At 40.9% G+C, this 288,358-nt stretch overlaps 11 protein-coding genes and 3 non-coding genes across 23 annotated transcripts; 9 read left to right on the forward strand and 5 right to left on the reverse strand.

Annotated features, from left to right (window-relative positions):
- The first annotated feature begins 8,680 nt into the window (after positions 1 to 8,680).
- On the forward strand, positions 8,681 to 28,850 carry LOC119742971 (mediator of RNA polymerase II transcription subunit 15-like). Its single transcript, XM_038219260.1, has 14 exons — positions 8,681 to 8,889; positions 10,134 to 10,196; positions 11,172 to 11,334; positions 12,950 to 13,261; positions 13,559 to 14,654; positions 15,345 to 15,546; positions 16,637 to 16,789; positions 17,751 to 17,912; positions 19,636 to 19,786; positions 22,281 to 22,440; positions 22,772 to 22,879; positions 23,963 to 24,146; positions 25,050 to 25,259; positions 27,684 to 28,850. Exons 1-14 carry the CDS (start codon positions 8,825 to 8,827, stop codon positions 27,835 to 27,837), a joined length of 3,183 nt encoding a protein of 1,060 aa, XP_038075188.1. The 5' UTR covers positions 8,681 to 8,824; the 3' UTR covers positions 27,838 to 28,850.
- A 4,285-nt stretch (positions 28,851 to 33,135) lies between these two features.
- LOC119743210 (MAP3K12-binding inhibitory protein 1-like) lies at positions 33,136 to 44,141 on the reverse strand. 2 transcript variants are annotated; one of them, XM_038219594.1, is made up of 7 exons: positions 44,102 to 44,141; positions 40,430 to 40,537; positions 38,425 to 38,574; positions 36,166 to 36,343; positions 35,058 to 35,237; positions 34,448 to 34,548; positions 33,136 to 33,444 (listed from the first exon to the last, which is right to left on the reverse strand). In XM_038219594.1, exons 3-7 carry the CDS (start codon positions 38,554 to 38,556, stop codon positions 33,274 to 33,276), a joined length of 762 nt encoding a protein of 253 aa, XP_038075522.1. In that variant the 5' UTR covers positions 38,557 to 38,574; positions 40,430 to 40,537; positions 44,102 to 44,141; the 3' UTR covers positions 33,136 to 33,273. The 2 variants fall into 2 exon arrangements, with proteins under 2 accessions (XP_038075522.1, XP_038075521.1); XM_038219593.1 differs by lacking the exon at positions 44,102 to 44,141 and adding an exon at positions 43,952 to 44,095 and having other exon boundaries at positions 33,137 to 33,444.
- Positions 44,142 to 45,100: 959 nt separating this feature from the next.
- Positions 45,101 to 79,964, forward strand: LOC119742410 (thyroid receptor-interacting protein 11-like). 2 transcript variants are annotated; one of them, XM_038218329.1, is made up of 22 exons: positions 45,101 to 45,438; positions 48,171 to 48,247; positions 49,589 to 49,699; positions 50,238 to 50,525; positions 51,328 to 51,411; positions 51,890 to 52,138; positions 52,778 to 52,930; positions 54,117 to 54,336; positions 57,065 to 57,168; positions 59,366 to 59,500; positions 60,131 to 60,759; positions 61,460 to 61,622; positions 62,565 to 62,699; positions 63,180 to 67,211; positions 69,468 to 69,661; positions 70,127 to 70,290; positions 71,659 to 71,762; positions 72,855 to 72,954; positions 73,406 to 73,487; positions 74,996 to 75,110; positions 76,351 to 76,455; positions 78,135 to 79,964. In XM_038218329.1, the coding sequence occupies exons 1-22, from the start codon at positions 45,315 to 45,317 to the stop codon at positions 78,483 to 78,485; spliced, it is 7,719 nt and encodes a 2,572-aa protein (XP_038074257.1). In that variant the 5' UTR covers positions 45,101 to 45,314; the 3' UTR covers positions 78,486 to 79,964. The 2 variants fall into 2 exon arrangements, with proteins under 2 accessions (XP_038074257.1, XP_038074258.1); XM_038218330.1 differs by having other exon boundaries at positions 45,103 to 45,438; positions 57,065 to 57,108.
- A 1,625-nt stretch (positions 79,965 to 81,589) lies between these two features.
- LOC119742525 (heterogeneous nuclear ribonucleoprotein L-like) lies at positions 81,590 to 112,485 on the forward strand. 3 transcript variants are annotated; one of them, XM_038218486.1, is made up of 16 exons: positions 81,590 to 81,713; positions 87,584 to 87,702; positions 90,049 to 90,136; positions 90,303 to 90,385; positions 91,533 to 91,617; positions 92,812 to 92,897; positions 93,964 to 94,060; positions 95,555 to 95,627; positions 102,698 to 102,802; positions 103,264 to 103,601; positions 105,127 to 105,248; positions 106,483 to 106,613; positions 107,613 to 107,686; positions 108,387 to 108,444; positions 109,194 to 109,289; positions 110,328 to 112,485. In XM_038218486.1, the coding sequence occupies exons 1-16, from the start codon at positions 81,606 to 81,608 to the stop codon at positions 110,384 to 110,386; spliced, it is 1,722 nt and encodes a 573-aa protein (XP_038074414.1). In that variant the 5' UTR covers positions 81,590 to 81,605; the 3' UTR covers positions 110,387 to 112,485. The 3 variants fall into 3 exon arrangements, with proteins under 3 accessions (XP_038074414.1, XP_038074415.1, XP_038074416.1); XM_038218487.1 differs by lacking the exon at positions 81,590 to 81,713 and adding an exon at positions 86,492 to 86,611 and having other exon boundaries at positions 110,328 to 110,386; XM_038218488.1 differs by lacking the exon at positions 81,590 to 81,713 and adding an exon at positions 86,816 to 87,026 and having other exon boundaries at positions 110,328 to 110,386.
- On the forward strand, positions 108,031 to 108,103 carry Trnaa-agc. The gene has a single exon. It is a non-coding gene; the product is annotated as a tRNA-Ala (tRNA).
- A 7,424-nt stretch (positions 112,486 to 119,909) lies between the features above and the next one.
- On the reverse strand, positions 119,910 to 131,379 carry LOC119743038. Its single transcript, XM_038219360.1, has 3 exons — positions 130,058 to 131,379; positions 121,463 to 121,654; positions 119,910 to 120,335 (listed from the first exon to the last, which is right to left on the reverse strand). The coding sequence occupies exons 1-3, from the start codon at positions 130,779 to 130,781 to the stop codon at positions 120,256 to 120,258; spliced, it is 996 nt and encodes a 331-aa protein (XP_038075288.1). The 5' UTR covers positions 130,782 to 131,379; the 3' UTR covers positions 119,910 to 120,255.
- Positions 131,380 to 136,043: 4,664 nt separating this feature from the next.
- Positions 136,044 to 175,424, reverse strand: LOC119743169. 3 transcript variants are annotated; one of them, XM_038219540.1, is made up of 19 exons: positions 175,179 to 175,424; positions 159,417 to 160,807; positions 153,529 to 153,697; positions 152,919 to 153,072; positions 151,222 to 151,430; positions 148,739 to 149,234; positions 147,662 to 147,811; positions 146,732 to 146,913; positions 146,077 to 146,419; positions 145,389 to 145,589; positions 144,432 to 144,599; positions 143,706 to 143,868; positions 143,125 to 143,477; positions 142,515 to 142,719; positions 141,296 to 141,466; positions 140,658 to 140,923; positions 139,560 to 139,733; positions 136,947 to 137,040; positions 136,044 to 136,326 (listed from the first exon to the last, which is right to left on the reverse strand). In XM_038219540.1, exons 2-19 carry the CDS (start codon positions 160,790 to 160,792, stop codon positions 136,230 to 136,232), a joined length of 4,971 nt encoding a protein of 1,656 aa, XP_038075468.1. In that variant the 5' UTR covers positions 160,793 to 160,807; positions 175,179 to 175,424; the 3' UTR covers positions 136,044 to 136,229. The 3 variants fall into 3 exon arrangements, with proteins under 3 accessions (XP_038075468.1, XP_038075465.1, XP_038075466.1); XM_038219537.1 differs by lacking the exon at positions 139,560 to 139,733 and adding an exon at positions 139,761 to 139,922 and having other exon boundaries at positions 175,179 to 175,423; XM_038219538.1 differs by lacking the exons at positions 139,560 to 139,733; positions 175,179 to 175,424 and adding exons at positions 139,761 to 139,922; positions 164,118 to 164,334.
- A 5,986-nt stretch (positions 175,425 to 181,410) lies between these two features.
- Trnap-ugg lies at positions 181,411 to 181,483 on the forward strand. The gene has a single exon. It is a non-coding gene; the product is annotated as a tRNA-Pro (tRNA).
- Positions 181,484 to 181,662: 179 nt separating this feature from the next.
- On the forward strand, positions 181,663 to 181,735 carry Trnap-ugg. The gene has a single exon. It is a non-coding gene; the product is annotated as a tRNA-Pro (tRNA).
- A 4,095-nt stretch (positions 181,736 to 185,830) lies between these two features.
- Positions 185,831 to 199,261, forward strand: LOC119743621 (bile acid-CoA:amino acid N-acyltransferase-like). Its single transcript, XM_038220033.1, has 8 exons — positions 185,831 to 186,228; positions 194,090 to 194,350; positions 195,594 to 195,763; positions 196,113 to 196,226; positions 196,607 to 196,696; positions 196,994 to 197,092; positions 197,495 to 197,699; positions 198,437 to 199,261. Exons 1-8 carry the CDS (start codon positions 185,937 to 185,939, stop codon positions 198,589 to 198,591), a joined length of 1,386 nt encoding a protein of 461 aa, XP_038075961.1. The 5' UTR covers positions 185,831 to 185,936; the 3' UTR covers positions 198,592 to 199,261.
- Positions 199,262 to 203,808: 4,547 nt separating this feature from the next.
- On the forward strand, positions 203,809 to 215,360 carry LOC119743430 (acyl-coenzyme A amino acid N-acyltransferase 1-like). 2 transcript variants are annotated; one of them, XM_038219829.1, is made up of 8 exons: positions 203,809 to 204,208; positions 208,117 to 208,377; positions 209,301 to 209,470; positions 211,537 to 211,650; positions 212,581 to 212,673; positions 213,402 to 213,500; positions 213,851 to 214,055; positions 214,539 to 215,360. In XM_038219829.1, the coding sequence occupies exons 1-8, from the start codon at positions 203,890 to 203,892 to the stop codon at positions 214,643 to 214,645; spliced, it is 1,368 nt and encodes a 455-aa protein (XP_038075757.1). In that variant the 5' UTR covers positions 203,809 to 203,889; the 3' UTR covers positions 214,646 to 215,360. The 2 variants fall into 2 exon arrangements, with proteins under 2 accessions (XP_038075757.1, XP_038075758.1); XM_038219830.1 differs by lacking the exon at positions 208,117 to 208,377.
- A 7,164-nt stretch (positions 215,361 to 222,524) lies between these two features.
- LOC119742414 (acyl-coenzyme A amino acid N-acyltransferase 2-like) lies at positions 222,525 to 229,092 on the reverse strand. Of its 2 annotated transcripts, XM_038218332.1 has the most exons (8): positions 228,696 to 229,082; positions 227,539 to 227,799; positions 226,126 to 226,295; positions 225,664 to 225,777; positions 225,195 to 225,284; positions 224,784 to 224,882; positions 224,190 to 224,394; positions 223,087 to 223,457 (listed from the first exon to the last, which is right to left on the reverse strand). In XM_038218332.1, exons 1-8 carry the CDS (start codon positions 228,985 to 228,987, stop codon positions 223,303 to 223,305), a joined length of 1,386 nt encoding a protein of 461 aa, XP_038074260.1. In that variant the 5' UTR covers positions 228,988 to 229,082; the 3' UTR covers positions 223,087 to 223,302. The 2 variants fall into 2 exon arrangements, with proteins under 2 accessions (XP_038074261.1, XP_038074260.1); XM_038218333.1 differs by lacking the exon at positions 227,539 to 227,799 and having other exon boundaries at positions 222,525 to 223,457; positions 228,696 to 229,092.
- A 31,004-nt stretch (positions 229,093 to 260,096) lies between these two features.
- On the reverse strand, positions 260,097 to 267,338 carry LOC119742666 (homeobox protein goosecoid-like). Its single transcript, XM_038218816.1, has 3 exons — positions 266,925 to 267,338; positions 264,068 to 264,264; positions 260,097 to 260,489 (listed from the first exon to the last, which is right to left on the reverse strand). The coding sequence occupies exons 1-3, from the start codon at positions 267,169 to 267,171 to the stop codon at positions 260,109 to 260,111; spliced, it is 825 nt and encodes a 274-aa protein (XP_038074744.1). The 5' UTR covers positions 267,172 to 267,338; the 3' UTR covers positions 260,097 to 260,108.
- Positions 267,339 to 273,802: 6,464 nt separating this feature from the next.
- Positions 273,803 to 286,328, forward strand: LOC119742667. 2 transcript variants are annotated; one of them, XM_038218818.1, is made up of 3 exons: positions 273,803 to 274,137; positions 281,958 to 282,103; positions 284,442 to 286,328. In XM_038218818.1, the coding sequence occupies exons 1-3, from the start codon at positions 273,931 to 273,933 to the stop codon at positions 284,464 to 284,466; spliced, it is 378 nt and encodes a 125-aa protein (XP_038074746.1). In that variant the 5' UTR covers positions 273,803 to 273,930; the 3' UTR covers positions 284,467 to 286,328. The 2 variants fall into 2 exon arrangements, with proteins under 2 accessions (XP_038074746.1, XP_038074745.1); XM_038218817.1 differs by lacking the exon at positions 284,442 to 286,328 and having other exon boundaries at positions 281,958 to 282,211.
- The last annotated feature ends 2,030 nt before the right edge of the window (positions 286,329 to 288,358 follow it).

Here is a 288,358-nt window from a genome sequence, read left to right on the forward strand (position 1 = left end):
CATCAATGTGATGTCTCACGTATGGATTTCGATAACTCTCTGCAAAATTAGAATTAAAAGCTGAAATTTTGGTGATGCAATGCTCACAACAGCAACCTCGCTAATCAGAAGTTTCAGGGATTATTGAAGAAACTGTAGTGAGTAAGAAGCTTGCAAATTTGATTCACACTGGTTTTATCATGCAGCACAAAGTTTTGCATGATATGGATACCTTAAGTTTTGGGACTCTCATACACAGTATTGAGAGTCCCAAATTTTCGGACTACAGCTGCGCTTGGCAAGTCTAGCTGCATCCTCGTTCACTGACTCTTTAACAATTATTATGTTGCACCGCAAGGTCGCTTACCTACCGTAGGAAAAGATTTAACGATGAAAAGTAGAGTGGATATGAAAGTATACACGTATTCGGAGGACCGGGAAAAAATAGAGACATAATAATAGTGTAGTGGAAAGAATTCTGATTTTTGGGATAACAAAAGGGGGGGGGGGGGTGTATAAAGAATGAAAAATGTGAAGAATGAGAATGAATACTGTGACATCCCATAGCGCTAATGCTATTTGCCACTTAAATTGCTATTGTTCACACCCCAACCATATACGCCGCAGAGCTGGATTGTATCTAGTCAAACGAGAAATTTTGGCAGCTTATGGACATGATGGACATCGTTTTTTTCTTGACATGCATATGATGCATACATGGACATTGTAACTTGTCTAGCCTAAACAAAGCACTTCCCAGACTAGTTCCCAGTCCTCCGTTATTACAAAACTTCCTATAGTGGGCAGAAAAAAGCAATAATAACAGGTTTAATTTGATTCAAATTATCGTAGTTTAATAGGCGAGTACAGAAGCATAGATCATTTTCTTTCCTCGTTATATGAATTATTTCCCCTTTAACCGCTATTACATTTCAATTTTCATTTAACATAATTATGCCGTGCAATGTTTGTTAAGATTGCGCAAAATTCATAAATTGCGCACGTGATATTCCCACGCAATCTTAAGAATGAGCGCTCATTCTTCAGATTGCGTGCTCATTCTTAAGAATGCGCGCTCGTTCTTAAGAATGCGCGCTCATTCTTAAGATTGCGTGATTTGCAAGAAGCGCACAACGCCGCCAGTTCATGCAGTTTCTCCATGGTTGACGCTTGTTCGCATTCTGCATGCTCATGATGTGGGAGGATCATCGTCAGAGTGCGATCATTCTTCTTCAGTATGATTTTATCAAATACGAACTCCTCTCTCTATATATATTTCCCTTTGTGATGAACTTGTTCGTTTCGTAAACAGTGCTACAAAATCACTCACCAATCACCAATATTCGAACGAAATTTGGTTACAATCTCTGGCTCTCCGATGACGGAAGTAGGCTAGCACACAACACACTTGCGACAGAAATGAGATCGATCACGTGGTTTCCAGTCAACTCGGTCCCAAACCAACTCGGTCACAGGTGAACTCGGTTTCAGGTTTTAAATATAACTCTATGGTCCCAAGTAAACTCGGTCCGAATCCAACTCGGTCCCAATTCGATCTCGGTCCCGCCGTCTGACGTCCAATTAGTTGCTAGTCTTAGGTCAAGACCTGTTGTTGTTCTGTAGATAACGCCGCGGTAAGCCGCTGCAGTACGTGTTGCCAAACCGCTTTGTTGACAAATATTACATTCCGATTCAGTTAAATACTGGTACGTTTAATTTAATAATGCTTGTTGTTAAACCCTCGTGGACAATATCAGTGTCATGAAAATTCAGTCCGAAATTCAAATACAAGTACAAAATTCAACTTGAATTGGCCGACGATCAGAAGTTCCCAAAAAGTGGCGCGCTTGACCATTGAATCTCCTTTCACTATACAAGTTTGTCAGAAAAACATTTGTCTTACCTTTGGGTGCAAGTTAAAAGTAGTCAAGGCCCTGATGGAGGGACATCACAAATGTTTGCGATGTCCATTCATCAGTATATAGGGCCATTATGCCACCATTTAAAAGGGCTTATGTGCTGAAAATCACGCCAAAATAATTTGTAACGGGTATAGTAGCCTTAGTTAATCCAAAAAAAAAAAATATTCGGTCTCTGGTCAGACCAAAGTTCCGGAATTGACGCGGCCACGCGGCTTTTTTTTTTTTTCTTCTTCTTTTTTTCTTTTTTTTCTTCAAGCTTGGATTGTACAGACAAGGTGGGTACTATTTTGCTTTTTTGGTGTCCTCATGTACATTGGTGTCCTCCATAATTTGCCTTGGTGCTTTCGATCATTTGCCTTGGTGCAATTTCCCATTCCTTGGTGCTCTTTAGTAAAAAAAAATTGAGGAGGTGCAGAAATAGAGGGCGCTGTTGGAGCTACCGCGGAACATTTTGGAAAAAAAAAGATCGACGCACATGATTATAATCGACGCGCGCGCTGACCAGAGACCGACTTGTTTTTTTTTTTTGGCCTTAGGTAGGGTAATCTCAAGATTTATGAACGGGAATAAGTGGTAAGAGCTTGATAACAGTTCGCTTCGGAAACAGGTCAACTCGTACGCGAACCAACTCGTACGCGAGACAACTCGTACGCGGATTGGTCAACTCGTACGCGAGACAACTCGTACGCGAACCAACTCGTACGCGTGCCAACTCGTACGCGAGCTAACTCGTACGCGAGCCAACTCGTACGCGAACCAACTCGTACGCGGGCCGAAATAGGAGTGGTTTCGAGGATTGGGTTGGCATGGTTGGGAAGAATTTGGGAATAGTGTGACGGAAGAATCGGGTAGTCCCGGCGTAGTTCAGTGTGTGACCGTTGTGTGTGATTGGGAGTGAACCTGTGAATGATGCTAATAAAGTAACTGATTTTTGTAGTTAGACGAGTGTTGTATCGTTTTGTGCATACCTGTCTGTATCCCTGTTCACCTCCCCATTGTTTTATTTTGCAAAATATAATTTGGATACATAAGGCCAAAAAAAAAAAGTCTCCGGTTTCTGGTATGGAGCTTGACCAAAAGTGGTGCGGCGACACGTCTTTTTTTTTTTTTTTACCCGACTTTTTTGCTTCAAATGTCGGCTGATGACTGCAAATGGTGCCCGACTAAACTTAGTACAAATAGGCCTATATGGGATTGGGAGTCCAGAGAGGCCACATAAAGCTTATTCTCGAACATAACTCCATCTAAATACACGTTAAAAATGTGCAGCAGCAGGATTCCAGTCAAACCAGTGAGTTTGGCGGTTTTGAGACATCATATTTTATTGAAAAAAAACACTTTTTCATTTTGCCGACGCGCATGGCTACGTACGAGTTGACTCGCGTACGAGTTGGTCCGCGTACGAGTCGGTCCGCGTACGAGTCGGTCCGCGTACGAGTTGGTTTGCGTACGAATTGTCCCGCGTACGAGTTGGTCCGCGTACGAGTCGGTCCGCGTACGAGTCGGTCCGCGTACGAGTTGGTTTGCGTACGAATTGTCCCGCGTACGAGTTGGTTCGCGTACGAGTTGACCTGTATTCTTCGCTTCCTGTGTCATCCAGCTCTAAATGTTGTGAAATTTGAGATTTTTGGGGGGCGAGTTGATTTGGGACCGAGTTGACTCAGACCGTGTTTGTTTAGGACCGAGTTGATCTGCACCCGATCAGCTGCAGGTGGGTCATACAGAAGGAAGGCCGATGCATAGCGCATGCACGTAATACGTGGCCGCGTACTTTATCAGTTATTCATTCCTCTGGGAACGAGGATGGTTTTCCTGCTTTTGTTGAAGTTCAAATAAAAAAGTCATAAAATGTATTTTATGATAAGTCAATGTCCGCGGCAGACTGAGTTAGTGGGGTGAAAATGGGGGAGGGGAGTCGCCAGTGGCCACCTCTCCGCCTTTAAATCTAGGTCCGTGTATGCCACCTTTTTAGTCTGAGTATCACCCGTTCTGCACGCACTGCCCATCAGTCGGCTTCGGGCATGCAGCTAGGAACACAGGGCTAGGGTCTGTACCTTTGAGCTCCCGCTCAGCATTTGAAAAGGTTAAAAAGGGCTTGTTTTGTTTGAAAACCATTACATCACCCACCCAACCCCTCCCTGCACCTTGGACAACTTATATACTGCTACAGGGTTGCTCTCCTATCCTATTTTCCACTGTGTCGTTGTAATGTATTAAAAGCGTAAAGGTCGTCAGATTACAAATTGTAGGGCCGAGAAATCATGATCGGCTGAGGGGCTTCTCCCTACAATATTTAACAGTATTATAAATTCAAATACGCAATAATGACGTCATCATGCATCACGTATACGTGACTCACAATGAAGGCGCATTTTTTTTTTATTGAAGGTCTAAAATTTAGAGAACTAACAAGCCGATCGGGTTGGAACTATTCTGTAAAATTAAAGTAATGCAATGATGACGTCATCATGTAATTTTTAATAGATTTTTTAGGGCTTTTAAATATTTTTTTAACGTATATATATATATCTACGGAACAAAACACTCAAACTTCAAATCTTTGGAAGGTCTTTAAAAAACATGTGGCGTCATCATGATGTCATAAAAATGATGCGAGTTTTAACATACATATAAGTCATCAGATTTTTTTTAACAAAAATTTACATAACACCTCTAAAACTGTCGAAGCCAGATTACTTGTTTTTTGTAAATATTTTATATGACATGTACATAAGGAAGTTCACAAAGTTGTGAAAAAAAACCCAAATCATTATGCAGTTTGTTTGGATGAAGTAAGCTTGCAATTAATCTGCAAATTTGAGATCCATATTAAGAGGGCAGTGAAAAAAAAGAATATATTTCGCCGAATATTAGAATTGTATCATCTGGGAAATTAAAAGGAATGATTTGTGTATAGAATGTATGTATATTACAGGCTTCTATAATGATATGATTTTGTTTTCAACCAAGTCTTTCTCAGCGTTCTAATCGTGGTTGTCAAGATTATCCAGGTTTTAAAGCCGTAACTATTATGCTCTATTCACGCGAAAAGTTCACATCGAAAATCGATGATCGATCCTTCCCGAAAGAGATATTCGTTCCAAACAGATGATTGTCTGTAAAACTTGCAGAAAAAAACGGTCTATAAGAAAAGAGGGGTTGCTTTTCAGATAGGAAAAGAGACCGTCAGTTACAAACTTCAAATCGACAAATTGATCCAAACTTCAAAAGCCATAGTCGGTATATATAACCAATCTGATGAAAATCCGAGTTTGTATTAATTCATTAATGTGTACACGCGCACACAGGTGAAAACGAAGCAATCAAAGGACAACACATGGGAATGATATAGTCTTTGCTGGATTTATTATATATCTATTTATTTTTTTATTAAATTTAGATTTGATCGAATAATGAGGGATGGTTGTGACAGACTTGTGGGTGTCGTGTAGGCTTTCTGGTAAGCATAACTTTTACCGTTATGTTGTAATTGATCAAGCCGGGCCCAAGTTTACATAAACAGTTTGGTATAAGGTTTGATTTCAAGAGGTTTTGATCCGATCATATTATTACGGAAAGGCCTTTCTGTTCTTCTGTATTTATGTACGGATTAGACACAAATCTACAACTCATTATTACTAATCAAAATTGAATTTGCACTGATGTAATGTTTGTTTTAGTGAACAAATAGGTTTCTAAAAAAAAAACATTAAAAAACCTAGATAATTATCACTGTTTGATAACGTCCACAGCACGCACGCCTGATAAACCATCGACATGTTATTATTTTCGTATTTCACACAGAGCGATTTTTCCCTTTATAGTTCTAAGTAATCCCCAGCCTTATTCCATTGGCGGTGAACAGGCTGAACCGGCTACATTTATTGTGTAAAGTTTCAAGATCGAGGCTCTGCATGGTCATGGCAGAAGTGTGAAAAGAGCGAAGTGCCTTGGAGTTGTTTCTGGCTGCCTCACAGTGTTGGCTGACGAGGAAGCAGTGAAACTCGCGAAGAGGAGACGCGAAGACTCAGATGAGGACGAAGATCGCCACTGGCGCGGCGCACCTGGCCCCCGGCACTGCACTCTGCGGCCGGCAACGGCGGCGATATCGGCAAACGAGCCGCTCATGCAGTTATATAGCAGCCCATACGGGCCGAGGGGTTATCTGTGTCCCGAGTCCCAGCAACTCCAAGAGACGAAGAAGCGGTCCGACCACCTTGAAGACAACCGGTCCGGGCCGGTACGATCAGCGATGACAATCGGGAGCAGCGGGCGTAGCCAGGCTTCTCATCCCGGGCGCGCATCTAGTCTGCTCGTGACGTCAAACAACAGAATCAATGAAGAGACTTCTTGTCGATTAGGCGGAACCTAGGGGGAGCAGTCAGTGCGCAGGGTTCGGAAAAGTGCTTGCGTTTATTTGCAGTGTATGCATAACTCGCTTGGTAAAATGAATATTCATGAGATCGGGGGACCACATTTGGAAATGTATTCTGCAAATAAAATCTCGCTGTGTGGCTCATTATCGAGCAGGCTGCGCACTGACTGGGAGGGAGGCATAAGCATGTCAAAGGGGTCACCAAGGGCGGATCTGCGACAAAATATGCTTACAAATATTCACCGGTTCGATAGGCCATCGACCGATTAAAGCAATTTCGAGAGAAAAAAAGGGGGGGGGGGTGGTGATTTGGAGGGGGGGGGGATCGCCATCATAGGGCGTTCTGCATCTGAAGCCGGGGAATGCATAAAAGTTGCCAACGTTCAGGCCTGATATCGACCTCAGATATTTTTTCTTAGTTGGTTGATGATAACCTCAGATATTTAGTTCTTTGACAAAATATGAGTTATATGGATCCTACTCATGCTGTAAAAGTGGTTGGGGGGGGGGGGAACAAATTTTGTGAATATTAAAGGGTACACCCCAGTTAATAGGCCAAAAATCCGTCCGTCGAGCTCATGAATAAAAGTTAAGAACTCAAATAATTCTATGTTAGTGAGAGCCATGGAATTTGGGATTTGAACACGTATGGCACTGCACCTCTGGACTACATGCCGGGGTTCCCATTTTGAGCATGCAATTGGGTCCAAAAGTGGCGCAGTTTAAAACGGTTGTGGAGAGATCCTTTTTCAAAATGGCTAGTTTGAGAAACATCGTTCGTTTTTAGGGGTGGTCTGCTTTGGGTGAGAATTTCTCAGACTTGTATGACTCGTGATTATCGACTCGGACTCGAGTCCGACCCGCCGTCCCACTCGGGACTTGGACTCGAGTCACGATGACTCGGACTCGGACTCGACCTGCGTGACTGGGGACTCGACCAAAATTCCTACAAATTATTTATTTTCTTTCACCAAATTAAATATCATTGCAAATTATTTTGAAGAAGATCCTCTCCTGAGCAAGCGATACAGTTAGTGCTGTGCAGTAGAAACTATGGCTTACTCCGATAATTAATTACAAAGATTTGGGAAATGTATCGAAACAATCATGAACCCCAGCGTACACACTTGATATTGCGTAAATGCAAGCTTTGTAGTGTTCCGTACCAGATTATTCTTTCCAGACACATGGTGCCTTAATTGTCTTATTTTACATGTATATATGTACGTAGTTCCAGTTATTTATAGAGAAAAACTCTGAAAATGGAAAAATATACACTGTGAGGATTCAGCAAATTAAGGCTACCTCAAGTTTATTTCCAATATATATATTAATAATAATAATAACAATAATAAAGCGGTTCTTATATAGCGCATTACACAATGTCTCAATGCGCTTTACTAACACAAAATAATTAAATGTTAAATAGGTATGTCTTAAGTGCAATTTTGAACTCAGTTTCAGTTCTTGTCCAGAGAGTAGCGGATGAGTGTGTGAAGGACCGATGTCCATACGTTTTGGTGTGAATGGCGGGAGTCTTCAGCAACAGTGCTGAGCCAGAGCGAAGGGTGCGCGGTGGTTGATAGGGTTCAATGAGCTCGCGAAGGTATGATGGTGACGAACCGTCGATGCATTTATAAGTAAAGAGTAGAGGTTTGAAGATGATGCGCTTACTGACAGGTAACCAGTGACTGGTGACTCAGACTCAACCTTTGTGAGGCTCGTGACTCGGACTCGATGTTTGGTGACTCGAATCATGGAGAAATAAGAACTATAACACTTCGAATACAAGTCAGGAATTTCCCCAAAAAGTCGGTCAACCCACCAAAAATTGAAAAGAAAATGAAAGATGACATGATGACCATCATTTTTCTGTGCATCCTGAATACCTGTGAGAGTCCTGAGTATTTTAAAAAGAATTTTGAAGTATGGGGATTAATCACTGGTGTCTGTGGGACGTTTTATATTGGCGTCGGCACCCTAATGGGTACGACCCATAGAGCACCCACTCTCAAATTTGTATCCTTGTGGAGACATTCCTTTGTTCTCGTGTAGTAAAGTGTTCAATTTTGAAAGTGAAGTTTCAAAATGCTCTTATTTTAACCAGAATTAGTTTCCTTGGCTGAAATTTGGACTTAATATCCCTTTTCTAAAACTCTTCCATTTGCGACAAATCAACCCACCTTGGAAATTCCTATTTTTTGAGTAAAACCCATATATCTATTTCGTGAAAACCTTGTGGAGACCTATTCATCTATAGAAAGTGCCCTGTGGAGACCTTTACAATGTTTTGTTCCCTATTGTGTGTGGGTCTCCACAAGGATACAAATTTGTAGTCTGTGGTACGACCACTAGACAAACACACAGTGACCGTATATCTGCAAGGGCGCCCTCAATAGTTAGACCGTTTTGAAATGTGCTGCAAGAGACAGTGCGAGTCGCGAGTGCCGTGCTGATGTACCACAATATTAATCTATTTACATTCTAATATCCTAAGTCCTAGTTCAACTGTTTTCAACAACCAAGTACCATTATTCAACATTGATAGATGGCTTCAGATAATGTTGAATTTTATGAACGCATGCAAAAACTACAGGCAATCCAACAACAGAGGTTTGTTGTTACCACTTACTGTTAGTTACTCATAAATTTGGAAATTGGAGTAGGCCTGCCGAGGTCCGTGGACATGGTGGAATAAAACTATAGTGGTCAGGTAGCTGGAGTTACCCAGCCCTGAGTTTTATCATTGGGTTGCTAATAGACAACCCAATGATAAAACTCAGGGCTGGGTAACTCCAGCTAGTGGTCAGGTAAATCTTAGGACTTCTTTATTATACAGCTCTATGGACTTGACAGGTGCTAGGTGTGCCTTTTCTACCATAGCCCCACTAGTGTGGCTCGAATATTGCTGCAGGGTACAGCGCAGCAATATCCGAGCAGTAGCCTAGTAGTATCAATCATTTTTGAATCTTCGACTTCGTAACAATATTTGTTTGGTTGGGTCCCTTGAGCTTGATCAAAATGTTGATGATAGACCATGGAGGAAGGTACTCCTACTAAGTACTATGTGCCTACTTAATCCTGGAACTATGATGCTCCGCTACTATGCAGGGCATCATAGTTCTAGGAGTAGGACATGTAGGAGGAAGGAGCATAGACGAATTACCTATCCTCGAACCTCCATAATCTGTGCAGGTAAATGCTTGCAACATGCATGCGTTGAACTTGAAGGTGAGTGCATAAAAATAGGATCGCATAGCTTTAGGGGGTCTAGTGTAGACCCACTAACTGGGGCGCTAGAACTCCTTTTTTGAGTTCTAGCGCCCCAGTTAGTCATGTTAGTGGGTCTAGGTCTTGTGATACGTCTAAAACTGTAGAAAGTAAAATTCCACTTTCTCAAACAGAAATTTCCCCAAAAAATCTTCCCTGGTTGATCCATCTTTAAAATTTGTGAAAAATGTGGGTTTTTTTTAGGACCTAGGCTCAGACCGACAATTTTTTTTTGGGAGAAACTTTGTACTCGCCAGCGTCTATCTTTGTGACATCGCGCACGTTGGGCACACACTTGATGTGACGATCGGCTACAAAACTGGTAACCCGTCAGTGTACATGCAAACCAAGCCATTTTACATTTACCAGTGTAACTGGTAGGCCTAGGTGGTAGACGTAAAACGGCTTTGCTGTGTGGACATTTATAATCTACTTTTAAATGCTCTTTCCAATTAATATTTTGTTTAAAACATGCAGGATCGCTTTTTATCGAATTGGGTGCATTCCAGGCTGTAATGTCCCTTTAAAGTTTGACTCAAACGTTGGGCACAAAAATTCCTAATGTTTTTTTTCTCTCTCTCTTTTAGAGAAAAACAGAGAATGAGTCTTGAGCAAGAATTCAACACGTACCTCAAGTCAGACAAGAGATTGTGAGTAAATCAAATAACCTGACTGTTGATTTTTCTCTTTCCATGCAGCAAGCTGTGCACATCCTTCAACTGAACCGAGCAAGCTGCTGTGATGAGTAATTTTATTAGTACATGTCCAACTTTTAGCAAATATTGACCCTTTAGTAGTCTGGTGGCATGACTATGGAGAGAATGTAGAAATAGAGACTAGGTACCAGATCGTCGTGTCAGTGCAACAAGGTCGTATCTCCTAAAATGGCATAAACGCAAAACGCGAGTTTTAGAATGTCAAAAGGTCGTATCTCACTTAAAATAACCCGGATGTGCACGCAAAGTTAATGGACGTGGAGATACGAACTTGTTGCACGGAGCGTATTCACGCGAGATACGACTTTGTTGCAGAATCAAGTTATGACCTTGTTGCACTGATGCGACGAGATGTTTCTTTTTTGACACGCTTGATTAATGCAGTAAAAGGGTGTTGGACTGGTTGTTTCATGTGCCATTACTGGCTGACCGGCTGCAGAAAGCCAGTGCTTGTGGCTTATGGCTTGCAGCTGTGCTGCAAAATACCTTGCATTTTTATCCCACTTGTACTAACTGACTGGCTGCCAGCTTGTGGCTTATGGCTTATGGCTTATAATGGCTTGCAGATTACCACAGCAAAATACCTTGCATTTTTTCCCCATTGTTAACTAGCTGACCGGCTGCCCAAAGCCACTGCTTGTGGCTTGCGGCTTTTGGCTTGCAGCTTACCGCAGTAAAACGTGTTGCATTTTAATCCCGTTTTTATACCTTGTGTTTGCGTGGTGTTGACAAAACGACTCATTTTGCATTGAAAATGTAAAGCAGCTAGTCAATAAAAAGCAGTATGCTATTACTAAATGTCTTTAGTTTTTTAACCATTTACCGAATAAAATGCCTCATTGTGATCTGTGAGATATGATGGAAAAAAAATTGAAAGTCTGAATCTTTCCAACCAACCCTTCCAAACAGAAACAAAGTGCGTGCCAGCAAACTGCAGAGTTACTGGACCAAAATCTGTGAGGATGAACGTCGAAGCCGTGCTCGCAACGAACAGCTCTTGCGGGAATATGACCGTGTGGAGGCTCACGTGGCTGCTCTGTCTGCCAGAACTGATAGGCTGAGATTGCTGAAGGTATGTCATTTTGCATAGCTCTATATACTCTGATTTGTAAAACAAAATTAGGGAGCAAGTTAACCCTAACTCCCTAGGCCTTTTTGCTAAGATGTAGCCTCAATCCTGCAAAATCCTGCAAATGGCCTCATGGAAAATGGCATATATACATGTAGCTTCAATCCTGCAAATTCTTCCATTATTTCTTGAATATGGTCCGTGGAGGGGTGACCACTGCCTGAATCCCGCAAAATCCTGCGGCAGTGAATGTCAATATACTGAGGCTTGGCCAGTGACATCCTGGAGCAGTACAGAGGATTTCAAGCATAATCCAGACCTATGTTTTTGCATGGCTGAGCAAAAACAACACGTGGTTCGGCCCAAGACCTTGACAAAGTGCATCCTACGAAATCAGTAACGCACTTTTGCCATGTAACCTCAATCCTCCAAATTCCTCCACTTTGGCAAAGAGGATTTTGATGGATTCAGGGCGGTTAGGTTTTACAATTCTAGGATCACTCTGCAAGAAACGTTGCCCATGATAATTTTTATTTATATATATATTTTTTTCGGTGGGGGGGGGGGGGGGGGGGGGTTAAAAACACTATGGTTAAAAGTATTATGATTTTATTAGGTCTTTTCACACTAGAGCCTCTCAACCTGGGTTGAACTCAACCCTGGGGGAACCCAGTGCCGCTTTGGGTTAAGTTTTATATTTTTCAACCCAGCGTTCAACCCCTTATCATTTCACAGTAGTTTTGTGCAAACCAAGCGTCTTTCGCTCGGTTACTACTATTTTGAACCCTGGCGAGACTTTCAACCCGGGTTGAAAATCTCAACCCTGGTCTGGAGCAGGGTTGAGTTCAACCTGGGGCGAAATCAATCTCAGGATTGATGCAGGGCATGGCGTAGGGTTGAACATTTTCAAGTGTGAAATGCAGCATGTTTTCAACCCTGCGTCAAGCCCGTGTCATCCCCAAGATCTAGTGTGAAAAGGCCTATAGAAACCCAACTTACTAAATAGCCTTAAAGCTATAGTCCATCATTTGTAATTAGTGCATTTTGTTCGTTTGAAGCAACAAAAGTGTTCAAAATCTAATGAAGGATACTGAACAACTTACTTGATGAAGTTTCAGCTCAGCTTCAGCTTTATATTCCGAGAAAAACAGCATTCTAGGATCTCAATTTCAAATCAAAAGCTGCTAAATCATGTTTCGAATTGTTTTGAATTGCAGCTTTACGCGATGTCGCGCACTGATCCGACGAATTATAGCAACCGCGCGTGCCTGTGCGTCGTTCCAATGCTTGTGCGCGCTGCGCCGAATAACAAAACAAACTACTAATTTAAATTTTCCTACGGTGCTTCTTAAGACGCACCGTTGGAAATGCCTTCTTTCGTTGATTACTTCAAAATGAGAGCTTGCCAGAAAGGATAATTTCACAGGGAGTTTAGTCCCCTTACTATCTTTCAACCAGTATGTTTTTCAACAATAATTACGCCAGTTACTTTTTTGGATAGCTGCAAATGATTGACTCGGGCTTTAAATTGATGGATATACTGCTCTTGCAGGCCTTCTTCCCGCACCCAAAATATATGGTCTCAGATCCAGTTAGCTCATTGTTTTGTGTTTTCAAGGATCAGTATGAGAAGCAGATGGAAATGATGTTCCCGCAGTGGCAGGAGCAAGTGGAGCTCAGGCGGCGACAGCAACTGCTGCAGCAACAGAAGGAGCAACAGCAACTTGCCCAGCAACTTCAGCATCTGCAGCAAGCACAAGGACGGCCACAGCAGCAGCAGCACTATCAGCCCCCAAATCAGCTGCCCGCACAGCAACAACGGCCAGCGCGATCCATACCACAACAGCAACTGGGTCATATGACGTTTTCTGGGTACCAGCAGCAGCAGCAGCAGTTGCAGCCACCAGTGCAACAGCACCCGTCTTTACAGGTAAAACCATGGCACATGTTTCACTCTTAACTGAAAATTGATTGGAATTTCACCCTTTTCCCGAAGTTTTTCCCTATAGTTATTTCTTTGCTGCATATTGCCGGTGTGTTATCAGGGCTCAGATTCATCATTGAAGTCACAGTAGCGCCAAAAACTTGCTTTGTGGAAGTTGCAAGGCGTAATGAGCTAAAATATAATCACAAACAATACCTTTGATTAGTAACCTGCTTTTGCAAAGATTAACTTTTTTTCTTTGCTGTGACTATGAAACTGTGCCTTGTTTTCTCGCCAATCTAGCCCATGGATTTGAACGGCGATTACCATCGCCTGCGACGTACCAGTCCACTTGTGCCTAACCTCCACGTCCAGCCAAACACACCACCCATTGGCACATCAGAAGATCCTCGCTATGCTAGCATCCGGTTTAGCACCCAACCACTGAGTAGTTTGGCATATGGGACCCCCACGATGGGACACGGGCAGCCAGCAAACACTCAAGCAGGCAACGAGTTTGATAACTATGAAGTGCCAAGCACGTTTGGAATGAGTCAACCTGTACTGCAGAATGGATCCTTAGGTAGCCAGGATCAGGCAAGCGGTATTGCATCATCAGGACAGGTTGGCTTAAGTGGGAAGGGTTCCAGTTTACAAGCACTGCCACCAAACACTGATGCAGGATACACGAAGCTCCGACCTGAAAGCCAAAGTCTCAAGTCTTTACCTGCAGCTGCACAGTCGAGTGGCGCATCTGTGTATACGGAAGTCCGGCATGGGGGATTCGCTGGAGTCACCCCGCAGATTGAAGCAACCCCCGAGCCAGAGCCTCATGGGATCGCACACAGTTCTGAGTCCCCAGGAACACACACGGCATCTGCAGGCGTTTCTGGTGGAGAGACCAGAGTGGAACTGCAACAAGATTTGAAGCATCAGCAACTAGCAGCAGCGGCCCAAGGCAGCATCAGCATGCAGGGCAGACAAGCACCACAGGTCCTGTTAGCTGATGATGACGACAGTATTGTGACTCCTCTAGATGAGGAGGATCTGTATCTCGAGCCATCGGCTACCGAGTCGGGTGGGGAGAAGCTCCAGCCCAAATCTAGTGAACTGCTGAAACCTGCAGAGCGTGCAAGCTCAGCCGTGAGTGCAAAGGCAATATCAACTGCCCGCACTGATCTTTTTACCTCAGAAGATGATGATGATGATGATGATGAATACGAAGGTGAAGATAGAGATGACAGCACAGAAAAGGAGGCCTTGCGAGATGCTCTGCAAAAACAGCTTAATCTCGGAGATGCTGCATCCGAAAGAAGACAAGCTGATGGAGTACAGAACAGAAAAGAGCCACAAGAACAAGCTAACTTGCCGAAAGAGGACATGTTAGGGAAGCATAATGGTAAGAAACCTTCACGTTTGCACTGCAGGGCTTAACTTCCTATTTATTTCTTAACACTTATTTCATCACGGCAAAGTAATCGAATGTCGATTTCAGCAAATTCAATGCATCGTGTTCAGCAATGCAGATAAAAATGAAGACAAATGACCAATCAGGTCGCAGAAGTGTCCTATACAAAAAAATTAAAATTTTAATCAGAATATGTATGATGGTATACTGAGTACATGTACATGATTGACCCTTCACTGTGTAAATTACTTGTTTAAGGGTGTGATCTAGCACAACCAGTGCATCTAATGCTTTGTGAATTGAATAGTTTTACAGAAAATGTTGATCCTTTGTAAAAAAAAAAAGACTGATGGGCAGATTGCTTAAAAACAAGGTCCCACTTTTAAAATTTACTAACAGATACTGAATTTGTTTCCTTTAAATCTTAAAACATGTAATTGTTGCACCCTTCGTTTGATAGTAGTTACTAGAAAAGAAGGGAAACTCGGACAATTTTAACAGTTCAATTATTTAAAATTTTTTTTTTTTTTTTTTATAGTTTTAAGCAAATGATTCCTGCCATTATTGTCATTTTGTTGTTTTCAAAGAGATGGATAATATAGCCCTCTTGCACTGATAGGATGAGATGACTATACATGCTCTCTTGCTGTCTCTAATGGTTTTCTCCTCTGTCACCGTTAGGTGGGAATCAACCACAACGGCTCCAGGAATCGAGTGCCCACGATGAGAAGAGTCAAGATGAAATCTCTGGGAGTGACGACAGTGAGATCGGCAGCGATATCAGCCTACCGCTGAGTGATACAGCTGAGGGAGCTGGTCCAGCGAACGGTCAGAAACCTTTGGGGAAGGACCAAGCGGCCAGCAAGTCGGATCAAGATGTCAGGTTAGTAGCACCTGGTATAGAGATTATTTTCGTTGAGGATATTCTTTTTCCCACGGTATGGCTGATGGGGTGATTTGTTGTCAATAAATAAGCGCATGATTAGTACTAGTTGAAACAGTTAGTATATTTTTGACTGATTCCTGATAGTAAAATTTGCAGATAAATGTTGACGATGTTTTTCGATTCCAAAGCGATTCTTCTCAGAACCACACAAAGTCCAAAAGTGATATATCTAAATGATGCAACTGCAAACTTAACATCAACAATTGTCCCAGACAGTTATGGAAGAGCTAGTGGTTTAACTGCCAAGTTAAGCCAGGGGTGTGAAATCTCAGCTTTAAAACTGATTTCAGCTTTTTTTGTTTTGGATTTTAACTTTTTCCCTCACTTGCTGTGTACAAAAGTATAGGAGATTTCCAAAGTTCAGTTTTTTTTACACCTTTTTCAGCTGTTTTCAGCTATTTTTATCAGTGGTCACTCACACCCCTGTTAAGCGCCATTGACTGTGTTCAGTAGTTGGATGAGAGACCATTCCATGTATTGTCCTGGTTGGTGGCTTGTCTGGGACATGATAGGGCTCCTTCAAGCCCACGTCTTTCGGATGGGACGTAAAACTGTAGGTCCTGTGCATATGTAATGCACATCAAACACCCAGGACACTTATCCAATTATTCTGGATCGGCTGCATAATGCGCCCTCTCTGAGCATGTCTGAGTAAAGTTGATGTGATGCGTGCAGTTGAACATGTTCATATGGAATTTGCGCAATATAAATGAATAAATTATTAATTTATGATTAATTATTATAACATCTATTGTTTTCAGTTTCATTGGTAACCAGTAGCTATTTTTCTTTCAAAAATTACAAAATATATGCATCCAAATTTCAGATGGATATATTGGTGCATTGGAAAAGCCTTTTAGAGGATTTACAGATGCCCAAAATAGAAGGAAAAAAGAGAGTAGTTTTTCGTTTTTATTTTTAATATCACTTTCAAATTGGGAAATTGTCAGGAGAAGAAAAACAAAATTTGTTTAAGAGTACAGAAGATCAATTATTCTAGTTTCCTGTTAATCATGCTTCGCAACAGGCCACAACCACAGGTTGCCATGGAAACAGTGACTGAGCAAGGCTTCTGGCGACTGGTGTCAGCGGTGGAACAGGAGATCGAGGAATCGGACAATATTGAGAAGATTTACAATTTCCCAGAGTGCACCACAGCCATCAAAACAGAAATTGTCAGGTATGGCGTGAACAATCCTAGTCTTTGGTGAAGTAATTTTTTTCAAACCTTGATATTGTCTAGTGTTTCACAGAAAAGTTTTGCCATTTTCAGTTTTTTACTCTGTAGAAGTTCTAATGCTGGTATTAACACCTCCTCTGTAGGTCAGGCTCATTCCTCAAAAACAGTTCACAAATAACCTCCTAATAGTTTCCCAGGAATACCTACTAAATTCAACTGAGTCCGACTGTTACCGACAATCCAACATGCCAAGTTGTTGGTACCTGAAAATATGAAATGACTGGCCTGCTCAATCCAACAGATTCCAACTGAGCGTTATTTTTCTGTTGCCTGCTGAATCCAACAGAATGTAACAGAATCCAACTGTCCATGTTATTGGTTTCCTGCTGGATCCAACAGAGTCCAACTTGGCGTTATTTATAATAATAATTGTGCTTATATAGGGCTTTCCATCGTTACTCAACAATCTCAAAGCGCCTTACAATTATTACCCCGTTCATCAGGCCATGGGACCACGCGGCAGCCGATATCAGCGCTCAATCGGTCCTCGACCCTCACAGGTACCCATTTATACTCCTGGGTGGAGAGAGGGAACTGTAGTTAAGTGTCTTGCCCAAGGGCACAAACACCATGTTCCTGGCACGGTTTGAATCCACGCACCTTCGTACATGAGTCCAACACCATAACCACTGGACCATGGCGTTTTACAGTTGCCTGCTGAATCCAACAGAATCTGACTATGTTCCCTTTTAGTTTCCTGCTGAATCCAACAGATTTCAACAGGAATATATACAAGGGGTTTACTGCCCAACAGGATTCAATGGAAATGTAAAATAGTTGGATCCTGTTGGATTGAGCAGGGTTAACCCTTTAAGTATCAAACTAATGTACAGATTACGTGCTATGGACTGTGCTACCAAGATTGTTCATTTCAAAACTTCTCTTCTTTTTGGAATGACAGGACTGCCAATAATAATGGCAGCTTGGATCATCTAGACCCCAATGCCATCAGTATGGTAGTCTTGGAACAGCTACAACAGATTGCACATGCTATGCCAGGAGAATGCCTGCTGTCTGATAAGCTACTGGACACCAAACGCACCATTACGGAGGTCACCATCAGGTAGAAATATTGAGGGGTGATAATGTAGTAACCAACGGATAACGTATCACTAACCGAAAACATCACACAGATTGACTGATATTGTATCACTAACCGATAATGTAACAAAAATTGATGTTACTACACGATCAGTCAATTTTTGTAACATTATCGGTTACGACCGATGATGTAACAACAATTGACTACAGTATCAGTTGTAACAGGGGGTCTTAGAAAGTCTCTTAAAAATGTTACTATTCTTTTTAGAAACAAGACATGTTGCTAGTCAGAACAATCAATCAAATAGGCATTTTCTGTGATACACAGTAAACTGGCGATAACTCAAAGTTGAATAACTCTAATCTCCGTTTATCGCTGTCAAGCGAATAGGATATTATGTACATGGATACCCCGTAACTCGAAATGCCCACTCCGGTACCTCCGTTTAGGTCAAACTTTTGTTTGGACAGTCCAAAAGAAAGCGCTGCCAAAACAGTCCCAAAGAAGAGTAAAAAGAGCCTTAAACGTTTTTCATGAGTCATATCTGCCCAACGCACTTCGTCGACTGCCGGCGTGCGGGCTACAATTGGGCCAGCGGTAGTGATCAGGCTAAGTCAAAAGCCAGGATTTGTTGTGGTTATGGGCTGGTTATTGAGACTAGTCTGATCACATTGGCAGCCTGACGTGGGGATGCTGCATGCATGCATACATGATGAGGCCTCTTGTTTTGCTACTGGGTACAATGTACTCGTGGTTTACCGGGTACCCGGTTCCCGTACAGTCAGTGCATTGGTGATTATGACGTTATGGAGCTTACCAAAACCTTGACCTAAAAGCCTTTCAAGAATTAATTTTTCAAATAAACTACAAAGGGAAACTGACTAGGTGCATTATAATAATTTTTAAAAGAAATTGACTGGAGCGGGGTAAAAGTAATGTGTATTTATAAAGCGCACATATCCACCAATATTGGTGCTCAAGGCCCTACAACATTATTACCCTGTTCATTGGGCTAATGAAACATTCCAATGCCATCTCAGCTCCCTGGGGAGTATACAGCTCCATGCTGCCATTTCAGAGCAAAGCAGCTAAAATCAACCACAATAACCATGTCTGCCCTCACACCTACCATTCACTCCTGGGTGGGGAGAAGCAATGAGTGACAAAGTGCCTTAACCAAGGGCACAGGCACCATAGCCGCAGGCTGGACTCGAACCCACAACCTACAGAATTACCCGCAGACCACATTTTCAATGCTCCAGACCACTAGCCACTGCACTATACCCGGGGTTTGAACCTGTGACCTCTGAATTGCTGTTCCGGTGCTCTTCCAACTGAGCTATCCAGCCCTACAATGTATGTTGGCGGTTCCCCAACTTGTCAATGGCTTAGTTCAAGGGGCACTAGTCAGAAGCCATAGACCCGTGTATGCCTTGTTTGCCATGTAGCCAGGGTTCACGCCGAAAGTCATGATGCTAGCAACATTAGCAATGTTGCAAACCTTGGAAAATGCAAATTGGGATCACTCGGAAAGGATATGGCTTTTTTTTTCAACTAAAAAAAAAAGTTATAATATTTTTTGCGTAAAACGTAATTACCACACACTTTTTCTGCCAATATGTAAACGTTACAGCTGAGCAAAATACCAAATTTTGTTTCCACTTATCCATCACCGTACTTCTGTGTAAATGGGCCCTTATATTTTCCTCATCCATTAGATATTGTCCATCTTTTCTTCCACCAGGTCCTTCTTGTACTCCTCGGCCCTAGCGTTCTGGGATAAACTCCTTCAGCACCTGGTCCTGCTCATCAGAAAGGGTGTGATGGATGCGGAGGAGGTGGCCAGCCTAGTGGCCCCTCGTCTCATCGGCAAAGACTCCACCATGGCTACCAAGGTTGGCTTAGTGCTGGAAACATAATAAAATGGATGTCTGTTGTAGGGGTGTAAATCCGAACCGGGTACCCAAGTACCCGACTGCTGATGTCAGGAACCGGTTCCAGATTATGGGATCAGATACCTGTAACCAACTTTACAAATTACTTAAAGGGAATATACATCATTTACTTTTGCTGTAATTTTCAGAAATGGATGGAACTGGGGGGTTGGAAATATATAGCAAATATAGTTACACTGACTTTTTGAGGTTTTGGGTTCGAAAATGGTATAAAAACCAAGAAAAACAATCATTTTCCTGTAGTCTGGTTCCCTGACTCCATATAAGAAGAAACAGAGCAGTTTACATACATTAGGGAATTGTAAGGTCAGGGAACCAGTCTAGCTTGCTCGTACCCGTTCATAGGTTTGTAATCGATTGCAAACAAGTGCGATGGTCAATTGGGGCCAGTATTTGAAAAAAAGCCAGTTGTTTCCAACGCTGATCGGCCGATCAGCGGTGGAAATTGATACAAAAATACCACTTTTCTTGAAAATGACAGTATATCAGGTGCCATGATTTTACAGGATGCTTTACACTGTCATTCACTAACAGTCCAGCAAGGTATTTCAAAATGATTTGGTAGTTTTATTTTTTGATGTTTGCAAATGTTGTATTTTCCCTTTAATAGTAACTTCCCAAACAATGAAAAAGAAAGATTTTTGATGCCATTTGCGTGGAATTTTAAAAATGAAAACCAGGATGCACGGAAAACCACAACAGATTTCACATTTATGTGCATTTAAACACGCAACAGATGATGCTTGCAAAAATCGCAGTTCAAGCTATGAAACCCCTTTAGACAACTTAACCCTAAAGGGGCCGGGTTATTTTGACCATCTCTCAGCCGGGGGGGGGGGGGGGGGGGGGGGGGGGGATTCCGCCCCCCCTAAGATCTCGGCCATCGAGTGACGAAAAATTTTGAAACTCAGCACATGCATAGAGCACCTCTTCCTAAACATGCCCAAGAAATTTCATGACTATAGGTCAAAGGGTTTAGGAATTATGGCTAATTAAATATTCATATGAGTGAATGGCAATTCTGCTCGGTGTACACGACGTATATGCGAAAATTCAGTTTTCACAGCGCGTAGCGCCGGAAAATTTTTCGCTACGTGCCAACCCGTGGTCCGATTTTTAAGTTTTTGGTATCAAAAGATGCGCAAAGCTCGAGGCTAAAAAGTCATAACAGCTCGGGTCGCGAAAAAAATTTTTTTAGAAGCTATCGCGGAAAAAGTTGAGGGGGGGGGGGGCGGATTCCACCCCCCCCCCCCCCCCCGGCCCCTTTAGGGTTAAGGGATTTGAATTTTGGGGTTGGGCTTCTTGGGATACCCGTGTTTTACTTCAATAGGGTTCCCAGTTACCGTACCACCTGTAAATGCACACCGCTAGTCTGTTGTGGTGCAGTCATTGGCAATTTGGACACCGAAGGGATGGGAGTGGCACATGAGGCAAAACACTTGGATTGTTTTACAACAGACAACAATTGTTATGCTATCCATTTATTATTTTCATAATTTTTGATAACAGTTTTTGGTCTCTATAGATGTGTTCCCCTTGCTATGTTTGAGTTTCATCCCGAATAAACGAAAACAGTTTTTTATCAGTTGCTATTTGCCTATCAATATGCAAGTTATTCAGTTTTGAATGAGACATCAAATGAAAAACCCACCGACGTTTAGTTGTTTAATTATTTCTTCCCAAAATTCAAATAATTGGTTGCCAGACAGTAATTTTGCTCTGGCAATGCAGGTTCAGTTGTGCGCAAAATGAAAGCCCTTCTCAGAGGGTTGCAGATACCCAAAATTGGAATAAGTAGTTAAAAAAAAACCCATTCAAGTTGAAAAGTCATTTGGATATGCAACTTTAGCTAAAATACACCCATCACGGAACCGAAAGTACTAGAAGTGTCTTCATCTTCAAGCAAACTTGAATCCTCGATCCTGATTGGTCAATCAATCCATGGCAACAACAGTGTGATATACTGTATTGCAAGGTCCATATCGCACACTGTGTATTGCGCTGTACCAAGATGCAAGCGACATCATTCCAGCTGCATGCACTAAACTGCTAAAACATGTTACTTCCAACTTTACTATGCCTCATGTTTGCTTGAAGATACATTTCTTATCGCGCTCGCTCTTGTGGAACACGGAAAACGTAGTGTGTGGAAGAAATATAGTCAATCCAAATAGATCTTGATTTCAGACAAACCGCATGTATATGTATTCAGTTTCCACTGACTAAACTGTGGAGTACTTTCAAACAGCTACAACAGTTGATCTTTCGTCAGCAAGTGGGTACAGTTGCTCCTAACCGTTTCAATGTTGATCTTTAATACAAATTTTAGGAATAATTCGTTTTGGCATGACGCTGGAGTTCAAGTCCAAGACAGGTTTCAAGTTTGTCATAATGATATCTGTCCTGATCTATCCCTTCCCACATGTCCCATCAGGCCTTTGATGTCATGTCAAGCATCTTAGAAAGACTTCATGAGCAGGAGGAGGACAGTCAGTTGGACGATACTTACTCCACCCTGCCCTCTGCTTCGGCCACACCCTCTCATCTGGACACGCCCCATGAGACAAGGGATCGACATCAGGCCCCTCCCGAAGGTCAGTTAATGTGGAAAAGTGTGCCTGCTGGCCCACTTTTTTTTATACTTGGATTGTATTCGTTCAATTCTTAAATGCTGGGACTTCAACATCACATTTTGTTACTACAAAAGGAAAAAAAATGGGACAAAATATTAAATGGTCCTATGTACCTTTTTTTTTCTGTCATATCTGTGTCCTTCACCATTGGAGGCTTGTGTGGATGCAGTGGCATTGCAGTGTTGCCTGTTTTCCTGGTCTGTGTAAGTAATCCCTTGTGGAAACTACCGCTGAAATAGTCAAGCAATTTTTACAAAGTTTTACGTTGCTGTCTGTTTCTTATTTTTTTCAGTGCCACCTCTGGACCTGGGCGATACCGGCGATCATGCAACGCCAGACCTAGAGACCGACCGAGTCAGCCATGACAGTTTCTTTGATGAACCTGCAGTGCCCCTCACAGGTACAAACAACATTTTCGTGTCTCTCTTCGTGAAATGTAAACTTTGTCATTCGATCAAATCTGAAAGTTAACCCATGCATAAAACTAAATCATTATTTTGATGCCTGGTAAAATACCTGTATGATTGCACTGATAAGAAATGAAATTAGAGATTATCAGAAAGTTTTATCTTTTGAAATTTCTCCATGTCGTATATGACACCTGAGGGAAACTGTTACTGTAATGTCACTTTAGGCATAAACTGTACCTGTACATTGTATACATTTTCTGTACAAGTTATGAACCTAAATTCTTCCTCATTGAAACAAGTAGGAAAGCATTTGCTCATTTCACGCAGATTTAATAATAGACGAAACCACTCCTGCAAACTTTTACTGTCTTTTTATCCCCATGGCTTTTCAGCCAGAAAGGGGGATATTGCGATAATGTATTCCTTCTTTGTGTCTGTGTGTATGTGCGTCTGGCGTTTGTTTATGGTGTAAATCGAGGACACACTCGTGCAACATCATCGATGAATCGAGGACAGAAACCAAATCGAGGACTCCTCGGTTGGAAAACATGTACAAAACCAATGAGAGCTGTTGCGAAAAAGTTAGAGTACAAACAAAGGAAAAGGGAAGAGGAACAAAAGAAAATCCTCGATTTACACCATAAACAAACTGGTATTGGTGTACATGTATGGCTTTAGAGGACAGACACAAAAAGGGAGAACAAAATATCCTTTCAGTCCTTGAGCTTTGGGTCTTTTGTTCAAAACGGTCCTCGATCGTACAGTTTTGTACTTAGTCTATGGGAGAGTGTTATATTAAAGGGACAAAGGGAAACACAAAGCATTGTCCTCGGGCGTATAGAAATTTGCCCTGCCTATTCTGCCTGTAACGCCCGAGACTGCCCAAGCACGCAATAGTTGTACGCAATCCTTGTGAATAAACACAATGAATTCATTATGAATATACACAGTGTAATACAATGTATTATACATGTAGCACCCTTAGAAATGGCATCTAGGAGAATGAAAAAAATATACACAGATAAATCCATGAAAAATGTACCGAACGAGGATTGTATCTGTTGTTATGACAGAGACCAAGGCTTACCAGCAGTTGATGCAGAGCTCCCAGGGTCACCCGGTAACCAGCCAGGACGGGAACCAGGGAAACAGTGATGTTGAGGAGGGAGTGGAGGGATTGTCAGACGATGATGAAGACGATGAAATAGAGAGAGCAACCAGACTAACTCCAGAGACGCCACCATCGTCCAGAAACAAGTAGGTTGGGTTAAGGGTTTCACTTTCAATGGCAGATCCAGGATTTTATAAAGGGGTAAGTCACAGCGATATTTGGGCCCTCTGTTGCTTGAACCATCCTGCTCATTAGTCAAGCAGTGACTGATACAGTTTCCTTGTTCGACTCCCAAATTTACCTTCTAACAAAATGAACCCTATCAGGGACATTTTTCTGCAAGATTTACAGGATTATTATTGAGATGAATCCTCAGCAGCTCTAAGCACCGTCGATATCAGAATTTCAATCATCAATATATATCGAAAATCCAATATCGGAAATCCAATATCGAGAATATTCGATATATCAATTATCCCATGTAAAAGTTAAAGACCTTAAAGATGACACTTATCCCCAACAAAGGCCCACATATCCACAGCTTTCTCTGGAGCATATTGCTCAAACTTTTAAAAACAATCTCAGCACTGACAGTTTGTCCAGAACGGGCGGTTTCTTTTGAGGTTTTACATTTGGGGAGACCGCGAATTTCAGTGAAGGCAGAGCACAAAGCGACGCCACTTGGCATTTTGCGATGTTTCTATTTTGAGTCACAAGCACAAGTTGCCGCCGACTTTTATTTTATTATACAGCAAATGTTAAACACAAAGGAAAAACAAAAACGGGAGGTTTATTTTGACAATAATCTTACGCATTTTCGATATTTTCGATATCATTCCTCAATATTGCAAATTTTGATATTTCGATATGATCAAAAAATTGCTATCGGCGATATCAATATCAAAATAATCTCGACTAATCGAGTAATATCGATATATCGATGATGCTTCAGCAGCTTCATGAAATTAAGCCTGGATCAAACAGTTTACTAATTTTTCACTATCTAGTGATGATATATAAAGCTTCCTGAACATCTTTCCACTCCACAGAAAGAGGAGAAACGTCTTGTCGTCTTTTGGAGGCAGCGGAAGCTTAGGCATCAGCTATGGGGATGATGACGAAGATAAGGATACAAGGGGCAACGCTGGCGCTGACGGTGGAGCGACCAAGCGATCCGAGGTGTCAGATCTTGTCAGCTCACCGTCCCCATCACCCAGCCCTAAAGGCTCTGGATATGTCCCGTCCGCCATGGAACAAAGGTTAGGGGTCAGGGGTCAGGGGTCAGACTAGGGGCGTGTCTGAATTACTTTGCCGCAGCTGGCAGTAACACACACATGTCTATGGGAAGTGGAGTAGGCAGTTTCAATGGGCTTAGTTGTCAGTTATTGCCGACCTATAGCCGAGCCATTCGGATGTGGTTTAAAGGGGAAATACAACATTTGCAAACATCAAAAAATAAAACTACCAAATCATTTTGAAATACCTTGCTGGACTGTTAGTGAATGACAGTGTAAAGCATCCTGTAAAATCATGGCACCTGGTGTACTGTCATTTTCAAGAAAAGTGGTATTTTTGTATCAATTTCCAACGCTGGTCGGCCGACCAGCGTTGGAAAAAAACTGTTTTTTTTTTCAAATACTGGCCCCAACTGACCATCGCACTTGTTTGCAATGGATTACACACTTATGAACGGGTACAAGCCAGCTAGACTGGTTCCCTGACCTTACAATCCCCAATGTATGTAAACTGCTCTGTTTCTTCTCATATGGAGTCAGGGAACCAGACTACAGGGAAATGATTGTTTTTCTTGGTTTTTATAGCATTTTCGAACCCAAAACCTCAAAAAAGTCAGTGTAACTATATTTGCTATATATATTTCCAACCCCCCAATTCCATCCATTTCTGAAAATTACAGCAAAAGCAAATGATGTATATTCCCTTTAAAGCTACAGTCCATCATTTGTAATTTGTGCATTTTGTTCGTTTGAAGCAACAAAAGAGTTCAAAATCTAATGAAGGATACTGAGCAACTAACCTGATGAAGTTTCAGCTAAGCTTCAGCTGTACATTCCGAGAAAAACAGCATTCTAATATCTCAATTTCAAATCAAAAGTTACTGAATCATGTTTTGAATTGTTTTGAATTGCAGCTATACGCGACGTCGCGCACTGATCCGACGAATTACAACAGCCGCGCGCGCGTGTGCGTCGTTCCAATACTTGTGCGCGCTGCGCTGAATAACAAAACGAACTACTAATTTAAATTTTCCTACGGTGCTTCTTAAGAATCACCGTTGGAAATGCCTTCTTTCGTTGATTACTTCAAAATGACAGCTTGCCAGAAAGAATAATTTCACAGGGAGTTTAGTTCCCTTACTATCTTTCAACCAAGTTTGTTTTTCAACAACAATTACGCCAGTTACTTTTCGGATGGCTGCAAAGGATGGACTCTAGCTTTAAGTGAATGCCTTATGGGCTTTGTGCACAAGTACTCCCTCACTGGTAAAAAAGGGAGAGTTTGGATGGGCCCTTTGGAAGAGACATTCAAACTCACAGCCAACGATGCCTGTCGCTCACATGAAGACGCTATGGCTATGTGCACATTTTAGGATAAAGAAAAAGTTGTGGGTGCTTTGCTTTATACCCTTCCGAACTAGCATGCACATGCATTGTGTCTGTCCACGGAGCTCTCAAATATGGTTAGAAAGCGCCCTTTTTTGTTGGCGCATGGAGCCCATTGTCTTGTCTCTCTAATAAGGACCAATCAAACTACCGCTGAATATACAACATTTGCTTTAGCTGTAATTTTCAGAAATTGATGGATTTGGGGGTTAGTATTTTATAGCAAATATTGTTAAACTGACTTGTTTGATGTTTTGGGTAAGTAGATGCTGGAAAATCAAGAAAAACAATCATTTTCTTGTAGTCTGGTTCCCTGATGCCACTTAACTTGAAATGCAGCAATTTATAGATGTTTATCAGGGAATCAGTCTAGCTGGCTTGTACCTTTTCACAGATGTGTAATCGATTGCAAGGAAAATGCAAACTAACTAAATATGATAAATTGGGAGCGGTATTTGAAAAAAAACACCAGTTTTTTTGTTGGCCGACCAGCATCGGAAATCGACACAAAACTACCACTGTTCTTGAAAATGACAGCACACCAGGTACCATGATTTCATAGGATGCTTTTGACTGTCATTCACTAACAGTCCAGTAAGGTATTTCATGGTAATTTGGTAGTTTTGTTTTTTGATGTTTGCAAATGTTGTATATTCCCTTCTTTCATTTACATGCACTTTTATATTAACCCATCATCTTTTTGGGGCATGAATTTTTAAAAGTTCATTTTAAATACGCTCTGTGCACACTTGTCACTTGTCAGGCATGAGATTTTTCAGACTTTTGTCTGAAATCAGACTTTTTAATCTGAGAGATTAGTATAGAAAGATATGCATCTTTCAGACATTTCATCAAGTTTCAGATTTTTTTCAAAATCGACAATCTCAATCCCTGACTTCATGCGTCGCATACACTGAGCCAATGGAAAATCTTATACAGTTTTTTATGTCAACAGGCATATGCTCTATATGCTGTTTTTAATTCATTGTGTGAAAGAACTTTTTATCCTGCCAATGTTTGGGTTACGTGTTGCTGGATATTTTCCCTATGCTTGCTTTATAGCTTGAAGTCTACCGGGCGGAGTGACCCCATGCAAAGGTCAGCTGCTTTCTGGGGTGAGGAGTCGGACATGGAGGAATCGGAGATGAGCGTTCCCATGGGAACGGGAACCCTGAAGTCAGACGATCTCAAGGATGATTTTGATTTCTATGACTGATCACTGAGACATTCATATATGCAAATATCTATCATTACCATTCCGAATTTATCCTTAACATTCCTTTCATAAAAAAAAATTAAATTGCTTTGAGTAAAGTACTTGATCATCTTGCGTATGACCCATGCAGCTGCCTTAAGAGAATATCCGACTCCATGAAATATGGACTCATTGGTAGTATTGCGCATGCGTAAGTACGATAATATGCTATTGTTAGGATCATATGGGAGAGTGACCTGTCACGTGCGAGGGATTAACCAATAATGGGGAAAAGAAGTCCGATTTTCATAGGAGTCGGATTTTCATATGACAACGGGTCTAAGTTGGTGAGCCAGGTCAGAGCATGATCCGTCATTAGGTGGCTTTCCTTGATGCCCCCTGAGAACCTCCTCAGCATGCAATCATACACAATATATGGGATGGTCTGGTCTGGGTGGTCACAATCGCATGCCAAGTTGTCCTGGAACTACCACTTGAAGAGATGATGTGCAGTCCTGGCTTGCAGGGTGCCAATCCTGTTTTACAGGCATGCAACTTTTCCTCAGATCCACTGATTTCCTCGTTTTTCACTTCTCATCAATTGAAAAACACTGTACAAAGTCTGGTGTGGTTTGGAGTGTCCTCATTTTTTTCCAAATTCCCAGTTGCATGCCTGGTTCTATGGTGGTCCACTGTCGCCTGCCAAGGCTGACACCTGGAGGCCCCACGGTAGGATCCTGTAAGAGGTCCTTCTTGGCAAATTCCCCGTTGTCCCAGAGACTGCGGCAGGCCTCCTTTGCAAATACATTGTCATTCAGTGACTGCAGAGACCCAGAAGGGTTTGCGATATTTTAGTCGCAGCTTGGGTTGATTATCTAGGTCCTTATGGATAGGTACCGGTAGGTCTGGGCTGGCTTCAATGCAGTCATATTTCTTCAGGGTCCTTGCCTTTCACTGTACATCAGGAGGTGTGATATTGGACAATACAGGGCGCCACTGGTAGGCACATTAGGTGATTTTTATTACTTCCAAGATGTCAGGCTGGCTTTCTGAAATTGAAAACTTTTTAAATATTGAAATAGGATGACCAGAAGTGGAGGTATTTCAGTTTTTTTAAGACAATACTGGTGCCTTTTTTATGTACAAAAATGCAGTACGTAATGGCGGTGGCACACTGTCCATGTTCAACCGACCAATAAGTGAATGCTGCATGACGCCACGCGTCACTGACACAGTGCGGCACGATTTGTTCCGCTCTAACATGCTGCGCTTCACTTGCGTTGGATTTGCAAAACGATCTTTTCAGTACTCAAAACATTGATCCGAAACAATATATTTTTGTTGGCTCAATGTCATGAATTTTTCTAAAATGAAGCTCAAATGTCTAAGTTTGCTTGTTACCGACAAGCAGTTGGATGCACAATCTCTTTTGCCCGTATTTTCATCACATTTTCATTGTGTACATTTACAAAACGGCTGATCGATGTGGATACTCACAAATGAAGTTTATCAGAGATTCCCGAATGAATATAATTTGACGCAGTAGGCTTTTAACCCATCAGAATGCACAGAAACAGGAAAAAATTAGTCGGTACTTTCTGTCAGAGTCGAGAAAAGTCCACGAAATCGGGCCGAAGTGCACTGACCCGATTGTCCGTGGATTGGCATACAAAGGTGTATGCACAGTGAATAGAGCACCTTGGGCATTGCGTTGCATTTTTAGTGATATCTTCAGAACTGGTTCGATTTCATTGATTTTTGGGTGGTATAACCCGAAAATCTCAGGAATTATGACGGGTAATAACTTTGGCCGTTATGTCCAGCTCCATTGGTTTTTGTCCACGGGGAAGTCGCTTGACGAATGATGCAAGTAGATAACTTTGTGGCGTTGAACTATGGCGTACTGTTGTGATATGTCTCAAGATTGAGAAAATTTGTCTGTTTTTTGATGTGGAAAAAAATGGACGATATGTACATAGTATTTTTAAACTTTTGACTTTTGTGTGTGTGCATTCAGTAACCTGTGTGTGATCAAGCTTGGCAGAAATCTTTATATTTCAATCAGAGACTTGTAAATTTTTGTTTTTCAAAATAGATGTTCTGTATAAAATGCGATTGTATTACCCTGCTTAAAGCCTTGCAAAATAAATGAAAACTGCACTCAAATAAAATAACTGAACACCATTCTTAAATTTATCACTGTTGTGTATTTTCTTTCAGTTTCGTACATTGTAAGAATACTGTTTCTCTGTAGAGTACGTACACTAGTCTGCTATCGTTTAAAACATTTATTTGACTTTGGAAAAAATGTTGCAACCCGACGCCACTTTTTTCTTCATATATCATCTCAATGAAGGTCAGTCATTGCAAAAACGATAAGACATGAATCTGTCGCTGAAAAACATTACCAATTTTGTTAGGAATACTTGGAAAATGTTCTTGCCTCTCCATAGACTTTGTACAAGTACACTACCGCTGAAGTGGCGTCAGGTTGCAACATTTTTTCCTTGACTTTTGTTAACGGGTGCGGGATATGAACCTGTTAACAATGATGCTAGTTTTGCTGAATGCATAACATTAACCGACTGGGAAACTGCCGTGGGGCTGACAAGCTCAATCGTTTAAAGGAGAAGACTATTGCATCCTGACGCCACTTTTTCCATCATCTCAATGAAGGTCAGTCTTTGCAAAAACGTTGAAAAGACATGAATCTGGGACGACTGAAACATTTCCAATTTTCTTGGAAAATACTTTGAAAATGCACTTGACTCTCCCATAGACTTCGTACACAACCAAAGAAGTGGCGTCTGGATGCTACATTCTTTCCACTTAAAGGCATATAAGATCATATGCTGTTCATGCATTTTGATCGTTGCCAATAATAACACCACTCACAATCTATAGAAGAATGTTCAAAACATATAAGATTTGAGGCTTTGCATGGTGGGGTATCGGTATCGTTTCGGTTTGCGGTAACACCATGTGGTAATAACTACTGCTTAGAAGATATTAGTTCTGAAAAGAACTTGTCCTGCTAATTATCAACTTTGCTAAGTAGGTTTTTTGTTCTGATAAGAACAGTCCTGCTGTAAGTTCGTATCAGAGAAGCTATTGAGATCCACAAACATGACACTGTCCCACAAGATATCGGCTATTTCATAAGCAACATTATGGCATTCAGTTATTCCAAGTTGCAACTTCCGTGGCTCACAGCCAACTGACACACCTGAGCGAGCAGGACGCTCAGCGGGCATCCCTCAACACAATGCCCAAGGCTCGCAGCCAACTGACACACCCGAGCGAGCAGGACGCTCAGCGGGCATCCCTCAACACAATGCCCATGTCTCACAACCAACTGACACACCCGAGCGAGCAGGGCATGCCCAGCAAGCACTCCCAATCCTAACAAATCCTACTTAAGGAGTAGCATCTCCAACTATCTTCAGTCTACTGACGATGACTAGAGCAGGCTAGTCGAAACGTTGAGACCAAAGACAAGTTCGTTTAGAACTTACAGCAGGACTGTTCTTATCAGAACAAAAAACTACTTAGCAAAGTTGATAATAAGCAGGACAAGTTCTTTTCAGAACTAATATCTTCTAAGCAGTAGTTATTACCACATGGTGTTACCGCAAACCGGAATGTTCAAAACCTTAAACCTGAGCGAGCAGGACGCTCAGCGGGCATCCCTCAACACAATGCCCAAGGCTCGCAGCCAACTGACACACCCGAGCGAGCAGGACGCTCAGCGGGCATCCCTCAACACAATGCCCATGTCTCACAACCAACTGACACACCCGAGCGAGCAGGGCATGCCCAGCAAGCACTCCCAATCCTAACAAATCCTACTTAAGGAGTAGCATCTCCAACTATCTTCAGTCTACTGACGATGACTAGAGCAGGCTAGTCGAAACGTTGAGACCAAAGACAAGTTCGTTTAGAACTTACAGCAGGACTGTTCTTATCAGAACAAAAAACTACTTAGCAAAGTTGATAATAAGCAGGACAAGTTCTTTTCAGAACTAATATCTTCTAAGCAGTAGTTATTACCACATGGTGTTACCGCAAACCGGAATGTTCAAAACCTTAAACCTGTTGAAGTTTCAGCTCGGTGAATCACATTTTTTTTAGGAAACAGTGAAAAACCATGCACAACCTTTTGATCACGAAACACAATTTCGTTTGTAGAACTCTATTTCCAAAAATCAGTCAATTGACTGATCGTTGGAATTGGAAATCACCTACATTTTCTTGATTTCATCTAAAAGACGGCAAGCCAGACAGGGTGTTTACCACTACAATCTTAAATTCAAGAAGTTTTTTGATAATTCGGTAGGTTACTTTTGGCATAAATGCAAATGATCCTATGTAGGCCTTTAAGCACTGGTATAATTGTTCAGCATGCTGCGTGGCCGTAGGGCGGGGCATGGCACAACAACCCTGGTCAGGGTGAGCCCATATGGAACTAAATAAGACAAATAATAAGGTAGTCACTAAATGACAAGTTGCACAAACATACACCAAGACTTGCAATAATGGACTCAAGCAAGCAGATTTTGGAAGATGCCTCCCAAATTATTAAAACAACACCAATGGAAATATTAACCAAAATAAGTATATGGAGCATTTGAACAAATAATTTAATGAGATAACCAACACAGGTAAGAATACAGGTGCAGGGGTGAGGCTGGAATATATATAGTTTTGCTGTCTCCAAAACAAAAAGAAACTTCTCCAATGTAGACGGGGGAAAAAAAGCCTAACACCACAATGTCTGCACTGGCCTTGCATACCAGGGTGCATCCAAGCAGAAAAATGGGGATCAAGATTTTTTGTTACAGTATGCCGAAGGATGCAGGTTCAAATTCTAATCCAGTCAATTTCTTTGTTCGACCCCAATGATGCTTAAAAGTGAGCCTAATCTGTGTCCCTTTGTAGTTAATTTAATGATGGAAAAATAATAATTCTCAAAGGAGCTTTGTTGTTTGTAGGACCACTGACGTTTTGGAGGAATATACCGGTACATATAGCTATTACTACAGTGTACATATACTACACGCAGCCAAACTACAACACAGTCAACACACGACATGCAAAGGGAAATGCAGGTACATGTTTAGACAATACAAAAAAAGTCAGCGTTTATCTCCAATTTCAGTGGCATGAAACGACTGTAACTATTCCCCCTGGGTGGGATGCTAGTCCATCGCAGGTTACTCCCCAGCTAATCGCGGTACCCATTTGTACTCCTGGATTGAGAGAGGCAAGTAGGGGTAAAGTGGCTTGCCCAAGGACACAGCACATGGCCAGCAGTTGGATTCGAACCCCCGACCCTCTGATAATGATGAGTCACGAACCCTAACCACTAGGCCAAACTCCCCCTGTTTAGAAAAATCCATCCCTAAATAAGTAAAGCCATTGTAAATTCTTGACAATCGCGAGCAGCCAACAAAGTCTTTATGTTCTCTGCAGCACTGCTCCACTGGTACCCTGCAGGTGGCCGGTCTGAGAACTCTTTCTTCGTAGAGAGTCTTGTAGCTGTTTGATGCGGCTGTCTATCTCATGGATACCTATGTCTGATGAATCTGAGCTGTGACTCTCGGTTCGCTGACGCTTCAGCATAGATTGCTGATTAAAAAAGGGGGAAAAAGAGGTGTTTTTTCCAGGTTTTTTTGAAAATTTAATAACTTTTCTTGCCAGGCCCGAGGAGCCAGTTTTTTTTACCCGAGTCAAAGTGTATAAATAATGCCCTTAACTTAAAGTTTCAAACACAGCTAGGCAAGGCTAGTTATATTTTTTTTAAACATAGGAGTTAACCAATAATGACCTGACAAACAATTGACCAAATCAATAAAAGAAAAAGGTATGATTGGCCATGCAACCCATGTTTGGTATTGTGAATAGAACGTCAAGAAGTACCAGATGTAGTCTTGGGGTAAAATGTACAGTGGCCACACCAAAATCGAATATCTTTTTTTCTCGGTCGTTGCCTGTATATTGTTGATATGGTATAGTGGACATGTATGTTCACATCGATATGCTTACATATGGTGCTCCACTTACGTGGAGCACCATGGGCCTTATTCACCAGTTAACCATTTTTGTCGAGTTCCCTGAATGTATTTCATGAATTGTTAACAGTTGAATGTGATGGCGCCAGACTATTTATGCAGGCACAATGCAGCCTTATATTACTGTCATTTTCTTTAAAAAATATGGCTTTAAACATTAGGGAATGTTTAATTACAAATTTTAAATTATTCATTGAAGCAGACTGGAATTTATTATCAATGAACTTGCTTTCATTTCTCTTCGCAAGTTCCAAAAATTAAGATTTTACCTCACTTTCAATTCAATATGGTCGACTCATGAATAAGGCCCATAGTTCTAGGGGTAATGATCAAGCTAAACCCGAAAAAAGGATAATTTGAGTGCAACTCCCGGTGATTACAAAATAATTCCCTTTCGTTAACGTACACGTACATACGAAGCGTGTCGTGCCTGGGTTAATGGCCGTATCATACGCAGGGACAAAATTGCATCCGACAATCAGTCAGAACAGCCAATCACAGGGCGCCTCTATTACTTATGCTGATTGCTAACAAGTGTATGTACATGTTTGTGTACTTACTGTAGCTGCATCAAAGTACTCTGGTGACAAACCCTCCAGGTGTAGTATTCTACTCTCCAGTTCTTTTAGCCTCTGGTACACATCTGACCGAGGAATCTCACCTGGTACAAATTCAATGCAATATCAGTGTTATTTTCACACTTCTATTAAAGATACAACCGTGCTCAATAAAGGGAAATAAAGTAAATTTGATGTATAATCGGAATACATAAAAAAAAAATATGCGGAATATTTACTAAATTGTATTGAGACGAAAATGGGGCTGTTTGGGGCTGTAAAGTATGGGTCGGCTTGAGTAAGCAGAGATTGATGAAAACACCCTATGACAACACAAAAAGATGAGCACAGAAGCTGTAATGGATGGCAAAAAACTGTGAGAAAAATAGGATTATGACAACCGTACATGGCACAGGTAGTGACCACAACGCCAATTGATAAAGAATTCAGTTATTTGACGTGAAAATAAGCCCTACTGTCTAGTTTACAACGCACTACGTGGTTGCTAACAACACCCTAGCCTACTGCAATGGTGGATGATTGCCAGGAAACGTGGTACTTTGGCGTCATACAATCGGAAACTAAGCGGAATGAACAAATGGCACAGCCCTACCTGTCCTCATCTTGAGATGAGATTCCATATTGTGCAGTCTTTCCTCTATGCCTTGTTGAGAGCTCAGACGAGACAAACACCGTCTGGCCTTGGAGACCGGCGAGCGTCCTGATGACAGTGGACGATAGGAAACCATGGTTGGTCTGGTCTGTGGCCCGTGCACATTCACAACCCTGGAGACTGTGAATAAATAAGCAATCGGGATACACATACTTTAATGAATTAAGATGGAGAGCTGCATGGGAGCATGTTTGACCGATAGTGGCAGATGCGGGATTTATCAAAGGCAGACGATTGAGGTGTTAAGTCCAGAAGTTTGGCTGACATACGGTACATGCTAAGACCAGTTTTCTTGGCTGTTGTGTTGAGTCCAGGATTATTTGAAGGGGGAGGGGGAGGCCATAAGCAATGAATTCAAATTTGCATTAATTAAAACCTACTTTTGATCAGTCACAGACAGTCAAAAATTGAATCCTGTTCCCCTGCCATGCATTTTACACAGGTTAGTCACCAACAGTCAGATCACATTTCTTGTAAGTTGTAGGCACGGTGACAGTGAAATTCTATCAACAGACAAAAGCAGGTAGCTGATAGGCACAGCTGGCTTATCAATCTCCCACAGTCAAAGCATAGCTGTATCAGGTTTCATAACAACCACAGCGAGTCAAGCCTGCTTTATGAAGGCAGGGAGCACTCAACTTTTACAAACAGTCACTTGATTGTTTTGACTGCTGGGCTGGCCTTGTTGGAATTACAAGCCAGAGAGGGAGGGTTTATGTACATGACGCTATTTCTGGAGAGGATATTTGGGATTGTTTCCAGTCATGATTAATCAAAAATATTTGAAATGGGGGAAGGATGCAAATTTTTGCCTTGACAGCGCCAGTCTGAAGCCAACAAACTTGGCTCATAATTTGATTGATGGTTCTAATCGCCGATGAAAATATGTATAAGAAAAGGGGAAAACCAGCTGCTAGGCCAGATGTAAACAAATGGGATTTTTCAACATTCTCTCCATAAGTCATTTTGTTGATTTCCTGTAACCTAGATCTTAGAAAATGGTTATTAAAAAAAACCCCTCAATATTTTGGAAATCTGTACAATGTACCTTTAACATGGCTCTTGCAGCCACTCCTTGGTCTGAAGACTGCATCTGTGCGGGCACAGCTATGGTGATGATGCTGGTGATGTCTGGAGGATGCAGGGACCGTGTAGAACTCTCTCCTGTTGATGTCATCCACTTCCAGTTGCTTCTTCTCCATGAAGGCACGGATTCGTCTCTCAATCTTCACAATGAAAACGCACACAAGGGATGTACACTACAAGTCTACATTTACATGTACATGATGCAAATAATGTTTGTCACTACGGAAAGACAAATCAACAGACCAAATACACCATGGTTCCAGAGTCTAGACCTTGATACAACTTGACCATGCTCATATTTGCCATTAACGCTAACCGCCCTGAATCCTTCAACATCCTCTTTGCCAAAGTGGAGGAATTTGGAGGATTGAGGTTACATGGCAAAAATGCGTTACTGGTTTCGTAGGATGCACTTTAATTTGTCAAGGTCTTGGGCCGGACCTTGTTGTTTTTGCTCAGCCATGCATAAATATAGGCCTGGATTATGCTTGAAATCCTCCATACTGCTCCAGGATGTCACTGGCCAAGCCTCAACACAATGACAGTCACTGCCACAGGATTTTGCAGAATTCAGGCAGTGGTCACCCCTCCAAGGATCAATACTCAGGAAATAATGGAGGAATTTGCAGGATTGAGGCAATATGCTATTTTTCCATGAGGCCAATTGGTGGATTTTGCAGGATTGAGGCTACATCTTAGCAAAAAGGCTTGGGGAGTTAGGGTTAGAACTTTGAACATTATCTTCAAGCAAACTTGAATCCTCGATCCTGATTGGTCGATCCATGGCAACAAGCCATGCTACATATAACCATACCGCACGGCCACGGTCCATACCGCACTCTGCGTATTGCGCTATTCCAAGATGTGAGCGACATTCCAGCTGCATACGCTAAGCTGCCGAATGTCCGTGTAAAGCGTGCTAGTTCCAACTGTACTGCGCGTCAAGTTTGCTTGAAGATAAATTCGTTATCGCGCTCGTGGAACATGGAAAATGTAGTGCGTCTGTGTCCCACATAAGACAGACGCACTACATTATTCCGTGTTCCACTCGCGCTCGCAAGATAACTAATATTGTCTCATCGCAGTGGTTGCATTCCAGATTCAGACCAAGCCAAGAAATGATCATGCTTGTGTTCTTGGGCTGGACAATTTTCTCCTACAGCTTCTCTTCATCCAGGAACCAGTGACTCACTGTGGGGGTATAGCATAGAGCTATATTAAATTACTAGAGCGCTAACTCATGTACAAAGTAATGCCTGCTGGGCGCATCCATGTTTGTACACAAACCTTGTGTATGTCTATTTGCATATTGCGTTTGTATTCCATACCGGTGTGTCATCGAAGTCGTTACGCCAAAAACCGAAACGCACGATCAGCAAATGAACATGTCATTTTGCTCTACGCAAACAGTGCAACGCGTGTGCGTATCCGCTGCAGCCTTGATTAAGTGTGTTTTTTTTTTTAACCGTAACACGCGTAAGAAGTTTGCGTACGTTCTACTTGCGCGTTGCATTTAGAGTACACTTTCAAAATTCAATCCATCTAATTTCATCATGTTCTACAAACACATATATGAATTCAAAATGTCTGCGCCCAGGACGGCTTCAAAGCGTCTCCGCACGCAAGAATGAGGAGTTAGCGCTCTAGTAATTTAATATAGCTCTATGGGGTATAGTCACTTCTTGTAATTAAGTTGATCAGTACAGCCCAAAAGTGGTTTCAACGGTTTCATGCAACCACTCTAGTCACAGGCAACTATGTATGTAAGTTGCGCAGTGTATTTCTTATATCCATTGATCACTACAGTGACTGGATAGCATGTTGAGAACACAAACTGAAGTTTCTTGTGGGCCATCTTGAAACATACAGTAATGTACTATGCACCAAACCCTCATACGGCATACTGCGTGCACTGAGTGTACATGTACAAAGCATATGGCAAGTCATGCTGGACAGAAAGGAACATAGATTTTTTGGCTGTACTCCCCACATCAAACAAAGTAATGTCTTCATATATTTCAGCCAACCAGCGGTTGTCTTTCAATATTCACACCAATTTGATTTAGTGTAAAAATTTGTCTCTCTCTCTGTCAAGCACAGCTTTCCATAAGTGGCAGCCATGGAGGTCTAAGAAGTGATCTCTTATTTAGTCGGTTTCCCTTCTTTGTGCCTGGTGATGAGTGCATTGGAAATCCCAGTAAACATAGATCAGTGATCATACCTCTGCATTTGATGCACTGATCTGAACAACTGATGGGTCTGATGGTATGGTTGGTTTCTGATCCTCATCCTTGATCTGAGATGCTGTAGACCCCATTGGGCATGGGGTGGTTTCGTCTTCATCCTCAGTCATCTGGTCATGGACCAATGCCTGTACATTATGTGAAATAAATGGTATATGTGACCGGCTCTACAAAAAATTAAGTCGCCCTTTAATAGCATTATTGTGTAATGGCCTGCTCAACATTGAGAGGGTGAAATTTTGTCAAAATGTAATTTTCATTTTTATGTCATGAATGTCATCTTTAATACCTACAGTTTCAGGTTTCTTTCACAGAAATGTTGATTTTGATGAACAAAGTGGAAAAAACAACCATTTTGTGTGCATCACTCTAATGTTCTACAACAAAGCCAGCTATTTCAAAGCCTGTTTTCTCAGTTGTGCAATTTGAACTCCAAGGAAGTAATTTATATATATCTCCAGAACGGGAGGGACTATGGAGCTCTATTATATACCAAATGAAAGCTTACGTTGTGGGCTTTCCAACCATATAAATAACTCCATTTCACTTTTTTGCAACATAATACCTTTTTTTGTGGAGCTGGTCACATATAGCAAAGTACATTTGTCAAAGTGACGAACAAGAGGGTAGCTACATGTAGTTTAATCTTTGCACATTCTGCAGTTGGCATTTTAACTGTAACCATGAGTAGGGACGCGGCAAGCCATTTCAGGCCAACAGTCTGAGATGAGCATTAAGATTGACAGGTTATGATTTCTCATGATTATTTGCACAAAGTAGACCTACAACAGATGTGTTCACCAGATCTCCATCTTCTTTGCTTGTGCACAGCATTTTCTGTTCACTTTTTAAACAATTTTTTTTAACCACTTCACGACGGGATTATTTTGCCGAAATTTCGATTTTGGCAAAAAGACAATATTTTCCAGCCAACTTCTGATATACAGCCAAATGCCTCGAATTCTGATTCACAAGAGTCATTTCAACAGTATTTGTACGATATTTCTTGCCGAATCCTCATATGTTTCAATACTCTGGGGTGTGCACTGTAAATTGTACAATAGGCCGTGCACAATGGCCAATTCAAGATCAACACACGGTCCGCCTCCAGACTTCACAGGTTTTGTGTGTGAGTACCAAAGGCATGAGGGATTAGCTTGTTTAGACGTCACCCGGATGCTAGTCGAGGCAATCTTGAGGTCTTAACCCGTCAGCTGTGGCTGTATAAAAACAACCAGTGCGTGTTGTCACTCCGAAGCGAACGGTTAATACCCTGTCTTTTGACTGATCTTGGGCATGGTTGCATATATGCCAAAGATTAAATAACTGTAGGTTTAGTCAGAGTTGGAAAAAATTCCATACCCGATCACCACTTTTTTCAATTAATTTTCTAGCGCCAAAAGTTACATCTTTTATGGTTATTCCCTCCACTTTCCCTCCTCTACTCTCACCCTCTCCTTTCCTTAATTTCTATTTATCAATCAGTCACTTACTTCATTGAGATTCGAACCTCGGACGCTTGCTTGATACACGAGACTCTTAACCGCTAGGCCGCGCACGATCGCTGTTGCAATGATCAATCTTTGGACGTATTTGAAGTATCCATTGAAATAAACTAAATATTCATGAGAAAATAAATATTCATAATGACGTATTGCACTATCATTGGCCGGCTCATGCGACGTCATGGTTATCGATGTCATGCGTATAACGTACCGCTGTTCCAGACACTTCAATCAGTTTTGACCGGCTCCTTCAACTCAGATCTGCACTACATGTGCATCCAGAATGTGCTCTAAAAACTAATTTTTACTAATTTTTTTTCGCATGTCCGCTGTTTCCTGGATTCCTCTTGGTTGAAATCACAAGGTGAGGTGAAAATGTATTTGTTTGGCGGCAGGTAAGTGGTGATCGGGTGTGGATTTTTTCCCGTCAGAGTTTATAAAGAATTTGAAATTTAAATCTACACACTAAGCATCTGACCTGCAGCGAAGACACAAGTTTCTTCAAATGGGTGTGGAGCTGTGATGCATTGATGGTGCATATGGCTGAAGGGTCCACAGTAAGTGACACACTGCAGGAAAGGTTTGTCTGGAGAATAAAATCATACAGCGCAAATCAAAATGGGTAAATGCCAAAAAGTAAATGGAAAAAAAAAAAATTCATCCGTCTACTTTTGGTGATTTTGTGTTAACACTTGCCAGCATTTTTCCCACCTATGTTGAACTTAAGCAAAACTTACAGCAGCATAGGGACAGGGGCCAGTTTCATAGAGCTGTTTAAGCACAAAATTTGCTTAAGCACAAAAAAAACTTTGCTTAATATAATCAGGTTACTCACCAAAACTCCATGCCATTGTTATGCTACAGTAAGTAAGCAACAGCTAAATACCAGTAACCGATATGGAGTTTTGGCCGTTAACCTGATTATATTATTAAAGCAAGGTTTTTTGTGCTTAAGCAAATTTTGTGCTTAATCAGCTCTACGAAATTGGCCTGAACTCAACCCAGATGAATTTACCCAAACCGGCCGAGTTTAGCTTGGACAGGTTTTAAGCTAAACTCCTATTGGTGGAGTGAAAATCAGATCAAGTAGCCAAATTTAACCAAGTACAGCCGGTCTAAGTTAAATAGCTCAGCTAGCTACACTTGACAAAGTGCAGCCAAGTTCACCTCAAACCAAATGAGCTGAATTTGGACTGGCTGAGGTGGGAAAGGCTAAGCTCCATGTAAACTTGGACTGTTGAGTAAGACTCAGCATAGCAGATCTCAGACAGGCAAAGCTGAACACTAACATTGTCTATTAATAAGGGAATAAATGTGTGCTCCAGAGGTTTTTATCACTCTGTTTAAGACCACTTAGAGTCTGGGTGCTGATAATTACCCGAGCCGGAGGCGAGGGTAATTATCAGCACCCAGACTCTAAGTGGTCTTAAACAGAGTGATAAATACCAACGGAGCACATATTTATTCCCATTCATAAATACCTTTTCGGTAAAAAAAAATCATATAATTCGTTCAAAACATCCCGATTTTGTTCAACAAATTCACTTTATGCTTTTTGAAACATCCCTCTTGCAAAATAATGGAGTGTTCAGCCGGCGAGTAAGATGTAAACAACCCTTTTATGGAGATTGACGCGCGCGTATCATGTTCTGCGCGATGTCGCGCAGAACGCACCTGGCGCGTTGCGTTTTGAATTTAGAACTATAAAATTCTGACTCCCTGGTAGTGTTGCCCATGCCTACGTGAGGATTGTGAACGTTCAACCAATGAAACGATAAGAGGCACTGGATTTTTAGGAGTCCACATTTTATTGTGACACTGGAAAAGTGTTTAAGACCAGCTAGCCATGTCTTTATCATCCGATTTAAGACCGGCCACTTGACGGGCTCTCGACCAATAGGAATAGCTAAACTGTCTGAGGTATTTATGAATATTAATTTAATTAGGAGTTGAACTCAAACTGAGTGGGCTGATCTGAGCTAACGTGGAAATGATTCAGCTAAAAATTGTTCCAGGATGTGGAGTGGCTACTTGAGCAGGACTCAGACCACCTGGGCCCAATTTCATGGCTCTGCTTCCCGTTAGCGAAAAATCCCTGCTTAATGTAGCAGAAAATCCTGTGCTTACAATCAGTGTGTTTCACGGGTTAGCAAGGAATTTTGGCATCTGCGCATGCATACATCCCATAACTAAGGGTTAGCACAGAATTTTTCTGGTACAGATAGCAGGGATCATAAGCTCAGAATTCTGTGGTTAGCAGAGCCATGAAATTGGGCCCAGAGCTTAAGTCCACTTATGAAGGGAGTTCTAATTTGCACCGTTCTGGTGTCGAGATACTGGACTTCCTCCGCAAACACGGCAGAGAGTCCAATTTATCTTGGTACCTACTTCTGAAAGTTAACTTTGGACTGACCACAAGCTTAACTCAGAGAACTTGGACTGAGACAGCCGTTCACAAACATGATAAATTATTTTGCTTCACACACTAACACTGTATTATTCTACATACCTAAATTTGTAAGGCAAATCAAGTCAGACAATCAACATGTATTACTTCAACCTTTTTGACATTCGCATTGCATTATTCCTGGGTATGGATGACGAACAAGCATTATGCAGTTTATGCACAAACCTATGAGGGGGAGTGAACCAGTTAACTGTCGGAAAGAATGCGGCCTGACGGCTAGTGACACCACTTCTTTCTTTGGTTGAGTGCAAAGGGTATGGTCAGTTGAAAGCATTTTCAAAGCATTTTTTAACAAAATTGGAAATGTTTTCTCAGTCCCAGATTCACATCTTTTCAACATGTTTGCAATGCCTGACCTATGGTGGCCCTGAAGGGACATCGCATATCGCAAACGTGTGCGCATACGTATGCGATGTCGCGAAATTTATCGCGAATGTGTACGCACACGTATGCAATGTCGTGAAACAATACGCGAATATATGCGCACACGTATGCGATGTCGTGAAATTAATCGCGAATATGTGCGCACACGTATGCGAATTTGTTTGAAATGTCGTGAATTTTATTGCATACCTTGTCGCATACCTTTCAGTAAAATTCCTAATGAACTGGGGAGTTGTAGCAGCTAGTCTGGAATCTAGACGTACTGTTAGATATAAATAGGGTCTGACTAATAAACCTTCGCGCGCACGCTGTTCCTCGTGCAATCGTTACTACTAGTACTGTCGAGCGCAAACTTGCTACTTGCGCAACTTTGAAATTTGCGCGCGCAAGTTTCAAACTGTCGAGCGCAAGTTTGCGCTCGACAGTACTAGTAGTAACGATTGCACGAGGAACAGCGTGCGCGCGAAGGTTTATTACAATATTAGTCAGACCCTATTTATATCTAACAGTACGTCTAGATTCCAGACTAGCTGCTACAACTCCCCAGTTCATTAGGAATTTTACTGAAAGGTATGCGACAAGGTATGCAATAAAATTCACGACATTGCAAACAAATTCGCATACGTGTGCGCATATATTCGCGATAAATTTCGCGACTTCGCATACGTGTGCGCACATATTCGCGATAAATTTCGCAACATCGCATACGTATGCGCACACGTTTGCAATATGCGATGTCCCTTCAGGGCCACCATACTGACCTTCATTGAGATAATTAATAGGACCTTTATGATGAAGAAAGTCGCGCCAGGATGCAACATTCTTTCCTAACTCAGCCTATTTTAATGTTTTAAGTTACTACTTACTATACTAGGGCCTACTTTTTTCTTCAGAATGTTTGCAACATTAACTGATCATTATCTTTGAACTGAATGTACAATTTATAAATACATTTCTTTCTTTTTTAAACTGTAGGGGGAAAAAAGGAAATTTATTGAAATTTCTGTCAAGATTCACAGCCGGCCCATAGCCTAGGTTTGTATACAAATTGCCTGGTTGGTTTGTAGTTTGTAAATACGCGCGATTCCATACGCGCCAGATACACATGTATGCATTGCGAATATCGAAAAGGTTTTGTCGTGCACTCACTTCGGATAGGAAAGTTTGCAAGCATGTTAAAATGCTTCTAACATTATCATCAAGGTCCATGTCTGATACCAGCTAGTCTATGCCTACGACACTACAATCCTAGATTGAAACAAGTGTTCACTCCGGTCTGTGTGAATGAGTCGATCTAACTTTCCCGGCCTGTTTTTGTTACACACACGGAACTTCGCTGTCACTAGCATGCACTGCACTACTACTACTAGACTGCTTCTGCAGTGCATATGTGCGCATATGCACAGGGTAACAGTAAGGTCATGACCGAATTCTGCTAAATGGACTTCAAAAATCTGTCAGATTGGTAAAAAAACTGCCAATTTCCCAAGAAGTACTCGAAATACACCATAAACTCTTAAAATCACATGCAGATGTTGTAGTATTGCATTAATTAAAGTTCAAATTAATTATAAACAATCTATAGGCACATAAATATGTTATGAAATTGCGTAAATTTTTAGACAAAACACTGTTGCCTCGATCACGACAAAGTCCGGTTCCCAGTGAACCTTGGCACCTAGACCAGCCAAGCTGTCCCATTATGCAAGGGTTTGTTTGAAAAGATTTAAGCTTTATTAAACAAATGTACCATTTTTATGGTACATTAGATTTGCTATGTTTTTCTGTCAAATAATCATTTTTGCAGAATTCTGCCAGAAATCTGGCCAACTTAAAATCCATTCTGTCAAATTTTCTGTCAAACTCGTTTTTTTACAAAAAAATCTGTCAAAGTTAGCCGAAAATCGGCTAAAACGGTCACCATACATGTGCATGCAGTTGCCCCATTGCCATACTGTACCTGTAGACTTAATTGTACTTGGGAATTGGACAGCATACCATACGAAACAGAAACTAGACCACAAGAGTGTGGTACCAGACTGAAATCACAGATGACCTCGGTGTATTTCTAAACCTCGATTTCGTCATCAGCATCGGCTTCATCGCTGGCATCAGAGGTTCTGAATAATTCATTTAGAAACTTCTTTTGTCTAATGGTATTATGAATAAGATGTTTCTAAAAATAAATCAAAAACACTAACCTATATCGCGGCGGAGTCCACCAAGTCCGAGGCTTTGAAAGAAAATAAAAACTCGTGAACCCGTATCTGAAAACGAAGCCGTGACATAAAAACGCCTTGTTTTTACCTAGCTAGTCGGGTAGACTTTATCTATCCACAGCACAACCTATTACACCGTCCAGGAACCACTCTTATTTCGTGTTGGAAAAATCATGAGAGTCTACGTGGAGGCGGATTACGTGTCATTTTTTGTAATCATTTTTAAACTGAAATCATGTTGGAAACATCTGCATTGAAGAGTGATATTTGAAGTATAATTAAATGCCCGAATTATGGCCTGGTTTGGAGAAATAAAGAATTTGACAGGGAATTTGACGGGGCAATTATCGAACGTTGCGAACACAGCTGCGAGCTTCACCCGTGATGTACTGGCGGAGGGTACAGAGGAAGTCAGTGGTGAGTGGTTAATGGGGGCCGGCCCGGGCCGGCCGGGGGAGTGTAGGGCCGAGTTCGGTCTGAGTCTGAGTTGCACTTTGATGTTAACGTTTTTACAGATAGCATCTGGAGATACTGAGATAAACGCTGATCTGTTTTGGTCATTGCACACTTTCTTGAAGAATTTATAAAGCCAGTGTTTAGTGTTTTATTAAGGGAATAAATGTGTGCTCCGGAGGTTTTTATCACTCTGTTTAATACCACTTAGAGTCTGGGTGCTGATAATTACCCGAGCCGGAGGCGAGGGTAATTATCAGCACCCAGACTCTAAGTGGTATTAAACAGAGTGATAAATACCGACGGAGTACATATTTATTCCCATTCATAAATACCTTTTCGGTAAAAAAAAATCATATAATTCGTTCAAAACATCCCGATTTTGTTCAACAAATTCACTTTATGCTTTTTGAATCATCCCTCCTGCAAAATAATGGAGTGTTCAGCTGGCGAGTAAGATGAAAACAACCCTTTTATGGAGATTGACGCGCGCGTATCTATGCGATGTCGCGCAGAACGCACCTGGCGCGTTGTGTTTTGAATTTAGAACTATAAAATTCTAACTCCCTGGTAGTGTTGCGCATGCCTACGTGAGGATTGTGAACGTTCAACCAATGAAACGATAAGAGGCACTGGATTTTTAGGAGTCCACATTTTATTGTGACACTGGAAAAGTGTTTAAGACCAGCTAGCCATGTCTTTATCATCCGTTTAATACCGGCCACGTGACGGGCTCTCGACCAATAGGAATGGCTAAACTGTCTGAGGTATTTATGAATTTGTTTTTAGGGTATTTTGGCGTTGTTTTGTGAATATTTTAATTTAAATTTTTACTTTTTATTTTTAGTTATTTAAAAAAGAATTATTCATTTAGGCCCTATGATTAAATTTTTCTTTTTTGGGGGGGAGAGTATTTTCCTTTGTAATGTTTGTTTCTGACTAGTCCGAGTAGTCATGGTAGTCATGGTAGTCATGGTAGTAGGACTCTACGGATCGCTTTTTTAACATTTGGGCATGGTCGGGTAATACTATCGCCCGACTCGGACTAGTTTCTGACTATGTTGAGCTTCTCATGCAAAGGTTTCATTGCTTTTTTATGATTTTGTATTGTCTCTTTTCATCAGTTTGTATAACGTGTTGTTAGTTTTTAGAACAATTCGTACGCGAGCCAACTCGTACGCGAGCCAACTCATGCGCGATGTGTAAATCGAATCACTGTATGTCTTGACAAATTCTCCATAGTCATGTGGTTTGATGTGCTTAGTGACCAACTCTGACATCAGCACCAACTAGACTATCTAGTATCTAGTTGTTCAGTCAGTGAAGTACATGTACGCATGGCATGTGTCATTGGTTCTGCAGTCTGGGAACGAACGGATGTTCTCTTAAGTTGGAATTCCAAAAACACATTTAAAGGGAATACAACATTTGCAAACATCGAAAAATAAAACTACCAAGTTTTTAAGAAATACCTTAATAGGATGTTGGTAAATGACAGTCTAAAGCATCCTGTAAAATCATGGCACCTGGTGTGAAGTCATTTTCAAGACAATGGTATTTTTGTAAAAATTTCCAGCGCTGGTCGGCCGACCACCGTTGGAAAAACCTAACTATTTTTCAACTACTGCTCCAAATTTACCATTTATTCAGTCCAAATTTTGTTTGCTATTGTTACATGTTCATGAACGGGTGCAGGCCAGCTAGGCTGGTGCCCTTGCCTTACAATTTTCCAGCATCTGTAAATTGATCTATTTTATATTTAGTCAAGCCAGGGAACCAGACTACTTGAACAGTTTTGTTTTTCTTGGTTTTTCCAGCATTTTTGAACACAAAACTTCAAACATGTCAGTGTAACAATGTTTGATCTATTATACTAACCCCGCCAAATAGTTCATTTCTAAAAATCACAGCACAAGCAAATGATGTAGGCCTATATTCCCTTTAACTGGCCACAAAATGCCGATAATTATGATCAGGAAACGTTATCCTACAGGTACAATTTATTTTTTCCCCTCACCTAATAAAATTGGCTTAGGAAAAACAATGTTGCAACCTGACGCCACTTCAGCGGTTGTGTACAAAGTCTATGGAGAGTCAAGAAAAGTATTTCCTAACAAAATTGGAAATGTTTCTAAGTCCCACATTCATGTCTTATCATCATTTTTGCAATGACTGACCTTAATTGAGATGATATATAAAGAAAAAAGTGACGTCAGGTCGCAAATTTTTTTCCTTGGCTTATTTCAATACGCGTACGAGTAGCGGCATGTGTGTGAGTTGGAACGCGTGTGTACGAGTTGGCACGTGTATGAGTTGGAACGCATATGAGTTGGAACACGTACAAGTTGACACACGTACGAGTTAGCCAATCTGCGCACGAGTTGGCATGCTTACGAGTTGACCTGTTTCCTTTCATTGAGCCTATAATCTTGTTAATTAGTAACAGTTAGACAATAAGACAATTAGCTGGGCTACAGTACCTTAATTGTATAAAATCCAACTTTACACAAAATTGTATCATTATATTTGCGTCATACATATTTAAATTCTAAATGTAAATGTAGCATATTCCCTTCACTGACACCACTGAAAAGGACAATTTTCAATTGCAAAATTAGTACCTGCATGATTAAGATTTTCATAATGAAGAACCAAGCAGTTAAAAATAAATTTCATTGATTTTGTTTAAATTTCAGATCAAGGTACTGAACTGAAGATTGCACAGGACAAAATAAGGGAACTAGAGGGACTTGTTATTGCACAACGATCAGAGGTAATATTACCACCATGACTAAATGGTTAAAATGTTATATTTGATGGCTTTAGAAGTTTTATTAAATGACAACAAAGTAAACATTTGAAATTTGAAATCAGACTTAACCCTAACGATCACCATCCAGTCAAACTCCAACACCAGGGATTTTTGGAATCTGTTCAGATGAGTACATTGTAAATATTTAGCACCGTTGATATCAGAATTTTCAATAATCGATACATTGTATATCGGAAATCCAATATCGAGGAATATTCGATATATCGATTATCCCATGTAAAAGTTCAAGACCTTAGAGATGACACTTTGATCAAAAAAAAAAATTTAAGTCCCAATTTTCCACGGCTTTCTTTGGAGCATATCGCTCAAACTTTTTGAAACAAATCTCAGTAGTGACAGTTTGTCCAGAATGGGCGTTTTTTGGTTAGGTTTTACATTGGAGAGACCGCGAATTCTAGCGAATGCAGAGCACAAAGCAATGCCGCATGGCATTTTGCAATGTTTTTATTTTGAATCACAAGCACAAGTTGCCGCCAAGTTTTATTTCACTATACAGCAAACGATAAACACTATTTTTGACGATAGTCTGACGCATTATCGATATTTTCGATATGATTTCTCAATATCGAAATTTCAATATTTCCATAATGATTAAAAAATTGCTATGGGCGATATCGATATTTAAAATAATATGGAATAATTGAGTAATATCGATATATCAGTGGTGTTTACTGGTAAACGGATAATGCTTTACATGGGGTTAGGCATACCACAAATAAACAACTGTAGAACGTACAGTTTACCATATGGTGTTGGGATTTGCAAGGATGAGGAAGGTTCCTAGTAAATCACCCTAGGGGGTTAGGGTTAAGGGAACCTACATGTAGTTTTTTCCCTCAGACATGTCAGATTTTCTTAATGTTATTCAACTTGTGAGGTATCTGAACTCTCAGATTGATTGTTTTTCAAACATCTCAAATCTTTTTCTCTCAACTTTCAGTTCTAAAACTCCAAAGCTTTTATTTTATAGTGTGTGACAAAGAACTGATTCCTGAAAATGAAATTGTTCATCTTTTGAAAATTACAACATAGTTTGTGTTTTTTTAAATAGCAACAAGAATTATTTGAATAACAATTTGTATAAAATAAAACAGTTCTTGTTAATTAATTCACGTTGTTTGTGTAGTTCCTTAAAAGTTGCACAAAAAATTCTGCAGTGAACCTCATTTTTTATAAGAATATTGTGTGGAGATAATATTGATTAGCTTAAATCTTTAGAAAATTTAGAAATTAACCAAGATCTCACATGGGGTTGCCAATTTTTCCTTCCATTTTAATCAGAATGAACGTCTGAAGATCTTAAACCATGAATTATCTGACAAAGCGGAGGCATCCGAGTTGCAGATCAACACCATCTCTCAGCAGTACCGGGGTGTGCTTCAAGAAAAACATGTAAGATTTGACGAGCAGTTGTCAGGGTTCCTTTTATGCAGCCGTGCAATATATCAATGCACCCACTGAAACTGAACTGGCCAGACTGAACACTCTCTGAGTGAAAATACGTACACTAGTATGTACTTTTTCTGGAGTTTTGGGAACAACACACCAGTTGTATGATAAAAAAATTATGGGTGTGGGAAAAGGGTTTGGCACTTAGAAGAACCCAAACTGATTTCAATTTTAGAATAGAAAAATTAATCAAGAATAGAAAAATTTATCCTAAATGCGGTCCCAACCTTGTGATGACACACAAATGCATACTGTGTTCCACTTGAACTTTTGGGATATTTAGTAGTGTTTAATGAAATTTGTCATCTGTGTTGTAGGACGTGGGAGAACCCAAAACTCAGTTCAAGTATTCCTACAAATTAGAAAAAAATTCATCCTAAATGTGGTCCCAACCTTGTGATGAAACACTAATGCACTCTGTGTTCCACTTGAACTTTTGGGATATTTAATAGTATTTCAATTGTTGTCATCTGCGTGGCAGGACGAGTTAACAGCGCTGAAGCAGCAGCAACATGCCTTAGAGGACATGCAGCAGAGCATGCTGGTAGCCAACACCACAGCCGGTCCCCCGTCAGCCTCCATCACCCACAGCACCTCCACCTCATCCCTAACTGGTTCCCTGGTGTCGGCCGACCAGCATGACTTTGGAGACGTTATCTCGTCCCAGCATGAGATCAACCGGCTGTCCAATGAGGTATCGCGGCTTCGCTCAGAGTGTGAGCACTGGCGGCAGATGGCCAGCCTCACCACTCAGGGGGAGAAGGCAGGGGTGAGTTGGCAACATACATGTAGCCGCATTTCAACTCCTTCAATAAAGCTGGCACTAACAACTTTAGTCTTTTGGAAGAGGATTCTGCCGCTTTCGTATAGTGAAATAAAATCTGTCACTAGCCAGTATGGCCCATCAGGCCGGCATTTATCTCCGGTTTCAGTAGCATGAAACAACTGAGAATATTTCTACTCCCCCTGGATGGGATGCCAGTCCATCGCAGGTTACTCCCCAGCTTATGCAGGTACCCAATTTTCTCCTGGATGGAGAGAGGCAAGTGGGGGTAAAGCAGCTTGCCAAAGGAAACAACATATGGCCAGCAGCTGGATTCGAACCCCTGACCCTCTGATCACGAGTCACGAACCCTAACCACTAGACCACACTCCCTGCTTTCATAGGCCCCTGTTTAGTACCCAGCTGTAGCCAAATAGTTCAGACATGCCTTCAGTCTCAAAAGTGCGTAGGATTCTTTTACGGGAGTGCACAAGAACAAATTGTCCCTGAAAATGTGTCGTTTTAACTTCATAGTCAAATTCCGGCATGTACTGCCCTAACATTCATGGTTTAGCTGTGATACACAAAGAGAAATGACAAACCGTTATTACAGAAAAGGTATAGAGAAAAATCGAATGCTTGCCACAACTGTGGGATTGTGATGTAAGAGAGTGTACATACTCATAAAATTCCTCAGTATTCTCTCTCTTCTTCATCCTGAAGTGTGCAAAATTCAATATCTTTGTATCAATTGGCCTAGATCTTATGTTGTGTTGTTTTGAAAATATTATTTGTTTTCCTGTTGCAGCCAATGTTTGAAATTGGCCTTGATAAAGATAGTGCTAGCTCCCCGAGTGCTGAGGAAATTCTCCAGCTGAAGACAAGAATTAAGGTACAGACTACTCATCATGTTGTTCATTTCTGAAATTCAGTGTAGACTGCATGGCTACATGCAGCAAAAACCATACCATTATTCTATACAAAACGTATGAAAAATACTTCCAATATACAACATTTTGAAATATTGCAGTGTCTTTTTTGATGACCATAATAAAATGAAAAGTTTGATATCAAGTTTGGATTAATCTATCATGCACATCACTATGGAGTACCGAAGTGTGACGTCATTTAGAACCAGAAAGTGTAGTACAAACAAATGGAGTACGCGTGCATGTTGCTTCATGGGCTGAATCACGCGCTAATGTCTTTCACACACATTCTGTGCGTGTGACGTATTCACTTCGGTACTCCATACTATGTAAACACAAATAATGAAGTCTGTGACTAGACTAGTCAGTGTTTTGTTCCAAGATGTCCGCCAAAATGTGAACGGACACACTCTATTCTTATTTTGTTTCTTATCTGTATAGGAGCTGGAGCACGATCTGAGCCACGAGATTGACGAGTCCCAGCGGGAACTCTCGGCCCTCCAGGACGCCCACTCCCAGAAGCAGGCCACCATCAGCCGCCGACACAAGCAAGAAATTGAGGACTACACACGCCGCATTGAGCAGCTGGAGCAAGTGCTGCAATCCGGTGAAACCTCCCCGACGTCACCGCCCACTACGCCGGTTCACACACCTGCAACGCCACCTTCAAAAGAAGCAGGGGATCTGCAGGTAATTGCTTCCCGGGGAATGGGGTGAAAGGGGACAGGAGGGGGCATCAGCTATCAGTAATTGTTTGAGGGATAGTAAAGGTACTATAATAGCAACATCTGTTCTGATCACCTCATCCTTGACCAAGTGGTTCTTCATTGAACAGGCTCTGTTATTAGTCACATGCTTTCAAATTAGATCATGTTTAACACGTACCTCTACCGCGCCTCTCAGGTTTGGGATATAGGAACAGGCAACTCTTCTTTTGTTCTTCATTAACCCTAATGTACCTGAATCAATCAAAATCCATACCCCTGTTTTAGAGTATTTTGACGGATTCAGGATACCTCCATATTCAAAACGGGGATTTTGATGGATTCAGGATTGTAAGCCTAGCGGTGCTGCAGGATTTTGATGGATTCAGGATCCCTCCATACTGAGCAGTCACCAACACCAACAATTTTGGTGCATGACACAACAGGTGGATTTTGGCGGATTCAGGATACTTTCTTGTAAAAGTGCTCAAGGGGTTAGGGTTAATATCATGTTGTGTCTTGTAATTGTCAGCACTGTGGAAATAAATGTACGAATGAATGAATGAATGAATGCATCTGGCAGGGTGATTGTTCAACGATGCATTTTTGTTTGGTTTTGCAATAGAATAAGGTGAAGGAGCTCCAAGAGGCACTGAAGAAGTCCCAGCGTAATTTCAACCACCTTGATGAATCCTGCAAGCGCTTGAGAGTGGAGCTGGAGCAAGTCAAGCAGGTGGAGAAAGAGAAGAGTAAAACGGCAGAGATCCTCAAGAAACAGGTCAGGAATCAATTGTGGGAAAAAATGGGCCTCTTCCTTCGTTTTCCTCCCTTTACATTTTGTTATTTCACTATCGTAGAATGTAGAATGTTTTACTGACATCTTTCATTTTTAGGCGGACTAGTCATTACGGTAAATGATTGGAACAATGACTGACCTTAATTTTACTGCAGCTACATGACGTGCAACCTTACTGTCTGTCAGAAGATATGAGACTCGGGTCACGATGCTGTCAGTTTTCTTTGTCCAACTATAAATTTTATAAATTTAGTAAGATATTTGCCACCTGAGGCTCATTATGTGACACCCGTTTGACTATACAAAGCCTATTTCACCCTGTTTGGTAAGAAAAACACACACCTTAATAGCTTTTCCCAAAAGAAATTTTTTCTATGCAATGCTTGAAATGCATCTTTACATCACATTTAACTTTACTTTTAACATGTTTAATCACATAATATCCATGTTTAAGGGTGTAGGTTTTGAGGCTTTTGATCGTTGGAATGAGCGTTGGATATTTTAAACGTTGGAAAAAACAGAGCACTTCATGAAAATGTTTAGCTAAAAGGGGTGTACTATGCTTTCATATTTTTCATTGGAATGGATATTTGCACAAAATATGTTCCAGCAGAAAATTCACGCCATGGAGTCTTTAAAGGGAAGGTACAACATTTGCAAACATCAAAAAAGGAAATGATCACATTATCATGAAATACCTTACTGGATTGTTGGGGAATGACAGTCTAAAGCATCCTGTAAAATCGTAGCTCCTGGTGTGCTCACATTTTCAAGAAAATTTGTATTTTTCCAACGCTGATCAGCCGACTAGCATTGGAGAAAACTGTGTTTTTTTTCTTCAAAAACTGCTCTTAATTTTTCAAATTTAGTTATTCCGCATCTTCTTTACAATTGATCAGACACCTGTGAAGGAGTACAAGCCAGCTAGACTGATTATCTGACTTTACAATTCCCCAAAGTCTATAAATTGCTCTGTTTCATCGTAAGTGGGGTCAGGGAACCAGACTACAAGAACATGATTGGTTTTCTTGGTTTTTCCAGCAGCTACCAGGCCAAAACGTGAAACAAGCCCGTTCAACAATATTTGCTATAACATACTTATCTTCCAAATCCATTTATTTCTGAAAATTGCAGCAAAAGCAAATGTTGTACATTCCCTTTAACACAGGTGGAGGCGCTGAAAGCCGAGAAGGAGAAAGGCATGCAGGAGAACGAGACCCTACGATGGGTCAAGAGAGACCTGGCTAGCAAGCTGGATACAGAGAGACAGGAGAACGCTCGGCTGCTAGAGGAATATGACAAGGCCAAGGGGAAGACAGAGGACGGGAGGCAAGAAATTGAGAAGATTAGGAAAGAAGAAATAGTCCCACTTCAAGAACAACTGTCAAGTGAGTTCTGTAATAAATAATAATAATAATAACAACGGGTTCTTATATACATTGTAGTGCTTTAACTAAGATCAAAGTGCTTTACATTATTATTACCCCTGATCATTGGGCCAATTAAACATTCCATATACCATCTCAGCTCCCTGGGGAGTATACAGCTCGATGCTGCCAGTTAGGCGTAATGAAGCCAATTCAATCACAGTAACCATCTCTGCCCTCACAGGTACCCATTTACTCCTGGGTGGAGAGAAGCAATGAGTGGCAAAGTGCCTTGCCCAAGGGCACACGCACCATGACCCCGGGCTGGACTCGAACCCACAACCTGCAGCTTTACCCGCACACCACGAATCCAATGCCCTTAACCACGAGGCCACAGCACTCCACAAACTTTAATAATAGACAAAAGAATGTGAAATATGTTGTCATATGTGTGCTCAAGTACCCCTTCAACAGCAAGTAAGGGAGACCACTGCCGATGACACTTGATGCTATGGCTTTGTACACTTTCAGAATAAAATAAGTCGTGCACAGTTCGTGCGTTCTTGGAGCCCATTGGCAATATACTACAACCTATTGACCCTTGTTCTTAAAACACCGTACAAAATGGAGCACATCCTGTGACACATCACAGGATAGAGATAAACCTTTATTGAACCTTACGTTGTACCTTTCAAAATCCTTCAAAATTTGATTGGGAGATTTTTGAAGGTTTTGCAGGATTGAGATTGAGGGAAGGTAGGGTTCAGCCACGTTTACCTTTGCTGCACCTTGACAGTTTCAGTACAGAAAATGTGCCATGGGTTTCCTTAATAGTGGTCAGTTTTGGAGCATGGTTTCTGTAAAATAAGACTTGGGAGTTAATTGAAATTGAAATTTGTTGATGGTAGAGACTGTGGAAAGTTCAACTCCCTGGGATCATAAAACCTGTAAGTACGTGTAAAAACAGTCACCAAATTTAACCTCATTCCAGTCATTTGCTTAGTCTGATCAAAAAGTTGAATAAAGAGATTGACTGGGATGGATTTTGAACCTGTGACCTGCGGAAAACAGGACTAGCGTTCTACCAACTGAGCTAACTAATTTGTCTCCGTATTTGTAGACTGCCAACACGGGGCTGGATAGCTCAGTTGGTAGGGTGCTGGTGTGGTGCACCAGAGGTCAAAGGTTCAAATCCCACTGGTCAGTTTCTTTGTTCTACACAATGTCAGTTACTCTTTGATGATTTGCGTATTCTGTTACCAAAAGGATTTCAATGTTGAAAATATATGACAATATTGAAAACTGAAGCCGACAATTACATATCAACAATAATTCATAAATACCCGAGATAGTTTTCCCGTTCCTATTGGTCTAGAGTCTGTCATGTGGGTGGTCTTAAACTGATGTTTAATACCGGTGTTTAAAGCTGCGCTCCGTGGAACATGTGTTCAGTACGCTACCTGTACGCGTGCCTTTGCTACTGCCAGATGCTTGAGAAACACTGATCTGATCTCCTTGTATATATAAAGCACATCACGCACACGCATTGCACACCATTGACGTGGCCTGATCCACATGTAAGCATGGAATAAAATGATAGAACACAATCATTGAAATTGTGTCAACTTTTTGACTTTTTATGGCTTTTGATCGAAAATGTATTTATGAATGTGGATAATAGTGTGATTGAGCAGTTATAAACGTGATGTTTAAACTTGCCGATAATAACCCCCACCTTCAACTCGGGCCATTATCGGCAACCAGACCCCTATACCCGGTTTGAAACCAGACGTTTATAAAGCGTTCCATCACACCATTATCCCCTTAAAAATTATACATAACCAATATGAGACAACAAATTGGATTCTTTGGAATTTGAGGTAAAAATCACTTAAACAAACAGCAGTAAACACAACAATCCTGACAATCAAACGTCAACTCACTGCATGTCGCGTGCTCGAAACAGCTGATTGTCTGCTAGTTCGCAGCTCCCACTCGTATGTGAAAACATGGTGAAAATAGCATGGGTACCAACGATACAAGCATTTCACACTGTCGTACCATACCACAGGGAGTGTGCTATGACTTGATCATTGCAGGCCAATCGAACGTCGCTATAACGAACATCGTAAGATCCACAGAAATTGTTCGTAATAGCGATCGTTCGGTATAGCGATTTTCACGTATTAGCTTGTGTAGAATGTAGATATGTTTGCAGGTCGGGACCCTTATTGCGAATGCTACGGGAATTGGCAAGGAGACATGATAAATTGTGTTGTGGCACTGGATCAGAACATGGGCCAGGGTTGGGGTTGACATCACCACATACGAGTAGGGGAATTGATATATGTAATTGTTATTGTGTAGTTGCATTTACAAACCACGCGCAAAGTCGCCGAACGTGTCCATTAATATTTTTCAATTCCGTAGCTGAACTTCACCAAATACGTACTGGTAGGACTTCGAAGACGTGCGACTATTGAATCATGTAATTACACATATTTTGAGTGTACATGGGTGGTTTTTTCGTACCATTCATCAAGGAAATAATAGCCATTTGTCACTGTTCTGTTGACATTTCCAACAACAATGTATGGTACGTTTTGTACACAAAAATTGGGAGCCAAGGCTGATGCTCGGTAAAGCCGAATGTTCGGTATAGCGGTGTTCGGTATAGCGACGTTCCACTGTATTCAAGACAGGTATAATAATACTTTTTATCAATTTTTGTTTTGGTATTGTTTGGCAGAGATGGAGAAGGAGTTGGAGGACATGCGAGGTGAACGAGATCAGGTCAGATCCGCGTTGTTTGCCACTAAGCACAGACTCCTTGCCGAGTTGGATGCTAGCCATGTACAGTTCATCTTCGCTTTGTCTCTACTCTAGCTAGCCCTCTGCTGTCGCGGCCGATGCAGCGGCACCGTTCTGTTACAATGCAGCGTTCCTTATCCTTTTGTTTATATAACACGACTAAAACAAAACACCCCAAATAATCCTCCAAATTTTCCCTTGTTACTAATTTGCACCTTGACGTTCATTCATGCATGCACATTTGGCATGACCTCTGTTGGGTGGACAGGATATTTTTATGTCCCTTCATTCTCATCTGTATGCATACTCTCTGATAATTTGAGTAACGGTTTGCTTGCTGTACTGGCATTTTGAGTTTATATAATTTTACCTGATTGTTCACATTGATTTCTTGAATAAAAACAGTATTACTTATAACAATTTTTTTTTTAGCTCTTTATCAAACACTAACAGAGACCTGATTGTGATTGAGTGGTGATGTCTTTTTTTACTAACAATTGCTGTTATCCCAATCAGTGCTAAATTTTCATCTTCAGTAAATTTAAATTTGTATTTGACATTTCAGTTGGCTATTCGTTTGGATCCTAGCCTTCTCAGTGACTTTCCTTCATTTACTTTATACTTTGTTGTGTAACAGATGCTAAGGGGAAGTGATGAAATTGCCAAGTTTGTATTTTGCTAGGTCTGATTACAGACTGATGCTACTTAAGTATTTTTGGTAGGGGGTTGAGGCAAAATATCTCAATCTGAAAAAAAATAGGACAGAAAAAGTTCAATTAAACCTAACTTCCTACTGAGTTTTACTAAGTACTGGACCAAGTCCGGCAAAATCCACCACTGACCCTGCTTCACATAATGCTTCAGGACCAAATCCGCTGAAATCCACCACAAGACCACCACTTCTATAGTGGATTTTGACGGACTTGGAACAGATGGCGTGTCTGCCAAAATCCCCCCAAAGGGGTGATGGATTTTGATGGAGTTGGGAAGGTTAGGATTAAAGCCCCAGAATCTTGTACATGCATCTAATCCTCTTGTGTTTAACACTCACTCAATCACAATCTTGTCATCAAGTTTGAGAAAGAAAGTCATTATGTCTTTAACTGGAAATGTAACTCATGTTGATTTGACTATACACTGGATCTTTTGCAGAATGAAATGCCATCGTGGAATATATCTGACTTCAAGAAACTTTCAAGTGACAAGCAGCTAACTTGTACTCTTACCACTAACTTCAAATTGTAGTCAGAGAGTTGCAATTTCTACCACCCACTTAACCCACAATCATTGCATGATGCAGTAATCCGCAAGCATTGTAACTGAACTGTGCTGCTGCTAGCCGTATGCAAGGCCAATAATGTAACTAGAAGACTTTCATGGTCTTAAATTTAAGATGCCTTTAAATAAAACATTCTCTTTTTCCCTGTTTGAAATGGGCTTTTTTAACCTTGTATTCAATGAAAATTAAGTGTTTTTCTTTTTTTTTTGAATAAAAGTCCAATTGTTTGATTCTTTATCAATGTTTGGCCAAAGAGAAGAGAGTTTCCCTTTTTTGAACCTATGAAGAACCCTTAGTCTTTGAACTCTGTGATTTAAACTGTGAAACTCGGTAGATTTTAGTAGCTCAGGTTAAAGTTTGACATAAGTGTCATGGCCGTGGCGTCTTTATTTCAGGAAATATCAAAAATTAGTATCTCAATGGTGTGTTTTCAGTGTTGCTTGATCTTTATTTTTTTGTAGATTTAGACTATGCTGAATGTGTTTTGCTGTGTCTCTCTTGCTTGAATGCAATGATCAACATATTCTAGAATAAAGTCAGTTTCGATTTTGGAAGTTTCGTACCACAAATGACTCAAAATAGATTTTGCAAACTACTCTCCCTTCTTATTCCCATCCTGATTTCCAAAGAAAACATTTGTGAAAAAATTTGAAATATGGGATGTGAAAATGGAACACTGTTCTGTTTTCTAAGTGGTGAAAAATCACCTCTTGCAATTTGTGTCCACAACTATGAGTAAGACAAGGTCACACAAGGAGAGAAGTCAGCATTTGTTTTCCTATTTTGTGACACCCAATGCAGAAGTAAAGACAATTCTCAGTACAGAGTGGTTCTCTTGATCACAGCCTTTGATAAATTTGTAGCAAATATGATCAATGAACTTATAGAAATGAACAGAATAGTAACCTGTGTATCAGTTGATATGTGTTTTTCCCTTTTTTTGTTGTTGACTTTTTCTAGGCAAGTACGAGCACCACGCGGCAAGAACTCCACGAGGCGAGGAAGAAGTTCTCCTCGGGGGCGATGCAGAGACGCACTCAACTGTTGAAGGAGAAGCAAGCACTTGTCAACCAGATGATTGATGTTGGAGAGCAGGTATGTTCACTGCACCGTAGAAAATGTGCTGTGTAGCATTTGTAAAGCTGAGTCAAGACAATGTATTTTTCCCTTAAAGCTATAGTCCATCATTTGTAATTTGTGCATTTTGTTCATTTGAAGCAACAAAAGAGTTCAAAATCTAATGAAGGATGCTGAGCAACTAACCTGATGAAGTTTCAGCTAAGCTTCAGCTGTACATTCCGAGAAAAACAGCATTCTAAGATCTCAATTTCAAATCAAAAGTTACTGAATCATGTTTTGAATTGTTTTGAATTGCAGCTATACGCGACGTCGCGCACTGATCCGACCAATTATAACAACCGCGCGCGCGTGTGCGTCGTTCCAATACTTGTGCGCGCTGCGCTGAATAACAAAACGAACTACTAATTTAAATTTTCCTACGGTGCTTCTTAAGAATCACCGTTGGAAATGCCCTCTTTCGTTAATTACTTCAAAATGAAAGCTTCCCAGAAAGAATAATTTCACAGGGAGTTTAGTTCCCTTACTATCTTTCAACCAAGTTTGTTTTTCAACAATAATTACGCCAGTTACTTTTCGGATGGCTGCAAATGATGGACTATAGCTTTAATTATTGTTTGATTTTTTCTGCAACTGACATACACTCAGGTATCAGAAGGAAAGACCTCAGTCGCCCTCCTGAAGGCGGCCAGCAACCAAGTGGGCGACGAGGCAGAAGACCTCATCACAGACCTGGGTGGAAGCCAGGACGCCGGAGAGGACCAGGACATCACCCCAGATCTGCTCCAAGCCCTGGAAGAGGAGAACCAGCATCTCCGACAGAAAGTGGAGAACCTTGAAATGGAAGTCCGTCAGCTGAACGTGTCCTGTGCCTCCCTGGCTGAGGATAAGGAGAGCTGTGAGAGCCTGATCGTCAGGCTAAACAAAGACCTGGAAGTGATGCGGCACTCTAAGTCGGACTCCAGTAGCTCCAAGAAGACCCCAGAGTGCTCAGGCGACAGCGAGACTGAGAGCAACTCCAGGCTTCCCCTTACCGAGGCAGACTTGAACAGGCAGGAGGAAGTCAGACGCATCGCATTCAAGCGTCCTGACTCCCCATCTGGTACCAGCACCGATTCAGACAGGACTGCCGGCTCAAGCCGTGCTACCATGCAGAGGTACACCACCAGTGAGAGCGAGGTACCAGACAGTCAGGCGAGTGCCTTGGAAAGCTCCGACAATATCAGCTTTGACGGAGAGTATGATGACTCCATCATGTTTTCTGGAATGAAACAGAGGTGAGATTATCTAACACCGGTTATTTAAAATCTAATGCGGGATTTTGAAATATTAATCTGTAAAAGTTTCAGCATGATCTAAAATAGCGAACATTTTTAACGAGTTTTTTTTGTGTGTATTAAGTATTTATATTCAGCCATCAATCAAAATATATTCCCAACCATAAGTTCACATTCACGCTTTGGACCTGTGTTCAAAAAGTGAGTCCAGTTTAACTCCGCTAAAATAATTGTCACAACCAAGCAAATACTTTCAAATGCATCCCAATCGTTGGAAATGGTTGGCAACTGTACTAAGTATTCCTTGGACATGAAAACCTTTATGTTAATAGTTATTGGCAACTTTAATTGTGTCCACCCATCTGTGGGGAGTCAGGTCTCCGCCCAGATCAGTGGGGTGATTTTTGATGGCATGAAGAAATATTTGATCAAGAAAAAAATTGTGCTTCTCTTTCCTGTGTTTTTGTGTCGGAATCTACAATGCAGGTTTCGATATTAAAACTGAATGGTAGCTTTAGCTCAGGTTGAACATTCCAACCACGGCCTAATGCTCTGATACGCAAATGAGGAGGGCATTGGTGTAGCCAGCTGACTGGCCAAAAGTTATACTCGTAGAGCAAGGGTTAAGAAAAGAAGTATGGGAGCAGAAAAGTCAATTAATTGTGAATTCATTCAAGTACCGATGTAATTTCTTTGGCAGGTTTCCTGAGGCAGCCCACGTCCTCCAGGAACAGATTGAGCATTTTGAGCTGATCCGAGCCGACTGGGACATGGAGAAGCAAGCCCTGGAAGAGGTGGTGGTTAGAATGAGGGAACAGCTGAAGGAGAAGGACATTGAGTTACAGAGCCTGACAGCCAAACAGGTACACCTGTCTAGGGCTACAGGCTCAGAGGGGGTTCAGTCTAACTCCTTTTTGGAACCCTCTCGAGTCCTCTCAATTCCCCCACTTGATGTTTTACATGTGAAGGTCCAGAAATGGATTGTGCTGATTCGTTTTGTCAGATTTTGTGTGTCATTTCACAAGGAAGGACTGATGCAAAGAATACAATACAGTTTCAAGCATTACTTTATTAACTTAAAGGTAGCGTCCATCATTTGTGATTTGTGCATTATGTTCGTTTGAAGCAACAAAAGTGCTCAAGATCTAAAGAAGGGTGCTTAACAACTAACCTGATGAAGTTTCAGCTCCGTGATATGCTGTATATTCTAAGAAAACAATATTCTAGGATCTCGATTTCAAATCGAAAGTTGCTGAGGCATGTTTTGGATTTGGCCTGAATTCAGCGTCCGAGACATGTTCTCACTGAGCCGATTGCAGCTATGCGATGTCGTGCACTGAGCCTGATGAATTACAGCAACCGCACGCATGCGCGTGTGTCGTGTCAATGCTTGCGCCCGCTTCGTCAAATAAAATAAAAAACTATTAACGGAAATTTCCAACAATGCGTCTTTAGACGCATCGTCAGAAAGGCCGTTCTTCATTGATTTCTTCAAAATGACAAGAAAGAACAATTTCACAGGGAGTTTAGTCCCGTTACTATCTTTAAACCAAGTATGCTTTTCAACAATAATTATGTCAGTTACTTTTTGGATAGCTGCAAATGATGGACTGTACCTTTAATGAAGTGTATCAAGAGTGAATCCAGTCAATGTTGTAAGAGAAGGTATTGACATAAATGCGTCTGCATTCATTTCGTCTCCTATTCCTCCTCATTTCCCTTCCTCATGTCCCACAACAACTTGGCTGCTTTGCACCCTTTGACCAACTGTGACCGATTGGCCGTTTTCTCTTGTCTTGTTCCAGGGATTGAGGGAGATTGAGACTCAGCAGATGGATCAGTTAGAGGAAGACATTGAGACCTTACAAGACACTGTGGACAAGATGGAGGAAGAGCATAGCCAGATGGAGCAGGAGAGGAATTCACTCACACAAGAAAAGGTGCGGCCGTCAGGATATATTTGTAAAATAAAGTGTGGTTTTTTTACAGTGTAAATACAGGGTTTTTGGGGTGTTTTTTTTTTTACATCTGCGTTAAATAGCATGAGAATGACTTACAGTAAAAAGGTACCGGTATGCTTTTCTGGGCGCTTGCAAAATCCAAAATTGCACTTCAAGTATTTTGTTTTGGTTCACCAGAATTTTTGAGACACAACAGACCCAAAAATGAATAGACAGATGCTCACATCAAATGCGTAGAAGTCAGGGTTCCCACAGTAATGGAAAAACCTGGAGAAATCCTAGAATTTAAAGCTATCATGGAAAGTCGTAGAAAAGTAATAGGACATTTGTTATTTAACAAGAAGTCATAGAAAGTTGATATAATCCATTTTCAGATTTCTGTGGGAACCCGGTACAAGGATATTTTGTTGAAGTCATTTCTTGTGTGTTCCTCTTTTTTCTCTTGTTCTGTAATTCCAGGAAGCCGTACAGAAAGAATTAGACAGTCTCCGAAAAGAAAACAAGACCCAGCAAGAAGCTTCCGAGACCTTGCTCCTAGAAGTGCTGGCACTGAAGAACCAGTTACATGAGGCAGAGGCCACAGTAGAGCACCTCAATCAGCAGGCAGAGGAGTTGCATCACCAGAAGGAGGCATCGTCCCAAGAAGTGGAATCCTTGAGGAGCGACTTGAACCGGTCACGGGATGCATCCGAGCGTTACGCCAGGCAAGCCCAGGAGCACCTGGAGGTTTTGAATCTCCAGAAGGAGGAATCCTTGAAGGATGATGGTGACCGAGATCGGCTGGAAGCTGACCTGCTGCTCCTTAATCAGCAGCATCAGCAGGCTCTGGAGCAGATCGTACAGTCCAGAGATGAGATCAGAAAGAAAGCCGAGAGCTTGGAAGCTGAGAAGATGGAACTACTGAGTAGCCTAGGTGAGAGCCAAGCAGGTCTGACAGAGCTTGGTGCCTTGAGGACTAAATATGATGAGGACGTAAAGGAACTGAGAGCAGAACTCGATAAAAGGACAGCTGAGTTGTCAGAACTGTCCAAACAAAAAGCAGAGGAAGAGGACCAGATCTTAAATCTCAGGGATGAGCTCGACGATACAGAGGAAATCAAGAAGAAATTAGAAGACACCAACATGGAGCTTGTTTTACAGGCAAATGACTCAAAAGCACAAGTGGAAAGCCTTGGAAAGGAACTGCTACAGCTGAAAAAGCAAAGTGAAAGGATGGTCAGTCTCGATGTCAAAGAAAAGTTGGATAACAGTGTTGCTGAACTCGAAAGTCAGTTACAACTGGCAGCAGCATCAAGCGGGGAAAGCAAATCAGCGGTAAAACCTCTAACAATCCGTATCGGTGAATTAGAGGCTGCTGTTGAAAATTTAACAGACAGCAGAAAGAAGCTGGATAAGGCTCTTGAAGATAGCAAGGAAACGTTGGAGATGGAGGTTGCTTCATCAGAACAAACAGCGCAGCTCCTTACAAATTATGAGGATAAAATCGACAGCTTGAAGAGGGAGAATGACAGTCTCCTGCAACAACTCCAGCAAAACAAGCTGCAACATGAAAAGACATTGCAAGAGCTTTCACATTCCAGAGAATTAGACACCAGCACGCTACAAGCAGAACACGAGAAACTCATCCAGTTAAAAAATGCCAAGGAAACTGAGGTGATGAAACTCAGGAGTGAGTATGAGGAATTGCAAGCTGACATGTCTGGAACCAAAGACATGCTGAACTCCACTCTGGAGGGTCACCAACAGCTGGCAGATATACTGAAAAACAAAGATGAAGACATCAAGAACCTTGCTGAGGAGAACTCCTACTTTTTCAAGGCATTGGAGGAAAGCAAAAATAAAGGGAAACAGTTTGAACAGATGCAAGAGAAACTGCAGGAAACAGAGGTCCAATTGGAAGAAGTTAAAGCCAAAAATGTGACCCTTTCAAGGGAAGTTCAGAAGCTACATTTGGACTTGAAGGATCAACTGGAACGCAGTGATGTTGAGACCAAGACCCTTGAGGTCATCACAGAGCTGGAGGGTGAAGTGCGTGACCTCCGGGACATGTTGGAGAGGAAAGAGGAAGAAGCTTTGGACCTCCAGAGAGTTGTCGAGGAAAAGCAGTCAGCCCTGCTGAATCTTGAAGAAAAATCTGAAAATCAGAGGAGGGAGTTTGAGCAATCACAGACAAAGATTTCAGACTTAGAGTCAGAAATTGCTTCTCTCAAACAGGAACAAGTTACAACTGCCAAAAAGCTTGATAGTGTCAACAATGACCTACAGGAGACACAAGAAAAGCATGCTCATGAACAGGCTGAGAGAGAATCTGCATCAAATTCTCAGAGTGCGTGGATAATAGAAAGAGACAATAAAATCCTTCAGCTGAGTGAGAGGCTCTTTAGTATTGAAGATCAGATTAAAGACCAGGAAGCACATCATGCAAAGGCACTTGATGAAAAGAACACTGAGGTTTCTCTGTTAAAGGATAAACTTGAGAAACTAAGACAAGAGCTTGACTTCAGGCAAAGGAATGTCAGTGAACTGAAAGCTGAACACACCTTTGTGATGAGCCAGAAGGATGCTGAAGTCACTCAGCTGACTGCGAAGCTTGAGCAGCTAACAAGAGACTCCAACTTGCAGAAAGGTGCTCCACAAGAGGACAGAGAAAATGGCATCATCCACGAGGAAGTGACAGTTAAAAAAGTGCCTGGTCTTCATAATGCTAACATGGAACCACCGCCGTCCACGCGTCTCCGTCAGATGTCTGATACAATTGTTGAGTCTTCTCTGAGTGACAACGAAAAACACCTGGAAAATGTCTTGCAGGAGAAGGAGAAGGAAATTAATCTTTTGAAAGAAAGCAATCGGTCATTGACCAACCTCCTGGAGGATAAGTCACGCACAGCAATGGGCAACACAATACTGGTAGACCTCCATAAGCTGCAGATGCAAGTGCGAACGTACGATTCTGAGCGCAACCAAATGATGACTGTCCTGAACGAGAAAACAAGGGAATGCAGCAACCTCAAGAACGAAGTCCATCGGCTGGTCAAGGTTGTCTCAGCCCAGAAAACAGCCCTTGAGAAGGCGCAGGAGGATAACAAGGAAATCCAACGCCACCTTGATGAACCGCAGAATGACATGCAAAAGCAAGCCCTCCAGAATCTGTCCCGCCTCATCCAGGACAAAGACCTGGAAATTGAGGCTCTGAAACAGAAGAATGACTCACTGCTACAGGTGCTGCACTCGGCGGAGCCAAACAGCAGCTCGGACATCTCCAGGGTGCTTGGCGACAACGAGCAGCTGCAGAAAGAGAACACGATGCTGAAGGAAGAACGGGACCAACTTGTCGTGAGCATCCACCAGAAGCATCATGAGAGCCTGACTTACTATGAGGAAGTGCAGAGGCTGGTTGGTGTAGTCAATGAAGAGACTCACAAACAAGCAGCGATCCAGCAGCAGTACAACACAGTCTATGCAGACTTGGATGACAAGGAGAGATCCTTGAGCCAGCTTGTGCTAGACATCGAACACAGAGACTCATCCCTTGCCAACCTTCAAGAGCAGCTGGAAGAAAAGAACCAGTCTGTGTTAGATCTAGAAAGCCAGTTGTCTGAATTGAATGAAAGCATAGCTAAGCAAAATGAAGAACCTCATGAATCAACAAATATATCGCAGCTACAGCAGGAGAATGACCATCTAAGTGCCTTATTAAGAACCAAAGAGGAAGAAATTTCAGACCTCTGGTCCAAAATTCAGGTGCAGGAGGAGAGGCTCCAGCTTCCTGATATTTCACCTGGCAATGAAAGCCTCATTAGGGCAGAAATAGCCCCCGTCCAATCCGCACCACCTCCCAACGAAGAACCTCTTGCCCGGAAAGAAGCTGAGATTGTTCAACTCAGGGAACAGCTGGATCATCAAGCCAAGACCTTGTCCAAAAGAGACAGTGTAATCAAGACAAAGCAGGATGAACTGCAGCACAAACTGGAGGAGCTTGCTGCCCTCAGGCAGGAGGTGGACCTCCAAAACCAGGCTCTTCTGGAGCGGGACGCTGCCTTGCAGCTCAAGAACCACCAGCTTCAGACCCTCACCAATGACTCCAAATCCAAGGACATAGAACTTCACAGTCTCCAGAGCCAGAACCAGACGTTGAGCGTGCAACTCCAGGGCTTCCAGTCGGAAAACGAGAACCTGAAGAGAGACAATCAGGCCCTGCAGCACGCTGTGCACAACAAGGACGGGGAAGGAAGAGCCCTGCAGGACATGAGCAATCGCCTGGCTGCCCAGATCCGAGAGAAGGACTTTGAGATCGGAGCGCTGAAAGAGAAGAATCAGACGCTGACTACGCTGGTGCAGCAGAGAGAAGAAGGGACATCGGGGGAGCTGCAGAGGTTACTAGGAGAGACAGAGGCAATGCAAAAGCAGGCTCAGATGTTTCAGCAGGAGAGAGACCAGGCCTTACTGGCATTACAGCGACATCAAAATGATCAACAGGCTCTGCAAACTGAGGTATGGAAATTATACAAGACAAACTTGCTTTGATCAGAGATGCCACTTTTCCGGTTTTAACCGGAATTCCGGTTTTTAAAAAAATCTCACAAAATTCCGGTTTTTCCGGCCGTCAAATTAACCAGAAAAAGAGAAGAAAAACTGTGGAAATGCGTTGATTTTTACCTCGATTTAGTACATTTAGGCACACGCATGGCACAACGTTGTTCGTTGAAGTAGTCTTAAAAACAGTCTTTGTGTATGTTGTTGCCGAGCCTGCATGCGATACAAGCGGCCAATGTACTTGCACGCAGTATACAACGGCGCCTCGCGCGTGTTTCACCGCGTGCGGGCGTGTTGTGTGCTAAGCACACGTAGCATTCAGCCTGGAAATCAAGTCTATCATTTCAGCTATCGGTGGTTTCCGATCGCAGTGATATATGTGAATACAAAATGTGCGGGTACCAACCATGTTTTCGTTGAGCGCATCGCGTAGTGCAAGGATCATGTACACCGACAGCAGTGTTGTGGAATCGTGCATGTTTCGTGTCGAATATTACGTTGGAAATTCGGGTAGGCAGAATAAATATTAGGAATATGGAAAAAGTCAAAGTGATTGAACGAACCGACAGCTTTAAAGGCCATAGAAGCAAAATTAAAAAATAAACAGAACTTGGCTTGGCTACAAGATAAAGATGACAACGGGGACTTTGTGTCGGACACGGAGTGGCTTTTTCACACACACAAAAAGTTCCGTTTTTTCCAAGCAGCCGTTCCGGTTTTTTTTCAAGCAGACCCAGTTCTGTTTTTTTCAAGCAAACCCTGTGGCATCTCTGTTTGATGAAAAAGTTTTCATTTCCCCTAAATCTCCTCATCCTAATGTTTGGACTCGTGATTTTTCAGAGGAAACAATTTTATGTTTCATAAAACTGTCATGGGTAATCGAGTACTGTAATTTGAGTACTGTAATAGAGATTGTGTAGACTACTTGTGTGACATCCATTTTGTGAGGTGGAACCAGGCTTACAGCTTACGCTCAGGTAGTACGCACACATTACGGGCTCTTACTAACAATAGGGTTGCCAAAACGCACCAGCGGCTTGTCTTTAAGTACGCGTGCGGCCTGCGCACGAGCATAGCACCAACTCAAAAACAGCGTCTAATATGTTCGCCAAATAAATCTGTATAGTCTGTCCTATTTCGTTTTCAGAGAAAAATGTATTGCTGAATAATTACTAATCGATAAGCAGAATCTTAATTTTTGGAGGATAACAAAGGAAAAGCATTAAAGTTAAGTTGTGATAAACCACAAAGTTGCATTACTTCTGTTACTCTGACCCTAATATTTTAACCAAATTGAACCTATTTGTGTATTCTACAAACCTTTTCTTTTGAAAATGATGTTTGAAGTAAAAAAAATGTGTTTTTAAAGTAGCCATAGCCTTGGTCAATGCTCTCGTCGTTATTCGTCCCGTATGCGGTCAATCGTCGGCATATATCCTCAGGCGCTATGCACATGCATGTAAAAATACAGCGCGAACAGCGACCTCACGCGGCTACTATTTTTATATGCAAATCAGTTGGGGACGATGGAGAGCCTTGGTTCAATCGTCCATGTGAGGTTTTTGGGGTGGTGCTCATTATGTTAGCTGACCTTAAATGTCGTTTTCTTATTGGTCGATCGTTGCGTGGAAACTTGCATAGTGAAACGTGGCACCGTACATAATCCATACACGTGCACGTTGTGTGTCTCTGCACACGGCACCAATGCACAAAAACTGTGGTTCCTGTCACGTCCGCAAAAGGCGAATAGCTGCAAATAATTTGATGACGTCCGGATTTACCAAGGTGTGATTGGACACTCCACATATTAGCCCCGCCTACACTTATCTGTATTCGCATACGAGGTCGTGCGCTAGAAATCCAGCGCAAAATAAAGATAAACATAAGCTTTTGCCGACGATTGAACCAAGGCTCTCGATCGTCCCCAACTGATTTGCATAAAAAAATAGTGGCCGCATGAGGCCGCTGTTCGCGCTGTATTTTTACATGCATGTGCATATATAGCGCGTGAGGATTATGCCGACGATTGACCGCGTACGGGACGAATAACGACGAGAGCATTGACCACGGCTAAAGTAGCCAAAGCAAATATTTCCTCAGTTTTACCCTTTATGGGAAACCAGTTCTCGTATTTGAACCTTTTTTTTTTTTTTATTTTTTCCAATGATTTGAATGACTTTTCATTCTATAACATTTTATCTGTGGCTACTTCAGGTGCATAATATTCGGGAGAGGGAGCAGAGACTAGTCGGGGAGTTGGACCGGCTGCGGGGCCACCTGCTACAAGTGGAGGAAGGGTACACAAGGGAAGCCTTGCAGGGGGAAGAGAGAGAGAAAGACTTGAGGAATAGGCTGGCCGTGGCAGAGGAGGCTGTACGCACCAGCTCATCTGCTGTGCACAGTGCAAGGTGGGTACACTGGACTCCTCACACAAGTAATAATAATAATAATAATAACGGAGTCTTATATAGCGTACGTGTTACCAACAATAAGGTTCTCAAGGCGCCAATGAATTTGTTTTAAAGACAAGTAAATGAAGTATTTGAAATATGAGACCCATTTTATGTAGCACCTTCTAAGGGTATACAAGGTGCATGGGGCAAACCCCTTCTCTTAGCGATAAGTGTTTCTGGGGTCTTTTATGTGCATTTCACAACACACGGGACCTACGACTTTACGTCCCATCCGAAGGACGAAGCAATAATAGTTAAGTGTCTTGCTTAAGGACACAAGTGTCAAGACCGGGACTCGAACCCACACTGTGCTGATCAGAAACACCCTGGAGCTTGAGTCTGGTGCTCTTAACCGCTCGGCCATGACACTCCACTCACTAGAGTAGAAAACTATTCTTTTTCCAAAATGTTGGTTGACAGCAAGGAAGCTAGCAGTCAGATAGAGAGTCTACTAGACCAGCTTCACGCGGTCACAAGCCAGAAGGACCAGGCCTTGTTGCAGCTGGGTGAGGCACAGGAGCAGGTGCAGCAGTACAGCACCTCACTGGCCAACCTGCAGATGGTCCTGGAGCAGTTCACCCAAGGTATGTCATCCGCAATTATGGGACCTTTCTCCAAATCTCGGTTTCATTAACCCTCACCACCCCAACTCCATCAAAATCTATCCCCTCATTTTGATGTGTATTTTGGGGGACTTGGTCCAGAAGGCCTGGCGTGACTAAATATTGATGGAGTTTGATGGTCTTGGGCCTAATGGCCTGAAGCAGTGCTAGGGGTGTCCGATTGATTTTGCCTAGCTTACTGTACTGCTACCGATATTGTGATAAAAGCCATGTTTAGCAAGTCCATGAATGTCAACCAGTCTGTCAGTGGTGGATTCCATTATGTTATGTACAGTTTTGTATTGGACGCACAGTGATTGATGGATTTTGATGGACTTGGTCCAGTTCCTAGTAAAAAACGCTAGGGAGTTAGGGTTAATGTTTTTGGCTCTGTCCCAATTCCATGAGTCATTTTGGAAGGTTAATTACTGAAACCAAATGAAAACATTCCAGAATTTCAACATCACAATAGACGATTTGATGTTTCTGATAAAGAATGTGGAACTACAGTTAGCCAGAGGGTCTCAACTCTGGGGACATACATGTACGTCATGAAGTTGAAGCCTGAAGTTGAAGCCGGGTATCAACTCAAGGTTTGGGAATACGCTACTAGCCAAGGGACATGCGAAAAGATGGGCATAGTCTTCATTCAGGCTGTTTCTGTTGCATTGTGCGAGAAGTAGTTAGGTTTCACAAGGATCCACATTTCTTTGTTTTTGTTTACTCTCCTAAACCACAGTCGATCGTCCCAAGTCGATGCCCCATGGGTTTGTAAGCTATAGCCATTTGTGACTGTTTGCAAAGGGTGTCCTTTTTTCTGAGGCCCCTCCTTTGTATCCCCTGGCCTTTATAAAGCCAGAAAGGGGATATTGCGATAGTGTGGTCCTTCTGTGTCTGTGTCCTTCAGATTATTTCAGACATTTGAGGTCAAAGGTCATCTAGGGGTCAAATGAGTTCATTGTTGATTTTGGTTAGGTAAACTGGAAAGTACTGTCATATTAAAAGTCTGACTTCACCACTCTCAACCAAACTTGATGACAATAATCTTTGGGTAGGGGGACTTTAGATGACTTTAGACATTTGAGGTCAAAGGTCATCTAGGGGTCAAATGAGGTCATTGTTGATTTTGGTTAGGTACACTGAACAGTGTGCTTACTAACTGACTATAAATACTGCCAGCCTGCCAGTATTACCTGATTACTTGCAGTATTTTTTTGTAAAGATATGGAGACATTGAGTTGGTCCAGGCATACATGTACAAAATGACTGTCATTTTGCCTTTGACAAAGGTTCAGCTAAAGACCCATACCGTTAGGCCTCTGCATTATTGTTTTATGTTTGAACCAACAGAGAAAGAAGCAGCTATTGCGGCTGATGTGGAGAGATACAAAGTGAGGGCAGAAGAGAAGAATAAGATTGCAGAACAGCTCTTCAAACAAACGGTGGAGCTACAAGTAAGATCCTTTCAGATATTATTCTAGTTAGTGAGAGTTTATAAGCGATCATGTTAATTAGTGATTGCACGTCAGAGGCACTCACACTGCAGTGCTGTAGTCGAATCCATCACAGGCCTTGACACAAGTAAATCACAACTTCTTTCACAAGTCCAGTCACAAGCAACAGGAGATTAACCATACCAAGGGAATGCTTTTGTCATAGTTTTGTCAATTTGGATATCTTATGACTTGACTTTCGATGGACTTGATTGCAAAACTGCCGGAGTATTTTGGAGCTGGGTCCAATATCAGAGCTCTGCTCACCACAGAAGTTGGCGCTTATGGTCACCAATTTGTGCCAACATTGCTACCACAGAAATATTTGTGCTGACCCTGTAAGCACAGCATCTTTGCTTATGGGACGTATGAGTGGCCACAAGCCAAAGTGCCATGCTAACCAATGATATACCTGCTCAGAATTTTCTATTGTTAGCAGAGCCAATGCAATTGGGCATTGTTAGCAGAGCCATGCAATTGGGCATACAATGGGGATATCTGGTCTTTGTGTGAGTGTACAATAATGTTAACCTCATATTGTAAGATTTGATTTAGCAAATGTTTAACCCTAACCCACCTCACTCCTCCAAAATCCTCCTGGCGGTTTTGGAGGATTCTAGAGGATTGAGGATGAATGGTGATTGAATCAAATGAGGATTCTGGAGGATTGAGGATGAATGGTGATTGAAGCACAAGAGGATTTTGGAGGATTGAGGATGAATGCACTTTGAGGCAGGACTGTCTGATGATTTTGAAGGATTTGGCGTTGGTTATCCTTCATTTAAACACGAGTGCAAAGTTTTGGGATGAAGAGGATTTTGGAGGATTGAGGATGAATGCATTTTGAGGCAGGACTGTCTGACAATTTTGAAAAATTTAGGCGGAGTTGCAAAATTTTGGAGGATTTTGGAGGATTGAGGATGGTTGTAAGCAACAAGGGCCTAGGGGGTTAGGGTTAAAACCCCCTAAACCCAAGAAACTCGCAGAGTGGGGAGAGCCTTCGGTTCTGCAGTGCAAAATTTCAAATGTCATCTTCAAAATTGTCTGATTCAGGAGCGTTTAGCAGCAACCATGGAGGCATTGGAAGCTGCTTCTAGGCTAAACGAACAGCTGGACAGGAAAGAAGAAGTAGCAGTCCATCTCAGGGAAGAACGTAAGAGTATTGCTCATTTTACAAGTTGTTTTCAGCTGCACCATGTTTTCAATTCTGTTTTTTTTTTCATATGGTCTATGAATGGAAGCAAAATGCTGATCTTATAACACGTACCACAAAACTAGCTGCTTTAAAGTGGGATTTCATGGTCTGAAGTTCTTACCTTTCTGTCAGATCTGGCAACCTATATTATGATGCAAGATTAAATCGACAAACCAATTGAAATAAATGTGACTCTACTTAAAGATGTAACGTCCTGCAAAAGAGTCTGCAAAAGAAGATTGAGGTCACATGTCTGATGTTTCAGACTGCAAGCTTCGATAGCCATGCTGTTAATTTCATGTATTATGAAGTGTGTAATGTTTTTTAAGAACCATCAAATTTTGGTTACATTCGCTAGTTGTCTTGACTTATTAAGGCCTGATGATCTAATTCTAACTTTACCTTTCAGTGGCCAGGAAAGAGGAGCTCCTTCACGAGTACGAGACCCGGTTTGACGAGTTGGGGAATGCCAGTGAGGGCAAAGTGGACAAGTAAGCCTTTGTTAGTTGCTGGACTCCTATATGGTTCATTTCTATAAATTTGGGGTCCACTCTTTGTCCTGTCCCTGTTACCTCTGACTTGATGATTTCATAATTCTGATGTCAGTCCTTAATGCAGTTGTCATCCGAGATTCATAAATACCTAAGACAGTTTACGCATTCCTATTGGTCGAGAGCCCGTCACGTGGCCGGTCTTAAACGGATGATGAAGACATGGCTAGCTGGTCTTAAACACTTTTCCAGTGTCACAATAAAATGTGGACTACTAAAAATCCAGTGCCTCTTATCGTTTCATTGGTTGAACGTTCACAATCCTCACGTAGGCATGCGCAACACTACCAGGGAGTCAGAATTTTAAAGTTCTAAATTCAAAACGCAACGCGCCAGGTGCGTTCTGCGCGACATCGCGCAGAGCATGATACGCGCGTGTCAATCTCCATAAAAGGGTTGTTTACATCTTACTCGCCAGCTGAACACTCCATTATTTTGCAAGAGGGATGTTTCAAAAAGCATAAAGTGAATTTGTTGAACAAAATCGGGATGTTTTGAACGAATTATATGATTTTTTCTTACCGAAAAGGTATTTATGAATGGGAATAAATATGTGCTCCTTCGGTATTTATCACTCTGTTTAAGACCACTTAGAGTCTGGGTGCTGATAATTACCCTCGCCTCCGGCTCGGGTAATTATCAGCACCCAGACTCTAAGTGGTCTTAAACAGAGTGATGAAAACCTCCGAAGCACACATTTATTCCCTTAGTAATAATGAATAGCAAGCTACCTACCCAACAAACACAAATATCTTTTGAATTCCTTCTTAATGATACTTGAATGGCAAATTACAAAGTACCAAGGTAACAGGGACAGGAAAAATGTCACACTTTGGACCATAAATTTATAGAATGACCCATATGGATTCGATGCATGAACAGTAGATTGCACTCCATCATTACTCACAGGAGCTTCATTTGGAAGGTCACACTACGTGGGCATTCTGCTTTACGTGGCTATGTCACGAAACACACATTTTTATCGGAATGAACGCAATCCCTCAGTGTCTTCATGTGAGCATCATTCGCCATCAGAAATGTGTTCAAAAGTCCCTGTCACTGGTTCCTCCCAACTTTGTCTTTGTAACAATTGAAGGGATACCTGTGCACAGAGTATATTAACCTATTATTTTTTTTAACTTGCTGTTGAGGACTTAGATGTGGCATAAACTTGTCTGACCAGTCTCTTATCTGTCTGCTTAAGGTTTTTGTGTGTGGAGTTTTCAGTCTCTTGGAAGTGTAGCCCCAACACTTTACTTGGCAGAAGTGTGGCCACAGGCGTCACTAGAGGAGGGGTTGTGGGTGTGACACCCACCTCCTCCCCCCCCCCCCCACCATTAATCGTTTTTGTCAGCAGAATCATTGGAAGACTCCATTGATTAAGGATCCTTCCCTTAAGATATCCAAATCTAAATGAAGTCAACTTGTCTGTTTGTCCATCCCCGCAGGCCCTTGATGAAGAACCTGCTCCTAGGTTACTTCCATGCTCCGCAGAAGAAACGGCCCGAGGTACTCAAGCTTCTTGGCAATGTCCTCAACTTCAGTTTTGAGGAGCTACAACAGGTGAGGACTTTTTTTTTTTTACCTCCCTTTGCATTGACACGTGTGTGTGTGTATATCCAACTTTCTGTTCATATTCCTGTATATTAACCCTAACAGTACTCGACCCATCAAACCCCAACGGCATGTTTTGATGGAATCTGTCAGGATGGGTACAGTACCCCTAAACTGACAGTCTTTTACATTGGGTTGGCACACCTCCAGAAACAAAGTCAGAAATACATGTGTGCAGTTTCCCATATGGTGTTGGAATTTGCCAGGATGGGTATGGCTCCTAGTAAATCATGCTAGGGAGTTAGGGTTAATGTACCTCATAATCTTCATTGTTCCAGTCCGTTTTCTGGCCTGTGGGTATGTTCTTTTTTCTGTCTTTCCCAGGAAGTAATTTTTATATGTATTGCAACAATTTTCTCAACATGGAAGAGGGTTGGCTGTGAATGTACCATGATCACATTCTGTCCTCCTAAAAACACCAGATGGTCCATGATGATTTTCCCATGTTTTATGGGAAAAAGAGAAGAATGATCCGCTTAGCAATTTTAAAGGGAATGTACATCATTGGCTTTTGCTGTAATTTTCAGAAATGAACTATTTGAGGAGTTAGTTTTATAGATCGAATATTGTTACACTGACATTTTTGAAGTTTTGAGTTCGAAAAGGTTGGAAAAACCAAGAAAAACAAAAATGTTCAAGTAGTCTGGTTCCCTGACTCCACAAAAGATAAAATGGATCAATTTATAGATGGCGGAAAATTGTAAGGCAAGGGAACCAGTCTAGCTGGTCTGCACCCGTTCATGAACATGTAACCAATAGCAAACAAAATTTGGACTGAAAAAATGGTAAATTTGGAGCAGTAGTTGAAAAATGGTTAGGTTTTTCCAACACTGATCGGCCGACCACCGTTGGAAATGTGTACAAAAATACAATTTTCTTGAAAATGACTTCACACCAGGTGCCATAATTTTACAAGATGCTTGAGACTGTCATTTACCAACATCCTAGTAAGGTATTTCGTAAACTTGGTAGTTTTATTTTTCAATGTTTGCAAATGTTGTATATTCCCTTTAAGCTTTATGCAGTGGAGTCCAAGCAAAAACAAGACAATCAGATAAAAAAAGTCAAATTTCCCATTGAAAATCATGCATGAAGGCTTGACAACAACAAATTGTCACCAGACAAAATTGGAAAGCATAAATATGGGTTTAATAAGTTACCTGTAATATTTCCCTTTTTTGTCCTTCAGATTGGAGCCGAGGGAAGCCAAGGGGGCTGGATGTCCAGTCTGTGGGGGAGGGGAACACCCAGTAGCACCCCACCCTCTACCCCACGTAAAACAGCATTGGAAAACGTGAGTAGAAGGGTTGATGAGTCGCAAAAGATGAGACCCTAAGGGTAGTCTGAGTATCACCCTTTTTCCACGGAGCCCTATTTCCGGTGGAACGTCTGATATATCTAGGAATGCGAATTTATGCGGCACTGCGCGCCAGCCAATCGGAGTCGACGTTACTAAATCGTGACGTCATTTCATTCCCAAATCTGGACTAGGATTGTGATTGGTCGATTCGGATGCAGTGTTTTTGAACTACAACGGCCGGGCGCGCATAGATCTACAAAAACCTCGACACGAACGTGATTGGCCAGCTTGGCGTATCGGGTAACATATTGTTACAGAGCACGTGACCGCAGACTTTTTTGCTCAATTTACAGTGTAAAAAAGAATAATAGATGTCGTGTCTAGGTTTTATTTATAGATATCTGTGACAAGACCCGATATGGAAAGCGCAGTCTAAATGGTCAGAATGTCGAGGTCAAGATGCAGTGTTTGTGCATAATTAATGATTACAATTTTTGCTTTGCACGGGTCTTTTACATAGACTACCCTAAGGGCAGGTTCATACTCGTGAAAGCAAATGTGAAAAAGCAGATTTTTAAAGTCCAGCAAGAACTCATGCTCAGAAAAAGTTGAAGCCCATTTTAGCTCTGGCAAGTTTTGCTGCCAGTGTTTTGCGTCTACAATTCGCTTGCAAAGTCTTTCAAGCTTTATAGGAGAGAAAAAAATAATAAAAATAATATGTGCTTGTTATAATAACCGTCAAAGTAGTGTAGTATAATATACACCACCATGAACAATTAGGGAAGGGTCTTCTAGTGATGCTGTAACACAAACTCAATTATTATCAAAAAGCTTACTTGAATTAAAGATCGTACTGGCACTAAACACCACATGAAATGATCCCATCTGGCTTGCTGTCATGTTAAAAAAAATCAAGAAATGTAGGTGATTTCCAACGATTAGTCACTGGACAGATTTTGGAAATGAAGAGTGCTATTAATGAGATCCTGATTCGTGATCAAAAGGTTGTGCATGGTTTTTCACTGGTTTTGTTTTAAAAGTGTAATATCCACTGAGCTGAAACTTCAACAGGTTAGGTTTCAGACATTTGTCTTTCAGTGGTGGTTTTAGTGGAAGCAAACAAAATGCATGAAAAGCAAATTAACCTATATGCCTTTAACCCTTCGAGCAGTGGCCCCGTGATAAAATTCTCAATGTTTTCCAAATAATAATGGTCATAATTTTTTTCAATGGGCCAATAAAGCCAATCTTCTATGTAATCCTCACCCCTACTATACACCACAAGCCTGTAGACTCCCATTGGCCAGACCCTAGCCACTCCGGAGTAAGGAGTGTTGAAAGACAGAAGCCATGATGGCGGCTAATGCCTTTGTGCAGTAATTGGAGATCTTAGTGGCCAACCCCTAAGTGCTGCCGATCCCTCCCTTTGTGTCAACCCCTCGTGCCGCCCAGAGCTCAGAAAGGTTGTAAACAATCCCTGGCCATATGAATGACCTATATCTTGTGTATGTACAGGCATGCCAGGGTTATTGACCTAGAAACACGTATGTGATAACATTCTCAAGGTGGTTCCACCACGTAAATGTTTTGGGCAAGCTGCTCGAAGGGTTAAAGTGTGTTTCTGACAGTTGTCATAAATAAAGTTTGTACTTCTTTTGGTCTTTTTCCTGTAGTCTTTTTCAGAGCAGTTTGTCAAGTTCTTGGAGCACGAGTCCACCCCAACACCCAAGGTGCGCCTGCCGTTGGAAGAGATGACCCAGGAGAAGCCTCACAGTCCCCGTGGCCAGGCCTTCAACCCCTTCTCCGCCCCTGTACCCCAGTTCTCACCATTCATCCAGCAGCACCCAGAGAGCCCCCGGGGCTCAGGGAAACCCCCCAAGCTCGCCGGGCCCATGCTAGCCCCTAAATCTGTCATTCCAGCTGTCCCGCGGATAGCTCCAGTGGTCCTTCCTGATGTGTCAGGCAGAAGCTCTCCTGGCAGTAAGGGAGCATCAGCCGGGTTAATAGACATATTGCAGTCATAATAAGGCCCAGCCCCAGTGCATGTGGTCCTCAGCAACACGTGTGCCTCCCCTGTCCGGCATGTATGTTCTAGACACGCGTGTCATACGCAATTGCATGCATGTCAAACTTTTGCTGGACACGAATAACATCTATGATTGGACCAAACAGCAGTGGATCCATAGTGGGGCTTAATGGAGTGATCTGTAACCGTGAGGCTTCAGGGAATTTATATATGTTTATCCAAATAAATGTCACAGTATTTGCCAAATTAAAGATTATCATAATTTAGTGGGAGTAGCTAGGTAGAGGAAAATATCTCCTTAGCCAATTTACGTGCTAAGCATGAGTCAGCTAAGCCCCAGTTTCATGTAATGTACATTGCGTGAACGTGTGGCTGGTAACCAGTTTTGGCCAAGGGAATTCATTTCTCTGCTAAGCAAAATATCAGTGCTTAGTTGGAATCCAAAACCGGTTTTCCTGGCCAAGAGGTTTTTTTTGTCAGTGACAACCTTGGTTTGTATCCACAGTGCCTTATATCCAGAGTACGACACCAAATATTCTCTTGAAATGTTAAATTTGTTCCTCACCGTGTAGTTTCAGACACTGCAGTGGCGGATCCAGGGGGGTGTGGAGGCTGGGGGGGGGGGGGGGCCTCCCCGGCAGTGACTGAAATTGTTTTCAAATAAAGCCACTTTTCACTTGAGAGATCCCATGGCACCAACTTCTCTGGATCCGCCCTTGCACTCTGGTGCCAAGTTGAAAGATTTTGATTTATCATACATTCCAGTAATTAGGGTCATCATCTCCATTGCGTTTGACTATCAAGTCCCTGCATAAAGGGTTTTTGGTGCTGTCAGTTGTGTGGGCTTTTTTTTTAATTCAAAATTTCCTCTTTGCGTGAAGAATTGTTAAAGGTATTAGAGGGTTTACGAAACCCGGTCTTCAGCTTTGGCTTTATCTTCAGCCTGAGATTCATAAAAATCCTGCCATTTTCAAACCAAATGAACACACAACCACCATCAGTGTTGTAGTCGAGTTTGAGTACGAGTAATTTACCATGAATGTGAGTTCGAGTACATGTACCAAAAAATGCACTCGAGTACGAGTATGAGTGTAAGTACGAGTACTCACTACAACTAGGAGCAAATGTCAATGGGTTTACGTGTTACTAAGGGCTTTTAGCTGTCAAACTAGGCATTAAACAAATGCAGAAGCCTCCCAAGCAGTGGGAAATTGGTTCTTTTCCTACATGTAGTTATTAAACATTTTAAAAGTCTTGCAGGAGAACATTTTGCAAGAATGAAGGGGGGGGGGAGGAGGACCAGTGTAGAGTGAAGAACTGTGCACAGACACTTTCGTCAAACATAAATGATTTGATAATCACCACATGCCAGAGAAGTGTACAATATTTAACCAGTTCGTGCCGGATGACGTATATGCATGCAAAGGTTTTGCGGTATTCGGTACGGATGACAGATAAACACGAGGGTGATGGCTCCAACCCGCCTGGCTTGAGGTCGAGTGAAAATTAATCCTGCGCCTCACTCCGTTCTTGTCAAAATAATCCTGGCGCAAACTGGTTAAAGGCACATAGGATCGCTTGAATTTATCCCAGAGTAACCTACCAAATGATTATATACAAAGTTTTCTGTGATTAAATATCGCACTGGCACTAAGCAACCTGTCATTTAGAAGAAATCAAGAAATTTAGGTGATTTGTTTTGTGACCAAAAGGTTGTGCATGTTTTCACTTTTTTCCCTGGAAAAGTGCAATATATTCACTGAGCTGAAACTTCAACAGGTTAAGTTTTGAACACTCTTCTTTGCATTTTGACCGGTGTTTTTATTGAAAACAAACAAAACGCATTAAAAGCAAATGTGCTACATGCTTTGATTTGTTTTGTGTGTTGGGGTGGAAGAGGCCTACTAGTGCACAGAGCTCAACAAAGAAACCTGTCGTTCAGCGGGATGACCACTCATGTCAACTTTTGACATTGTTAGCTTCGGCACCCCCTTGCCTCTCCTTCTCACACTACATGTAAGTGAATTAGACCAGATGTGACTACTTTTGACAAGTCACTCTACAAGGCATGACTAAAGTTAGCTTTGGCTGTTTAAAACTTCATTCTTTACAGTGCTAAGATCACTAGATTTATAAAAGGAAACAAAGGAATATTCATTTCGGGACAAAATTACAGCAATCAACCAAGTATCAGACTTAAAAGTATTCAGATTTTTCATTCTGGAAATCCTTTATCTTCAGGGGAATATTCATATGCTGTGAAGAAGTAATACAGTGGCAATGTGTTTTCAACAAAAAAATGAACGATTTGGAGGATTGCCAATTTTTTTCGGAATAATTCCTTTTGGAAATTCCTTATCAGGTGGACTTTCTCATGATTATCATGCAAGAGCCATACAATTTTTAATTGATTTTAAAGTAAAGAGAAAACCTGGATACATGTAAATGTGTGCTTTGAACAACAGGCTATATTTAAATAAAAAAGAAAAGAAAAAGGAGTATGATTGATATGACAGATATGGAATGCTTGGGAATGTGTAACTGCCCAGATACGATGGATCCATTTAGTTTATGTTGCAAACAATTGCTATTTTTTGTTGTTTAATTCTAATGGACATGTTTTACTATTTTCAGTTGTAGATGGCATGACTTTTATTTTATGGTGAGTGGATTTGCATGAAAATTAGTTATCGGAAATCAGATTTGGGGTAAAGGGGCAAGATCATTTTTTCCCCTCTCACAAGGGTAGTGAATACAAGTTAAAGTTAAGTCTATAAAATGCAGCATTCACTTCAATGTAATTTTGCAAATGTGTATTATACAATGTATATTTCAAGACTGTACATATAAAAATAAATTTAACCGTTCAACTGAAAAAAAATATTTATCTTTGTCTGTAATTACTTTGTAATAATCCTCTTTTTTAAAATGATACATGTTCAGTTGAAGGCAATGAAATGTATTGATTATATGCAAATCTTCCCATTTTGCTGTTTGGCCCTTGCGCTGAACCCCCCCCCCCCCAATTTCCCCTCCCACAATTGCTGATAAACTTTTTCCCAAAAGGCAGTTAGAGGGCGGTATACCATCGCCGTACGTCACGATTTACACGCTGCGCATGCGCAGCTATCGTGATATGACATGCAAGATGGCGACTTTCGAGGGACACGCTACAAAACGTCAAAGAACTGAAGTCGGCGGGCGCGGTGTGCAGTCTGGAACCAGGGTAATTTGCGTCATTTTCATGTTCGATGTCTGGAGAACAATGTCATATTTTTGACTGTGTAAATGGACCTCGATAGTTATGTTTTCTTGTCGAACATCTGTCGGCACTTGCAAATGCAAACGACGCGACATTGCCCGCATCATTTCTAGGAGTCACTTGTCCTTTGCCCGTAGAGGGCGCTTTCACTGTACGATTCTTCATGTCCTCCGTGACCAACAACAGTCATTGATTTTTGGTTGTCATCCTATTTGGGGTTCTCATATTAACTTTGTTATTTTGTATAGGCCTAGGCCTAGTCCGAGTAACTTGGACCCAACTTATCGCCTTTTTAAAAATTTGGACATGGTCTGGCGATAGTAGGGTCCAAGCCCATTCCGAGACCTAGACAACACAGTCACTGACAGTCCCAAAAACCAACATTTTCCAACAAAAAACATCAGATTTCACCTTCAAAACGGCCTCCAAATTACTAGATATGCCACCTGAGGTACAAGTAGACATCGATAATTAAGATGGTTGTACTGAAGTTTACTTACGATCCGGAAAAAAAGTGAAATTTTCCGTTCATTTCGGAGAGCTCCCCTCGCGATCTTGAACACGTTAAATTTGCGATCGTGTTTAAAGTTTGAACGACGCGATTTCTTCTACATGCCCAGCGTACATTGGATGGTCCCCGTATCCCGAGTGCGATTCCGTTACCGAGCGCGCGCGATGCATCGATTATGATAATGAGTAGACTGGATCACGTTTGTAAACACATGTGCATTTCAAACGATAATAGGGAGTCGGGAACTAGCGCAGCTTTTATAGCGGGTACCAGTTCAAGCTGGTTCCCGATTCCCTTTTACAGTTCGAAATGCACATGTATGTGTTTACAAACGTGATCATTATCATAATCGATGCATCGCGCGCGCTCGGTAACGGAATCGCACTCGGGATACGGGGACCATCCAATGTACGCTGGGCATGTAGAAGAAATCGCGTCGTTCAAACTTTAAACACGATCGCAAATTTAACGTGTTCAAGATCGCGAGGGGAGCTCTCCGAAATGAACGGAAAATTTCACTTTTTTTCCGGATCGTAAGTAAACTTCAGTACAACCATCTTAATTATCGATGTCTACTTGTACCTCAGGTGACATATCTAGTAATTTGGAGGCCGTTTTGAAGGTGAAATCTGATGTTTTTTGTTGGAAAATGTTGGTTTTTGGGACTGTCAGTGACTGTGTTGTCTAGGTCTCGGAATGGACTTGGACCCTACTATCGCCAGACCATGTCCAAATTTTTAAAAAGGCGATAAGTTGGGTCCAAGTTACTCGGACTAGCCTAGGCCCTAGTAAATTTCAAATGTTGCATAGCATTGACGGTTTGACCTTCATGACCTGATGACCTTGTTGACTGAATTAGCCTACATTATATTTACTCCTAGAACTATGTATGAGGCTCCGCGTGAGCGGAGCCTCGTAGATCTAGAACCCCGCAAAATTGTCTGCAGCACAAAACACTAATAAAGTACAAAAACGTCCATCAAAATGCAGACATTTCACACAGAACCGCTGCACAGTTTGCCCCTATACTCCGTACTTTACCTCTTGACATACTCACGTATCATGGGCAGAACTAACATAGGTGGATTCTGTCGGTTTTTAGGCCAAAATGATGAAAAATATGCCCTTTCCGCACTGAGCCAACCGAACACTTGAAACGTGCACGCATTATGATCGAGCGATGATTTTCGCGGGGGGTACGGTACATGCACTTGTACGCATGCTCATACTATCATTTCGTCTGTACCGTACTCCCCGCGGCGCGCTCCGAGCGAACCAAAAATCATCGCTCGATCATATGCATGCACGTTTCAAGTGTTCGGTTGGCTCAGTGCGGAAAGGGCATATTTTTCATCATTTTGGCCTAAAAACCGACAGAATCCACCTATGTTAGTTCTGCCCATGATACGTGAGTATGTCAAGAGGTAAAGTACGGAGTATAGGGGCAAACTGTGCAGCGGTTCTGTGTGAAATGTCTGCATTTTGATGGACGTTTTTGTACTTTATTAGTGTTTTGTGCTGCAGACAATTTTGCGGGCTTCTAGATCTATGAGGCTCTGCTCACGCGGAGCCTCATAGTTCTAGGAGTACATTATATTAATAAGCCTGCCACTCGAAAATCACCCCATAAATTTAATTTCAAAATCAGGAAAGAATGTTGCAACCTGACGCTGTTTTTTTTCTATATCGTCAGACCCCCTTAAATGACGAGGATATGTTTTGACGCACTCGCATTAAATTTGCGTCAGACAACGCGCGCGCCTTGCAAGTGTTATCTGCGTCAATTATGGTGACTCGAGGATATAAACATCTCATTGCAAAAATTTGCAGTCATTGCTAAAATGGTGATAAGACCTGAATCTGGGACTGAGAAATATTTCCAATTTTGTTAGGAAATACCTAGAAAATGTTCTTGACTCTCCATAGACTTTGTATACAAGTTACAACCACTGAAGTGGCGTCAGGTTGTAACATTCTTTCCAAAAATCAGTGGCTACACAGTGGAACATGTCAAAGCAGTGTAGAAAAAGTCTTACTCATTTTATAGGCCTACATGTACATTTTGAAATGAGTGTTATATTTAATGTAACTACACGCTTACATCAGTTCGTCGAGGACCACACCAATGTCAGTGGAAGTGATATAACACGGGAGGCCTAAACCGCCTTCGAACTGGCGTGGGGCGCGCTTCAGAGCCAACATGGCTGGGTGGGGCCTCGCGGACATTGCCACCTGCCAATGTGGGACTACAGACCAAACTGCAGACCATTTTCTTATCCGATTGCCCAATCTACCAATCTCCATATGGAACAGACAGTCTAACTAACTTGGACCAGGAGACCAAATTATGGTTGACCCAACTGCAAGTTGATATCTGAACTGTTTTCCCAACAAACGAAAGAAGAAGATTGTAACGGTGTGCTATTACAATTTTTTTTCCTGGTTATATTAGAGCCCCGGTTTAAACGTTATCATACATGATGTGAAGTACGAGTAACTTTGACCCTACAAATGTTTTAACATTAGGAATAACTAACCACCCAACCAACTGCCATCAAAAACATCAGATTTCACCCTCAAAACGGCCACAGAATTACTAAATACACCAACTGAGATACGATGATTAAGATAGAGATACAATGGTTTACTTACAATCTGGATGGAAAGTGAAAACCGTTTATCGGCGAGGTTTCCGTCGCGAATACCGCATGATGCCAGTTCTAACTCTATGGGCAAAGGTGGTTTTCAAATATTAAAGGGTTATAAAGTGCAGAGAAATTAGCGGGTTTATTTATTATTTTTGTTTTTGTTTGGATATTAGTTTGATACCATGTCTCACCTGCCCAACCTTCAAATCTTTATTTAAAAGATTGTAGTTTGTGAAGGAAAACAATGATGAAAATCGTGATGATTTAAATTTCATTCAAGCTTTCATGAAAAAAAAATTACACAATTACAATTATGGACATAAATCCTACAGTAATCCTCTCCCCAACAGCCTGTTCCCCTTCCACATTACAAGGCCACTTAAAAAATATGTTTAGTTTGATATCATGTCTCACCCGCCCAACCTTCTTTATTTAAAATATTGTAGTTTGTGAAGGAAAACAGTGACGAAAATCGAGACGATTTAAATTTCATTCAAGGTCTCATGAAAAAAATTACAGAATTACAATTATGGACCATGGCTACACAGTCGAACATGTTAAAGCAGCGAAGTAAAAGTCTTACTCATTTTATACGTGTACATTTTGAAATGAGTATTATATTTTATGTAACTACACGCTTACTTTTTTTGTTTATTTCAAAACAACCGGCCAGGCTATTTTTCAAGATGGCCGTCAGCTTTTTTTTTTAAATGGCCACCACTTGGACTCGGGAAATGACATACCAGCTTTATATGGGCTACATGCGAGGTCAAAATGATGTCACTGTTTAAAATTTATTTTTTGTTTGTTAAAACAAAAAGAGGCCGCCTCCAAAAAGGAAGCGGGCGGGAACGCTAAACATGTTTTTTAAATTTTATTTGGCTCAATATGTAGCATGATATGTGACAGAGGGAAACCCCCCCTCGTTTGTGGGGGGGGGGGTATGTGTTAGGTAACAATAGTCCAGGGGTGTGTATAGGGTGTAGGGAGATTGGGGGGGGGGGGGGGGGTGCCACATATCCTGCTGGGTTAACAAAGTTCTTCACTGTCTTTGTGTTGGCAAGCATGTGGGCTTTCTGCCACACTTCACCACATTCCACACAGCAAGACTCATTGTCTCTTTGTATTCAAGATTTCAAAACTTCACATCCACACAGCACAGCTAATTGTTACTCAAATCCATCACTTCAATGAATATTCTGAATTCTGATTCTACTGTGGTAGGGTAAAATGAGATCCATTCATGCACACTACTCTAGCTTTTAATCGCGTACTGTGCTTGTTGAGTGATTAAACGTTCAATGTTTTTTTATTTCCACCCTAGGCTTGATTGGTTGCGCTGTGCCTTTGACACTGACAGACAATAGATTATAGAGTACAATGCATTCTCTGCCTACTTCACATATATGTTGAACAAAAAAAAAGGCTCAGAGGTGTATTAACTGAATGAAAGTGAGGAATGTACATAAAAGTCAGTTAGCATTTTGTGGTTACATGTACAATGTAGTTCCTTTAGTGCTGCCTAGTGCCTACAGGTATTGCACAACTCCAGTAAACTCCTTTTCTTAGGCATGGGGTGACTTGAATTTTGAATCAACATGGAATGGACACATCATGAGTGTCGTATGTTGCACATGCATTGCAATCAGTGCTGCTCATCTACATGTACATGTAGTGAGGCTTTGTATGACTACATGTACAGGGTGAGTAAAATTATTCCAGCCTAGGCTTTATTGGTTGCGCTGTGCCTTTGACAGACAATAGATTATAGAGTACAAATTACAATGCATTCTTTGCCTACTTCACATATGTGTTGAACAGAAAAAGAGGCTCAGGGGTGTAGCCTATTAACTGAATGAAAGTGAGGAATGCACATAAAAGTCAGTTAGCATTTAACATGGGTGGTTACATGTACAATGTAGTTCCTTTAGTGCTACCTAGTGCCTACAGGTATTGCACAGCTCCAGCAGACTTCTTTTCCTATGCATGGAGTGACTTGAATTTTGAAACAATATGGAATGGACACATTATGAGTGTCGTATGTTGCACATGCATTGCAATCAGTGGTGCTCATCTACATGTACATGTAGTGAGGCTTTGTATGACTACATGTACAGGGTGAGTAAAAAAAAAAAACGAAGCCCAAATGTCGGGACTATTGTTTTAGTGAAGTTTGGTATGTAGCTCTTTCAAAATCCAGGATATGTAAGCCCAATTCATAAGCTTTCTTTTAGTATAAGAATCATTCAAATCACTCAGGTACTTTTCCAGTTACGGAATTTTAAACACAACCACCGTTTTAAAGTTCTGTCCACGGATCACCAAAAAAAGTGTGCGTTCTTTCAGCAAAACAATTCACAAACACACATCCCTATGTGAAATTTTTCGTTTTGCTGAAACAACACTTACCTTTTTTTTTCAATTCCATTTTTTCAGTGGCAAGTTTTAGTGTTGCACATAACGTACTGGGGTGGTATGGGGAATTGTGGTTTTTAAGCACATGGCACAATCCTACTGTCAACATTCTGCTCGATTCTAAAAAAAAAAAAGTGATGTGTTTCATTTCAATAGAATGCTGCCAACAGGTAGTTTCATGGAAGTTTACCGTTTCAACCAACCCATACGTTCTAATTTAGAATATTGATTTTCTTTTCTTAATTCCCACTGTTTTTCAGGACCGTTTTGATGATGACCACAAACTCATGACCTCCAAGGTAGTACATGTCCGTGGTCTCAGCGAGCGGGTCACTGATGGTGACTTAGTGGAGGCGCTGCAGTTCTTTGGTCCCATCAGGTAAAGTTGGATGATATTAGGACAACAAAAAAAATTATTCGGTCTCTGGTCAGACCAAAGTTCCGGAATTGATGCGGCCACGCGGCTTTTTTTTTTGCTTTTTTTTTCTTTCTTGAAGCTAGGATTGTACAGACAAGGTGGGTACTATTTTGCTTTTTTGGTGTCCTCATGTACATTAGTGTCCTCCATAATTTGCCTTGGTGCTTTCGATCATTTGCCTTGGTGCAATTTCCCATTCCTTGGTGCTCTTTGGTAAAAAAAAATGAGGAGGTGCGGAAATAGAGGGCGCTGTTGGAGCTACCGCGGAACATTTTGAAAAAAAAAAAGATCGACGCGCATGATTAAAATCGACGCGCGCGCTGACCAGAGACCGACTTTTTTGGGGGGGGGCCTTAACTCTAACTCCTAGGCCTTTTTACTAGGATGTAGCCTCAATCCTGCAAAATCCTCCAATTGGCCTCATGGAAAAATGGCATATACAAATGTAGCCTCAATCCTGCAAATTCCTCCGTTATTTCTTGAATATGGTCCATGGAGGGGTGACCACTGCCTGAATCCTGCAAAATCTTCGGCTACCGGTATGACTGTCAATAGGCTGAGGCAGAGGCAGTGACATCCTGGAGCAGTGTGGAGGATGTCAAGTATAATCAAGGACTAAATTTATGCACGGCTAAGCATAAACAACACAAGGTCCGGCCTAAGACCTTGACACAGTGCTAATCCGAAATCAGCAACGCACTTTTGCCATGTAATCTCAATCCTGCAAATTCCTTCAATTTGCAAAAGGATTTTGGAGGATTTAGGGCGGTTAGAGTTAAAATATAATAAATAACGATGAATATCATACTCAGGGTTGGTCAATACTGAAAGTGAAAGGGGAAGAGAATTCATAACATCAACATTTGCAGTAATAACAGTAAGTTTGCAGTTGCACTATGTTGCAAGAAATCTGTGTGTTGTAATTTAAATTAAATTAATTAATTAATTCATTGGGGGGGGGGGGTTCACTACTCGACAAGCCGTGCTTTTTAGAGACCCCATCCACATTATTGTGATCTTATGATTTTCTTGGTATACTTTTGCATTGTTATGTGAAAAATAAAGTAAGATTGATTGATTGATTGTGTGTGTGTGTTTCAGTGGTTCTAAAAATAACTGGGGGAAACTCAACGATTCAGACAGTATGCTCTCACCAGCCTCCATCACATCACCACAGCTTCAAATCTTAACCCTAACCCTCCAGGGTATTTTGGCTAGAAACCCTGCCAAACGCAGCAACATGCAACACTTGTCTAAGTGACAAGCCTGCCCAGTGTAGCAAGATCCATCAGGTCAAAAGTCTCAAGGCCAAACTGCCTCAGAGTCTGTGGTCCCCCAACGCAGCAGGATACAACTCGGGCATTGTTCTATGGGACTAGCCCTCAGTGTCTCAGAAGTGGCCGGTTTTTGCACTGGTGTTGGTAGCATTTTCCATCAAAGTGCACCAGACTTTTCCACCTGATGCACTGTGCTGCGTCTGGCAGGGTTAGGGTTAATGTAGTTTCATTGTGACTTGTGCCATAACCTTAACCCTAACCCCCTAGGCCCTTGTTGCTTACAACCATCCTCAATCCTCCAAAATCCTCCAAAATTTTGCAACTCCGCCTAAATTTTTCAAAATTGTCAGACAGTCCTGCCTCAAAATGCATTCATCCTCAATCCTCCAAAATCCTCCTCATCCCAAAATTTTGCACTCGTGTTTAAATGAAGGATAAACCAACGCCAAATCCTTCAAAATCATCAGACAGTCCTGCCTCAAAATGCATTCATCCTCAATCCTCCAAAATCCTCTTGTGCTTCAATCACCATTCATCCTCAATCCTCCAGAATCCTCATTTGATTCAATCACCATTCATCCTCAATCCTCTGGAATCCTCCAAAACCGCCAGGAGGATTTTGGAGGAGTGAGGTGGGTTAGGGTTAACGTTCCCTTTGCTTGAAAATTCAGTGGCTTTTAGGAGATCAGTCAATAATATTTCACAGCATTACGCATGTAAATGGTAAATGCACAAATGCAATTGATCTCAAAATTGGTAATGAGCCATGCCGTTACAACTCTTAAATTCCTCTCAGTTTTTGCAATGAGTCCAGCATAATTCTTGCAGTGCTTCAGGTGGATCAGCCAAGCACATGCAAAAAGCCCAGTTGCCAGTCCTGGATGTACATGTACCTGCAGGTACATGTCATATTTCTGTGATTAGTGTCCAACCTTGAAATGTGATGAAGCTGCCAGACATGGTTAAATTAGTTCTGTTTTTTTTCCACAACCCGGAATGCTCACCATTGCTTTTGTAAACTCTCCCACAGCTATGTCTACATGATGACAGGGAAAGGCCAGTCTCTGGTGGAGTTTGAGGACATTGAGGCAGCCACAGCTTGTGTTGATTACACCCAGGTATGCCACTTTAAGAAGAAACAATAATGATACGAAATAATAAAGTGCGAAAATGTTCCAGTCCTTATTTGAATAAAGGCTGCGATATGCCAACAGTCTTCAAATTCAATTGTTAGTGTAACAATCTATGAATTGGTTATAACAATCCGTCTTGACTCTTTGACAGAATCACTCTGAGAATGTGATCAATGTAGCTGGCTCTCCCGCCGTCATCAATTTTTCCACCAGCAAGCGCATCAAGAGACCAGGGTAAGTAGTAACGACACTTGAAATATGTGCAGGTGTCTCCAAAAAAAATGTAGCAGTCAAACAAAAAAAAATCTGAGGAAACTAAATCGTTAAATTTTTAATATTCTTTTTGCCATGATATGATTGAGTGTTTCTTTACCCTTCACATGAAAATTGTTCTCTGTGATTTGGACCTTTTGATAAAAGTTACGGCAGAGCTTGGAAAGACTGTCAAAATCTGTTAGGGCCACTTTCTTGACCTTCTTGGTATGTGAATGTCTTCCATTAGATACAAAGTGGCCCAACTTGGAATTCAAGTCTTTTTATTTAATTAGTTGTATCTCTGGACGGGGGTGTTCAAATGAGATGGGATAGAGGCCATTGTGTAGAGTATTTAGTGCACCTTCAGACTCTATAGATGAGTTTTGCAAAAAGAGAGTGCTGATATTTTTAATATTTATGGATTGACTGCTAATTTTTTTTGAGACACCCTGTATGTGTTGGGATTTGGAGAAAAAAAAATTGCAGTATTTCAGGAAATTGGATTTAGATGAATTAGTAGAATTATAATCTGAAATGCAATGATATTTGGCATGCTAGTAGACAGAGTCAAGATTAGATTGAGGTATAGCTCAATCGGAAACAGTGTTTGGTAATTATGATAATTAATATTTGGTGATAGCATCTTTGAATGCATTTTCCTCTACACAGTCAATGGAAAACAAGTGATTTTTTTAATGCCCAGTGTTGACAATTTGACATTTTTCAGAAACCGTGTGTTCGATTTTTATAACAGTTTGGGTCGTAAGGTCTTCAAGACATCAGTTATAAATGCTTAGGCCAAAAAAAATAGTTCCTCTTCTGGTTTCCCTACTTAACCTATTCTGACAGCCCCTACCCTAATTTTTTTTTATGGGAAAAATGAGGGAAAAAAACCACAAAACCATCAATTTCTAATTTTTACCATTGACTACACGCAGATCTTCCATATGATTGTACACAACAAAATTGGCAAAAAAAAAAATTCCCTACCTACCTACCCTGTTTCAGAATGCCATGTAATCAGAAGCAGAACTATTTTTTTGTTGGCCTTATAGTCCCTGTCATATCTTTGACTTGCTTCATTTAAAAGTTGAAATGTAATGGTTGGTGTGTTTCCGTTTGACAGTGAGAACGCACCGGACATGCCTGAAGAGATACCCAATGCAGTCATCTTATTGACTGTGCACAACCCCTTCTATACCATCAACACCGTAAGTAGATTGTAAGAATAGTGACTGCTTCAAGTGGTGTAGTAAAACTAGCCTCTCAAGGTGATCTATGGAGCGTAAAGCTGAGGGAAAATAGAACGCTTCCTGGATTCTGTGGGAGACTAGTTTTACTGTAAAACAAGTTAAAGCAGTCAATATTAGTCAAGTATAACATGGTTTGAGGGTAGATAGTCGATATTAGCTCCCCGTATTGGAAGTTGACAAACTACAATGTAGTTTGTCAACTTCCAATACCGAGGGAGCTAATAGCGGCTATCCACTCAAAATAAACCATATTGTATTTGTTTTATTATACCTCATACATACTCAGTTGCACTATAACAATAAAATAGCGGCTGGAACGTGATGGTGAATAGATCAGTGGGAATTCGGCTCTTGATCATGAATATGTATGGGGTATAGTAATTGTTTTATATTTCCCTCACCCACAAGACTCTTTTTTTCCTTTTTTTGGTTTTAGAGATGTCTGATTAATTCAAAGTGAACAGAAATCCAATACAGAGCTTTATTTAAATTTTAAACAGTCTGTCTGATTTGAAAATCACACGTATGTGGAAAAACACACACCTGGATTTTTCTAGGTGTGTGATTTTTCTAGGCGTATGATTTTTCTAGGCATATGATTTTTCTAGGTGTGTGATTTTTCTAGGCGTGTGATTTTTCTAGGCGTGTGATTCTGTGGTCCAAGCTGGGACTGAACAATCTGGTATTGTTTTTCAAAATATTGATCTTGGTTTACAATAAAGCCATATTCTCTTCACCGACGTTCTTTATTTTTCACAAATTGTAAAGTATAATTATTTCGTAAATGTATGCCGAGGCGTGCGGTACTGAGGGATTCAGGCGTGTGATTATTCGCACTTCTCAGGAAGCATTTAGGCGTGTGATGGCGTGGGGGTGTGATCGCACGCCTCAAAACAGAAGGATGCACGTGGAGACAAATGTACAATGCACACACCCTAATGTTCGCAAATTTTGCATTGAATTTTAGTCATTATAATCTGATATATTTATAACATGCAAGTGATTCCACTTGCATATATACCATTGAAGGCATAAATGCTATATTGGATAAACCCCATTCACCATAAAATTTAACGTTGCCATGATATGTGTGAGTTGTGTGCCTTTACATGCATAATATTGACCCCCATTTATTGGTATTCACACCTGCAGGACGTGATCCACACTATCTGCAAGGGCTTTGGTGAGGTCCTACGTATTGTCATCTTCCGGAAGAATGGCATCCAGTCCATGGTGGAATATCCTTTTGCCCCCCCCCTACAAATTCCTAACATGTTTTTTTTATTTATCAGTATTTGTACATCTGTAGCTTTTGTCATCATTTCACTAGTTCAGCAGCAGTTATACCAGTTTGGCCTCGTTGAGAAATATATTTATGTCAGCTTATTAAAAGGTACAGTCCATCAGTTGCAGCTGTCCAAAATCAACTGACAAAATTATTGTTGAAAAGCATACTTTGTTAAAAGATAGTAATGGCAGTAAACTCCCAGTGAAATTATTCTTTCTGGCAAGCTGTCATTTTTAAGAAAGCAATGAAAGAAGGCCCTTTCCAACGATGCATCTAAAGACGCATTTTTGGAAATTTCTGTTAATAGTTCATTTTTAATTTGGCGAAGCACGCACAAATGTTGACAGGACGTGCGCGCGCCCTCTATAATTCCTCGGTTCAGTGCTCGACATCGCGTAGCTGCAATCAGCTGAATGAGAACGTGTCCCGGATGCTGAATTTGGGCACAATTCAAAACATGACTCTGCAACTTTGGATTTGAAATCGAGATCCTAGAATATTGTTTTCTCGGAATATACAGCATTCACTGAGCTGAAACTTCATCAGATTTAGTTGTTCAGCACCCTTCTTTAGATTTTGAGCAGTTTTGTTGATTCAAACAAATATATAATGCACAAACTACAAATGATGTACTCTACCTTTTGCGAGAAAAATATTCTGACAACCAGGACAAACAGGATGTACATTGGGGAAAATGTTGCAAAAGTCGTTCTGGCGTTCCTCTTCACTGCAGTTAGATTGTAGCTAAAACTCCACCCAGAAATTCCATTTCATGTCATGGAATTTTTATATCAGTTGAACTTGGATCCAATTTGATTTAGAAATAAAAGCAGTTTTTTTCCCTAGGCTTGGAATTCATACATTTGGAAGTTTACAATAATTGGCAGCCATAAGGTAATTTCCTGTTTTTTGTATCAGAAATTGCGATTGCAATTAATGTTAGCTCCTAGTCTTATTTCCAGTCACAATTGACATTTCTGGGTGTACTGCATGTCTAACCTTAACTTGTTGACCACGTTTGAATCTATCGAGTCTGCCACCAAGGCTAAGAAGGGCCTCCAGGGCTGTGACATCTACTCTGGTTGCTGCACGCTGAGAGTTGAATTTGCCAGGGTGAGTTCTTGTGTGACCATTATAAACCAAAATGTCTTGGGGATTATCAAGGATCTGATGGGTATGATTTAAAGAAACATTTCCCATGCTATCTTTGAGTTTCATCCTGAAAAATAGATTCCTTTTCTAAATTGCTCTTTTTCTAGCAATACAGAAGTTATTCACTTTTGAATGAGACATCGGTTGAAAAAAATCAGCGTATGTTTAGTTATTGAATTATTACTTCACAAGTTCAGTTTTTTGTTTTTGGCTGCCAGACAATAATTCCCTTTCTCTTGGATCTGTTTGTGCCAAACACAAAACTCTTCTTTTCAGAAGTTTGCAGACATCCAAGGAATAAGAAATTCTTTTTTGTTGGAATAAAACGTACAATTTGAAATTTATTACTAGAAAAAAAAATTGAATGTGTTGAAGAGAACGGGGAATGTAAATTCAAAACAACTCCTGCATGTACTTTGAAGTATTGTGAGAATCAAGAGAAAATTGATACTTTTCGTTAAACGGAATTGATTCCATGGCAAAGCCTGTCTTCGGAAAATTGGCTTCATCTGTGATACAACCTTAGTTTTATATAAAAATTGAAAAGGCAGTAATAGATTGAAATACTTTGGAAAACACCCAAAGAGAAATTAGTCTCATTGTCAATTTGCTCATTGCCAATCAATTTGTTTGCAACCTGAACCCCCTCGTGGAGGTAAACAAACCCTTGGAGGTAGACAACCCTTGGAGATGGCAATCTGATGCAGCTACTCAAACGCTATGGACTCCATACACGAGTTACCCCCTTAATTAACCCTAACCCTGTCAGACGCAACACAGTGCATCAGGTGGAACAGAACTGATGCACTTTGATGCATTCAGCTACCAACACCAGTGCATGAATGGCCAGCTCTGAAACAACGAGAGCTATTGATACCACAGTTGTATCCTGCTGCGTGCAGTGACCACAGACTCTGGCAGGATTAACAGTTGCAACAGTACAAGGGGGGGGGTTTGGGAAACCACTGGAAGTGACATTTGAATGCACTGCTGATGACGTCACAAGATGCTACAATGTATGGGTTTATGCACATTTAAAATAAGGCCAAATAAAACTACTTTTGTTCTCCAAAATGGCGGCCCTACCAGGCTATTTTTTAAGATGGCCACCAGGTTTTTTTATTGGCCGCCATTGGACTCAGGAAATGACATACCAGCTTTATATGGGCTAGATGCAATAGACAAAGAGGCCAAAATGATGTCACTGTTTAAACATTTATCATTTTTTCGGTTTAAAAAAAACAAAACAGGAGGCGGCCTCCAAAAAGTGGGCGGGGACGCTAAACATTTGTTTTTTTTTAATATTTGGCCCAAGTCGTGCATACTTCGTGCCACACTCGCACAAACCAGTACACACACGCGAATGTGTCCTGCCCACTGTAGCTGAGCCTCATTTTAATTCGGTCTAATAAAGCTGTGATTTCGTTACTCAAATTTGGAATCTCCTCCATGCAGACCCAGACCCTGACGGTGTACAAGAATGATCATGAGACCTGGGACTACACCAACGCCAGTCTGGCGCCCCCAAGTAAGTCTGTACATTCAGTTTATTTCTTGCCAAATTTTTGAAGGATGAGTGAAGGATGGTTGTTAAACCTTGCTCCAAACCATTTTGTCGAGTCGTCATTAAGAATTTGCCCTATTTCTATCGCATGGACTTTCTATAACCTGCCACATGTAACAGTGGTAAGCTTGCTGTTCCAGAAATGCCAAAATTGTACATTGTATAAGCAATTTTTCGTAAGACCTCTAATGCTATCATGTGATGGTCTTTTTGCTGATAAGCGTATGTCTATTCCATTGCGCAAACATGGGAAAGGAACTAGCATGTCCAGCGGACTGAAAAAAAAGCAAAGATTGAAAGAGCAAGGATTTAGGAATTTTCAAGTTGAGTTAAGATGTTTGTGGGATATATGATTTTGTAGCATCATATATTCCTGACCTTTCTTACGGTCGATTTTACTCTTTTTTGTGCATTGTTGAATGAATGTACAAAATACTATTTTCTGATTTGATTAATTTGCTGTGAAGTTTTTTAATAATTTAAATATTCCCGCATTTAACACAAATTGTACTTTCTTTGTCCTTGTATCTTTCCCCCTGCTATCACTACTATTGAAACAAGTGATATTATGTCATGATTGTCTCCCTCCCCCTAAAAAAAAAAGCTCGTAACATGCAACTTTTACAAATCCATGCACACAAAATTGAGACTTGTGTTTGGAATACAATTTATTCTGCTCAATCACTGAATGTAAGTTTTAGTCTGGTGTTCAGAACACACACACAAGTGTTGAATTACATCTGCCATCTATATTAATATTTATTGATATGTAATATATTCACATGATATATTTTCATTCAAATATAAACCAGGGAGTTTCCATCACATCTGTGTACATTTACACTTAAAAAAAAAATTAAGCATTTCTTTTCTTCTTATACGTTTAATGCAACTCTATGAGTATGTATTACAGAATTTACAACGTACGTTACATTTTTGACGTTGCAACGTCTTTTTCAGTTCTTCGTTGATATTGTTAAAGGTAATATACGGCATTTGCAAACATCAAAAAACAAACTACCTAATTATTATGAAATACCTTACTTGACTGTGAGTGAATAATAGTCTCAAGCATCCTCTGAAATCATGGCGCCAGAGTGCTGTGAGTTTCAAGAAAAGTAGAATGTTTGTATCAATTTTCAACAATGGTCGGCTGACCATCGGGAAAAAAATTCAGGTAGTCCACATTTTGTTTGCAATCAGTTACACATCCATGAACATGTGCAAGCCAGCTAGTCGGTTCCTTTACCTGACAATTCCCTGACATCTATTATTAATTGCTCCATTATGTCTGAAGTACGGTCAGGGAACTAGACTACAAGAACAACATTTTTTCCTTGGGTTTTTCCAGCATCTATGAACATAAAACTTTAAACATGTCAGTGTAACAATATTTGCTACAAAAGACTAGCCCTAAATCCATCCATTTCTGAAAATTACAGCAAAAGCAAATGTTAGATATTACCTTTCAGTCTCTTAAAAACAAAACCAATGTCAAATACGTGTTACAATATACTACGCCAGATACCCACATTTGACATTAAAGGGAACAAATACAGTATAGTCAGTAGTTCATAATTTACATTGACATGGTAGCATTGTTATATTTTCTGACAAAAACACATTTATACCTTTTACATTTGTATAATTGTATCTACATGCAGGGATGTATGTCCTGCACTTGCCTGATATCAGGCTTCCTTTTTCAAATGGTAAATAATAATTTGAACCATACATGTGTGTGTGTATATACTTTTCCTTTATACATATGTACCTCAAATTTTAGGCAAAAATACCAGAGTCCACTTGTATCCCTGCAACAGTACATGATTGTACAATGGAGCCTGGGGTCAAATTGTTTCTACAGACATTTGTACCTGTGTCTTTTTCAGCATGATCATAACAAGCACATTTGCAATGTGTTTTCAATTGTTCAGCAAACAGTGTACACAACATGTGAAAAGGACAACGGAAACTACACAAACAAATGTGAATGTTATCTCTACATTGTACAAGTTTTGAAGTTGTTTTTTCATTGAGTAAACTCATTTGCACACAGCTGTACTTGCACAAAGTTACTGTCAGTGAACCAGGTATTCTGTAAATGAAGATGTTTTAATGCATTTTCTGTGAACATAACAAATAGGCCTACATGTATAATTTGCACAGTTTACCATGTACTTACAATGCAACAATGTTACATGCAGTACGAGTTTTGATTGTAAAGTCACATTAGCCAGTGCTGATTTGTGTGATTTGGAATGGTAAAGACTGACCCGCAATTATTTACCCAATGTTTATCATTTAATGGCCCTACGTAAATAAATACCTTCATCTGTCAATATTTAAATATGAATAGACAAATAAAAAAAAAAAGAGAGAAAAAGGAATTTAGGATCTGAACACAAATCCGTCCACCAAGATTTAACATGTGTATAAAGGCACGATTTACAGTCGTCTTGGGCCAAGACGTTGTGCACGGGTTCACGATAACCTGCCACCGCGAGAAGGCATTATCACAATGAATGGTGCATTCCAAGCCTTTCATAATTACTCTGATCCAAACTCTTAGATTTCATCCAGATGCATTAAATTAAGATGCAGCAATATTTTCTTTTTTGGAAATTCACGGCAGCTCTTTTGTGGTATTTGCTGCGCTTGCGCACTACAATCCCGGCCAAAATGGTTGGGACACTTCCTGAGCCTGCCACGGTCACCCACTCCCCCGCTCCCCCGGTCAATGTTGTTCTCTCCAGCTGATGGAGCACACACCGCGCAATGAGAGACAACATTGAACGGGGGCCGGGGCTTGGGGGCCCAGCGAGATTTGGCCAGGATTGTAGTTGCCCCCATTTTCCGGGGTGGGGGGGGGGGGGGGAGTTTACGATATTCCCAAGACGTTGCTAGCAGTTCATGGGTGATACAGGTAGTGGTTCGTTGTGATAACGCCCTCTCAGGTTGTCACAAATCCAATGTACACAACGACCTCTTGGCCCAGGAGTAGATCACAGTAAACACTGGGCACAACTCCACCAAACAATATGGGTTCAGCAACTCACTTGTGTCACGCAAGACTTGAAACATTGATTCAAGCAAAGTGAAATGAAGGAATGTGACAATGTTATAATTGACACTCATCAAATACTCTTTCTTGTTGGCCAGTCAGTAGCCGTGTCACGCACACAGCCCTGTTTGACCTCAGTTTCTCGTCCCGAGGTCAAGCACGCATGGCCCCAAAGCGTACACGAGATTTTACTAGATTTATTCGAGACTACAGAAAAACACAAAAAGTGCCTCGATTACATGCACTATTTGGCCAAGATGGCTAAATAAGTGAAAAGTTGAAATCGTGTGCTTTATTTTGATAACAGGCCTGAAAACATTGTGAATAGCACGCGCTATTCGCGCAATGAATGACTTATGAATATTAAGCAGGCCATACTTTGAGCGCGAGCTCGACCAATCAGTGGGCGTATGGGTCACAAGGTCACACCGAGTTTGGGTTCCTCGCTCTATGCTTTACAATGGCGACGATCTTTTTGCGTTGTGAAAAATGGAAGTTGTTGGAAACATTAGGTGTACATCGAATTCTTAAAATATTAACGACATCACGTTCACAAGATTTTTTGCAGATGAAGGTTCACTCTTTCGTTTGATTACCTCAACATTTGAGAGACTTTCGTCATTTTCGAAAAAAACCCAGAAATTTCATGACCTAATTTTTAGTCGATTTGTCCGTGAAATAATATCGTCAAAATGCATCGAAATCTTTTTTTTGAGAAAAAAATACTTTGATAGATGTATGAAGTAGGTCTTTAACTACCTAAAACAACTTTGTTAGTTTGGATCGGTTGTGGTTTGCCATGAAAATTGCCAATTTTCTGAAGCCCTTTTTACGGCCATCGTTCGCTGGCGTCGCGTTGCTATCAGTTGTGTGGACGAAAAAATAGAGCGGCTATGCGTGACACGGCAACTGACTGTTGGCCATAAATTCAGATAAAGATTCTGACCAACTTCACCTGTATGATTTGTCTGTTGCATAGTTTGTAATGATAATAAACAACAGTACATTTTTAATGTGATATAATGTGTATATCATCACCGAATACAAGACTACTTTATGTAAGTCATATTTGTATTGTGAATTCTTTCGAATTAAACATGTACATGTACGTGTAAACTGAGCTTGTTAAAAAAAGACGATACACCATAATCAAACTAAGACATGGAATTTAAAACATTAAACAAGGCAAGGCAACGCCTGCCATTTTTACTGATGTGGTATGGTACAAACATGTCAACATACATGGAAGCTCAGGTATACTTACGTACATAGTTGTATTATCCCTGTTACATGTATTTTAGAATTCATATGAAACTTGAAGCTGTTTTCATACATGCACATGTACCTTGTGATTTCACAGTCGTTTATTGAAACAATTTGATAAACCACTTCAAAATAGTTTTCCCGAAACATGCCCATTGTCAACCTTTAAAGCTATAGTCCATCATTTGTAATTAGTGCATTTTGTTCGTTTGAAGCAACAAACGTGTTCAAAATCTAATGAAGGATACTGAACAACTTACTTGATGAAGTTTCAGCTCGGCTTCAGCTGATGTATATTCCGAGAAAAACAGCATTTTAAGATCTCAATTTTAAATCAAAAGTTACTGAATCATGTTTTGAATTGTTTTGAATTGCAGCTATACGCGACGTCGCGCACTGATCCGACGAATTATAACAACCGCGCGCGCGTGTGCGTCGTTCCAATACTTGTGCGCCCTGCGCTGAATAACAAAACGAACTACTAATTTAAATTTTCCTACGGTGCTTCTTAAGAATCACCGTTGGAAATGCCTTCTTTCGTTGATTACTTCAAAATGACAGCTTCCCAGAAAGAATAATTTCACAGGGAGTTTAGTCCCTTACTATCTTTCAACCAAGTTTGTTTTTCAACAATAATTACGCCAGTTACTTTTCGGATGGCTGCAAATGATGGACTATAGCTTTAAATCTCTTTCATTTTTCAATTAAACAGCTCATGGAATACCCAGGCAAACAGGTTTTCTGTCAAATTTGGAAATATACAAAAAATCACAAAAATCTGAGAATCGTCTCTTTGTTGGAGAAAATATTTTGCAACACATCTGGAAAAAATATATGTACTTTGAAGTGGATCTGTTACATAAACATCAGGATAACAATTACATTCTACCCTAGAAATTCACATCTTAGTTAAAATCAGAGTGGTCACGTAACCCAGACCCAGCTGGAATTTACTCTTTTTCCTGAACACAATTTCCTACTGACCTTGGTGTGAAATCCCGCAAGTTACATGTATGTCATTTACTACCATATATATGTCTAAAAGGGAATGAATTTATTGTAAACAATTTATTGTAAAGAATAAGACACAGAAAAGTTGAATTTCATGCTACAGAAGAAAGTCAAACATCTTAACATTGACAGCAGGAAACCATCTACAGACGCTTTCATACTGAAGAGTCGACCAAGGATTTACTCAGTGACACGAAAAACCAACACCAGTCTGGCGGAAGATGTGCACATGTCTGCTGAAGCACTTCACACAGACTCGAAGCCGATATTCAATGTCTATTTCAAAACGCTCATGAAATCTGTCATCAACTGCCTTTTCACAACGAATAAAATACGAACCAAATATACCAACAGAGAGACCAGGATAACTGTGTTCCACACAAGACACGAGGTTCATCATCTGAAACAAGCCAGCTAGATGGTCAAACCCCAATAAGACACAGAAAACACTTACACCGAACACGAGAAGAGGACATCATGAAACACAGTTCAGCACGTAGATCGTGCCAACCCTCAATCATGCATCCATGTATGACACCATCTACACTGCAACACTTGTATGCCTCGCCTCCTACCTCAAGCGATCGCATCCCATTAACTGCAGAATGCTATAAACCCTGATTGTCCAAAGATTGTACAGGGAGATGTGAATAAAGTCATCTCTTGAACAGCAGCGCATCGAGCCCTCCCGCAGTAACGGTACCCCAAGGAGCTCCTGAGACGTCTCGTCGCTCTTCGCACCTCAGCTGTCTTGGTCGTCGGTCATTTGTTCATTTGGATATCATCCACATCCGTGCCTAAATCTTTTGGGAGCAAACATGAAGAATTGCTGTCCTTTTGATGAACCCTGGTAACGGAGGTAAAAATTACAAATTGAATACTGGCAGCATCTCTATTTGGGCTGTACAACCTACTGTTTAACTTCTCTTGCTTACTGTGTCATGATAATTGGGTTTTCCCCCTAATTTATTGTTTAGCAGGGGATTATATAGACACACATTGCAAAACGTTCTTCAGGTAACAAGTTTAGAAAAATAATGTAAAATTGAAATAGTACTGTTAATGTTACATGTTTCTGATAAAATAATAAAGGTGCTAAGCCCCCTGTCTCTTTTGATTTTTTGAAAATAATATATTAGTACAATTGTGACCACTTTACCGTGACTGTGTGTAAGGATAATTATTTCGTCTTGCCAAAAGTTCATTCGAATGCTTTTATTAATGTTAATCTCGCAAACTGTTAGGAGACCTGCATATGTAGGAACTAATTTTGATATACATGTACAGTATCACGCATGAAGGACCTCAGGTTTGTATACACATTAATGATAATGGAATTAAGATGTCACATGTGTCATCTTTTTGTGAAAGAATTGCAATTGTTTTTGTTTATTCAGGAATATATGTGTGAACTTTATACATGCCGTTATAGATTGATAAATTGTGAAAGAGGATGCATTTGACGAGCTTTAGACAGAATGCAACTTAGGGCAACACGTTCTTCAAGTAAAAGCTTCCTGATGCAAAAATTTCATGAAAGGAATGAATTATGTGTCGCAGAAATTAAAATTGACGAGGATGGTTTCCACGTCTTCAGTGAGATCTTTGACATGGGTAACGAATAGCTTGCATTCTGGACGCACTTGAAAGGAATGACGGTGTAATGCCTGGACTCCTTTTGTCACCTCCCCACTAGGTCGCGGCAATGCTTTACTTGACGATCCACCGCCATCCACCTACAACGGACCCACCAAGGCCAACTCACGGCGTGGAGGAGGAGGGGGAGGAAACCCTAGATTTGGTAGGTGAACTGCACTCTTCAAGGCATATAGGATCATTTTGCTTTTAACACCCCTCAAAATTTTCAAAACCAAATGTTCAAAACCTAACGTTCAAAACCTAACCTGTTGAAAGTTTTAGCTCAGTGGATATTACAATATTTGAGAAAATGTCTGAAAAGCATGCACAACCTTTTGATCACGGAACACATTTTTGAGGTGGCACCACGTCCGCACTCGTGTCGCTCACATTCTTAAAGACGAGGCATTTGCCCATATTGGTAACCCTATTGGTTGGAGGAGCCCTGATTGCGTGCATATTACCTGCGCGCGACTCGCGCGAAGCTGGTGCCACCTCAGAAAATGGCTGTCGCCGGATTAGTCTGTAGGGTTAAGTCAAGATTTTTTTCCTTGTGTTGGAGTCTAGTAGACTCTAAGAGGTCCCTAAATCTGAAGTTCTATTATTCTTTTCTTTTCTTTACAGACAGCCGTGGTGGTCCAATGGGGGGTGGTGGTGGAGGGGGTGGCCCCATGCGAGGCCCACCCCCGCCCCAACACTACCAGGATCCCCACCAGGGCTACGGCCCACCCCATGGTGGCGGAGGCGGTGGTGGTGGTGGTGGGGCCGGCCGTGGTGGGTACCAGGATCACGGTGAATACCCACAGCAGTACGGCCACATGCAGGACCAGCAGGCCCTGCAGCCGCTGCCCCCTAATGCGCCCTCACACGGGGGAATCGCCATGGTCTACAACATTGACCTGGAAAAGATGAACTGTGAGAGGCTCTTCAACATCCTCTGCCCCTTTGGGAACGTCTACAAGGTACAAACCCTTTTTAAAGCTATTTTGATGTAGAGTCTGTGTATATTAACCCTAACGTACCTGAATCCATCAAAATCCACACCCCTGTATTGGAGGATTTCGGCGGATTCAGGATACTTCCATTTTGAAAAATTTTTGGGGATTATTATGGATGCAGGACAGTAGGCATACTGGTACTGCAAGATTCTGATGGATTCAGGATACCTCCATATTGAGCAGTTGGGGGACTTTGATGGATTCAGAATCTCAACAGTTGGCTATATGTGTGGTGTGTACGAGGTATATGTACTGCACTGGTGGATTCTGATTGACTCAGGACACCAACATTTGTTTGCATGACAGAATTGGTTGATTTTTGCAGATTCAGGATAAAGTTTCTAGTAAAAGTGCTCCAGGGGTTAGGGTTAAAGTACATGTAACCCCCTCAGTGACAATTTGCCAAAACCTTGGACACCATTGCTGTAAGCCAGGCACCCACGCAAAGATAGTGGGGGTTTATATCAGTCAGTCACGTCTATCCAGCACCCTCTGCGGGCCATCCATTGGAAATACTAGCGGTGAACGTGCACAAACCACTAGCATCTTAGTGCGAATGCCAGTCAGACAGCAGTGATGCCTTCAAGTCGTTCAAAACTCTGTGTTTGTAACTGACTAAGGGGTACTTGGGCACAGAATTCACTAAGAGGACTGTTCTGTCTCATACAAATCAAGGGCTTATGCATGTAAAGCCTGGCCATCACTCCAATGATAGTCAGTTGTAAAAGAGTACCTGAAGGCTGTATTATGTACAATGCCTGTATATACTTAACCCTAACCCCCTAGGCCCTTGTTGCTTACAACCATCCTCAATCCTCCAAAATCCTCCAAAATTTTCCAAAATTTTGCAACTCTGCCTAAATTTTTCAAAATTGTCAGACAGTCCTGCCTCAAAGTGCATTCATCCTCAATCCTCCAAAATCCTCCTCATCCCAAAACTTTGCACTCGTGTTTAAATGAAGGATAACCAACGCCAAATCCTTCAAAATCATCAGACAGTCCTGCCTCAAAATGCATTCATCCTCAATCCTCCAAAATCCTCTTGTGCTTCAATCACCATTCATCCTCAATCCTCCAAAATCCTCATGTGCTTCAATCACCATTCATCCTCAATCCTCCAGAATCCTCATTTGATTCAATCACCATTCATCCTCAATCCTCTAGAATCCTCCAAAACCGCCAGGAGGATTTTGGAGGAGTGAGGTGGGTTAGGGTTAATTGTGATTTAAACAAGCTTTAAGATTTTAGGTTTTGCATGGTGGAGTATCGGTAACGTTTCGGTTTGCGGAAACACCATGTGGTAATAACTACTGTCGCTCAGTAGATATTTGATTATGAAAAAAACTTGTCCTGCTAATTATCAACTTTCGCTAAGTAGTTTTAGTTCTGATAAGAACCATGAGAACAGTCCTGCTTTAAGTTCTAAAAGAAAAAGTTTTCCTGGGTGTTTTTTTTGTTGTGATAATGAAAACTTTGGTTGTGATTGCAGGTGAAGTTTATGAAGTCCAAGCCAGGGACGGTCATGGTGGATCTGGGCGATGCGTTTGCCGTCAGCAGAGCCATCACCAATCTCAGCAACATTGAATTCTTTGGCATGACCATACAGCTTGGGTAAGATGCTAACCTCAGTCTTCCAGTCATCATCTTAGAAACAAGGCCTTGTGTCTTAACCTTAAAGTGCCAGGTTTTTTATCATCTTGCATCAAGGGGAGGGGGGGGGGGTGCATCTGGGAAACGCATTGGTTGAGAAACATTTTTTATGCTAGGACAGACAGACATACTTAGCAAAGTTGTAGCAAAATCAGAAAAAGCATTTTGTAATTACTATCATTAATATTCAACACAAGTCTGTGAATAAGTGCGTTATCTTAAATGGAATATTGAATAAGATCTCTCGATACCCTGTATCCAATCCAATGCAGGATTTCACAAGTGCAATGTTATTCTTAAAATATCCGTAAGTACCAGGTTGAAGTTTTCACATGCAATGACAATTTGTGAGTGTTGCAGGAAAAAAAATGTCGAGTCGGCAACCTGGAACTTCTGGTTGTATGACCAAATTTTTCGTTTGTGTGGGACAGTCAGGAAACCTTTTTTTTTCAAGCCCTGCCAACTATGGAGAGTATTGGGGACCAACATGTGTGTTCTGTGTTCCCCTTACAGAAAATGGTATCACCGCTATAATATAAAGAAAAACAGGTGTATGTGTGTATGTATGCTCTAACCTGGCATACTCTTTTTGGACCTGTGAACAAAAGAGGTCCATAGGGTGCAGGAAGCATGAACGCTTTGTGGACTTACACACGTCCACACTAGGTTTCCCCCTCTCTGGAAAACAGGTTTAGAGGCATTTTGGGGTTAGGTGTATCCGTCGCAAAATGAGGAGGCACACTCAAGGAAATCATGATAAAAAATTGGACTGAAAGAGTGTTCACCATGTTCACAGTGGGAGTAAACTAATTTTCCTGAACTATGGAGTACCGAAATGTGACGTAATTTAGAACCAGAAAGTGTAGTGCAAACGAATGGAGGACGCGCGCGTGTTGGTTCACGGACAGAATCACGCGCTAATGTCTTTTACACACATTTTGCGCGCGTGACGTATTCACTTCGTTACTCCATATGAATACACAGGAATGTCCACATTAGGTATAGAAGGTGAGACTGTGAGTGTATGTTCACGAGTTGTTCACCAGTTGCTGTCTCGGCTGCAAACATTCGGCAAAGGCGAATCTCGCCAGCTTTGCGGGCGACAGGCGCCAAAGCTGCCACCCCCAGCATAGGGTGCAATGCGAAGCCTTGTATTTAAATATCATATATATTTATTTTTATTTTTATTTTGTAGATGTTCCAACCAGACTTTCCTGAACCCTCCTCCTGGTACCTGGAACCTGCCAGACAACACCCCGTCTTACATGGACTTCTCCAAGAACCGCAACAACAGGTTCATGAACAAGGAGGCGGCTGCCAAGAATCATATCCTTTGTGTTGAAATCCTCCCACCAAAAACAGTGCTTTAGTTGAAATTTCAAATTGTTCACTTGTACTTGAGTGTCTTAGAGAGATGTGGAAAACTGCTTAGCAAGCAGGTGCTATTAGCTCTTAGTTGTAGCTGTGAATTTAAACAAGATGATTGTTTCTAGAAACACAAGCAGGGTGAACTTGATTCCAGGCTATTTGCGGTATCACCACAAAAGGCCTTTAAGAAATACCACTATGTTTGTCTCTCTGGATTCTATTTTCCGTACCACATAAATTCAAGTACCTATTAACCCTAAGAGTTCTGAATCCTCCAATTGTAATATGGTTTTTCACACACCCTAGTGGGGTTTAGTCTATGTAATAGACCCTGGCCCTGGCGAAGCTGACCATGGTCTTTGATACGTCAACAGATGCGGCGATTTATTATGCAACTAGACTGCGTATGACCTCGAGAAACTGACCAATCAGCAGGCGCCTTCTATACGCGGGTAATGCAGGCTCCCCGTGTGCGTAAACATCACGCCCACGATGAGTAGCATTTTTGTACAGGTTGTTGTATAACAAAAACGCGGCAGCGAAATTGACCCATCACAATCTTAGTCCTGATTTTCGGAATGAAATGACGTCACGCATGCTTAGATATATCAGACGTTTTACCGGAGATGGGCTGCGTGAAGAACAGGTGATACTCCGACTAAGTGGGGTTAGGGTCAATGGTCATATCAGGGATGTGGTAGTGAAGTGGTGGTTGCTCTGTGTTGTATTATCACATTACAGCAATGGCCACCAGGTATTTCAACACCACAATTTACCGCAGCTGTGACGTCACTGTTTGTCAAAGCTGTGGTTTATTGACACTGTGATAGGGGATAGACATTGGTAGAATATTTTTGAAATATAGCTTTACCTTTGTGAGGTATCCCTTGAAGCACGCATCCCCTATTAGATAGACAAGTACGGGCTGACCTATTTTTCTTCCTTAACTTCCTGTACGTCTTCAGCGCCCGTCTCATGTCTTGCATTTCTACAACGCACACCCTGAGAGTACTGAAGAAACCATCAAGCAGGTAATTATCCTGACACCAAAGAAAGCCTTTCTTGAAAGACGTGATTTATATTCCTCTTTTTCAGAGAGGGAAACTATCTAGGTGCATTATAATAATTTTCAAATGTTGAACACAGAAATTAACTGGAGCGGGGCTTGAACATGCGAACCTGAAAATTTATTTTTAAAAAGCTGCGTCCTCTTTGAGTGATCCCAATTTGCTTATTCTCAGGTGTGTAGCATAAATGTTGCTAGCATCTTGACTTTGGGCATGATCCCTGGCTGCATGGCATATACAGGGTGATGGCTCCTCTGACTAGCGCCCCTCGAACAAAAACATTGACAAATGGGGCCCCACTAACATTAGGCTGGATAGCTCAGTTGGTAGAGCACTGGAACAGCAATCCAGTGGTCACAGGTTCAAACCCTGCTCCAGTCAATTTCTTTGTTCGAAGTCCAAACATTATTTGTATTCCATGTTTAGTGCTGCATTAAGTCAGGTTTATATTTCCCACGAATGCCAACCAAATTTTACGCCACGAAGTACTCACCAGAATTGAATTGTGTTCAAGTTTTGCCAATTTGCTTGCCATGACGTCACAAATATGCGTTCATTTTGGGCCGAGCATGAACTAGCGTTTAGAGTTGTGCGACTTGCATTTATAAGTGAGCTTTCAGAATCATGTAACGTAATGTTTGGTTTTGTCTATGTTTTTCTGTAGATTTTCCTCAACGCCGGAGCTGCCGAGCCAATTGCCATCAAGATGTTTGAGTCCAAATGTAAGCGAAATGCTTCAGTTTTCAGAGATATCTATCCTGTCACAAACTGTTTTTGATAAAATTTCCCCCACACGTTCATTTGACGTTACGTAAAATGAATAAGCCAGTTCGGTATCGCGATGAAGTAGTCCAGATCAAAGGTCATTCAGGATAAAATCACTGAGCAATGTCACATGATGTTATGCAAATGCCCATTCTGCTCTTGATTAACGCATGAGTGTCATGCGAGCGTCGTGCAACCATCTTTTTGTGCGTTCATGTGCCTTCGATGAGCGTGCGATTATCCTGAATGTACAATGAACCAAATATCGCTGTGCGCGTGTGCAGGTTAAATACCAAACTGGCTTGTTGGTAAGGAGTCTGTTTGACAAACTACTGTACTGGAATGGCAGTTTATGGAACGGCTTTCATTTTAGAAATGGGGAACAGAAGCCATTGTAGTACAAATGTAACTTCGCTACATACCGCCATCAATAAAACTATTCATTTAGCTGCTACCTGGCAGTGATCCAGACAGTACTTTTCAGCTAAAATATAAGCACTGTATTCCCGCTGTTGTCTGAGAGCTGATGAGAAAAAGTCACAGGCTCTGCGTGGGACTCCAACCCACAACCTCCTGCTTGCTTGTGCTGATGCCTGAACCACTCTATCGCAGAATTTGCTGGATCAAGGTAGTAGGTGATGGCTGTGGATGTGCCTGACAGTGCAAGACTTTCATTGTGTGTTTCTATTTTTTTGCTTGCAAACAGCTGAGCGTAGTGTAACTGGCTTGGTGGAATGGGAGAACAGAGCCACCGCTATGGAGGCTATGATTCTTGCAAACCATACCAACATGGAAAACCCCGGTGAGTAGACTTTAAACAAACAGTAGATTTTTTTTTTTTTTTTTTTTTTTGTAGCAATAAAAAAAACTTAGTCACCCTTGATTGAGGCAGTAAGTTTTTGGAATAATTACTTTACAAAGTTTGAGTTTTTTGCAGCCCAGTAATTATTTAGTTGGGATCAAAAGCAACCCAAAACAAAAGCCTTTATTATCAGAGGGCAGTGGGGTAACTAGGGTTCACGGGCGTAACTAGGTCCTTTTTATTGGGGGGGGGGGGGTGGTTAAAACATTCTTGAAAAGGGCACTTGCACATCCGTGCTGAAATGTAGACAAGTTTTTTTCTCCGGACACTTGGCATCCGTGCAGATCTGTGCTGAAATGTAGACACGTTTGTTTCCGGACATGTAGCCTCCGTAAAATCAAATAGTGGTGGTGGGGCTTTCAGGGTGATACATGTGCGAAATTTTACAAGAAAAGACAACCGTAACGGCCGATGACAAAACAAGGGCAGAACATTTGTTTAAAAAGGGCACTTGTTCAGGAAAAAGGGCACTTGTTCAGGAAAAAGGGCACTTTTTAAGTAAAAAGGGCACTTTTTAACAAAAGGAGGGCACTCATTACAAATATTTTTTTTTTTGGGGGGGGGGGTTGAAGCGCTGGTGAAAAAAGGCGTTGGAATGGAAAAAGGCAGTCTTTACAAAATATTGGGGGGGGGGGGTAAACCTGCTGGTTAGCCCTATGGGGTTGAACATCTGGGTGGGGGTCATCTGGGGTGCATACATTTTTTCAGGGGTGAGGGCACTGAATGCATATGATATGAATTTTGCTCAATTCAAGATTGTAAATGGGGGGGGGGGAGACCCGGGACCTGTTGGGCCCCTTAACCAAGGTTTCTGTCATTACAAGGTTTTTTCTCGGTAAATGCAAATGATCCTACGTACATAGTTGTAAACACATGATGAACTTGAATACATAACTGATCAAACTAATTGCCATGGAAATCGGGAGTCTTGCTTTTCACACCGTTAATGCTATCATTTCCTTTGTTTTTATTTCTCAGGTGGAAAGTACCCCTACACCTTCAAGTTGTGCTTCTCCAACGCCCCTCATGCAACATAAACCTGTAGGTGGGAATCGGTGCTCTAGATCATACGTTAATAGTATGGAAATGAGGCTATTTTGATGTTCAGTTGTAAGTTCTTGACAGCCTTTGGCACAGGTGGAATTTTCCTCAGTGGCCCAATTCAATATTCACCTCTTAAAGAGTTTCACATGCTGCTTTCTTTTTTCTTAACAGTTTGAATGACTTTTCAAACCATGGCTTATTTGTTAATTATGCTTTATCGAAGATGTCCTCGTGTGTGCTGCACCAAGACAAAATATCTAGAACAAAATACATTGAATCCCTCTAAGTCGCGGTCTTGAGGTTAGAATGTACCCCTCAAGTGAGTATTTTGTGGATTGAATTGGAACCAGGAACTGAATGAAACTTTTACAATGATTTATCAGTCAGTGTGCAACAAAATGCGATGGTTATTGTTGAAATTGGATTTCTCGAATTAGCTGTCATAGGTATAAATTGGTATAAATGAAACTTCCATTTACATGGAGTTATCAAAGTTTGCTTGGGGCTATAGTTCCATAACATTTAAAAGTCCGAAAACTTTTCATAATTTCTGGTTTTTAGCTCAGTAATTTTCCTTGGGGCTTACTTCAGACAAACCAACAGTCAAACATGTAAGTTTGTGAAAATAGTTACTGAATGCTCGAAAGTCATTTCTTAGTGTATGGGTCGGTTATTGAGCTGGAGACCAAATACAGAAAATATTCGCTTTAATAGCACAAACCGGTGACAGGCTGGAATCTCACGCAGTGTTCATTGCTCGCAAATGGTTTTGTTTTTTTCTAAGCAAGTTTTTTTTTTCTGTTTAACGTTTAGCATGTCCATGAAATTGGGCCGTGGTTAGATATTGTAGTTAATCTCATCTGGATTCTTGAATTGTACGGTATTTATTCATATGAGGATACCAACAAATGAATTATTCTTGTGTAAATGAAACAAATACCAAGTTGATCACTCTTCTCAAATTAGAATAATTCAAATCATAACATCCTTTATTTTGTGCCAACACTTGCAAAAAATAAGAAAATCATTTTTACAGGGACTGCATTCTTAGGTAACTTTCATAGATATTGTTTTGCACATAACAGGGCTTCATTGGGTCTGGAATTGACAAAAAAAACCACCAATTTTTAAGGCAAAAAGAAAGCAGCCAACATGCATAGATCTTCACAGCTTTAACTTAGCACAGATTAACAAAACAAATTGTCATTTGTGTATGGTTTACATCTAGATCCAACATGCTTTCAAATTCTGTTGTGAACGAAGCTTAATTGGATTTATTAGAACTTCAATTAACATGTGTCCTCTGATAGTGGACGTTGCTTCATGTATTAAGCAGAATTGTTAACATGTACACCTGCATCTATGATCCTCATACCGTGGTGTGAATGCTTTACAATTGGAGCATCTGGAATCATTCGTACAGTTTGTTGATGATAATGATCTTGTTAGAAAAAAAGTAAACTTTGTGCCGGTTTTTTTTTTAAATAATGTGCAAGTTACTGCTATTTTTTATATAGTTAGGCGAGGATTCAAACATCTTTTTTTTATGGGGGGGGGTCTTTTTATTTGTTTTTCCGTTTTAATAAAGGAAACGTACCATGCTGCTCCCATCTTTGTTGCAACAAAGGGCATTGAGGCTCATGGAGCATTGAGGCTCATAGGCATTGGTGTTGAAGGTCGGGGGAATGTTTAAGCCATTGTATCGCACTCTGCACCTGGGGGAAAAAAAGATGGTTGCAGTTTCAGTGTATAAATACTTCATCTATTTAGCTTTTCATGCGCATTTACATATATGCATGTATTATTTGTATTCAGTTTATGGCATCAGAGCAGGTCTATCTCATTCAGTAGTACAAATGTAATTACCGAAATTTGTGTACACGTTATACGCTCTTCAGGAATTAAGCGTCCTGTGGCTTTCAAAAGTAGTTTTCGAGTGTTCATTTTGTTGAGAATTTTCTGTAACTAAAGTCACGCGTAGTACTTGTCCTCCATTGTTGTTTTCTTGTTCACTGTATGTCATTTTATTCTTAACACAAAATAAAGTGTAGTGGTGGAAATGATTACACTTGGACAACCACAACCGAACAATTATGTGTCTGTTCTTGTGGATTGAAATTTGTTGTCGCCGTTTAGTACGAATTTGAACAATACATGCGCCATGCATGTGGGTTTTGATTGGATCTGTCGTGAGCGATATAACACCCTAACACGCATTGACTTTGCATACCTAGTGTGGATATTCCTTTCTTTTCGTGTAGGGAAAAAAAGTCATTTTACTCGCACCACAAACACTCTTTGAACCCAAATTTTTGATCATGATTCCTTGATCATGAGTGTTTTTCTACATTTTGTGACGATCGACCTTGACCCCAAAATGCCTCTAAAACTGTTTTTCAGAGAGGTGGCAACATAGTCGAGTGGCTTGGATCAAATTTTTAGCATAAAATTTGCTTAAGCACAAACAAACTTGCTTTATATAATTATGTTACCGGCCAAAACTCCATGCGATGTACATTGCTTGTGACTGGTATTTAGCTGTTGTTGGCTTAACATAACAATCGCATGGAGTTTTGGTCGGTAACTTGATTATATTAAGCAAAGTTTGTTATGCTTAAAGAAATTTTATGCTGAAGCAGCTCTGTGAAATTGGGCCCTGCAGCTGCTGCAGGAAACAAGAAACAGTACCCCCTCAAGAAGTTTTCAGCGGGTTGGGAATGTTCGTCATTTCAGATCAAATTCGTCTAATGCTCTCGGTGCGTTCTTTCTCTTAACCTTTGTAAAGACAACGAACAAATGAAAGAGACTTAGGAACATTCTAAAGACAACGAACAATCTGAAAAGACACCTAATGATTAAGGTGCGTTCCATTAACCTTTGTAAAGACCACGTATGCCTTGAAAAGATAACCGATCATTTAGTTACGTTCTTACTATAGGTTTTCTCGGTCAATTTCGGCAAATGAGCAGCCAATTTAATCACTACGCTATTCTATTTCGCGCGAAATCAAATGCTACTGAAAAGGGTCATTCGATTTCGTTTTATGACCAGTCAAATGTACTGTTGCGTCATTCGATTTAACATAATAATCATGCAATTTAACAATTCAACAAAGCAGCATTCAAATTCGCAGGAGCTTTTTGAGGCGTGTGTTTAGTCATTCAAATTCATTTTTGGGCAGTCATTTCTGGAATTTGTGCAATCTAAAAAACGCTTTGTTAAATTTTTGTTTCCTTAAGAATGTTGAAGGCATAAATACGGTTCACTTTTTGGCACTTGAGTCACTTTGCCGATGTACTTCGAAGACGAGCTTTCGCTACAGTTTTACACGCATATTTCTAGAAATGGCAGCTCGTGGTCACTACGCTAGAGTGGCCCAGGTAGATCGAGAAAGGTTGATTGAGGCCTTCGAGGGAAACGAGCAAGACTACCTTGAGCTTGCGGTCAATTTGAACATCAACAAGTCCACAGCCAGATCAATTGTTGCAACATATTTGAGGACTGGAAGGCGAGAGACGCTGGCAAGAGGAGGAGCAACCCACAGCAAGATGGATGATGACATGCGAAACCATCTGCAAGGCATCCTTGACGCTAATCCCGTCTTGACACTTCAACAAATGAAGGCTAGTTTGAGTGAGCATCTGCCAGAGAAGCCCCAGGTTTCTACTACCACCATAGCCAGGGCCTTGGATGGGATGATGATTACACTGAAACTAGTGGAGGACGTCCCTGATGCAAGAAATTCCCCTGAAGTTCTTGATCAACGCGTCCAGTATGGTGAGTGGTTCCTGCAGCATGGTGTTCTGGCGCATCTAGTCTTCATTGACGAGACAGGTTATAACGTCTGGACTCGACGCTCCCAGGGTAGAGCTCCACGAGGGATCGCTGCAAGACGAGTCGTCGACAGACAACGAGGGAGAAATTGCAATGTCACCTTCGCTGTTTCTAGTGAAGTAGGCTTGGTGCACCACCGAATCGCATTCGAAACTGTGACGCGAGAGAGATTCGAGGAGTTTCTTGCGGACACAATTCAAGAGTGTGATGCAGTTTTCCCAGACGACGAACCCATTTACCTCATATACGACAATGCGAGGCCTCACGTGCGAGCCCAACTCCCTGAAGGTGCCAACCCAATGATCCAGCTGAAGCGCCTCCCTCCCTACTCCCCATTCCTGAACAGCACGGAGATGGCACACTCTGCATTCAAGGCTGCAGTTAAACGCATCCTTGGGTTACCTGAGTGGCAACAACGTGTCGGAGACAGACAGGCTGCCCAGCAAGCAGGAATGAACATGCAGCAGTGGAGGTGCGATCTCCTTCAACAAGCAGCCATCCAGAGCGTTGATGTCATCACCCAAGCGAAGTGCATGCAGTGGTACAACCATACCCAAACATATATGCCAAGATGTCTGGCACGCCAACAGATTGATGGTTGAGGAAGAAACAACATAAACAATAAAAAACCAGGAAAAACATAAAGAAACACCCCATTCAAACACAATACAAAATTAGGTCTTGGTCAGTTAACCAATAAAGATCCCCCCCCCCAAAAAAAAAAAAGAATGAAGAAGAAAACAAAGAAGAAGAAAAAACCTCATTGGCCACATGTAAAGTCTACTGGAAGCATAAATAAAGAAAACAAGGTTTGCCTGAATTAAAGTGAAGATACGAAACAGTTGCCTAGTACAGTTTATCTGTTTATTCGTATTTCTTTAGTCGTACTTATTTGAATTCTCTTTAAGCGAAATTGATTGCCTCTTTACGAAATTGAAAAAAATTAAATCAGTAAAATCTCCAGTCGAACCAGCTTTGCTAAATTGAATGATGATTGTGTGTCACGAAAAAGAATGACGATATGCTAAATTGAACACAGTGCTAAAGGAATTTGAATGCCTCAAAACGAAATTGAATGGCCGAATTCTGAATTTGAAACGCAGTAACAACTGGAGAGGCAAAATAGCTTCAATTCGAACGCACGAAAATTAAATTGGCTGCTCATTTGCCGAAATTGACCGAGAAAACCTATATTTACTTTTTGTGAAAACACCGTAAGCTGTGGGGGAAAAATAGATTCCAGTAAATAAAATCCCCGTTATGCTTCGTACGGACGAAAGAATGGTGAATTCAAATTACAAAATTTCGTCACGGGCCCGCAGATATTCATGTTCGATTGCCTGTTACCGGAAGGCAGAGTATATACTCGCAGTGTCCGAAACGTTGGGTTCCACGGTCTTTTCAGAACCTCACAAAGTATAAGAGATTTGACATGGTGCACTTCATCTTATACTGCTATCTTCACATTGCAAACCTTAAATCGTATTTGTGCATGTAAGCCTACAAGTTTCTGACAGCCTAAATGCTACTTGACAGGTATATACGCTACACACACAAAACAACGAAACATAAACCAAACACAGTTATAGTTTTAAATACACGGGCGGTATTTTTAATTCATTGCATTGTCTTTGAATAGCTGGCGACAATAATTGGTATAATAGTCTGTTCACAGTCATGATCAATTGCTGTCCGTTTCTGTCATCAGCTGCTTCCCTTTATCAAAATACGCCGCGGTGTATGGCGCGCCGTGTCGGCCGTTTATTACCTTCTATAATTTTGCCTGTTGTGTGTTTGTAACGGCAATAGAAATAGCTTTGGAGTACATGTACCAGCTATCGTTTTGTCTTGTCAAAACATAAACGCCGCATTAAAAACGGATCACATATCCGAGGTGTTTCCGCAAACTAATGGAGGGATTCTGCATGAATGATGGAACCATGTGTATGTATTCACAAAGAAATTGAATGCATGCATATCGCATTTTGACGTACCGAATTGCATTGCCTTTGGGCATTTATCAACACATTTATCGTCGGTTTGGTCTGATGTGCTAGTAAATTTTAATTTAGCGTAATTCTGAAAATAATAACTGCAGGAAGATGGCTTGAAAGTGTACAGTAAAATTAGCCAAAACAGCGCCCTTTGTGTCAAGGATAGTGACCCCCTTTGTCCGAGGTTGCCACGGCCGATCGACAACAATGCCATCTCACCCCCAGGCGCGGTTCTATAGAGCATATATTTTAGGGGGCTACAGCAGAGTGGATCCAAATTTTTTTGCCGCAAGGCGTGCTAAAATGTAGAATTGTTTTTCCCTCCGGACAATTAGGCCTCCAAAAATCAGTAGGGGGGGGGGGGGGGGGGGGGGGGGGGGGGGGGCTCGTACCATATTTTCAATGGGGAGCGCTGATCAAATCATACAATCAGGCACACTGTTTACCGAATAGTGTACAAGTGCCCCCTTCTCACGAATGGCTTCGCCTCTGGCCTACATGTACGTTATTATTATCAATACAATTTTCAACGGAGGAAGGGGGGGGGGGGGTGTTGACACAAACACCACCCCCTCTGAATCCGCGCATGCCCGGCTATAGCGAATATTATGTTTCTTTTTTTTCTTTTTTGAGGGACCGTTCGCATGTTACGTCACCTTCTAACATTCGATAGTACTAGGCCTATTTTATTTTATTTTCGACTTTTTTTTTGGGGGGGGGGAGGGGGATAAACAAAAGGTTTTTTTGGGAGGGGGGTAAAGCCCCCCTCCCTAGCCCTCCCCGTAGAACCGCCCCCCCCCCCCCACCCCCCGCCCTTCCAGCAAACCCTTGGTGTTCTATAGGTCGAAGTCGCAAGGCTTCTGTCGAGGAATATTATTGTTTGTAAGCAATTTTTAATGTCATTTTCTGCGTTAATGCGTTTAGATGTAATTTAAAGTTGGTGTATACATGCTTTTTGGGTGTAGCACCTTGACAAAATATGTTTTCTTATTGAATTGATAATTTTCTAGCATTACATTAGTTATGAGCTTTCCAATGAGACACCGCACGAAAAAAAATCAGCCCACGACAAGTAATCAATTGATTAGTTTCTACTTTTGAATTAAGAGCGGGACGCTCCTAATTCGTTCCGAATAGTGTGCGCAATTTCTGAACCGGAGCGCGCCATTTAAAACCGCTTCTTAAAGGGACACTAGGTCCTGGAACAGCCCAATTGGGCTACAAAACGCGCTTTGAATGAGATGATGTTAATCTGAATAACATTTAAAAGTAGGATATAAACATCCACACAACTATCCTTTCAAAACTGGGCGTTTTTGTGTTATTCCTGTCTTATGCGTGCGCGACCCCATAAATTCGAGCTGTTTGGATGCTGGCTGTGATTTCATTCGTAAAGCGTTCGCCTTTTGCGGACGTTGAAGAAACCACTTTTTTGCATTGGTGATTGGTCACCGCTGTTCCCGAGACGCACAACGTGTATATCGTACTCTGAGAACGACGCGAAAAACGTATTCGTACTCCGTCATGTCCGATGTAAACAAGCGGGTTTTTTTTTGTCTTTTCTCGGGAACGGTAAGACATTACTACGGGTTGATTTCCTTTCAACCAGATGTTTGAAATAGGCTAAGTAAACAATCCAAAACATAACATTTTCGGGGATTTCACGACCTAGTGTCCCTTTAAAATTGTATAAAGGCCTGCAAAAATAATCAACCATTTTTTTTGGTCCAGGACATTGCATTCCTTAAAATGTCGTTCGGAAAAGAAAATCAAAATTTTGAAAAAGCACGTATACATGTACACCAACTTTAAATATCTATAAAAGAAAAAAAGAAAAAACGAAATATACGATGTATGTACATGTATACATGTATATGTATTTTATTTTAGCTTACGTACTTACTTACAATTTATCTTAGAATGCAGAGGAAAATTGAAGCGAATACATGTACAGAATTTTTGTGAAATTACAGATACACATGTACCTTCAATATGTCTATTTTTTTCAAAGTACCACAAAAAATATAACTTCCCAAATAATGTACATATATACAGTGTTTACATCATAATTATTAAATGCCTTATGAGTGTACATTTGTTAATACTGCACTTATTGTTGAACATCACAGTATTGCAAAAAACATGACGTAATATCTGATTACAACTATTGAGTTAATAATAACTGTGTTAAAAATATGTCATCAAAACAATAATAGTGCCAAACCCTCATTCAGAAATGTGAAAACTGGTTTTCCATATAATAATGTGTCAGAGTCACTGAATTGACAATCTTCAAACATCAAAGTTGGAAAGGTAGATAAAAAAATAATCAAATTCAACTTTAATAATATTTTTATTTTAATCTGTAGCGAAGAACTTTGTATTGACAACGCTACAGCAACCGATTAATTAGGCCAAAAAAAAAGTCTCGGGTTTCTGGTATGCGAGCGCGTCGCCGTAGCAATGCGCGTCGGCAAAATGAAAACTTTTTTTTTCAATGAAAGATGATGTCTCAAAACCGCCAAACTCAATGGTTTGACTGGAATCCTGCTGCTGCACAATTTTAACGTGTTTTTAGATGGGGATATGATCGAGAATAAGCTTTATGTGGCCTCTCTGGACTCCCATATACTTGCACTGAGTTTAGTCGGGCACCATTAGCAGTCATCAGCCGACATTTGAAGCAAAAAAAAATCAGGTAAAAAAAAAAAAAGCCGCGTCGCAACACCACTTTTTGGGCAATCTCCATACCAGAAACCGGAGACTTTTTTTGGGCCTTAACGTTGTAACTCCAGTTTTGTTCCCCCCCCCTTCATTATAAACGGCGTTATTTATAAGACCCTCAGACTCTATTCTGATCATTTGGGAGGTACATCAATCAGCTCCTCCCTTTTTTTTTTCTCATAAAAAAATATTTTACGTGAAAATAATGAGTAAATTGATGAAAATGCGCCGAATTGTGTGCAGCGCGTCGAAAATGGAGAGAGCAAACCACCTTTTCATTGCACATGAAAAAAAAATATGAAGTGTATATTACAAAGTTACACGTCTTGCTTTAATTACAAATATGATATTGCTGTTGTTTTGGATTCATTGTAGCTTTTTACTTAATGTTGCCTCTTTACTTTATCGCTTTGCGGGTTTTTTTTTTTAACACGGATCCAACTATGTGGTTGAATAGGTCAACCTGTGATGCTATAGTACAGAATTTTCTGGGTCATGGAGGCCGCCTACATGATTTATACAGGCAATGTGACAATTCATCTATTGCGGGGGAAGAAGTAACTATATATAGGAAACCGAATGCTATAAATACAGTGTAGTTCATTGAATATTACACATGGGTGTCACCACGATGGGGCAAGGGGGTGGGGGCGCTTGTCCCCTGGAAAAGAAAAAAAACCAAGAGGTGTGAAGTCCTATTTAGTATTAATGTAATACAAACTTAACATATGGCCTCCTGCACGGGTGTAGATGGGGTGGGGTGGGTAAATGTCCCCCGCCCAACCTAACAGAAATTGAGAATATGCTAGAGAAAGTACAGGGGGAGTGCTTTGCCCTCCCCTCCCCCCCCCCCTCCCCCCCAGAAAACAATCCTGGCGACGCCCATGATATTACACTTTGTGATGAACAGGCATGTGTGAAAAACAACAAATAACTTCCAACATGGTTAACATCTTGAAACGTAGCGCCATGTTCCACATGCTAATGTGTAGGCCTAACTGAACAATAGTAAGGACGAACGGCATTAAATTCACTAGAAACATTTGACTCTAAGGAAATGTTCTATTGCATTTAATTTCAGTCGTTTGCATACGCACGATTGCAAATAACGGATTGTTTAGTAATTGTCTTGCTTATAAATCTACTGTACTTTGAATATCCATCGCTTGGGGCCTACATAGAGCGCTTGTTGACAATTTGTTTTTGTTTCCACAGAGAACTAATTACAGATTGCAAATGAGACTGCGGCCTTTTAATTCATCAAAATGTCCAACAGTCGATAAACAAAGCTTCTTGTGTTGCATCCTGCCTCATCGCCCCATAAACGCCTTGGTGACGGCCTTCGCTGTGGATATCTTCTTTTCGTTTCTCTTGTAGTTTCTGTACTCAACTAAAAACAAAGAGCGAAACAGTCGTTATCTTCGGCATCTTTACTTGAGTTTTATATATGCCATACACATTTGCTGTTTTGGTGTGCTTTTTTATACAAGCGTGACGAAGTTCGTAGCCGGCCGCCCTAAAAGTCCTTTTCTTAAGGTTGTGCCATTTTACGAGCCTCACCCTGAAAAATAGATGTTGTTTTCAAATAATTGTTATTTTTTCTAGAAAGTTATCCACTTTTGAATGAGACATCAAATATAAAAAAATCCGTTTGGTTATGGAATATTTTACTATACAAATTTCGAATTATTTGGAACTGTCGATAATTTAGGTATCTTTCCGGGTATTGTGGGCGCAAACGCAACCCGAAATGAAAGCGTATCTTCTGACGGTCGTTGAAAACGTCCAAAGTGTTTTTTCCATATAAACAAAATATACCAAAAGAAAATTCAGTAGGGAGAAGGAAAAAATGGATCATGTTGCAGAGTACGGGGAGAGCAGTTTTGACGTGAATGGCTGCTAAAATGCGTTTTGGACTTAGTGACGTCAACGGTAAATACTCGTACCGTGACTGCACAAGAATTTGACATACATGTACATGTACATGATGAGCACGTACGTATTCAATTCCCGCTATTAGTTTTGCCATGCATGTATATTGCCATGTATGTATTAGAGGCATTCGGAGAGTATACAGAACCCAGTCAATGTGATGTCAACGGCCAATGTTTGCTCATTCAGTACATCAACTTCGGCAAAATTAACCGCAAAGCTTGCTTTCATTGCGTGTACAATGTACATGTTTACTTTCCATTCACATTCACGCTAAGCAGTGTCACAGCCACCCCCCCCAAAAAAAATAATTGGAAATTTGCCGCTTTCCAAGGAAATGTCTTTTTAAAGTATTTGTTTCAATTTTTTAGAACAAAGAGGAATCTAGATGACTAAGTTTGACTTCCCTTAACCGTACGAAAATAAACCGCCCTTCATAGTGTCAAAGACGTTGCTGTTGGGTCCGCTCTTGGTCTCCCCCCCCCCCCCCCCATAACACGCTGGTGCCTCCCCCACACACATACACAACTGAGAAAAAATCCTGCAATGCTGAGCCGTGCGGGTGGCATTTATCATGATACTTACTCGCAAATGTTACCATAAAGATGCCCCAGGTGACACTCCATATCCAACCAACGAGCAGGAAAGGGATTGTGAAGAGTTGTGAGACAGCCACACACGCGTTGGTGCAGAAGGAGTTGATGATTTCATCTTTCTTGGTGTGCTGCTGAGGTTCAGCCTTGCAGCAGAACAGACTGAAGCCGGCTATCAGAGTGCCTGGACAGGAGGAGCAAGTGGTCCAATTTTGAATTTTGATATCGGTGGTTTTTTTTATTAGATTGTGTTGCCTTGCACTGCATGGCGGAATTCAATAACTGTAGCCTACATGGTCATCTGTCAAAGAGCCTCGTGGAACAAAATTCATGCAATTTTGCGTATTCAATGTTAATATTCGTCGTATGTTTCACCAACGTAGTTTTCCTCAGAGTTTAACTATTTAATAATACATTTGTAATGTATGCAGGGCCCAATGAAAACCAGTTTTTAACTGTTTGGGCATATTTTGGGCAAAGTAATGGAAATAAATAACTAACTAAATAAATGGGTGGGTCTCGCATCTAGAATTCCTGACTATTATAGTTAGTTGCTTTTTCATAAATTTGACTACCAACCGCGCCGCGCGGGTTTAACCACCTAAATATCACTCTACAATTATAAAGGGAAAAATACACTCCAAACGCATGAACAGCATTCTTCCTCTCCATGATCCACAAGATCTTAATAATTCACATGGGCCTTTGACATGCGGTATCCACGCAATAGAAGTTACAACAACACCGGGAGTCCTCTTCGTTGGTTCGAGCCCGCATTCAGTCCACATGTACATTGATTCATTCGCTTTCATTACAAAAAAAAAATATCCAAAATGAAGAACACAGCGGCTGTTTTCCGTCACCTGAAGCAATTTCAAGGTTCCAGTATACATGTACAAATTAAATGAGTTGAGGCCGTATATAGTCACCTACATTTCCCGTATATAGTCACCTACATTTCCAGAGCTATACCTTGGCATTAACGAACCTTGTAAGGCCTGGGTTAACACCTACATAGGTGTGTATTGAATTGCGTGGCATTAGGATCGATACTGGGTAGCAGTGCGTGATCTCAGAATCAAATTGAAGGAACTAGACTGTCTCATGTGGGTGTGATTTTTTTTTTCGTTAATAATATTAGCGATTGGAAGTCCATGAACGCAAACCGTTTCGCATAGGAGGCGAAAAAGTAGCTGCATATTTTAGAAAGCATGCATGTCATAAAAATCATTGCGATCACGAGTATTGCATGGAACGCGCCATGGACAGTGGACACGGCGGGCAAATACTATCATCTTCCCGCTAAAACGAGTCAATATTTATACCGGCCCTTTTACAAATATTTTGACGCTGTGTTGAGCAAGGGTAAAGTAAAAGGTGCATAGGATAATTTGGATAAATATCCCAAAAAACACCAATCGAACAATTATCAAACAGCTTATTGCTTGGATTAAAGATCGCACTGGCACTAATCACCCCGTATTTCAGACGTCGAGCTTATGCCGTGTCGAATAGAAATAAACTTGAATTTTCTTTATTCGACACGGCACAAGCAGGACGTTTGAAACCAATTAGTGATTTGGGCTCGGCAGAAGACTTTAAAGGGTCTGTCGTGCTTATCAAATTGAGGGAACTAGACTGTCTCATCTGGGTGTGAATTGTTTTGATCATTAGCAATTGGAAGTCCCTGAATGCAAACCGTTTCGCATATTGGAGGCGAAAAAGTAGCCGCATATTTTAGAAAGCATACGGCGAGAAGGCGACGTCATCTTGACTGATTGTAAAGCAACGTGGAGTTTTTTAATCACAATTTTATTTATTTTCAGTGGAAAGTCTGTTTATTTGTCAAAGTTGGTGTCGGAGAACGGGCCTTTATTTTGAATGGCAAATGGACAAATTGTATTCCACGGCGCTCGTATTTTAAACTGATGTAGTTTGAAGGATTAGGCTCTTTTTTTTATAAAGCTAGGCGTGGTTGGGTGTGGAGAGAGCTTCAAACGTCATTAACATATACAACATTTGCAAACATCGAAAAACAAAACAACCAAATTTTTACCAAATACCTTACTAGGATGTTGGTAAATGACAGTCTAAAGCATCCTGTAAAATTATGGCACCTAGTGTGAAGTCATTATCAAGAAAAGTGGTATTTTTGTATAAATTTCCAACGGTGGTCGGCCGACCACCGTTGGAAAAACCTTACTATTTTTCAACTACTGCTCCAAATTTGCCATTTTGTTTCAGTCCAAATTTTGTTTGCTATTGGTTACATGTTCATGAACGGGTGCAGGCCAGCTAGACTGGTTCCCTTACCTTACAATTTTTCGTCATCTATAAATTGATCCATTTCATCTTTAGTGGAGTCAGGGAACCAGACTACTTGAACATTTTTGGTTTTTCTTGGTTTTTGCCAGCATTTTCGAACACAAAACGTCAAACATGTCAGTGTAACAATATTTGATCTATTATACTAACCCCTCAAATAGTTCATTTCTGACAATTACAGCAAAAGCCAATGATGTACATTCCCTATTAAACGGATAAGCCGATGAGCCATGCTAACTGCCCCTCGGACCTTGAAGGTAATTATCAGCTTTTATTCCAGGCAATAAGGATGCGAGGGGCATGCCATATTACAATAAGAGTTTTGAGCGCATCAACGGCTGGCTGATTATCATAATTGCTGCACTCATTATCGCTAAGGTGACGGCCAGGTATATATACTCCAAAGTCAATATAATGACACATTGCGAGCAGGTGGTCAGCGGGTAATATTTGACGTTGTATAGAGGAGATCTCATTAATACGAGGAGAGGGATGATTGATTTAGCCGAGACAGGTACGGGCAAAAGAAAATAGTATGACAGTAAAGGGTTCAGGTTCTGATCTCTCTAATAAAGAACCTATGCAGCACTTGAGAAAGCGGATTTGATGCAGTATTCTGGCCGCTGAAAGCCATGCTAGAATTAAAATCATTTTAAATATAAATTTTATGACTTTTTTTTTATACCCTTACGGACTCGGATTTGTTTGTACTTCTGGCAAGCTCTGGGCTCGGTATTAATCACACGAATTAAATGGCACATCTGAAATGAATTACTATTAATTTTTATTCATAAACCGTTTTGAGGCATTTGATATGTATACATCTATGTTTATACTGGCAATGCATTGTTTAGGCATAGGCTTATATAATGGACTTCAGTACCGGTTTCGGGCGGGACCAGTTGAGCGGAGAGAGGAGAAATGAGATGGATCGGTCTCTGAATACATACACTTAGCAAAAATGTAAACAAACATTATCGTGGAAAAGTAGTATGAATGCAAAAGCCTACACATGCAGTTGGTGATTAATTAACATGGTGCCGGAGAGCATGTGTGAACGTATATTTTATGTCACCACCAAGGTATATACATGTATAAGCTCTCCATTGAAAGAACATAAGAAAAAAAATAGACGTTCTAATTGATGTCAAAAACAATCATCGTCTTAATCATAATACTTATGAATCACAATAATACACAGAGATGATATCATTATGTTTCTCAAGCATGCTTTGAAGGTTTGAAGGACCATTTTGAAGGGTTACACACCTATGTTCCGACACCCCAATGTTCCGACTGCGCCTTTTCCTATCCCAAAAAGACCAACCGGGAGTAACACAATATTATGTGTAGGTTGTCGGAACATAGGGGTGTCGGAACATAGAGCAGTCACCATTTTGAAGTTACGAGCCATATGCCATACATGTAACAGTCAAGAACTTAACTCTCCCCACCCCCCACCCAGGATGCCTTTTGATGATGTTGTGCTTCCGTCTGGTTAATATCCTAGCAACGGATAATAAGCCTCGCTGGTTCTGCTCAAGTGACTTGTTATGCATTGCCATGGTAACGGTTTCATAAGCAATACTTCACTTGAGGGCCGTAAAGCCTTCTGGCGTCGATTTATTTATTAATACGTCAGCATTGTTTGTTTGCTGTCAATTACCGAATTGCTCATTAAAGTTCAATAATTGAGTCCTCGTCCGTGTTCTGGTAAACGTAGATTTAATAAGTCTGCAACTGTTACTGCCCTCATGATATGTTTGCTGTCAGTGCCTATGTTATGCCATTATTGTTATTGCAAAAATCCATAATGGTGGCTAAATATTGTGGTACAGCGGGCTGTACAGCCTCATTTTACATAATCCTCATAGATAAATAATTTGATAGATTCTTTCCCAGCGGGAATCATAAAACCAAAATGAACATAAAACAGACTATGTGTGTGTGCGTATATATCCGAATAAAAGTCTGTTCATCGTATGGAAGCAAACACTCATTGTTAAAAAGGCACTTTTGCCGATATTGAAACACTGGATTAAAAGTGGACGTATTAATAACATCATAGGCCTACGATTGCGTTTAATTTGCAATAATAGAGTATGATTATTTGTTCTTTTTTTTCTCGGCAATTTCGGCCGGGGTTACGTCATAAAAACCAATGCAATCATAAGTATTGCATGGAAAGCGCCATGGAAAGTAGACACAGCGGGCAAATACTATCGTCTTCCCGCTAAAACGAGTCAATATTTACACCGCCACTTTTACAAATATTTTGCCGCTGTGTTGAGCAAGGGTGAAGTAAAAGGCGCATATGATAATTTGCATAAATATTTCAAAAGTAACCAACCGAACGATTATCAAACAGCTTATTGCTTGGATTAAAGATCGCACTGGCACTAATCACCTCGTGAAATTACTCCGCCATGACTTTCTGTCACCATAGAGCTAGGACCCATGCTGTCACTTAAAAGTAATCAAGAAATAGGTGATTTTCAGCGATCAGGCAATATTGACTGATTTGGAGAAATACATTTTAATTGTGCTACTGACAAAATAGTGTTTCATGATCAAAAGGTTGTGCACGGTTTTTCAGTGTTTTCTCGCGGTAAGTGTAATATCCAATGAGCTAGTATACTTCAGCAGTTTCGGTTTAATTTGAACATTCCTCCTTGGATTTTGAGTGGTATTGTTATTATTGGAGAAGAACAAAATGCATGACAAGCAAATGATCCTATGCATTTATACGTGACCATGCAGAGCTCATGCATGCAACAAAGGTTAGATCAATTGTCTTAGTTAGGCTGATGCATTCGTTGTTAGAGATTGTTGAAATGAGCAACTATTTTTAAAACATGAAAAGTGGTTGCGCAAAATCATGCAATGGCCGAATCCAATCAAATTTTTGACATTGTTTCAAATGACTGTAAAGACAGTGGCAGATTCAAGATAATTTTTTTTAAATGACCATTCCTATTTTTTTTTTATTTAGTTCCACTACTTTCTCTTATTTTTTTTTTACAATAACAAGCGACAAAACAGGTTATTAACAGTGTTGTTCAGAGTGATTACTGTTTTAAATAATGAGGAAACATGACATTATGCAACCAACGACTTATACGTGATTTTCAAAATTGACCAGAATTCGGACCAACTCACTGCAAAGGACATCTCAAGGCCCGACGATGATCCTAACACATTCACACACACACACACACACACAAAAGTGTCAACCTGATTTTGCCAGCTTGATTTTTCTTGATGCTTATTCTGATAAGCCTTGTAAATTTACCCGTTACATTCACTAACATAAAATGCACGGGTGAGCCTTTTTTTCCTGCTTATCTGAAATAGCACAATGTTACAGTAGACAATAAACGAAAAGGACGAGGCAAAACACGACTTAATTAAATAAAAACAGAATCGATCGTGCAAGCGGGTTACGCAAGATCGAATGGACACGTGAAATAACTTAATGAACTCCCTCGTTTGTGTAATAACTGTAGCCTAACAGCGTACTAAGTGCTAAAAGTGGTTCTCCATGGCGGGGTTGAGGAAAATGAAATTTTGATGAAGTTTTCCCAGTAGCCTCGGGCATAAGCAGGCAAGGTAGGCCTGATCAACGATAGAAACCATGTAACGCGCGTAATTTTGCCAGCACTTAAGCAAATTTAATTCTGGTTCGACATTCACAATAGACGAAAGATACACTGACGTTGATGTTTTCATCAGCTTATACGACTGCAGCGCGTCCCAAAACACCAGCAATATTTTTTTGCGAGGCTCTAGCGTCGCCGCGGAAACACGTACCGCCATTATTTTTATATCATTTTAAAGCTTGGAATCTTAACATTATCCTTGGTAAGTTTTGGTTTGATTTTAAAAAGGGTTTTGAAATTATTTGTGTTCAAATAGAGGTATGTAAAGAAAAAAAAACTCAACCGATTTCAAGGAATATCAACCATGCGCATTTTTCTAATGTGGAAATGCTCCCACGTGCTCATGATGCGACGATCTCGTTGCCTTTTACTTTCTGTGTTTTCTTTTCTTTTCAATCCACGCAGTCTACACCTTAAATAAATTCACAATGTTCTCCGTTTCAAGTTCGATATCTTTTTAATATAAATCAACTTTTTTTTTGTTATTTCAACAGGTAGTTGACTGAGTTTGCATCTGATGTACCGCATCATCGATTTCCCTTAAAATCGGTTGAGTTTGTTTTCGACATACCTTTATTTGAACACAAATCATTTAAAAACTCTTTTAAATATCAAACCAATACTCGCCAGGGACAAAGTTAAGATTCTCAGCTTTAAAGTGGTATCAAAATAATGGCGGTACATGTTTCCGCGCCGACGCTAGAGCCTCGCAAAAAAAAAAGTTGCGGGTATTTTGGGACGCGCTGTATAGGCTGATAACAACATGCTTTTATACAGCAACACGCCAATGGCAGCTCTGAAGACACTGCTTGTCAACATTGCGTCGAATTATCGAATTTTATTCTCTCGCTGTTTGTAGAAAGTGAAACAAGCAGATAGACTACATTTGAAGTGAAATTTAAATGCCCAACTTATAGAGCTTTCTTTGGTAATCAGAAACGCACAAAATACTCGCGAGGGATAGGGTGTTGATGCCGTGTGCGCCCTAATCAAATAAATTACCGGCAATTATAAATATAGCGATATTATTATAGAACATGTAGGCAAAAAATGTACAGGATTCGGGTTGTAGAACAAACTATGCCTTAAAAATTATTACAACAACTAAATATGTTGCTGGAATACTTCTCATGAAATTAAACAGTCTTGTTTTTCAAATAAAATTATGTAAATCGCAAACAATGTGGGTTAAAACATCCGGTGCTAGTATCTTTTGTACTCAGATGAGATTTCTGACCCATGAAAAGATTGGCCCGCTTTTTTTTTATTGTGTTCGAGAAAATATACTTCCACTCAGATCGCCTTTTCAACTTTTTTCCCTTTTTTTCCTATCAAAAGGAGAAAAGCTGTTGCTGTACTTGGAAAGTTAAAGCGTAGTTTGTACCTATTCAGCCAAAATTAAGTCATTTAGATGAAGAGTAAAAACGTCTGAAAATTAAGAGTGTTTCCACATCCGACCACAAGCAAAGTGCATTACACTACACGATTCTCAACGTGTACTGTGAACTTTCCAAAGAAATAGCCCTCTCAGTCTTAAAATGTCTCAGTCAAAAAGATTGATCATTATGTAAAATCGACTACTTTTGACGCACTCGGTGAGGCATGGTAAACTCAATATCACTGTTATGGTGAGACTTACGAGAGAGAAATTTGCAAAACATTCATTTTGGTTATTGTACAAGTGGTTATAATTATGTTAGGCCCTGCATGACTTGCTGAGCTATCAAAAGCATCAAAAATATAATAATTTACATTTTGTTTTATAGTTGAAAAAGTTTGAGTATGGATACGCAACACTGCAGGGTGTTGTGTACAGTATGCAAGCAGAAGAAGCAAAATTACACATTTTACATTATTTTGCCTTAATGTCGGCTTGAAATTCACGATGACATTTTATTATTCAGGTCGTCAGCGCCGAATCATAAACCGGAGTGGTTGTGGAGACATGGGCTTCCTTGTGTTCAGACACAGTGGAGCTGCCATTTCATTCAGGGCAACGGGGGATAATATTCACTGAGCGTTACGACTTTTTAAACACATTGCCTACCGACAGTAACTCTGAGCCTCAGATTGCATTTTCTTCGAGATATGCGGAATTTATCAGAAAGATCACCCTTTTAAAATAAACACCGTTACGACTTTTCCTTAAAGTACCGGTAAACACAGAAAAGAACTTCAAAAAATGTAAAGGTGTTGAATGAGGAAGTCACCCTTATTGGTTCGTTTATAAAAAAAAAATTTAAGTAACTGTTTTCCACTGAAAGTGAATCAAATATAATAACAAAAAGCGGAAATGTTTCTTATTTGTCGTCTACACGTTCTGTGCTTAGAGACGATGGAGTTCCGGTATCATTTCTTGTTAACGTGTTGTGATGACACACTCTTAAACATTGACGTTAGAATTGGAGAAAACAATGTTGCAACCTGACGCCACTTCAGCGGTTGTGTACAAACTCTTTGGAGAGTCAAGAAAATTTCCTAACAAAAATGCTTTCTCAATCCCAGATTCATGTCTTATCATCATTTTTGCAATGACAGACCTTCATATGAGATGAAAAAAAGGGGCGTCAGGTTGCAATATTTTTTCCGAATTGGATATTTACCTAGACCAGGTACGAAGATGTTGAGAAGCAGACACATGTAGGCCAATCCGACAGGCATGTACGGGATCGCTGCCAGCAGGGAATGATTGTTGATCCTCAGTGTGGCGAGCTGATTGTCGTGCTGCTGACAGGACGGTCCTCCCGTGGCTAGTGGTATGGCCTGGAGAAGCTTACCGGACTCCGTGGCCAGCATGGACAGCGAAGAGGCAGAGGCCCGGCCTGAGATGCGACTCCCCGGCCTCCCGACCTGGGGTGCCTCGGTGATGGATATGGAGGGTCGTATCATCTTGTTCGCTTCCCCGAGGTGATGATGAGCGGCAGATCCGTTGGCATGATGGCCGGGAGAGGAGGGCTCAACCAACGGGGATCCCTCATTCTTAGTGATGTCTCCCTTCATGTCGAGTGTGCTGGGAGACAGAGGGTGTGTGTTGTCACCTCCCTCTCCCATTGGGCCCGGGGTACCCGCCCTCGATGAAGGCATATCGCCAGCTTGTGCGCTGGACAATTTGGATTTCCACTTGGCCGTGGCTGTACATACGGCAGGTGTTTTCTGGATAGCGGTTGACTGGGGAACTAACTGGACAGATTCCTTTTGGAGAATACTATCAGGAGAACCCCTCTGTCTAGTGGCAGATGGCTCGGTCATCCTGTTGTTCCCCGCGGCATTGTCTTCGTTCAGCAGCATCCCCGGTGTTTTCACTGATTCTGCGTCGTCTGATGCCATAGCTTCGTCTATTTACTAAGACCCCCTTACAAGTGCAGAATGGCCTCGCCGCAGAGTTTGCCTATACTCGCGAATGCGTCACCTCTACACACCTGTGTGGGGAAAACACAAAAGCCCTCAACCTAGCTTTCAGAGGGAAGCTTTCACCCAAATGTTTACCAAAGCAACTACGGACACAATCCGATTGCGAGTGGTTTTCTCCCCCGGATTGACGATGCCTTTTCAGGGGCGCTCATCCGTTGAGCTTAAGGCCACACCGGGCACGGTGGCTGACAGTCCGTTGCTAAGCCGACTGCAGTTAATTGTTGGTGGTTGCTAGGCTACTTCCAGAGAGAATCCCGCCTTTCCACACAATCTGGTGCATTGCAGGGATAGGACGTTGCCTATTGCTTCTGGGTGGATTTAATATAATTATAATATGCCTATAGTTATGACACAATGGTGACTAGTAGAGTGGGCATGACTGCTGAGAGCGCCAGTCCAAATCCACGGCGTTATTTTCTGCCGAGTGTCATTTCAACATGTTCAGCAGATAGTTCCGCTTTATGTAGTGTTCAAATTTGGCGAGACGTCCGATCATTGCGTTGCGATTACTGGGTTGTGCCATGTTATAACATAGTTGCGGTTTATGCTCAGTGATAATCATGGCTTGGTACGGCCATATGTTCATTATGTACTGCACAGATATATGAACAATAGTCGCTATCGTTGCACGTGTTTAAAATGAAGAGCACTCGTGTGCAATAACTACAACAGACCGAACGCACTCCCGAAGTCCCAAGTCCAGAAGTCAGGTATCTGTTCCTAATAAATTGATGTCAAAGTCAATAAACAATAAAAATTAAATAAGGGCTTAGTTTAGACCGGAGTAATTTTGTGGGGAAAAGGGTAAGAAAATATACATTGACGTGGGGATATATACTTAACATTAATAGCACTAGCACTTGACACAAGATCAACTAGTATTAACAATAGTGCCATAGGCAAGCTATGGGCTAGTGGCGCATCAACCCGGGGTTCGAACCCCCCTCACACCCTTCAACAGATAAAAAGGAATGTAAAGAAACACCAGAAGTCAATACTATAATTAGAATTAAGTGTAAATTATCTTCATAGAACTGCAAAAAAAATCGACGCAACCCGAGAGTCGAATAGGTCCCGACCTCCTCTTTGGATGCCAAGCAGAAACACTGCGCCCACCACCCACAATGGGCCGATGTTACTCGCTGTTCACTATTTCTTCAGCCAGAAAAGTCGAACACATAACCGATCGAAAACTAGTCTTGATGCAAATGGGGATTCTAGCACGTAGCGGGCCGGGATGTACAAGCATTACACTCACTGTGTGGACTTCCGAACAAAAGATGTCCACATAAACCAGGTAGCACCGACGTTGTGTGGACTTTTCCACGCCCATGCAAGATTTTCCCCTCTCTGGAAAACAGATTTAGAAGCATTTTGGGTTAGGTTTTTCTGTGGCAAAATGAAGAGAAACAATTTCTCCTAAAAGTCATCAGTTAACCCCCGAAATTTGAAAAGAAAATGAAAGATGATGAAATTAGCTTTAATTTGATGTGTGTCTCGAATACCTTGGAGAGTTGTAAGTATTTTTCCTGAATTTTTGAAGTGGGGTCATTTATTATTGGGGTCTATGGCAGTTTATTTATTGGTCTGCAACCTTAGAGAGGAGACGCCACTCGAAAAATGGGGACTCTGTACATGGCGAGCGGGACTGGAATCATTTGACATCATCCGTCAATAGGTGGCGCTATTCATGGGAAATGTGTGGTCTTGTGTTGGGCTGGGTGTGTAAACACCGGCAATCGTGGACCTGTTAGGGCACGAAAGGGTTAGGGCACAAACAAAGAGTCCATGATTGACCGATAGTCCACGATTGAAATTCGTGTACAGAAACAACGAGAGCTGTTGCAAAAAAGTTAGATACAAACAAAGGAACAAGGAATGAGAATGGACGGATGCCTCTGGAGGAGCTTACGTTGGATTCCATGGGAGGCACTACCTATTGTCTTTTGAGGGAGGTTGATGAACTTATGACCCTACCCTTGCGGCAACGTAAATTTTGTTGTCTCGCTTCATGACTTTCTTTTTCACAATATTTTCGTCACGCAACAAAATACACGACTGGTAGATGAAACCCCGAGCTTTGCGAGGAAATCGCGGTGCATGTTAATAATGCATTGACTTCTTCATGGCACGGTGCAGGAAATCTAGATATCTCTATTAGTAATAAAGATATCTCTTTAATAGAGATAACTATGATAGCGATATCTCTATTATTAATAGAGATATCTCTATCAGTAAAAGAGATATCTCTTTTCGTAATAGAGATATCTCTTTTATCAATAGAGATATCTCTTTTATCAATAGAGATATCTCTATTATTCATAGAGATATCTCTATTAGCAATAGACATATCTGTTACTAATAGAAAATATCTCTATTAGCAATAGAGATATCTCTGTAATACTCAAAGAGATATATCTCTATTATTAATTGAGATATTTCCATTAATCGAGGAAATAGAGATCTATATTAGTAATAGAGATCTCTATTTTGTCAAGAATGCACGCCATATTCTTAGATGATGTTATACTAGGTGTCCCATCAATGTGCACTTTAATTGTTAAATCAGAAAGGTTTACACATGAATCTAATAATGAACAATTTCAATTACATATTGAACACCATCACCAATTAGCCTATTTGAGATATGGCAGACAGAAGAGGAGGGCGCTGTTTGATTTGGGTATAAAATCTTTTGTATTCACCCAAACCAAGTAACGGCTTCCTGTGTCCGCCATATCGAAAATAGGCTATCAATACTCCCTATTACACCCTTTTGTGAGTCACATCTGATAATATGGAGTTCAAGATATGAATAGACCAATGTCGGTCCTATATTTGCTAAACCTCATATCATATTTAATAAAAGTCTACTTGTTAATATCCTTACGGCTTTTCTAAAACTGAAAGTATTAAATTGTACGAGAGTAAACATACTTTGTACCAAATATAATTATATGGAATTATTGAAATATTAATACCCATAAAAAACCAAACCAATTAATTGTGTTCAAACTACGATAACAAATCGGTAATGCAAGTCAATGCATACTTAAAGCTGGTTCCTCGGCGTGCTCTTCAACAAATTTCATTTGTTTTGCTCATAATAAATTTTGAACTTGTATGTTATATTCCAACCAAAAAACTATTGTGTTCTTTCTTTCCTAAGACGTCTGCAACGCTCTGGGGGAAAAAGGTTTTTATGCTCGCTGAGCGAGCAAGACTGGCTCCCGGCCGGACCGCCCGCGAGAACGGCATTATTGTCTGGTAGCCAATCATTCGACATTCGTAAAGTAATAATGCAATAACTAAAACTGGGCCGATTTTGGTTCTGTCGATGTCTCATTCAAAAGTGAATAACTTTTGTATTGCTAGAAAAAAACCAGCAGTTTAGAAAAGGAATCTGTTTCTCACTATCAACCTCAAAAGTAGCACGGGTAATACATCTATAATCCAAACGCGGCACCAAGTCACATACTTAACCTATTACCATATTGTGTCACAAACTTTAAATTTGAATGCATAATTGAAATAAGAAATGTCAGAATACCCAACCGCAGATCTTGTCATTAGATATCGATCCTGATGGCTTTTCAGAACACTACAACAATTTAAAAAAAAAAACGTGTACGAGTGTGAACATATTTTGCTCATGTCAATTTTGACTGTACACCAACCTTATTTAAATGCAAATTACATGCGGTTATACTACACAATACCTCTAAAAATCTAAACCCAAACCATTTTGTCCAAATTACGAATACAAATCTTAAATGTAACGAGTTTCAAGCTAATATTGACATCTTCAAAACCAGCTCTGTGATTTGAAATGGTTCCAACAGCACCTTGGAAGTTGCGATATTAGACATTCCGAGGTGATGTTAAACATTAGGTTTCGTATCAATATTAACTTGAATTGTAACATCAGAAAGGTTAACACCATAACAATGACCTAAAGACCTGTTTTACATATCGCAAACTAATGATGAGTAATTTCAATTACATAAGGAACACCATCACCAAAAGCTATAATATACTTCCACTAACACCCAATCAGGAGTTACATTGATTAATAACTAATACATCGACTTTACGTCGAACACATTTTGAATTTGACTAATTCCCGGACTGCAACATTCGGGGCAAGTGAATGCCTTCATACTTTAAAGTTGCATTCCCGTGCTCTTCAACAAATTCTGAAAATCTTCAACTGGTTAACTTTTAACCAACCTCGGTTGGTTAACAGTTTACCCAACTGTTGGCTGTTAACCAGATAATACCAGGTTGGTTAACAATTTTGTCCAAGTTTTTAACCAATGTTTTGAGAGTGAACGTTGGCCGATTTTTGTCGGTCGATGTCTCATTCGAGTGCCATGGCCTTGTGGTCTGGAGCATTGAATTTTTGGTCTGCGGGTAATTCTGCAGGTTGTGGGTTCGAGTCCAGCCTGAGGTTATGTTGCGTGTGCCAATGGGCAAGGCACTTTGTCATTATTTGCTTCTCTCCACCAAGAGTAGATGGGTACCTGCGAGTGCAGAGATGGTTATTGTGGTTGACTTTAGCTGCTTGGTACTGAAATGGCAGCATCGAGCTGTATACTCCCCACGAAGCTGAGTTTGTCTTTGGAGTTTTCATTGGCCCAATGAGCTTGGTATATGTAGCGCCTTAAACAATGGTGGATACGTGTGTTTTATAAATACACATTATTTTTGTTATTCAAAAGTACAGCACTTAAATAGAAAGGAATGTTTTTTTTGTGGGATGGAACTTTAAAAAGCACGGTAAATACAACTTTAATCCATACGTGGCAAAGAAAGATTTCAAACATGTGCTTTATACCCCGAATAGCATAGTATTGTGTCCAGGAAATTCAAATTTGAATGCGTACTTGAAATAAGAAATGTCAGAATACCAGACCATAGGTACGGTCGGGCAAATAAAGGCCTATGGCCCGCGTAATTTTTTTTCCTAGGAGGGTTAGGGGCAATGTCATGAATAATTCAGTTTTTCCTTTGAATCATTGCAAGACTTAGGTTCCCGTTCTATTTTCCCCTTAATTTAAAATTATCTCGGTGATAAATTTGGAGAAGAAAAATAGCTGATGAAAATGAGCAGCGACGACGTGGATTCGAACCAGGGATCTTTTATAGCTCATCTCGCTATCCACTAGGCTACTGTGTGGTAGCTCGACGACAACCGTTCTTTAAAATGCTTTAATGTATTGTAACTAGTTGAGTAACTAACAACAATGCTGTTGATGTCATTGTCCGTTCTCATGGATAAACATGAATTATTCATGACATTGCCCCTAACCCTCCTAGGAATAAAAATTACGCCTATGGCCCTATACCATTGGCCTGCTGTATTCACTTGCCATCATTTGTGTAGGAAGGATTATCAAATTCAACATTGTGATTTCTTTCCTCAAGTTTGACGTCGTCATCAAACCGTGATGCTGATTTCCTGTGTAGAAAAGAGGAACACACGTATAACCAATTAAAATGTCTGGCTATTTTAACTGTCCCAGTTTAACACTGTAATCTTGTAGGGCATGTGCATAATCGTCAAGTTATTTTCAGAGTGAAGATTCCAAATTTTAAGATCAATGCGCTACGGCAACATGTGGTGATACCGTACGAGTCCACTTCTTATATTTTTTTTTATCCACGGCCGAGAGCCCAAGGCCTCTTCAGTGTTACTTCGTAAAAACCGCTTAATGACAAATGTTGGTTTCACGAAGTAACACTCAAGTGTGTGCGCGCACATCGGACACTGGCGCGAACGATTTTCGTTTTCACACAGTTACAACACTGTTATGGAAATACTTTAAGGATAAAAACGTTTTGAAACGTTTGACAGTGTAATGTAATTAATCTGTATTCTTGTAGGATTACAGAAAATAGAAAAAAGCCTTCAAACAGGTGAAATAAAGATGAGTGTTACTTCGTGAAAATGAAAATGACCGATTCAGCGTAAAGTGTACATGAGTGTATTACGCGCGCACGTAGCGCGAACTCAAGTCCACTTGGGTGTTACTTCGTGGTATCGCTGACGATATGGATGCGAGGGATAAATACACTTACCTCTTCTTGACGAAGTATCCTGCGGCAATGATCAGTGCAATGATTACAATAACAGCAAAAAGCACTGGTAGGACAACCACGTACACAGGGGTTCCTGTATGAGATGAAGACAGTGCAACATTTATTTTGGATGTTTTGACCACAAGAGGGCGCCAATTGAGTACATTTGGGGTTATGGAGCACAGCATATTTATGCATTCTCGACACCCCACAGTATATTAGCCATACAATTGTTAGTTTCTCAAAATTTAATTTGTTTTGGCATTTTTTAGGAATAAAAAAACTGAGCTTGCAATAGATTGGAAAGTCATTTATGCACTCGATCTGTTTGTACATGCACAATGTGTTCCATTCAACCCTTTTCCACAAAGACCTATGAGATAAATGAACTTGAGGAAGCGCCATATCGACATGTACATATATCTATGACTATTACTGTACCTCTAGGATGGGGCATAAAATAATGTTCTGTGACGAGACAAATATCTTTGTAAAGGTAAACAAGACGGCCGATATTCGGTGGTGTTATGTCAACGAAAATGTTGGCCGACTAAAAAGAGTTAGTCAAATAAATAGAACATAGGTTTTCCCGCTTATTTTGACACTTGTATCACACACGAATTCCCCATATCGATACTTTAATTTCGTCCCCGAACATCGCCAAGATCAATTCTCAATTTGAATTTCAAAAGCCATCACTAGATTTCATTTAAGGTTCAGTATAATTCAAATTGTTAGCATTCCGATTCGTCCAAAATCTTTGAAATTCGTCTCGTGAAGGAATCGGCATTGAATTGACAAAGCAAATTCGTTTTTTGTCATACGTTTTCATGTTGTTGTCATTACATTTCGTCTCTGGTGACTTAAATCGTATACGATTAGAAAATGCGCCCAATCTTTAGACTTATTTGAAGAATTGTGCGTATTAAAACAATGATAATTTATTTCCTGATATGTATAAATAAAAGTAGTTAGCTGTAAGGTATGAATTTTTATTTCTGTGTTTCACAATTAACATTAGAGTCAGGAATTTGACATTTCACAATATGCACTTATGACATGGACACTAAGCATTAAGTTCAAAGACCTTCTTAATGTTGTTCTTTGATAGACATCATCATGGGCGTCGCGAGGAGGGGGCAAGGGGGGCACTTGCCCCCTTTTGGAAAAGCAAAAAAAGAAAAGAAAAAAAAAAGGAAGAAAAAAAAGGGAAAAAAAGAAAAGAAAAAGAGGCGCGAAGACAAAGTGGTGTAAATTTAATGAGTTGGGGGGGGGCAAAATGTCCCTGACCCCCCCTAAAACTGATAAATCGAGAATGTGTTGAGAAATACAAGCATTTTTTGGCAAAATTTTTTTTTGCCCCCCTCTAGAAAAAATCCTGGCGACGCCCATGGACATCATACCTTATTTCTGTTGTTTTATTCATATACATATATCAAAGAGCAACATTACGAAGGTGTTTGATCTTAATGCTTAATTTCCATATGCTATAGCAAAGAGCATATTGTGAAAGTTCAATTTCTGATTTCAATGTTAATTGTCAAAGAAAACTCAAAACTTTCATTTATAAGGAAATATTTGTTAAAAATTACAATTTAATTAATGCGCAAACAAGTCCAAAGATTGGGCACGTTTTTAATCGTAACGTTTTAAGTCGCCAGAGACGAAATGTAACGACAAGAACATTAAAACGAATGACAAAAAACGAATTTGCTTTTTCAATTCAACGCCGATTGCTTCACGAGACGAATTTCAAAGATTTTGGACGAATCGGAATGCTAACAATTTGAATTATACTGAACCTTAAATGAAATCTAGTGGTGGCTTTCTGAAATTCAAATTGAAAATTGAGCTTGGCGATGTTCGGGGACGAAATTAAAGTATCGATATGGGGAATTCGCGTGACACAAGTGTTAAAATAGCCAGGAAAACCTATATTAATTGAGTATAAATTAATTATTTTCTCCGAAGAAGCAAATCAGATGGATGTCTTCGAAACAGCCTTGGTTAATGAATAATGCAGTACAGGGCGAGTCAAAAAAAAAGCGAAACACAAATGTCGGGAATATTGTTTTAGTGAAGTTCTGCATGTAGCACTTTCAAAATCTAGGACATAAAAGCCCAATCCATAAGTTTTCTTTTAGTATAAAAATCATTCAGATCACTCAAGTACTTTTTAAGTTACGGAATTTAAACAACCACCGTTTTAAAGTTCTGTCCACGGATCACGAAAAGCTAAGTGTTCTTTAAGCAAAACGAAACTAAATCACATAGGAATGTGTGTGAATTGTGTTCGTTTTGCTGAAAGAACGCACCTATTTTGTGGTCCGTGGACAGCACTTTAAAACAGTGGTTGTGCTAAAAGTTCCGTAACTTGAAACTAAAGTACATGAGCGATCTGAATGATTATTTTGAACCCTGTATATGAACTGTTCTTCCCACGCCAGAGACAGGGGGTAAGTCAACAATCTATCAGACGCCAAGCAAACAAATCTGTGAAACGCCTATTTTCTGTTTTTATTTCTTTTTAAACTCACTATTCCGAGGGGGTAGGGGCATAACACCATTCCCTCACCCTTAAACGAGTTGAAACATTTCAGGCACAGCACCTACCAGTTTGGTTTGCCATTTTATCACCAGAGACAGTGTACGCTTTCCCGTCCACAGTTATCTTGTCTGTTTCCATCAGGAACGCTTGGAAGCTCTGGGTCAGTAGTCTGGACTGGCCAGGGCCGGTGGCGTACATATTGGCTTGGTAAACAACGCTACCTTTAAGCAGCTTCGGGTCTGTTTGAAAAAGGAAAGAGCACTTACCGCTTGCTGGCTTTGCGACAGTGTACGCTTTCCCGTCCACAGTTATCTTGTCCGTTTCCATCAGGAACGCTCGGAAGCTCTTGTTCAGTAGTTTGGACTGGCCTGGGCCGGTGGCGTACATATTGGCTTGGTAAACAACGCTACCTTCAAGCAGCTTCGGGTCTGTTTTTAAAAAAGGGAAGACATCAAATCCTTGGTCAATGTCGAATATATACAGCAAAAATAAAAGAATGGTGAATCTTTGATTTGTTGTCTTCGGCACCACAATGCTTCAGGAACTAAGTTTAATGAGCCTTCTCGTTTGACGTTTCCATACCATGCAGTGAGCGGTACAATCGTCTTAATACGATATACTAAAATAGTGACAAAATGTTGAGTGAGCTTTTTTAACGATAAAAACATAATTCATTTTCGTGAAAGGGTTAAAAAAAAAAACATCAAATTTTGCAACCAAACATTTTATACACCCGATGAACACTCATTTTTGTTTTATTCTTGCGACATTTTTTTTGCAATTTGGATTATTTGCCTAGGATAAGATAAACCTGAAATCTGGTTTTAAATGAAGATATAAACTGAAGCCAGAGTTTATATCACTAGTTTGTCTACAGCCGTCTAATTGTCCCCCTTGACGAGCAATTGGCCCCCAACGGCAAAAGCCATACATGTATTTTTGTATTTGTTTTTATGGTTTAGTGGGCCCCCGTATAGTTGGTACTGTAGCCCTCTTGATTGTTGGGGCTGGCGACAGCGCCGTCTGCCGTGAACTCATATGGGTCTACTCAGTCAGTTGAGAAATGTTGAATTCTTAACGAAATCTGCCATTGATCCAGGGGTTTACACTGAACTTTTGCTCACAATCAGTAAAGTCTGTTCGGAAGATTTTTTAAGACTAACCGCAAAAATAGTCCACTGTGAAGCCGCATCTACATTGGGAGTTGATACCCTTAGCAAGGACCCTCTCCAGGGCAGGCTTTAAGGTGCTATCTGAGTTCCAGGCGTCATACGAGGCATCAGTCAGGGTTACAGTGACTTGGGTGCCGAAGGCAGAGATTGGACACAAGTTCTTGTAGCCGGGCGACGCTGGGGCAAGGGGGAGGTACGAACCCAGGGAGGATTGACACCTGTTACACCTGGAAAAGGTTTCCTTCGAAACGGTCGAACTGAAAAATGAATTAAACGCCGGCATCAGAGCGACTGCATGGTTCGACATCTTGCAATGCGAACAGTCATCAGTGACTGTCATATATAGCTAATCATAATCATTTTGTTGATAACTGAAAGGTTTGCTCTCTTCGTATGGGCTTGAAAGATATACAGCAGCTGATGTCTTTTTTCATATGAAACCAAAGTTTTTTAACAACAATAAAATTAATCTTTGTTTTGCTTTAGTAACGATTTTTAATTTATATTTGGTGCCTTTTTTCTCAGCAAAACTGTACTATACATAAATTTCAATTCGATTTTAATACTTTGGGATCACTATAAAGGTGAAAAGTAATAACGATTAAACCAGAATATGGACCCGTTGTTACCTTCCCTCGAGTAGGGCTATATCAACGCCATGCGTGCTGTATGTCTGCTGGTCTACCATGGAGCCAATTGGGGCACGCCCCGTGTTAAACGTGGCATAGTCTCCTCGATAGAGGGCCACCTGACCGATGGGCCTTAGCTCGGTCACATTCTCGATCAGATAGTAGCCATTACTGTAACATAATAAATCCAAAAGATAAAGCACAATTAGTGAATCATAACAGGACTAAGCAAGTCTAATAATAACAACGGAATTAGACTCTGAGCATAATTACACTCTGAAAAAAAGTAAAACTGCTGCAAACTGCTTACTGACTGGATGGACCTGAAATATATAAATCTTAAAATTAATGTGGCCTGACATTGCGAACTTAGCAAGTTCTTCTTCAGAGGCTAAAACAGAAATGACAGAGGTACATACATTAACATGGGGGTGCACACAGACATGCAGGGCTGAAAGAAGAAACACAAAAGGAGGATTAGGTGTGAAAGGTGTGGAAAGATGCAGGGGAGGGTGGATGAGAGAACAAAGAAACAAAGGGAGATGGCAAACCACAAGGGGTCTGGTATGAACAGGGGAGGGACCAGAAAGGGGAAGGATCAAAGGTCACAGGGAGTGGGAACGGACAAAAGAGTGTGAGAGTGAAGGGATGATGTGGGGGGGGGGGGGGAAATTACACTCTAACGCCTTCAGTGATTTACTAGGAGCCTTCTCACTCTTGCAAAATCCAACACGATAATGGTTACTCAACCCCCAAACTGTTGGACTCTGATTATGGTGATATGCCTGACCCCATTGTACTGCATTTACTAGTGCAGTACTCACTCCAACAGATTCCAACAAAACATGCAGTTGGATTTTGAAGGGTTGCGGATGTATAGGGTTTTAAAGGCGCCGGGTAATGCATAATGATGCACGTCCGTTTTGAACTATAACTTTTGGGGAGTCAGGTTGGCGCAGCGGTACTTTCCCCGCCTTCCACTGCTGTGAACCGGGTTCGAATCACCCAAAATGTGTGGATTGGGTTTTCAGTCCTTACCTGATTCCGTGGGTTTTCCTCCCACCTCTAAAACTGTAATTTCTTCTCATTGTCTCCTCTCTACAGGTTTCGTCAGGCTTTCGGGTTACAGCGCCTTGGGCACTTTTGAGGAACCCTTGGTTTCATTACCAGAAAGAAATACAATATAAAAAAATATAATATAACTGAAAACTGTTCTTACCTGTCTGTCCGATTCCCCGTCAAGGGAATCACACTATACGGTATGTTGAACCCTTCCTCAAGCAGCAACAGGACAATAGCATCCAAGGAACTGTAGCCAGCTCCGTCGTTGTACAACTCTATGAACCTCTCGGACGGTGCACCGTGGGGGCTTATTTCGTTGATGTAAACGGGCTTGTACAGTGCATCGCAGTTATTGGGGGAACCTGTCAAACAAATCGGTGAAACAGAGGATAGCATGGCTTGGTTTTCGGAACATGACTACATGATATAGAGTGGGGGACAGAAGGGAAAACACCTATGTTTCAGTACGTGAATACCAAAGTCATAACAAACAACGCGTATTTAAACTATACAGTATCTGTAAAGCCCTTTTTAGCCATTTTTAAAGCAAGTTTATAAAAGACTGTCTTCGGGGAGGAGTATAGGAACGCCCCAAACTCTTCTGTTCATATAGGGGGAACCTGAGACCTCTCCAACCCATTTATGTATGGTATACGACACTTGACTCCTGGTCTATTTGCAGGTCATGCGTATCCGACTGTAAGTGATGTTTACCTTCGCCCACTTAATACAACCCTTCATGAGTAGAATTTCTTAAGTAGGCCTACCTGGAGTCTTCAGTGTAGACACGAAGGCAGCCACGTTCAGTGGGGACTGCGATATGCACCTGGACAACGACACGTCCTCGCCGTTCACCAGCTCACTGTTTTCATACGCCTGTATCTGGCCGGGTACCAGTTTGGCTATGAGACCGTCCGCCCGATCTTGAGGATCGCCGTAGACGACCACGTCGACGAGAGACCGGGAAGTTGCCACTGTGCCCAGAGGAAACAAGTCGATGGTACCCCGATAGACGGCCACTGCGCCCGGTCCGTCTGGGAAGGAAAGATCGTCTGCGATCACGTCTGGTGTTGGAGTAACACCGGACCCACCGATAACTAAATATCCAGATGAACCGGATCTACAGTAAGAATAGATAAAAAAAAAAAAATGTTTTTTTGTTCAGCCATTCGACAATACAAACAGTAAAATTGCTATAACATTTCAGAGTACTTTTAAGCACAAAACAGTTTTGCATCTCTTGAAGCTGCTGTTACTTTTCTTGTTTGCTGATGCTGTCTTTTGGTGTAGCTATTTTGGTATAGCTATTTGATTTCCATTTCATTTGTTATGCTGAAACTCAATGTACCGTTTTCCCGTCAAGTCTACTTCGTAGAAGGATCGGTCTCGAGGAGCTTGGTAAAAGATCAGCAGATATCCATCCAGGGACGTGCTGCCCTGGCCACCGTCAAACAGCTCCACGAAACCACGTCCAGGTGGAGATTTCACATTCACTTCACTAACAAAGATACCTAGAAATACGATTAAGCTGACATCAATATACATGAACATTAGGTACTCAAATCAACCTGCTGTAAGCTATTTAGTTTACAGCTTACCACTTGCTACAGGTCTCCTTTAAAAAAAAACGTTACCAAGGAAATGAATTTTATTTAAGCAAGAGGTTTCAGTGAAACTGTATACGTTAATTAATTTGGGAAGGTATTTTCATTTATTTGTCTGGAAAACAAATTAATGTTTAATTTTATATTTTCTTAATTCAATAAAAATTTAGTGAGACTGATATTAATAGGTATAAATGTTACTAGACTTCGAAGATTTTATCTTATTATTTTATCCAATCGGCGATATTTTGAAGCGAGTAGTGGTGTACAACGGCATTTTAGGGGTAGATTTACGTGAATTCCAGGTCATTGACGTCATTTTACTTCTTATAGATAAAAACGTACGTTTTTACAATCTTTAATTTTGAGATTTAAGTGGACTACTACATTTCTTGATATTTCATTATTGAACCCAGAAACTGGCTTGGTTATAGCGCCCCCATTCTTTTCAGAACAAGGTGTATTCCTACCAGCAGGCGTTGGTTCTTCAGGGCCGCATGAGTTAGGCCCCTTGGGCGTGGGTGTAGTCAACTTGAAGGCACTCTGACTCAATCTGTTGGCATCAAAACATCGGCTGATACTCTCATCGGTGCCGTCTTCCTCCGCAAGACTCTCGTCCTCGAAGATGATAAAACTACCTGCGTAATTAAGAACAGGATGCATGAAAGAAACAAGTTATCCGCCACAATCGTCTAGCGTCGTTGCCGATGTGGAAGATGCGATTTTTGAGTTTCACTCAGAACAAAATAGATTTAATACAGAAGTTACTCACTTTTGAAGGAGAGAGAAAAAATCCGCCCCCGTTTAGTTATGGACTAGTAATTACAGTACTTCACAATTTTGATTTAGTTGCGGCCTGACGATAATTCAGGCGTACCTCATGCAATACCCAGAGGCGCAAAAGCAACCAAAAATAAAAGCCTTTTTTTTCAAAGAGTGTCGGGCACCCAAATTAAACTGAGTTGTCGTTAAAATAAAAATAAAAATATAGGCCTAACATTGAATTAATGAAAAATCGTTAAAAAAAATATCGAATTTGTTGAGTGGCACGGACAGTCACTGTGGTTCTTTGAGAATGTAATTTAACCTGGAAATGAAAGTCTCACAATTTGATACTAATATTTGAACCAAGCAGGCCTATAGTTCTTGAGCTAACCGAGTAAGAGTCACAAAAGCAAGTAGTTTTGTGGTAAGTCTTTGCGGGAACGTGTTGCGCATAAGCCTCCTGGAAGAGAACATACCAGAAAATTCTGAATCGGTGGAGCTCTTCTTTTCTTTTCTTTCCATTTCTTCTTTTTCCTCTTTCCCCCTTTCCCTTTCTGTGAAGCTCTACTAAAGTTGCTTTCAATCTTGTCATGGGCAATTTCGATTTAAAAACCCACCAAATGAATGATTAATTTTGTCAGACAGAAAAACCCTGTTTTTACCGCTTGGCAAGAGGTCGTCAACCAGTGTGGTTTCCTCCTCTGTGTCTAAGGTGTACACAACGGCATCTAGCAGACTTCTCTTAGTTGCTGGGGCTGCGTGATAGAAGACACCAGGATGCGACCGATAGAGGGCGATAGCACCGGCGCCGTGAGGTTCAAATCTTGTTCCATACGTACGCTCCAGTGTCACAACCAGATCAGCTGGAAGCAAGCATGTAATTATTTCAGAAACGGAGGAAAAAAATAAGTTCGTTTGCATAAGAGTATAAGTTTCATGACACTCGGGTTGTGTACATACTCCGCAATTAAAAAAAATGCATTTCCGTGTTTGATATTTTTGTTTACGTTTTCTAGTGTGTGTAGCGCTGTATTTGTACCTTGAGTTTGTATCTGAGTCTTGAAGGTGATGACTTCTATAGCGCTGTATTTGTATCTGCAACTCACAAAGAGCATCTTTGGGCTGTTTGCAATTTCCAAAATAAGTTTTAAAGAGAACTTAAGTTTAGAGATCGAGTCTTGAAGGTGATGACGTCCGGTGCACTTCTTGCGTCTAGGTCGAGAAGGTTTCAATCTGGGATTGGTTTTGGACAGAGTGAGTAGATTCTACACTTGAAAACCCGAGAAGAAGTTACAAATACAGATTGAAGACAACTTTTTATGTTGATTGTGCTTATAGGCCTAGCTCTACCTGAATCATGAGATCCGACCAAGAAGTACCCTTGCTCATTGGTTTGATAGCCACTCAGATCCACAGTCTGATACGCCCCGTTGTTATCAATGGCAGCAAAAGCCACCAAGGTGAGGTAGGTAAGCGGCGTGTTGCCTCGGCCTCCGTCGTACAGCTCCGCGTAAGCCTCGGGAGTCGACGAGGGCTCACCAAAGTTCAACTCGTTGATGATGACATCACGGGATGGGTACACGGGGCAGTCGTTCATGGCTGCCACGGTCGGTGGGCGGTCGCCACTGAAGGCACTGGAAGAGCGATATTCACCCGAGAGGCACCGACTGAAATGCAGGTCACCGGAATCCAGCTAGATGAAGAAAATGACGACATAATTGAGTTGTCAAACAGGTGGTTACGTTTCGGTAATAAATGGTGTCGATCCACCTTACTTAACAAGTATATAGGCCTACTAAACATAGGCGGTTGTAAGATGTTTGGTAGAATTACTCCATCAATACAATTTATAAACAAATCCCTTTTCATTTTTATATAACTCTTGTGGTGGCAGGAGAGTAATCTTCAAATTATTACCATTTTGTGGGAAACGCATTTTAAAGATCCTAAAAGGGTGTTTTCCGGTCAAACGTGCTTCTTTAAACCGAGTGTTGTATGAACTTACCCCCAATGAGGTATCATCTGACATCAGTGTGTACAGCGCAGGGCCAAGGTTCCCCTGATCGTTCGTGTAGATGACAGCATCAACCAAGCCTTGAGTGGTTACCATGTCTCCTACTAACAGTGTAAAACTGCCGCCCTCGGTTCTATACAGGGCCACGCCCCCACTATTTGGATCTATAAAGCCTGTATCAAAATGATGGGATGGTTATTTATGGTTATCGATGTTATCGTTCATCGTAAGATTGTGACAGAACATTCATATCCCGTACCGGTATATTGCCTTGCAAAGCCCATAGGTTTACTGAACGATACAAAATCCTCAACATAACAGGACAACGCACGGTTTATCGCCACCACGAGTTCTTTGATACTTCCGAGCCTTGGCCTCGTGCAGCGTCAATTTGATATCCGACTAGAAATCATGTACGGATGGGTTATCGTGCCCATCAGAACACCTGCTTCGCTGCGATCTGCTGAGACTAAACTTAACGATAAGAGGGAATTTTGTTAGGGAGTGTGGCCTAGTGGTTAGGGATCGTGACTCGTGATCAGAAGGCCAGGGATTCGAATCCTGCTGTTGGCCATATTTTGTGTCCTTGGGCAAGCCACTTCACCCCACTCGCCTCTCTCCACTCAGGAGTACAAATGGGTACTAGTAGTAGCTGAGGAGTAACCTGCGAGGGACCTCATCGAAATGTTCCCAGTCATTTCATGCGTAGGAAACCGGAGATAAACGCCGGCCTGATGAGCCATGGTGGCTCATATCCGAACAAAACGAAAAGTCTCCGTACGTTGACTTACTAAGAAGGATTTTGATGTCCCTGCAGCAGGCAACTAACCGAATGGGATGTGAAGAAGTAGGCTTGAAATAATACAGCTTGTTGTGTCTGAATCCGAATTACAGAAGAAATCAAGAGAAGAGACTAAGTACCTTCAGCAAATTCGTAGTATACACCGCCGATGTTATGGGCATCCTGAACCCCCAGAACAAAGTAACCTCTCGCATCTGTGGTGTATCCAGCAAGTGAAATAACTTGTAAAGCATTCCCAGCAGCACTGTAGAGAACCACTAAGAAGTCATCTGTGAACATCAAATACATTAATTCACACTGTTATTTCAAGGATTAATCCTTCTAGGCTAACTATGTCTCGGATTACCGCACCTAATCAAATCTTGATCATTTTAATGGTTGGTAGATTAAGTTTGATTAGTCATTTGGATTCGGTAAAAAAATACTAGTAAGGACTGTATGTACTGTAGCCAATGTCGGATTGCATTGGAAAAAATACCAAATTATCCCATAAACGAAATGCGAAAGACAACTGCAAAAAGGAACTTCGTTGTTCACAAACCTATCATGCAGACGTCTAGCTAGGATGATCCTAGCGTTATGTTTATGGTAACAAAGGTCTCCTCAGTTTCAGCCAAAATATCCGTAAGTAGTGAACATTTCTGGTTTTATTTATCAGTCAAGTACTGGAACAAGTTGAGCAACTATTATTATCCAGGTTTTAAAACAATTCTCGCCGTTTTGAGGAATATATTGCAAAGGACATGGTTCTGAAAGAGATGTGCAATAGCTAGCAGACGTCATCTTTCTCTGTCATCCTCCGAGGAAAAATCGAGCCAAAAATCAAATTCAGGCTCCAGCAGGCTATATCTCGTGTTTGGGAATCAACAAAATACCCGAGACAGTTTACTTATTCCTACCGCTCAAGAGCCCTTCCTGTGGGTGATTTTAAACCACTGATTAAACACCGCTGCGTTCTGCGCCAAGCCGCTCATTAAGTGCCGCGCGCAAGGCACATACCATAGACATGACCAGAGGGGTGTTTCATAAATCATCAAGTAAAATGGGGTGTTGTACAGAATCTTGTTTTTTTTTTTACCTATTTTGCATTTTGACCGAAGAGCTATTTACGAAAGGGAATATATAAAACCGGCTAGGGGCCTGGGGGCGGATAATGTCCCTCACCAAAAATATTGTCTTAAAAATTGACATCTTACCTAGAAGAGTAAATCCACTGCCGAGATCGAAGAGTTCAATGAACTGTTCTCGTTCAGGCAGATTAATCTCGTTAATGAGGACGTCTGGATTGTCTCTGGTCGGGCAGTGATTTCTGCTATCCCTGGATACGTGGGCAAGAACGAATGTCCAATCACCGTCAACCATGCAGCGGCTAAGTGATTCATCCCTGTGGCTGAAAGCCTCGTCCTCACGGACTGGGGGTTTCCCCGGCGTAAGGACGCTGAGCCAGTCAGTCAGATCCTCCTGGTTGCCTTCCTTCTCCACAACCACGGCGTCAAGCAGCCCCGTGCTGGTTAACCTAACCTCCTTATTCTCGTCAAGCAGATCGATGGCATGCGGGGAATAGTACAGAGCAAGTGCAAACGCATTCGGAACTCTGCCTATTCGATTGAAATTCGATGACGCGAAGCCGTCTTTGTTTGTCCTCCGACGCGCTAATGGCCCAGCGATAATAACGTCTGAATTCCACATCACCTACATATGAGAAAAAAAACTCATATTTTTTCTTAGAGCTTAAGTTAATATTGTTCTTACACCTCATAGAGTTGTAACCCAGTCATTTTTTTTTCCAAGTCAAGTCAAGTCCCAAGTCATTTCTTTCCAAGTCAAGTCAAGTCACAAGTCAAATTTTAGCAAGTCAAGTCAAGTCCCAAGTAATTTTTTAAAGTCAAGTCAAGTCTCGAGTCATTTTTTTTAAAAGTTAACTCAAGTCTCGAGTCATTTTTTTTTTTAAATATTAGATGTACATACTACTTATGGGAACCAGTTTATGTGTTCGACGATGGAGCCGGAGTAGGGAATGTAAGCAGATAAATAAAAATCATACTTTTCAAACATCCTCTCTCACACACCTTATTTATATCTAAAAACGCATTTTGATATACTTGTTCCATCATGTTGAATGTTGGAAGGACGTCTGACAAAATGTCCTTCCGAACTTTTTCGTTTGATATATGATGTGATTTCTTGTTGCTTTATGGCGGATTAGGGGTAGCAGCCGTTTTCTAGTCGTTTAAACCCTAGTATACAAATATTGAATGCTTCGAGTGGTGTAGTAAAACTAGCCTCCCGAGGTGATCCATGGACCATTCTATTTTCCCGAGGCGAAGCCGAGGGAAAATAGAATGGTCCATGGATCACCGAGGGAGGCTAGTTTTACTTCACCACGAGATAAAGCATTCAATATTTGTTTTATAACACTTCACTCACAGATTCTGCTTGATTTTAATATTTTAAATTATTTAAATCTGAACACAGTTGAAATAAACTTAAATTTAAATACAAAATTGGTGGAAAATGTATTTCTCTCTTAAAAACTACCCCTTCACGAAATGTTTGAACCCAAGTCTGCGGCGCGCTCTCTTTGGAATAATACGCGCTACGCACAACGCGCAACGCGCACACCAGCATGCATTTGCACACAAATACCGCGCCGTGGAAATAGTACTTTGGTTGCTAATGGTATAGTACTTTGGTTGCTATGCGCATAGTACTTTTGGCCGTGCACAGAAAGATAGCAAAATTAGAAAGTAACATGTGACTCGCTCTCGGCCAATCAAGACACAGAATCTGTGGGTGAGGTGTTATAATTGCATTTAGCACGCTTACCTGTAGCTAATGGTCTATGTGGAATGACCGCTCGACAACGGATGGTACTCATACTACGCTCGGCACAAACTTCACCTCGCATGAGGTTGAGTATGATACGTTGTCCATAACACACGCACTATAGATAGTCATGCACATGACTTGTGGCAGGCTCAGGATTCCCAGCTATCGCATGCTGGTTGCTAATTCGCTATGTATTATCTGCATTCTTTTAACCGATTTATGCTAGTGCGCACGAATGCCCAGAGGTTTGTGTTTTTTTGGAACTTTAAGAAACGTGTTAATAATGTCAGCAACTAAAATTTATTACAGTCAAGTCTCAAGTCATATTTTTTCAAGTCAAGTCAAGTCTCAAGTCATTTTTCCCAAGTCAAGTAAAGTCTCGAGTCAAAAAAAACGCGACTTGAGTCCGACTCGAGTCCGAGTCAGCGACTCGAGTCAACAACACTGTTATTTCATGTGGAATTCCACAGATGTCCAAGGAACGATTGAACTTCTTAAACGAGGCGCTTTCATCTGATCACAGAAACAGCCTTCCCATCCCACGTAGCTAATAAACCATGTTTAAAAACCTGTCAAATATTAACTTTAGAGGGCTCATGTGTAATGTTTTTAATACATAAAATGTGTGTCCCATTTAACCCTATGACAACGGAGGCCACAATAAAAAGAACCCATTTCTTCGTTTTTTATACCGTCGTAAAAAAGCAGTCGATGCGTACACCACCCACAAAACTCAATAAAAGTAATACATTTGCACCCTCTCCCTTTACTTTTCATATCAAATTTGGTGGCGGAATATCTTTGCAAATATGTTCTTAAGAAGAAAATCACTTCGTGAAGCTATGCATACCGCGATAACAGTATCCAGTGGGAAATATGGCAGTCCAGCACAGGCGAATTCCACAAAGACCCCGGATGACGATGAGGACAGGGAGTTCAGCTCGTTTAGATAACACGGCGGCGGAGGACAGGTGTTTGCGGCAACAGGCGACGGAGAACCAGCTGCAAATGCAGCTTGGTCAAGTGGATGAAGAGAATAGCACCTCAGAATAGACGAGCCTGTTGTACGGACAGAACATTTCAACAATATATTGAGAAAAAAAATATTCAACAATAAATGTTCCTTGATACTTTTTACGATTAAGAGTGACAACTCAATCGGGGGAGTGATTTTTTACTCTTTGGAAATAAAGTATATACCACAAACCTACCACATAATGAAAGACACCCAGTTAAGTCCTGACCAGCACGAACGGTTTGCAAACAAGAGTTTCAGCAACCCCACAGACTCTCTTCATTATGGACAAACCCGTTATATGTGTGCAAAATAGTAACGTTGTCAACGACATTGGACAGTCACTGGTACCATGGAGATTGGTTGCTAGCTCTATGCTGGTACGACGTGTGATTTCAGGATTCCACCCTGAATGTATAACACTATTAAAATGTAATTGATCGGAACTGCGAACCACTTTTCTGTGTTAATTTTGTTTCAATGCATGACAAAATTATCTCATTTTAGACTTGACCAGGACCTATTGCCCGGAAACACTATGTTTCTGTAAACGAGATAATGACTTTCTTGTGCGATTTACTGAAAATGAGAATGTATTTTACTTGAACCATTCATGAACCAGACAAATATATGGGTGTGAGTTTGTTTCTGCATTCAATAGGGTACGTTGAACAATAGAGGACAATAGGGTCCCCAATTTGGCGATCGTGTACAAAACATATGGGAGGTCTTCCTAAAAAGTTAGTACAAACAAAAGAGGGACAATAGGGGGTCCCCGATTGCAGGCAAATACACACCTGCGTGGGAGTGTGAGTGTGTGCTACTCCCCCCCGCAGCCAGTTGATTTTGACTCGGCCTTATACCATCCGAAATGTCATGCTATAATTATTGGCAACTGATTAAAGGGGATGTACATAATTGGCTTTTGCTGTAATTTTCAGAAATGAGCTATTTGAGGGGTTAGTACAATAGATCCAATATGTTACACTGACATGTTTGAAGTTTTGTGTTCGAAAATGCTAGAAAAACCAAGAAAACAAAACTGTTCAAGTAGTCTGGTTCCCTGACTCCACTAAAGATGAAATGGATCAATTTATAGATGCCGGAAAATTGTACGGTAAGTGAACCAGTCTAGCTGGCCTGCACCCGTTCATGAACATGTAACCAATAGCAAACAGAATTTGGACTGAAAAAAGGGTAAATTTGGAGCAGTAGTTGAAAAATAGTAAGGTTTTTCCAACGGTGGTCGGCCGACCACCGTTGGAAATTTATACAAAAATACCTTTTTTCTTGAAAATGCCTTCACACCAGGTGTCATAATTTTACAGGATGCTTTAGACTGTCATTTACCAACATCCTAGTACGGTATTTTGTAAAAATTTGGTAGTTTTGTTTTTCGATGTTTGCAAATGTTGTTTATTCCCTTTAACATTAACCAGCTTAATATTAATTTGCTGAGCAATTATATATTTTCTGCTTAGCGGCTAAACGAGATTGTGTCCAGATCTACAGGTAGATTTTTTTACACCTACCTGTGTCAGGTAAGAAGTTCTGTGCTATAGCTTGTCCCGGTAGAAGCCTGTCAAGCAGTCCTAACGTCAACGTGGATTTATTGCCGAAGACGACCGCATCCAGCAGGCCGTCCATAGTGGGACCACTGCCCGGTGTAAAACCGGCAACGGGTCGCTGAAGGACATAAAATAATGAAAGGTTTTTTTTTTTTACTATAGTATACCTTTGCCCAATATTTTTCTTTTGACTTCCTCATACCTGGCGAAAGTAAGCCATTGCATAGTTGGGTAGTACAACAAATGGTTTTATTGGCAATTAAGATTATCGGCCTAAAGAAAATGCATGAGGAATACATCTTGAAGGTTTGGTTCCGCCTTTAATAGTGATCATAGTGATCACAACTATGAGCAATTTTGGTGCGCCAAAAAGGAGGAAAATATTATTCCAAGGCGCCATAGTTTCTCGCCATCAAGTCAATTTCGCAGTAAGTCAAGTAAGTCAATTTTAAGGGATTTAAAAAGCTGATCAAGTTGATCAATCAAACACGTGACTTTCCCATAAAAGCCATGCAGTTTACGTTTGGTATCAAAACAAGTGCGTAGGACAGGGGCAGGTGGTTAATGTGTTTACCTTGTATAGTGCCACGGCACCAGCTACTTGCTGCATGTCCAGTCCATCTCTGAGCCAATCGGCATTCAAGTTACCAAAATCGGATGCAGGGCTGACGGAAGAGGGCGCAATCACAAGATAACCCTCGCTGTTCGTGGCTGAACGTAGAAGGTCTACAATTCTGTGAGATCTGTTGTTCAAGGGAAGGGGGTAAAGCAGCATTATTGCCCGAGCTAATACCGCTCGGGCAATTAATGCAACAGCAAGAAAGCATCATATGGAAATTGACATGTAGCAGACGAGACAAGTTTGCCTACGCCGACAAAACCATCATTAGCATGCCTTTTTCTATATAAATGGCCCTTGCACTTGAAAGTTTGTTGCTATGGAGAGTTGTTATAGCTATAGTCCGACAATTTGGGACTCTAAATACTTTGTATGAGAGTCCCATCTTAAGGTACTGAAAACATGCAATACAAGAAAATAGACTGGCACCTGAAACAACCAGTCCAACAACTATATGGTACTGCATCAATCAACTGTGCCAAAAGAAATATCTAGGATTTCAGGTACTAGTCTCTATTTATACACATTTCTCCCGCCATATCCAACCACCAGAGTAATGACAATGAACGAAGCGGTCAGTCTTCTCAAACAGTTGACCATGGTTGGACATGTACCAATTTAGTCTTTAGCCTCATTTTGAAATCACCTGACTTCTCTCTCATGAGAAAAATATTGAAGAAAATGTCTGCTATAAAAATTGAGAGGAGTCTTCAAACTTGGCTGGTGAAATACTGAGGATCTTTTCTTCGGCCAATGACAACTTAACAAAATTTTGGTGGCTAAATAGTGAGTCAAGTTGGCCTGATTTAGTTTTACATGTTTTTTCAGCACTCAAGGTCCCAGTTTGTGTTGTAGCTCTGAATTAACCAACCAATAGACCTGGATTTCTGAGAAATTTGAGATGACATTGCAGCCGAAATTCGCTCCATTTTGCACCCCCCCCCCCTCCCCATGGCGACGGGCTTCGGGAAAACTCTTAAGGGTGCCATCTGCGATAGGAAAATCACCGAAAAGCCACAGTCCACTGGGTGTTTCAAAAAAAAGGAAACCCAACTTCAAAGAATGAGTATGGACAGACGATATGTTTACTGGCTATAAAACTGGTACCATCTGAAAGCGTAATCTCTATGCTTTGCAATGATACCGTGTTTAGGTTTTCTGAGTCATGCATCACTGAGCATCATAGTCTTGAAAACTGAATGCAAAAATGCAGTTGGTTCACTTTCATAAAAAAAACACTGGACACGGTGGTCCTATTGTTACTGAAATGTCTGTGAAATGGCTTGAATGTCGATCCTTGGGGAAAATGGCACATTGTTTTGAACGTGGCTTGGTCAGAACGAGAATTGATGACAAACAATAAAATCCAGTTTTGAAACCAACCCGACTTGTTTTTTGGTTTCTTCTTATGCACTCGTATTAATTCTTCTTGAATACTTTATCTCATGCACACCATGCCTATTGTGTTTGACATGAAAGTGAACTAACTGCAATTTTGCATCCAGTTTTCAAGACAATGATGCTCAGTGATGCATGATCCTGGAAATGTAAACAAGGTATCATTGAAAAGCATATAGATTACGCTTTCAGATGATACCAGTTTTATAGCCAGTAAACATTTAGTCTGTCCATACTGGTTCTTCAAAGTTGGGTTTCCTTTTTATTGAAACGCCCTGTGTAAACCCCAGTTTATTGGTCTGCATTTCCAAATGGACAATCGTCTTATAGCCCAAAGGCGCAGTAACAAGCCAATGGTTCGTTTAGGTCATTATCCGGAATCAGTCAAGCGATACAGGGACTGCTTTGGAAAGTTGTCGTGAACTACAAATGTACGCAGTTTCCCCTTCCAACTCAAGCACACAGTGAATGCGGAACATTATTTGGTTGTATCTCTAATCTTACCAGTACGGCAGATTGGTGATAGACTGTGCCTTTGTTGATACAAGTATGGCATTTGGCACAGTCAGAATATGCCATGAGAATGATATTTTGGCTTTACGGCCATGGCAGATTTATCCCTTGAACACAATATAGGTGGGCTTTGCCATTTAGAAAATTTAAAAAGTTGCCTGTTTTCCTACCTATATTGTTGTTGAAGGACAAATCTGCGATGGTCCTATATAAGCTATAGCCAAATATCTTTCTCATGATATACTCTGACTGTGTTCAAGGGCGGATCCAGGGGGGGGGGGGGGGGGGGCCAAAGGGGGCCATGGCCCCCCCCCCCAAAAAAACGAAATCAATTTTTTTTTTATGTGACATCGCAATAAAGGCAGGCAATGAGTACACCACCATCTTTTCCTCTAAAAAACATAGGTTAAAGTGGTCAGAAATTGCCTCAGATCGCACCACAGAGCATCTAGAATCCAAAAATTTTTCGGGGCCCTTAAGCGGGCCCCGAACCCCACGCCGTAATTTTTTTGACCTACTTTTTGTGGGGACCAACAATTTTTTTTGGCCCCCCAAAAAATTGTGTTCTGGATCCGCCCTTGATTGTGTTGCCCAATGTAATGCTTGTGGAGGAAGGTTCATCAAAGGCGCAATTCTTCCAATTTAATTCCCTTTATCTGCCATACTATCTAAATCAGCCCGACTTTAAAAAAGAAAGTTTGGAACCAGACTGGGATCTACAGTCTGGTAAAAATATGTTCATGCGAACAAATTGTCGTTGTGGTGGCTGCAGATTTTAACAAATTCCATTTTCTTTTATTCCGCTTGTCAGTTTCCACTGGACATTAACAATTTATCAGTTCAAATATCGAATTAATATTCATCACCTCTTCCATCCCCTGTTTCCCCCTTTTCTCCCCCTCCCCCTCTCACACGCCCCGCCCCTTTTTCTTTAAAGATCTCGTTTTCCTGCGGTAGGATGGCTCTGTAGAGGTGTTAGTCACCTGTTCCATCATGCCAATCACTGGCTTAATCCTTGTTTTCGTAAATGAAACATTTTTAGTATTTTTAAATCTTTGATAATGTATATCTTGTAATGTTCTTATTTTTGTCAGCCAGTGGAAAAGTGTAATCAAATATAAGAAAATTAAATAATAATGAGATGAAAACGATGTTTGCACAAAAGCTGAATAAAAAATACTCCAAAACACGATGCAGTCCATTTTTTCTTATCTTATTTTGTACCTATTTTGTACTTATATCATTTGGTCTTGCAGAACAAGAACTTTCTTGAATGTCGTTGGTGCCCTATATACTTTTACGAACGCGGATTGTTTGTCCTGATTAAAGAAACTTGTGAAATAACGACGAACGCACTGGGCGCATGTTTAAACACCAATCTGGCCTATTGTAAATGCACGTACGGTAATCTTTTACTGGAAAATCGAGCTTCACAGACCATTATGGAGCAATTGCTTTGGATATTTTTTACTAATGAATAACTAATTATGCACGCATGCGCATAAATGGGCTCGGCGGCAAAAAAAAAAAGGCTAAAGCGGTCCATTGAAAATATACAGGGGTCTAAACATTCCAGTCATTTGTAGCTTTTTTTCTTTCGAAAAATTCCCTTATATCGCCATCGGAATTACTTTTTGGCGTTAAGAAAAAAGTGACAAATCCTGGACAAATTTGTACATTTTCAATGGGCCATTTAGGCGCATGCGTTCGTAATTAGAATGCCTGCACTTGTACTTCTCGGGCAACTACACTATAACCGTCCAATGCAGGACGCACGGGATCTAGCCCGGGGGTTGAATCCTTCCACATCTTCAGGAGTACAGGGTTCTGGCAGGTGGGGCAGACCGGCAGGCGTTCCATTGTCTGTTCCTCACCACAGTCGCACACAGTTTGTCCGTCCTCATTATATCCCCATTTCTTCATAAGAACTTTGCATCGTCCAGTCCCTGTCCTGAGGCGATTTAGACATGACCAGATTGGCCATGCCTCACTCGAACCTGATGGTAGAGATTCCTTGGGACTGAAGGGAAGCTTGTGTGGCATTGCTTGAAGACGATTGGACCGCTGGGACATCCTTCTGTTATGGGCGCTAGTGCCATCGAGGGGTTCAACTGAGAGGAGGAAACTGTTTCTTGATTTGAGTCTCTTTTTGGCTGGTTTATGGAAGAGAGGACAGAGAGGGTCTTTTTCGTGTTTGTTTTTCTCCATCTGTGATGAGACCATGTACCACTCGTCTGATGTGTGGGGGAGCGATACCACACAACAAGTATATCTACTCTTGTTGGTCTTAGACATCCGGAGGTAGCTCTACAGGCAGTCAAGACTGGGTCAAGACTGGGTTAATCTTTGCAGCATGGGACGACCTACTCCAGACAGGGGACGCGTACTCAGCAGTAGAGAAAGATAGAGCAAGGAGCTGTAGTACGAATAGTTCTGGCATCTGTTCTCATTGGTGTTAGCCAGTTTCTTCAGAATGCTATTCCTGGCTCCAACTTTTGCCTTTGTCTTGGCAATGTGGTCCTTGTAGGTGAGGGAACGAGCTAGTGTGACACCTAGATCGGCTTATGGGTGTGTGTCAGCCATTTCCCATACCATCTGACCCTCAGTTGTCGATGGGCATCTCTATTCTTAAGATGGAAGACACTTATTATTTTTTTTTCAGCATTAGCCTGAAGATGATTGGCTGCGTAGTAAGGAGTTACGCCTGCGCAAGAGCATCAATTAGTGACTTTTCAACCTCTTCGAACGATGCCTGCACTAGAAAAGAGGATGTCGTGGGTTCGAGTCCCACCCGAGTAATTTTTTTCCAACTTTCACTCGGGCGGTAACAAACTGAGTATACAGTGTTTACACGTCGGTGAAGGGTCAAAACAAGATATTGATTTACATCACCCCGACGCAAAATTCCATCTTATGAAAAGTTTAATTGCTGGACCCGCTGCTACATGTACATCAGATTCGAACCAGCCAACCAACCCCGCAAGCTCGGAGACGTATGCACTAGAAAGCACGAGGTCGTGGGTTCAAGTTCCACCTGAGTGATCTTTCTCAACTTTCACTCGGGCGGTAAACACACTTAGAATATTTCTACGTCGGTGGAGGGGAAACCTGATATTGATTTACATCAGCCCGACGCAGCGTTACATTTACATTACAGCGTTCATTGCCTATTTCAAATTGTTTTCCACAAAATATCTAGGCTTTTGTTCACGTAAGATGTTTTCAAATCTTAAAGGGAATGTACATCATTGGCTTTTGCTGTAATTTTCAGGAGTTTTGAGGAGTTTCTATAATAGATCAAATATTGTTACACTGGCATGTTTCAAGTTTTGTGTTCGAAAATGCTGAAAAAACCAAGAAAAACAAAAATGGTCAAGTAGTCTGGTTCCCTGACTCAACTAAAGATAAAATGGATCAATGCATAGATGCCGGAAAATTGTAAGGTAAGGGAACCAGTCTAGCTGGCCTGCACCCGTTCATGAACATATAGCCAATAGCAAACAAAATTTGGACTGAAAAAAAAGGTAAATTTTGAGCGGTACTAACTATTTTCAACGGTGGTCGGCCGACCACTGTTGAAAATGTATACAAAAATACCATTTTCTTGAAAATGACTTCACACCAGGTGCCATAATGTTACAGGATGCTTTAGACTGTCGTTTACCAACATCCTAGTAAGGTATTTCGTAAAAACTTGATAGTTTCATTTTTCGTTGTTTGCAAATGTTGTATTTTCCCTTTAACTTTAAATATTCTTTTCCACTTACAACTTTTTAAATTCTTGAAACAATACAAACTTTACGACCCGACCCAGCTAGCGGGTGCCGCACTTCGCGTGGCATCCCGCTATAGTATGCATAAAAACGTACATTAGTTCAGTTAAAATACTGAATCTCTCCTTTTAAAGCAGCATTTAAAGGACATAATCTTACCTTCCGCCTTCCTCAGTACCGATGAACACCACTAACACTTTGCCAGCCAAGGCAGTCAGCCCATATCCCTCGTCGTAGATTTCCACAAAGTCTCCATCGGTCGAACCCGATGTGCCGATGTGGACTTCGTTGATTCTGACGGCATTGGGTGGTGTTTCGAGGATGGTGCGATTACCGATACTGCACATTCGATTGATAGCACCTGGACTTATTGGTGCCCTGCCAAATGCTGAAACGTTACGAGTTGAACAACAGTAGCAGCGACTAATAGAGTAATCCTGATCATCCGTCGAGTCCTGATCAACAACGGTATCCTGTCCTGGTGTCAATACGTCTAGCAATGCGTGGTCAACGGTACCCCCGTCAAGCTGATACACGATTGCGTCGATCAGGTGGTAATCTGTAATTGGTTTGCCCTGTGCAAAACGCTTTGGTGCTCCTAAATGCAGTGCAATACCCGTCGCTTTTCTCGGAATGAACACTTTCGGTCTATTAAGCGTTGGGCTGGTAACATCTCCGAAGTTAGTATCATTGGCGGTGACAACCAGAAAGCCATTTTCGTCGGTCACGTAACCAGTGAGATCCACAGATACATGGACGCTGTCTCCAAGACGGTTTCCAGCGTACGCGACTAACATAATACCATCAGTGGTCTGGAACCCCAGTCCACCGTCAAAGATCTCGATAAACTGGGCCCCAGACTCACTAGTGGTCGGATTCAGCTCGTTGAGAACAAGCGACGGCAGAACACAGTCGTTGTCGCTGCCTGGGGTCAGGTTTCCTGTACGAAACGACGAATGCATGACTTGCCTCCACCCTCTGCAACGACCGAGAGAAGTGTCTTGATTACCAATGGAAGGTCCGCTCTTCTGAAGGGGATATTGGCCCTGGGACAACACACTCACCAACCTGCTGTCTTGTGGATTTGTGGAGTTGCCGTACACCACCGCATCAACCAAATCCACATCCGTTACTGCTGATCCAGCCTGTATAATTCTCCCACCGGACTGGTCATACAACGCTATTGCATTTAAACCGGCCGATAGCAGGACTGTTGAGGAATTAACATCGGCACTGGGTAACGGGGGCCCAAACGATATGAGGCAGTATCCCGTCTGACTAGTCTGGATGCTGTCAAGCACCAGAGGTTGGCTGTAAACAGCTTCAGAAGCTCCAGAGTAAAGGACCAATGCCAGGCCATCCAGTAGCGTACTGCCAACTCCGCCATCGTACAGCTCGACGTACTGTGACGGGCCTTGTACTTGGAATTCATTGATGACGATGCCTTCGATTCCAATGACAACATCAGGCCAGAAAGCTGTGCTTGCACCAACCACTATCACCCACAGGCGTACGTAACCGTGCAAACTTTCCATCGTCGCAACTCAGACCTGTCGTTAAGATACAAGAAATGGAAGACTGTGGACACGAGACAAAACCTTAGAGGAAGAGTCAGAATGACTAAGAATGTAAACGCGAATTTGTGAAGTCATGGCAGGTATTCGTAAAACGTTCAATAGCAGGGCGAGAGAGTGTGCGACTGAAATATGAATTAGGCCTACGTGATATTCTTGAAAAGGCCTATACTGCAAACAAATTCCCATTGTGGGATGCACGGGTTGCAGATGTGGTCTGACCTAAATAAAAATGGTCGCCTATAAGGCCCCCCCCCCCAAAAAAAAGTCTCCGGTTTCTGGTATGGAGCTTGCCCCAAAAGTGGTGCGGCGACGCGGCTTTTTTTTTTTTTTTACCTTTTTTTTTTTTTTTTGGCTTCAAATGTCGGCTGATGACTGCAAATGGTGCCCGACTAAACTTAGTGCAAATATATGGGAGTCCAGAGAGGCCACATAAAGCTTATTCTCGATCATAACCCCATCTAAAAACACGTTAAAATTGTGCAGCAGCAGAATTCCAGTCAAACCAGTGAGTTTGGCGGTTTTGAGACATCATCTTTTATTGAAAAAAAAACGTTTTCATTTTGCCGACGCGCATGGCTACGGCGACGCGCGCGCATACCAGAAACCGGAGACTTTTTTTTTTGGCCTAATGGAACCAAGACTAGTGGCTTAGGCCAACAACAAAAAAGTCTCCGGTTTCTGGTATGCGCGCGCGTCGGCAAAATGAAAACGTTTTTTTTTCAATGAAAGATGATGTCTCAAAACCGCCAAACTCACTGGTTTGACTGGAATCCTGCTGCTGCACAATTTTAACGTGTTTTTAGATTGGGTTATGGTCGAAAGTAAGCTTTATGTGGCCTCTCTGGACTCCACTAAGTTTAGTTGGGCACCATTTGCAGTCATCAGCCGACATTTGAAGCAAAAAATCAGGTAAAAAAAAAAAAGCCGCGTCGCCGCACCACTTTTTGGGCAAGCTCCATACCAGAAACCGGAGACTTTTTGTTTTGGCCTGAGCAAGGTTTTTTTTTTTAGGGGGGGGGGGTCGGGAAAAGGGCACTCGCACATTCATGCTGGAATGCAGACATATTTTTTGCAGGGCGGCACAAATGCCGACGTTCGCACGAAATTTCAAAAGGGCACTCGTAAAAGGCAGCTGGTACAAACTGGCATACGCCGCAAAGTTGCAGACTATGCTTACCAGGGCCACTGAGTTTTTTGTTACGTTTCACAATGGATGAACCTCCATAGTTTCACAATAAAAGCTTTCAAAATAATATAAAATTTATCAAAGGTTGATGAATGAGTCTGTCCAGCCGTCTGCAACATCTATTACAGTCACTTCACTTGCTGCTGCCGACGTTGACGCAGCTCTAAAACTGCGCGATTTAAAAATCGAAAATGATTAAATTGCTACAAACTGACTAGATTGATCTGAAATATACAAATAAAAAAAGTAGATGGCCTGATTGTTTCACTGTCATTTGCCTCTGAACAGGGTCTGATTAATACCGAAACACCAGGCCCTCTAAAAAAATATTGGAAACATCAACACCACCTTCACTTAAACACTGTATTAAATCTTTTTATAGTGGATGTCAGTTTAAGATATTTTAAAAGTGTGTATGAGACAGACAGACAGTTGTTTTCAGGTGGATAAACTGACAACCCAACAAAAAGTTGTGGTTTCCCTTTTCGTGAGGTTTTAACCAATTCACCTGCTGGTCTACAAACCAGCTGAATCAGTTGCAATCTTTTAATTTTCCCACTTTGATCATTTTTCCTGAATTTTAGATGTTATGTTAATTAGTTAAAAAGTTATATATTTTTTCATAGGTAAATGCATTATGTTGGTACAACGTCTTTAAGGTAGAGTATATCATTTGCAGCTATCCAAAAAGTAATTGACGAAATCATTGTTGCCTGCACAGGCCAACTTGGTTTAAAATAATAATGGCACTAAACTCCCTGTGAAATTATTCTTTCTGGCATACTGTCATTTTCAAGAAAACAATAAAAGAGGGCATTTCCAAAGACTTCCTTTTTTTTTTGAAATTTCCGAAAGCACTTTGGCAAAGCCGTGAATGGATGTGCGCAAGCGTTGATACGACGAACCGTGCGCGCGCGGTTGCTATATTACGTCGGTTCAGTGCATGACATGGCGCATATAGGTGCAATCCGCTGAATGAGAACGTGTCCCGGTGTCACATGAAAATCCGACTCCTATGAAAATCGGACCCCTTTTTCCTTTTTATTGGTTAATCCCTCGCAAGTGACAGGTCACTCTCCCCAAACGATCCTAAAAATAGCATAGTATCGTACTCACGCGTGCGCACTACTACCAATGAGTCCACATTTCATGGAGTCGGATATTCACGCTACACCGGACGCTGATTTATGGCGCAATATTATTGACCTATCGCGGTAGAATCGCCTTAGAATCGCGTCAACGCAGCTTGTGAAATATTGTCCAGTTGCATGATCTATCATAGATATAGAATAAAAAGTTTTATATAACACTCAAGTAAATCCTTGGCATTTGATTGGAGGATTGCAGGTCACGCGGCGTTCATTAATCGAACCATTGCACGGCCGTGCATTTTTGGTTCCATTAACCGTCCATTTTCGTCCCATTCCTTTGATTTATTGCACGCCGCGCGCACGCTATAGACGCGCAACGGCAGGGCGCTACGATCTTTGCGCTAATTAGACCGTATCATGCGTAATTATAGCAGTACAAAACCTGCCTTTGAAGTTGCTAGCATTGAACAAGTTGAAAAAGGTAGTGGATTATGACAATTTTGAGAGTTTGTTTGTTCTTAAAGTTGTATCCTCCAATCAAATGACAAAGATCTACTTGGATGTTACGTAAAACAAATAATGAATGGTTTGCATTCGTGCAATGGTGAGAATATTTTCATTCGTTGAAAGAAGGAACATTCAATCTTTGAACTCATGAAAATATTCTCACCATTGCACCCATAAACACTAATTATTTGTATACTATATCTATGCATGATATATGAATGGATGCGGAACGCGCAAAATTTGAGACAAACAAAATTTAGTGTACAAAAATTCCATAGGGTTGTCCAAGGGGTTAGGCAAACTCGCAAATGGCGATAGGTCAATTCAAAACATGACCCGGCAACTTTTAAATTGGAATCAAGATCCTAGAATATCGCTTTCTCTGAGCTAAAACTTGATCAGGTTAGTTGTTAAGCTCCCTGTTTATTTTTAGGTTTTGAGCACTTTAGTTGCTTGAAACGAAAACAAAAATGCACAAATTACAAATGATATACTTTACCTTTTAAGTAGGCCTATAGCAAACACAGGGCGACCAATACACGCTCATGAGAAAGGCTTCTGACAATTGTGGTTGCATAAAAGTGAGTCGATGCCGTTATGCCTCACAAGGCCACACATTGGTTGACTTCCATGAATAATACATTTGGCAATGATTTTTTTTAGCTGGATTGGAAGTTTTCTCCATGAATTTTCAACACGAATGTTTCAGTTGAACGAAGAAAATCTGTATTTTTTTCAAACTATTTTTGGCGTCTTTGATCTTCTGAAAACAACATCGTTTGGGTTTCCATTTTCGTCTAAGATCCGACTAAACGATTGTCGGTCCGGAAGCAGTTGGAAGTCGTAAATTAGTTATTCCATAATTACTCAGATTTTTTTTTTTAAATATCTTCTGTGAGGCTACAGCAATTTAGATTAGTATTAGGTATTTTATGACCGATATGTAATTTACAATTGTGAACAACCATTATCCTCATTTTATTTGATTTAGAATATGTATTTCAGTGTCGTTAATTCTTCAAATGGCAGAAAGAAATGACCTTTACCTGTCATTATTTTAATTGCGTGTGCATACATCCTGGAATCATTTTGTATAGGATGTTTATCGCGTTGTCTCTTGCGAAATAATTCATGAAGCGAATGAAAAAAAAAACAACATACCAATAGGAGGTGTATAGTAAACTGTAACTCGTGACAGAGTCTAAACCATTTCCAAAACCTAAATACTTCGAGTTTCAATATACATATTGTATTGTTTTCTTCTTAAGTTTTTAAGAAGAAATAAATGTTATATCGTGTCTGATATACTGTAATTGAATTGATATAGAACGGCACGTCCAGTCTATAAAAAACGATTTCATATTATTCACTGCGTTGCATATAATTACCTCATATACACCGCGGTGTATATAATTGCGCCTGCGTGAGGGATGCGTGCAGGGCCGCGGCCCGAGAGGAGAGCCTCGCACCAGAGAACTGCAACCTCATTATCTCATGTCGAGCAGGAAAGCTCACAGCTAAGGTTACACTGCAGTGAATTCATTCATTTCGAAGAAATGAAGTTTAAAACCATAACCTTTTTGACTTAATACTGTAACGATATAACAAAACAATATTGTGGACTGCTGTGATGTGGGATACGTCGTTTTAATAGCCCTCTGGCGTATAAACTGTGCACCCCTCGGGCATTAAAAAAGCCATATCGGTACATGCTGTTGCCCCGGGCGTTAAAAACGCCATGCATTAGAATATCTGTAGCATTACAAAGGAGCAGTTATGGGTGCAACCCTGTATTAAATTCCCATAGACACTAGTGCTAAATGATCATAATTCAAAATTGTTTTAAAAATACTCGGAACTCTCACAGGTATTTAAGCTGTACAGACAAATGATGATCAACTTGGCATCTTTCATTTTCTTTTCATTTGTTGGTGGGTTGACCATTGACTTTTCCAGATATTCTCACCCAAAGAAGACGACCCCTATTTTTCCCAAAGCGGAAAAGTAGACATCTTGAAAAACGATCCCCCTACAACATGGCAAGATAGCGCCACTTTCGAGCCCAAATTAATGCATCCAAAATCAGTGCAGTGTTGTAGTCGAGGCCACAACCTCCGAGGCCAAGGCCGAGTCCGAGTCATGGGTCTTCGAGGCCGAGGCCAAGGCCGAGTCACAGCCTTCAAGGCCGAGGCCAAGGCCAAGGCCACAGTGTCCGAGGCCGAGGCCGAGGCCGAGGCCGGTTATATTATGTACACACATGTAAAAAAAAACACACACAAGTTTACACGAAGGTGATGGTTAAAATGATTTTATTATACAAGAAAGCAAGAGTGAAATCTGGCTGTTTTGGCTTACTGGCTTATCATGATGCATCTTACAGTCCTCAAAGTACATGTTCATTGCATTTTAGGAACATTAGGGTCTCCAGCATCTGTGGGGTTAGCCTTGCCCGATGGGGTCTCATTATTAGCCCCCCTCTGCTAAAAATGCGCTCTACTGGAGCACTGCTGGCTGGCACACACAGAATGTTCTTGGCAAGAGCATGCAGTGATGGGTACTTATTTTTTCCTTCACCACTGTCCTGCCAAAACGTAACAGCATCCAGTCCATGTCGCTCTTCATCCCGAATGTATTTCTCGAGCTGAATTCTCACACTGTCCTTCTCCCCACTCTTTGTGCGACTCCTGATTGTCTTGTATTTGGCCAACAAACGGGGCACCTTTGCAGGGATGTCTTCCTCCTCACTACTGGTGTGGCTGAGGGATGCAGCTTCTTCTGCATTGGATACAAACCTCTCTGCCTCAGTTATGACCATCTCTTTAATATAAAAAAGAATACATCAATCAAGAAAAATATATTGAACAAGTTTATTGAAATGGCACATGAAATAAGATTTTAAAGACTTGAAACGACCCTGTACTCAAACTGACAAAAAAATCTCCTTTTCACTGCCTAATTTGGGGTGGTTTTTTTAACCCTTTTCTGAATGTTGTGTTTATATGCAAATTGAGTTTGGCATATCTAGACTGTAATGTCATCCAAGGCAAAACTGCAACATCATAGCAGGTTTGTGAACAAAAAAACATTACAGATTTTTCTCGTTTTTCTGTAAATGATAACTCCAGTAATATTTTTGTGTCGTCTAATATTAATGAGTGTTTAAACTTGTCAGTACATATTTTGAGGGATCACTTTTTTCATTAGCAAAATTAGTGTTTTTGACATTATACATTTTTAATGCTGTTGTTATGATATTCTTTTCCCCATTTGAGTCCATACAACAGTGCCACAATGTGTTCAGTTTAAGATTAGTTATTTTTGAGAATTGAATTGGTACATTAAATCTTTTGAACAAAAAATCTCCTTCCATTACTGTTTTTAACCGTCCTCAAACATGGATATTTGAAATTAAATTTACTGGAAAAGTTTTGAACTTATTGGATCTCCGCTCAAACTTTGCTCTTTTGCTCTTGATCACAAACTCAACATACCTTTCAGAGTATCCTTCAGCTTGTTTTTGGCATTTTCTGGGCTCCCGGTGAACACCACATCCGCATCTACCCAGTGCAGCATGTACTGAGGATCCAAGACAGCACCTACAAGATAAATCTTTTCAATGAATGGCTCTTGATGACTCCCGCTGCCTGGTTCGGTGTCCATGCCACAGTTGATGAAGATCCCTCTAAATCGCTTCTGCAACGATTTGTGGAGAGCTGTGACAAGTGTCTTACAGACCCTTGCATCATCCTTCCACTTGCTGAGATGGCTGTTGATGTCAAGGACAACAGGAACCACTTGGGTTATTGTGGCGCTTTTATCCCCTGTAAAACAAAAACAAAATGAACACAAATAACTGATTTTGACCTTATTTATATCAATTAAATGGCTGAGAGACTATGCTTAATTTACAAAATGTATATTTATTGGATGATTCTTAAGTGTTTTTGCCACGAAACTTACCCTGCGTTAAGTTGGTTGCTTCAGCAAACGGCTCCAGGATTTTACACAGCTCAGTAACTTGCCCCAACTCATTACGTGTCAGTAGAGCATTTGAAAACTCTGGTGGTTCGCACACCTCAGCCAATGCCTTGCAGTCCATTCCTTCTATTCTCAAGAGTGAGCGAAGTTGGTGGTATTGTGAGTTCCAGCGAGTAGCCACTGCTGCAGGTATGGTACGACCAACCCCAAACTTATTTTCAAACCTAAAAATAAGACGGACATTTTAAATTCCAACCATTCATTAACTAACTATACACAGGACAATGGGAGAATTTGGATCAAGAACTCTGAAAACTTTAATACTCACCTTTCTTTGAAAATGTTACTCTTGTGTAAGAGAGTGGAGATCTTTGTGACCTTGGCAATCGCTCGGCTGACACACTTCATGTCTTTCAACCCATCATTGACAACAAGTTGAAGAGTATGGGCAAAGCAAGGTATCCTCTGCTTGGAGCTCAGTCTTAGTACGGAGTCAACATGAGCATCATCCTCATCGTCCAGCTCCTCCCAAACTGTCTCATCCTCAACTTCCTCGACCTCTTCTTCATCCACAGATGCCTCTTCATTGTCCTCTGTTGGAAACTTCACTTTGAACGCCTTTTTCATATTTGCTGCGTTGTCCGTGACGATGAAGTCTACCTGAAACAGCAAAATAATATTATAACAAAAAAATCAATGCTTCAGCTGATGCATTTATCTCTTTTGACAGCCGAAACCATAACAAAACAGCCTTAACCAACCTTTGCTCCTATATTGTAGTCTTCAACAATGCTGTCAAAGGCTTGAGCGATTCTTTCCCCTGTGTGCCTCCCACGGAAGTGCTGGCAGACCAGAAGAACAGATAACAACCCATAGCTCCTAGTTTTGGGGTTTGTTCCCATGGTGTGTGCTGTTACACCCAAGTAGCTGTGCATGGTCCTATCAGTCCAGATGTCAGTTGTCAGAGAGATACTGTTGTGTTGGGATAGCAAGTCCATGACTTTCTTGTTACCTTCAGCTCTCAACTGGGGAAGTGCCTTACTTGTCAACGTTGATCTGGCCATGGGCTGATACCTATTACCAATAAAAATATATCAAAACTTAAAAAAAAAAACCTTTTAATGATACATTGCAACATGCCTATGACATTCTATGATACAGTGATCAGCACAGTATAATCAATGCTCCTTAAGTTATTTCAGTTCCAATTGTTATTATAGTACAATTGTGTGTTATGTGTACTTTTATTATCACTGCAGACTGTATCACTGCATAAAAAAGTTTATTTTATTATTATTATTTTTTTTTTTAACAGTTTTTAATCATTCTGTAGTCCAGTTTCTGAATTGTTTTTCTTGGATTTTAGTATGATTTTTTTTCTGTAGCTTTAAATACATGTTTAAATTTTTATGTAAATACATGTTTATATTTTGATGCTAAAATGTAAGGTGCTATTTAGTTGTATTATAATTAGGCGAGCCAAAATCAAAGACTGAACAAAACAAAACAAAAAGGACATTTCAAGTACCTTGGATCCAAAACTTGCAAAAGGCTCCTGAAATGTTTGTCCTCAACAATGGACAGTGGAAGGCTGGATCCTACTATGAACTTCACTATTTCTGCGGAGATCAGCTTCTGCCGTTGACTAGTCTGCTTGTACTTCATTGGCACAGCCTCTCCATCAGTTGAAGATCCAGCAGTGGGATGAAAAAATCCCTTGAGATCCTGCTGAGAGCTGTTGATTGTTGTTTTTCCCTTCAAATATTCCTCCCACCTGAAGAATGAAAAAAAAAAAAAAAATTCAAGTTGAAATGTTAGGCTTATCTCCTATCAATAACACTCTGACTTTGAAGCCCTACAAATGCAAACCAAGGCTTTCATTTTACCACTTAAAACTAGCAGCTGAACCATTGCACCATAATAAATTAATTAAATGTTTGCCTTTTAAACTTTATTTGAACAGCACAACTGAAGAAAAAGAAGCATTTAAAACGAATGAACCTGCCATAGAAGTCACATGTAATTTTCTTTTACTCCCTCCCCCCCCAAAAAAAAAGTAAGAAAAAGACAAAACAACAATCACCTTACCAGAATTTCTTTAAGTAGCCTAATTAATAATAGAAAATATTCAAAGTGTTTTTGTAATTGTATGGGGACAAATATTTTATCCTGAAATTATGATACTCAAAAACTTTGGTGAACATGACAGAAAAACGACCAACACACTGACACTGACACACCGACCATGCTACACTGCTGCACGTGTAAAGTTACCGTGCACGGCGGCAATGTTGGCCGGCTACCGTGCGTACACGCCAGAGGCAGCAATTCGGAAAATCACGTTGTCGCTGTGCCATTTTCTGACGCGCACTCAGCGGCAAACGTGTCAACAACGTCGATCTCAACTCCGACTTTTCTAACGTATTTCAGATCAAACAAATTTTAAAATGACAGCTAGGATTAGGCAAAAACAAGGAGACAAAACAACAAGACAACCTGTGATTGTGAACGTAAAGTACACACTTACTTTGCTTTGTGAACACGTTGAAGGTGCCTTGTAAAATTTGATGTTGTGCCACAGAACTCGCTGAGTTTTGGAGCCTTTCCCTTGCAAAACTTGCAGGAGGCTCTATGTTTCCTTTTCCCCTTTTCTTCATATTCTTCGTGGTCGACAAACCCGAAATGGATGATCCGGGAATTTGAAGACATTTTGAACGATTCTCAATGTTTTGTTAGCAAAGCGACTAATCAGAGTGACTAAAAGTGTAAGTACTTCACACGTCATGCACGTGCGAATGTACATGTACGCGCACGCGCACACATCCACAGTACAGCGAAGGTTCCCTGTATCCATTGCCATTAACACACGTTCAGGCACACCGTGGAGGGGAAACCAGTCCAAAGCGGGAGTTAGACTGGTTCTATGGCAAGAAGATGATGCAGTGAGTATGTGCGATGCATGGTGCAATGAAACAGCAGTGACGGTCTATGGGTACGGCATGGTGGACCAGAAGCCAGTCTAGCAAGGAGTAGACTCGCCGGTTCGCCGAGGACTAAAAGACTCATAAGTGACGCACGCAATGGTGTACATGTACATGTATGTACATTACATAGTACGACTGTAGGCCGGCGGGCCGTGATGGGAGGCACTTCAACTTTTCCAGTTCATTCATTCGTGCGTGCGTGCTGCACGTATTTTTCATTTAGTTTAACACGGAGGGGAAATACAAAGGGAACCCATTACTGCAGCTTTTCGGAAGTTTTAATATGGTAATAAAATATAAAATAATTTGAAACCGAAAACGCATTTGAATTGGTGGAAATTGGGCGGCCTCGAGCCGGCCTCGACCAGTTTCACGAGGCCGGAAAGCCCCGAGGCCAAGGCCGAGGCCGAGGCATCAACGTCCCAAGGCCAAGGCCGAGGCCAAGGCCTCAAAAATCGGCCTCGAGGCCGGCCTCGAGGCCGAGGCCGGCCTCGAGACCTCCAACACTGTCCAAAATGCTCAGAATTGGAAGCCCCAAGTTCGGGCCAGAGGTTGATTGCAATATCTCTTCAATTCCCCAATTTAATGGCTCTCAGAACTCTCTAATATAGAATATTTTCAGGGTATAACTAGGGGTGGGTATTAGCCCATACTTTTTTAGCTGCCCCCCTCAAAATATGTAGTGATTCATGAGAATCAAGGGAAAAATACTTAAAAAAATTATTTGAGACCGTTAACCCCCTGTACATGGCCCTCAAAGTGTCATTTGAAAATATGGTATAGTACCCCGTCTCCTTGTACACAAAATATATATGTAACCTTTTTCGGCTCCAGTCTATATTCTTCCACACTGGTCTAGCCTAGAAATAACTTAGTAAAACAGAGGAAATAAAGAAACTTCCCTTATTTTTTGTTTAGTTAATCCTTTTGTTTCACATCTGCAGTGTATTTCATGTATGTCATTACTACTTTAACCATATTGCCATTACAAATTCTGACTTTTAAAAAGTTAAAATCTTAGGTTTAAAACACATGCCCATGCAGGTTTGTATGTGGAATGCAGTTATAAGTAGGTCTACTTATTTTTGTTATGCCTGAAAACAAGATGTTTTCATCACATACCAAAACAATAATTACAAACACAAAAGTTGAAAAACATGTTCCTGAAATTAAATGGGCCTTTGAAAATTGCCAAAAGGTAAGGACGGCACTTTTAATTGTTTGCGATTTGTTGAATTTTCCCGTTTTTCCCAGCTTGCACATAACTTGGCTAGTATTAGTCCAAATGTTAAACAAGTTCACATGCTGATTTGAAAGGGAAAAGTAGATAATATTATATTCTATTCACTCAAAAGTCATTGCAGAGGGTATGATTAAGAGCTCATGATTCAGAGGTCAGTGATTCATGCTGAATGCATTTGAATACTTGAAGAGATGTCCATGGATCTGTTGAAAATAATCCATCGAGTGAGTCTGCTTTGGAGGTTATATTGTCCAAATATAGCATCAGATTTGCCTAGTCTAGGGCCTATAGCCTTCCACACATCCACCAACCTGGTCTGATTATGTGAATGGTCCTCCCATGCCTTCTAGTTTATCTTCGAGTTCATCCTGTGCAGAATTCCACTGCACATTACTTCTGGTATAGAGTAAAATTATTACACCTGAGTATTCTCGGAAGGAACCTGGCTATCTTCACTCGACACGATCAATAGTTAAAGCTTTGACCATGTTGACTTGGGCTGATGAAACACTAAATATAATTAATGCAAGGTACCTATCTGACCATCTCACTACAAATAAGAAACAAAATATCCATGAAGTTTCCTGCAAGGCAGATTTCAACATTGGTAAAGTAATAAGTGGAGGTCACAAATTGTAAACTTTAACAATCACGACAATGCAACTTAATCACCCTGTACCGAGTGGTGATATCACAATAAAAAAGGAGGTGTTCAAGTTATTATTGATAATCTCCAGATAAACAGTGTTTCACAAAGAAAAGGTCCATCAGTCATACGAATGTACTTGTATACAAGTTTCAAATTAGGAGGGTATAGTCCTATGCTCAGGGAAAGTGAGTGGGTAAAAAACAGTCACCCAACTTATGGACCAAATAACAACTTTTCCACAGTCAGTGCAAGAATAGGCCAGTAAAAAGTAACTTTACATAAGGTAGCATGTTTGAGTAATCATTGAACTGCAAAATCTATTGCTTTTATTGACTTGAAACCGTCGACTTTGTCCACAAAATATGAACAGCTGATCTCCTGTATGGCACAAATGGTTTTTAATATTTATAGTCTGGTACCTTACAATTTGCCTTTCTTAAGTACATTATAAGTCAGGGAACATGTCAGTTCAACTAGCCATAGAGGGCACTCTTCGCCAAAATCCTTTTGGCGGCATGTACAGGGTGGTTAAACTTTTCACATTTTGTTTTTAATGTTTAATTCTTGTTTCTAGTAGGCTACTACATATATTGAATATAATACAAATATTGAAGGGGGCAGAATATCAAAAAGTGGAAAAAAGTGAAATAATACCCACCCCCCAGTGTAACCTTTATTCAAGAGCTCGGCGGATGGATTTAGGTCTATTTACTGGTGTGCACCTTTATAGCCGGTTAGGGGCCTAGCGCCTTTAATGACCTGACCCGAAGGTGAGGCCGTCATTTTTGGCAACTAGGACTCTGATGGGTTTGAAACTACACGTTGATATTCTGCTCTCACGTTTTCCCATTTTATACCGGGATAGACTATACACACAAACACTCATGTTCTGTAGTTCTCATTTTATATTTGCTTGGAATGCTGCCTCGTGATATAGGGTTCGTGACCCAGCTTCTGGTCACGTGTTGTGTCCTTTGGCAAGCCACCTTATCTCTCTCCACCAAGGAGTATAAATGGATAACGAATTTGTGTAAAAAAAATCAGCGATTTGAGCCCAGTAACCCCATGATGACCTTTGACCCCTGTTTGGTCATGTGACTGGGCTGTACTGATACTTTTGACAAAGTTTGGTTGAAATCGGTCATAATATGTTCGAGCAATAGACAATGTCAACGTTTGTTACGAACCAACGGAGAGACATGGTGGGTTGTTGAGCTGCTATCCCGCAGCCAAAACTATAACTTTTTAACTATTTAGTACAACACCTACAATTTAGTTTAAATGATTGAGATGGGAAAATTAAAGATTGCAACCGATTCAGCTGGTTTGTAGACCAGTTGTTGAATTGGTTAACACCTCAAGAATAGCGAAACCACAACCGTTCGTTGTGTTGTAAGTTTGTCCTCATGACAAAACTGTATGTCTCATTATACACCTTTATTTACAATATCTGAAACGTTGTATAAACCCAGATTTTCTGAACTACACAGCTCTCTATATAAAGAAGATAGGCACCTTACTTAGATAGTAAAAGCAGTGTTTAACTGAAACTGATGTTGAAGTTACCATATTTAATCGATTTTTGTAGGGCCTGATGGCTTTTTTTCATTGGCAAATGACCATGGAACGTAGTCAGGCAATCCCTGCTCTATGCCTATAACACACTCAAACTATTTTTGTACCAAGTCCGTGTTGAGGAAGAATAAGTAAAACCTTACAAGTTTTACAGAAGGGAATGATACAATTCTTCAATTCTACAACCTCTAACTATTTTTGTTGAGATTGTGCCAAGCAAGTAGTAGATATATTTGGTCGCTTACTGGCAGGAATGGCATTGGTTTTCTTTGATTCTGTGGCATACCTGACCGACCGACAAATGCCTTTCCTTAATCTCTCAATGGTGTCTCCGTGTGCTTCTATAAGCTTTTATTGTGAAACTTGAACAGAATGCCGCCCGTGTGTAGGTTTATATATTGTTGGTTGGTGACTATCATTATGAGAACTCAAGGATAAATGGGTGTTTGTGGTTATTTAGTCTGTCCTCGGTATGAAGAAATGGGGGGCCTTGAGTAAATATGGACGTTTGGTTTAAAACCATGTAACTAGGGTCCTAATCGGCGCCGATAATGGCCCTCGTTTTTAACTGCTCCTTCGAACATGTTCTTATGTTAAGTCCTCATTTAACACACAAATAAACAATACAACAAAATATTGTGCATTGAAACTCATAGCAAGGAATTAAACTCAATAGTCACAAACACAGAGTGATTGGGCACACAACTATTTCAATTGACATTGCCCATTTAGTTGTGAAAATTTTTGTCAGAACATAAACAGGATCACGAAATAAGTCTTTCAAACTTACAGCAATTTGTTCTGTTTTGAAAGAAAAAGGTATATTTGCAAACATGTACCTTTTGTTTTACACGTACACGATATTTCCGGTTTGATGACGTCATCAGTTAAAATCAATACGTGTTCATCATGAAGTGGAGAAAAAACTTTTGAAAATTCGTTTTCGCTTCAGAAACGACGCGGTGTGTCGTCAAGAATACCTCATACCATGCAAGAATTATTATACACTTTCAAGGACATGCAGTCGTCTTTTTGCTGTGTTTTGGCAAATTTACACTAAGTTAAATAAATCAGTCATCATTGTCAATTTGGGTTACTAATATATCGGCTCTAAAGAAATACAGTACTTACCGTGGAAACGTCTTTATCACCGGTGTCTATAGAACTTTATTTTATACTGTTTTGCATAGGCCTGTTACTTCAAAATCTCTCACTGAAGCAGTGCACTGTATTAAACACTTGCTGTTCGTTTTCATCGAAGCGTGAAGCCCAACTGAATAGGTTTGGGAACAGCCAACACAATTTAACTTTAAAAAACCCCAGGGTGTTGAAGTGGGGTTTCATTGTACGTGTTATTTTTTCAAAGTGCAGTTCCAAACTTTAAGCTGTTTTTTTTTCTCCTGTAATCGCCGGAAATGAAATACGGTTAGTGTATGTTCAAGATTAGGCCTGTTTAAAGCCCGCCGCACACGTGAGAGCAACGAGCTGAGCAAATAGTCATTCGAGGCCGTCTGCTCAGCACGTAGCTCACAAAATATCCCCGTGTGCGCTGAATTTTTGCAGAGTTTTTTTGCGCCTCATGAGGCCGTTAGGCAAATATCTCTCCCCTGTTTGTTTTCTTTCGCCTCGCGAGGCAAAAGGCCCCTGCCTGCGAGTATTCCCTCTCCCACGAGGAGAGATGCGAGATAAGGGGAGGGGGATGCGAGATATAGAACACAATAGTTGAACCGTTTAAATCGGAAATGTGTATGGCGGGCTTAAGGAAATGTTTAAGTACAGGGATGATTTGTGGAACTCTTCCTATTTGCTGGGGTCTTTGATCGTTTATCTTGGTGGGGAGGTCTTATACATATCTCTATAACGCTCTCGCTGGTTCATTGACGGTCTTAATTTTGTTTGGCCTTGTGTGGTGCTGCATTAACTGGATGCCTTTTTTTTCAATATGCAACATAAAAACATACAAATACAACAGATTGAGCATAAAACTTAAAAATTAACCAGTACATCAGCAAAATCCATTTTCTGGAATACTCCAAAACAGACGACAGACAGAGAGTGGCGTAGCCAGGAATTTTTCAGGGGGGGGGGGGGGCGCGCTGGGGGGGGGGGGGGGGGGGCTGGAACATTTCATGGGGGGGCGTCATGTAGATCAATGATAATTTAGAAACTCAAAATCTCAGTGGGGGGGGGGGGCGACTGGGGGGCAGGCGCGGTTCTACGGGGGGGCTAGGGGGGGCTGTAGCCCCCCAAAAATTTTGTCTAGCCCCCAAAATAAATTCCGTAAAAAAAAAATTGCATTAGCAAAAAGAAGGATTGTGATGTACATGCGAACGGTCTCCCCCTAAAGAAGAAATAGCCGTGACAAGGGTGCATTAGTTAATATAGTGCAAGGGCGGATCCAGGAGGGGGGGCCAAAGGGGGCCATGGCCCCCCCCAAAAAAAACAACAACACGAAACCAATTTTTTTTTTTTATGTGACATCGCAATAAAGGCAGGCAATGAGAACACCACCATCTTTTCTTCAAAAACAATTGGTTAAACTGGTCAGAAATTGCCTCAGATCGCACCACAGAGCATCTAGAATCCAAAAATTGTTCGGGGCCCTTAAGCTGGCCCCGAACTCCACGCCGTAATTTTTTGGACCCACTTTTTTTGGGGGACCAAAAATTGTTTGGCCCCCCCAAAAAATTGTGTTCTGGATCCGCCCTTGCTATAGTGTGAATGATTTTATGATTTTATTGGCGCTCCCCATTCATATGGCATGAGTCCCCCCCCCCCCCCCCCCCCCCCCCCCCCCCCCCCCCCCCCCCCCCCACCTATTGATTTTCGGAGGCCTAAGTGTCTGGAAAAAATAACCGGTCTACATTTCAGCACGCCTCCCTGAAAAAAAATCTGGATCCACCGTGCTAGCCCCCCCCCCCCAAAATATTGGTTCTAGAACCGCGCCTGCTGGGGGGGGGGGGGGGGGGGAGGGCGACAAGGTTTCGGGGGGGGGGGCTGTAGCCCCCCACGCCCCCCGTGGCTACGCCACTGCAGGTCATACAGTTAAAGTTTATGTAAACTTGTATGAAAAGTCAAAGAAAAGTAACTCCCATGATCTATTTGACACCAAGTTTGTGTTAACTTGCCTGTAACGCCCTAAAAAATTATCCAGACAAATATGTTTATTTTGTAACATTTTATGTTCGTCTGTCGGTCTTCTATGCTGTTATGTTTACTTTTAGGTACCTTCAATGGTACTATGTTTAATTAACCTGTTCATTTGTTTAATTAAACTAATAACGCACATATAGTTGCCAAATATGGCACTAACAAGTTTCAGGTCGGCAATTTCGTCTTTAAAAATCTGGGTACATCGGGTTACCGTACACACAATTGTCCTGGAGACAACAGTACCAAAGTACAGAAAGTTGTACGCAAGAGCTCCCCAGCAAGTATCGCTGACGCCATTATGATTCCAAAATTTCTCACTGTGTCACACAGTGAAATAACTAAACAGCGTCGTTGTATTGTGAACACATAAAAGCATTCAAGTCGCGTTCTTGCACACTTTCTGCAAGTCGACATAGATATCCTTGAACCACTGCCCCTGCTTTGCATAACAAGTACACATGAATGAACGATTCGACTTTTATTCAAAGAAATTTCTATGTAGGCCTACAGTCACCAGACTCTATTCAGTAAAGTCCCCGTCAAAACGAAAGTAAACAACCCACGTGTATAACGCACGGCTACACCATCGTACAGTGTGGCAGGGACACCAACAAGTAACAAAACAACTAATTTTTGTTTTAAAAAAATTGATAAATATTCTGATTGAGTTTCGTTAAAAGATACTTGTTGGTGAGGTATCACATATTCTAGCAAATTGATAAAAATGTACAATATTACAATATGCAATTTTGAGGGAAATGGGCAAAATACTGCATAAATAATTTCACTTGATCATATTCATAATACACAAACCGACAATTTTCATTTTCAGACCCACAACGAGAAATATTGTTAACACTGGGCTTATTGTGAGGAGTTGTGCTGGGAATCCATGAAGATGTTATTTTCAACATAATTTCTAAACAATTTAATGGGACATTCATGTGACATGAGCCTTCCAGATGAAAAGTTTATGTGTGGGAAAGTATGGTACACAAACATAAATACCCCAATTTAAACAAATCGGGGAACATACTCTGAACCCTCACAGGTGATCAAAACATACATCAAATGAAAGCTGAATTAATCCTCTTTACCTTTTTTGGAAATCTTTTTCTTTTGGGGGGGGGGTTTGACCTAAATTTGGGTGATTTTTCCCTCCAACGATATTCACCCCATCGCCATTTTGAAAAAAAAAACACCAAACAAACATATTCCTTCCACTCCATATCAATATAGATTCCATTCAAATGTTTTGTTCAGAAATCCAAATTAGACATGGACCTTTCACTTCTACAAATACAGACCCTCAAGTGCAGGGGCCAAAATTCTTTATTATTACAGATAAACTAGTATACAAATCGTAATTTGGCCGGATTAGGTCGCGCCTTTTGGGCTGCCTCTCATATGTGCTGCGATCGGGAAATCTCCAGCGTAATAAAGACTTGAAGAAACTTGATTTGATTTATTTGATTCAATTATTTTATTTTAAATCTTAAAACATAAAATAAAAGCTAAAATTTGGACAGGCTGCCACGGATATGTAAAAGTAAAAAAAACCAATTGTCATCAGACGATTATCCAAACCCCTGCCAATAAAACAGATTTAAAATTCCATTCATAAAAATTTATGTACTATTGAAAAGTACATTGTACAAATCATACGAAACCACACGAGACGAGACATGACGAGACATGACGAGACGAGACAAGACGGGGAGATGAGACAAGACTCAGCAAAAAAATCATAGAGTGAAACATTAGACAAACCAGACAGATACAAAAATATAAAAACGAACTAATAAATAAATACTCTTACAACCCAACAAACAAACAAACAAATAAAACAAACAACCAGACTCAATAACGGGAATGAATGACAAACGGGCTAAAAAGATTATTACAAACAAAACAAAACAAAACCGAGAAACAAAAGCAATCCCATTCCCCAGAGAGAAAAATGCAAACCATAAAAACAAACAACCTAGTTGACATACATAGGTCTACACTCACATTAAATACACACACTAAAGAAACAACAAGGAAATACCCGGGAACAAAATGAAATAAGACACAATTTTACATTGACGATAAAATAAAAATGACTGCAATCATTCCTCCCTTAGTTTTGAAAGAAAAGATTCACAACCTTCCATAGTTAAAACTTTTTCTAATTTTAACACGGTGACTTCGGAGAACATCAATGAGGCAATCGAACAGTTCTCGTATCTTGTAATCCATGTGTCTATCAGTTCTAAGTTTCAAGTGGTGACACGTTAAAGGCTGTGCGACGGAGCTGCCCTGCAATTCATTCCTGAAATTATTGTTGCATTCCCTATTAGTTCATTAACTTTATATTAGAATCAACATTATTATCTATGATAACGAATTTGGCGGGAAACAGAGCTTTCACACAGTGACTTTACTGGTTAATTTAAATTTGTGGGGATTCCTCCAACGTCAGGCTTTTCCTTGGTTTCAACACCGGTGTCGGAGTCTCACAACACTAACTGGGGGAACCAAGTAACTTGTAAGCCAAAGATTCTAGCTGAACCGAGTGGGCACGGTACGAGCTATCGCTTCGCAGAGACGGCCGGACTGAAGCGGGAGCGGACCGCTACAGTGACGGGGAAGCAACAGCTGGACGGGGCCAGCGAGTGTACCGGATCACACCACGGTTCGAGCCATGGTGTGCATGGTCAACCGGGGCCAGTGGCGTAGCCAGGAATTTTTCAGTGGGGGGGGGGGGGGGGGGGGGGGGGGGGGGGGGGGGGGGAGGGGAGGGGGGTTGGCGCTGGGGGGGCTGGAACATTTCATGGGGGGGGTGTCATGTAGATCAATGATAATTTTTTAGAAACTCAAAATCTCAGTGGGGAGGGGGGGGGGGACCGACTGGGGGGGGGGGGGGCGACAAGGTTTCATGGGGGGGGGGGGCGGTCCCCCCACGCCCCCCGTGGCTACGCCACTGCAGACAGACAACACAAAAACAAAGGACTAGACTTTTCACTGTAGCACATTCTCACGCTCTTCATTACAAAAGAAACACATGTCGGAGTCCTTCTTTTTAATTTTGTAAAGAAAACTATTTGACCGGATGCCTTCTGGTGGATGAAAGGTTACATTCGTTTGGAGGTACCCTATTGAGGGAGGTTGATGGAGCTTAGGGCCCTAACCTTGAGCAGAGGAGATCTAATTATCTGGAAAGTTTGTGATTTGATGGTCTTGTTTGGGTTGCATTAATTGCAGCGATGTGGTGATAAAGTTTCATTGGGAGGTGTTCAACTTGACCCACCACTCCTAATTAAATTATATCAATCTTTGTGCGCGCGAAAAAACACAAAATGAAAATAATGTTAAGAAGACAAATTGAGTGTCGTAAGTGCTTTTTTCGATTATAATTCGGTTTCCTTCCATAGTTGTTAGCAGTTGAAAATGAAATATTGCTCGGTAGGGGAGAGGCATATATAAGGCTCTGCCACCTACCACAGAGGCCTATCTGAACAAAACACTTATAACGTTATCCAAACCGCAATCTGGAGACAACTATTATAAAGTCCAAACCAACAACACTGGATTTTAACGAATGGTTGGGCACAGTATAAGGCACGCGTCATAAGGGGCGATTTGGCGCAGGGCCTCCCACCGTTAATGCTTCCTGCAATTCGTCCTGCTATGCCGTTACGGTTTCGGCGGATATTAAAGTTTCAATAGGGCAACAAAATGTCACCGATATCAGTAGCTTTCTTGTTACGTGGGGCCTCCACATCTCTTTGGTTCAGGTCTATCCGTATTAGTATCCGGTTAGGCAGTGGAGTGGGGGAGGGGGCAGTGGTGCAACTTTCCCTCTGCCCCGGCGAATTTTGCCATTTCGTATTATCCTAATTTTTTTAAGCAAATGAATCGCCAACCTCAAACAAAATTAATTAACCGCTTCTTCGAACCAGCCAACCGATCCCGTTAGCTCGGTAGTCGAGTGGTAAGACATCTGCACTGGAAAGCAGGAGGTCGTGGGTTCGAGTCCCACCCGAGTGATTTTTTCCAACTTTCACTCGGGAGGTAACACACTGAGTATACAGTGTTTATATACGTCGGTGAAGGGCAAAACCTCATTTGATTTACATCACCCCGACGCAAAATTCCATCTTATGAATAGCTAATGCGGTACCCACTGCTATGTACATTAGATTCGAACCAGCCAACCGATCCCGTTAGCTCGGTGGTCGAGTGGTAAGACATCTGCACTGGAAGGCAGGAGGTCGTGGGTTCGAGTCCCACCCGAGTGATTTTTTTCCAACTTTCACTCGGGAGGTAACACACCGAGTATACAGTGTTTATATACGTCGGTGAAGGGCAAAACCTAATTTGATTTACATCACCCCGACGCAAAATTCCATCTTATGAATAGCTAATGCGGTACCCACTGCTATGTACATTAGATTCGAACCAGCCAACCGATCCCGTTAGCTCGGTGGTCGAGTGGTAAGACATCTGCACTGGAAGGCAGGAGGTCGTGGGTTCGAGTCCCACCCGAGTGATTTTTTCCAACTTTCACTCGGGAGGTAACACACTGAGTATACAGTGTTTATATACGTCGGTGAAGGGCAAAACCTAATTTGATTTACATCACCCCAACGCAAAATTCCATCTTATGAATTAACCGCTACTGCTGGCTCAACCCGGTCACCTCAACAATTGTTCTTATTATTGCATTATTACCATGCAAAAAAGAGAAGGTTCTTGTGAAATATAAAACAGAAAATAACGACTAGCAAATCAGTTTAATTATTTTGCTAAACCTTGTAGCATGTTTATTAAAAAAAAAAAAAGTCATCAATGTCCTCACGGCTTTTCCAAAAACAAAATGTACGAGAATAAACATATTTTGTCATAACATCGTCGATCGTGACTACACCCAGCCTTATTAATAATTACTATTACTAAATATAATTCAATTGAGTAATTAGCACATTAACACCCCTAAAAATCTAAACCCAAACCAATTACGCTCAAATTACTAATACAAATTGTCAACGCAAATTAATGCACATTTTAAAGCTGGCTCCCCGTGCGCTTCAACAAATTTGATTTGTTTTTCTCGTAATACATTTTCAACTTGTATGTTATTTTCCAACAACAAAATCTCTTTCTTTCTTTTCAAAGACGTCTAAACCCTCTGAAAATTAAAGGGTTTTGTGCTCGCAGAGGTTTTGTGCGAGCAGACTGGCTCCCGGGCCCGGTAAATGATCTATACGGATAGTTGGGCGGGAACCGGACTACCAGCGAGAACTGATGTGTCCGGCAGCTAATAATTCGAAATCTGTAAAGTAATAATTCAATAACTAAAACTGGGCCGATTTTTGTTCGGTCGATGTCTCATTCAAAAGTGCATATTTGTTTGTATTGCTAAAAATAGCAATTTAGAAAAGGAATCTGTTTTTTTGGTGTCAAAATCAAAAGTAGCGCGGGTATTGCATCTTTAAGAAGTTTAATCCAAACCCGGAACCAAGATACTTCAGTTGTGCATGTCCTGCAACATTACCATTGTGCCAAGACATTTCAAACTTGAATGCATAATTGAAATAAGAAATGTCAGAATACCCGACCGTAAGTCTTGTCATTAGATATCGATCCTGATGGCTTTTCAGAACACTAAAACAATTTAGTTAGAAAACTAAAATAAATGTACGAGTGTATATACAAATTGCATGGGGTGTTATATTACATATTCATAAATATCTTAGACAGTTTACCCATTCCCATTGGTCGAGAGCCCGTCACGTGGCCGGTCTTAAACGGATGATAAAGACATGATGGCTGGTCTTAAACACTTTCCAGTGTCACATGAAATTTAGACTCCTATGAAATCCAGTGCATTTAACCGTTTTATTGGTGGAACGATCACAACCCTCACGTAGGCATGCGCAATACTACTACCAGTGAGTCGGTATTTCATAGTCCTAAATTCACAACGCACTCACCACAGCTGCATCTGTGAGGCATCACACACGCAGTACGCCAATCTCCATAAAAGGAGTTGTTAATTTTTTGACCGGTATTTATGAATGGGAATAAATGTGCTTCGTCGGTATTTTAATACATTAAAATGTACTAAAATATCACATGTTTCAGTTAAAAACATCACTGAGAGCGTGGACTGTATGTAAATTTCATATTACATCCGAGATTCTACGTGTTCTTGTGATCTTCGGCAAGTTTTTATTGTGATTTCAATAATAATTATAACAAAGCTTAGAAATATGAGCCTATTCGCTTTAAAAGTATTCATTAGGAAATTTAGCTAAAAGGCATCACACATTTCTGGCAGAGAATCTGAAACAACTTTTCCGAAAAAGTAAACGCGTCATAATCTAGATACATCAAAGTTTCGTTTGCATTTATATGAACATACATGTAACACTTTTTTATTTATTCATTTTTATTTATTATTATCTGTCGAGGGGGCGCTGTTCAAAACCGACGATTGTGCACACTAATAGATATTATGGTGCGGTGCTTTTCAGGGCGATCCATTCGAGAAATTCACAAAAAAGGCGAACGACTTCTTTCAAAAAGGGCACTTAAAAAAAAAGGCACTTGTTAAAAAAAGGGCACTCTTTACAAAATATTGGGGGGGGGGGTAAGCGCTGGTGAAAAATGGGCATTTGGATGGAAAAGGGCAGTCTTTACAAAATATTGGGGGAGGATAAATACCCCCCTTATCCCCCCCCACCCCCCGCCCTGGCTACGCCTATGCGATATGTTTGAAATCATTCAGTTAAGATTTATACAAGCTTGCGCACGAATCATTGAACGGTAGTATTAGGCCGAATAAAAATTTAAAAAAAAAAACCAAACATTTTTTACGGTTCCCGCCGCGCCCGCTTCCTTTTTGGAGGCCGCCTCCTTTTTTTGTTCTTTTTTCTTTTTTTTTAAACACGAAACAAATGATAAACAGTGACTCTTTGTCTGTTGCATCTAGCCCATATAAAGCTGGCCATGTCATTCCTGAGTCCAAGTGGCGGCCATTTAAAAAAAAAAACTTGCGGCCATGTTGAAAAAAAAAGGCAGGTCGGGCGGCCATTTTGGAAGGGGAAAAAAAGGGGCCTCTTCCTTTTTTCTCAAAACAGCAGGACGCTAAACATTTTTTTGTTTATTTGGCCTTATGATTAATGAATGTGACTTTAAACCATGCAGTCTCTATTCAATTGAATGTGTTACCCTCAGACCAGATTTTGTTTTACTTATGGTCGAGAATAAGCTTTATGTGGCCTCTCTGCACTCCCATATATTTGCACTAAGCTTAGTCGGGCACCATTTGCAGTCATCAGCCGACATTTGAAGCAAAAAAATAAGTAAAAAAAAAAGCCGCGTCGCCGCACCACTTTTTGGGCAAGCTCCATACCAGAAACCGGAGACTTTTTTTTGGCCTAATAGTAAATATACAAAAACTGCAAGATCCCCGTTCGAATCACTTTTATATAGGAAGTGAGAAAACCACCACAATTAAAATAACAGTACAACGGAACTTAGAAAATAAGTCAAAATAATGTGTCCTAATATCTGTGTCCTAATATAATACATATTGAAAACTCTTTGTGTTTTATGGGCCAAGGATAACTATAAAACCAATCATTTCAATAACCAACCAGTTATCCGAAGTCTTGCAGATAATGATACAAAGGTCAAGTTAAGCCCTTCCGTACTCTAAAAGTAAAATAGTGACAAACACTCGAAGTTGTTCCTCCATGGCTCCTTAAAAAGAGTGGAAGTTAATTCACTCTTTTAGGGTGGTTCTTCACTGAGAGTGAAAATCCACTCGTAAAAGTTTGTCCCCTCATAATGCTCTTTAAAAGAGTCTTGTTTTTTCCTCACTATTTTACATTTAGGGATTATGACAAGACAAGAACAACGATACCACATTGATCATAAGACCGGGCAACTATTATGTATTCGGTAAACGTCCAAGAAACGGGCATGCAAGACCCTGACCGGTGTTTTTTTTTGGTCAGGTTTATTTTAGCCGGGGTGGCTTCCTGACCTATATAATATAAGATTTCTCAAAAATCAGTGATTCCACTTTCCAAATTTGAATTTCCTTAAAAATTGTCATATTCCTGAAATTTCCTTAGAATTGTCTCTGTATTTCCTGATCTTCTTAAATATATGTAACTTGAAGCCACAATGGTTGTAATAAGATTGATAATTCCTACAGGTTTATTTTTTTTTCAGAAGTCTCTTCGAAGCTCACTGCGCGTCCTCATCATCTGCACTTGCTTTCATAATTTTATGCAGACTGCGGCTTCGGCTCTTTCTGGGACGCGGCCCTCCAGCAGCCGTACACAAATTTAATATGTTTTCAATGATATTTCTTAAATTTATGCAATTTCTTTGAAAAGTCTTTTGAATTTTGGATTTCCTTAAATTTTCTTTAAAATTTTTCGTTTCCTCAATTGCCTACGCCGGCCAAAGCACGATTTGCATGCCGTTTTCTCTGCTAGGCTATTAAAGCATTTTGTGGTCCATGAACTTGAGGATTTGTAAAAAAAAAAAAGTATTATGTGAAATGAATAGCGCCACCATGCAGTTGTTCATCGCGGAACTGTATTGACGGTGACCGTGACCCGAATAATCATACCGAATCGAAGGTCAATTGGCAAGTTGCATGCTTGGACCGTCCTCGACCATGGCCGCTGTACTCGGACTGGATAGGATAGAAACAATCCCAACGATGGGAAGATGAATGGTTTGTTGAGACAAGCTATCGTTGGAACACTGAGAACACGTAGTCGTATTGCATGCGCAGGGCAGTGTGCTAACATGACAAGCATTGCGGTCTTTCCGCCGTCTAGTTTCATAGACGACACTGTGTCCGTCGTAGTCAGTGGTTTGGCACCGAACACTCGCGTTAGCTTACGGTTAAGTGTGCAGGATAGAGACAAGGTTTTCCAAGCCGTGGGTCATTTTGAAGCAGATCGGGATGGTAAAGTGGACCTCAACACCCAGCAATCACTGGGTGGTAGCTACACAGGTAGGCCATATAGATGTTAAGTAATGCTTTCGAAAACGGAATAAAGCATAATGATCTTTCAGTGAATTCGAGACGGTCCCAACTTAATTTCAGGTGGGACCATTCCAAGGGGCGGATCCAGGAAGTTTTGCCCCGGGGGGGGGGGGGGGGGGGGCCGGCCAGTCAGATTTCTGTATGTCCCAGTGGCGGAACAAATTCATTTGTGTCTGGGTGGGTGTGTGCGTGTGTGGGTGTGTGTGTGGGGGGGGGGGGGGGGGGAGTTCGCAGATGTAGACAGGTTTTTTTCCCGAACACTTGACGTCCGTACTATATCAAATTTAAGGGGTGGGGGGGGGGGGCGCTGTTCAAATCGAGCATGGGCGGAAATCCGGGGGGGGGGGGCAGGGGGACACGTCCCCCCCCCCATGAATTTGGTAAGGGGGGACACAATGTCGAATGTCCCCTCCATGTTTTTATGTGTAGGTGGGTGACCAACCATGGCAGAGTCTTAGGGAAAAGCCTCTTTGATACGTCGCTTTGTGGCTGAGAACCAATTTAGTTTTCTTGTCGGTTCGACCAAGCCTTTTTTTAACCACCAATGGTCCCATGTACGCCTACCCACGTACATGTACATGTACTGTACATGCGTGTTGGTTCATGCGGTATACACACAATGTTGCCTGCGTACAACATTATAATTTGCTACTCCTATACAAATTCGGCCCCACTCCGGCCCGCAATCCGCGCTATGGCTGCCATACCCAATGGCAATATTACAAGTGGAAAGTTGTCAGTTCAGCCTGTGACTTTTTGTGAGTAATATAATTTCGGTGGATATTATCGTGGTTTAAGGCTAGTTTCGGGGGATATTATCGTGGTTTTAGGCTAGGAGATGATGTTGATACTGAATACAAACAGCTGATATGTTACCACTGCAGGCTGTAATGTCTAAAAAGCAGTGTACACTCAAATTTCTTCATGGTCCAGGTCCTTTTGTTCAATAGAGTAATGACTAAGGCTTGATTAGAACTCACTGGCTAGAAAATATCCTTCTAGCCATGCCGGTTTGTCTTCCCCGATTTCCTTTTTTAGAAAATATCACCCTAGCCATGCCGGTTAGTCTTCCCCATTTTTCCTACTATAATATCCTCCTAGCCATGCTGGTTAGTCTTCCCCAATTTTCTTATTAAAAAAATATCTTCCTAACCATACCGGTTAGTCTTCCCCAAATTCCTTCTTCAAAAATATCATCCTAGCTATGCTGGTTAGTCTTCCCAAATGTCCTTCATGTGTATATGCTTTCTTTGTTTAAGTATAATTCCTTTTTCGTTTTTGATAATAAACCTTGAGTTCCCAATTTATGGAAATAAAGTTCCCAATGTCCGCCTCCTCTAATCGTCTTCATCTTAATTTGTTGCTATATATATATTCTCGCTATGATGGTTAATCCAGATAATAATCTCGTTCTACACGGATAAATGCGTGTATAAATCTTTACTATATTTAAAAAGATTTAATTCATCTTATTAATTTTAATGTTATATACACCCTCACAGACTGAGTAATTAATGGCTACCCCTTTATCACGCACATGACTTTTCAAAATGTCCGATAATTTGTAAATACCTTTACAATTCATGTAATTAATTTCCTTTTAACTCTTTGATGTTACGTTCGTATTTATTCAAACTTAATCTTCTAATGGAAACTATACTTAAAAGCTCTGATAATAATATAATACCTTCAACTAAAATAAATAATCCAATTCAATTTCGTTTGTCTGTCGATTTATTTGTTACCATCTTTGTGTCTGTAAACATTTGTATCCCCTCGTGCCGAGCTTGGCAATGATTGGATCTTTATAACTGGTCGTCAAGCTCATTTAAAGGCACTTTCCGAACGGTTTAAACCCCCTTTCTCCACGAGGATTGTCTGAACGTCTGGCGTATCGTGATATACGTCTAGGGACAGCTATAGACCTTATGTTTGTAGCATACAAGAAGAGTGAAGCCCACAGCTTGTCCAAGGTCTGTGTACTAGGTGCTAAAAACCACAACTTCAGTGAGGCTATTCCGTATGTCAGTGCATCTGTGCAGAACCGACCACTTTTTGAGATCCAACCTTGTTACTTCAAACTGGTGGTCACTGGTCACACTAGAGCTTAGGGGGATGTAATTGGAGACTTCTTTATAAGGCCAAAAAAAAGTCTCCGGTTTCTGGTATGCGCGCGCGTCGCCGTAACCATGCGCGTCGGCAAAATGAAAAAGGTTTTTTTTTCAATGAAAGATGATGTCTCAAAAAACCGCCAAACTCACTGGTTTGACTGGAATCCTGCTGCTGCACAATTTTAACGTGTTTTTAGATTGGGTTATGGTCGAGAATAAGCTTTATGTGGCCTCTCTCCATATATTTGCACTAAATTTAGTCGGGCACCATTTGCAGTCATCAGCCGACATTTGAAGCAAAAAAATTAGGTAAAACAAAAAAAAACCGCGTCGCCGCACCACTTTTTGCGCAAGCTCCATACCAGAAACCGGAGACTTTTTTGGGGGGCCTAAAGTATTATATACATCTCTGTCATATCTCCTCGTATGCGCCGATAAGCCACAAGGTTGGTTGGTTGAGATGTTTTAGTCTTTCTTCGTAAGACAATTAGTTATTGGACCAAATAATAAATTTGTACAGTGAACTGTCTCAATGTGTTCTCTGTTCGCATACTGATTTGATGTGCGTGGGTATAATTTTATGGTGGTCGGTTGCTATGTGAAACAAATATTCAGCATTTTCCAAAACCTTGCAATCACATTTTGCTTTTAATGTCATACTCATGAGGACTCTCACATCCAGAAGAAATTGAGGTTGCGTGCATGCATTCACGACTTACTAAACAACATTTAGACTGACAAATCCTTTTATTAAAGGGAAAATACATCATTTGCAAACATAAAAAAATACAACTACCAAATCATTTTGAAATACCTTGCTGGACTGTTAGTGAATGACAGTGTAAAGCATCCTGTAAAATCATGGCACCTGGTATACTGTCATTTTCAAGAAAAGTGGTATTTTTGTATCAATTTCCAACGCTGATCGGCCGATCAGCGTTGGAAAAAACTGGCTTTTTTTCAAATACTGGCCCCAATTGACCATCGCACTTGTTTGCAATCGATTACAAACCTATAAACGGGTACGAGCCAGCTAGACTGGTTTCCTGACCTTACAATTCCCCAATGTATGTAAACTGCTCTGTTTCTTCTTATATGGAGTCAGGGAACCAGACTACAGGAAAATGATCGTTTTTCTTGGTTTTTATAGCATTTTCGAACCCAAAACCTCAAAAAAGTCAGTGTAACTATATTTGCTATATATTTCCAACCCCCCAATTCCATCCATTTCTGAAAATTACAGCAAAAGCAAATGATGTATATTCCCTTTAAAGGGAAAATACAACATTTGCAAACATCAAACAATAAAACTACCAAATCATTTTGAAATACTTTGCTGGACTGTTAGTGAATGACAGTGTAAAGCATCCTGTAAAATCATGGCACCTGGTATACTGTCATTTTCAAGAAAAGTGGTATTTTTGTATCAATTTCCAACGCTGATCGGCCGATCAGCGTTGGAAACAACTGGCTTTTTTTTCAAATACTGGCCCCAATTGACCATCGCACTTGTTTGCAATCGATTACAAACCTATGAACGGGTACGAGCCAGCTAGACTGGTTCCCTGACCTTACAATTCCCCAATGTATGTAAACTGCTCTGTTTCTTCTTGTATGGAGTCAGGGAACCAGACAACAGGAAAATGATCGTTTTTCTTGGTTTTTATAGCATTTTCGAACCCAAAACCTCAAAAAAGTCAGTGTAACTATATTTGCTCTATATTTCCTATCCCCCAATTCCATCCATTTCTGAAAATTACAGCAAAAGCAAATGATGTATATTCCCTTTAAGGCTACTTGCAGGAAATCTGTTTTCCCTCTGTGAAGAACTGAGAGCTGGAAAAAAACGAATAGAAAAGAAAACAAAACCTGTCCCCCCCACGTTCGAGGAGCGATTTCCGCCCTTGAAATCGAGTGATCATGCACACTATCGGACAATAGTGCAACTTCTCATTTGGGATAACTTTCTACTTATTTTTAAAAACCCGCAAATACAAATCAAATGAATTTAATTATAATCCCAAAATGTTATACACACAACGTGTAAATCTCTTCAGGGCTATCGGAGATTCACTAATTGCATTCACTGAAAAATTGCCTGGGTTAGGGGCCATTCAGAATTTTCAATGTTTTAAAATTTCGATCTTTTTTCCAAATTGTGGGTGGGTGGGTCAAGCTAAATAACTGAAAATCGAAATTCACTTTCCATGGAAAAAAAGATTAAAAAAAACAAAGAAAGATATATCTTTTGACTTGCCTGAACTACGCGCAAGCATTCCGATATTTCCAACTTCGTCCCCTATATGTACTGTCAGTGGCGTAGCCAGGAATTTTTCAGTGGGGGGGGGGGGGGGGGGGGGCTGGGGGGCTGGAACATTTCATGGGGGGGGGGAGGGGGCGTCATGTAGATCAATGATAATTTTTTTTAGAAACTCAAAATCTCAGTGGGGGAGGCGAATGGGGGGGGGGGCGACAAGGTTTCATGGGGGGTCGCCCCCCACGCCCCCCCCCCCCCCCCCCGTGGCTACGCCACTGCAGGTCATACAGTTAAAGTTTAGTAAACTTGTATGAAAAGTCAAAGAAAAGTAACTCCCATGATCTATTTGACACCAAGTTTGTGTTAACTTGCCGGTAACGCCCTAAACAATTATCCAGACAAATATGTTTATTTTGTAACATTTTATGTTCGTCTGTCGGTCTTCTATGCTGTTATGTTTACTTGTAGGTACCTTCAATGGTACTATGTTTAATTAACCTGTTCATTTGGTTAATTAAACTAATAACGCACATATAGTTGCCAAATATGGCACTAACAAGTTTGAGGTCGGCAATTTCGTCTTTAAAAATCTGGGTACGTCGGGTTACCGTACACACAATTGTCCTGGAAACAACAGTCCCAAAGTACAGAAAGTCGTACGCAAGAGCTCCCCAGCAAGTATCGCTGACGCCATTATGATTCCAAATTTCTCACTGTGTCACACAGTGAAATAACTAAACAGCGTCGTTGTATTGTGAACACATAAAAGCATTCAAGTCGCGTTCTTGCACACTTTCTTCATGTCGACATAGATATCCTTGAACCACTGCCCCTGCTTTGCATAACAAGTGCACATGAATGAACGATTCGACTTTTATTCAAAGAAATTTCTATGTACAGTCACCAGACTCTATTCAGTAAAGTCCCCGTCAAAACGAAAGTAAACAATCCACGTGCATAACGCACGGCTACACCATCGTACAGTGTGGCAGGGACACCAACAAGTAACACAACAACTAATGTTTTTTTTTTAATTGATAAATATTCTGATTGAATTTCGTTAAAAGATACTTGTTGGTGAGGTATCACATATTCTAGCAAATTGATAAAAATGTACAATATTACAATATGCAATTTTGAGGGAAATGGGCAAAATACTGCATAAATAATTTCACTTGATCATATTCACAATACACACACCGACAATTTTCATTTTCAGACCCACAACGAGAAATATTGTTAACACTGGGCTTATTGTTAACCCCTGCCAATAAAACAGATTTAAAATTCCATTCATAAAAATTAAAGTACTATTGAAAAGTAAATTGTACAAATCATACGAGACGAGACTTGACGAGACATGACGAGACGAGACAAGACGGGGAGATGAGACAAGACTCAGCAAAAAAATCATAGAGTGGACAAGCCAGACAGATACAAAAATATAAAAACGAACTAATAAATAAATACTCTTACAACCCAACAAACAAACAAACAAACAAACAAAACAAACAACCAGACTCAATAACGGGAATGAATGACAAACGGGCTAAAAAGATTATTACAAACAAAACAAAACAAAACCGAGAAACAAAAGCAATCCCATTCCCCAGAGAGAAAAATGCAAACCATAAAAACAAACAACCTAGTTGACATACATAGGTCTACACTCACATTAAATACACACACTAAAGAAACAACAAGAAAATACCCGGGAACAAAATGAAATAAGACACAATTTTACATTGACGATAAAATAAATATGACTGCAACAATTCCTCCCTCAGTTTTGAAAGAAAAGATTCACAACCTTCCATAGTTAAAACTTTTTCTAATTTTAACACGATGACTTTGGAGAACATGAATGAGGCAATTGAACAGTTCTCTTATCTTGTAATCCATGTGTCTATCAGTTCTAAGTTTCAAGTGGTGAAACGTTAAAGGCTGTGCGACGGAGCTGCCCTGCAATTCATTCCTGAAATTATTGTTGCATTTAGTTCATTAACTTTATATTAGAATCAACATTATTATCTATGATAACGAATTTGGCGGGAAACAGAGCTTTCACACAGTGACTTTACTGGTTTATTTAACTTCGTGGGGATTCCTCCAACGTCAGGCTTTTCCTTGGTTTCAACACCGGTGTCGGAGTCTCACAACACTAACTGGGGGAACCAAGTATGCCAAAGATTTTAGCTGAACCGAGTGGCACGGTACGAGCTTTCGCTTCGCAGGGACGGCCGGACTGAAGCGGGAGCGGACCGCTACAGTGACGGGGAAGAAACAGCTGGACGGGGCCAGCGAGTGTACCGGATCACACTATAGTTCGAGCCATGGTGTGCATAGTCAACCGGGGCCAGTGGAACATTTCATGGGGGGCGTCATGTAGATCAATGATAATTTTTTTAGAAACTCAAAATCTCAGGTGGGGGTGGGGGGGGGTGGGCGACTGGGGGGGGGGGGGCGACAAGGTTTCATGGGGGGGGGGGCTGTCCCCCCACGCCCCCCCCCCCGTGGCTACGCCACTGTGTACTGTACATGTACGTCATGTAGGCCTACGTGTATCCAATCGCTATAAAACTGGACTATTCAACCACTGGACTCCAAGACTACGAGGACCGCAGCCTGTGATGTGATGTCTGCCCAAACCTGATGTTTTCTTTCGCTCGTACCCCCCGCCCTGCAAACAGGGCGGGGGGGGGGGGGGACGAGCGAATGTTTTTCTCAGCTACCTCACGTGATAGGCACAACCTCGTATGTCACATGTCATCCACCTCATCCAGAAAACGACAAAACCACGGTCCGCTTCCAAAACTGCAACCTGTCATTCCCAACAGCATATCAGCTGGCAAAACACAAGAAAACTGAAGGTCACCAGTGCAAAAGAGGAAGACCGACAACTTCACGCCGTCACTGAACTAGACACACATGTACATGGTGTTCAAGTACATGTACATGCAAGTGCATGTACATGTACATGTTCAGTTTTTTATTAATCGAAATTACGGGTGGGTGGGTGGGTCAAAATAATTTGGAAAAAAAGTCGAAATTTTAAAACATTGAAAATTCTGAACGGCCCCTTACTTTTACCCAAGCAAAGGGTGAAAACTGCAACAACCCACATTGGGTTGTGCTTTACCCAATTGTTTTGGTTAGAGTTCCTGTACAATTCAACCAAAGCTTGTGGTGATACAAGACCAAATTTAATGTAGTCTGGTATGACCACAAAATTGTGTTGAATTTAACAGAAATTCTAACCCAAACAATGGGGGGAAAGGACAACCCAATTTTGGGTATTTGCAGTTTTTACCTTTGCTCGGTTTGGGTAAAATTAGCAATTGTTCAGTGTTTAGCAGTCAATGTCCAAATTTCAAGCATTTCATCCCCAATAAGAGATTTCCGACCTTGTTTATTCATGACTTTAATGGAGATGCTAGAAGATATGTGTTTGTTTTCTCAGGTTTGGAACCCATGGGGTTGTTTTGGAGCCTCGGCCCTGCACCAGGCCAAAAGAGGGGTATTCGCCTGGCAAAGCAAGACGTCACGGAACCTGTCGAGTTCACCTTTGCCGTGTACAATGAGCATTTGGAGTTGCCGTTGCTCATCACAGCACAACCACTGGCCGTCACTCAAACACGGAGATGGTACATGAAGGAGAGTGAAGTGGACAGAATCAAGATACACTCAGGGAAGATCCGAGGAATTCTCTATAAACCAAAAGGTTGGCTCGGATTAATATCATTATAACCCTACATGTAATACCAATGTATAACTTAAGAAAGTGCTCGATGCCAGTCATTAATTAAGCTGATGCTGAATTATACATTGTAAGCATAAGTAAATGAAATTATTATCATAATAAACAATATTGTGGCCGAAGGTCTAGCGTGGCCTCTCGGTAATCCAACGGTTCCAGGGGGCCAATACATCATCAATCTAATTTCTAATTTTTAAGAATAAGAATTATCGAGCACTGAGGTGCTTGAATTTTTGAATACACACTGAAGTGCTAGCTGAGCGGTCCAAGGGGTTTATTTTCACAGTAGGGACTCGTCTAAAACGTCTAGTTCTAGACAGTGGCGTTGTGGGCTAAAATTTGGCGAGATGAAACGTCTCCTCCAGAACTACCAAATAGCGCTCCACACACGCATGGCATTCTATCGGGCATTCATTAGAGCACAACTGACATAGGCCTACGCGTGCCAGACGTGGACGCTTACGAAAAAGCACAGGAGTGTTGCCTCACCTCGACCCATACCCTGCTCTTGCGCCGATTAGCCCGCAGTGGCTTCCGTCGAGCTCCAACAGACGAAAACAGGCACTGCTACAAATATTCTAATAATGATATATATATGAGCTGTGCCAGTCCTCACCTCTTCACGAATTTGTGGCGGCACAACGCCGCAAGTTCACCGCACACCTGATACGCCAACCGAACCAGCGCCACACCAAACATTCAATGCCGAATCCTACAAACGGCCTGGAAACCGCATTGGGACGATTCTAGAGCAAGCTGAATTTTGAGAAATGTTGGTGACTCAAAAGCAAGCCTAGGCCTCCCTCCAATAACTACACAACCTGTGGATGTAGTTGATTGATTGATTAAACGGGAGAAATTTAGTGTCGGCCAAGGGAAACGGAGACATGGAGACCAAACGAAGGCTGGAGGGACAAGACAATTGAACCAGGGGACGGCAGACGAAATGTAATGACTCCGGGTGAAACTTTTAATACCGTCGTCTTACATTTTGCTCTGTTTATTTCTAACGCAATCTTTAACTGGTAGGGAAAGAATGACACTGTACATCATACAGAAATTTAGCTGCACGATCCGTATCCTATTGCTCGGTCTCCCCGAAGAGCATGTACACACTGTGATAAATTTACTCTAAAAATACCCAGGACCCCAAACTGTCCCAATTCATTACACTTTATATTATGCGTATTTTGTGTTAATTGTTCAGGACCAGGTCCATTTCCAGCCGTGATCGATATGTTTGGTCTAGCAGGTGGAGTCATTGAATACCGGGCAGCTATGCTGGCTTCCAAGGGAATCGTCGCCCTTGCTCTTCCCTACTTTAGTTACGAGGACCTGCCTCGGTCTTTCCATCATCTGGAGTTTGAATACTTTGAGGTATGCATAGACCGGACATCCTTTAAAAAAAACCACCCTGGAAATTACACATAAAGAGTAATGATTGGTACATTATCAGCTATTATAAGTTTTTTTTTTAATGTCATCTTTGTGGAAACAAAGCGCTACATCGGTGCATCATGCGGCTGTCTATAGGGGGGAAATGGGCATAATGTCCACCCTTCCTTGATAAAGGAATCAGAAGCAGTATACACATTGCAAGGCAATTTGACTGCTAACCAGGTTTCGCTAAAAGGCAAGTAATGTTTGTCCTGGCGTATATAGCAGCTCCATTGACGCTGGGTTCATTTCAGCTTTCCCTTTATTGCTTTCTGTACTGCTTCCGCAGGAGGCAACTGCCTGGCTATCCTCGCAATCCTTCGTGTCTCCCAATGCTACAGGTATTGTAGGCACATCCTTTGGAGGCTGCATAGCTCTTGAAATGGCTGCAAGACTTCCCCAGGTTAGTTCAAACCTTTGTTGTCCTATCTCCAAATTCATTTGTCATCGGTCGATGCATCAATCTTGGCACTTATGTATTACAAAGTTAATGAACCAGGGATGATAGTTTTTGGTCTTTGGCTGGGGGTGGGTTGATGTAAGGTCCAGGAATCATGATGGACTCTCTTGTGTTCAATGTCATGCTTCCAACAAATGATTGTATAATGCTCTCACGTAGGCACCCGCCTTTTTGGTAGTTTCTAATGTGTTACAAACGTTGAATTCAAAGTAAAATAATGCATTAGACATCCCTCCTATTTTTCTTTCTAGTTGTCGCCCCTTCCCTTGCCCCGCTCGCACACCCTTGACCTAATAAATGTTACAACTATTTCTTCGTCTTAGATAAAGGCAGTTGTTGCTACTTCATGCCTTCCATTTTTTAAAACGCTCCTCACGTACCGCGGGGAAAGGATGCCTTCTTCACATCCGCCAGTAAGTCTAGTAGCACATATTGATGTATACATAGTTGAGTTCTGTTTACATATCAAGGGGCGTCATGATTAAATAATTTTGATGCAATAATGTTCCCGGCTTGTTATGAGTGCAGTATGTTGTGTTGATAGCGATAAAATAAAAACGTTGAATTACGTCTAAACACCATTCGAGTCTTATTCGTGGTTGTTTGTTCCTCATTGGATATAATCTCAGAAGTGCGTTAGGGACTTTGACAAAGCAAGAAATGAAGGGATAACCGATTGTCCTAGTTCATTATTTGAATTTTGGTTTCAGGTCGATCCACAGAAAGGCTACATGAGCAAAGAAGGCTTTGCGATGAAAGAAATGTTTACGGAGGACGTCTGTAACTTACCCGACGAGGAACTGATCGATGTAAGCTCTATTTAGAGAGGAAGATGTTTCTGAATCAGTATTCTTGAAATACTATTTGCTTACTAAATCTTCCATTTCATTGTCTTTACCAAGATGCCATCGTTTACAGAGTATTACAGGCCGAAACCAGTCGCCGCATTATCCCTTGGCCCTTCTTTACAAATGCAAATGAGTGAAACAATAATAAACATACAATTTCGAAAAGAGTTTGGACGTACAGCCACCAGCTGGCGGCATAAATGTGTAACTAATGTTGAAATGTGAAACCGGGCATTTCTTTTCAGTGTTAACAGCCACAAGGATAGTGTTTAATTACACTCTAATACACGACTTCCGTGTAACGTCTGCCATTTATTGCATAATTCAAGAGCTTAATGTTGGGTTTCATGTTTGTTTATCCAGATACAGAACTCGGAGGCACGTTTCCTTTTCGTCCTTGGGGAGGACGATCAAAATGTCCCCGCCGCAGAGGGCGCCAGACGGACGGTGCAGAAGATGCAGTCTCACAATAAGACTAACTACGAGTTGCTGAGCTACAAGGGGGCGGGGCATCTTCTGGAACCCCCTTTCCAACCTGCAGGCAGAGGGATCTATAATGCTCCACTGGGTATGTATGCCCTTCAGTCACTAGGTTGTTTTTTTATTAAGTGGTGTTTACAAAAATAACAGTTTTTAACATCCTTTTCAAAAAGTCTGCTGCGGAACTTGCGAATTTGTCCATGACGCGGCCTCTTGTAGGGGCTTCAATTGCGCTACTCTCGTCAGTCGGGTTCCTCCTATTTACAATATTCGTACAAATAGACCTTTCTATCGCCCACGCTTGGTTGGCACAATTTGCCAACTACGGGTTGCAAAACTGTGGAAGGTCCAACACTACAAAAATGGAGAATAGTTATTAATTATTACACACATATTATTTGATTGTTGAAAATACAAAATAATCAACAAACACTACAAAAGACTTCGTAAACATGCATTTATCTTATGTTATGAGGGTGTTATGGGGACCTTTTGGAAAAATATATCGCCAACCACGGCATCAATTTATGCGCTTGCGGCAGCCCATACAAAATGGCGCTCATTGTTTACACACAATAGAAAGGTCTATAGGAAAATCAAATTCATTGTTGTATCATTTCCGTTCAAATGACATATGATCGCCATTGTGATGAAATGTCCAGGAACCGTTCGGGATACTTTGAAGTATTTAAAGAAGTTGACAATGTTATCTTCCCACGCCTTTTCGTTCGGATTTTAACATTTACCACTTAAAAAGCTATCAAAAATTTCGTTAAACATTTTAATATTTTCCTTGCAACAATGACAATGTGTTTGTCTGTGCAGACCACGTGCTGGATTTCGGTGGAGAGATGAAAGCACACGCTCATGCCTGTCAGGATGTTTGGTCTAAGACGCTTTCCTTCTTGAGAAGACACCTAATGACCACTGAAGGAGACGGACATCGACGAACATCATCGTCAAGAAATAGCAAGCTTTAAGCTCTGGTGAACTTAAACGTCACAAATGTGCAGGACTGGTGACATTTTTAATCATCATATTTTCAAATTACTCTCGTTATGGTTTTTCTATTTTGGGCGTTAGCAACTGTCAGAATTTTTTTTGTTAATTTCAGTTGTGTTTGCTTCTAACGCACGACGAAGATGCCCCTGATATTTTTGGCGGTTCAGGGCCCTTTAAAGCATCTTTTGTTTTAGCATCTTTAAAGCATCTTTTTGTGCAGAAAATTGGTTTTCTGAAATGTCATGCTCTGTCGCTTCTCTCATCCGCATGTCCGCATAAAAAAACACCAGTCTTCAATAAATTACACTGAAAACAGCATGTCAAATCAGATATTTTATTTTACAGCATGGGGGCGTGCCTAGCATCAGCTGCTGAATGTATTGTACAACCAGAACATTCTTGAGGAAAACGTGTACAATTTGCCATAGATCTGCATGTTAACAGAACGGTGGCCCACAACTGTCACGGCAAAAGCAAATTCTCCGCGGCAAAAGCAAATTCTCCGCGGCAAAAGCAAATTCTCCGCGGCAAAACAAAATTCCCCGCGGCAAAACCAAATTCGCCGCGGCAAAACTTTTCCTGGCCCCGCGGCTGCATGGCAATGTGAGGCTGCGTCCGAATGTTTCGGCTGTGGCCGCTGGCTGCGTCTGCGGCTGTGGACGCGGCTTAACGGACGCAGCCAATATATCATTCAGACACGGCTGCGACCGTGCCGCGCCCTCTATCGTTCAGTTAAAACCAATTTGTTGCCAGGCCAGCCAGGCGGAACGCCTGGCTAGGCTGCATGTATATTGCCTTTCAAGTTCGTCGACTCGTCAGTCTGGTTCTCTAGTCCCTTAGTTATATTCGTGTTGTTGGCTCATTGATGGGCCGACATCCCAACTCAAAGAAATATATAATTAAAAAAAATAACGCAAAAGAACTAATTTTATGGCAACTTTTGAGGCTTGATATTGAGCAGGAAATCACATGAGAAATGACTCGGACACATCTTTGGAAAAAACAATAAAAGACTCTTGGCCCGAACATTGGCGTATGTAGGTTTCGAGTCTGGGATGAACACAAAGTGGGGAATAATCTGAACATTTTCAAATCTACAAATACATGTATTTTCATGGGGGAGGGATGGGCTGGCATCAAGAGGGAAGTAACTGCCAAAAATATTCAATGTCAACAGTTTTCTTTAATGTGGTATTAAACAAGAAAACAAGTATTTAAAGTAATTATATATTATGTACAATCAATAAAATTATTCCAGCTGAGCAATATTGTGTAGTTATTATAAATGTGTATAATGTCCAGATAAATTAACAATTTTTTTTGAAAATTTAAATGCATTTTCTATGCTACCTATAGTGGCAATTATTAAAACTGCAACCATTCTTGATGTCCTTGAGGGCCAAGTTTTGATGGTCTGCTCTTTTCCACTCTTATCTCATCAAAAAAATATAGCATTTGTCAAATGAAGTATTTTAAGTTAAAAGTTATTATCTGGGAAACTGTGAGACTGAGACAACGCTCAATATCTCGTTTAAATATATTTGTTTGTACCATGTTTCATAATGACAGGTCTTTCCCGAACGCAAATTGTGCAAACCTTACTTTTGAGTAAGTATTTTACGCGTACTTGCTTCAGTGAATCCTAAGGAACTCTCGACATCCAGAGTAGCCGATCAATATTGTACCAAGAGATAAACGAGGTTGCATGGGGCGTCGCGGGGGGGGGGGGGGGGGGGGGCAAGGGGTACACAATGACGAAATACCGACATTCTTGATTTTGGAAAAAAAAAAACAAGTGCGAGTGCACAGTAAGCCCTGGCCGTGTTGCAAGAAGTCTTGTATGAAATAGATAAAAATGATCCCTGCCAGAGCTTGAAAATGTTACGCCGAAAAATGCGACGCCGATGGCACAGATGAAACGCCATGACTTTGGTCAGTTTACGGGGACAGACAGACCGACCGACCGACCGACAAACCACCACGTGACAAATTGAAATTCCTACCGGAGCTTCAAAATTGTGCCCATGATTTTGTTTTTGTGCGTTTGAGTCGTTACTTACTGCAGCATTCCTTTCGCAGAGATACGGTGATTTCACGCACGCATTGTTTAGCTTCCAAATCCACTCTCCACCAAGGGTTCGAATCCCAATGATTTTTATGTACAATACGTAAAGCAAAGTCAAGTTATTTCATTGAGAGCGGTGTCTTTTGGATTAACACAAAATATAGCCCTTGGAGTACCGGAAGGGAAACTAAAGAATGCGGAAATAACACTAATAATTACATCAATACTATTGCTGGAGGTTGTCGTTTGCGACGATAAAATTATCGCCCCTGACTCGGGTGAAAACCTTACCGGGTAAAAACTGTAAAGTGTCTGCAAAAGAGACAGTGCCAGATGGTGTACAGTCCCATCTCAATACGGGCGATTCCCAATAGTGCGCCTCCAAGAGTTTGCAGCGCGTTGGCCAATCACAATGCGCGAAATCAGTCGACCTTTTCCAAACGGGCGTTGGGTCGACTGATTTTGCGCATTGTGATTGGCCAACGCGTTGCAAACTCTTGGAGGCGCACTATTGGGAATCGCCCGTATTTAAACAACACGCCAGTGTAAGATGATGAATCAATACATTCGTTAAATTAAAGGAAAAACAATCTGACTCCGTTACCGACTCTCATTCCCCAACCATACACATTTATTTTGTGACAGCGACGGGCAAGGGCAGTCTGGGATAGCCGCTTGCAGACAAGCGTCTATGATATTTTGCGATTTGGCGATAAATTTTACAAATTATAGCGTCTTGACATCCAGATTCTGACCATTCAGCGGGCGCCTTCTATATATATCGGGTCTTCCGTAATCTGTTGTTGCATTACAAAAACGGTGCACCCAAATATTGACTAATCAACAGTTTAGTCTACATAATTCCACGACGTCGCAGTTTCAAAGTCAGCTCCGATTGGCTGGCGCGCGGGATCGCATAAAATGTGCATGCTACCAGACTGAATATTAAATTTTAATCCTTTTCTTTTGGGAGGGTGGAGGGGTTGACCCTCGTCAGCGGCGTAGCTAGGGTTCTTATCCTGAGGGGGGGGGGGGGGGGGGGGGGTGAGGTTACAATGGAGGGGCGCCCAAAAATATCATCCGTGCTGAAAGGTAAACAGGGTTTTTTTCCCAATGAGGGCGCTGTTCAAAACCTTAAACAATAACTACCGTTCGCTCGTACCCCCCCCCCCCCCCCACCCTGCAAACAGGACGCTGGGAAGGGCTGACGAATTAACGCTCTGATTGGATAGATTTTGCGTGACCTGTGACCTGCAAGTCATCACGACCACGACCCTGCAAGGTTTGAAACGGCCGTTAAGACTGAGTCACGTCATTCATCTCTCTTTTACTCCAATTCATAAATGCGGCGCCCTTTTTGGTTGAAAAGCATAATAATGTAGGAAAATCTGTAAAACTTATCTGTTTTGTAAATTTTCAACTCCCGTCAGTTGCCCAGGCTCGACGTTTGGCGAATTCACGAAGGGTCGGAATGCATATCATTCGACGCTCAAAATTTGTCCACATGGTCCGCAATGAAAAAGAAATCACATCCGGTATGGTGTGTATGCATTTTTATGGCAAACTTTTCGGATAGTATTTGCGCGCATTGGCTAACCGCGGTCTACAGCTGCAGCCAGATGCTTTTTATACATAGGTCATAATAAATTACCCAGAATGCCATCCCAACTTCCTTCACAAGATTCTGTGAAGTACCAACCTCGTTCCCCATGGGTACGATCGCGCTGCGCCATGTTGTTTCCAATCATGCCTTGCGCGATCTTAAGGAACGCGCACGCGCCCCTGGAGTCGAGGCTGGTGAAGTACATATACCCTTCCCAACGCCCTGTTTGCAGGGCGGGGGGTACGAGCGAATAACTACCGCTATTCACTTTTCAATGACGTTAAAATAAACAGCCAAGTTCGCGAAAAAAAGGTTTTGGTGAAAAATACGCACCAAAGTCGCGGAAAAGGGTCTTTATGTTCTTCCAGCTAATCGTGGTAACTCATATGGCTCCGCATGCCAAATTTCCAGTTGGGGCGACTGCGGGGGCGAGCTTTTTATGGGAGGGGGCGTACGCCCCCCCCCCCCCCCCCCCCCCCCGTTGCTACGCCGCTTACACCCTTTGCCGGCTCTTAGATCCGCTAATGACCGCGGAGCTCATTTTACTCTTCATTTGAAAACCATGGATCTTCCTGAAAATGGCGCCGGTGGCGTATCCAGCCCCCCCCCCCATTTTGTTCCGGCGATATTTTGCCCTTTTTAAACGAAAGGGCCAGAACGTGCGTCGGTAGAGTGGGCGTGTGGGGAGTGTGTGACATAACATCCCCACATTTTTTCTCCGTTTTTCAGTGCCACTGAATACCTTTTGGTTATTGGGAATTTATAAAAAATGCCTCAAAATCCGCATTTTCTTTTTTTTACCAAGAAAAAGAGTGGGAGATACATACCCCCCCCCTCCCCTTTTTCCTACCAGAAATGTGGTGGCGCCCTTGCCCATGAAACTAGCACTGCACACCAGGATGACCGTTTTAGCCGATTTTCGGCTAACTTCGACATAATTTTTGTTAAAAAACGAGTTTGACAGAAAATTTGACAAAATGGATTTTTTGGCAGATTTCTGGCAGAATTCAGCAAAAATGGTTATTTGACAGAAAAACAGCAAATTTGAACAAAAAAGTGTACATTTGTTTAAAAAAGCTTCAATCCTTCCAAACAAACCCTTGCATAATGGGACAGGTTGGCTGGTCTAGGTGCTGAGGTTCACTGGGAAACGGCTTCGTCGTGGCCGGATCCGCATTTTGCCCGAAATTTACTAATAATTTCACAACATCTTTATGTGACTAGATTGTTTATTATGTAATTTGAATCTTAATTAAGGCAATACTACCAATCTGCATGTTTATAGTGTATTTCGAGTAATTCTGGGGAATTTGGCAGATTTTTGATAAATCTGACAGATTTTTGATGTGCATTTAGCAGAATTTGGCTCTGACTGTACGGCCACCCTGTTGTACATGCAGCGTAGCTAGCAGACAGATCTAGTTTGAACTTTGAGTAAGTAGCAAAGCTACGCGCGCTCTACGCGGCGCTCTACCATCTTTGGTAAGTAGTGAGCGGAGGTGACCCGCGGCGGTGATCCCAAGCGAAGGTCACCAGGCACGGCCCACCTGGACCACGACCATGGTGTAGGTGTTTGAATAGGACAGCAACTGTTAGAACGGTGGAAAGATGAATGGTTTCAGACATGCCACCGTGATAACACTGAGAACATGTAGGCATAGGCATAGTCGTATTGCACTGCCACTGCAACGTTACGTACGAATGTGTGCTAAAAACATAACAAGCATTGCGGTCTTTCCGCCGTCGAGTTTCATAGACGACACTGTGTCCGTCGTAGTCAGTGGTTTGGCACCGAACACTCGCGTTAGCTTACGGTCAAGTGTGCAGGATAGAGACAAGGTTTTCCAAGCCGTGGGTCATTTTGAGGCTGATCGGGATGGTAAAGTGGACCTTAACGCCCAGCAATCACTGGGTGGTAGCTACACAGGTAAGATTACATCACTCATAATAATTTTAATATGTCCAGGAAAGCTTCCATATCTAGCCATCACTAATTTTTGCCTTCAGAAAGTGATTTGTCCTAAAAAGTAAAATGTTCAGACCAGTCTCATACTAGGCATACAGTTTGTGTGCAGGGTGAAAAGTGATGGCCAGATGTGGGAATCTTTCCAATTTGAAGTGTGGTAGAGTGCTGTGGCCATGCATGCGTGGTTGGATTCGTGGTCTGTGAATAAAGCTGCAGGTTGTGGGTCCAAGTCCAGCCTGGGGTCATGGTGCGTGTGCCCTTGGGCAAGGCACTTTGTCACTTTAATTGCTTCTCCCCACCCAGGAGTAAATGGGTACCTGTGAGGGTAGAGATGGTTCGAATTCGCTTCCTTGCACCTAATAGTATCAGGCTGCATCGAGCTGTATACTCCCTAGGGAGCTGAGGTGGTATTTGGAATGTTTCATGGGCCCAATGAGCAGGGGTAATAATGATGTAGCGCCTTGAGCACCAGTCCTGGCGGATACGTGCGCTTTATAAATACCCACTATTAAAATACCTGTAATCGTCATTTCGGAAAGATTTCCATATACGAAGTTCACTCAACACCTTGTGTACAAACCCTATGAGATTGGACTGAAAAATTCTAAGTGTTTTCTAAGAAAATGCTTGTATTTTCTCACTGCTCAAATTGACTTTGATGACATGAAATTGCTATCTGGGGGCTTGTTAGTCAATACAGAGGAAAATAAGTGAACTTCGTATATGGAAATCTTTCCGTAATTTCTTTGCACAATGGGACTAGACATCCGTCATTAGGGAGACATTTTCATGTCTCCATAATGTCACAGCCCCCCCCCCCCCCTTTAGAGGCAAATTTTGCTGTCGCAATTAGATTATATTTGTTGCTCGTGGTCTAATTAGTAAACATACCGAAATTTGTGGGAAAAGGGCAAGGTAATATTGGGTTTGGGCACATTTAAGTTTGAAAATTTTTGTACAAGTCTATATGGGGATATCTCCCAAATGTCCAATCCAGGGTAATTATTATTATTATTATCAATACTCGGAGCGTTTACAGTTGGTGCAAAAGTGGAATATGGTTTGTTCAAAGAGCAATAGAAAGTGGTCCAAGAAGGCGGTCTTCTACTCAGTGTTGGAGCAAAGGCTTTGACCCTCAAGGCCAAGGCCAAGGCTTTGACCCTCAAGGCCAAGGCTTTGACCCTCAAGCCTCGAGGCCAAGGCCAAGGCTTAACCCTCAAGGCCATGGCCCTGTTTTATGAAATGACCACTGATATAGAACTAATTATAGTCACATGAGTGACACATCATCACGCAAGGGCGGATCCAGAACACAAGTTTGGGGGGGGGGGCAAAGAAATTTTGGTCCCCCCCAAAAAAAAGTGGGTCAAAAAATTACGGCTTGGGCTTCGGGGCCCGCTTAAGGGCCCCGAAAAAATTTTGGATTCGAGATGCTCTGTGGTGCAATTTGAGGCAATTTCTGACCACTTTAACCAATGTTTTTTGAGGAAAAGATGGTGGTGTACTCATTGCCTGCCTTTATTACGACGTCACATTAAAAAAAATGGTTTCGGGTTTTTTTTTGGGGGGGGGGGGCATGGCCCCTTTTAGCCCCCCTGGATCCGCCCTTATCATCACAAATCGCTTTTTACGAAGAACAACATTTCTTTAATTGCAATCAACATGCTCGCATAGGCCTACACCGTTTTATGACTGCACTGTATCTATTAAAGTATAAGTTCAGGTCTTCAATATGGTTTAACTAAACAAATTATGATTTACTTCTATATCGACACACAATTCTCCCAAGTGTAACAAAAGGGGGATCCGAGAAACTGATTTGGGAAATTTTTATTTGCTGGCCCAACATGGTCAGAAATATCAGCATTATCTAAAACAGATATATGCAAATCTTTAGCACTTATCAGGGAGACATATACAACCAATCAGATTTATTCCGTAGTTATATGCAATTAAAGTGATCATCTCATTAGCCCCACAAGTGTACGGAATATTTTTGCAGCAAATCTACTACAATGGCAACAAAATGTGATGCTACAAAAGTGGAAGTGTGCCCAACACACAAATCTATAGGGTGCTTCCCTCCTCCATGGTGATACGATTAAAATGGTAACAGCAAAATTTCGAACAGATTTATATGGAAAATTCAAAAATCTATGGGCCTTGAAGAGCCTTGACTCAAAATTGCAAGGCCCTGAACCCTCAAGGCCAAGGCCAAGGCTTTTGCCCTCAAGCCTTAAGGCCAAGGCCCTAAAATCCAGCCTTAAGGCAGCCTTAAGGCCAAGGCCCAGCATCAAGGCACTACATCATCTACTATAAGACAATGGAAATTGGGGAAAGAATGTTGGATCCTGCCGGCAGTTTTTTATCATTATCTCAATGATGGTCAGCCATTGCAAAAAATGTTTGAAAGACATGAATTTGGGACTTATAAACATTTCCAGTTTTGTGAGAAATACATGTATAGTATTATCGCGGCATCCCTATTATCGCGGCATGGGAAATTTCTCTTTTTGCGTTGCCAAAACTCCTTCAAGTGGCGATTTTTCACCAGGCACTAAGGACTTTCTGCTGAGTTGTATAAAAAGGACGATCAAACAATGTTGTGTCTTTCGGGACTTTAAACCATTTTTAATAAATATTAATGTTTTCCAAACCTTCCAAATTGTCCCTCACCGTGTCTGCTAATAGGTACCGTCTATATTTTAACATAAATCTTTAATGGTGCTCTGTCCATGAAGGTTCCATTTTCTGGTTCCCATTCAACAGCTGCAAACACAAAATGAAGTTGAAGGACGATATTTCCAGATCCACCGCGAAATCGTTAAAACATTAACGGGATCAAAATTAAGGACAGCGCGTTAAAAAAAAAAACCCGGCACACCGTGTAAAGTGAATGGCGCCCCCATCAGTAGACTTATCTCAGTGATTTTTGTTCTCCTTTCGGTGGAGGGGCAGGGTTTTAAGAAATCATCCTACAGGAATATAGTCTTTAATCAACTTGAACCATTTGAACGTTACAGGGAAAATATCAGACTTTATTCAGGGGATGTTTTGGTCAAACTACTATGAATATAAAAGTTGAGATCATTATAAATACCACTTCCCGCTTACCGCGATAATAGGGAGTCCACCTCCGTTATAGCACACTCCGAGCATGTCTATTTTCTCAGGCATCGTACACGGAATAAACCACACCACCGTCGGATTTGTTTATATCAATTTGAAAAGGAAGAGTTTTACAACACAAAAGACAGGACAATTCGGGAAGGTCAGTGGGCAATCTCAATTCCGAACGAGAAACGTGATAAGTACCGCGATGATATGGCAACCCATCCTACTTTGAAATGCACTTGTGTTGACTCTCCATAGACTTTGTACGCAACCCAAGAAGTGGCATCTTGACATTCTTTCCGTAATTGGGGCGACGTCTTCAGGAAAATTATTTAGAACTTATTAGGCAAAATAAAATAAAAATATGTTAAGCGTCCTGCCTTTAAAAAAAAAAGGCAGCGGGAGGCCCTTTTTTCCCTCCAAAATGGCCACCCGACTGGGCTATTTTTCAAGATGGCCGCCAAGTTTTTTTATGGCCGCCTCTTGACTCGGGAAATGACACAACAGCTTTACATTGTATATATATGGGCTGTATGCAACAGATAAAGAGGCCAAAATGAAAGCACTGTTGAAATTTATAATTTTTTTGGTTAAAAAAAGGGTGGCAGCCTCCAAAAAGGAAGCGGGCGGGGACGCTAAACATGTTTTTTTATTTTGCCTAATTTCCAATTTTCAAGCACTTTTATTCCCAATAAGAGATTTCCAACCTTTTTTTATTAATGGGGATGCTAGAAGATATGTGTTTGTTTTCTCAGGTTTGGAACCCATGGGGTTGTTTTGGAGCCTCGGCCCTGCACCAGGCCAAAAGAGGGGTATTCGCTTCGCAAAGCAAGACCTCAAGGAACCTGTCGAAATCACCTTTGCCGTGTACAATGAGCATTTGGAGTTGCCGTTGCTCATCACAGCACAACCACTGGTCGTCACTCAAACACGGAGATGGTACATGAAGGAGAGTGAAGTGGACAGAATCAAGATACACTCAGGGAAGATCCGAGGAATTCTCTATAAACCAAAAGGTTGGCTCGGATTAATATCATTAGCACAAGAAACTGCTTGAAACCAGTCTTTTTAAATCTGTCATTGTTTTGTCATTTGTTTAAATTGACACTGAATTATAACGATTAAGTAAAATACAGGGTGGGTCAAAAAGAAAGTGACCGAATTAGAAAAAACAACATTTGAAAAAGGTATGTGGCATGCTGCATTTCACAAAAATAACATAGGGATAAAGTACATGTTATTGACTAGTAACTGTGAACATTTTAATTACATGTACTTTGAATATACCCTATATTCCCAAGTTATGACTATCATAAGATCACAAAATTCAGCTGTCCACCACTGATCATTACTGTCCACCACTGATCATTAGGAATTACTATACCTCATCCTGCTCATCATGATCGAAAGCCGAACTCTCACTGGTCAATTCGCCATCACGTGCGAGGTTTTATTCTAGCTGTTTACCAGTGGCTAGAATAAAACGCGCGCGAGGATTCTCGCACAGGGTATTGCAAACGAACCGAAATAGTGAAGTTGAGCATGGTGAGTTGTACAACTTTCTCCAAAAATTTGTTTTAGGTGCATATATATATAAAAAAATTAAAAAGTAATTAAGTGTCGGCCAAGAGAAAAAGAGAAGGCTAGAGGGACAAGACAATTGAACCAGGGGACAGCAGACGAAATGAAATCACTCCGGGTGAAACTTGCAATACCGTCTTCTTACACTCTGCTCTGTTTACTTCTAACACAATCTTTGACTGGTAAGGAAAGAATTACACTGTACAATGTACTTGCATGCAGAAATCTAGCTGCACGATCCGTCCCCTACACTGCCCAAGGCCCAGACTCTGTCCGGGACTGTTTATCTGCAGCGCCCCCAACTGTCCCAATTCTTTACAACACTTTATAATATGCGTATTTTGTATTTACTTTTCAGGACCAGGTCCATTTCCAGCCGTGATCGATATGTTTGGTCTAGCAGGTGGAATCATTGAATACCGGGCAGCTATGCTGGCTTCCAAGGGAATCGTCGCCCTTTCTCTTCCCTACTGTGGTTACGAGGACCTGCCTCGGACTTATGATCGTCTGGAGTTTGAATATTTTGAGGTATGCACAGACATCCTTAACAAATATCTGCATTGTCGTATTACTTGAAGAATGTCATCAGCAAGCTAAGATCATAAAATTTTCTCTTGGAAACATAGCGCTGCATCGGTGCATCATTCGGCTGTCTAGAAAAGAAATGGTCAAGCGTCCACCCTTCCTTGATAAAGGAACACTGGTCCATTCCACAGGATCAACGGCTAACACAGGGTCTATGTCCTAGGATAATGTTGGTCAATCCCAGCAAGCTAATGGATCCAACTTTAAATCCAAGAATTTGATTTTGTTTCTGCGTCATAAGACAGTGTTGTACGAAAGCCCATTAGCGCCACTGCAAGTATATATGTTACAGATTATGTAATTCGTTATTACGGATTACTAATTCGTTATTACGGATTATTTAATTCGTTATTACGGATTATTAATTCGTAATAACGGATTATGAATTCGTTATTACGGATTATTTAATTCGTTATTACGGATTATTAATTCGTTATTACGGATTATTTAATTCGTTATTACGGATTATTTAATTCGTTATTACGGATTATTAATTCGTTATAACGGATTACTAATTCGTTATTACGGATTATTAATTCGTTATTACGGATTATTTAATTCGTTATTACGGATTATTTAATTCGTTATTACGGATTATTAATTCGTTATTACGAATTAAGTCTGATGTTCTCACACGTGGAGAGCACGTGACCAGGGGCCTATGTACATGTATATAGCGCCGCTAGGCGGCGCTATCTTTGCATACGTTTGCTTTACACCAGCACCACTCCTGTACCATACTAAGTTGCCGAGTAATGACTCAGAACGTATGAGTAATTCGTAATAACGAATTAATAATCCGTAATAACGAATTAAATAATCCGTAATAACGAATTAAATAATCCGTAATAACGAATTAAATAATCCGTAATAACGAATTAATAATCCGTAATAACGAATTAAATAATCCGTAATAACGAATTAGTAATCCGTAATAACGAATTAATAATCCGTAGTAACGAATTAAATAATCCGTTATAACGAATTAGTAATCCGTAATAACGAATTAAAAAATCCGTAATAACGAATTAATAATCCGTTATAACGAATTAGTAATCCGTAATAACGAATTAATAATCCGTAATAACGAATTGAATAATCCGTTATAATCCGAATTAAATAATCCGTAATAACGAATTAATAATCCGTTATAACGAATTAGTAATCCGTAATAACGAATTAATAATCCGTAATAACGAATTAAATAATCCGCAACATATATACTTGCAGTGGCGCTAATGGGCTTTCGTAGTGTTGTCAGTTTATACATGTACATGTGTTCTATAGTTTGTCTGTCGTTAATATCGACTGTATAACAAGAGCAGGGGTCAGGGAATTTGTGATAACCATTGTGATAACTTTTGTGGTCTTGCAGCTCCAACTTACTGCTCTATTAAACACAGAATACAGATTATCGGAGATGTGCGAAAGTGCACATGCAAAACTAAATTCCCGTCGATCCGTGACTAATAATATAATGCTAACCATAAGTGTGGAATGTTTTGTTACGGTAATAAGAGACATGGCATGGAAATGCTTCGATGATATGGATTCAGAAAAGTTTTCATCAAAGTCAAGTTTACGAGTACGCGGGTCACAGTTGTTCAAGAAGAGAATGCACAAAGGTCTCCAATTGAGGAAGCACTTCTCCCAACGGGTAATAGACAACTGGAACAACCTCCCAGCCTACGTCGTAAATGCCATGAATGTCAATCAGTTCAAGAATACCTTCGATAGTTATACTTGAAAGAATATGGATATGGGGTCTTAAAAGGCTTAAGCCTATAATTGATAATCCCATCCAATCTTATGTGTAAGTGGATGTGATGCTTGGCGTAAAATACTGCTAAACAATTAATTAGAAGAAGTACACATTGCAAGGCAATTTGACTGCTAACCAGGTTTCGCTTTAAAGCAAATAATGTTTGTCCTGGCGTAGCAGCTCCAAGGAATTGACGCCGGGTTCATTTCAGCGTTCCCTGTTTTGCTTTCTGTATTGCTTCCTACAGGAGGCAACTGCCTGGCTATCCTCGCAATCCTTTGTGCCTCCCAATGCTATAGGTATAGTAGGCACATCCTTTGGAGGCAGCGTGGGTCTTGAAATGGCGGCAAGACTTCCCCAGGTTAGTTCCAACCTTTGTTCTCTCATCTCCAAATGTTTTCATTGGTACATCAGTCTTGGTACTAATTGTGTAAACAGCAACTTGTTAAAAGGTTACTGAACCAAGGATGGCAGTTTTTGGCTTTTGTGGGATTTTTTTGGAGGGGGTGCTAATGTAAGGCCCATGAATCCTCTTGATATCACTCAACATAAAATCAAGAAGGACTCTCTTGGTCTGTTAACGTTGATAGACCAAATCCTGTCTCTTTCAATGTGAATTGCCGCTTCAAATTTATACAGGCCCACGTAGGTACATTGTAACTTGTTTAAGGCCCCTGCATGCCTTTCTGGAATATCTTAGGCGAGCCCTCAAATTAGAATCCCTCCCCGGACCGTTCGGGGTTGAGCCCGCCCAGTATGTTGAAGGGATTGGGACCTTGCATGGAACCGATCGGTCTGGATTAACTCCACCAGGCTTCTGCACCATGGCTCTGGCTCATCACAAAGGAACCAATTTGCGACGCGCTAATCCTCCAGTAGGCAACAATGACTGTGATGAGCTTCATAGAAGTTGCCGCTGGTAATCCCAGCGGGCCGAATAATCCTCCAACAATGGCCAGACTTCAGTTTATGTTGCCTATTGTGAAACCCTGAGTCACCAGTTTGGACCGATTGGGGCGTCACGCTTCAGTGACCGGGTGGCTTCTGGCTTCGTACCGATTGGGGTGAAAGAAATTAGCATACCGGACCCGGTACCCGAACGGTCTGTTATCTGATGGCTCGCCTTATGTGTAACATACATTACATTCAAAGTAACATTTTGGATTAGGCCATCCACTTTTCTTTTTTCCTCTGCGTTTCCTATATTTTTTTTCTAGTTGCCGCCCTTCCCTTGCCCCCGCTCGAGATACCCTTGACCTAATAAATGTCATAACTATTTCCCTCGTCCTAGATAAAGGCGGTTGTTGCTATTTCAAGCCTTCCATACATTTTAACTCACATGACGTACCGTGGGGGAAAGGTGCCTTCTTCGCATCCACCAACCGTAAGTACATGTATATATTTATAAGTGAGTCTTGTTGTCACACCAGTTCCAGTTATTGTCGAGGTGTACATCATTGTTGTTTTCAACGAAGTTAAATTTCACTTGCCACCCCTACTATGGATAATGAAACCTCCCAATCTTAGCCAATCAACTTCGCGTAAAGTTTAGCCTTGCTTAGCTTGCCGGCTCAAGCTAGCCAATCTCGCTAAACTGCATTCGCCAGCATTCCAGAATTTCACAACCCCAAATGTTGCGTCACAACATATTGTTAAAGCCGGCCATGGGTTTTGTTTAGGACAGTCCTATAGTGAAAACAAAGGGAAGACGGTTTCAGAAAACGAAAGGATAGAGTGTGATGAGGTAAGTAAGGGATAACTGTATGAGGAGTACGAAATCTGATTGCATAGGGAGAGGACAAGAGTTTTGATGGAAGATTGAGGGTATGAAAGAGTTTGAGTTTGGTGGTGACACTTCTTCAAATATCAAGAGTCATCATAATTATGTCAATACTACAAATGGAGTCCGGGCTTGTTATGCATGCAGTATATTCTGTTTAAAATGTTCAAATAAAAACGTTGAATTACGTCAAAACAGTATTCAAGTCTTAATCGTGGTTGGTTACAACTCATTGGATCGTACTTGTTTATTGCGTTACCAAGAACCTTTGATAAAGCAAGGGACTCCAATAAAACATTGTCCTTGTATATTGTTTTGAATTTTGTTTTCAGGACGATGCACAGAAAGGCTACGTGACCAAGGAAGGTTTTGTGATGAAAGACATCTTTAAGGAGGACACTTATAACTTACCAGACGAGGAACTGATCGATGTAAGCTCTGATTAAGGAGGATGAGATTTAAGTATTCTTGAAATATGATTTGTTTACCAAATCCTCATGTTTATTGTCTTTATCAAGATGCCATCGTTTTCAGAGTGAAACAGACTGAAACCAGTGACCGCATTTAGTTACCGGTGGCCCTTTTATACAATGCAAATGAGTGAAAAAAATCTAGTAAACTTACAGTTTCGAAAAGACTTTGGATGTGCAGCCAAAAGGTGAAGCACTTTAAGCTAAATTTGTAATGTTGAACAGCCACAAGAACATTACTGTCGTACGTCTACCTTTTGTGCACTGTATAATATAGTACAAAAACTTAACATTGGGTTTCACGTTTGTAGATGCAGAACTCGGGGGCACGTTTCCTTTTAGCCATTGGGGAGGACGATCAAAATATCCCAGCTGTAGAGGGCGCCAGACGGATGGTCCAGAAGATGCAGTCTCACAACCAGACTAACTACGAGTTGCTGAGCTACAAGGGGGCGGGGCATCTTCTGGAACCCCCTTTCCAACCTCTGAGCAGAGGATTCTATAATGCTCCACTGAGTATGTTTGTCCTTTTTTACTTATACTAAATTTTAATTAAAGTGGTTTTCATAAAATGACATCTTTAAACATCCTTTTCAAAAGTCTGTTTCGGTGCTTGCGAATTTGTCCTTGACACGACCTCTTGTATGGGGACTTAAATGGCTCTAGCTCTACTCTCGTTAGTTGGGTTCCTTTTATAATTTTCGGAAAATCAAATTCATTGTTGTATAGTTATTTCCGTTCAAATGACTTGATGACCGTCATTGCGATGAATCCAGGAATCGTGCTAGATATTTTGATGTAACAAGTTATAACAATGTTACTTTTTCCCACACCTTTCATTTTTTATGTACTGTATAATGTAGTACAAGAACTTAACGTTGGGCTTTACTTTTTTATCAAAATTTTTGAGTTTTTCAAGTAGCAAATGAAACACTCAAAAGATTTCATTAAATCTTTTAATATTCCCTTCTAACAATGACAATGTGTTTGTCTGTGCAGACCACGTGCTGGATTTCGGTGGAGAGATGAAAGCACACGCTCATGCCTGTCAGGATGTTTGGTCTAAGACTCTTTCCTTCTTGCGAAGACACCTGAATGACCACTGAAGGAGACGGACATCAACTAACATCATCGTCAAGAATTAGCAAGCTTTAAGTTCTGGTGAATTTAAACGTCACAAATCTGCAGGACTGGTGACATCATTATATTTAAAAGTTGCTCTCTTTATGATTTTCCTATTTTGAGCGTTAGCAATCCTATGAAAGAGGCTTTTAATTTCAGTTGCTTTTGCTTCTGACAAAAAAAGATGCCCTAATATTTTTGGCGGATCATGCCCCCTTTAAAACATCTTTTGTTGCAGCATATTTCTTTACAGATAATTGGTTTTCTGAATCATCCCGATAATAACAAAATTTGGTCCAAACAACTAAAGAATACCTAAAAAAGTACTTAAAGAATATAAAAATCCAAGATAATAGATATGACAATTATTTTTTAGGTCAATTTATGTTTAAGTGCGTTTCTTTTGTATGAATGGCTTTTTAGATATTAACATTATTTTGTTTTTATGTTGAATGAATCAATAATGAAACAATCATGTGTTTCTTTCAAACGTTTGGCCAAATGTGGTAGTAAAAAGTTCTTGGGTTGTCGATTTTGCCCCGAAAATTTTAGGTTGGTCAATACCCAAAAACCAGAATTCTGTTTTGGTGTAAACAACAATCAGTAATAGTCCTCCAAAACATTTTCTTTAAAAACTGCTGTTAGAAACATTTATGGTTGGAATCATAACTGAAATAAATCATTTGAAATAAAGTATTAGCCCTGTTTGCCTCCACGTTTCAATCGAAGCGCCTTCCATCATCGTCGTCATCATCACCAACGTCACTCCCGTTGGTTTTCAAACAATCCAGAGTGGCTGACAAATGTCAAAAATATGTTTTAATGAATTACATTTAATTTTGGTGTAAGGGACATCCATCTCAAGTATTATCGGTTCCACGAAGGGATCTGTCTGTATCTGTATCTGTAGGTGTACGTTGCAAGAAACCAATTCTGGCATAAGAGCAACGGGAGAGAGAGGGTGTTCGTTGTACAGTAACTTATTGAGAGAGAGGTCCGCGGCTGATGAGGGATTTGAAGGTGGGTGGGTGCCGAGTTGACAAGGTGCCGAGTTGGCAGGTGCCGAGTTGGCAGGTGCCGAGTTGGCAAGGTGCCAAAGTGACCGGATACCGTTAGGAATTAGGGGTGCAGGCCAGTAAATCGGTCCGAAGTTGCCTACGCCGGCCAAATCACGATTTGCATGCCGTCAAATTCTTCAGTATTGGAGCATTTTGAAGGCCGTGAACTTGATGATTTGTAAAAAAGAAGGTTGGAAGCCGTGCAGAGGACTGCGAGCTCGTATTTCTGTGAAATGTGGATGGAATTAGGCCCTAAAATGGCTCTATCTAATGGAGCGCAGGCGTCCATTTTCAAAATGGCGATGGGCTTCAGGACTGCTTTTACTTAGTGGTGATCATCTTTGGATGGAATTTTCTCCCAAAAGTCACTGGTTAATCCCCAGAAAATTTAACAGAAAACGAAAGATGATGAAACTTTCTTAAATGTGATGTACGTCTTGAACAACCAAACAGAGTAGGCTAGTCATATTGACCAATTCAAAAAAGGGTTTGCACAATTATTTTAGGGTGGGATTAACGATCATTGTGATGACGCTCTTAAACTTGATATCGGTAGGATGGAAGGTCATTACCGAACCTTTGCGAAAATATAATCAATTCTCAAGTGTATATTATAGTGAAGTTGTATTCAAGATCAGTAAACCTGGATGACAACGGCATTCAGCCGCACAACATTTAAATGCAATTAATAAATACCTTGGAGAGTTGGTAGCTTCTGATTGGTGGAGACTCAATCACTTGGGGTGTATTAATGTGTGATATAAAAGAAGGGCGCTTCGCACGAAAGTTATAGGCTATCACTGACAAGCGAATAAAAATTTGGCCCCTGTACCAGCATTGATCCAGCATTGATCCAGCATTATATGTAAGCCAATGATTGGCCAAATGTACAACACTCCTACGGTAGCTTGTAACAATACAGCAGTATATACTGGCTCAAAGTTGCGCCGTGTGCTTACGTAGTGCACAACGGCGCATCCAGGGAGGGGGGGGGGGCGGCAACGGTCGCCCCCCCCCCGAAAAAGAACCCATTTTTATTTTATTTTATTTTTTTATAGTAACGTCGCCAAAAAGTCATTGTGTACACCACACAAAAAAGGAACAAAAGCAATGCATTTGCCCCCGCTCACCTTGCTTTTCATACTAAATTTGGGGAGTACAATTTTTGGACCCACTTTTTCTGGAAGCAAGGACAATTTGGCCCCCCCCCCCCAAAAAAAAAATTGTGTGCTGGATCTGGCCTTGTATAGTGCAGCACGCGTAATATTTATTCCCGGTGTCATGAAAATCCGACTCCTATGAAAATCGCACTCCTTTCCCCCTATTATTGGTTAATCCCTGGCTCGTGATTAGTCACTCTCCTAATTATCATACTTACGCATGCGCAATACTACCAACGAGTCCATATTTCATGGAGTCGGATATTCACGCGACACCGGGACGACTGGGGCAAGTCATGAATAATTCAGTATACTATTCGCTCGGGCAAGTATGTTTATTCATGAGAACAGAATGTCAAGAACAATGTTGTTATGAAGTTAACCAGTTACATTAATTTAAGGGATCTTAAGGTCGTCGTCGAGCTACCGCAGTAGCATGGATAGTGATATGAGCTATGGATACAAAGATCCCTGGTTCGGAGCATTTTTACTGTTTATTTCGTTAAAAAAGTACTTATTATTTTAAGTAAGATTTGAGGCTGTGCATGGTGGAGATACTAAATGAAAGGTTTGCGGAAACACCATGTGCGAATAATTTCTCAACTAAGAGAATGGTTCTGAAAAGAACCAGAGGTATAAACTCGACGTTCCGGTCAGTATGCTCTGACCGTCTTCAGGAGAGTGAAGAGAGTGAGAGTTATTATTTTAATCAGTGGAATAACAGTGCGAGGACCCGGTCTTCACTGCGTGGTATTGACCGGGTTGGGGGATGGTCGCTGTTATGTACCTCGACTTCGGTTCGGTCCAATTAACAGCGGCTATATCCCCCAAACCGAAACCCGGTCATTACCACGCAGTGAAGACTGGGTCCTCACGCTATGAAGTAACGCCACGATTACCTTCACTTTCAGGCCTACCTATCACTGCTGGTTCTGGTTGCCGTGTCCCACGTTAGATTCCTATTTCTTCGGTTTTCCTTACTATTTCTTTCTTTCCCGGAATGCATAGTCTGTGGAATATCCCCTTGCATGTGCACAGCGAAGGTCTGGGATACAAGCAGATTCGGCGACTAATTATGCAAAACAAGACGTCTTAACCTCGAGATTCGGACCATTGAGCGGGCGCCTTCTATATCAAGTCTTCGGTAACCCGTTGTTGTATTACAAAAACATGGCATCAAAATTGACTAATCAACAGCTTAGTCCACATTTTCTGTTCGAAATGACGTTTCTAAAGTCGACTCCGCGGCCGGCGCGAGGCGTCGCATAATTAATATGCACGTTAGGATATATCAGACGTTCGACCGTGTCTCTATCCTACGAAAGCCCATTAGCGCCACTGCAAGTATATATGTTGCGGATTATTTAATTCGTTATTACGGATTATTAATTCGTTATTACGGATTACTAATTCGTTATAACGGATTATTAATTCGTTATTACGGATTATTTAATTCGTTATTACGGATTACTAATTCGTTATAACGGATTATTTAATTCGTTATTACGGATTATTAATTCGTTATTACGAATTAAGTCTGATGTTCTCACACGTGGAGAGCACGTGACCAGGGGCCTATGTATATAGCGCCGCTAGGCGGCGCTATCTTTGCATACAACGTTTACCACTCCTGTGCCATACTTGCCGAGTAATGACTCAGAACGTATGAGTAATTCGTAATAACGAATTAATAATCCGTAATAACGAATTAAATAATCCGTTATAACGAATTAATAATCCGTAATAACGAATTAAATAATCCGTTATAACGAATTAATAATCCGTAATAACGAATTAATTAATCCGTAATAACGAATTAATAATCCGTAATAACGAATTAATAATCCGTAATAACGAATTAATAATCCGTAATAACGAATTAAATAATCCGTTATAACGAATTAGTAATCCGTAATAACGAATTAAATAATCCGTAATAACGAATTAATAATCCGTTATAACGAATTAGTAATCCGTAATAACGAATTAATAATCCGTAATAACGAATTAAATAATCCGCAACATATATACTTGCAGTGGCGCTAATGGGCTTTCGTACTATCCTCATCAGGCTAGATAATGTGCATCAACTGCAAAATGTTCGGACACCAACCTCGTCCCCAGTGCTTACTTTATTTCCAACCTCGTTTCCAATAGTAAGCCCTGGATAGGAAACTTTCTTCCTGTAACCTGATTCGATACCGCAATTTGCTTATAATGGATATATATCGTGTAGTTGGCGTTATTATTTCCAACGTGCATTACGTGTTTTCACGATCATTGTAATAATAAGGTCCACGCCTTCTCAATAATACTCCTTTTCTATCCAGTTTGCTCAATATGAAATGTGATACTGCATATCAGGCGCGGTTCTAGAGTCAACATTTTTTTGGGGGGGGGGGGGTAGCAAGGTGGATCCAGAATTGTTTCAGGGAGGCGTGCTGAAATGTAAACAGGTTATTTTCTCCGGACACTTGGGCCTCTGAAAATCAAAACGTGCCATATTTTCAATGGGGAACGCTGATAAAATCCTCGATCAGGCACACTAGGCCCGCGGGAACAGGGGGTGCTGTGGGTGCTGCAGCACCCCCAACTTTTTGGATTGGGGTGCTGGAATATACTTCAGCACCCCCTACTCCCGGGCAAAAATGTGTTCCAGCCAGCAGTGTTCAACGACGATGAAATTGCGCCGCTACGCTATACATTATGCTTGCTCTACCAATATCTCCTTCGTGTTTTGCCGCGGCTAAGCGCGGCGGGGGCTGGTACAAACCAACCCATCTTCCAAATGGGGGCGCTCTTCAAAACTTACCATTATTATGTATACTACAATTATTATTATATGGACAATTTCACGGCGCATTGTAATGGATGTTGAGAGGGTTTTCTTTGGTGGGATTGATGTCAGAAGAACTCTACAAACACTTCAAATCATTGCTGACAAAAAAAAATTTCAAAAAATCCGCCAGGGAGGGGGCAAAGTGCCCCCCCCCCCACACTGGATACGCCACTGATAAAGATGCATTTGGTCTTTTAGTCTTTTATATTTGCTATTCCCTGTAACAATCAAATAACACTGCAAATATATCGAGAGCTACATCGTTTGGTGAGTTAGAACTATGTGAATATATTTATGAACAGACATTCATCCGCTTCCAGTGGAACCATTTGTTTTAACTTGAAACAAAAACATCCTTTCGGGTTTTATAAGTTTCAGTATACTTCAGTTTATTTTATCACAGTGCATCCAGAATCCAACATTTTCCGGAACCTTAAAGCGGGCCCCTGGCCCTGTGGCCCCACGCCGTAAGGGCTCAGAAAATAAAACAAAACCACGAAGGTAATTACTAAACGTAAGAAAGCAGCCTTGCAACAATAATATTTACATGCGATGTCATGCATAATGATACAATTCTTTTTCCAGAATTAAATGGAACCAAATATGGACATAAACATACAGGGTTCTCCACTTTTCAGTACAGTTAAACGTTTTAAGAGCAACAGTATATTCTAAACAAAATACAGTCGACTCTCGTTAGTACAAACTCTGTTAATACAAATTCTGGTTATAACAAACATAAAGCCTTGGTCCGACTGTACATTTATGTGCACAATGAATGGGACTGATGTTCCTCTTAATACAAAAATCTGATATAACAAACAATTTGGCTAGGTCCGAACGAGTTTGTATTAACAAGACTCGGCTGTAATGAAATAAATTGTCTTTATAATCTCAAAACACTTTTGCTAAAAAATTCAAATGAAAGTGGCCAGAAAGCGCCTCAGATTGCACCACATAGGCCTAGCATCCATATTCCAAATTAAGCCACGACGTAAGGGCTTTGCGCTCCGCTTTTGCATTAATTTTGTCTATCCTTCAAAAATTCCAGCACCCACTGGCAAAAGTTTGTTCCAGCGGCAGTGACACTATATTAACTAAAAGTGTACAAAATGCACCCTTCTCATTTAGGGGGAGAACGTTCCCATGTACGTAAAATTCTTACATTTTGCTAGTGCATTTTTTTATGGATTTTTTTTTTTTTGGGGGGGGGCTAGACAACTTTTTCGTTGAGTGTATATATCAAACTACATGTTCTGATATCCAAAATGATCCAAAATATCATTCACCTGTTACATTGAGAGTGGTTCTTTCTGATTCATCAAAAAAAAATAGACTGAGTTGCCGGGATGGGTCAGGTTATCCGAGATCCAAAACATGTTTATCGTAAAAGCACTTTCACCTAATTCTTACTGCAAAATTGGCATTCAAAATTGTCCAGTACAATGATACGTTGACGCTAAATTGCACAATGTAATTGGAGACTTTTGAGACGTTGGTGGCAGCAAACATACCGGTCCTTTTAGCTTAAACATGACTTAACCCTAAAGGGGCCGGGTTATTTTGACCATCTCTCAGCCGGGGGGGGGGGCGGATTCCGCCCCCCCCCCTAAGATCTCGGCCATCGAGTGACGAAAAATTTTGAAACTCAGCACATGCATAGAGCAACTCTTCCTTAACATGCCCAAGAAATTTCATGACTGTAGGTCAAAGGGTTTTGGAATTATGGCTAATTAATTATTCATATGTATGAATGGCAATTCTGCTCGGTGTACACGACGTATATGCGAAAATTCAGTTTTCACGGCGCGTAGCGCCGAAAAATTTTTCGCTACGGGCCAACCCGTGGTCCGATTTTTATGTTTTTGGTATCAAAAGATGCGCAAAGCTCGAGGCTAAAAAGTCATAACAGCTTGGGTCGCGAAAAAAATTTTTTTAGAAGCTATCGCGGAAAATTTTTTTTGGGGGGGGCGGATTCCGCCCCCCCCCGGCCCCTTTAGGGTTAAACAATACGGGCGATTCCCAATAGTGCGCCTCCAAGAGTTTGCAACGCGTTGGCCAATCACAATGCGCAAAATCTGTCGACCCAACGCCCGTTTGGAAAAGGTCGACTGATTTCGCGCATTGTGATTGGCCAACGCGCTGCAAACTCTTGGAGCCGCACTATTTGGAATCGCCCGTATTGAAAAGGACCGGTATGTTTGCTGCCGTGCACCACCGTCTCAAAAGTCTCCCATTTAGATCGGAGATGAAGCATATATTTTACAGCCTCCCGGCCTATGGGCGTCGCCAGGATTTTTTCTAGAGGGGGGCAATTTTTTCCCCAAACAATCCTGTACTTCTCAACATATTCTCGATTTATCAGTTTTAGAGGGGGGCAGGGAAATTTTGCCAATGTGACTTCGCGCCTCTTTTTTTTCTTCTTTTTTCCCTCTCTTTTTTTTTGCTTTTCCGGGGGGGGGGGGAAGCACCCCTTGCCCCCCCCCCCCCCCCCCCCCCCCCCCCCCCCTCGCGACGCCCCATGCAACCTCGTCTTATCTCTTGGTACAATATTGATCGGCTACTCTGGATGTCGAGAGTTCCTTAGGATTCACTGAAGCAAGTACGCGTAAAATACTTACTCAAAAGTAAGGTTTGCACAATTTGCGTTCGGGAAAGACCTGTCATTATGAAACATGGTACAAACAAAAATATTTAAACGAGATATTGAGCGTTGTCTCAGTCTCACAGTTTTCCAGATAATAACTTTTAACTTAAAATACTTCATTTGACAAATGCTATATTTTTTTTGATGAGATAAGAGTGGAAAAGAGCAGACCATCAAAACTTGGCCCTCAAGGACATCAAGAATGGTTGCAGTTTTAATAATTGCCACTATAGGTAGCATAGAAAATGCATTTAAATTTTCAAAAAAAATTGTTAATTTATCTGGACATTATACACATTTACAATAACTACACAATATTGCTCAGCTGGAATAATTTTATTGATTGTACATAATATATAATTACTTTAAGTACTTGTTTTCTTGTTTAATACCACATTAAAGAAAACTGTTGACATTGAATATTTTTGGCAGTTACTTCCCTCTTGATGCCAGCCGATCCCTCCCCCATGAAAATACATGTATTTGTAGATTTGAAAATGTTCAGATTATTCCCCACTTTGTGTTCATCCCAGACTCGAAACCTACATACGCCAATGTTCGGGCCAAGAGTCTTTTATTGTTTTTTTCCAAAGATGTGTCCGAGTCATTTCTCATGTGATTTCCTGCTCAATATCAAGCCTCAAAAGTTGCAATAAAATTAGTTCTTTTGCGTTATTTTTTTTAATTACATATTTCTTTGAGTTTGTACCTCCTGTCGGCCCATCAATGAGCCAACAACACGAATACAACTAAGGGACTAGAGAACCAGACTGACGAGTCGACGAACTTGAAAGGCCCAGTATAATTATACATGCAGCCTAGCCAGGCGTTCCGCCTGGCTGGCCTGGCAACAAATTGGTTTTAACTGAACGATAGAGGGCGCGGCGCGGTCGCAGCCATTGATCTCCATATACATGACGTTTAAATTCACCAGAACTTAAAGCTTGCTAATTCTTGACGATGATGTTAGTTGATGTCCGTCTCCTTCAGTGGTCATTAGGTGTCTTCGCAAGAAGGAAAGAGTCTTAGACCAAACATCCTGACAGGCATGAGCGTGTGCTTTCATCTCTCCACCGAAATCCAGCACGTGGTCTGCAAAAACATTGTCATTGTTGCAAGGAAAATATTAAAATGTTTAACGAAATTTTTGATAGCTTTTTAAGTGGTAAATGTTAAAATCCGAACGAAAAGGCGTGGGAAGAAAACATTGTCAACTTCTTTTAATACTTCAAAGTATCCCGAACGGTTCCTGGACATTTCATCACAATCGCGATCATATGTCATTTGAACGGAAATGATACAACACTGAATTTGATTTTCCTATAGACCTTTCTATTGTGTGTAAACAATGAGCGCCATTTTGTATGGGCTGCCGCAAGCGCATAAATTGATGCCGTGGTTGGCTATATATTTTTCCAAAAGGTCCCCATAACACCCTCATAACAAAAGATAAATGCATGTTTACGAAGTCTTTTGTAGTGTTTGTTGATTATTTTGTATTTTCAACAATCAAATAATATGTGTGTAATAATTAATAACTATTCTCCATTTTTGTAGTGTTGGACCTTCCACAGTTTTGCAACCCGTATTTGGCAAATTGTGCCAACCAAGCGTGGGCGATAGATAGGTCTATTTGTACGAATATTGTAAATAGGAGGAACCCGACTGACGAGAGTAGCGCAATTGAAGCCCCTACAAGAGGCCGCGTCATGGACAAATTCGCAAGTTCCGCAACAGACTTTTTGAAAAGGATGTTAAAAACTGTTATTTTTGTAAACACCACTTTAATAAAAAAAAAACCTAGTGACTGAAGGGCATACATACCCAGTGGAGCATTATAGATCCCTCTGCCTGCAGGTTGGAAAGGGGGTTCCAGAAGATGCCCCGCCCCCTTGTAGCTCAGCAACTCGTAGTTAGTCTTATTGTGAGACTGCATCTTCTGCACCGTCCGTCTGGCGCCCTCTGCGGCGGGGACATTTTGATCGTCCTCCCCAAGGACGAAAAGGAAACGTGCCTCCGAGTTCTGCATCTGGATAAACAAACATGAAACCCAACGTTAAGCTCTTGAATTATGCAATAAATGGCAGACGTTACACGGAAGTCGTGTATTAGAGTGTAATTAAACACTATCCTTGTGGCTGATTAAGCCCGGTTTCATATTTGAACATTAGTTACAAATTTATGCCGCCAGCTGGTGGTTGTACGTCCAAACTCTTTTCGAAATTGTATGTTTATTATTATTTCACTCATTTGCATTTGTAAAGAAGGGCCAAGGGATAATGCGGCGACTGGTTTCGGCCTGTAATGCTCTGAAAACGATGGCATCTTGGTAAAGACAATGAAATGGAAAATTTAGTAAGCAAATAGTATTTCAAGAATACTGATTCAGAAACATCTTCCTCTCTAAACAGAGCTTACATCGATTAGTTCCTCGTCGGGTAAGTTACAGACGTCCTCCGTAAACATTTCTTTCATCGCAAAGCCTTCTTTGCTCATGTAGCCTTTCTCTGGATCGACCTGAAACCAAAATTCAAATAATGAACTAGGACAATCGGTTATCCCTTTATTTCTTGCTTTATCAAAGTCCCTAACGCACTTCTGAGATTATATTCAATGAGGAGCAAACAACCACGAATAAGACTCGAATGGTGTTTTGACGTAATTCAACGTTTTTATTTTATCGCTATCAACACAACATACTGCACTCATAACAAGCCCGGAACATTATTGCATCAAAATTATTTAATCATGACGCCCCTTGATATGTAAACAGAACTCAATTATGTATACATCAGTATGTACTACTACATACATACTGATGTGACTTACTGGCGGATGTGAAGAAGGCGTCCTTTCCCCGCGGTACGTGAGGAGCGTTTTAAAAAATGGAAGGCATGAAGTAGCAACAACCGCCTTTATCTAAGACGAAGAAATAGTTGTAACATTTATTAGGTCAAGGGTGTGCGAGCGGGGCAAGGGAAGGGGCGACAACTAGAAAGAAAAATAGGAGGGATGTCTAATGCATTATTTTACTTTGAATTCAACGTTTGTAACACATTAGAAACTACCAAAAGGCGGGTGCCTACGTGAGAGCATTATACAATCATTTGTTGGAAGCATGACATTGAACACAAGAGAGTCCATCATGATTCCTGGACCTTACATCAACCCACCCCCAGCCAAAGACCAAAAACTATCATCCCTGGTTCATTAACTTTGTAATACATAAGTGCCAAGATTGATGCACCGACCGATGACAAATGAATCTGGAGATAGGACAACAAAGGTTTGAACTAACCTGGGGAAGTCTTGCAGCCATTTCAAGAGCTATGCTGCCTCCAAAGGATGTGCCTACAATACCTGTAGCATTGGGAGACACGAAGGATTGCGAGGATAGCCAGGCAGTTGCCTCCTGCGGAAGCAGTACAGAAAGCAATAAAGGGAAAGCTGAAATGAACCCGGCGTCAATGGAGCTGCTATATACGCCAGGACAAACATTACTTGCCTTTTAGCGAAACCTGGGTAGCAGTCAAATTGCCTTGCAATGTGTATACTGCTTCTGATTCCTTTATCAAGGAAGGGTGGACATTATGCCCATTTTCCCCCTATAGACAGCCGCATGATGCACCGATGTAGCGCTTTGTTTCCACAAAGATGACATTAAAAAAAAACTTATAATAGTTTATAATGTACCAATCATTACTCTTTATGTGTAATTTCCAAGGTGGTTTTTTTTAAAGGATGTCCGGTCTATGCATACCTCAAAATATTCAAACTCCAGATGATGGAAAGACCGAGGCAGGTCCTCGTAACTAAAGTAGGGAAGAGCAAGGGCGATGATTCCCTTGGAAGCCAGCATAGCTGCCCGGTATTCAATGACTCCACCTGCTAGACCAAACATATCGATCACGGCTGGAAATGGACCTGGTCCTGAACAATAAATACAAAATACGCATAATATAAAGTGTAATGAATTGGGACAGTTTGGGATCCTGGGTATTTTTTTAGAGTAAATGTATCACAGTGCGTACATGTTCTTCAGGGAGACCGAGCAAGGGATGCGGATCGTGCAGCTAAATTTCTGTATGATGTACAGTGTCATTCTTTCCCTACCAGTAAAAGATTGCGTTAGAAATAAACAGAGCAAACTGTTAGACGACGGTATTAAAAGTTTCACCCGGAGCCATTTCATTTCGTCTGCCGTCCCCTGGTTCAATTGTCTTGTCCCTCCAGCCTTCGTTTGGTCTCCATATCTCCGTTTCCCTTGGCCGACACTAAATTTCTCCCATTTAATCAATCAATCAACTCCAACCACAGGTTGTGTAGTTATTGGAGGGAGGCCTAGGCTTGCTTTTGAGTCAACAACATTTCTCAAAATTCAGCTTGCTCTAGAATCGTCCCAATGCGGTTTCCAGGCTGTTTGTAGGAATCGGCATTGAATAGTAGCTGTTTGGTGTGGCGCTGGTTCGGTTGGCGTATCAGGTGTGCGGTGAACTTGCGGCGTTGTGCCGCCACAAATTCGTGAAGAGGTGAGGACTGGCAGAGCTCATATATATATCGTTATTAGAATATTTTTAGCAGTGCCTGTTTTCGTCTCTCGACGGAAGCCACCGCGGGCTAATCGGCGCAAGAGCAGGGTATGGGTCGAGGTGAGGCGACACTCCTGTGCTTTTTCGTAAGCGTCCACGTCTGGCACGCGTAGGCCTATGCCAGTTGTGCTCTAATGAATGCCCGATAGAATGCCATGCGTGTGTGGAGCGCTATTTGGTAGTTCTGGAGGAGACGTTTCATCTCGCCAAATTTTAGCCCACAACGCCACTGTCTAGAACTAGACGTTTTAGACGAGTCCCTACTGTGAAAATAAACCCCTTGGACCGCTCAGCTAGCACTTCAGTGTGTATTCAAAAATTCAAGAACCTCAGTGCTCGATAATTCTTATTCTTAGAAATTAGAAATTAGATTGATGATGTATTGGCCCCCTGGAACCGTTGGATTACCGAGAGGCCACGCTAGACCTTCGGCCACAATATTGTTTATCATGATAATAATTTATTTACTTATGCTTACAATGTATAATTCAGCATCAGCTTAATTAATGACTGGCATCGAGCACTTTCTTAACTTATACATTGGTATTACATGTAGGGTTATAATGATATTAATCCGAGCCAACCTTTTGGTTTATAGAGAATTCCTCGGATCTTCCCTGAGTGTATCTTGATTCTGTCCACTTCACTCTCCTTCATGTACCATCTCCGTGTTTGAGTGACGGCCAGTGGTTGTGCTGTGATGAGCAACGGCAACTCCAAATGCTCATTGTACACGGCAAAGGTGAACTCGACAGGTTCCGTGACGTCTTGCTTTGCGAAGCGAATACCCCTCTTTTGGCCTGGTGCAGGGCCGAGGCTCCAAAACAACCCCATGGGTTCCAAACCTGAGAAAACAAACACATATCTTCTAGCATCTCCATTAAAGTCATGAATAAACAAGGTCGGAAATCTCTTATTGGGGATGAAATGCTTGAAGTTAGGACATTGAGTGCTAAACACTGAACAATTGCTAATTTTACCCAAACCGAGCAAAGGTAAAAACTGCAAATACCCAAAATTGGGTTGTCCTTTACCCCATTGTTTGGGTTAGAATTTCTGTTAAATTCAACACAATTTTGTGGTCATACCAGACTACATTAAATTTGGTCTTGTATCACCACAAGCTTTGGTTGAATTGTACAGGAACTGTAACCGAAACAATTGGGTAAAGCACAACCCAATGTCGGTTGTTGCAGTTTTCACCCTTTGCTTGGGTAAAAGTAACCCAGGCAATTTTTCAGTGAATGCAATTAGTGAATCTCCGATAGCCCTGAAGAGATTTACACGTTGTGTGTATAACATTTTGGGATTATTATTAAATTTATTTGATTTGTATTTGCGGGTTTTTAAAAATAAGTAGAAAGTTATCCCAAATGAGAAGTTGCACTATTGTCCGATAGTGTGCATGATCACTCGATTTGAACAGCGCCCCCCCCCCCACCCCTTAAATTTGATATGGTACGGACGTCAAGTGTTCGGGAACAAAACCTGTCTACATCTGCGAACTTCCCCCCCCCCCCCCCCACACACATCCACACACGCACACACACACACAAACTTGTTCCGCCACTGGGACATAAAGAAATCTGACTGGCCTGCCCCCCCCCCCGGCAAAACTTCCTGGATCCGCCCCTTGGAATGGTCCCACCTGAAATTAAGTTGGGACCGTCTCAAATTCACTGAAAGATCATTATGCTTTATTCCGTTTTCGAAAACATTACTTAACATCTATATGGCCTACCTGTGTAGCTACCACCCAGTGATTGCTGGGCGTTAAGGTCCACTTTACCATCCCCATCAGCTTCAAAATGACCCACGGCTTGGAAAACCTTGTCTCTATCCTGCACACTTGACCGTAAGCTAACGCGAGTGTTCGGTGCCAAACCACTGACTACGACGGACACAGTGTCGTCTATGAAACTCGACGGCGGAAAGACCGCAATGCTTGTCATGTTAGCACACTGCCCTGCGCATGCAATACGACTACGTGTTCTCAGTGTTCCAACGATAGCTTGTCTCAACAAACCATTCATCTTCCCATCGTTGGAATTGTTTCTATCCTATCCAGTCCGAGTACAGCGGCCATGGTCGAGGACGGTCCAAGCATGCAACTTGCCAATTGACCTTCGATTCGGTATGATTATTCGGGTCACGGTCACCGTCAATACAGTTCCGCGATGAGCAACTGGTGGCGCTATTCATTTCACATAATATTTTTTTTTTTTTTACAAATCCTCAAGTTCATGGACCACAAAATGCTTTAATAGCCTAGCAGAGAAAACGGCATGCAAATCGTGCTTTGGCAGGCGTAGGCAATTGAGGAAACGAAAAAATTTAAAGAAAATTTAAGGAAATCCAAAATTCAAAAGACTTTTCAAAAGAAATTGCATAAATATAAGAAATATCATTGAAAACATATTAAATTTGTGTACGGCTGCTGGAGGGCCGCGTCCCAGAAAGAGCCGAAGCCGCAGTCTGCATAAAAATATGAAAGCAAGTGCAGATGATGAGGACGCGCAGTGAGCTTCGAAGAGACTTCTGAAAAAAAATAAACCTGTAGGAATTATCAATCTTATTACAACCATTGTGGCTTCAAGTTACATTTATTTAAGAAGAAGATCAGGAAATACAGAGACAATTCTACGGAAATTTCAGGAATATGACAATTTTTAAGGAAATTCAAATTTGGAAAGTGGAATCACTGATTTTTGAGAAATCTTATATTATATAGGTCAGGAAGCCACCACGGCTAAAATAAACCTGACCAAAAAAAAAACCGGTCAGGGTCTTGCATGCCTGTTTCTTGGACGTTTACCGAATACATAATCGTTGCCCGGTCTTATGATCAATGTGGTATCGTTGTTCTTGTCTTGTCATAATCCCTAAATTTAAAAGAGTGAAGAAAAAACAAGACTCTTTTAAAGAGCATTATGGGGGTACAAACTTTTACGAGTGGATTTTCACTCTCTTAGAGTGAAGAACCACTCTAAAAGAGTGAATTAACTTCCACTCTTTTTAAGGAGCCATGGAGGAACAACTTGGAGTGTTTGTCACTATTTTACTTTTAGAGTGCGGAATGGCTTAACTTGACCTTTGTATCATTATCTGCAAGACTTCGGGTAACTGGTTGGTTATTGAAATGATTGGTTTTATAGTTATCCTTGGCTCATAAAACACAAAAGTTTTCGATATGTATTATATTAGGACACAGATATTAGGACACATTATTTCGGCTGATTTGCTAAGTTCCGTTGTACTGTTATTTTAATTGTGGTGGTTTTCTCACTTCCTATATAAAAGTGATTCGAACGGGGATCTTGCAGTTTTTGTATATTTACTATTAGGCCAAAAAAAAAAGTCTCCGGTTTCTGGTATGGAGCTTGCCCAAAAAGTGGTGCGGCGACGCGGCTTTTTTTTTTTTTACCTGATTTTTTTGCTTCAAATGTCGGCTGATGACTGCAAATGGTGCCCGACTAAACTTAGTGCAAATATATGGGAGTCCAGAGAGGCCACATAAAGCTTATTCTCGACCATAACCCAATCTAAAAACACGTTTATTGTGCAGCAACATGATTCCAGTCAAACCAGTGAGTTTGGCGGTTTTGAGACATCATCTTTCATTGAAAAAAAAAGTTTTCATTTTGCCGACGTGCATGGCAACGGCGACGCGCGCGCATACCAGAAACCGGAGACTTTTTTTTTTTGCCTTAGGATGCAGCCTCATACAAGCAACCTGTCGGCTGGCTCCTTAGGCCGAATAAAAACAAACATGTTTCTCGTCCGGGTGTTTGAAAAAAAAGGAGGAAGCGGGGCTTTTTATTTTTTGTCATGTTTTATTTTCAATGAAATAATTTTTAAAAAATGAATAACATAATATAATACATTTGCGGGGTGAATATACAAGAGAGGTCACCCACTGAAAAAAGGCGCGCTCTCTTGCCCACAATATTTCAAACAAGGCGTATATGGACCTTATAGGTAGCAGTCATCAAGGCAATACATTTGTCTTGCTGTGACATACCAGAAATAAACCTTTTAAACACTCATTGTTACTGAATTTAAATAACGAAGGATGTCCTATAATATGGCCGCTATACTCATAAAGTCTACCCATGAAGTCTAAGAAATACGAAGGCTGCTCAAGTTTAAGGAATAAGTCAATCTGGCATGAAGGTCATCATGGCCTACGTCAAAGTGAAAATGCACAAAACGCTGCTCCGTCCCATAAATTCAAAACTTTTATTTTTCGATTCATTGACATTCAACGGTTGTATTCAAAAATGCTATCAAAAGCTTGGAAAACACAACGACTATCCTCTATCAATAGAATTTCTGTAGAAATATAACTATGCAGTTTTTCTAGTATATATTTTCCTGCTCAGTCTTGCAATTGACTTTGTATTTCGTTAATCTTTCAGAAATTTGAGATAATTAACACACTGTTATAATGCAACTCAAAATAATTATAATATACACGACTACATGTAATTGTCGCACAGATTGTTTCATATTATTCAGGGAATTATTGTAATTAAGGGAATTATTGTTGTTAATGTATTTTTACTCTGTTGGACGGTTTTTAATCAAATTTGGTATACTACTTTTAATTGGATAGTTGTATTTTTGGGAGACAGGTGTTTTTACCAATTAATCTGAATAAATAAAGTATTATTCCATCCTGTATGCTCATTGTCTCTGTCCCTTTGCCAGATTCATGCTATTGTGTCTCATTCAGTGCACATCACTGGAGTTCGTTTCATTCCCTTTAACGCGTTTCTATCATTCCGTTCCCCCTGTGAGCGTCCTTCGTTTGTCTTCTAAGGCCAAAAAAAGTCTCCGGTTTCCGATATGGAGCTTGCCCAAAAAGTGGTGCGGCGACGCGGCTTTTTTTTTTTTTTACCTGATTTTTTTGCTTCAAATGTCGGCTGATGACTGCAAATGGTGCCCGACATGCACTAAGTTTATAAACTTAGTGCAAATAATTATATGGGAGTCCAGAGAGGCCACATAAAGCTTATTCTCGACCATAACCCAATCTAAAAACACGTTAAAATTGTGCAGCAGCATGATTCCAGTCAAACCAGTGAGTTTGGCGGTTTTGAGACATCATCTTTCATTGAAAAAAAACAACTTTTTCATTTTGCCGACGCGCATGGCTACGGCGACGCGCGCGCATACCAGAAACCGGAGACTTTTTTGTTTGGCCTTAAGATTCAGAGAGATAGCTTGAGCGGCACCATTGTCTGTTAATAAATGCAAGCTCCGATAAATAAACTGCACCAGCCCTGCATGTCAAGCATTATGATTGTCCGGATAGAGGGCGTTCTGTTCCCATCCGCGAACCTGACTCGGTCAAATTTCTGAGCACGGCCCCCGCGCGCAGCGCAGGCTGATGAGGCCGTTTTGCAGACTTGTACCAAGCTTTGCCACCTAAATCGACTTGAAAACTTCACTGTCAGTGTCGTGCAAATCCTGCCGTCCTTCATTCTTAGATGCAGTACCGCACACACACAGAAAGTTTGATTAGCAAGTGTACTTCTCCAAACAAAACCACACAAAATCGTCGTTATTTACAAAATCGTATGCGACACGTTACGCAAGGACTGCACAGTTTTGTATAGAGGGCGTACAGACATGCCTCCCTGTGGCAAGCACTTAGATGGCGCCCTGCATCCGTGTCCAGGGCATGACAGTTTAAGCAACAAAGTCTTCACAATTATCGGATTTGGAATAGAAACAGAGACAAAAATCTCTTTTTTTTCGTTAATGTTCAGAATACTGTTTTCCGATATTTTGTTTGTCATTTACAATGTTAAATCGGCCAAATTAGTCTCTAATTTCCAAAGAGTGATACAAGGGATCAAATGGTGCACTCAGGATTTGGCTGGGGGATTTCATACTTGTTTTTTTTTTCTTGTTCTTTTCTTGTCTTTTTTGGCAAGTCTAAACAAAATTCAAAAATGTTGACCAAATTTTTTTGCCGCAGAAAAAAAAATGGGGGGACGGACTATTTTGATGTTGGTGGCGCCATTTACACCCCTATTATAATACTCGAAAATAGGCCACATAAATAACCACGGTCAAGTCGTGGGACTAAAAAATAAAATTTGACCCCCCCCCCAAAAAAAATACAACCTCTTGGGGGGGGGGGGGGTGGCTCGAGTAGAACTACACTTAAAAACAGTCGTTCTAGTAGAAACTCGAGTCAAAACACGATTGTGAGCAGGCAATGAGACATCCCTCCATAGAAGGATACCATGGTCTATATTGAACGTCTCAGAGAGCGTTGGATGCATTGAAACACATTCAAACCTTCTGCTTAAATATGAAGCAAGAAGATGCCAAAGATTGCCAGTTTTGACCTGAGACGATAAATACCATGATCAAGAAGATGCCGAAGATTCCTAGTTTTGACCTGAGACGATAAATCCCATGATCAGTGGTGTACCTACAAAGTAACGTGCTGAGAAATCATCTTCATCGAGATATTATCGTCTCAGCTGTGTAGTTTAGTTTTAGCCCCATCCCACTTGTTTTTGCTGAACAGTAAAACAAATGCCCGTACTCTTACTTCCAAAAATATGAGAAGAAAACGTCAAAAGTAAACTTAAACCTTAATTTATCATGTGTTACGCTTTGTTCAATTTTTGAGGGGGAACTGGGATTTATTTATCCAAGAATTGAAATATTCCAGATGACCATCTCCATTTGAATGATCCCCACTTCAGGACATCAATTTTTCATTTATAAACGACTAGATTACCTCGATATATTTACAAAAGAATGACAAGGGTTCAGATTTTTATTCATTTATTTATTTATTTTGGACGTTCAGAAAATGACTATTAAAATCATGACAGACGGGATGAACTATGCCATTTTTGAATGGGATGAACTATGCCATTTTTGAATGGGATGAACTATGCCATTTTTGAATGGAACGGGAGTTCAGTCCCTGTGTTATAGGCCTACCTATGGGTTACTATCCCATGACATAGTTGCTTTGGAGAAACATTCTCCTAGGACCGAATCGTTGATTTCCCTCCACGATATTTGTATTTCAGTCTCAGGTACATCCAAAACGTATTTTTCTTTTCTGTGTTATTTCTTCTTCTATTTTGAAATTTGTATATATTTTGGGAATTTGAACGCTAACTATCATTGGTCCCTAACCGAAATTATTGGGGTAATGCTTCCTCCTTTGACCCAGGTTTTAAAGAATTTAATTCCAATCCTCAGTTGCGGCAGGGAACTTGACGTCTTTGCGGATTGTAAAATATTCCTTTGTATGTGTTTACAGTGTTTCTACTGTTGTACTTTTACGGGAGTTGAAATTGCAATTTGAAACTAAAGAATAATTATAAACATTTCATGTAGAGTTGCTGCTAACACCGCAACTCAACGTCTCAAGGATAAAACTATTCGGGTGAAGTGTAATCTGCTGTGCTTGAGACGGATGTTATTTTTTTCCAGAAGAGGAGGCACGTAGAATTACCCCGATCAAAGCGGTACGGAGCTGTCATTCTGATCTGATCAAATCCCCAGAATTGAGTCGCTTCTCGCGTGATGCACATGGTTAAAAGAAACAACCAATGTACATCACCTAATATCATGTCTTCGTTTTCCGCTTTACCGCGTCGGCGGAGTTGCTCCCTTTTGATCGCGCCGTTCCCAGCGCCTGATATGCCGGTGAAGAATGCCGGACCGAGCACGGTAAATAAATCGGGGCCGTCCGTCACCATGGACAGTACTAAGCCGGGCTTTTCTTCTTGTTATTGCTAGTGCACCTCTTCGCCCTCTTGAGCTCCCGTGTGGAGAGTCACCGTTGTGAAGATGTCTAACAACCCCACAAACAGGACTCGGCTTTGGAAAAAGCGCCTGGGGCGTGAATTAAGACGCTAGCAAAAAGGCATTAGTTTGTTTGCCAAGAGTAAATCTACTCAGTGATACAACAGCTTTCGGTAGCTGGATATTCTTGTGAATAAGAAAGGATGACAAATGCTGCCCCCGCACAAAAACTCCTGCCCCACAGCCACAATCACCACGCACGCTTGGCCTGGTGTGCTCGCTGCATAGGTGGTCTCCCATGGAGCATATTGGCTCTTAAACTTGTTTTTCTCGACTCTCAAGAGTGGAATCAACAGGATTTGTTAACTTTTCGGATTAGCCGGCAAATTCTTGCCTGTGTGACGATAACAAGGATAACAGCAGTTAGGATGTTTCTCTTGCCAATTTAGAGAAGAAGAGTTTCTGGGGCCAAAGAGACAGCGCGGAAACAAAGCACGGATTACAGAACACACTCTAGTTTTGGACAAAGAAGAAAATAACGCAATATTTTTTAGTCCTCATCGTAGGTGGCGCTGTGATTTAATCAACAGTTTGTTCAATGTATGGCTAATTAGACAGTAACATAAACATAAAAAAAAATCTGTCACTTTGGCTATAGGCCTATAAATAAAGGTTGTCTGATATACTTTTTTTGCCAGAGGTAGTTCTGATTTGGTCACCTCTATGGTTATACCATAGCTCTCTCCGATAAAGGATTGTTGTTTAAGAAATCGTTTTTCAATATTGAAAGCATGTGTGAAAATAAAACACATAGACGAAACGGTGGATTTCTGGTGTAGCAAATCCCTTTCATTTATTTGCTGACATATCGCTTTGCCAGTATAGTCTAGTTCCCGGACCTGACGTCTCTGAATAGTCAGGCAGCCGTCACATTCAAAATAAGAGCATGACGCAGATGAGCCCCTCGTCCGATCATATCAGTGCATTATGTGCATTATCAGTGCATGGATAGCTAGCCTTCTTTCTCGGCTGATACATCGTTTTACACCCGTTATCCAAATGTCAACGAAATCCGCCCTTGCCGAAAACTTTCGGCAAGGGCGGATCCATTGGGGGGGGGGGCAAACGGGGGCCAGCCCCCCCCCCCCACCTTAACGACCCCAATTTTGTTGTTTAAGTGACGTCTCCATAAAGGCGGGCACTGCGTACACCACCATCTTTTCTTCAAAATAATTTGGTTAAAGTGGTCAGAAATTACCTCAGATCCCACCACAGAGCATCTAGAATCCAAAAAATGTCGGGGTGCTTAAAGGGGGCCCCGAACCCCTCGCTGTAATTTTTTGGACCCACTTTTTAGGGGACCAAACAATTTTTTTGGTCCCCCCCCCCCACAAAATTGTGTTCTGGATCCACCCTTGGCTTTCGGCAACTTGGAGGAAATCTGCCCGTTTTGGTCCAACATACTGGCGCCTACCTGACCTATTGTGGTCAGAATAGAAAGAATCTTAAAATATGTAATCTTAAAATCTGGAATAAGGCCAATACTGACGATTACACGTGCCGCCTCAAGCCAGAGGCCGCCTACTTTATATCTATTTTGGTGAAAATTTTAATTTATGGCCTAATTTCCAACATATCCATTTCATAGAGATGGGTGCGGACATCCAGGTCTTTTTTACATTTGACTTATCTAGATCCCAGACCGAAGTTCTTGAAACTGAACAGTTCTTGAGTCTGGAGTGCTGAATTATAGCAACGATGAAAACTGGTATGCAAATGAATAGATGTTTATATCGGATGACGTCATCCCACCCGCGCCTATACTTTCAAGTTTGGCACTCAAACAATTATTTCAGGCATTCAGCATAAACATAGGTTACCACAAACTGGCGCTATTATATTCAGTGGTGGATGAAATATTTTCCAGGGGTACAGTGGTATTGCCCTTGCTTTGAAACAAATCGTACCAAAGGAAATACAAATCAAAATTTAGATTTCATTTGGATTTTCTAACTGCCATAAGTTCCTCGATTATTCCTGCACGGAGACGCATAGTTTCGCTTCGATGGGGCCATATTAGATTTCGAACATTTCTCCAAAGAGTACACTGACAAGAGGCGAAGTTCCGTGACGATACGAAGTAACGGCAAAGTATAGGACTGAAGTTACCCGTTTTGCGAGACCCATGCGTATTTTCAAAACTTTCAATCCGTCTAAAACTCACATTTTTGTATAACTTCAATCCTACTTTTCAACCCAAAAATATATTAGAGTTTTCTTTACGACGAGTACATGTTTAAATGCATCCCGTTCTGTGACAGAGCTCGGGTGCTTGAAAAAAAGTTCGTTAGCACACTTTCAGTGGCTTTATATTTTTTGGGGACGCTGGTACCACCCCCCCCCCCCCCCCCCCGCCCTTGGGCTGGCCTTCAGAGAAAATCCGGGCTATGTCACTGTCTCATCAACTTTTAATCCCAGATCGATGCTCGCGAGAGGGCTTCCCGGTGGGAAACTGATGGCATATTGTTCTCGAAATCGTCCGATTGACTTCTCTCAAAAGTTCATCCCAAACATATCGGCTTTGCGGAACTATCCGCTAAGTTCATTCACAATGGCCCAACACGAACAGCGGTTTGGTTTTCTGGCTCAATCGCTAGGTGGCCCGTGCTCAATACACAAGATTGAATGGGGGTCGCGAGTTCATCCCGTTCAAATTGGTTTGTCACGAAGTCTAGAAGTAAACCGCAGGCCTCATTGTATATCAGAAGGCGATTTACCTCATCAGCTTTCAGTAATGAGAGGCATTTGGCTAAGTGTCCACATTGTGGCGATACAATGCAATGTTAAGTCCCTCATCATGACCAGGTATAGAGAGAGCCCTCTTGATTCAAATGACCGATGTACGGGACTCATGAGATGCCATCCGACTTGTTCATTATGCTGCCTTTTAGTAACGATGACGACATACAGGCAAGATGACGGCATTCTGACATAATTTATGGTGGGATGACGACCTTCCCAATTTAGGATAACGTCATCATGGGGTAATATATCAAGGGATGACGACATAATGAACGTAGGATATCGATACACACACTTAATTAATTTTATATTGCATGACGTTAAATGGTTTCTCCAAATGGTGAAAAATGAGTTTGCTGTGATGAATTGGAAGACATGTCCTGTGCAATTTACTGTTTTTTTCTTTTGTTTACTGTGTTTTCAATGTTATCTTGTTTGAACCGCATTTCCTGCTTTATTATTTCAACCCATTTCCTTGGTCTAGCCTATAGACAAAAGTGGTTTCCGTTGCAACAGCCAACCTACAGGACCTTTTCAAGAGCTGCGAAAAAAGTCCCCACGCTCAAATGTTTTTTTTTTTTAAATTGTCCGAGATCCGCCTTGATATTTATCTCGGGATGACCACATGCTTCTTCCAACGGAGTCTAAATAATCATGCATAACGTGAGGAACTATCGCATGATGTCGGATGGCACCACCAGACCTCCGTAGGAAAGGAAAGGCGCGGTGCATCTCCTAATTATTGTTTAACAAACTTTTGTTGGGACAGTTGAAGAAAAAACTTCTACAAATCGATTGTAAATCAATAGGGGCACTTAAAGGTGAACAATACCTCGCCCTAATTTTAATGTGGGACAGTCAATTCATTGAGTGCCTCTCGCCACAATCCGATTGGGATTTCATTGTGATCTCGACTCTATCATTACGAACCAGCAAAGTGAATTGCTGTAATCGTTTCAAACTCTGCGGGATGACACGCATTAAGCCGATCTATGGTTGAGGGTAGGGACAACCTTTAGAAGCAAGAATGTGTAACCTTTTATAGTTGTAGGATGGTGCAACAATCGGTGTGCAATTCCTTTTCCAATATATGTTGGCATAACAATTGGGTGCTGGCCATTGACCACTGAGCGACTCAAATTATGTTGTCAAGAAATTTGATAGTAAAATCAACTGCGTCTCAACAAATACCAGTAGCGGATCTAGAGGGGGAGGAGGGGTTGTACCCCTCCCCCCCCCCCTTCAGCTGCTAGCAAAATACATGAAATAGGCTGGGCCGAAATAATAAATGGAATGCTAAAGTTCCTTCATTTATTCTGCCTTAGAATGCAGGAGAAAGCATCGTAATTATTTCACAACTTTGCATAAATGCAGTGAATTTGGATGTGTCGAATTATGATGATGAAGACACATTTTAATGTAGAATATGCTGATAACAAAAGAAACCTACTTTTCTTTATAATAGTATTATTTGTAAATCTTCAAGACAAGCATATGAAGGTAAAGTTTGTGGAGTTTCGAATTACCATTACGGCATTAGCATGCGGGATTCTTCCTGGAAGCGTCACAGGGACAAGTAAAAAGGGCAACCATAATGCATTCTGAAGCCACGACGTTTCGCTTATGGCAGCGTTAAACCACGCCTGCACAAATTTACAAAGTGTCTTTTATCAGAAAAGCAAACGGAAGGAATCATTTGTGAGCGTAAAAACACTCCCCACATGTGTGAGGGGAAAATGTCTAAAAATGCTGATGGGTCTCAAGTGATTGCACAAGGGGGACTGGAGTTCCGCTATCTTTCAGCCGGTGCAGTTTCGAGGCTAAAGAGGCCTAAGCCCTAAATCGAATTTTCATGACAACAGCTTCAGCAAACTACCGGCCATTTAGTGGACTTTCCAGCAGCCTCTTGTCGTTTCTTTTCTCAACGCCGCCAAATTGTGCTTTTGAAAAACAAGAAAGCCACCAGTGGTGTGACAAGTATAGCGTGGCGTAACAGATTAACCAATAACCAAACATACTTGTCATCATAATGTTGGGAGGTATACGCTGTACGCATGTACATGCTATAGACCGCGGTTTGGGCATTTTGTATAGGGTTGGGTCTGTGTTTCGGCGTGCTTAGCTGGCTGAAGGGGCTACAAAAACCAAGGGATTAGCTTAATCGCTTCCCTCACCCTCCATGTGGGATGCCCGAAAGGTCTGCATTCTTCAGTGGTTCTGAGGGATCTTACATTGTAAACCCCTCCCTTTTGGCCTTTTTGTTATTGCCTCTTAGAGATGTTATTTCTCTATCGACGTTAATTGCTTTAGAAGGGGTGGGAGGGGTGGCAAGACAGACAAGGCAGTGGATTGTAAGATACTTGGTAGATTGCTTCATTGGATTTCACCCTTGGGCTAAAATCCCCAATTATGACTAATTATGCGTCTGGGGATTACAATCAGGCTAACGTGAGCTCTATTCTACGATTGAAGGATTATCTACGTGTAATTCATCGGGCGAATGCTTCATCGGGCGATATTCAATACGTAGGCTTGTGTGTTGTAAAAGATCGGCAGTCTCTCTGATCTTCATCATATTTAGAAGTAAAAAAAATTCCAAGAGTCAGAAAGACCAGTTTGGGGGTATTAGACAAGTTTACCAAACGACATGAATCAGGACCCGATTAATAATAAATAATAATATCAGAGTCTTATATAGCGCACGTATCTACCAACAGGTACTCAAGGCGCTGGAAATTATGTCAATTATTAAAGAAAGGTAAATAAAGTTTATGAGAAATATGAGACCCATTATGTAGCACCTTATAATGGTTTATAAGGTGCTGCCATACGTGCATAAACACGACTATGGAATAACATATATTTAAAAGTTGACGTACACAATTGGAAACTTTTGTACCGTTGTCCAAATGAGTTGGTAAAAAGGGAACACGTGATTTGTTTCCTATTAAAATGTCTCTTCTAGTAGATTATGAAAGAAAAATCATGATTTGAGGTGGGAAATAAGGGTATGAAAAATACCATTATTTTTTTTCAGTTGGAAATAACATTACTTGCAATGGCAGAGTAGTGGCGGATCAACAGGGCTTCCGGGGTCTAAAATCCCTCTTGGGCCACAAAAATTATAAAAATCATGCAAAAAATACCAGCAAATGACTATTAAACCCCATCTTGGCAGCTACACTCCCCTCTCTTGATCCCCTCTCTTGATGAAGAGGTAAAGTTAAAACAATTGTTCGTGATGGCGATGCTTCAAAGTATCGCTCCATAGTGTGTTTGTGGTATTAAAAAATATTCGTCCATAGCAGGGGCAGATCTAGCTTTCAGGGAACGGAGGGGGGGGGGGGGCTGATATTTGAGTGAAGGTGTGCCTGCTAGGGGGGCCCTAGGCATCCCCCCACAATTTTTTTTACATCTACGATGCTTTCTTCTGAATTCTAAGGCAATTTGAAAACACATTTTAGGAACTGTAGCATTTCATTTATTATTTGTCCCGATTTTACCTGTATCATAACATTAGTCAGCGTCTGAAGTGGGGGGGGGGGGGGAGCGGGGCGCTCAACCACCCCTACTTAAATCCGCCACTGCGTAGTCTGTATAAGATAATGTTTAACATTTTGTTTTTCCATTTTCCAAACTTTGATGGACGTATTTTGAGATTATGATTTGCATCCAGTTGATATTCACCTTTGAATACGATCAACTTCGAAATTATACACATGGACACCAACGGCGGCGGAACCGGTGGAGGGACAGGGGGGCCATCGGCCCGACCACTTTTTACACTGGAGGAGGGGGGAGCATGGCCCCACTTTTGGCAGGTCCCAAAATAGTTTACTCTATAAGCCCTATAATTGGTAAACCGTCAAAAAAAAAAAAAAAAGGTCTTTCGTGTACTCTCTCTGTAATTAACAGGATCGAATGATCGTTTTTGATCATCGGAAAGGTCTACTGAACACTGCAGTGAGTTGCCATGGCAAAGGCGGTGGAACGGGGGGGGGCAGAGTGTAACATTCACCGAAAAGACATAGCATAACATAGAAAAGGGCGCCCCTATCGACGACTGATGTCCAGCCCCCCCCCCCCCCCCCCCCCCCGCACCGGCGGCAGGCACCGGATGTACTCCCCCCCCCCCCCCCCCCACTTTCAAAATTGTTTCGCCGCCGCCGATGTACGCACAAATTACTATGTTATGGTAGCCCCTTTTTCGGAAATGCAGATGATAACACCACAAGCCCCGATTGAGACAGCAACTTAGCTTGTACATATACAGCGCACTCACCGAACACCATGGGATCAAGGTTGACCCTGTGCCTTTTTTACCCTTGCAGTGGCCAATGCTGATTGTCTTTTCTCGGTGTTACAAATTTGCTTCCATTTATAATTCATCGTTATTGTTTCTCCAGGTTGACCCTGTGCCTTTTTTACCCTTGCAGTGGCCAATGCTGATTGTCTTTTCTCGGTGTTACAAATTTGCTTCCATTTATAATTCATCGTTATTGTTTCTCCATCTACAATACAAGAAAATCGTATCACCCAGCAGAAGTCGATAATCAATAGATTTTTGAAACTATTTCAGTTCTCATGCTTCTGCTTCTGCTTCTGCTTGTATACTGTACACAACGCCCTGTTTGAGTCAATAATCCATCTTAAAAGTTGTCGACGCAAAACAGAGTCGCAAGTAAACGTTTAAGTAATTTGGGAATAAGAACAGTTTTAAACTCCGAAATTTCACTAAAAAAAGGAAACTCGTGGAGTTTTCGGGCCTCTGGAAAGTTCTTTTCCGTGCCGTTTTTTATCAAGTTTTGGAGGTGCAGGACCACCATTTGAGACATGCATGTTATCGGTCTTCAGCGTAGATAAGACAAATTGCAGGTTGTTAAAAGAGTACTTGAACCCTGGACATTCCTAAATTATCTTGAGGTAGTTAGTCTTGGAATTTTTCAGTAATGTAATCAGACAGGTTGGCTGGAAAAGGGGTCACTTTTACACCGATACAACTCCAATAAATTTGCCACCATACCACTTGTGAGGCTCTCATATTGGTAAACACCCCCCCCCCCCCAAAAAAAAGAAGAGAAACTAACATACAAATTCAAAGAGTAATAAAATCTAAATTAAAATATAAGTTGAATCCTGACAAATTCGCCCATCACAATATGAAGAACAGCAAGAGACAACTATAGACCTAAGAGGAATAAACAAGAAGAGAAGACAACAGCGACAACAGCAGCAGCAGCACCGGCAGAAGCACCAGCACCAGAAACAGCACCAGCAACAGCAGCAGCACCAGAAGCAGCACCTGCAGTTCAGCACCAGCAACAGCAGCAGCAGCAGCAACACCAGAAGCAGCACCAGAAGCAGCACCTGCAGTCCAGCACCAGCACTAGCAGCAGCACGAGCAGCATGAGAAGCAGCAGCAGCACCCACAACCTGCAGCACCAGCAGTCAGTCACTCGCTCAGTCAGGAGTCAGTCGGGGAGTCAGTCAGTCACACACTCACTCGGGGAGTCGGGGAGTCGGGGAGTCAGTCAGTCAGTCACTCATTCACTCACTCAGTCAGTCAGTCAAGAAGGATAACAGTGGGCTGTCCCTTTCATTTCGGACCAACAAAACTAAATTGAGAATGCAACCCAATATACGTGATGCACCAGACAAAGTGAAAATCTTCTAAACTTACACAAAATTAGACATAGTTTTACTCAATAGGACATTGATATAAGAACATTTGAAAACCGTTGGAGTTGGTCTTTAAGTTCTTATAGGGGGGTGACTGCTCTATGTTCCGACACCCCTATGTTCCGACAACCCGCACATAAAAGTGTGTTACTCCCGGTTAGGGTTAGGGTTAGGGTTAGGTTTAGGGTTATAGGGTTATGGTTAGGAATAGGAATATGTGCAGTCGGAACATAGGAATGTCGGAACATAGCGGTGTCGGAACATAGAGTTGTAACCTATTGGAGCACCATCTGACTGCGTTGAATGGTGCCGTGGGGAATTGTACTAATTTACTATGAAAAAAAAAGTATTCTTCCTACTACGGTGGTAAATTCATGCAAACGGTGATGATATAGCAGTGGAAGTGATGACGTGCTTGCTGAATGTGGGGGTGGTAATGAAGAACATATTTTGAAAATGTCTTGAGAACAAAACCTTTTTTCGTTTTTTGGTTCACAATAATACACGTATTAATTCAAAATGATTAGGGAACCAATAAGCTGAGTGTCGGTTATGTGATTTGTAATTTTATGTAGAGCGGGTCTAAGTTCAGAACCGGCAAAGGTGGTTTTTTTGATGAGTTGACGAAATACTTTTAGTGCTTCATCAATATTCGATTCAGAAATATTGAGGGCATGATAATTTTGGGGAGGATGACTTTTCAGTGCCCTCTGTAGCTACGTGGCTATCTTTTAGTTCCTGGGAATCTTGTTGTAAGTTGTTTCCCACACTGTTATGCATCAAAATGTGGGCGTGATAACGCATAATATCAGGATACCAGTCATTTTCCTTATCATTATAGAAAAGAGGTAAAATAAAAGTACCAGAAACCTAGATGCACATTCCAGAGTTCTCCTGCCCGGACCGTATCAACTGCCCGATAAGGCGATGTCATCGTCCTGGTAATGTGCTCATTAGGGAAAAGTGGGCACCTGATCGTCCTGTTCCTTCTAGGTTTCTTTTTTGTTTTTTTGTTTTTTTATTTTTTAATATAACTCTATGGCTGAAGCCCACTCCCCAGCTCAAAGTTGCCAGTCGAATTGGCCAAAATTGTGTTAGCCACATTGTACTGCGGTAATTCACCCACAATGCTTTGCATCGTCACACAATTTGGTAATCAGTGCCACTGGATAAAGCTGTGTATATACGAGCGAATGTGTGTTTGCATGAAGCTTTCTTTTTGTTAAGAATAAATATGTCAATTGTACAACCAATTGAACAAAAAGCAACCGATGATGATGTTTTGTTTTCATTTGGGTGAGTGTTCTATTCAACGCATAGTGTACGCATTCTTATATTTCTTGCTATTAGTACGTTAATATTTCGAGTGTCGTGTTGGTTTGTAGTTTTAAGTTAAAAAAAAAAATGAAATTGTGTTTTAACTGTGTAACTGTATGTTTGTCTTGCTGATGTCGGATGTTTTTCCCTCTCTCTTTATATAAGACTGCTGATTGTAAAGTTTGTCTGATATGCCACCACATATGCGTTATTCTCTATTAAACAGTCTTCTATCTAGTTCGGAAACGGCCAACGAGTTTTATATGTCCCTAAAGAATCCTGCTTAATTCTGTTGTTGTTAATTTAATTGATATGTCAAAAGAAGTAAAATTCGACATTACAATTCGATTTTAGTGTGTACGAGTCGGCTTGTCGACTTTGGTGTGATATACGTGATGCACCAGACAAAGTGAAAATCTTCTAAACTTACACAAAAGGTTAAGTTCTTATAGGAGGGTGACTGCTCTATGTTCCGACACCCCTATGTTCCAACAACCCGCACATAAGATTGTGTTACTCCCGGTTAGGGTTAGGGTTAGGGTTAGGTTTAGGCTAATAGGGTTATGGTTAGGAATAGGAATATGCGCAGTCGGAACATAGGAATGTCGGAACATAGCGGTGTCGGAACATAGAGTTGTAACCTATTGGAGTACCATCTGACTGCGTTGAATGGTGCCGTGGGGAATTGTACTAATTTACTATGAAAAAAAGTATTCTTCCTACTACGGTGGTAAATTCATGCAAACGGTGATGATAATAGCGGTGGAAGTGATGACGTGCTTGCTGAATGTGGGGGTGGTAATGAAGAACATATTTTGAAAATGTCTTGAGAACAAAACCTTTTTTTGTTTTGTTTTTGGTTCACAATAATACACGTATTAATTCAAAATGATTAGGGAACCAATAAGCTGAGTGTCGGTTATGTGATTTGTAATTTTATGTAGAGCGGGTCTAAGTTCAGAACCGGCAAAGGTGTTTTTTTGATGAGTTGACGAAATAATTTTAGTGCTTCATCAATATTCGATTCATAAATATAGAGGACATGATGATTGGGGAGGATGACTTTTCAGTGCCCTCTGTAGCTACGTGGCTATCTTTTAGTTCCTGGGAATCTTGTTGTAAGTTGTTTCCCACACTGTTATGCATCAAAATGTGGGCGTGATAACGCATAATATCAGGATACCAGTCATTTTCCTTATCATTATAGAAAAGAGGTAAAAAAGAAGTACCAGAAACCTAGATGTACATTCCAGAGTTCTCCTGCCCGGACCGTATCAACTGCCCGATAAGGCGATGTCATCGTCCTGGGCCCAATTTCATAGAGCTGCTTAAGCACAAAATTTGCTTAAGCACGAAAAAACATTGCTTAGTAAAATTAGGTTATCGGCCAAAACTCCATGCAATGTACCTTGCTTGTGACTGGTATTTAGCGGTTGTTTACTTAGCATAACAACCGCGTGGAGTTTTGGCCGGTAACCTGATTTTATTAAGCAAGACGTTTTTGTGCTTAAGCAAATTTTGTGCTTAAGCAGCTCTATGAAATTGGCCCCGTAATGTGCTCATTAGGGAAAAGTGGGCACCTGATCGTCCTGTCCCTAATAGGTTTCTTTTTTGTTTTATTTTTGTTTTATTTTTTAATATAACTCTATGGCTGAAGCCCACTCCCCAGCTCAAAGTTGCCAGTCGAATTGGCCAAAATTGTGTTAGCCACATTGTACTGCGGTAATTCACCCACAATGCTTTGCATCGTCACACAATTTGGTAATCAGTGCCACTGGATAAAGCTGTGTATATACGAGCGAATGTGTGTTTGCATGAAGCTTTTCTTTTTGTTAAGAATAAATATGTCAATTGTACAACCAATTAAACAAAAAGCAACCGATGATGATGTTTTGTTTTCATTTGGGTGAGTGTTCTATTCAACGCATAGTGTACGCATTCTTATATTTCTTGCTATTAGTACGTTAATATTTCGAGTGTCGTGTTGGTTTGTAGTTTTAAGTAAAAACAAAAATGAAATTGTGTTTTAACTGTGTAACTGTCTGTTTGTCTTGCTGATGTCGGATGTTTTTCCCTCTCTCTTTATATAAGACTGCTGATTGTAAAGTTTGTCTGATATGCCACCACATATGCGTTATTCTCTATTAAACAGTCTTCTATCTAGTTCGGAAACGGCCGACGAGTTTATATGTCCCTAAAGAACCTGCTTAATTCTGTTGTTGTTAATTTAATTGATATGTCAAAAGAAGTAAAATTCGACATTACAATTCGATTTTAGTGTGTACGAGTCGGCTTGTCGACTTTGGTGTGAGTAGGATTGTAAAGAAAAATCTGCCTTGTTTGTATGTTTTGAAATCAAGCTACTAGAACTGGCGTGCTGCTTAAGTACTTTCCGAGATGTTTTCGAGTTTCCCCCGAAAAAAAATCCGGGTGAAACCCTGTTTTCATAAGCAAATGATCCTGCACCAGGGCAACAGAACAGCTGATGGTAGCGTACTGCTCGACGCCGTGGGGACGAGGTTGTTACAGACAGAGTTTTTGTGAGCTGCCATTCGTATTTTTAGCATCTTCATGTTAATTTGGCTCTAATGTAATGATTTCCTTAATTTTCTTTTTTTAAGATCACACACTATTTCAAATTTGGGCATCGATTGCAATGTCCCCCTTTTAGCTTGTGATTGATTTTTAAGCTCTGGAAGGAGCTTCTACATGTCACCTTGTGGTCGGTTGGTTTTTCTGTTCCCGAAAAAATTACCAAAAAATTGACCAAAATAAGCCCCCTAAGTTTCCCACAAAATATAACTACACAATTTTGATTTTCAAAAAAAAGCAAACAAAATAAATTCCATGCTTAACAAAAATTGTTTGCAACAATTCGGAAAGATGTTTATGAAAAGTTAGTACGTGGAGGCAAAATATGTGCAGCAATGTTATAGTCACGTGGTATTTATCACAAATCGCTATAAATCTAGGTATACATCTAAAGTATGGTGTCCCATATGTGCCATCGGCGTCGCATTTTTGGGCATCGCATTTTGGACCTAAAACAAACTCGTATTCTAATGAAACTTGTCCCATGTAAAGACCCCATAGTGCCATTGTGTACCGAAGAGTGACGTCACGATGACGTCATCATGGGTCACGTGACGTCATCTTCAATATATAAACTTTAACACCCTATATCTAGAGAACTGTTGTGTCCGAATGAGTTGAGACTCGGTACATAGGTAGACCGGGATGTGTTATAGACGAACATTGAAATGACGTCATCATGACGTCATCGTGTTATTTTACATCGATTTTTGAAGTTTTGGACCTTTAAGCCATTTCTAACGAACGCAATTTGCTAAATCCAAAATTCTGTTTGTATTATGATTGTAAGGTAACAGGCATACTCACCAATTGGAAACTAATGTGACGTCATTATGACGTCATCAAAAATGTTATTTTTTCAAAGCACATGTAAGGGAATGTCCAATCGTCATGAAACTTGGTGGGTGGGTAGATAATAGTACTGGTACAAACATTCTGAAATGATGTCATGATGACGTCATCGGTAGATTTTCTACGATTTTTGAAATATTTACAATTTTATTCTGCTTACAAAAGTCAACACTTTTATTCGTACGATTAGCTTCAAACATGCTAAATTCAAAATTCTTTTTGTATTAAGTTTGTTATGTAATAGGTATCTGCACAATTTTTTTGAAAAATGTGTGACGTCACAATGACATCATCAAAAATGCGATTTTTCAAAACACATATAAGGGTAAGTCCGATTGACTTGAAACTTGGTGGGTACGTAGATACTGTTAATAGTATGCAAAATCTGAAATAAATTCATGATGACGTCATCATCAAAGTTTTTTATTAATTTATATTTTTTTTAATTTATATTAATTTATATTTTCTTCGATAATGCTTTGATTCATTTTCAAATATATTTCTTGAATGTAAATAATAAAAAAAATTGTGGAAAAGCATATGTCCTGTTCATCGAACAGGCATAGACCTCTAGGTTTTTCTTTCTTCTTCTTTTTGTCGGAAAAACAATCCTTTAGACTTTGTACACGTTTTTTCCGGCCTTCACTTTTGCCATTCATCCTTGTCATACATCCTTCAAAGTTACCATTTGCATAGTCCCTATAGCAAGGATGTGTCCCGAAGAGTGACGTCATGGTGACGTCATCGTGGGTCACGTGACGTCACTTTAAAGATTTCTAGATTTAATCTTTGAAAATCAATATAAAATCAACAGGGAGAGACCTGAAATTGATTTTTGCGGGAATTGATATAGTTATCCAGGGTCTTTATTTTATCTCGTGTGCGTAAAGTCACGTGACCCTTTCTTCCGGTCCAAACCGGAAGTGGCTTATAATCCAAAACTGGAAAAAGATGTGAACTTGCTTTCAACGATGTTAGTCTGTGGTCAGGTTGTAGTTCACAACAAATTACACGTGACGTCATGAAATGTTAGAGCGCCCTCTAGCGGCAGGTTGAAAAATGTTTAAAATGAATAATCAGTTGATGTGTGTGGCGAAGTTTGCTGAAATCACTTTATAATGGATGTATAAAATCAGCTTTATGCTAAGAAAAAGTTAAGGTGGAGAAAGATTGATGACGTCACCAGACTGGATGTTACAATCAAAAGACCTTTAAACCTTAACAAATTGCTGAAAAATCAACCGCGAGAGTTATATTTCAGATTTTTGCTTCAAATAGCACAGTTATCATAGCCCTCAAGCTTTCTGTGAATGACGTCACGATGACGTCATGAAGTATCGGATTACAAGTTATCAAAGATTTCTGGATTTAATCTTTGAAAATCAATATAAAATCAACTGTGAGAGATCTGATTTAACTTTTGACAGGAATGGACAGAATAATCCAGCATCTTCAATTTTGATATTACGTGCAAAATCACGTGACCCTTCCTTCCGGTCTAAACCGGAAGTGCCTTATAATTTAAAATTTGGAAAAGATGTGAACTTGCTTTCAACGATGTAAGTATGTGGAAAGGGTGGGCTTTTCAAAAATCTGACCCAGTGACGTTATGCATTATTCGAGCGCACTCGGTTGACAGGTGATCACGAGTCTTGTGACGTAGTCTTAAAGGTGCATATTTGAAATATATATCTCAAGAACCATAAGTCTGATTCGATTGAAACGTTGCACATGCATAGTTAGGGACGTGTTATTGATAAAACAAATCTTATTGCGGAAAAGCCCTATGTTCTTTTGCAAATAGACATAGATCTCTAGTTTTTGTTCTCCTTTTTCAGACTTTTTCTCCATAGGTTTTGTACACGTTTCTTTCACCAGTCCACTTTGGCACTTTCGTAAATCCGATCTTCTTCAGACTTGGTACATACTTAGACCACCACTTAAAGATAGTCCTAGAAGAAATTTGTGATTGTGACGTCATCAGGTGTCAGGTTACGTCACATTAAAGATGCATTTTTCCTCATAGGTCTTGTACACGTTTTAAATCACTCCACTTTGGCACTTTCGTAAATCCGATATTGACTTCAGACTTGGTATATACTTAGACCACCGCCCACAGATGGTCCTACAAGAAATTCATGATCGTGACGTCATCAGGTGTTGGGTTACGTCATATTAAAGATACATTTTCCCCCACAGTGTTTGTACACGTTTTAAAACACTCCACTTTGACACTTTTGTAAATCTGATTGAGCTTAGACTTGGTAAACACTTAGATCACCACCCACAAATCCTAGAAGAAATTCGTGATCCTGACGTCATCAGGTGTCAGGTTACGTCACATTAAAGATGCATTTTCCCCATAGGTTTTGTACACGTTTTTCTTCAAACTTTATACTTTGGCACTTCCGTATGTCTGATTGACTTTACACCTGGCAGACACTTAGACCAGCAACCGAAGATGGTCCCTGGTGATTTTTGTAACGATGACGTCATGTGTCACGTGACGGCATATTAAATGTGCATTTTGCAAATCGCTATAACTTCTGAAGTACAAGTCCGATTGGGTGGAAACTTGACAGGCACCCATACTGAGTTGTGTTATAGATGAAAATTCAAGTAATGTCATTATCAAGTGTCATGTGCGGACATCCCTTAAAGGGGCATTTTTTTCTATTATAGGCCTATATCTACATAACTATATATGTTCCATTTGGTTGTAACTTGACATGTACGTATAATATGCTGTTATAAATGACATTTGTAGTGACGTCACGAGTTGTTCATCACGTGCACAGAGTATTTCAAATATCCGAAACAGCTTGTGTTTGTCCACAAACACATTTCTAGGGTTTTTTTTGTTTTGTTTTTTGTTCAATTCAGTAGGCAAGAATTCAAGAGGATTTTATTTTGGTATACAACAGTAATTCTTTGCCATGGAACAAGAGAGTCTCGTGGCTGAGTTTGTGTAGTGCAACCCAACAATTTGGAATGGGATTATAAAAAAAAAAATCGCTGATGATTTGTCTGGGTAATCTGTAGTCCGAGTAATGCGGACGCCATTTTCAAAATGGCGTCCGCGCGGTATTCACAATGGAGCCCTCGCCGATAAACGATAAATTTCACTTTTCATCCAGATCGTTAGCAAACCTTAGTACCTCTGTCTTAATCATCGATCTGCACTTGTACCTCAGGTGGCGTATCTAGTAATTTTTTGGCCGCTTTGAGGGTGAAATGTTTTTGTTTTTGATGTCCCTGTTTGGCGTTTCATCTTAAATTGAGCCACACGATGCGACTTGGACCCTTCGCCAGACCATGTCCCAATGTTTAAAAAGGCGATGAGCAAGTTCATCATCATCGTCATCATTCTCTGTGGTCCGTCATGGGGGACGTAGAGCCACCCAGCCCGTACGATTTGTTGCAGACTGCCACAGCTCTTGTGCCGGTGAGTCGTGGTCCGCTTCTAGCTGGCGCATCCAGGTGTTGCGTGGTCGTCCTCTGGGTCTCTTCCAGGCAGGGCCAGGAGGGAGTCCCCCTCGAACATCGACGCTCAGCTTGAGGGCGGCATGAGCTAGGGTGTCTTCTGGGAGTCGACGGGTATGGCCGAAGAGGGAGTGGCGTCACCGTGAGATGGTCACACGGATGTCCTCGAGACCGGTGGTTTCCAAGATTGATTCGTTGGAGACGAAGTCTAACCATCGGACACCGAGTATCCTCCGTTGGCATCTGGTATTAAATGCTTGAAGCCTACGTTCATCTTCTACCAGTAGTGTCTAGGTTTCTGACCCGTAGAGTAGGACTGGGAGAACGCATGTTGTGTACACCCTCAGCTTAGTTTTGAGGTTGAGACGCTTGTTCCGCCACACACGATCTAACTGGCGAAAGGTTGAAGAGGCGAGCCCTAGTCGTCGGCGAATGTCGGGAGAAGAGTGACCTTCGGAACAGAATGTCGCAGCCGATGTATCTGAACTTCTCTGCGGTCTCGACGGGCTGGCCCTCAACAAACACTGGGGCAGATGGTGGTCCGAGGCCAGTGCAATTCTGGATCTTGGTTTTAGCCCATGATGTGTGTAGACCCATTGTCCCAGCTTCTTCCTCAAACTTCTGGAGCGTGGTAGGCCACTAAGCAAGTTCTGACTAGGTAAAATGGGTAAGCAACTTTGTGCGTTCTTTTTTTTTTATTCTCAGAATTTCACTTGAATTCTAAATGGTTACAACATACGCTATTATTTCTTAGTACTAAAAGTATGAATGTGACGATCAAGAAAATATATTATCTAATAATGATGATTAAAATGCATATATGCGATACTTAGAAATAAAAGCTAGCGGTTAATGTATACGATTTCGAGATTAGCTGGCAATTCTAGACATGCATCATGTGTGCACCTGAAGAAGTTGGCCAAGCTGATTCTTTTCCCACGGAGTGGTTTAAGACAGGAGCGGCCTGTCAGTCAGAACTGTGGGCTCTCTGGTTTTCATCTAGACTGAGCTGACGAGAGGATATTGATACATTGCAATCGTATCAAATAAACGCGAAATCACACATTTTCATTCCCACATTGTAATGTTACCGGCACACGGTTTGTTGAGCCACATTGATTGCCTAAATACCCATCATCTACCCTCCGCACCAAGGCATAGAACGCGGGTGTCAACACGCCTTGAAAACAAGCAAATCTCCCGTGTCAATATCATCCGTCTCACGCTCTCATATCCGGGCGGTGGCGGCTCACGCTCCTTATTTAAAAGTGTCTTCCGCGGCCCATGCGTGTGTACCTTCAAGACCCTTATACGGGGATTAGGTTTGTCCGGAGAATTATCGTCTAAACTGGGGAGGCCATACCAGCGCTCGGCACTAATTGAGTTGGGTCTTGGGAAAGTAAATCTCCGAGTTTGGAGATGGTTGGCCGATGGATGGACGGACGGGTGACGGGTGGACACAGGGGCGGAAGATTCGATGAATAGCCGCTGAAGAACCTACTCGCCTCGGGCTACCGGACTGAGCGATGGTGATGATGTTGATGAAGAAGATGCTGTAGATGTTTACGCGCTATGGTGTTTACCCAGTCACCAAGAATTTAAGTGGAAATCGACTAAGTCTTACCAAGGAAAGAAAGGGCTTAAAAGTGGCGCATTCATCAGCTTTGTCATGGTCTTAAGGTTCTTTGCAAAATGCCTGCTGTCTTGGTGAATAGAACATGTAGTCTCCATCAGACGCTTAAGCAAACATCGGTCCCACGGACAATGCGACCACAAGAAAACTGGGAAATTGGAACGTTTTAAGCGGCCGGAGATTCTCTTGTTCACCTGTCGGGTACACGGTACATGCTAATACCCGTAAGTGGTCATGAGAATTAAGGGTTTTTTCATTCGCTCGGATAACACTTTAGGCTCAATTCAGGGGAACACGAAAAGCACAGTGGTTGTAATGAACACTTCACAATAGAATCAGGCAATTACACGTGCAATCCCCGTTATATATCATGCACGTGAACTGCGACAGACTTGTAGCATTGCGGTGTAAATTGGGGTCGGGGGATCCTCACTCTAAACCACCCTAATTAACAATTTCTCTACATTTTGGTCAATTAGTTGGCTGCGCTGTCGCGAATTTTCATTCTTGGGAATTGCCGTTCACATTTGATACTTTTTTCATTAATGCGTCTTAATTCGTTAAAATACCGATGTATTTTTTTCTTGAGCCAAATTACACCGTGGTAGCAAAATGTATATGGCAGGAGGGATGTTGGATGTCGTGGTCTACAAGGTGAAACACGGTTGATTCAAGTATTTAAGAGAAAGATGCTGGAGTCATGGGTTACCATGACGTCATAGGCAACTATGACGTCACAGATGACATGGTCTATTTAAACATAATGCCCCCTGCCCCCCCCCCCCCGATATGCCACTGGACGTAGGTATTTACCGCTTTCTACTACACATTTTTCAGAACTTAAGATAGATACTTCGACCGGGTTGGTTCTCCACATGATTTTGTCTAAATAAATACTTTATAAGTCACGGTTATACTGCATGGGAGGTCTATGCAAACGGATGAAAAATGTTAATAGGTATGTCCATACCAAGTTAAGAGTAATTTTTATTTGCTGTCAACATAATTATAGTGTAATGTATGACTTACTCGCGTCGATGCTGTCAATAAAAGCAGCATAGCTTTCTTGGGTTGTTCTGAGTTCACTGCTGGTGACAGCGTGAGACCGAACTAACCTAGTAATGGAAAAGTGCTCGAATGTAATAAGAGAATAATTTTAAGTAACACCACTAGCCACACATTATGACCGGCAACTTATATTGCTCCCTTCCCTTTTGGGATTCCCCCCACCCTCCCACCCCCGATCCAGTGGTTGATCTTTTCCATTATTTGACGATATCAGAGGACGAGCATATAGTAATGACAGTTGTTTCCCCTTGCATGCCTTATCCATGCTCAGAAATTTTATGAACTCGAATTTTGCACGAGCTGAATTGTTGGTCAAACTCCCTGCACCTTTTATCCAGCAGTTGGATTGGCGGGCATTTGTTGACGGTTGTGTGACACGGAAGCCAAAATCAACGATCAACTTGAGTGGTTTTACTCCCTGTGTCAATCATATTTAATCCGATCGACAACAATCAGTTACAACTTGCAATTTGGCGGAGGCCAGTGATGCATACTGAGAAAAGCAAAGTGGATGGTGTGTAGTTATAAGTTTTGTGCTGTTTTGCCCTGCTCAGCTTTGTTCGGCTCGGCTTGATTCGGTTTTTTTTTGGGGGGGGGGGGGGATGGTTTGGATTTTTGGTTTGGTTTGGATTTTGGTTTGCTTTGGTTTTATGGTTTGGTTTGGTTTGGTTTTTGATTTGGGCTGGGTTGGGGTGGGTTGGGGTGGGTTTGGTTGGGTTGGGGTGGGTTTGGTTGGTTTGGGTTGGGTTGGGTTGGGTTGGGTTGGGTTGTTTTGGGTTTGGTTGAGTTGGGGTGCTTTGGGTTGGGATGGGTTGGGTTGAGGTAAGTTTGGGGTGGGGTGGGCTGGGTTGTGTTGGAAAGGGTTGGGTTGGGGTGGGTTGGGTTGTTTTGGGTTTGGTTGAGTTGGGGTGCTTTGGGTTGGGTTGGGATGGGTTGGGTTAGGTTGGGTTAAGGTGGGTTTGGGATAGGGTGGGTTTGGTTGGTTGGGTTGGGTGGATTCCAAGGAAGTTCGTTATGTTATTACTCCCTCCCTCGTCTCCGTTCACTCCCCAGTTTTAATTCACTGTAGGCCTGTATCAGTTCAGCATCAAATCAATATCTTTTTACATTCCTCTTGTAGTGGAATGACTTATTTGTAATCCCTGGTGCTCTTTAAAAATTACTTTGAATAAGAACGTCTTAAATAGGAACGTCTGAGGCTCATTAATGGTTGGAGAGAAAGTGGTTGACAAGGTGAGAGTAATTTCATGATACTGACAGCGCCAACAAAAATATGCTTAATCTCGGAGATGATTATTGCTAACGTCTTGGTCCTATTGCTTGAGGCAACCAAACACAATTTGTGATCAAGTTAATTAGAAAAAGTCTGAGCACAATGTACACATGAGGGGTGAAAACAATCGTTACGAAACCAATTAGCGGTGTTTGTTTTAAATCACGTGGTTTGCTGGTCTTCCGTGCTTTTGGTTTTTAATTGTTCCAGCCAGCTTCCGATCGTAGATGAGCCGAAAATGACAATTTGGTTTGCTACCGACGATCGGGATAAGGGACAATGCAGACGGCTAAGTTGCTTGACATTTCGCCCAATGATCGCAGTCGATCGATGTCCGGTAATTTCGCCCGAGCACGGCGGGCGAAACTGAGTTAACGGTCTGTCGGGAGATTGAGTCAATATCACTGGAGCATGCATGATGACCGGGAATTAGTAAGATACACAGGTCCGTGAAACGGGGACAAAAGCTACAATCCTGGCCAAATCTCGCTGGGCCCCCAACCCCCCGTTCAATGTTGTCTCTCACTGCGCGGTGTGTGCTCCATCAGCTGGATCTGGAGGGAACAAAATTTACCGGAGGAGCGGGGGACTGTGGATGACCGTGGCAGGCTCAGGAAGTGTCCAAACCATTTTGGCCGTGATTGTAGCTATGATGTATCTCGTTGATTGACCGGTTGTTAGAAGTTTTGAGTCGGGATTGAGAGTCTAGATTTGGAGTGAAGGTGTGGTGCGGGATTGGGGTCGGTCGGGATTGCTAGAATTGTCAGTATGGCGGTTGCTGTTGCACTTGATTGTTATCTAGGCCAGTTATCGGATTGCAGTTGTCATTGATGTTGAGATAATTGGCATTTCGGTGAAACTTGCTGCTATATAGTGCATTTTGAGTTTGTAAAGGTTGGAATTGGAATCAGGCTTTGATGACATGATCATTTAAATAAACCATTTGCGTCTGTTCTATATGACTCGGGTCCTGCAAGGTTTCAATGCCTTTTTTGAGGTTGTGAAATCGATATCCGAATGATTTATTTTTCCAATGGTGTTCTTCATTTGATTTCAGTTCATTTCTTCGCGTGGCTCATCAAGGTGGCGCTATTGTTTACCGAAACGTGTCACGTACAAATCTAAGCATACCCCCGTCCAGTAGCTTGGCAAGGTCGCTATTTTGCTTCGCCAAGTGGAAATGTTGATAGACCTATTGATGAACGATTAGGCCTTCTATCTTTCCTTCCTAAATTTATGAGAGTTTTGATGAATTTATTCTTTATGTGCCTTAAGTTTTCTCCGCTGCCCTTTCGCCAACTTTTCGTCCTGGCGTGGTTATGTTGACTGGAAGAAGCCGTGTTTGATATATCATGCAGGGGTGTCGGAACGCTTTTCAAACTGGGGGGAGGGGAGGGCAACACCAAAAAGGGGCACTTTATCCAGAAACAGGGGCACCTTCTGTCGGTGTGAAAAGGAGAGCCCGTCGGCCTCCGCAATGGCGGATCTAGAAAACAATATTATTTTCTTTAGGGGGCAACGGGGGCCGAAAAAAGTTAGTCCACAAAAAAAAGTGGGTCCACAAATTCACGGCATGGGGTTTCGGGCCCTCTTAATTAAGAGCCAGAAAAAAATGAATTCTAGATGCTGTTTATGCGATCTGCGGCAATTTCTGACCACTTTAACCAATTTTGTTTTGAGGAAAATATGGTGAGATACGTAGTGGCTGCCTTTTTTGTGGCGTCATTAAAAAAATGGATTCTTTTTTGGGGGGATGGCTCCGTTGCCCCCTCCCCCCCCCCCCCGATTCGACTTTGTGCCTGCGCCACACCGCACACCCTCCACACCTGTCAATAACCTCTCTGCATGGGTCCGCCGATGAATTTTGGCAAGTTATGTAGAGAGTCCATTTTTTTATCGCGAGAGGGGCACTGTTGCTTTTGATGGCCAGCTCGGTGACCATTTTTATTCGCTTGAGGAGGAGCACTTTTATTTTTATAGGCCAGTTTGGGGCACAATTTTGATGTTGCGAACGAGACACTAATAAATTTGAGCTTTCGAGGGGCAGTTTTACAGCTCGAGAGGAGTACTATTTTTTTTGGATCATGATGGCCATGTTCCCATCTCGAGAGGGGCACAATTGTATTATTGCGAGAGGGAAATTTGTGTTTTCGAGGAGTTGTTTTCCATCTTGAGAAGGTGCACAATCTTATTAATGCGAGAGTGGCACCTGTGTTTTTGAGAGGAGACAATTTTATTTTGTAGCGCGATCATGATGTGTGCGTTTGAGGGGCAATTTCATCTCAAGGGGACACATTTATAACTGCGAGAGGGGCACTTGTATTGGCCTGGAAAAAAGTGCCCCCCCCCCCCCTTTGCCCCCGTTTCCGCCGCCCCTGTTTTTATGTGTGTGATTAATTCATAAAACTTGGGATTCTAATGCTCGTTCCCGTCAAGATGTGAGGGAAATAATGTTCGTCCAAATTCATTGACATTTTTGCCAATACTTTATTGACGTGACTTCTGCATATAAGAAAGTCAAGATTTTTAGTCTTATATAAGAAATCAGGTGTTCGGGTTTTTTTTTATAAGGACGGAGGTGTTGGATGGAAAGAGTTTAGCACGATATCTAGTGACTTAAAAATCAGTTTTGAACGATACAGATCCACCTCAAAAGTGCCAGGAGTTTCTTGTATTAAGCCTTTTGATAATATGTAGTAAAAGTTGTTCCTGTTGGTTTCTTTTATAACATAGCGTGTTTTTTTCTTCAAGCTAATATAAACCAATTAAAAAAACATTCTATGTCTATTCTTCACATAATCATTGAACTTACACGAGTAGGCCTACGTATTCAGCGAGGTCAACACCCTCAAAATGTCTCACGACAAATAAGAATCATAATATACGCACTTTTGTGTCATGCAGAGATATTTTATTCGGAGCTTCCGAACCCGCTTTATGTTACCATGCATGCAAACAAGTAGCATTTCAGCATTATCATATTTTGTGAGAACATTTAAAGTATCATAATTGAATCCTATAGACTACATTTTGAATACGATTGTCAATTGCAATATACTCTCATGCATGTACTCGCATAAGTTCATGCAAAAAGTTTAGTTTTATAAAACTCCATTGTATACAGAAACGAAGACAGTTTTTTACAGTTAAGGTGTTTGAAAATGAACATAGGACGGGACAATTTAACGATGGAGGTCATTGTAGGTATAACGTTTTTTACATCAATATGGAAAACGTTACATGATCTCTAAATTTGATACATGTATAAGATTAAATTCTTACGTTTGATTTCTGAAGCTTGCATAAAACCAAATGGAAGGTGTGTGATCTTATTAGAAAAGCGATGTCCTGAACATTGACAAAGCAAACTAATAGCGCACAACATTAATGGGGCGATAAACAGGATTGTATGAACTTGATTTCATTGCAAAGAGGATCAAATTGTGCCGATACAGAACTTTGCATTATGCATGTTGGGCTATTTTTAATATTCTAATTCTACAACGATGAACACACAAGCGGTCTACCATGCATATCCGTCGATATGGAACAAAGGCTACAGCCTCCAAGATGGCTGTCATGCAAAGGGTCAGTACACATTTCATTCCCTGCACATCCTACTGATGTCAATAGTTGGTGTTGTTGAGGCAGGTCAACATCGCACAAAATGCACAACATGAAAAGCTAAGGAAGCTCATCTAATGTGATGAAGATAATTATCCTATATAAGCCTGATACATTTCTGCTTACACCAAAAGACATTCATGTTCCACTCGGGCACATTATCAATTAACGTTTTTGAAGGTTTAAAGACATATCAAATAGACACATTAAGGTGCGTCTAGTATTATATAATTTAATATACATTTTTTTTATTTTACATTTCAGCATTATAAAATAATATCTATATATTGTATTTACAACTTAAAGGGCATTTTGCTTATTTTATCAAACGAAAATAACTATTCATGAAATAATACGCAGTTTGCCACGACTGATTAATTTGCACAAATAAATACCAGCAAAGTCTGTGTCCATTCCAAGTTCTACATTGTCAGGAACCCGGGCTAGTGTACGGGCAAATTTCAAACAGAGCTGCTTTGTTTAAGTATCTTTGTGAAACACAAACAGTGAATTTTCTCCATCGCATGCCAACATACAAGATAAAAGTTGTTTCTATTTTAAATGTCTGTTCAAAGTATTCAAAGTAATGGTTCTTCAAAGTAACCGGCAAATTATCTCGTCTACATTTGACGTCATATAGTTAATATCGGCGGGAATTTACAATCATTTGAATATTGGTGTTGTGCATGTTTATTCCTCCCTGGTACTCATTCGGCTACAGCCAGGGTTTGGAACTTGGTGGATTCATTCGGGTCTATCGTTATAGTACACAGTCACACCACTGTCTCCAACATGCTTTAGGCCTCCAGCTGCTGTTGTAATTATAGCAAAATCCACATCATAAAAGCAAGACAAGACGCCATAAATGGTGTTTTTTGCGTTATGCCTTTTCCGCAACACGATTTATATTCGCGTATTTGCATAGGCAAAGCTGCCGCGTGCGAGTGGCTTGTTATAAATAATGCGCCTCGGTGTTTTTTTTTTCGGCAAAGATCAGACTCAAAATTTTAATACAGAGCCTTTTTTTTAAATTTTTTTTTCACTCAGAATTTGGGAGTTGTACTGTTAGGCAGGGCATACATAGACCTACTGGCAGGGTCTAACCCTCGACCGATCCCGCCGAATGGCAAAAATGCCCCGTTCGGCAAGTCCCCACCTCTGACGGCTGGCTTGGCGGTCGGTTGAGAACCCGGACTGTTATTGTTGTTGTGTTCGAGGTCCTCATCGGAGAGGCTGTTCTCGTCTAATCCGTGGGCCGAGTCCTCCTCGCTTTCTTCGGCGTCGTCCTTCCGCTGGCTGCCGCTGAGAGAGTCACTCCGGACCGCGCTCAGCTTGCTGGCGGCGTTGGCGGCGGCACGCTTCGCCATCTCTTGCTGTTCGCGTTTCTGTTTCCGCCACTTAGCCCTTCTATTTTTGAACCACACCTATGGAAAAATAAAGCAAAAAAACGAAAATGGTTCTAATTAAATAAAATCATTTTTTCGTGCGATTTTGGAAATCTCTCTCAGGTATTATTTTTTCTTCAGCGGTAAAACGCCCAAGTTTCTTAGAGTATCCTGTTTTACGGTTCACTTTCGTAAATGGAGACGGCGTGGAGTTTTGACGTAAAGGAAATGATGTTATGGCTTTCAAGTGATAGTTTCGTGTAAAAATTTCGTGGTCATGCCCATGATTTGAGAAGGCTATACCCCGCCACAATTATTTGTTATATTAATCAATCATCTCAGGAATCAACAATTCCCCTGACGTTTATTTTGGCAAATTGCTTCACAGGATTACGGAGTGTTTAAATCAGAATGTTAACCGATTCTTTTTTTTTTCAACTTAATTACAGTTTTTTTTCAGTGCGTTGAAGTTGTATTTATTAGTTGTTTTTACGCAATAATTCTACTGATACTAGCCTCTCAGCCCATTTTCGGCCGTCATTAGTTCTTGATTTGTAGAATATTAATAAAAGTCATAAATTCATGAGATGGAATAAGTCATAAATGTGTTGCTCTCGGGAAATTCTTGGAGAAATTTTAACTACCCTTATAGCAGTACAGCATTGAGGTAATTAATAAACAAAAATTCCAGTTTTCTTATCAGCAGCTCGTGGTTCGGATGCCTCGTTTAGATACTTGCATGGGATTACAGTCATAAATCTTTCGATAAATAATTTGTCATTTTTTAAAGGTGGGTGCTCTAAAAACCGATTGCAATGCTCTTTCCCTTCACAATTATATATGTTTACTTTTATAATAATTTATTTCATGAAGCTATGAATGATTATGTTTATTACTTTTTGATTCATTATTTTTTATGTAATTTTATTTTTGTTTTGACGATTATATTAAGCATTTTCTTCGTTCATTTTATTCTTTTATTTATATAGCCTATTTATCAATTTTATTTTTTTATTTTATTTATTTAGTTTTAATTATAGAATTTATAAATGAATCGTTTCTGAGAGGGTTGAGGCTCCGCCTACTTTGGGTTGCTTCACCCCGACCCGTAACATGTAAACAACATAGCTCGCAGTATAGGCCTGGCCAGTGAAGCGCATTGGAAGACCCACATGTGCAGGCTGCCATCTCTCCGTCTGAATAGGCCAAAGACCTTGCAAACAGGCAACGGTGTATCAGAAAACAAGGGGATATCTGTCAGGGAATCGGCTTACGAAGGGGGAAGCCGCTATTCTGTCTGAAATCGGCAAAATAAAGATTCACATGGCCCTAAACCGGATAAGGGACAATGGGTTCCACCAGCACAAATTGTCACCGGGTAAATTCTTCGCTCGTACCCGGCGGTGAAGCTCGCCTTAGCCGGTAGGTTGGCAAAACTTACGCGGATAATGAACCCTCGTGTATTTATATCTCACATATTCCGCCGCTGCACAGACACAGCCATTATATGGCTATATAGTTTTGATAAATGATAGAGTACCTAAAATCCGATTTCGTTCTAAAACCGTAAGCTTCTTTCGAGAGAGGCAATAAATTCGTTGATTTTAAATATTGAAGCGTTTCTTCCCCCCCCCCCCTCTCTCTCTCTATCTCCTCGATGCGTCTGCTACAAATTCACTCCGCGCCAGTTGATTATGAAAAAGCCACCGACTCTCGGACTTGTGTCATTACACGCTTCTGCTACAGATACAAATTTAAAGGACAAAAGAAATGATGTGTTTTTGTTCCACTGTGAATCCCAACAAAACTAAGCGATTACGCGAATTTGCCGAATGCGGTTCTAAAAGTAAATCCTTTTTTTTCATCCGTGAATATAGCACTCCAGTGACAAGCCAGCAGGTCCAACAACAGTGGGTACATAAACTAGCTGGTTCGGTAACAACGGTAGGGAACAAGGAGTGAAAATAACAACCACGAGACACAAACAACTCCCAGCCTTGGATACCTGGTGTAAATACCGGGTCCTCTTTACAATCCAAGGAGCTTGCGCCACAAGGCTATTGAAGCTTAATTTGATTTTTAAAACCCGCTCTTGCCCTCAATCCCTTAATATTTTAAATCAAGTCCAGTGATCATGATCCTCGCTCGAGGGGCTATCGTGGGGTTGTTATCGGGCCGTTCCGGACCCGATGTTGTCGGCCTGGAGCAAACCTTACTGATCCGCGACAGACGAAAGAAAGAAATAATGTAAGACCCGTCAAGCGGATAATAGTATAAGCAATCACCACCGAAGAAGAGGTACAAAGACAGTGGATGAAACAAGCTGTACTAACGAGGAGATATTGTAACGGGTGACCGTTGGGACATGATGCAAGGGTGGTAAACAGGACCATGGATGAGTCCGGATTGCAGCCATGGCGATCTCATTATGATAAGGGCAGTTCACAATTTACAACCACATCATTGTAGAATTACAACATTTTATAGAATTTGTTTATGTGTTTGTGTGTGATTTCTTTTATTAATGAATTTTTAATACTTGTAATTTTTTGGTAATTACATTTTACAGAATGTGTTTAAGCGTTTGTGTGTGATTTGTTTTCTCAATGAATGTATTCTTAGTAATGTTTGATGCCTTTTTCTATTGATGCTTTGTTTATAATGTAAACTGATCATTTAACAACTTTATTGTTGCCGATCAGGTTTAATGTGAATAAAGCAAACAAATAAAAAATAAATAAACTAAATAATGGTTTAGTATATGTCAAGAGAATTTCTTCATTTTTACGAGAAGGCAGGTGTTTTTTTTATCACACAATCTCCTTGAGATAGTCCACCCCTCTCCTTTACATCTGTGTCGATATTATCGCAATTTGTTTTCTTCTTTTCGAATCTTCGTGACATTTTCTTGGCCGATGTCTTTCCCGAGTTTTAACTCAAATATTATGAAATGCGATCGTACCGTTCTTGTGAAATACCAAAATGTGCGATTGCAGGATACTCATTGTTTCCTCAATGAAATGGTGTACTACGTACGAACGTTCATTTGCTGACTGTTTTACGTGAATAATGAACGGCTAAAACTGTTCTAAATGTGATTCACTGTTTGTGAATTTTTTTTATTGCCCACCCTCACTGAAAGATTGTCTGGGTTAATTTTACCCCCAAATGGGTAAAAACTGCAACTACCAAAAATTGGGTTGTACGATAACCAATTGTTTGGGTTAGAGTTTCTGTTAAATTCAATCAAAAGTTGTAGTCATACAAGACCAAATTAAATTTAGTATTGTTTGACAACAAATTTTGGTTGAATTTAACAGAAATTCTTACCCAAACATTAATTGGGTATAGAACAACCCAATTTTGGGTAGTTGCAGTTTTCACCCTTTCTTGGGTAAAATTAACCCAGGCAATTTTTCAGTGCACTTACTTATAAGTGGTCTTATACTCCGCTACAGATGCACTGTGCTCCTCCAATTTCAGAAACATTCCAGCGCCATTTGACAGTAATGACATTTGCACTCTATTCTGCAGAGTCTCTTGAGGGGGCATTTAATTTGAATTTCTAAGACTAATGTGAGGGTTTCTTTGTTCTACCAAGAAATGGGTTTTTTTACCTCGACTCTCTCCTCCTTTAGATCCACCTTCATGGCCAGTTCTTCCCTCAGCATCACGTCGGGATAGTGCGTCTTCTCGAAGGTAGCCTCCAACTGCTCCAGTTGCTCCTCCGTAAAGATAGTGCGGTGACGCCGCTTGCGTTTCTGGTTACGGGCGAGTAGGTCGAGGTGAGGGTAACCGGGGAACGGCGCGTAGGCTAAGGTAAAACATGGAGAAGGCCATGGTAAAAATCAGAAGACTGAGGTAAAAACAGATGACCGGGAAGAAAAATTTGACGCTACTTTTTGTATGACTGATTCGTTGGTTTTTATTAAAAATTCAAATTGCTGCCAAAGGCTGAATTTATTTTAGTGTTTCCTACCAATTACCGTGGCACGTCGGAAACTTTCAATGTTTTCCTGGATTCTTCGTATAGGCCCATGCGTAAAACGGCATTTTGACTTGTATTAATTTGGTATTGTCATGACTACAACTTTTGGTTGAATTTAACATAAATTATAACCCAAACAATTGGTTATAGAACTACCCAAGTTTGGGGAGTTCCAGTTTTCACCCTTTCTTGGGTGAAATTAACCCAGGCAATTTTTCAGTGAACTTTTTAAAACTATAGTTTGTTTTCCATGCAGGATATAATGTTTGGAGATTATTTTTTAAGAATTCGCCACACGTCCTTGCTCTTCAGGGAGAGACGGCCAACCCCCAGACACTGACATTTAACTGTGGCGGCCTATTAAAGTAGATTGCCATCTTATACACATATATATTTGATAGTAGGAACAAGCGGCAATTTAACGCAAATATGTCTGCTTTAATGGGCTAATCTGTAACATGTCTCAATTATCTATGAGTGTTTAAACATCCCTCCTAGATTTATTTTTGTCTAAAGAACAAATTTCATAAGAATCACCGAACGACATCGTAAATTTGGCGCCATTCTTTGTTACTTGATCGCCGTCGATAACGGGGAAATATGGATTGTCACGTTAACTTAAGTATCTGCATCGAATAAAATAAAATTGCCAATAAAATCCACATCATTACCATTAGATTACCATACTGATTAAGAGTTCGCATATACAGTTGAATCTCGATAAGTCAAACATCAGAGGAATGGGCTCAAATTTTGGGTTAAGCAGAGTTTTGAGTTTTGTACTCATCAACAATTGACGGGGATAATTTTTTACTTTGAGTTAGAAGAGGTTTTCACTTATCGAGATTTCACTGTATTACAAAGCAAATGTTGGAAACGGGAGGGAGGGGGCAATTTTCACACGATTTCATAAATTATCAAATACAGTAATTACTTTTTTTTCTGGTTTTATTATATATTTGAAGTCAAAACCACATCATTGCTGTTTTGTTCATTTTTAACATAGAGTAAGCAAGTTTGATTTACTATTTTTGTTACTCCAAATATAAAAACGAGGACTACATTTCAATAACTCAATAACTTTTCCTTTCTCCACTTTGAGTTTTAAGCCAATCTTCCACTTTCCCCTACGGTCTATACCCGGCCGTACCCTCGCTGAAAATTACTATCGTCGAAAAGACAGAATTTTTGACATGTTTATCCGACAATGAACGAATGCTAATTATGTTATCGAGACAGAGACAGAATTGTATCGTGTGTATTGCTATATTATTACGCGAGATTAAAGTGACCATCTATAGTTTAGTGATACATTATCAAGAAAAGTCAAATTACTGAGACGGTTTTCAATGATTCAAACTAAGGGAAGATGTCTTTTGAGAAAGCACATCACAGAAAGCAGATTTTCCGAGAGGATATGACAAAAAGACGTCTTTTTGAGATACAATTTCAGGAAGACTTCTTTCCGCAATGACGTTGAATCTTGAAAAGTATATACGAGCGTCTTTTATCTGAGTACTCGGTATTTTGGTATTAAGTTACAGTGATCATATTGTAAGTAATTAGAATTTTTTACATTTTCAATGTGTGTTTTTTTTAAGTGTGCCGCAGCAAAAGTTGGTAGCCCTAGACCATGGAAGAAGCCAGAAGACATTCTTGACAAAGTATAATTTGACGCTTTGCATGCGGTTAGAATTGCGAATGACACCATGAAAAGCAATCTCATGTGATAAATCATTGTGTAGGTTCTGAGAGTGTCCTGAAAGAAACGACCCTAACAACGATTCGTTAAGAACCAGCATTTCTTTACAAAATAGATGTCCACATGGTGTCATCCGAAAACCTCAATTTGACCGGTCTTAATGGTAAGCCACATATTCGTACAAAATAATTTATTCAACAGGTTCTTTTTAAAGTCAGTATACCTGGTTCGTGCCCTGAAAAAGTAGAGGACACGTATTCCTTTCGGCTTGCAAATTAAGTAAAAAGATGCCTTGTTTTGAACTATTAAAAACATACACTCAGTGTTTTAAAGTAATTTTCCCCAAAATACTGTTTCTACTTTGTACCACGCGCGATTATTTGCCATAAAACGATACTGCTGGAATTTAAACATTTGAAAAAAATACGCTCCGTAAGCAAAATGTATGATTACTTTACTTGTTATAGTTAACATGTAGTTTTGTGAGAGTTTGTTAAAGTTATTGAGGTTCATATGAACTGTTTCTTTTTCATTTATCTGGGACCACAGTTTCTCGCGGCTAAGCGGAACAGAATTTTCTTACTGAAGAACTGTATGATGAAGTCAAATAGTCTATCACGTGACAACTTCAAAGTTTGCTAGTCCGTGCGCTTCGTGATGTGGCTATTATAACGCGCATCAAGACTAGCCAAGTAAAGCTAGTGAAACGTTTCTTCTCCCCCTAAACTTGAAGTTCTTTGAAACGTAAGAAGCAAAAAAGAAAAAGGAAACAATATTGACTCACCCAAATAATACTCCTGGGGTAGCATGGAGAAGTGCGGATGAGAAGCCATTGGGAAATACGGGCTTTGTCTAGTGGTTGGATGGTGTAAGGGATAGGGCCTCGGTGCCAGTATGTTATCAATGGTGAACCGGGACGGAGGGCTAGGTGTACTACCCGCGGTGGCCGCAGCGGCTCCGGCATTGAAGTAGGCGGCTGCCACAGACCCTAAAGCCGATAGGCTGACTGGTGGCTGCGTCCCTATGTTCATCTCGTATCCGAAGGAACTCCTCGCGTTTTAATGTGTGCAGATTACAACAGACGATCCCCTTAGCAGCCGTGCACACGAAGTGTCGTGAAAAGCTTGGTACCACACTCACTGTACCTGACGGAGTTAGTCCTAGGTATGCACTGAGCCGAGGTAAGCTGCGGTTCACCATTTGTTGTTACGGGACAGATCTGCTCATCAGACTTTTGCAGTTTGATTGGCCGCTCAGTCGACCAATAGACAGTCTCGACTCGAGGCCGAGGGCGCGGATGAAGGCTGTAACGCAAAGCATCGTGTATAGGTTACCCACCTTGACACTTTGGCGACGCTTTTGCACTTAGGCTCCCTATTTAAAGTTGCAACCCTAAAGAAATGTGATTTTAGCCAAACTGTGTGCCGTATGGGGCACTGTTAAAGCGACTCCTCTTCCAGGATGAGCTTTTTGCATATGCATTTAACAGTTTGACAAAAAAATCGATGGCTTCATTTACTGCTGGAAATACGTATAGGCAAAAATCGCTGCCGCGTCAGATGTAAACAAAATTGGGATTTTAAAACTTTTTCTCCGTAAACGTAAGACACTGTGTTGATGTTTATGAGACCCAAACCCTTCAAATGTGGTTTGTAAACAATAGGAAGGAATTTAATTTTGTTTTGCGAACCCCGGACGAAAGTACACCTTCAATTTCGTTTGTTAAAAAAAACCCACAACTTTTTCAGGGTTTAACTCGTATCCTAGTTTATGAAATATAATATTTGTAGGGTTCTTGAAAGTAATTAGTCGGTTTTTACCACTGTGGCAGTTTTATCCGGCAATACTTCGTATGATACTTCATTAATCACAAGTTTGCTAGACTCATATACAGGTACGTGTTATAAGACCACACAAAGGACTGTGCGATCGCCTAACTGATGGTGATTCTGCAAAAGCAATTACGGGAAACAAAGTAGGCCTCTAAAGCGTACCCTTAAGTGTGATCGTCTTATTCATTCCACTGTTGTTTTCGGCTCGGAGGAGACTCAAAATCGGATTAGGCCTAACCGTGTTCTTGCACTCTCTCGTGAAGATGAATTGGGGGTTTAAGGAACCCTTTACTCAATGGCCACCTACCGAACAGGACCCTTTTAAGACCCCTTGTTCTTTTTTAAATACCAAAGGTTTCCTCGGATTATCATTATGCTTATAAGTGATGTGCTCTTGTAAGAGGTATCAGGTACTTTTCTGTAGAATCTGTTGTTGGAGAGGTTCTCGTTTGTGGCTTAAAGTGAAAGTCAACAGCACGGCAGGTGGGCCAGGTGATGGTTACATTACATCCCGCTTTGGGTTTGTTGGTGAACCCCGACGACATAGTCATTTTGCCTACTCATCTTGCCTAAAGGAGACGGAGGCAAAACTTATTTTATGAAAATAGTGGCGTCAATCGGTGGGGGACGGGGGACAAGTCCCCCCCCCCCCACTTTTGAAATGGGGAGGGGGATATCACATCGTTTGTCCCCCCCCCCCCCACCTTTTTTATCCCCGATTAAAAATGGTAGCCTATTATGATTATATAGTCAGAATAGCTGATTCAATGACTCCAAACTTGAAAATGATGTTTAAATGATAATCTTTTGCTAAAAAATGGCTACATTGGTCAGAAATTGCCTCACATCACACCACAGAGCGTTTAGAATCTAACGTTTGTTTCTGGGCCCCTAGGGGCCCAGAACCCCAGGCCGTTACTTCTCATAAAGGTATGCCCTCCTCACTTTTGAAAAGCGATTGACACCCTTGGTTTTCTCTGATGTTTCTTGGTTTTTTGTTGTTTTTTGGGGGAGAGATGGTAGAGGAGTGGGATAATCAATACTTGAGAAAGAAATGACGATTTGAGAAAGAGTTAAAGACGATCAAAAAAATACTATCTGGAACGAAGAAGCTGTGTTGACAGCAGAAAGTCCCCATTACTCGGTCCTTCCTTCCACTAGCAATAGAAAATTAGGGCACCCATACACACACACACACACCCACCCAGACTTGTTTCACATACCTAGTGTGGACTTTCCTTTCTTTTCGTGTAGTTAAGGAACACCAGTGGAAAAACTCATTTTTCTCAAACTGTGAAAACTCTTACAACCCAATTTTTTTTCAATGATTCCCTTTAGTGTTTCTCTTCATTCTGCTACGGATAAACCTAACCCAAAAATGCCTCTAAACCTGTTTTCCAGAAATGGGGAAACACTGTGTGGACGTGGGCAAGTCCACACTTCGTCGCTGCTACCTACATTATGTGGACGTCTTTTGTTCGGAAGTCCACACTGCGTATGTAAGACAAGCTCACACCCACCCATACGTTACATACCAAGTGTACGGTGGCCCTGGAACGACATTTTAATATTGATCTTTTTAATGTGAACCTTGTAACCTCTTAATATTGACGTTGTACCTTCGCAATATACACGTTGCACGCGGCTTAATATCGCATTTTGGAAGTTCTTCCTTCTTAATGTGAATGTTCCAACTTGTTAATATTCACGTTCGATCTTGTCACACCATTGATCATGCTTGATGTCAACGTTGCACCTTGCTTGTTCGCAATATGAACCATGTACCTTCGCATTGTGAACGTTTGACGTTGCATCTTGTTAATATCATTGTTGAACAGTCCTCCTTCGCAATGTGAATCATGCATTCTAAAAAGTACGAAGTCCTTGTCAAGCCCTATAGTTTAATGTCACTTAACCTGGGCGTCTACCTTGTAGTGATTTTTTATCATGACTCAAGGCTCTCTGTTTTATTTCACTCATCTTTTATCATTCATGTTCAGGCTAACCATAACCCAAGGTTGGGCATACATGTAAAAACATGCATCCCGAAGCAACTTTGTCATTGTTTCAAATAACCCGATCTAATCATTTCAACCGTTTACTATACACAAATTTATACCGGTTTGCTTTTTGAATGTAATGATTTCTTTCTTCCTGTACTTTCATCTTTGCCATATCCCAATAATTTTTGACTCGCCAACAGGGCTCTTTACCAAATAGTATGAAGATCCCCGCTGTTTTGACGAGCATTTGGTTTTCGGGCTACTGCTAATAAGTCCAACCCTACATACCGCCCCCCTCCCCGGATATCCGCGCCTGACCGCAACATGAAGAATATTCGCAATTGGCTGACGACCAGTCATGTATGCATGAACTCCAAGCAACCAACTTTGTATAGGGTGCCCCGGCAACACGTGATTCGCGCTCAACGCAACGGTGCGGTCGTGATGCGGCGCTCTCTCGCGGGGGCGGGTTATAAAAACGTCTAGCCCCTAGACAAGCTCGAGTATGGCGGGTGTATGCACTGAATAAACAATTAAACAATTGACCGAAGCCACTTGTGCCCCGCGCGCTGTCGGTTTTTACAATGATTGACGGGAATGGGACCGTTGGTGAAATCCCCGATATTTCCTCGAAGTAATAAATATCAATGTATGCCCTTACTATTGTTGTCATGCTTTATAAGACGTGGATATTATTTCGTAACGGTACCACCGCATATAAATGATGTTCCTTTCAATTAAATCTTTAGATCATACTCTTATACTAATTAAATACGCGGATCTCGACGGAAATCTCTCGTAACTATTATTAAAAACACAAAAACAATCTGAATAGGGCTTGAAGGATGTAAAGTATTATGATAAAAGCCTTCTTAACGTGATCACAGAACACTGTTTTGCATTATTGTAATTGACGGAGAGTATACTGTCAGGAAATTAATTAGTCTCATGAATTGAACACATCTTTTCTAGTGAAACAGCGCTCATTAGCCTGAACATGAATTATAAAAGATATGTGAAATAAATCAGAGAGCCTTGATTCATGATAAAAATCACTACAAGGTAGACCCAGGTTAAGTGACATTAAACAGCTGTCAGATTGAAACTCCATCATAACTGGTTGTTTAACTATAGGGCTTGACAAGGACTTCGTACTTTTTAGAATGCATGATGCACATTGCGAAGGAGGACGGTTCAACAATGATATTAACAAGATGCAAGGTCAAACGTTCACAATGCGAAGGGACATGGTTCATATTGCGAAGAAGCAAGGTTCAACGTTGACATCAAGCATGATCAATGGTGTACATTGACAAGGTCGAACGTGAACATTAACAAGTTGGAACATTCAAGGAACAACTTCCACAATGCGATATTAAGCTACGTGCAACGTGCATATTGCGAAGGTACAACGTCAATATTAAGAAGTTACAAGGTTCATATTAAAAAGGTCAATATTAAAATGTCGTTCCAGGGCCACCGTACAAGTGTGGACATTCCCTTGGTTTCGTGTAGTTAAGATAAACCAGTGAAAACTCATTTTTCTCAAACTGTGAAAACTCTTTCAACCCAATTTTTTTCTATGATTCCCTATAGTGTTTCTCTTCACTTTGCCACGGATAAACCTAACCCCAAAATGCCTCTAAACCTGATTTCCAGAAATGGGGAACACTGTGTGGACTTGCCCCACACAGCGTCGCCTCTACCTGGTTTATGTGGACCTCTTTTGTTCGGAAGTCCACACAGTGAATGTAATGCCTACCCACAGAGTTAGGGACGGCAACTTATGCCGTTGTCTACTTATCCTTCTTTTTAACACAAATACATGAAAAAAAGTAAAAAAGGAACAAGAGCGCCCCTAGCGTCAAATGATATCCATACCCCCTCCCCCACTTCCATATCTCCAGGCGGCCAACATGAATCAAATTGACGTCACGCTTCATTTACAGATGCGTTTGCTTACGAGAGCATCCAAGGTCTCATAAGAAAGAGCAAATATGTAAACAAAGCGTGACGTCATCATGATTCAGGTCCATTGGTCTAAAAACTTCTAATTTTACGAGCACCCCACCCCACCCCATCCCCAAATAAAAGTTATGCAATATTTTCTGAAAACCTATAAAACGTGATTCCAGAAAAATATACCGATTTTTTTATTTTTATTTAAGACCATTGTTGTTTTTGACAAGAACATATTATCGGAAGTTTTCCCAACTTCATGTTTGTAAATAATTCATTTTACACTGAAAGATAAAATACATTATTCTCCTACACTTTCTTTTATCAGCTGATGGTTGCTATAGTGTAGGAAAAGTAAACAAAAGTAAACATATCGATTGGCCTAATTGCAGTAAGCCGCCCCTTGATGGCATGAAGCCAAAAACGATTTTCTTGGCATAACGATTGATGCTTTCTCTAAGTTGATACAAATGTAATAAGTTCACGCGCGCGCGCTGACGCGCTAAGTGCATATGGGGCAAGAAAGGCCAGTTCGGCTTAGCTTTTTGAGACCGCTACATGAAAAATAAACCCCTTCATCCGCCATATTTTACGAATTGATAAATGGCAGTAACGTCCTGGGAGCGACGGGCAGTGCCTCAATTCAAACTAAATAAACAAGTTGGGCAATTAGTTCCGAAGTAAGACTTGGAATTTGGACGTTAAACATTTAACAGGTTGTGTTTAGTCTTTGTAAAAAAGTACGCCAAGCACCCATTTGTACTGATGGGGCATGCCGACCGCATCTACGAGCGGTGGACCAAATCGGGGTGCTTTTCCAATTTATTAAGTAATTTTTGCATATATTCAATTCACGTGACAAAACTAAAAAAACACTTTGGCTAGCACCCACTTGTTCTGGTGGGGCTAGTGAATGGTTGGCAATCGTGCCAAGGTTTTGGGCCCAGTGATGCCAAGCATGGCAAGGAGGGGCAAGCGTGCCCCGTTTTATGGCAAGCGTGCCAAAATGTTTAGGCAAATAACTTTAAGTAAATCGAAAGATAATTTTAACTGTTCCGTTATAGTCTATCAAGGTATTCACTGCCATTTAATCAAGTGAAACATTGACCAAGGAGAAATAAAATAGCGGCTCACTGACTATGCCAAAAAGTCCAGTCATTGTTTCGATGCGTGGTTTTGTGTGTTGTCTGAGAATAACTGTGGTGAAGGGTATTACCAGATTTTCACTGGATTTTCTTTAAACATCTTGATTGTCTGTGTTCGAATATTGACTAAAATGCCAGCAGTTTTTCGTTGGAATCGATTAAAATGTATGTGTAAAGGCCGACATAAAACAAATAATAACATAAAATACTGAATAATAACACTAAGTAATTTATGAATGCAGTATATTGTTTTCAAAAATGAGAGTAAATCATCTTTTAATTAATTTAATGGGTTTTGATATATTAATGCCCAATTATTGAAATCCCATTGAATTTAGTATAATTTGTCACTTGTCAGCGATCATAATAGCGAGGGTTGGTAGCGTGTAACAACATTACGCTTTCGTACTGTCCTCTAAATACAATAAACTCTGTATAACTTTTATTAAACTCTGTACAAATAGGTTCATGGAAAGACTGCAAAATTATTTGTTGAAAATTCATTTTAAAATTATTCCAAGCCACAGACCTCTTCAAGAAATACTGTAAATTTCTGTATGGCCTTCGTTTGGCTAAAGTTCATCATAGTTCAATTCGAAATCTCCCCACCCCCATATGTTATTAAAAAAAAAAAAAATGAGCCAATCACGAGATATCAAGCAAAATCAGAATGCATGTCACGGCATTCAGCAGCCAATCAGCAAGAAGGAGGCTGAAAAAACTTGTCAGCAAGATATAAAAAACACAGGCAAACTTGCGATCACTACATTCTACCAACAACTTCCCGCTTAGACAAGCAAAATATTACCGCAACTTCTACTTGTCAGGAGCGACAATAATAAGCTGGCAGAATGTCCTCAATTTTGAATCAACGTAAGCAGCAGTCGAGGACCAAGGTGGACATGCCATCTACGGCGAGAGAGGCAGGGCTTGTGAATACCAGACGGGAGATGGCAACGGAACGAGAGTACCGCAGACGCCAGAGACTCAACCGAGCATTCAGTGCACTGGCCACCTGTATTCCACCGCGATTCTTGGGCAAGGGGACCAAATTTGAGGTAGGCCTTCAAACATATTAGAGTTAGGGCGACACTGTTTGTAATCTCCCTCCCCCCCCCCCCCCCAAATCACTGAAACAAAAACTCTTCAGACCTTTAAAAATCGCTGCGCTTTTGGTTATTAAATCGCTGAGTGCATAACATTCCTGAATCCTCAAATTTTAATATGATTTTTCACACATCGTAAGGTACTCTTAATCAGACTTATCCACTCCCTTTTTCTGGATTGCACAACAGAATTATCCTCAAAATGTAAAATCACGAAAAACGACCTGTGCCCCTTTGTTTATTATAGGCCATGTTTATTGTTTGTCATACAGAGTGAGACCCCCAAAAAAGTGACCGAATTTGAAAAATATTTAAAAAATAATTTGGCTCGCTCCAATTCATAAAAAAACATAGAGATAAAGCACATCTTATTGAGTTTTACCCACACAGAAAAGATGACACAGGTTGAGTAAATTGTTTTCATGTTTGCAATGTGCCATACGAACCTCCTAATAGTTAGGTTAAAAAAAACTGTTACACGATCGATGTTGGGTGTAAGGTTTTTCAGAAATGTTAAGTGAAATTTTAATTTGAAAATGGGTAAATTAATTTACTTTATATCTTGGTAAATACATATAGTTTTGTAAAACTTACTTTGGAAATCGGTAAATTAAGTTACATAATCTCTTGATAAAAATACTTCGGTAAAATTTTACTGAATCCCTGGTAAACATTACTTCGTTTTTATGTAGAAAGACTAAAAATGTAACTTTCAATTAGGTAGAGTTTTAATGAATTTGTATGTAAATTTTCTGTTTGCCCTTTATTCTTGTAACCGAACTGTTTTTGATTACATAGTTAAGTTGTCTTAAATAGAAACTTAAGGGACGTCTGTTTCAAAGATCTCCTCTTAGTGATCCCAAACGGCCGTCATCGAGACTCCCCGTTGAATTACTGTTGGTTCAATCTTGTCCAGTTTTTTCTGAGAAAACAAAAAGATAAAATACTCTACATTTCAATTCAATGTTTTGTTATTACAAACAAAAACCATATAGAACTTTTCAGATCCTTGGAAAATTACTCAGAAAACATGGCAATAGCTAAATATGATGCAAACCGACTCGGTGCCGAGTGCCCAAACCAACACCACCGGTTCGAATTCACAGCAATAACTCGAGTACGTGCATATAGTAACTCACGTATTACGGTCAAATAGCCAACATGATCGTCACGCGTAACTGACGTGTTCTTACATCTTCGGTTCACAATTGCCAAACAATGTGGTTAGAAACTTATAGGCTTGGGTAATTTCTAATCTTACCTTTTATCGACTCGATTCCTAGGCCGACGACGTATAAACTTGGTGGCTTTTATTGTTCGAAAAGTACGAAGAAGCTTCACGCGTTTGTCTTTTGCGATAGCACACTGCAAACACATGAAAACCACATGGTAATCTTTACACAATGGATGACAACTTTCACTGCAACTGTGTAAAGTTTGCCATTGGAAAAGTAAAACATCGGACGTGTTTACATAATTCGTGTATATATACGTAACTATTTATAGTAAAAAAAAATCTATCTACATTATAATTCTGTAAATTATTTTCGCCAAGTTTTACTGGTGTATTTGCTTACCAAACTGTTTTTACCACTGATTTCATGAAAATTGGGTTCACAAAACTCTTCAATAAAGCTGTATTTGTTTCCAAAAAGTCTTTAACCCTAACACCCTGTATGTGGTGTGAAAAATCGTAAAGGTTTTCCTTCTCATGTTGGTCAGAATATACTTACTTAAGTGATTTTGATCAAACTGCTTATTCGTTGGTGAAAAGCATTGTTTTTGTTCCGATTTTTTTTTTTTTTGGCTTTTTCGCAAGTTTGCAAAAAAAACTTTCTTTTTGTTCTGATTTTTTTTGGCTTTTTTGGCAATTTGCGAAAAAGCCTTTCTTTTTGTTCTGATTTTTTTTTTGGCTTTTTCGCAATTTGCAAAAAAGCCTTTCTTTTTGTTCTGATTTTTGTTTTTGGAGGGGGCTTTTTCGCAATTTGCCAATACAGCTCCATTTTTTAAAATTATTCTAAGCATTTTGAACAACCTTAAACTGTATTTAACACTCTAAAAAGTGACTGCAAAAGGATAAACATAGCATAAACATTTATTAAATGCGAAAAAGCCCTCTGTTCTGTTTGAACAGACATAGCTCTAGTTTTTTCTTTCTTTTTGTCGCCAAAAATCCCATAGACTTTGTACACGATTTTGCTGTGCGGCACTTTTGGCATTCATCTTGGTCATACATTGTTCAGCATATTCATTGTCCTTATGGCAAAGTTGTGTCCCGAAGAGTGACGTCAATTTTTCGTCATCAGGGGTCACGTGACGTCATCACAAACTTGCATATTTTGAAGTCCTATATCTACAGAACTGTAAGCCGATTGGGTTGAAACTTGGTATGTGGCTAGACCGGGATGTGTTATAGGTAAAAAATGAGGTGACGTTATGATGACGTCATCCTGAGATTTTATATGAATATTTGAATTTTTGGACCTTTTAGCCATATCTCACGAACGCATCATGCACAATTAAAAATCCTTTTTGTATTTGGTTTGTTAGGTAATAGGTATTTGCAGAAAATTTTGAAAAATGTGTGACGTCATCATGACGTCATTTAAAATGCGATTTTTCAAAACACATATAAGAAAAGGTCCGATTGTCATGAAACTTGGTGGTTGGGTAGATAATGGTACTAGTATGCAAAGTCCGAAGTGACGTCACGATGACGTCATCGTTTGATTTTTATGATTTTTAAAATATTTATCATTTCATTCTGCTTCCAAAATTACACACTTTCTTTCATCGGATTGACTTTAAACTTGGTTCAAACCAAGACCACAATGACAAAATGAGCATTGAGAAGGGTTTTCAAGATGACGTCATTGCAGTGCATGTGACGTCATGTGATAAAATAATGTTTTAGGAATTATTCTAAGCATTTTGAACATCCTTTAACTGCATGAAGCACTCTGGAAAGTACTGCAAAAGGACGAACAAAACATAAACATTTGTAACATGCGAAAAAGCCGTGTGTTCTGTTTGCAAACAGACATACAGCTCTAAATGTTTTTATTCTGATTTTTTTTTTTTTTGGCTTTCTCGCTAAACAGCGGAAAAGCCTTTGTTTTTGTTCTGATTTTTTTTTTTTGGATTTTCCGCTGAACAGCGGAAAAGCCTTTGTTTTTGTTCTGATTTGTTTCTTCTTTTTGATCTTTTTGGGTCCACCCCAAATCCCATTGACTTTGTACACGTTTTGGTGTGACCCACTTTTGACCTAAAACAAAGTCCTATTCCAATGAAACTTATCTCAGGTAAAGACCCTATAGTGAAGTTGTGTCTCGAAGAGTGACGTCATGATTACGTCATCATGGGTCACGTGACGTCATCACAACCCTGCATATTTTGAAGGCCTATATCTACAGAACAGTATAAGTCCGATTGGGTTGAATTTCGGTATGTAGGTAGACCGGGATGTGTTATAGGTAAAAATTAATGTGTCGTCACGATGACGTCATCGTGCGATTTAATATAATTTTTTTAATTTTTAGAGCTGTAAGCCATATCTCACGAACGCAACGTGCAAAATTGAAAATTCTTTTTGTATTATGTTTGTTAGGTAATATGTATATACCCAATTTTTTTTAAAATGTGTGACGTCACGATGACGTCATCAAAATGCCATTTTTGAAAACACATAATATGGGAAGGCTCAATGGTCATGAAACTTGGTGGGTAGGTAGATAATGTCACAAGTATGCAAAATCTGAAATGACGTAACCGTGACGTCATCGGTTGATTTGTTATCTTGTTTTTGATTTTTGGGTCCACCCTAAATCGCATAGACTTTGTACACGTTTTCTAGCTGAAACGGCTAATAAATCTTTGAACTATTCGTAGAGAACAACTCCGATTTGATTGAAACACAATTTATAGGACAGCTTATATCTATCCATCTTTGTCATATTGTTGTGGTTGCAAAATTTGGCATCTTTATAAAAAAACAAAAATTAGATTCAATTGTCGGTATTCGGCCACAGTATATTACGCGCCGGAGCTCTCTGACCATAAAAAGTAAACAGCGCCCTCGTTCGTAACGGCAGCGTTTCTGTTGTATTGGGCGCGAAAATCGAATGATCTGAAAACAGAAGTTTGTGAAGATCGGATACCGAGTCTTGACTGTTGCATTCCGAAGTGGTCATATCGTGATCTTAATCTTATTGTGACTGCACTCTCCAACTGTAAGTTGGGCACCAGCCCTGCATTCTATAGTTACTCCGTAAGTTGTCAGGTTCATCCAGGTATGTGAAATAAGAGAGATTTTGTGACTAGTTTGAATAGTTCTTTGGGAAAGATTCCCATCTGGCCATCACTTGTCACCCTGTGGCTGTGCGTGCACCGACATCACTTGACACCATACTGCCCTATAGCAGTATACTGTCATGACTGTACTGTAGCCCTGTGTGTAGTAATCGGAAAGATTCCAATTTTGGCCATCACTTGTCACCCTGTGCACAAACCCTATGGGACCGGTCTGAAAATTTCTAAGTGTTTTCTCAGTAAAAATCCAAAATTTGTCCCTGCTATTAATTTTGACTTTTTTTTTATTTTAGGACATATTAATTATCACTTTCTCATAGCTGATAGTGAAAGGTCATTTAAGGGAAAAATGACTGATGGCCAGATAGGCCTATGTGAATCTTTCCTTTGACTTTTTTACGGCATGTCATCCCTATCGGAAAAAAATGTTGCAAACTGACGCTACTTTCGAAACAGAAAAAATACATTTGTTTTTGCTTACCTTTGTACCATATACTCATGATACTTCAGACTGTCAGAGAGTATACCTTCATGTGAGAACTGTAAGGAATATGTTGACCAAGTCTTGAAGAGAGATTGGTAGGTGAATATGTAGTGAATTTGTATTTGCCACTGCATGTTTCCTTTCTCGGTTGAGGGCCTCCTCTATGTCAACATGTGGCGGCATGCAAAATTCACTAAGTTGGCCACACGTTCGCCTACAAATCTCTCTTCAAGACTTTGTCAATATATTCCCTTACAGTTCTCACATGAAAGTGTACTCTGCTACAACTACAAGATAAGCAAAACAAAACATCTTTTTTCTGTTTCGAAAGTAGCGTCATCAGGATGGAACATTCCTTCCTCGCTTTGTGATTGGTAACACTGATACATAGGTCATTACAGGGAAAAATTAGTGACGTCTGCATATAGTACTATAGTGGTGTTCCTTAACGTGGCGCACTTTGGTGTTTACCCTGACCATGGCGACCTATCCTCATGTAGTGTGTTGACAAACTTCTTTGTTGACAAACTTCAAATTCATTCAGTGAAATACTGGTTATTTGACCTTATTATTTAATGCTTGCTATTTAACCTCTGTGAACAATTTCGGTGTTATGAAATTTTATTGGGCACAAATCAGCTGAGTGTTCCCCAACGTGGCGTACTTGAATAAATCTCGGAAAATTCCAAATTTACATTTCTCTAAAGTTGATAAATTCTGATAAACCATAATATCTGTATTTACACACCCAACTAGAAATGTGTTAGAGAATTATTTTCTTCATTTTGGGGGACATTTTCAAAGTGTTCACTGTGCGATTCGATATAAAATTGGAAAATCACGCCAAAATAAATTAATCTTTAAACTTCGTAATGGGTAGATATTGAAAGTCATGATTCAAGAACGGGAGTGTGATTTCAAAATGAGGCTAAAGACTAGACTTTGTACATGTCCATCCATGGTCCCCTATGTCCTGTTCATCGAACAGGCATAGCTCTAGTTTGTTTTTTTAAGTTACAATTGAACAATGTTCTTAAACTGCATTCACATTCACGCTAAAATGAATGACAATGGATGACTCTGAAGCAAATTTGGGTGATAATCTGTTTAAATTAGTAGGGGAAAAATACATTAAAATTGGAGGATTCAGGACTGTAAGGAGTTACAAAGGCGGATCTCTGGGGATGCTCCAACCCCCATCCCTCCCAAACCCCCGTTCAGCTGCCGGAAAAGGATGTAATGATACTAGCAAACTGGGGCCATTAATAATAATTTGACTCAAAGTTCATCACTTTATTCTCAAATTGCCTTAGAATGGGGGAGGGGGCGTGCCCCGGAACCCTTATAGCAGGGTCACGCCTTCATTCGCCCCCGTCTCTTATATGCATTTCACGAAAGCTAGATCCGCCCTTGGTTAACTTTTCACAGTTTGCTATTACACATGTTTATTTTGCTATTTAACCTGTTGTGACTCGTTTTCAGAATCCTGTCATTCGAATTCGTTTTCGGACTTGCACACATTTTGCGGTAGCAGTCATGTTTGAATTCCGTTTGTCAGTTTTTACGTTGTCATTTTTTTCGGATTTGTTTCTGTCATTGCTTTTACAGCTTGTGCAATAATTCTTAAATGCGATTAAGTATGTAAATATTTTCGTCATAGGGCCTCATGTTACTCTAGTTTTTTTTTAAGTTTTTTTTTTGCATTGTGTGATTAAAAATGATGATGTTTTGATACATTTTCATTTGTCTCTCATTTATTTTTCTTTAAAATTCAAATAAGAGTTATCGTGGACCTGCTATCCTGCCAGTTTAAAAATTTGGGTTTTTTGATAATATATAAAATCCGACACTGTTTTCACGAACTGACAATGACGTGCAGTGTCTGTCAGTTCGTGAAAACCTTAATTACACACTAGTAATGACGTACTACATAATGGATGACGTCCAACTAGGATATTTAAAAGTTGACGCTATTTTTAGATATCCAAATAATGGTGTGTTATTTGGATTTCTAATTTGTATCATACATTATGGGGTTTGCCACCAAAAATGAACATCAAACGACTGTCAAACCCGTTATTGAGCAAAATAGCTCTAAAATGGCGGCCATTTCAAAATATCCCAGATGACCGCCATCTATTGTTAGTACGTCATTGTTAGGGTGGTATTTAGATCAGTGTATCAAAAATATGGGGTTTGCTCTCAAAATAAACTTCATACAATCTTCATAGCCCAATTATTGAGCACGAATAGGTCTGAAGGCCGCTACGTGGTACACTTTCTCAGTAGAGCAAAATCAATCTAAAAATCACAACATTTACTCCCATACACGTGCATTTTAAACTATGTTGGGAATCCAATATGGCTGCCAATTTGGACTAAAGCCGCTTTTAGTTTTCTAATTTTCTACACAATGTCTTTGTGATTGGGGTACTCTTTTACAGTCCTTGCATGAAATATACAAAGCATTTATAACACTACCATCAAGTACATCATTCGTGTTGAGTTAGATAGATAAAGTCACCTTTTGGGAACAAAACAGCGAATGCAAAATATTTTCCCCAAAATTAGTAGGTATAGCGACCTCTAGCGGTGACGTGATATATGCCAAATATTGTTTGATTGACCCAAAGTTTGTTCATAAGAATGTCTAAAGCATTTCATTTACGGTAAAAAATATGCCAAATTACTGTTTTGACCAAAAAATGCATGGGAGAAAAAAGTAAAGCGCCCGCTTGTGGTCACCCGGAACGCCTCACGTAAGCGTGTTAATTAAACTATCAGGCTTTAAAAAAAAGCTCAGGTAGCCACCAATATCACGTGAGCGATTGAATACGCGGACGCGTTCCTTTCGTTGTAGAAAAGAAAAGAAAGAATAATCTTCAGGTACACCGACTGAAACTTTGTCAATATTTTCAATGTCCATATTTGTTTCCCTGTGTATGTATCTCTTTTGTGTATGTATCTCTTTTGGATTAAGGTACTGTGTGGAGCTATCAGTTACATTGACGAACTTGTGGATTTCATAGTACAACACCATGTAACATCTACCTTAATCCAAGAGTGGACTCCTGCGGGACAAGAGGGGGCGTCTCAGGGTGAGGTGCGAGAAGACGGGAATCAAAGGTTCGTGAAATCCCGTCATTGCAACGTGCAGCAACGTCGCGTACGTGAGCTCGCTTGACCTTTATTTCCAGGTCAACCGGAAGGTCAAAGTTAGGCGAATTCAAAATGAAGACATTAGCCTGAAATCAAAACAAAGCAAAATTTCTTCCGAACGGTTCACGGTCTGATCATAAAACCTAGTGTGAGCTTGTACCATGTTACAAAGATGTTATAAATTTTGTTATGTCATCATGACGTCATCAGATATCAAATTACAAGCGATTTCAGGGAAAATTTTGACAAAATAGTTTGCACTATATCTTTTGAACTAAATAGAGTATCGTGGGGTTTTTTTCGTGAGGTTGTAGACTATGCCGTGAGAAACATTTCTTGTCCCCAGACACAAAACCGCTTGACATTCACTTCCGGTGTTACCGGAAGTGCAATAAAAACCGAATGTAACTCAAAAGCGGGAGCATTTTACTACATACATATAAATTATGAAAGTGTTTAGTGAGAAATGCCAGTCACAAAAAACAGTGTGATGACGTCATCATTCAAAAGGGCGCCCCCTAGCGGCACGTACAATATTGTTTGCTTTCTTTAATTTGAAATCCATCCGTTCAAATTTTACGAAATCGCCCCTTGATATTCTCTAATTAACCACAGATAACTTGGCAAGGTTTCAAATTCATGACGTAATCAGACCGGAAGTTACTCCTATGAGAATTTGAAAATGATCATATTTTATATTAAATTTTATCATTTCATCGATGTTGTATATCTTCGTATCCCAAATAACGATATCCATTACAATGTTCACCTTTTGCTTCCAAATACTGTGACGTCATCAAACCGGAAGTTAGGTGTTATGAATATATACACTTATATTTTCCAGAGACTGCCCAACTATATGACTGACAACTGTACAGGGTGAGTCAAAAAAAGCGGAACCCAAACCCCATAAAATATATTTCATATTTAAAAATATGTAGCACCAAAAATAATTATGACTGGAAAGCCAATTTTAAAAGTTACATTTGGATGAAAAATTACTGAAATTGCTCAATCCGTCCAAAGAATATCACCATTTAAACACAATGACCCAAAAACCTGTCTCGTCCAAAAAAAACCAATTCATTTTGTGTTTTGACTGTTTCGAACAACAAAGAAAATGACACAGAATACTTGTTTCAACAACTGTCACCAACTGTAGTACACAAACAACCCTGGTTAGGCAAACAATATGATTTTTAAAATGTCCTTTTTTTTAAAAGGACGGGCCTTCAAAGGGATTCTGTTGAATATTTTTAATGTTTAAACTGAGATTTTATCGCTGGTGATGTTTGAAGACAATTGCGACGACGATTCTTGAAATCGCATTTTTTTTTGGACGAGACAGGTTTTAGGGTTATTGTGTTTAAATGGTAATATTTTCTGAACGGATTGGCCAATTTCAGTCATTTTTTCATCCAAAAGTACCTAATGAAATTGGCTTTCCAGTCTTTCTTATTTTTGGTGCTAAATATTTTTTTTTAATATTTAGGTTCCGCTTTTTTTGACTCACCCTGTAGTTACTCCAAGTCTCCTACTTAGACTGTCCAGCTTTCGGGTCCAAATCGACGTAGGTCAGCCTACTTCTTTTTCTTTCCTACCACGTTAATTGTCTTCACGAAATATGGACATTGGGATCCATCAACCCTTTTATCCCCATTGGGCACAATTTGCTCCAACCTTCTCATTAGATACAGTGGTGTGTTTTGGAACGCCAAGTGGTCCCCCGCCCACTCGTTACCGGCCGTGCCGTATTCAGCTTTTGATGTCGGGGGGGGGGGGGGGATGGGGGAGGGGCAACCGCACTCGCACATCCGCGCCGAAATGTAGACATGTTTTTTTTTCCTAAAGGGGGCGCTCTTCAAATCTGACCACTAATATGCATACTGACACCGATTTTCACAGCGCATTGTAATGGCTTTTTTTTTTCATGTCAGAACTCTCTAACCATTTATGGAAATAGGGGGAAATAGGGGGAAAAGGTGCCCCCCCCCCCCTCCTGGATACGCCACTAGTTACCGCTGTACCTCTTTAGCACACATTCTTACGTGTAACCAAAACGTCAACAGCGCCCTCTTTTTAGGTGGTGCTTTCTGATTTGTTGTCGAGGGACGCGCTTGTATTGTTTGCAGTACAGGGACGAAAAGAGGGGAAAACGCGTATAAACACTGTAATAAGGCAACTATGAGTTTAATATATAACTAAATATACAATTACACAAATGTTGCAGAAGTTATGGGGTATCATAATTATGATGCTGGTGGAATTGTGTATGAATTAAACCCGTACATTTTTTTCTCAAAAGACAACACAGCAAAGGTACACTGTAAAACACCTAGTAAAATTTGAATTGAAAACAGTCAAACTGACTACAGCGGCGCGGTCAGCTGCGTGCAGGTTTGACTATTTTTGGTCATATTTAACTACTGTGTTTTAAGAGTGTAACTGTAAGAGAACAACGAGATTGACTGACAAACGAATGCCAGTCTTGACGTTTTGTACGCCTGCAAAATGGCATCGAAGACGAAGTCAAGGGTGCCCATTACCACCCGAAAGCCGTACGAGGAACTTATGGTACCATAATAACCTGTATTTACATGTATTCTATAATTAAGAACGTTCTCACATTTCCTACACTTATATGAAACAAAGTATTCATTGTTGTTGCGTGAGATTGTACTCGTTGTAGTGGTAAAAAGGGAACATGGTCGTTTGCGGAGTAAAACGCTCAGGCGCGGTTCTATTTTATAAGAGAATTGATATGACTAATTTCCATAATTAATAACTTTGATGAGGGGTATACAAATAAATTTGGCGATTAAATTATTAGAGTAAATAACACAGAGGTTCTGTCTGGGGATGTTACTGAAAAACTGTTAATTCATAAAATTCAGTTCTATTATTTACGCTTTTTCATTGAGCTGTTATTGGAGATGGCTTTTCCTGGTGCCTACAAATTTGTAATATAAAAGACTCCAAATGGTTACCCAGATTTGAAGCAGATATATGGTAGTTTTGGGCAATACTCAGCAGTTGATTTTTTTCTTTATAATCAGAAATGGTATCAAAAACATACAGCAGTTGAATATTGGGTTTTTTTGGTTCCCCCCCCCCATTTTTATCCCTGCGTATTGGAACACACTGTCATGTGTTTTATTGTTTCTAATGTGTGCTATTGTAGATAGGATAGATTCATTTAATAATCATGTCAGCTTTTGCTTTGGAAATGTATCAAATGATGACATCGATACTTGGCAGTATAATTTGAGAGGGAGGAGAACGAAGTGTATGCGTGGGTAAGGCTCCAACTTTTAGTCCCCTCAATTTGCATTTTTTTTTTTACTGACAACAAGACAGGTTTAAAAAATCGAATTCCTGACATTAAAATAATTCATGTTAACAGCCACATAAAAAAAAAAATCATTTCATTTATCTGATTTTGCTCCGATTATATAAGGGCCGTCTAAATTCATATTCGGGACAAGTTCCAGACAAGTTGCAGACATTGTATCGGGTATAAGTTGCAGGATTCTGAACAACTTCCCCGCAATATTCCCGCAATGAAGTTATCAGTATTAGCGAGTCAAGCAATTGCTAATGAATATTTCCCCAGAACATGTCTGGGACAAATGCAGAGCTTGTTCCGGACAAAGTGAATGACTCTACCCACAACTTATCCGGAACTCTTCCTGAATATGAAGTGAGACAAGCCCCATTGTACTTTAGAAATACATCTGGAAATTGAGCTGAAGGCTTGTACATTGTTTATTTATTGTGCAGTATTAGTCAGGAGGCATTTTCTTTCTTGAATTTCGCAGTCTTTCTGTGTTGTTTTATTTATTTTATAATGGATTGCATAATCTCGGACGATAAAAAACCCTTTTTTCGTCCGCTTAGGGACAGGTGAGACTTGTCAGTTCTGAAAGACTTAATTGTCAAAACAGAATGTGCGTAAAACTTAACTTTTATTTGTGTAGAATTAAACAAAAATAAAATTAGCTGGTTAATTTAACTGTGTAGATAAAATTGTATAAATCTTATCACAAATTGTAGGCTGTCTTTTGGAAAATATAAAACCCCTTCCACTCCCCAGTGACACTACCCCTTTGACATTGATCAATATTTTGGTTTTGAAAGGCCCGAACCTCCCCTTCCCCAAACTAGCCCAATTTAAAATCTAAATTAAAAAAAAAAGTGCCGTTTCAATATTTTAATCAATGAATGTATTAAACTGTAAACTAAACTGCATGTGTAAATGGTTTGTGAATCATGCGGACCGGACACAAAACTTGAAATATGATTCTTAGGTGAATAATGTGACTTGCAGTAGTGACTACGCAGTGACGGTTTTGTTTTTGTTTTTTGTTTTTAATTTGTTCATAAAAGAATTTACCTGTGCGTACTTGTACCACTGTTTTCCTAACTTACCCAGACTGCCAGGAGAATGTTGTATGCATTTTTTTATATCAGTGATCGAGTAAGAATTCAAGTACCAGTATCAAATCTATAGTAGTTTTTGTTTGAAGAGAAAGATTTGTTTCATATTTATGTAATTTTTGGTTTCAATCATCCTAATCTAATTGATTGGTCAGTGTCTTAAGAGTTGAGACGTCTTCACAAGTAGACAAAAATAATCATGAATCCCAATCCTAAGGTGATCTATTTTGTTTTTTAACTTGCGTGAGCTCAAAGCACTGAATATGTAACATTAAGGTCTCATTCAACCAATTAATGTTCTCAGATGCAGTAAAATAAAAAGTATTGAACAAGTTGAAAAAGTGCAAATGTATGGTTGAAAGAAAATGAAATTCATAAACTCAACATCTTTTGTATTGAAGATAATTTATTTTCTGTATTTTTTTTTTCGTTTTAATACCAAAGGTTTCATCTAGGCCTCAATACTTTTGGGGATTTTATCTGAAAGCTCATGTGTGCAAATGGACGAGATTTTTGACAAATTGAAAGATTTTAAGGATTATCTACTCCTGAATATAAAAAAAAAATTCCGTGGAGTCATTTTTATCCCTTTGTTCAAAATGACTAGCTAGATGGACAATCTTTAAGCTCCTAGCCGTACTTATGTGGTCTAGCTGTCGTTCGTGTGGTGAGATTAAAATTTTAAAAAAAAAGTAAGAAAAAAATTACAGTGTAAAAAAATAACTTAAAATGTTATTGATAGTGTACTGGAGTCTAGAAATTGTTGGATCACATCCTAGTGTATCATAACAGTGATAAATGGACTGTGGTTCAGATCATTAAAATAAATGTGCCCCTTGTATACAATATCAGCTGGTCTTGTCTTCATTGCTGTTGTTGCAATTTCATTTCTATTGTAATTGCTCATGTTAAGTTGAAAGGCATATAGGATCATTTGCTTTTCATGTATTTTGTTTGTTTCCAATAATTACACCACTCAAATTCCAGAGAAGAATGTTCAATACCTAACCTGTTGAAGTTTCAGCTCAGTGTATAGTACACTTTGCCATCAGTGATTCTAAGCAATAGTCCGAAGGTTCATTAGTCCGAAGGTTTATTAGTCCGAAGGTTAAATAGTCCGAAGGTTCGGTAGTCCGAATTTAGAATAAGGTTAATTAGTCCGAAGGTTCCATAGTCCGAAACGAAAATAAGGTTCACTAGTCCGAAGGTTAATTATTCCGAATAGACAACAAGGTTCGATAGTCCGAAAAGACTATAAGGTCCGATAGTCCGAATCGACAATAAGGTCCGATAGTCCGAATCGGCAATAAGGTCCGATAGTCCGAATTGACAATAAGGTCCGATAGTCCGAATTGTCAATTAGCTCCGATAGTCCGAATCGACAACAAAGGTCTTGTCAATTCGGACTATCAAACCTTATTGTCCACTCGGACTATCGAACCTTATCGTCCATTCGGACTATCGGACCTTATTGTCCGCCCGATAGTCCGATAGGTCGAACCCTATATCGTCTATTCGGACTATGGAACCTTCGGACTATTTAACCTTCTTCTGTTTTCGGATTAATGGGCCCTTCGGACTATCGAACCTTCGGACTATTGAACCTTCGGACCAACGAACCTTCGGACTAATGACCCTTCGGACTGAAGAACCTTCGGACTCACCTTCGGACTATCGGGCTGTAACCGAATAAACATGTGCTTTTATGCACTTTTTTATTTTATAAACAAGTACATTTAAAACGGAAGAGTCCAATGCATGCCGGTTGGGCGCCCCCAGCGAAGG

Source organism: Patiria miniata, unplaced genomic scaffold, assembly GCF_015706575.1.
Source record: "Patiria miniata isolate m_02_andy unplaced genomic scaffold, ASM1570657v1 HiC_scaffold_6, whole genome shotgun sequence".
Lineage (NCBI taxonomy): Eukaryota > Metazoa > Echinodermata > Asteroidea > Valvatida > Asterinidae > Patiria > Patiria miniata.

Coding starts and splice junctions, on each gene's coding strand:
- LOC119743169 (XM_038219540.1), bottom strand. CDS start 160,792: ATGGAAAGTTTGCACGGTTACGTACGCCTGTGGGTGATAGTGGTTGGT. Junction 149,235..151,221: donor CACTGGATACTGTTATCGCG/GTATGCATAGCT, acceptor TCTCATATGTAG/GTGATGTGGAATTCAGACGT. Junction 147,812..148,738: donor CAGTGGATTTACTCTTCTAG/GTAAGATGTCAA, acceptor TGATGTTCACAG/ATGACTTCTTAGTGGTTCTC.
- LOC119742410 (XM_038218329.1), top strand. CDS start 45,315: ATGGCCTGGTTTGGAGAAATAAAGAATTTGACAGGGAATTTGACGGGG. Junction 45,439..48,170: donor GGGTACAGAGGAAGTCAGTG/GTGAGTGGTTAA, acceptor TTTAAATTTCAG/ATCAAGGTACTGAACTGAAG. Junction 61,623..62,564: donor AGAGCCTGACAGCCAAACAG/GTACACCTGTCT, acceptor GTCTTGTTCCAG/GGATTGAGGGAGATTGAGAC.
- LOC119742666 (XM_038218816.1), bottom strand. CDS start 267,171: ATGAACATAGGGACGCAGCCACCAGTCAGCCTATCGGCTTTAGGGTCT. Junction 264,265..266,924: donor ACCCCAGGAGTATTATTTGG/GTGAGTCAATAT, acceptor GTTTTACCTTAG/CCTACGCGCCGTTCCCCGGT. Junction 260,490..264,067: donor TAAAGGAGGAGAGAGTCGAG/GTAAAAAAACCC, acceptor ATTTTTCCATAG/GTGTGGTTCAAAAATAGAAG.
- LOC119742667 (XM_038218817.1), top strand. CDS start 273,931: ATGTCCTCAATTTTGAATCAACGTAAGCAGCAGTCGAGGACCAAGGTG. Junction 274,138..281,957: donor GCAAGGGGACCAAATTTGAG/GTAGGCCTTCAA, acceptor TTTTGGATTAAG/GTACTGTGTGGAGCTATCAG.
- LOC119743430 (XM_038219829.1), top strand. CDS start 203,890: ATGAATGGTTTCAGACATGCCACCGTGATAACACTGAGAACATGTAGG. Junction 211,651..212,580: donor TGGCGGCAAGACTTCCCCAG/GTTAGTTCCAAC, acceptor CCCTCGTCCTAG/ATAAAGGCGGTTGTTGCTAT. Junction 212,674..213,401: donor CTTCTTCGCATCCACCAACC/GTAAGTACATGT, acceptor TTTTGTTTTCAG/GACGATGCACAGAAAGGCTA.
- LOC119743621 (XM_038220033.1), top strand. CDS start 185,937: ATGAATGGTTTGTTGAGACAAGCTATCGTTGGAACACTGAGAACACGT. Junction 194,351..195,593: donor AATTCTCTATAAACCAAAAG/GTTGGCTCGGAT, acceptor TTAATTGTTCAG/GACCAGGTCCATTTCCAGCC. Junction 197,700..198,436: donor GATCTATAATGCTCCACTGG/GTATGTATGCCC, acceptor TTGTCTGTGCAG/ACCACGTGCTGGATTTCGGT.
- LOC119742525 (XM_038218486.1), top strand. CDS start 81,606: ATGCGCAGCTATCGTGATATGACATGCAAGATGGCGACTTTCGAGGGA. Junction 87,703..90,048: donor CAGTTCTTTGGTCCCATCAG/GTAAAGTTGGAT, acceptor ACTCTCCCACAG/CTATGTCTACATGATGACAG. Junction 102,803..103,263: donor GGGAGGAAACCCTAGATTTG/GTAGGTGAACTG, acceptor TTTTCTTTACAG/ACAGCCGTGGTGGTCCAATG.
- LOC119742971 (XM_038219260.1), top strand. CDS start 8,825: ATGGCTTCAGATAATGTTGAATTTTATGAACGCATGCAAAAACTACAG. Junction 22,880..23,962: donor ACCTGCAGTGCCCCTCACAG/GTACAAACAACA, acceptor TTGTTATGACAG/AGACCAAGGCTTACCAGCAG. Junction 25,260..27,683: donor CCGTCCGCCATGGAACAAAG/GTTAGGGGTCAG, acceptor CTTGCTTTATAG/CTTGAAGTCTACCGGGCGGA.
- LOC119742414 (XM_038218332.1), bottom strand. CDS start 228,987: ATGAATGGTTTGTTGAGACAAGCTATCGTTGGAACACTGAGAACACGT. Junction 224,883..225,194: donor CGCCTTCTTCACATCCGCCA/GTAAGTCACATC, acceptor TTTTGGTTTCAG/GTCGATCCAGAGAAAGGCTA. Junction 224,395..224,783: donor CCGACGAGGAACTAATCGAT/GTAAGCTCTGTT, acceptor TTGTTTATCCAG/ATGCAGAACTCGGAGGCACG.
- LOC119743210 (XM_038219593.1), bottom strand. CDS start 44,011: ATGGACCTTGATGATAATGTTAGAAGCATTTTAACATGCTTGCAAACT. Junction 36,344..38,424: donor TCAGTGCATCAAATGCAGAG/GTATGATCACTG, acceptor TTCATTGTGAAG/ATTGAGAGACGAATCCGTGC. Junction 35,238..36,165: donor CTGCAAGAGCCATGTTAAAG/GTACATTGTACA, acceptor ATTTATTCACAG/TCTCCAGGGTTGTGAATGTG.
- LOC119743038 (XM_038219360.1), bottom strand. CDS start 130,781: ATGGCATCAGACGACGCAGAATCAGTGAAAACACCGGGGATGCTGCTG. Junction 121,655..130,057: donor CATCTTCGTACCTGGTCTAG/GTAAATATCCAA, acceptor CCTCCTGTCCAG/GCACTCTGATAGCCGGCTTC. Junction 120,336..121,462: donor CTTTATGGTAACATTTGCGA/GTAAGTATCATG, acceptor CTTTGTTTTTAG/TTGAGTACAGAAACTACAAG.